The following is a 288,358-nucleotide window of genomic DNA, read 5'->3' on the forward strand; positions in this document are numbered from 1 at the left end:
TTTCTCACAACCCTACTAAAAATAAAGTCACAAAACGACAAAAAAATCATCAGAATTTCTGACGTTCTGAGACTGCATTTGTTACGATTGCAGCCACATAACGTCAGGCTTGTGTCATTTTTCATCAGAAAGCTTCAAAAGTAGTCAGGTTTTTTATACAAAGTCGACACCCTCTTTTACCTGGAAAAAGGTCAACTGACCGTCATAAAATTGAAGGGAAATCTTTTTATTTGTTTATGTTTATATTTATTTAAACATTATACTTGTTTTTCATCGACTTAGAATTCTTCTCACAATATGTTCTTGTTATATAAACAATAATATATCCTTTAGAACTTAAATTCAAAAATGATATCAGTTTTTATTTATCAATTACGGTTTTCGAGATACGTTACAGTTTTCTTAAAAAAATGTTTTTCAAAATAAATTTTAGATATTTGCAATCGTGAAGATTTCTAGATTCTGAATTTATATTCATTTCACCTGAAATGTTAAAATTGCAAAACTTTTGAGCAATAAAAATCAGGTTGAAGACCCGAAGCACGTAACAATAGACCCAAAATTCTATTGTGAAAAAAGGGCTACGCACAAATTTGAAGTTTTTATGGTACTTTACATTTACCAACTATCTTTCGGTGGGGGACTGTAAATTAAAAAAATGAATTCAATGAGAAATAATCACAATCCATAAACATCAGTATTCAACAGTAGGAGCATAAAAAATCCTGTAGTCAGAATTAACCAAAAGCATCAGAAAACGTCAAAGTAGTCACAAAACATCAAAATTTCTGACGTTTTTTCATTATTCCTGATTTTATTTTTAGCAGGGAAGTTGTGAAAAATTTTGTTATTTTGTATATAAGAACAGTTCGCTTCTAAACTTAAAGTGTTATAAGTGTGCGTTTCTACGTGTAGTTATTATAAGTGCGAAAATGTGTTGGTCTAAAGCGTCTAAGAGTGTAAATAAAATATCGGAACTGTGCAACGAAAAAAATGTGTTCATTCTGTACCAAATAGTGTCTAAAATTAGGGATAATTCTGAAAGAAGTTGAATTTTTTGAATGCTTTTGATGGTCATAGAAAATTTAATAGACAGTTTTCTAAATTTTAGTGAACGAGTTTTATATATTGATGACAGTTTTCTAAATTTTGGCAAGCAACTCGTCACTGATTGTGACTCAAAGTATGTTATCCATTCAATGATTTTGTGTCCCGTCTCAAAGTAATATACTCGTCTATTAATGATTGACGGACTTTTTCTTTCCGTGTAGTTTGCAATAAGTAGTTATTTTTAATATTTATGTCAAAATAAAGTCTAAAAAAATTTTACAGTAAGTGTCTTTTTAAAAGCTAATATATTTTATTATTAATTTTGCGAAAAGTCAAATTAAACATATTTTTTAACTGTGAAAATAAAAAATCTTGAAAATAAACATGATTTCAGTTATCGCCTTTTTAGCATTTATAAAACTTGAAATTCCACTGAAAATCCTATTTCAAGAAATGAATTGTGTCGAACTTTATAAAATAAATTAAAATCTATTTATAAAGATAAAATATTGCTAAGAACCCCCATTACGGCGAAATGAGAAAGAAGTTTCTAACAAAACAATTTATTTTAAATTTTTATTATTAATTCATAAATGAACAACTCGAATTCAATATAAGTTTTAACTTATTGCTATAAAAAACAAAACTGATTAACATTTTGGCATCTCGTAAAATTTGGGTGTGATGCCTGCTTTCTCTAATACGTTTGTCACGGACAAGTATTTTGAATTTCCAGGCGAAATTCGCGAAACTTCGCTACCAAAAATTAAATATTCTAAAAGAATAAACTGCAAATTGAGATGCTTTTCATAATTGATGTTGAAAATGTAGTACGATGCCATTAATAATATTATAGCTTCAAATGGCTGTGCACAGTGCATGGGCTCAGAATCAACGTATGATTTCAGTTGGTTACCGTCTGCATCAGCTGCTATCAATATTGGAGCGGTGATTTTTGAAGGAGCCTCTTCCTATAAAAATAATTTATAGTAGTAATGATATATTACCTATATAATATATTATATAAATTATAATAGTATAACAGTAATAGTAATAAATTGAAACTGTGTAGCAGAATTTAAAAATTAATTTAATAAAGGTAAGTTGTATGAATTACTTTTAAGATTTGGTTAGTTTTGTGACTTTGAGTCGTGATGATAAAGCAGAGAATCTTATTTACCTACACAAAAAAACAATGCTGGAAACTTTACAGAACTATTACGTACTAGCGGATAAAGCAATTCACGAAACGGAGTTCTTCAAAATGTAATAAATAATACAGGATAAAATTCAGAAGATTTATAAATAATACTTGTAATTTTTTATGTTTATTCTGTATTATTCAACAGATTTTAGAAAACTCCGTTTCGTGAATAGCTGTTTCCGCTAATCTAAAACGTTCTGTAAAAATTTCCTTAATTGTTTTTTCTGTGCATATAGAACGAAAAAAATGTATTTATAAATTATGCAATACTACTGTCCTGAAAATAAGTCACTATCTATATTTTTTACGAAAGATAAGTTTTATTTCAATTCTTTGGGCTAATCTATATGTTGTGTCCATTTTACCTAAGAACGATGAATTTTTCCAAAAAATTTAATATAAGAAATGGAACTAATGCAAACGCGTTTCATTAAATATCTCCATTTGACTTAAATATTGTAGATAGTGCCTTTTTTATCAGGACGACAGTACACAGTAAAAAGTAAATCTTAATTTAAGATCAGTCTTAAATTCAACACTATCTGCTCTAATGTTAAATCATACAAAATCCATTACTTAAATTCAGCAATGACTGCCTTTAAAATGTTGAGTCTTAATTTAAGACTGCCTTCCTGTCTTAAAATAAGACTTTCTTTTTACTGTGTATAATAACAAAGACAAATATGATAATTAAAAAAAATGTTAAGTAAGTGTTGTAGGTACTAAAGGCAGAGATTGTTTCCAAATATTCGGCGACACTAGACGTTACAATTATATGAAAATGATTTCTACATGTATCGCTCCGAAATTCTACATAATAATTACTCTTAATTCCATTTCCAGCAAAGAGTGATTCTGTTGTTTCTTTTTGCCATTAGAAGGAAACAAATCCGGCAGGTATTTTAGGAGGTGTAGTGCCTTTCTATTAATGTCACCTTCAGTAGTTTTCACTTTCAAAATCGTCAGCATTTTGTCAATTGAAATCGTCAAATTCAATCGCATGTCCTTCACGCGAACCTGCACAAGTTGTTCGAACTCCCAAATGAACTGAAAATAATAAACCTTATTATTAAAAATAATAAATATTTTAATGTTTTACTCTATTTATAACGAAAACTTGCTTTCAATATTAGAATAATTAATTATATTTAAAGAATTTTTTTTCACATTTCTCAATGTAGTTGTTTTATTTAATAGTTGACGAGTTAATAAATTTTGTGAATGATCTAATAGTACATTTCGTAACAAGTGTGAACTGATGTAGTTTTTGAAACGAGCGCAATGTTTTTGGAACGAGCTGTAGGCGAGGCGCCGAAGGCGCCGAGCCGGAAGCGAGTTCCAAAAACTGGCGCGAGTTTCAAAAATCAGTTCAAAGGAGTTACGAACGATACTTTTCATAATGAAGTCATAAAAAAGGGAAATGTTACAAAACATTGCCAGCAATATACTATGAAGGCCTCATAAAGTTTCTGTCGCGCGGGGTCCAGGGGCGGAGCCCCGGTCGGGGGGTTCGGGGGGCGAAGCCCCCCGACCGCAAAAAACCAACTTAAAAGAATAATAATTTTCGACATTTCAAAGAACGGCATTTCATAATACGTAAAGCCACCGGACGCGTCGGGGGGCGAAGCCCCCCGAAACCTAGTCGTGTACTTAGACGAATTAATAAAAATAATATAAATGTTATGAAAAAATAAAATGTTATGTACTTGTATTATAATCATCAAACTTTATTTATTATTAAAATTAAATATAATTTGTTTTTACAATAATTTTTTAATTATTAATTAAAGCTTTAACGTTTGGTAATATTAATTGGCAAATCAGTCTTCATCTTAATATTACACATCACAATTTTTAAAACTTAAATTTAACTTTAATACTGTAAACAAAAAATGTTACTTATTATAAGTAATAGTAACATTGGTACAATTTTCAATCACAATTTTTCCTGGCGAAGGATTGTTTACTCCCAGATTAAAGTTTTCAGAATTAGAAATGCGAAGTTTTTTCGAGGGAGCAGTATTCTCAGAATTATTATCATTTTGGCCACCAATTATGGCATTGGAAATTCTCTTAGCAGTCTTTTTTTTATACTCTGTGGAATCTTCTACATATCCTTGAGCCACTCCTGCGGATTTCCACCCTCCAAGGCGCTGCAAATCCATTGTAGAAACTCCCGTATCTGCATAAATTGTAGCAGATGTTCTCCTAAACGAATGCCCTGTATATTCTCCTGCATTCTCTAACTTTAGAAATTGTGCAATTAATTTAGGAATTTTTCCTGCAGTATTAATTCCAATCACTTGTACACTGCATTTTCCATTGTGATACTGCAGGAAAAAATTTTCTCTCGGTACGTTTAAAGGACGAAGGGCTATATATTTCTCAATGACTGGTACAAATTTAGGATCAACAACAAATCGCCTGGGAACATTGTTCTTTGTATCAGGGATGATCACTTCGAGAAGCTCTCCTTGTTTTTTTGTCACCCATTTTAATTGAATAAATTTCTTGCTTCCGGCAACATCCACTGAGACCAAAAATCAGAACAACCTGTAAATCATATTACACTATTTTTAATATTGATTTTTATGCTATTTGATTAACTACATATTATTATTTTTATTTCTTTTATATATAAATTGGTGTTTATTATCATATTATAAATTATTTCATATTTATTACTGACTTTTTACAATTTATAAACTATATTTATTTTGTTTTTTATTTAATTTTTATTTATTTATTATTATACTATTTAATATTTATTATTTACTATTTACAATTTATAAATTATATTTATGTTATTTCATTTTACTTTTATTTTTTATATTTATTAATTATTTTATATTTATTTTTTTTCAGAATTTATTATATTTATTTCTTAAAGTAATAGTGAATTTTCTTTACCTTTGCTGCTAGATACATTTCATTTGGCGCAGTTTCCAAAAATAAGTTTCATTTCATTTCATTTCATTTATTATAAACGGGTCATGCCCTTTCATACATAAGTATTCATAAAACTAAAAGTTACATAATCTTGTAACATACAAGTAACTTATCTAATTTATATTAACTAAGTCGACAGTTGATTTCAGCAGTAGAGAAAACTTTTGCTTTTTTCGATTTGTAGCCTCGAGAGTTTTGACTGAGTAGTGCAGATAATTCCTTATAATTATGAATTGAAATTTTTTCGTTAATTTGAATCGTACTTTTTAATTTGGAATAAATTGACCAAATGGTGGATGGTTTGTAATTTTTAATTAAATCCTTGAAATAAACCTTCAAACAATTTTCCGATGTGATTAATTGCGTTGTTTGACTCTTTCCACTGAACGAACTTTTTGTACGCGTCTTCGTATGTGTTTTTCGATTTCTTAGGTAATAAATCGCTGCTCATTTCCTCTGCTTCTTTTCGAATTTCCGGCGGCGTGCAACATTCACTGTCGCTACTTTCCATTTTCTAATGATACAAATTTATAATATTTAGTTTAATTGTGACAGAATAGAGGTTATGTTTTTTATTTCAAGTTCAAATTATCATCATCATGGTGAATTTTTCGTATGAAACTTAATTTAAGCAAAAAACTTTATTTACAATGCACATAATGACCACGATGTAAGATTGTTGAAATTAAAGATATAAATTTTATACTTACTATTGTCAATATAACCTGGAGTAGATGAAAAACGTTTCTTTCGATTGAGTTTCGCGTTAATGGTAATCGAGAAGGTTACGTATTCAAGCTTCGTTTAGCTACAGTTAATTTCAAAAACATTGACTATGTTCTGTTGGTAAAACAGTGATGTTAAAAAGTAGACGAGAGTGTGGAACATGCACAAACAAGGCTCTTTTTTGAACTCTGACGTCACACAGTGCTACTAGAGTCTCTTTTAAGAACCATTCGTAAAAAAACCATTTTCTGCTTATCGACGGAGGGACGAATCACGCGTTTTTTATGACTCAGTTATGAAAAAATAGAATATTCACTTTAAAGGGCAAAAACTGCCCCCGCATCTATTTTTGTCAAATTTGGCCCATATATTAATGTCCATATGACTATAACTTTCTGCAATTTCGAACTCAAAATTCGCTTTTTTGGGGGAGTTATGGAGGGGGAACGAAAAATCAAAAAACTTATTTTTCTCGAAGACTACTGAACCGATTTTAATAAAATTTTAAGAGGTTGAAAATATAGACAAGACAATTTTAGTAAAAAAAAATCAAAATATTTTTTTCAAAAAAAGTCAAAATTTTTTTTTTTGAAATTTTCAAAATTTCAAATTCAAAATTTGTAACTCAAAATTTTGATTTTTTTTAAATTTTTGGAGGGGAAAAAATCGAAAAATTCATTTTTCCCAAAAACAAATGTATGCATTTTAATGAGGTTTAGATATGTTGAAAAGACAATTAAAGAGATTCCAAAAAAAAAAAATTTATTTTTTTTCAAATTCCAAAAATCTTTTTTTTCAAAAATTTCAAAAAATTTTCAAAAAAAAATTTGTTTAGTTCTATTGAAGTGAAATTTTGATGTATTTTCTCATTTCATTCTCTTATGTGATCTACTTAATAAAAAAATTTTGCCCGACTTTGTTTACATTTTATGAAAATTTTTGGAAACTTACTAATTCTTTATCATTCAAAGCTGGATATTTGTTTAATAGGTCTTTAGCTGACAGTTTTTTTAATTCATTTAATTTTATTTCTCGGGTCTCTCTTAGTAAACCTTTAAGTTTTGTTACATCCTTCTCTAGATCTGAATACTCCTCTACCATTTCTGTGCACAAATCATTCAAACGATCACTATCATTATTGCTAGACTGAACCGTTTTTTTCACTCCCTTAATTGGATCAGGTTTTTTTTATTCGGAATATGATCTCGAGTAGTTTTATTTTTAATGCAATTAGTTAATGCTTTTATCATTCTTTCCTGAAATACAATTAAAAAGAAGGTTATGCCTTTGACCATAATTGTCAAAATTTTATGAAAAAATCGTAATAAATTATATTTGCTTATTATTTTAAATATTCGCATTTTGATGAATGTGTTCCAGTGTATGAACAGGGTTGCCACAGGTCAGGGAAATCAGGGAAAGTAAAATTGGTCAGGGAAGTCAGGGAAAAGTCAGGGATTTTTATTTAAGTAACTGGAAAAAATTTAATTTTGGAGAAGTTACAAATTATTGCAGAAATTCAATTATTTTCAAAAGTAATAAAATTCTTCTTAAAAATTCAATTATGTTCAAAAATTAAAAAAAATTCTCGTCAAAATTCAATTATCATTAAAAATAATAAAATTCTTCTCCAAATTTCAATTATTTTCAAAAATTTTTAATAAAATTCTTCTCCAAATTACAATTATTTTCAAAAATTTTAATAAAATTCTTTGCAAAATTTCAATTATTTTCAAAAAATTTTTCTCATTTCAATGATTTTCAATAAAATTTTTTTTTAATAAAATTTTTCAAAAGAATTCAATTATTTAAAAAAAAAATTTTGATAAAATTCTGAGCAAACTTTGCAATAATTCAATTATTTTCATAAATAATAACATTTTTTACAAAAATTCAATTATTTTCATGAATAATAAAATTCATCATAGAATTTCAATTATTTTTAATACAATTTTAATTGAATTTCTCGAAAAAATTCAAATTTGTTGATAAAATTTTTTATGATAATTTAGTTTCGGAAAACATTCATTTATTTAATAAATTATTTATTTTTGTATTTAAATAATTGAATTCTTGTAGAATTTTCCAATAAAAATTCATTTGAAAATAAATGTTAGTTAAAATTTTAGATAATAATTGAATATTAAAAGCATTGTAGCATGAATTTTTAAAAATACATAATTGAATTCTTTCGAAGAATTTTAACAAAATTTTTGAAAATAGTGACATTTTTCGAAGAATTTACTTAAAATTGTATTAAAAATAATTGATATCCTGTGAAGAATTTTATTAATTTATGAAAGTAATTGAATTCTTGCAATGAATTTTTTCAAAATCTTTTTTAAATAATTGCAATAATGTAAAGAATCTTATTATTTATGAAAATAATTGAATTCCTGCATCGAATTTTATTACATTTTTTAAATTAATTGATTTCTTTTGAAAACTTTTATTAATTAAAGTAGATTGTAAAAATATTTGAATTTCAACGAAGAATTTCATTAAATTCGTGAAATGTAATAAAATTCTTACAAAAAAATTAAGAGAATAATTCTATTTTTCTAGGGATTTACTTTAAATTGTATTATAAATAATTAAAATCCTCAGAAAAATTTTATAATTTATGATATTTATTCTTATAAGTTGTTGAATTTTAAAAATGTTTGAATTTAAATGTTTTGAAGAATTTTAATTCCTATGGAAAAATAATAATTAAATACTTATTTAAAAATTTAGTTATTAATGTTTGCGAATAATTTTACAATTTAAGAAATTCGTAAGTAAATGTAATAGAATGTTTTTTTTGAGTATCTAATAATTTTTAGAGTGAATCAGAATGTTCTTTAGTGTCAGGGAAAAAATCAAAATTTTGTCTGAAAATCAGGGAAAAGTCAGGAAAAAGTAAAATTAAATATTTGTGGCAACCCTGATGAAAATAAAAGTGGGGGAAGGCCCAAGAGTCAGTCAGAATTGGGATGCATTATGACGTAGAAAATTTGTCGTGAATTCGGAAAGTTTTTGCAAAGCAATAATAGAGAGTGAAAATCGTACAATTAGTTTTATGTATGTGGCTGATGAGCCGATTATAAATAAAAGAGAGTGTCTTAATTTTGTTATAATAAAAATATGACTAATTTTTTGTTAAAACCTAAAAAATATTGCAAATTGGATATTTTTTACTATCCAATAAAACTAAAAAACAATGTAGAAATAAATTTTTTAAAGTTTTTTTGAAGTATATTGACTTTTAAATAAAAAGAAATTTATTTTCTGAACTGTAATCGAAAACTTGAAAACTACTGTGTAGAAAATGTTCTACATAATACTGGAAGTTATACATTTCTAAATATGATTTTTTTTAATTAAACTGCGGTAAAAACTTAAAAATAAACCAGGAAAAAATTATCCATATTATTTAAATTTATCGTCTTTACAATAAAATAAAAAATTCTTTCTCGAATTTTATTCGACTTGTTGACCCCAGTTTAGAAATGAAATTTTTTTATTTAAAAGTCAATGGTCATACGTAATTAATTTTATAAAATTTTATAGAATATTACACTTTAAAAAGAAACAATAGTACTTACGTTATCTCCTCCAAAACTTCCCTTTAAGCTTGGAAATTTGTCAATGTCTAATGATGTTATTTGAATGATGTCAGTCTTTGAACTGCAATTCGCCTTAATCATTCGGTCACACAAAATCCGCATAACCTTGTTAAACTCCTTTCTTTCCATCGATGTATAGAGTCCCATCTTATTATCAATTTCGGGAGTTTGGTAAAATGAATCAGGTATTAAACTGGATAATTTATTCTACACAAGAAAAATTTTTGTTATTGTTACATAAAGCGTTCCACAAAACTGTTTGATTATTACAAATTAAATAAAAATCACCTTCTATATTTTTCAGAAACTTTGCATTCGTTACTAATTATTCTCTATCACTAGTCTACAGCAAAATTGCAAATTGAACAAAACACTTTTTTCCGATTAGTAGGTATTTTTTAGTAAAAAAGGCATATTTGAAATTTTTTCGAGATTTTAAGTCACTTAAGCACACCTGCATGAAAATGAAATGAAAATTGACAATTACAGTCGATAATTAAATAAAAATATTTTTGTTGATTTTTAGACTCTTGGGTAAATTTTGAAAATTTTATTTAAGGTAAACAATAATAAATGTTTAGGTTTATAAGTTTATTTAGTGAACGAAACTACTTTTGGTTTTTGGGTTCGTTAATTACTAATTCAACATTAATTTTCAAAATCACAAAATAATGTATGAAAATAAAAAATTTACTATGAATTTTGTAGATTACCATCTACAAAATTTTCAATTATTTATTAAATTTATATAATTGTTTTAATTATAATATTATACTATATACAAATACAAGACAAAGGTCTATTCCTGTTAATATTGTCAAAATAATTGTTAATACGGTAATCCGATATTTGGAATTCTAGGGTTCGTAATCAGCGAGCCCAAAAACCCTTAAGTAGAAATTTTCATAAAGTTAGCTGGAATTATTTAATTTATCCACCTCATTGGATCCGAAATTTTGAAATCATAAAACCAGAGGTTTTCATACTTGAAAAGTTTTGTTTTGTTCGATTGTCAAAAAAGTTTTTAATTTGTAGACCTGTGAATTCGACCAATATCAATAAATAAAACAAAAAAATAATTATAAACAAACTAATATTAATTCAGAGTCATCACAAAAATTTTATTTTTTATTCTTCTGATCCTTCACTGATTTCTAAATGTAATTATTTAAAACTAGAATAATTTCGTTAAATAAATATGTAAATACTTCTTGTTTATTTTTATATGAGAATAAAATTTTAAAAATTTCTATTTAAAACCTGATTATTTTCTGAATCTTTAAGAATTTCTACTTGATTATCTATAATAATCATACATATTTAGATTTGTAGGTATTCAGAAAAAGAATTTTGGGTGGTAGAACATTTGCAATTATAAAATATTATAAATTGTTGAGGATAAGTAATAATTACCTACACTCAACCACGTAGGAAAAATGTAGTTTAAATAAAGTTTAGTTAATAACAAGTTAAGTTGATGATAAAATAAATTATTTTTATTTACCTAATTTCATATGTTTTATTGGGACACAGCCACAATAAAAGCATAAATTGTCCTTCGCATAGCAATATGTGGGGCACTGCTTACAATCACAGCCACCCCTTTTCACCCCAAACAAATCTACATTGCTCATTTCTGAAAAATAATTTTTGAATTTTAATACTTAAGTATTATTATTCTTGAATTTCTTATTAACTTAATATTTTTCTTTTTAAATAAAAATATTAAAGATATGCGATTATAATTCTATTCATTAGAATTAATGTTAGTCTTAAAAGTTATTATATAGTTTCACGGAAGGAATATTACTTTTAAAGAATCAATTTTAATTTTTATATCAAAAACAGCAAACAAAGTTTATTTTTTTTATTTTATTTTATTTTTTTTTTTAAATCGTGTTAATTTGTTAACTTTGACTAAAATAAATAATTATAAACAATTGAAAATTTAAAAATCGGCCTCGAGGGATCTCTTAAGAATTTAGTTCTCTTTAATTAAAAAAAAAAAAAACTCAAATCGGTTAAAAATTGTAAGCTGTAGACATTTTTGAACAGTAAATTGTAAAAAAATCCCACTGTGGGACGCACAGACGTATGCGCGTTGCTTTCTTGTGTGTGTTGCCGTCGTCTTTCCACACACACGTACAATCTCTCAATGTAATTTTTAGTTGATGTTTTAATATTTTAGAATTACGCTTACAATATTCAGTTATTAACATAAAATTTGAATTTGATGGATTGGATTCATTTACGTATTTTGGCAGCAACATTGCGCCTTATTTATGTTTTTCAGAATATAAATTTTCATATTTATTATTTGTTTAGGTAATATTGCCGCAAGGTTTGATGCAGGCAGCATTGATGGCGCCTGTACAATTGTTAATAACTATTTATTATATTTGTTATTTAGTAAAAGGAGGAAAGAAATAATAATTTCTTTTGTCCTTTGAACTATTTAATAAGCATTTCTTAGTTAAAGGCATTCTTATAACGAGATATTTAACGTTATCAGGGTGTCAAATATCCTCAAGCATAGCGTCGCTGCGTAGCGACGTTCTAATGCTTGGGCTGACTTAAAATTAATATTTATCCTACATGGTTGCCAAATAACCTATTAAGATTCTAACAAATCAATTTTAAATCTGTAACGTCTAATTATTTTTAAAAACAGAAAAAGTTTGAAATAATTAAAATCTTTTCAATGCTGAAGAATGACATTCAGAATTTTCTTACGAATTCTTAAAATTAAATATTATTCCAGCACTTTTGATAAAATTCCCTGAATAAATTTATAAAAATAGTGATTTTGTGTAGAATTCTTCGGAATAATTGAATTTTTGAATGTTAATGACATAAAAATAATATTAATTAATTTTAACTAGAAAACTATTAGAAAAACAAAATAACATATAAATAATTAATTGTAATTAAATGTAATTTATTTCTGATAATTAATAAGTCAAAAATAATGTAATGAACATGTCTTCCATTATCGTCTTACTGGTATTCACGCTGTAAATGAAAAAACTCAGGAAGCAAGGTTTCAACAAAAACTTTTATTTTATTTTAACAAATTTATTTTACGAGAACGATCGCGCGCTGCCGCGCGCGCGTTTTTTCTCTTGCATTTTTATTCTTTAAATTACAGTCTTTTGTTTGTTAAGGTATCAATTTGAGTGACAGTTTCTGATAATAGGAATTTTTAAATATTATTCAATTTAATAAAATAATAGCCTATGTTGTGCGTAAAACAATTTTTATACCTTTACAATTCTAGTTCTGTTTTTATCTGTTTCTAAATGTATCATTTCTAAAGTTTATGTTTTTGATAAAAAAAACAACACTTTTCTTTGCTTAAAGAAAAGCGTATATTTCAAGAATGGCACATTTTATAGTTCTGTTTTTATCTGTTTCTAAATGTATCATTTCTAAAGTTTATGTTTTTGATAAAAAAAAACAACACTTTTCTTTGCTTAAAGAAAAGCGTATATTTCAAGAATGGCACATTTTATAAAAAGTTTTGTACGATGAAGTTATAGAAAACCTTTTTATAATCAAAGTAATCTATTTGTTAATTAAATTTTGTAACATTTAAAATCTTCCATAGTAAATTTATATTTTAAAAAATAGTGATGAAAGAAAAACGTTACTAAATAAACAATTTTTAACTATTTTTCACTTAGCTAGCAAAAAAACATCTCTACTGTCAAAGAAAGCCATAAACAGAGGATATTGAATTAAAAATTTACTTTTGTTTCTTAAAATCGTTCCTACTTTTGCTATAAAAAAGAAATATAAGTGTGGTTTCTGTAAATATTATACAAAAAATGTAAGTACTCCGTCATTTCGAAGAAAATAATTTATTTCAATATATGCTTTTCTATAAGATTCATGGGATGCAAAATTTCGTTAATAATCTTGAGAAATATTATCTTTAAACTTTTTTCAAAGTTCATTTGGATGAACTGGTTGGCAGTACATTAAAATACGTACAAATAAGTGTCTTAATTATCTGAAGTTTGAACTATTATTTGAAATTAGGAAATTAAAACGTCTTTGACCAATTGATAAGAAAGAAACGTGTAAAGAAATCTTACGTGTGAATCTTATTACAAAAAAATAACGTAATTTACCAATAAGAAGCGTCGAAGAAAGTCTTACGCGTAAAGACAGCCATACTGTGACACACTCCTTTTTTAAGAAAAAAAATATATAACGACTCAGACATTTTTATAGAAAAAATATTTACTTTTATTTCAATAATTCAGTGTTAACATAATTCTTGATTAGTAAATTAGGTCTTTGATTTCCTAAATATATAATTAATGATTCCCAAGATTTAACTCGTGAAAATGCAACATATACTTGCCCATGATTAAATACATTTTTACGAAGGTCTACACCAATCTTGTCAAAAGTTTGTCCTTGGCTTTTATTTATTGTTATTGCGAATGCTAATTTTATAGGAAATTGCCGTCGTTTGAAAGTAAAAGGATAAATATCCTCACAATACAGCGTAATACGATTTATAAATACAATATCTCCAACCTTATCACCTGTTAAAATACGACAACGTAGCAGATTGTTTGATAATTCTAATACCTGCATTCGCGTTCCATTACATAAACCTTCATTAATACTAAGATTTCGAGGTAGCATGACAATACAATTGGCTCTTAATCGTAATTCATAAGGCGGGAAATTTGATGGATTTAAAGTATTCAAATACTCTGGTAAAATAGCATCATTTATACTTCCATTATCACAATTTTCGGTACTATCAACACTTGTATAAATTCGCTCACTTTTATTATCAAACAGTTCGAGTACCTTGTTGTTAATTTCATCAACATCAACATTTCGAGCAGACAATATTGCTACTTTTGCTAAATCATCGTATTTATTATTGATAATTAATTCTCCAAATATTTTATGAATGATATCACCATTTTCTACACATTGCTCTGGTGCTAGTATATTATTATCATTATCATTTAAAGTACCATTTCCAACTGATAATAAATATTCTGAAAATTCTTTTTCAGCAGGTAAAGTTCTCATATTTTCTGTTAATGATATCACCTTAAAATGACTCCATAATGTGCTAGATTTAATAGATAAATTAACTAATTTGCTTCTAGTAGCATTAACTTTAACAGGCAATAATTATCTAAAATCACCACCCAAAAGCATAGTTTTTCCACCAAATGGCATATCAACATTCATAAAATCGCGTAATGTTCTATCAATTAATTCCATAGCATATCTTGACGGCATTGGAGCTTCATTCCAAATAAAGACATCAACCTCTTTCAAAAATGTAGCTTCCTTAGATTGACTTTTAATATTTGATGTAGAATCATAGAACAATGGAACAGGCATCCCATGGAATTACATAACATGGAATTTCTGCATATGTATATTGTCTAGCTTGTGGATCACGCCTATTTAAATCGAAATATTCTAATAACATAGTCCGTTTCTGTAAAGCTTCATTTATAGCATCATCATTTGCTTCTTCACTAATGGTTACAGTATGCCGATTAATTAAATGAACAGGTAATCGGAGAATAGAATGACTTTTACTCTGTATTTTCTCGCTTTTTTTGTTGATATTTTTTTTGATAAGCAGCTTTTTTTTGATGTTTTATGATTTTATATTTTTCCTCTTCTTCAGGAAAATGAACCATAGCTCTTTTTTCTCCTTGCTTCTCAGTTATTATTAATCTTGTATCTTTCATTCCATTGCTTGAATCAATAGAAATATTATTAACATCATTTGCTGAAATTAAAGGCAAATCTTCTAAACTATCAACAAAATTTTTTTTACAAACATTGCTGGTTGAATTCAACGATGATAAATTATTGTCAACAATTTTATTTTCTTCATTTTGGAAACTTTTTTCTCTAGCTCGATTCCTAAGAAGACACTCCCAATTACATTCAACAGTCATAGTTCTAATATTAGTCGACCTTACTGGCGGAAATTTACTTAAACGATTGTTTTTGAACATTAACATTAAATGATTTCTCATGTTATAATAATAGTAATTGACAGAGTGGGGCATAATATTAAAAAATATCGATGTTGCGAATGCTATTGCATATATTCCACAAGCAAGACTATTGTTTGGTTGTTGATCAACAGTTGTGAAAACTACTGGAGGTTTAAAAGGATATAATCTACTTAAATATTTCCTTTGATCTTCATTTAAACATCCTTCATTAAGACTATCATAAATATAAAGTCTCATTCCATCATAATAAGTGCAAATCCAATGACCTTTCTTGATAGGTCCACTAAAAAGTATTTGATTATGCTTTTTCCCTTTTTCAATCGGACTAATAAATTCAAGCGTATAAAAATACAAAGTGCTTTGCATGCTAAAAGCAGAATTTGATTCCCTTCTCAATAATTTTTCGAATTCATCAATATGAGTATCATTTAACATTCCTCCTTCAGTAAGTATAATATTAAAATCTGTAACACTTAAATTAACAGTTCCTTCTTTGTTCGACATGATTTCTTTCAATTTATTGAAAAGATATCGCTTCTAAAAAATAGTTTTTTATAAAATTAATTAATTCAGAACACATGTAAATAATGTTACTATTGTCACATTTAACAGTAACTGGAATTTTTATCTTATCCTTTCTTATTGAAGATTATTAAGAATGTAAAGAATGTATCTTCATCTATTAATATTATTAATATTATTAAATATAAGTATATTTTTGGTAAATTTTTCTGTTTTGTATCTGTTAATCTAGTATCTGTTAATAGAGTATCTGTTAATCTAGTACCTCTTGACTAAATCTCTGTTTATCAAGTATCTGGTATCTCGTAATCACATGTTACTTTTAGTACATCTTTAATATTCATAAAGTTTTTTCCAAAATAATAACTAACTACCAAAATGTTAAAAAACAAAATGTTAAAAAATCAATAATTAAGATTTAAAAAAACAAATATTAATCAATATTAAATAATAATTATTACCACTATAATATAATTATGTAGGGGAGAGTCTCCAGTTGTGAGACACCTCCAGTTGTGAGACAGTCAATTTTTTTTAACATGCAATATTAAAAAGCCGATTGGTTTATATAAAAACATTTCTTTTTATATGAGCCAACTTTTTCGTGTACGCCGAAGCGGATATATAAACTGTTTTTGATAAATACCAACACTGTGTGTGATAATCGACTAAAAAGCGTTTTTTCAATAAATGCAAAGTAATTTTTTTCCAAGTTAATTAATTGGAAAAGGTAAATGTAATGCATTTTCTTTTAGTGTTTTCCTTATATTTTGTGATGCAATATTGCATTGTTCCAATCTACAGTTGAAAATAATTTAATTTTCCTTTTTCAAAATAGCGCCAATTTCTGGTTGTGAGACACAGCATATCACCAGTTGTGAGACGGTGTCAACACCCATCTGGGCAGCATAAAAAATACGACTTTGCAGGCATACTATTTAAATGTTGTTTTGATTTCTTTTTCTAGTATTTTTGGGCATGTCAAGTGGAAAAAAGTCAATTGATTCAGAAGAAATCAATTTTAATACTCTTGTTGAAGCTATTAAATTGTGTTTATTTGGTAGTCATATTTTGGCGAATAAATATTATTATTCAGTATATAATAATATATATTATTAATATATTTAATTATTTCTACTAAACATAACGTTTTATGTCAAACTTATTAAATTTTAGCAATTTTTAATGAGTGTCTCACAACTGGAGACATTTTTTTTTTTTGAAAAAAGCGATGTGCTCGGAAAATGTATCGTAAAATTTTTTGAGTTCATCGAAACACTATACTTTCTTTTAATAAAAGTTGCGTATTTCTGTTACCTTTCGATCGGTGTATTTTATTTACAATTTCGTTTACCCGCTTACAATTTACGGGTCAAAAATAAAACCCGTCTCACAACTGGAGACTCTCCCCTACAAACATCAGAATTTAAAAAATCAATATTCTACATTTAGAAATCAAAATAACAGGCAAATGTCCTTTATTCCTTTAAACTTTAACTTTAATTAAATTAATGTATCCTTTAAACTTTAAAACTTTAACTTTAAAACTTTAACTTTAATTAAATTAATGTATTTAACTTTAACCTTTAACTTTAATTAATAAAATTAATTAAATCCTTTAAATTAATAAATCAAATAATTCACACATTATATTTATAAACTCTTCCTAATAAATATATATACAAATAATATTAACAAAAAATTTAATTTGTATTTACATGTATTTTAATTTTAATACTTACGTACGTAACGTATGCAATGTACTTTAACTTTTTTCAAATGTACAAAAAAACAAAACCACAAAATTCACAATCAACACTTTCAGAAAAAGATCACTCAGCAAATAACAGCCAATACTTCTTATCGAAACGATACACTTGTCACACTTTGAAAATGGCTGACAGTTGCTGACACTTGTAATATTTTGTAATTTTTCATACCAACCAAAAAAAACTATGCGTTTCACACTGAGGTGAGGTTACGTAGCGAACAAACAATTGTTTGGAAAAAAAGATGCGCGCGCAACAATTTTGAAGCGTCTAAAATGAATCATAAAATTAAATATATTTTATTATTAAAAAACTTTTCATTTATTACAAACCAAATCATAAATAAAAATTATTTTGATCTTAAACTACTTTTGGTTAACTTTTAGTTAATAAATAAATTTTAATTAATTTATTTTAATTTTAAAAAAGAGAAAAACGAAAATTTAAAAGTGTGAGGTCACCATCATTATAAAATTCAGCCAATGAGGAACACTCATTATAAAATCAGCCAAAAATCAGCCAATGAGAAAGAAGTTCTACACTTGAAGTTAGCTGCTTTGACATCAGTAAGTAATGTCGTCTCGATTATATCCAATCAAAATAAAGGATTTTGAATTTTATCCAATCAAAATAAAGGAATAAAGGATTTTGAAAAAATAGCCAATCAAGAAAAAGTTCTACACTTGAAGTTAGTCGATCTTACGCACCTCGTTTTTAAGAAAGGACTATAAATGTACAATTTTTAATTACTCGTATTTTAAATGTATATTCCCGCGCGCAAAATATAATACTAAATTCGTCGCTCCCTTGTCGCTCAGGTAGAACCTTTTCTTCCCCACTCTTCGTTCTTTTTATTGTTCTTCAATTCATTTATTGCCCTTGGTCGCCAAAGTTTTCCTTTTTGGGAATTTCCGTAATGATAATATATAAACTAATGTTTATATCATGTACACGGAAACCAGTCCTAACAATTTCCAATTGGAAATCAAGCTAAAGTAATTTTTACAGAAAGTCAATAATATTCTGTCTATTTAAACTGGTTGTCATTTGTATTTTGTCTCATTATCTTTATTTATTTTTTCTTCCTTTTAGGAAATAGTACTGAATGCCTAAACAATTCAGTCCTCTTCTTTTTATCAGGAAAGGTGGTGAATGTTTCAACTGTTCAACCATTTCTTTCCTAGTCTTGCCGAATGCCCAAACAGTTCAGCCAATTAAATTAATAAAAACCAACCACCAATTTATAAACAAACATATTTAACAAATTAAATTAAAACATTTTTACTCTATTTCATACAATCCTCCACCCCAGTACAAGGATTGTTATCCTTGTACTTCTGATGCCTTTATTAACGGAATCAACTTATTTGCAGCTCGAATAAAAGACCCTTTAACAGTTTTTACTGTGACAACACGGACTCGACCATCTGATCCAGGATGCAATTTTTCAATAATACCCTTTGGCCACGAATTTCGTGGTTCCTGAGTATTTGCTATTAAGACAACATCACCTTTTTCAAATGAATTACCCTTTTTGGTCCATTTTTGTCGTGGCAGCAATGTTGGTAGATACTCCCTCAACCATCTCTTCCAGAAGGAGTCCGCAAGGCTTTACTTGCCATCTGTGCTTCTTTATACAGGTATTTGGATAAACTTACAAGTTTAGGTTCATCGCTATTGTTTTTATTTATGTAGCGGTTAAATCCATATATCAGCGTACTAGGCATCTTCGAGATAATTTCCGAAACTATGTTGGGGCTGTGTAAGTGTCCAATATGATTTAGTGCTTTGATTGGTGCTAATCCATTGCGAACTTTTGTGGAAAACGATATAAGGTCAATTTTTCCTCCCCGAATTTTTGGAAGCACTTTTAAATCCTGAATAACCTTTTGGATTATATTTTCAGGATCGCCAAACCGTAGTTCCAAAGTTTGGATTATTATTTCAGAACTACTTGCCGTCAACATTAGTGCATCAACAGCTTCCCTTGCCTTACCCTTCAAGGCGTTATATAAACGGGACACATTTTCCTTATCCGTGTATTTCCCTAGGTCTGTAGATGTTTCATATGATTGCTTGAATCTAAGCCAATTTAATGGATCACCAGAAAATTCCACAAGTTTTTTTGCTGAGGTTAATCTACTCAATAATAATTGTGTACTTATTTCTGGACCTGTTAATACGACTTTATTCACGTTTTTTGAACGATTATTTTGCGATGTGGAATCTTCATTTCGGTCGGATCGATTACAATTTGTATGTTCCATTTCAAATGGACCGATTTCTTTTCGCCAACGGTTTATGTAATCAAATTTTTCTCTAGCTATACTTTTATATCACGTACACGGAAAACAGTCCTAACTATTTCTAATTAGAAATCAAGCCCTATATTAAAGAACCAGTTGAGACCAGTAGAAATTGAACATGGATCTACTGGTGTCAACTTGCTTTCCAAATTGAAAAACTTTTCCGTGTAGCAATTCTACTGGTTTTAACTTGGAAATCCTATTCATGTAACTGAAACGGATATCCAAGATAAAATTGAAATGGTTCTATCTTGGATTGTCCTCTTCAATTTTTGTTTCGACTTGTTTTAACATGGATTTCCAATGTTATCATTTCTACTTGTATTTCCAAGTTCGCACGTACTACAAGTATCAGCTTGCATTTCCAAATATAAAAATTAAGTTCAAGTATCTACTTGGTTCAATTTGGATTCTCGAATACTACATTTCACTTGTCCTGTCAAATTAAAAATCAACAAGCTTGAGTTTGGAATTTTCAACTCCAAATTTATGTAGCACAGTGAAAGATTAATGTCATCTTGGTTTAATTTGAATCGGGGATGCATTCTATTTGGAATTTCAAAAAAAAAAAAAAAAAAAAAGAAGTTGAAAAAAGAAGTTCAAATTTAAAGAGTTTGATTAATCGCGAATTGGAATTCATTAAATTGTCATTTACGCCAATTGTTATTTTTGCAAAGAATTATTATTGCAAATTTACATTTTTACAAATATTTATTTTAGTTTACTGTTATTTTGCAAATTTGTTATTTTTGCAAACTTGCATTCTTCGCAATTGAAAGTTTTACAAATTGTTAGATATACTTTTGCTAATTGTTATTTTTTGCGAAACTGCTTTGTTGTGTATCATTATTTTTGCTAATTGTTGTTTTGCTAATTTTATTTTTGCGAATTTGCATTTCTCGAATTGATATTTTTATGAATTTGTTACTGTTAGCTATTTGTAATTTTGTGAATTTTGAAATTTTATAAAAATTTGTAGTTCACAACAAAACAATAAAACACTTTTAACCGTTTTTTTGAAATTTAAAATTTTTGTTATATTTTTTGCATTAACAAAATATTACAAAATTTAAAAAAAAATAATAACTCAAAAGCCTCAAAAGCCGTTTACAATAAATTAATGAAACTTACACTATTTACACAACATTGTTTACACTCTTTTAATAGAAAATATTTGCATGATTGTAAATTTAAAAATTCCGTATTTTTAATAACAATTTTATAAACAATTTTAATTATTTATGTGTTCGACCGCTCCTGTTGCAATGAAACTTATAGGAAGTATACTCAGTAGTCTCTTCTTGAAACCCCCCAAAAAAAATTTTGGTATTCATAAAAGTTTTAACATTTTAGAAAATCAATGAAATTTTTTTAACACAGTTGAGCTGGTCTGGCATAGTCATTTTGGGAATTTTAATTTTTACGAATTTTCAGTTTTTTATTTCGCTTAATGTTATTTTTTGCAAAAAATTACAAAGCGGTTAAATGACATTTGAGCAAAAATGTATTAAATATTTAATTAAAATTTTTTACATAATAGTATATATTTGCAAATCTCTAAAAATATTTTAATTTCTGCTTGTATTTTTATAGGTACTTACAAAAATTATAATATTTTACATAAACTTACGTTTTTCAAAGTTGCAGTTTATATAGACAGGTCGAAAAATATTTCTCACGTCGATTCGGGAGCCGCGGTCGTTAAGCGTTTAGATAGATAGGTCATACGTACGGGGTTCGATTCCCATAGGGTTCAAGTTTTAATTTAATTCTTCCAGTTTAATTAAAATGTTTGTATGTTTGGAGCGTGCTAAGAATATAAAGTTATTAATGGTCATAAGAATTTTTTATTATTTTTTCCACAAATATTTTTTTTCAAAACTATCTGTTCAATTGTAATCACCTTGGATTTCCAATTGTGAATCGATATCCAAGTTGAAACAAGTTCATGTTGTACAATGTAACCTATTTGGAATTTCCGGTTGACTGTAATGTTCAAACTGAGACCAGTTCATTTTGAACTTGACATTCCAAATTCAAACCAGCTGAAAATACTTATCTACTGGTTTGAAATTGGAACTTACGTGACAATAACCAACTTAAAGCAAGTAGGCTCCTGATTCTACCCGGTTCTACTGGTTCTTTAATATAGGGAGCTAAAGTAATTTTTACAGAAAGTCAATACTATTCTGTCGATTTAAACTGGTTGTCATTTGTATTTTGTTTCATTATCTTTATTTTTTTTCTTCCTTTTAGGAAATAGTAATGAATGACAATTTATAAACAAACATATTTAACAAATTAAATTAACACATTTTTTCTCTATTTCATACACACGCTTTACTATGAACAATAGTCAACCTTAAAAGATAACATGCTTAACGGAATAAAAATTCAAGTCCTATTTTCATCTGACATGTAATGTAAATATTACATATTGATATATATGTTAAAAGTGAAATAAGAAACTCCACGCGCTCTTTAGCGCGCGTTATTTGTGATAGTCGAATGTAAATTTCATTATTCATTCTGTTTACACCTGAAATTAGTAATTTTTCCTTTCTAAGGATTAGTCAGTTGAAATTTAATGATTTTTTTAACATAAAAAATTTATGTCAATAAACTATAACAAAAGATTAAATTGTTTGCTAATTCTTTAATTAATAACTTTCGGAAAATTTAATTATCTTTAACAAATTTTAATTAAAATTGTTTAAAAATCTAAATTTTCAAAATATGAAAATTAAATTATTTGTATAAGTTTTTAAAATTAAATTATTTATTAATATTTTATAAGTTGTTGTAATACTTATTTTGTTAAATATTTTCTACAAAAACTATTATTTAAAAAAATACAATTTTATATTTTCTAAAATTTAATTAATTTTAATTAATTATTACAACAGTAATTCTTCTAAAATTGAAATTATTTAATTGTTTAATTATTAAAAAAGAGATTAAATTTAATATATGCCTACAAATAAATTTGATTTGAATTAAATTTGACGATATTTTGATAATTCGAAAATTTTTGAATTAAAATTAAATATACAAATTCAAAAATTTAATTAACTTTAAAAGGAAATTGGAATAAAAGTTTTTCTGAGTTTTAGTTTAAATTATTTAATTTTTTTCAAATGAAATTTTCAATAATTTTTTATTTTAAATCTTTGAAATTCAAGTAGTTTTTTATATTCTTAAAAATTAGTATGTTATTGCAATATGTTGAAGAAATGTCGAAAACATCACATTATTTAAGAAAAGTCAAACAAAGTTGACGCAAATTATATTGTTAATCATAAGTCGATAAAATAGAAATTAGTTTCCTGAAAGATAGAATGAAATATATAATATATAACCCATTAACGCCCAAATGTCCAAAATTTTTGACTGAAGTTCAAGGTAAGAATTTTTATCCTGAATGATTAGACTTTTAAAAATCCTTCGGTACTAGGGGGTATTGAGGTCCGCTCTTTCAGAATCCGGGGTCAAAAAAGCATTTCGGCCATCAGGGAAACCAATATGGCGCCCAAAATGGAGAAAATACCGAAAAAATCGTATGTTTTTTTTGAAACACGCTTTTCACATCAATAAGATTTTTTGGGCGGGTCTCATGTATGCTATAGGTGGGTAAAATAGTTGTACTTTCGAACTGTGTACTTGACAACTTGAAAATTCAAGATGGCGGGTCCAAAATGGCAGAAAAATCAGAGCAAAATACTTGATAAATAGCAAATGCATCATCAATATTCAAAACTTGATTTAAATCATCTGAAAATTACTTCTCGGGGGTTTTCGGGGTCGCTGATTACGAATATGAAGTTTAATTTTAAAAATTCAAAATGTCGGATCCATTATAGCGGATAAAAATTTTTTAAAATCGATAAAATTGCATGCAATTACTCACTCGGGGGTTTTTGGGGTCGCTGATTCCTTTCTTAAAAAAGACATGGAGTGGAAAGGTCGAATGTATCGAAAAGTATCGAAGTAAAGAATGGGCAATGAGAATGTAAAATCTTAATAGAAGGGTGTTTTTAAAATTGTTTGTACATGTGAAGGTGGCGCTGCACTCGTATGTTATTTAAAAAGACCGCGAATATATAAATTTTATTTTTGTGAGGAGAAAGTACACATAACAAATCTTATTTTGCATTTTCAAAAAAAACGTCAATATTTAAAATATAAATAAGCAAATTATTAACTGAAAAAATTTTAATATTATTATTAATGAAATAATGGACTTGGACAATGGACATATAAAAACTTTAATGTCGGATAAAAATTTTTGAAAATCAATAAAATTGCATGAAATTATTCCCTCGGGGGTTTTTGGGGTCGCTGATTACGAATATGAAGTTTAATTTTTAAAATTCGGAATGGCGGATCCAATATGGCGAATAAAAACTTTTTAAAATCTATAAAATTGCATGAAATTACTTCTCGGGGGTTTTCGGGGTCGCTTATTACGAATATGAAGTTTAATTTTAAAAATTCAAAATGTCGGATCCAATATGGCGGATAAAAATTTTTGAAAATTAATAAAATTGCATGAAATTACTTACTCGGGGGTTTTTGAGGTCGCTGATGGGGCGCATGATTATTCCCCAAATGTCATTTTTCCGAAATGTCATTTTACCGAACTGCACTTTTGCGAATACTTATTTTTGCGAAAAGCCAATTTTGCGAAATGCCACTTTTGCGAATTGTCATTTTTTCGAAAAGTTATTTTTGCGAATTGTCCTTTTTGTGAATCGCCATTTTTACGAATTGTCAATTTTCCGAAAAGTTATTTTTGCGAATCGCCATTTTTACGAATTGCCATTTTTACGAATTGTCATTTTTGCGAATAGTCATTTTTGCGAAAAGTTATTTTTACGAATTGTTATTTTTGCGAATTGTCATTTTTGCGAATCGACATTTTTACGAATTGTCAATTTTCTGAAAAGTCATTTTTGCGAATCGACATTTTTACTAATTGTCAAATTTCCGAAAAGTCATTTTTGCGAATTGTCATTTTTGCGAAAAATACAATAGAAAACTTGTAGGTCTATAAATTCACTATTGTATTTTTCGCAAAAATGACAATTCGCAAAAATGACTATTCGCAAAAATGACAATTCGTAAAAATGGCGATTCGCAAAAGTGACCATTCGCAAAAATGTCATTTCTTTAAAATGACCATTCGCAAAAATGGCAATTCGTAAAAATGACTTTTCGCAAAAATGACATTTCACAAAAATGTCTTTTCGTAAAAATGACAATTCGCAAAAATGAGTTTTCGAAAAATTGACAAATCGTAAAAATGACGATTCGCAAAAATAACTTTTCAGAAAATTAACAATTCGTAAAAATGGCCATTCGCAAAAATGACAATTTGCAAAAATAGCTTTTCGCAAAAATGACAATTCGCAAAAGTGACATTTCGCAAAATTGGCTTCTCGCAAAAATGACTATTCGCAAAAGTACAATTCGGTAGAATGACATTTCGGAAAAATGACATTTGGGGAATAATCATGCGTCCCGTCGCTGATTACGAATATGAAGATTAATTTTAAAAATTCAAAATGGCGGATCTAATATGGCGGATAAAATTTTTTTTAAATCTATAAAATTGCATGAAATTTCTTACTCGGTTTTTGGGGTCGCTGATTGCGAATATGAAGTTTATTTTTTAAAATTCAAAATGGCGGATCCAATATGGCGGATAAAATTATTTTAAAATAGATAAAATTGCATGGAATTACTTACCCGAGGGTTTTCGGGGTCGCTGATTACAAATTTTAAAAGTGCAATTTTAAAAATTGAATACTTCAAATTCAAAATTTCTAGTTGTTTTACAGAGTTTATTTTGTTTGTTAGCCGTCACGTTTTTCTGCAGTTGCCCAACTCTCACCACGTGGAGGTCGATAAAGTTTTTTAAGTTTGTCTTCTTTTTTTTAATTTTTTGAACAATTTTTAAATATTTTTTTGTATTTTTTAATTTTGTTGTAGGTACTTTTTCATTTTTAAATTTTTTTGTGTTTTTAACTGTTTTTATGTTTTATTAAGAAATTTGTTATAACATTAAAATTAGTCGACCTTGACGTGGTGAGAGTAATCAGCGACCCCGAAAACCCTTGAGTGAGTAATTCCATGCAATTTTATCCATTTTTAAAAATTTTTATCCGCCATATTGGATCCGCCATTTTTAATTTTAAAAATTAAACTTCATATTTGTAATCAGCGACCCCAAAAGCCTCCGAGTGAGTAATTTCATGCAATTTTATCGAATTTAAAAAATTTTTATTCTCCATATTAAATCCGCCATTTTTAATTTTAAAAATTTAACTTAATTTTCGTAATCAGCGACCCTAAAAACCCCCGAGTGAGTAATTTCATGCAATTTTATCGATTTTCAAAAATTTTTATCCGCCATATTGAATCCGCCATTTTGAATTTTTAAAATTAAACTTCATATTCATAATCAGCGACCCCGAAAACCCCCGAGAAGTAATTTTCAGATGATTTAAATTAAGTTTCAAATATTGATGATGCATTTGCTATTTATCAAGTATTTTGCTTTGATTTTTCTGCCCTTTTGGATCCGCCATCTTGAATTTTCAAGTTGTCAAGTACACAGTTCGAAAGTACAACTATTTTATCCACCTATAGCATACATGAGACCCGCCCAAAAAAATCTTATTGATGAGGCATTATTTCTCAAACGTCCCAGCCCAAAAAAAAAGTCTTGGGATTGGCTTCATATTTTGGGAAATTGTTATCCTATATGAAAGTAATAAATTTGCAAAATATTAGTTCTTTTAAAAAAAATCTAGAAAGTAGTGGGGGTTGAAGTTTTGACATTTTCAGTGACACTGTGATTTTCAAAACCATATAACTTTTATAACACTTTACCGTTTTTAATGTTTCTATAATGCATTTAAAGCATTTTTCATGTACTTTCTAAAAATTTTACAAACAAATTTTTAAAAAAACTTTTAACCCTCTTTTTTTAAAAAATAAAGTTTATTTTTTCATTTTGACCCAAATGGGTATTTTTAAATTTCTTTTTTTTATTTTTATTGGAAAGCTGACATATTTTTCAAAAAAAAACATATATGTTTCATAGTGGGATGGCCACAAGTTTAGAAGATATTTAAAAACAAACTAAGCGGCGCGCCCGCGTCACTGTACGTTACCCAGTAAAAAAAAACTAATTCAAATGAATTGAAACGAATTAACATTTTTGGTAGGCTCCAATTCGTATTTGTCACAAAGCGGGATTCACTCAAGCTCTTTGTATATTCAATTGAATTTAATTCAATATGTACCAATTTGTCCAAACGAATTCGCATTCGAAAGAAATGGCCAAGGAATGCATTGAATTCGTGCTAACGAATTGAAAAAAATTAAAGGCTCAAAACTTGTCCAGTGAATTGGTACGGATAGAAGGTTCGGAAGTTCAATACAGTTTCACGAATTCAGGAAAATTGCATCATGGCTCCAATTCGTATTTGTCACAAAGCGGGATTCACGAAAGCTCTTTGTGAATTCTTTTTAATTCATTTCAATTAGTTTTCGTTTACTGGGTACGCTGTCGCTGCGCCGTTGAACGACACAAATATTACTGTTTCCTCTTCATCTGCTTCAGTAAAAGCTCTCTGCATTCTACAGGGTTAAGACTGTCATAAAAGTAATGCCTGCATTACTGTTACTAAAAAAAATTTTAAATAATTAATTTTGAAAACAGAAGGGTAAAGCTTAAAAAAATTTTGACTGAACAATTTTGAATAAATAATAAAATTATAATTATAAATTTAATTGACGAGATAATAAATCATTTTTTTTTATTTTTTACTCGGTTTTTTTAGAAACTCCTGGAGTAATTCTTTTTACTTTTTTTAGGAAAATTATCAAATTCAAAAATTCCATAGTCTTCAATATTCTCCAAATAATCGAATTTTGACTGCAAAAGTTCTTTTTGACTAGACGCAAAAATATTGTAAAGAAACCCAAACATTTTACAGTGTCAAAGACATCTACTTTGAGACAGCAAAAAATATTAAAGAACAAATTAGATAATGCTCAAACTATACAAGGGATTTGATAATTTTCCTAAAAAAGTAAAAACAATTACACCACGAGTTTCTCAACAACAAAAACCGAGTAAAAAATGAAAAAAATTATGTACTATCTCGTCAATTAAATTAAAAAAAAAACTCTTTCAACTTTAAACCCAAGTTAACAATAATACTAACGCAGGCTTTTCAAAATTACATATACATATAAATCTTTATTTCGATTGAATCAGAAAAGTATTTGATTTTCAAACATTAAGCTTTCTTTTTCAAAATTAATTTATTTATTAAAAATAATTTTCTTTATAATTATAATTTTATTATTTATTCAAAATTGTTCAGTCAAAATTTTTTTAAGCTTTACCCTTCTGTTTTCAAAATTAATTATTTAAAATTTTTTTTAGTAACAGTAATGCAAGCATTATTTTTATGACAGTCTCAACCCTGTAGAATGCAGAGAGCTTTTACTGAAGCAGATGAAGAGGAAACAGTAATATTTGTGTCGTTCAACGGCGCAGCGACAGCGTAACGTACAGCGACGCGGGCGCGCCGCTTAGTTTGTTTTTAAATATCTTCTAAACTTATGGCCATCCCACTACGAAACATATATGTTTTTTGGAAAAAATGTCAGCTTTCAAATAAAAATAAAAAATTTTTTTTTTAAAATACCCATTTGGGTCAAAATTAAAAAATAAACTTTATTTTTTAAAAATAGAGGGTTAAAAGTTTTTTTAAAAATTTTTTTGTAAAATTTTTAGAAAGTACATGAAAAATGCTTTAAATGCATTATAGAAACATTAAAATCGGTAAAGTATTATAAAAGTTATATGGATTTGAAAATCACAGTGTTACTGAAAATGTCAAAACTTCAACCCCCACTACTTTCTAGAATTTTTTTTAAAAGAACTAATATTTTGCAAATTTATTACTTTCATATAGGATAACAATTTCCCAAAATATGAAGCCAATCCCAAGACTTTTTTTTGGGCTGGGACGTTTGAGAAATAATGCCTCTGATGTGAAAAGCGTGTTTAAAAAAAAACATACGATTTTTTCAGTATTTTCTCCATTTTGGGCGCCATATTGGTTTCCCTGATGGTCGAAATGCTTTTTTGACCCCGGATTCTGAAAGAGCGGACCTCAATACCCCCTAGTACCGAAGGATTTTTAAAAGTCTAATCATTCAGGATAAAAATTCTTACCTTGAACTTCAGTCAAAAGTTTTGGACATTTGGGCGTTAATGGGATAAATTGCTTCACGATGTCATGTGGCGATTTGGTTGAGCGCATTAATGCGCTATCCCAGCAGCACACTTGGAGGCCTATGACTTGTGGTTCGAGTCCGCTGACCCTCATGTGCTGTAGTTATGAAAATCCTTTTTTTTTATAAAACTAATTTTTTTATTTTATAATAATGCAAAATATAAATATTTCATATTTTTTAAAGCTTTTTTAATAATAATTTCATTAACAAAAATATTAATAGTTTTTGGAAACTTCCTGGTAACTTCCAGGAAACTTACTTTGAAAACTTCCAAAAAATTTCCACCGGTAATTTGCAGGAAGCTTCCAAGAAAGTTTCCAGGAAACCTCCTGGAAGATTCCATGGGAAACTTCCAAGTGCGGACATTGGTGTATGTTAGAGAATTTTCCAGGAAGCTACCGAAGGTAACTTCCGAAGTTACCACGGAAAACTTCCTGGAAACTTTTTTGGAGTTTTTGTGCTATCTGGGTAAATGTGCAATAAAAAATTATTAATTTATTTTTTATTTAAGTGCCTCAGACGAGACAATATCGGAAACATTTTCATCCAATCTGGTAGACGTAGAAAATTTTGATGAGACCGAGATAGTATCGGAGCTGGTGTCCTCATTATCAACCTCGCGAGGACCCTGGTAATTACTTACTTGCTGATCGATGTCACTAATCCAACTCTCGATGTTCTTCTTATACTCCTTCAATTACTTCAAACTTGTCAAGCAACCCAGAAGACTGATCTAGATCAAAATTTGACGCCATTCTGATCTTATTACTCTTGACTAAGTGAATCTGCTTAGCCGGAAGTCCAAATGTTGTCGAAACTCGGCAGAGAGATAATCCCACGAAGATTCTCGTTCAATTAATCGATCTACAAAAACAATCTTATAACAATTGCAAACTTCGTCGAGGTATTTTCAAATTCGAAACTGAATACTTGCCAACAATTTTACCAACTTTATCTGTCAATTGGACTGTACCCGGGCCATAAATTTTTGAATGAAATCAAAACAGGGCCTAAGTAAAGATGAGCCAGCTTCGAGGAATAACCTTCTGCTTTATTACTAAGCTTTTTGTTCGGATAATAAACCTCCATACCTACTTTAAGCTCAACTGACATTCCTCGATCAGCATTCGACCTGGCTAGTCGCTTTTCAGAATAAATTTGTAATTTATTCTTAATTTTATGGCGAAATTCGTCAATGATCTTCATACGATCAACCCAAGTCTTTGCCACGTCGTCGGCAAGAGCGTCAATGCTCATTTCGGTCTCGCTTGATTTAAAATCTTGCTTGGCAGTAGGCTCGCGACCGTGATTCAAGAAAAACGGGGAGATACGAGTACCTGTATGAGGCACAGTATTACATGCAAATTGTATTTTCGATAGATTCTCATCCCATTCTCTATGGTCCTGACCAATGTACGCGGAAATTATATGCTTTATTAGTGATGCACTTCGATACGAGAATCTCGACTCTCTCGTAGATTTATAATCGCTGTACGAGAAATTTTAAAATCAAGCTTCTCATATGTTTTTTTGTTATTTCTCGTCTGTTTCTTTTTTTAATAGTTTCAATGTTTTGACATTTTTCTCGTTGAATTCGTTAGCCAGACAACCTCTCACTAATGCGAAATTTTACACTTTTAAAAACGTGAAAACTGAGAAGAAACATGGAAGTTTCCAAGTAATTTTAAATCATTCATAATAATTTTTAACTTTATTACTTACATTGATAAGTTTATTTCAATTAATAAATAGAGATTCTCATTTGGATTCAAATCTCCCACCTAACCCTAAACGGCGTAAATTGAATGGAAAAGCCTTAGAAGAATCATTTGAGTTTCATACCGACGAAAAAGGAATAAAATGGGGCAAGTGCAAACTTTGTTTTTCAAAAGTACCTCCTGTGGAAAAAGTGATTAAAATGACTGCAAGTAATACTTCGGGAATTAAACGGCATCTTGAAAAATTTCACCAAGAGGAATACAAAGAAACTTACCCTCATGCCAATAACTCCGAAAAAGTAATTTTTAATTTTCTTTTCTCAAATTGTTTACCATTTAATTTATTTGAATTTATTTAAAAAGCTTTTAAAAAATATATTTCTCAATACTCTGAATTAATTGAATTGAGATATAAAATTGTACGAACTAATTTTCAAAAACTCATTTAAAATATAACTAATAATAAATGTTCACTAATATTATTAAATTGAATATAAAAAATATTATATTTATTATTTTTGATATAATAAAATATAATCAAATTTATACTTAAATTATTTCTTATTAAAAGAAAATTGTCCTTTTTCTTCAATTACAATTTTTATTCATTAAAACTTTTTTGAAAATAATATATTTTAACCTTTATTACCATAGAAAATTATTATTTTTTATTTTTTATTGTTGCAAAATAAGATTTTTAAAAGAAAAACAACATGCACAGTATTAGTGCTGAAAAATGATAATTAGTAATTTGTTGTTCATTTTACGGCTCTTAATATACTAATTAAAAATGTTGTTTTACCTACCAACTATTACAAATATATAAATCCTAAATATTGTTTTTAAAAATCTCCAAATTTGAATTGAGCAGACTAAAAATCATGTTTTTATTTATTAGTTAGAATGTGAACTAAATTTTTAGAATTTATTAGAACATTCTTCACAAAAAATTTCAATATCGGTGAAATCGGGACCCAGGCCGGAGCCAGGTTAGATTTCTAAATCTGGCCCCGACCACGGCCTGAATAAAATTTCTGCACTAGTTCTAATAGATAAAGCTGATCTTTTAATGGAATAATAACATACTCAAAATTTTGCAGCGTTTGGATAAAAAAATATTGGAGGAAAAACTTGTTGATTGGGCAGCAAAAAAGTATCTCCCTATAAATTTCTTTGATGACAACGAAACTCGAGAATTATTTGCTTATTTGAATTCTACTGTTGAAATCCCTATGCGAAACAAAATGAAGACACTTGTGATAAATAGATTTGAAAAAATGCAGGCTGCCGTAAAAAATATTTTACAAAACAATAATTCGAAACTGTCGTTCACCTTAGACGGATGGTCTTCTATAACCCGCAAGAGTTATACTGGTATCACATGTCACTTTATCGATGATAATTGGGATTTACATTCCCTTCTCGTTGACTTTGTTCCTTCTCTTGGATTGCATGCTGGTAAGGACATAGCAGTATCCTTTTACGAGACTGTGGAAGATTTTAAAATTACCGACAAAGTCTTAGGAATCACAGTAGATAACACGAAAGCAAACTTCAAGTTTATGAAAGAATTATCACATTTAATGACATTTGATCATAAGAACCAACATTTTCAATGTTATCCACACATTTTAAATATTGCGGTTCAAGCAATGTTGACACATCTGGGACTTGAAGTGATTAGAGAAGAAAATGGTATTGGTACTGAAGAAGGAAATAAAGATAACGATGATGACGATGATGATAATAATGATGATGATGATGATGCTGACAAAGAGAAGTCGAATGATGCAGTAAACGAAATTTTAATAAATGTCGAAACAACTTTTCAAGAATCTCCTTTAACAAAATTACGAAACTTATTTAAATTGTTAAAAAATTCCGAGCAATGGAAAAATAAGCTCGAAAGCAGTTGTCAGCTTTGTGGCATAAAAATGCTTTCTCCAAACATTGATGTCAAAACCAGGTGGGATTCTACATGTGACATGATCAATTTGGGGTTACGATTGCAGAAAGCCTTAGTTTTGCTTTGCGAAAACAATAATGCTTTGAATCGATTGATCATCTCCGACAATGAATGGTTACTGCTTCAGGAAATTTATAAGTATCTGCGTCACTTTAAAGTATTATCGAAAATATTAGGCGGAGAAAAGTATCCTACATTAAATTTAGTCATTGTGGGATTTAATATGCTGCTTGACAAAATGGAAGAATCGATTAATCAATTAAAGAGTAAAGTTCGCAATTCGATTGAAGAAAATATGTTGTCGGCTTTAGAAATAGGATTGGAAAAACTACTTAAACATTATGATAAAAGCAATTGGATGTACTGCGTGGTGCTGATTTTAGATCCAAGATATAAATTAGAAACTTTCAATGCAACAAATTGGGGAATAGAAATGAAAGCTTCATCGTTTGAGATTTTTAAGAGAATTTTCAAAACTCAGTACTACAAGGAACCTGAGCAAACGGTATAAGTAACTTTACTTACTTTTCATTAATATTTTTAAAATTATCTGTTTCTAAAAGAAAATATTTAAAGATTTGTCAACCATTTTAAAGATTATAAATATAAATTCTAACTTTTTCATTATAAAACTATAGGCAGACCCTAATTATGTTGAATCTGTGAATCAGCCTGGATCCGAAAATGAAGACGATGGACTTTTAGATGTTTTTTCCTTATTTAAAGGAAACAAAACATCGCCTGCGACATCAGCGAGAAATGACTGGCTAAGGGAAGTCAATTTGTACACTGCAGAAGAAAGAGCAGTAGCAACAGTCGACGTTTTGAAATGGTGGAAGATGAATGAAGAAAGATATCCTAGTCTGGCACGCATGGCTCGAGATTTTCTAGCAATTTCGGCATCTTCGATTCCTTCGGAGCGTATTTTTTCACGCAGTTCTCTGACCGTTAGAAAGCATCGAAACCGCTTGAATGATAGGTCTATTAGATCGTTGATGGGAGTAAATTCTTGGGTTTCTTGCTCTCTTTCAAAAATTATAAAATTAGCAATAGCCGATTAACAAAGTGTTAATTTTTCTTAATTTTCTGGGGGTTTATTTCTTAATATCGTAAAATTTAACGAAAATGTGCAAATGTAAAATTGTATACAAGAAAATTGTTTTTTGTTCACAACTTCTTGTATAAAAATTTTAATTTATAGTTCATTTACCTTGAAGTGTAATAAAGATTTCTTTATTAAATTATTTTCTTACAGAATTACAATAGGTATAATATTCAATCTCAATGTCAAATTTACTACCACAGAAGTTAATTAAATCCGTCTTTATAGCATTTTTATCAAATTTTTAAACCAATTAAATAATTGCGATGAATTAGAAAATTAGTTATATAAAAAGAAATAGGGAAAATACCACCAAAAATAAGAATGTCTTTCTTCAAATTAAAACATTTTTCAAAAAAAAGAATGTTTGTTTAAGTTTTTGTAGTCAAATGAACACTTTTCTGTTTTGTTCTAAAAGATGATTCACAATATGTAATTCTTTAATTAATTATAATTATTCGTTAAGTAATTATCATTAAGATTGTTGTTGTTCATTTTCCAAATTGTAATCACAATTACATATAATAACCATTTAAATAAGATAATTATTGTGTTCAAATTATATTTTGTTAATTATATTACAATAAATTATTTACATCTCAAAGCAATCATTTCTTTTAATTGTAAGTAAAATCAATGAAAAAGAATTATTCATATTATTTTAAAGTAAAAAAAGTTTTAAATAAAATTGTAAATATTTTTATTCATCAATAAAAACTACAATTTATTTAAATTAATCTCTTTATTTATAATAAAAGAAAATGATTTATTTAATTAATTAAATTAATTATTACGAATTGTAACTAAAAATATTATTCAGTAATATTGACATGAAGATTGTTGATATTTGTTTTATTATTAGACAAGTCTTTGATGATTCTCGACAAATTCAAGTTCTTTAACAAACAAAATGTAACGAGACGCGATCTCGCCAGAAAAAAACTGTCATCTTGTCTGAATGTGGTTATTTCTCGATTGATTTGATCGAAGTGCATCACTAGTCACGATTGATTCCGGAATTTCCCAACGATCAAAAACTGTGTCTAGTACTTTGACAACAATTTTTCCCGTCCGATTTCGAACTGCGAATAATTCCATAAACTTAGTATATAAGTCATGAACAACGATAATATCCGAGTTTCCTTTTTTAGTTCGAGTTCCATGCAACCATTGCAAAGCCTGGTGATCAGTGATGACGGTAAATGGCATGCCTTCTAAATAACACCTAAGCTTCTCTACTGCCCAAACAACTGCTAGACATTCTTTCTCCGTTGTCGTGTAATGAAGTTCCGCACCTGGTAACGGTCGACTTAAAACCTCGATCAAAATGTCATTTTCACCCTTAGGATCTTTTTGAACAAGAATAGCGCCCAACCCAAAATCACTAGCGTCATTATAAAGAATGAACGGTTGACTTGGTATTGGAACAAAAAAACAAAGATCATTGATGAGAGCTCTCTTTATTTCCTCGAAAGATTTCTGTTCAACCTCTGTCCACTTCCATGGCACTTTTACATTAGTAAGCTTGTTCAATGGACCTTGTATCCTAGCAACATTCCTAAGATGACGATGGTACCAATTAACGAATCCATTAAATTGTCGTAACTTAGTTCTATCTGTTGGAACAGGAAAATCAATGATCGGCTTTATTTTTTCAGGATTGGGTCTCATTCCGAATTCATCAACAATATATCCGAGAAATTTTACCTCTTGACAAGCAAAACTACTTTTTTCCCTATTGATCAGCAATATCGCTTCACAAAAAACAATGAAAACAAGAGACAATATTTCGAGTTGATCTTCAAATGTCTCACTAACAATAACCTAATCATCCAGATAAGTAAATACTTTACCATTCACCCATTTATTTGGTAAATTCCTTTCAACGAGGAGATCACGAAATCGTCTTTTCAAAACATCCATCAATTTTTGAAAAGTTGATGGAACTCCTGTGAGACCATAAGGCATTCTCGTCCATTCTAATAATCCTTTTCCCTCAACAACAAAAGCAGTGTATTTACAACTATTTGGAGCCATCGGGATTTGATGAAAAGCTTCACTCATATCGATCGTAGAAATGAACTTTGCCTGATGTAATTGCGAAAGAATTGATCTCATATTATGCAAGGGATAGGCAGGTTTCTTGGTTTTCCGATTCAGGGGTTTATAATTAATACAAAACCTCAATCCACCTTTTGCTTTTGGAGCAACAACTGGCGAAAAGGCCCAGTCACTATCACTTCACCTTATATAACCTTTTCCTAACAGACGATCAACTTCCTGCTCTAGATATTTTCTAACGATCTCACTTCGACGATAGGGTTTTTGGCGATGTGGAATAGTATCCACTCTGGAGAAGATTAAAACCTGAACTACGTTGCGATAATGAATAGGCATGTTTACTACCTTCTAAGGTCCAACTCCTGTCTAAAGGATCGAGTTTAACATTGAAATTCAACCAAAAGTCCATTCCAAGAATCAAATCATTCGATAACCCATGCAAGATACTAAACCACTGAGGTCCATAAACATCCCCTATATCAATCACAAAAGAAGTTCCACCTTTGGTATTAACAACCGATCTATCACCTAACCGAACTCCTCCCTTAGAAGTTGTATCAGGGGAAAGATCCTGTAATTGATAACCTTTAACGCGATCATAAGATGTTTCAATCAAAAATGATCTCTCACTACCACTGTCCGATATTTTATGTCCGAAGATTGAAATTTCTACTGGAACTCTAACAGTTTTCCTAGGTTCTGTGAGCGAATCATTTGGACAATAAATTCGCCTATTTACAAGACGATGAATCGCGTGGGATGGCAATCCTATAGGTTTCCCAGTCTTTAACAATTCATGATCAATTTTCTTTTTAGAAATAAACTCTACTGAATCATCACTACTAATTGTCGATAAACTAACAAGATTTTCTATCTCTTTTTCTAATTCATCACAAACAAGATCATAAAACTCATCTTCCGAGTCTAAAGAACAAATCGAATCATTGAAAAATAGACTAAGTCTCACTGACTCTTGAGGTGGGGTTTCAAGGTGGGAAACAGTCAATTTCAAATCTCTAATCGGCTCTACATTCGACGAAAAAGGACAAGTTTTATCCAAATCCTTGGTTTGACTAATATTGGATGAAGAATTAAGTTTTTCTTTTTCCTCTGATCTGCCCTTTGTTTCAATAAGTGGAGGATTAATTACTGAATGCACTTCTCGTTTTCCTGCTTATTAGTAAAATTAGTGTTAGTGTGTCCTACTTGACGACAGAGACAACAAACAAGCTGCGCTTTTGATTTGCAATAGGGAACCGTGTGACCGCTTTGACCACAATTATGACAAAAGAATTTCTTTTTATCTAAAGACTTCGACGAATCCCTGTCAGCCGCATTGTTCTGTGAAGATTCCTAATTGGTTACCGCTTTTGATTGGTTATTAGATCTATCAAAGTCCCTAAGATTTTGATTGAATCTTTTTTGGTTAAACGAATGATTATTTCGAGATTCAGGTCCGTTCCTAAAAGCATTTGACTCACGATTCTGAACCGTGTTCAAACTAACTTCCTGATCAGAATCAGAATGATTCTCTGAAGTATCTGACTGAACATCATCTAACTGGTCATCATCAGAGTCAACTTGATATTTTATTACGCATAAATCTGTTCTAGGCTTTGATCTTGATTTTTGAATGTTAGCTGAACGACTAAAGATGTAATTACGTTCATTCGTTAAAGGCAAGTTCAATATTTCAAATGTTAACCGAGAATTAAATTTAGACAAAATTTGTTTAAGTTGTTTTTAAATACTAAACGTACTCTACATGCAAATTCTGCTAAGTTTTCTGCTCTCTCTACATTTAGATCACGAGCTTCGAGAAGGAGGTCGGCGTCGTCCTTTTTAAAGCCCCACTCAAAGCGAAATGCACACGCAAAATCTTTCCATGAACGCCAATTGCTTTTGTTAACTAAATACCAAGATCTATATGGTCCCTCGAATATTTTTGAAATACATGGAACAAATAAATTTTTATCTATACCACTCGTACTCAGATAGTCCTTAAGAATGAGAAGAAATTGTTCTGGATCTTTTTCTGATCTAGGGAAGGATATTTTCCAAGAATTTAGTATTCGACCGATCTGGATAGAACTTGAATTCTCCGCAGAAGCTGAATAATACGAAAGAATTAATCTATTCTGTGATCTATTCGAAGAATAACCCCCAAATCTATTTTGATCCATGGATATTAAATGATTTTGCCCAACTTGTTCATCCTCACTAGAGTCACTATCATTCCATGAAAATAATGAACCCGTTCTACGAATACCTGATCTTGAGAAGTCAGGATCAGGAACGCTAAAATCATTACATGGAAAACCTAACTCGCGATTCACGTTACTATTTTTGTTAACCTGATTGACACTATGCCATGAGGAATCGATCATCTGACGATACTGATCCTCAGTTACGAAAATTTCTTCGTCTGCTAATGGTATACCAACCGTTACCTTGATTAAACGAGGGGTAGAGTTTTCAACATTCGGTTGTGAATTCGGACGCGAGTTCTCAGCGCCCCTTATTCCATCATTAATAGATCGAAAATTTTCATTCAGCGACCCAGGAACAGTATCGAAGTGTACGCGTCTTGAATCGTTTCCAATTTGATCGACCCGTCGAACCGAATTTAAATCACCGCGATTTTGAACTAATTGTTCAGTTTGTGTATGATTAACCGAAGATCGAGGGTTAACTGGCGGTTGATTATTTTGACGCGAATTAAAACCGAGCAATTCTTCGTCGGACGAAGAAAATTGTTCTCTCATTCGCGTTTCTTGATCGCATTTAGTTGTCAATGCAAGCACTGCCTCTTCCAACGAGTCCATTCGACGATGCATTGCGGGTGTAATGTAAAGAGGGGGGGTACCGTATCTACTATATCCCCCTTCGATCCCAGATCCCATCGCGAAGACTTTCGTTACTATTACGCGATAATGTTCTCAAATTTCTAAACCACTCTGCTCATTTCGACCCAACTGATCTCCACCTCCAACTATCACGGTTGAATTTAAATGACTAGAAACATTACCCGATACATTTCCGGAAGTACCAGGATCAGTTGTTTGGCAGTAACATTTTTTTTAAACATTTATATCTCAGAACTAGATTATCGGATTTTGATGAAAATTTTTGGACACAATTAATGAAGATTTGAGCTTTTTAAGAAAAATTATTTCAATGTTGAAAAAAATTATTTATTGTAAAAAATAATTGTTAATAATAAACAAATGAATAATTAATTGTGTTCAGGACCTTTTTCGTAACATTTTTTTTCAGAACCTTAAACTATATAAATCAAGGATTAAATAACTGAAAGAAAAAGTTGGTAGATCGAAATAGTTTATTAACTGTGAATTTTTTTGTGAGCGCGGTCGCGTTATTCCGTGCGTTGCGGCTTGACATGGAGCTCCATAAGTTCTTTGCACACTCACCACAAACACCGAGTATTCTTAAAAACTGAAATACAGAATAAGTATCTAAAATTTAAGATTATTAGTAGAATTATTTTACCACATTATTGTTTATACTAGTGACAATAATATGTGAAAATAATTATTTTATTCAGGTATTTTTAAGAAAAGTAATTTATTTTCAATTAAATAAATTTCACTTTGTTGGTGTTTACTTAACAAAGTATTTTTGTTTTCATTTTCGACTAAATTTGTAAGTAAATAAAAAATGTTTTTGTTAAAAGTAAAAATTTAAATTTAAATTTTTGTAATGGAATTTTATTGAAACTGGTAAAATTTCGTCTAAAGCAAAGATTTTAAATTTGCTTATGTTAGATTTATTTTTTTAATATCATCAACGATAATTTGAAGAAAAAAACTGTTTATTACTCAGAAGACAATATTTTACACTTGGAAAGTTTTCAATTTTAACTTTTTGTTCAAGAAATATTGTATAATTTGTTTTATTAATCTAACACAAGGAAATTTGAGTTCTCTGCTTTAGACGAAATTTTACCAGTTTCAATAAAAATCCATAACAAAAATTTTAATTTAAAGAAAATTTTTTTACTGTGAACTTCTTACTTATTTAACAAAAAAATTTTTTATTTACTTACAAATTTAGTCAAAAATTAAAACAAAATAACTAGATAAACACCAACAAAGTAAAATTTATTTAATTGAAAATAAATTACATTTCTTAAAAATACCTGAATAAAAAAATTATTTTTACATATTATTGTCAATAATATAAACAATAATGTGGTAAAATAATTCTACTAATAATCTTAAATTTTAGATACTTATTCTGTATTTCAGTTTTTAAGAATACAATATTAGGAAATTGTTATATATTTGGTGGCATTTAAGTTGCTTTTTTGTCTCAGTGTTGTGCTTTTCTTCTGTTTTTTTTCCTTAAATAAACTTTGACTTAAGTCTGGATTAAATGCAGTGAGAGTGTAAAATTTTATTATTTTGACAGCTATTTGCTCTTATTGCTCTGTGCATTAGTGTCACATGTACTTTACGTTTGAAAACTTTTGTGTTTCGTTTTTTAAAGACTAAAGGACCAGGCGAGTTGTTCTTTTTTTATTTTAAATTTTATTTTAATAACTTGAATTTGATAGAAAGTGAATATCTTAATTCTATTAAGAGTGAGCTGTTCGCTGATTCATTGTTTACATTTCGGTCACCTGTTTATATTAAACCTTCAAATGAGTTATAAGGAATCAGCACAAGAGAAAGAGAGATGAGACAAACTTCTCTCGGCTATAGACAATTTAACTCTCTCGCATAATAATCTTTCTACTGATATTCATTCTTGCGCGAATAAGTTGGATAAATTGACAAGTAAAGTTTGTGATTGTGACTCTAGAGTGTCTCGTACGGAAAATATCCTATCAATTCTTGATAAACAATCACGTGCAAAGAATCTGATTTTATTTAAATTAGAGGATTTTTTGGACATATTCATAAGTGTTGGTCTACATATCCCAGACATTGCCATTGATAATGCTTTTCGTCTGGGAAAAATGAAGGGTTCACGTCCAGTTTTAGTCAAGTTCTTGTCGGCTCGATGGGTGAGTGAGGTTTTTAGTAAAGTGAAGGAGATAAAAACAGCGGACAAGATCTTCTTTGGATAATTGTATTAATTTTAGAGGTAGAAAACTGGTTGATTTTATGGAGATTGAGAATTTTGCTCTTTTAAATGGCCGCTCTCTGACTGACTCACCTGCTGAATTTACTTTTACGGGGGTGCAAGGGTTCAGCGTTGTGGTTCATGTTTGGTGTTCTTTTGATGCCTTGCATCTCTTTAGTGATTTTCAGGTGCTTCCCATAGTCTCTCTTTCTGATCATTTGCCGGTGGTCTTGTGTGGTGCGACTCCACAGCAATCTACTGAAAGTGGTGAGTCGCAGTATACGCGCAGGCTACGGTTTAATGTGAACAAAGCAGATGAATTTTTTCAATCTATGTCGATGAGAAGGGAGGTGGCGGATTTGGAGCAAAATGTGGATGGTTTGAATGCTACCTTAACCTCTGTAATTTCATCGGTAGCGGAGAATCTGCGTATGATTAGGGCATCTAATTGTGATTCTAATGTTAATAATAAACCTTGGTTTGACCGGGAGTGTAAAGAGGCAAGATATCGTGTAGCTGTTGCGTTAAAGCATGCGAGAGAAAGAGAATTTTCTGAGGAGACTAGAAACGAATACCGAAATGAGAAAAATATACTGCAATTGATTATAAAAAATAAAAAGAAAAATTATCGTGAAAATATTGTTAATAATTTAGCCAGTTGTAATAATGCATCTCAATTTTGGAGAATTGTTAATTCAATCAAATCGAGAACTCCTCGTTGTTCTGCTATTGACTTACCACAGTGGTATGAGTTTCTTTTGGCTTCCTATCCTACAACTTTATGTAATCCACAAATAGAATCTAAGTTTCTTAACATTTCTCATCCGCTTTTGGACGGTTACATTTCCACGGAAGAAATTACGAAAGGCTTACTTCGTTGTAAGAATGGTAAGGCCCCTGGTATCGATGGTATTGCGTATGATTATTATAAAGATTTACCGCAGAATTGGATTCTTTTCATGGAGGTTTTCTTTAATAAAATCTTAACAACGGAAGTGATCCTGAAAGACTGGGGTAAGCTAGCTTGCTTTATGCTTTTTAAGATGGGAAATATTGATGATACCGATAACTACAGGCCGATCACTTTGGTTAGTTGTCTGGCAAAAATTTTCACACAGCTGATTTGTGACCGGCTTGTGGTTTGGGCTAATGAACTGAATTTGATTCCGGAATCGCAGTCTGGTTTTAGAAGGGGTCGAGGTTGCATTGATAATCTCTTTTCACTTTTGTCAATAATTCAAATTCACCTAAGTAGACCGAGGATAGTAGTGTACGCTCTATTTATTGATTTTAAGGGGGCCTTTCCATCCATATCACATCATCTTCTGTGGATGAAATTACATAAATTAGGAGTTAGTACAAAAGTTATTAACATTTTAAAACATTTTTACTCAATCGCCACTACTTTTATTAAAAACGACAAGGGATGTACTGATTTCGTTCGAATTACACTGGGAGTTCTGCAGAGCGAAGTTCTCAGCCCCTATCTTTTTCTTTTGTTTAACAGTGACTTCGAAAAATATCTTGTTGACAAGGGTTGCAGGGGTCTTTCAATAAACAGTACTGAGGAAATATTAATGTTGGGATATGCTGACGGTTATGTCTTTTTGTCGGACTCCCCTGTGGAATTGGTTAGGAAGCTAGAGGCCCTTTATTCTTACTGTGAGGAAAATAATTTGACTGTGAATACTACTAAAACTAAGATAGTTGTTTTTACAAAATCGGGCAACGCTTCAGCGAACAGATTCAACTCTTTTAATTACGGTAGTAATGAACGTATTGAAGTGGTTAAACAGTACAGCTATCTGGGTATTGTATTTGCTAATTCTGGCTCCTTCTCCCCGGCTGCGGATGGGGCAATAAGTTCGGCTACTTGGAATACTTATCAGAAACTCTTTGATAACCAGGCTCTAAGCGTCTTATTCTACGGGGTCCAGATATAGGGCTTAAACCACTTAGATGGCCTTGAGGGGGTACAACTCTCCTTTATAAAGAAACTTTTGTTGTTACCTATAAATACTCCAAACTACGCTGTTAGGTTGGAGACAGGATCACTTAGTGTGGCACATCGGGTCTTGTCACTTACACTAAACTGGATTTTTAAAATTTCACAAATGAATAATTCAAGGTATCCCAGGTTGTGTTTTGACAGACTCAGGGTGCTCGCATTGGAGAATCCTGGGGGAGGTTTTAATTGGTTTTCGAATTTGAGAGTTTTTTTTTTAGAGAATGATATGGAGAATTTATGGTGGGACCTTTCGCTGGACTCTGTGGGTAGGATGAGCGACAGAATGTTGGAGAGTTATGAACGGTACCTCAGGGCTCGTGACAGAGAACACTTTTCTGTTTCAAAGAGTCTACTGATTTACCCGCAAATTTCTATCCAACCTCATACGCAGAGCTATCTTCTTTCTAATCTACCACTTTTCTATAAGAGAATTTATGCACAAATTAGATTATTAAACAAGTATTGTTGCCGAATTCATCTGGGTAAATTTTCTTATTCATTTAGAAGCGAAAGAATTTGTCCATCTTGTGGTTGGGAAGAGGAGAGTCTTTATCATATTTTAATGAATTGTCCAGGGTGTGCTCATTTGTGTGTTGAATTTTTATCTAGTCAAAATATGCATGGTTCTTTAAACTTACCAAATATGTTATCATCAAATAATGTCCAATTTATAAAAAGTTTTGTTAAACTAGTGTCTAGCATACTGTCCGCTCGTCGTACGGTTTAAGTTATTTTTGTATTATTTATGTTACTTAGCCGCTATTTTATTTTGTTTATGTTTGGAGCTCATGGCTTTTCCCCGCTTGTTGGTACTGTATTGTCATAGAACAAGTGTAATCTTAAATAAATAAAATAAATAATAAACTATTTCGATCTACCAACTTTTTCTTTCAGTTATTTAATCCTTGATTTATATTGTTTAAGGTTCTGAAAAATATTTTCACGAAAAAGGTCCAGAACACAATTAATTATTCATTTGTTTATTATTAACAATTATTTTTTACAATAAATAATTTTTTTCGACATTGAAATAATTTTTCTTAAAAAGCTCAAATCTTCATTAATTGTGTCCAAAAATTTTCATCAAAATCCGATAATCCAGTTCTGAGATATAAATGTTTTAAAAAAATGTTACATTAAAATTAAATTGTTTATAAAAAATAAACGAATGAATATTTTCAAATAAAACTTGAAGACTGTTTGTCCCTCTATTAGTACTTTATTTTTATAAAGTTTATTATAGAAATTGCAAACCTTGGAAAATCCGTTGCCCACTTCAGGAATTCTTACCCACCTATATAGGTAAAAAAATATGTTAAAACTGACCTATATTTTGACGTAACATAACGGCTCTCATTAGGGGGCCCTTAAAAAATCCTGACACTGCAACGGCCGCGAAATATTTTCATATAATGGGGAGATATATATATATATATATATATATATATATATATATATGGGCAATTCCACGTAAAATTTAAGTCGTCCTCTTAAAATCGGCCAAAAATATTTTTTTCCTATTCTGTATAGAAAAAAACAGATACGTATTTTTTTATTTTTGTTTAATTCTCCAAATTTTTGAGTTATGAATTTTCGAAATTTTTGACTTTTAATTGTAGACCTATATTCAATAGCTTATAAGTCCGAAAATATTGAGTTTAGGAAAAAGTTGTCAAGGAATGAAAGTTTTAGTTTTCTTTCGACTTTTGCGAAATGTAAACAAAAATTTAAAAAAAAAATTTTTTCTTTTATAAACAAATTAATTTTTTTTAACTTTGCGGGCCGGATTTTTTAAAAATTTTTTTAAATTTATTTATACCTTATAGTATGGAAAAGATTTTCCAAATAGTCCTGAAATGGGCCTGATGTGTTAACCCCTTCGCAGTCAAGACCGAAATCTCATAAGTCAGCTCAAAATGTCGACAACTTTTTAGAAAACTAAAATTTGCGCAAACGAGCATACTAAAATGGCGGATCCAATATGGCGGACGACATTTTTAAAAATTCATTGGATTCACTTGAAACTTTTTACTCGGGGGTTTTCGGAGTCGCTGATTACGAATACGATATCAGATTTTGAAAATTCAAAATGGCGGATCCGATATGGCGGACATTTTCTAAAATTCATCGGATTTACTTAAAACTAGTATAATATTTTACTTCATTGTTATTTATTTTCCTCTAATAATGTTTGAATTTCCTAATTTAATATTTTCAAGTATACATACTATTGGTTAATTTATGATTTATTGTATGTATAATTTTAAAATATCAATAATTATATAATAAATTGTAAATTAACCAATAATATGTACTAGAAAATATTAAATTAGGAAATTCAAATATTATTAGAGGAAAATAAATAACAAAATTAAGTAAACAAAAATATTTATTTAAATGAACCAAATACGTTTACTAAAACTATTTATTTGAATCAAACAAATCTTTTCTCTTAAAATAAACAAATTTTTTAGTTATATTAAATAAAAATTTTTGGTTAAGTGTAATAACCATTTGGTTAATACAAATAAACGTATTGGAAGAAATTATTTGGTTGAATCAAACAAACGTTTGGTTGACTGTATAGCAATGCATTTATTTGGTTGATTCAACCAAAATTTGGTTGTTTCGAACAAATTTTTTTCTGAGTGTTAAATCGACAAATGATCACTGGATTTATTTTAAAATTTAAGAAGTAAACTTCTTTGCAACTAACAATATCACTCTAGTAAAAAACATTTCAATAAATCAATGTAAAAACAGAAAAAGTACAGAGCGACTAAGCAAAGCACGTGTATATGTATAGTTGGCAGGGCCGTACTTATTCCAAACTGCTTCCTTCTTTTAATTAAATTCCAATATCATTAATTTCAAACAATTTATTAAAATTATATGAAAACATTAAATCATTTGAAATTAAAAATGATAAAAGTTACAAAAATTATAATATTTTTTTAACTTAGAATTATGGAAAATGAAATAATTTTCTAAGTTTGTCTGGCTAATAATAGTGTTATTTTTATTATTTTCTTGAAAACGTGAAATTATAATTTTATGTATTTTAATGTTCAAAAGATTTAAAACTAATAAATTTTACGACTGTTAATATCGAATATAATATATATATAGGTACTAAGGCTTTTTATGTCGAATTAATCGAGTAGTTTGTTTAAAAAGAAATGTCGCTTGAATCTGCTTCATGTTCAGCAGTTTCTTTCGACAGTAAGAGTAAATATTTTCAATAAATAATATTAAAGCAGAAATAGCAACTCCTCCGATCACAATAACTAGAAGTGTTATTGTTTCAATAAAAGTTATACTTTCATAAAATGGAATTGATGTAAAATTATTGTAATTTTTATTTCTTATCACTTTATTTTTCAGGCGCGTGAGAATTCCAAAATTTTCCAATTTCTGTATGCTGAAATAAAATTATATTAGAATTTATTAGGAAATTTTCATTTTTTGTCAATTTTAGAATAATTTATATTTTAATTATAGAGAATAAAAATAAGGAAAAGGCTTTCTATCTTACATTTTACGCATCGTCTCAGTGTAAGGACTACTTTTTTTTAAAATAAAAGTAACAGGATGATATTCTCCAGTTGCAATTGCAATACAACGGCATTTAAATTTTATTGAATCATCTCGAATCATTTGGAAAAATAGTTCGTCTGTGAATAATGCCACATTATCATTGCAAATCTAAAACATAAATTATTTTATTTCACTAGTTCTTTATTATACGCTGAAAAAAAATTTATTTGATTTAAATAACCGACTATCATCAATTAAATACTTGAGTCAAATCATTTTTATTTTCAGTTAATTAAACGGTAGATATTTGAACCAATAATTTCAGTATTTGAAGCAAATATGAATTGAACCATTTAATTGACTCAAATAAAAATTATTTAATTCAAATAAATATTTAATTGATAATAGTCAAGTAATCGGTTATTTGAATCAAATCATTTTTTTCAGTGTAGCTTTCGAGATGAGCATTAAAATTTAAAAAAATAATAATAAATTGAGATGTTTTTTTTTAAAGGAAACCATAGTTTTTACCATATCTATAGCATCGTCTGCATAATGCGGTTGGCTGACATTTTTTACTAGTAATTTATTTAATTCATTCCAAGGATAGGTTGTTGCATTCTGGTGGAAAATGAAAGGAGATAATAAGATAGATAATAAAATAATAATAACAGAATTCGCAATCATCTACTAATAACCTACTATTTACTACTAGTTGGATACTTTTTAAATTTTTTTTTGATAAAAGCTACTTTTTTCTTTTCTTTCTTTTTGAGAATTTGTACTATACTTTAAATTCGCTAATAATTTAAATAAGGAAATTATTCTTAAAAACTCTAATAAAATTCTTTGAAACATGACAATTAGTTCCAAAAATTTTGATATCATTTAATTAGAAAAATTTAATTATAATTCAATATAATTTTTAATCATTTCCTCAAAGGAATGTAATTATTTTCATAAAATTTTTCGAAGGAATTGAATTAATTTCGAAAATTTGGAAAAAATAATTTATAAGAATTTAATTATTTTTAATATAATTTTAATTAAAGTCCTCGAAAGAATTCAATTATTTTCAATACATTACTTCCTCATAGAGAAAGTATTGTAATAACAAAATTTTTCGAGTTCGATTTTTTGACATATCTTTATGTTATTTGACCTCAGGAGTTCAAAAATGACATTTTTAAAAAATGTCATTCCGTTTTTCCATAATTTTGTAGAGTTTTTTTAGACGCATCTTTTGAGCCCTAATTAAACATTTTTCGTCCATATTAACCGGAGTTATTAAACTTTTAAAAATCAAAAATTTTGGAAAATATGACTTTTTTGAAAATTTTGTTGAAAAACGTAGAAGTTTAAAAAAAAAAAGTTTAAAAAAGTTTAAAATTATCGAAAAACAAATTTAAAGCCATGAAAAAATGAGGGACTAACTCTGCTGGGGCTCGAAACCCAGGACCTATCAATTGCCGGTTGATTGCTCTTCCACTGACAATGAGCTACAAAGGTCCACATCCTTCAAATTTTCATAGCCTTATCGACTCAATAGTCCAGATGACATGCATTCTTCGCTACAAATTATTTTCAAATTTTCCCAGAAAAAAATGAGTACTTACTAATGAGTTGACAATGTTTCGTGAAAAATTTTGGGAAAATTTGAATTTAAAATTATCGTTATCAACTTGTGGAGCATTAAAAAACGCTTCGATTAAATTATTGTAACTATCTTGTAGGGTATTTAAAAATACATTGATTGGCCCGAAATTCAATCACTTTTACCATATTTATAAAAAGTTATTCATATATGTATATTTCTATTATTTTTATCTTTATATGAGGAAGTAAAGTGTTCATGGAATGAGCACCAAAATTATAAAAAAAACATACAACTTGGCAGCGGTTTTTTATTTAAATTCCCCGAAAGAATTCAATTATTTTCATAAATAATAAAATAATTGATCGCACCAATTCAATTATTTTTAATTCAATTTTATTGAAATTGCTGAAAACAATTCAATTATTTTTTAAAATATTATCCCCTTCACGGAAAAACCTTTAAGCAGTCTGCTCACCCGAAACTTATGCGTCAGCGCCACCACTAAACTTGTTCATCTGCACTCCCAAACTGGGTGACCAACGTACCCAGTTGTAATTTTCTAAACTTTTTGGGAAGTTTGTCTATCGAAAACGGTAATGCTACGCACCCAGTGGCGGGCGATCAGACTTTCCATGCAGTGAGAAGCGAAATTTTGTGACAGTGGGAAGGCAGACTTCTCAAAGGTTTTTCCGTGTTGGCTGTGAACAAGATTTCCACTGTTTGGGACAAAAGTGTGTTGAAAAAATTTTTAATGGATTTTTATGAAACTTGGTACTTTAAGGTTTCTGGGGTCGCTGATTACGAATCTGACATCAGTTTTTCGAAATTCAAAATGGCGGATCCAAGATGGCGGACAACGAAATAAAAAATTGATCAGATTGGCTTGAAACTGAATACTTGGGGATTTTCAGGGTCGCTGATTACGAATCTAACATTAGTTTTCCAAAATTAAAAGTGGCGGATCCAATATGGCGGACAACGAAATAAAAAATTGATCAGATTTTTATGAAACTTGGTACCTTAAGGTTTCTGGGGTCGCTGATTACGAATCTGACATCAGTTTTTCGAAATTCAAAATGGCGGATCCAAGATGGCGGACATTTTTTCAAAATTCGTCGAATTTGCTTGAAACTTGTTACTCGGGGGTTTTAAGGGTCGCTGATTACGAATCTAACATTAGTTTTCCAAAATTAAAAATGGCGGATCCAATATGGCGGACAACGAAATAAAAAATTGATCAGATTGGTTTGAAACTGAATACTTGGGGATTTTCAGGGTCGCTGATTACGAATCTGAAATCAGTTTTTTAAAACTCAAAATATCTGGTTCAATATAGCGAAAATTTATTTAAACTTTATTGAATTTGTTTGAAACTGGTTAATCTAACATCAGTATGATAATTTTTGGTGTAATCAAATTTCGATAAATACCCTAAAAAAATAATGACAGGTTCGTAATCAGCGACCCAAAAAACCCCCGAGTATTTAGTTTCAAGCCATTATAATTAATTTTTTATTTTGTCGTCCACCATATTGGATCCGCCATTTTGAATTTGGAAAACTAATGTTAGATTCGTAATCAGCGACCCTTAAAACCCCCGAGTAACAAGTTTCAAGCAAATTCGATGAATTTTGAAAAAATTTCCGCCATCTTGGATCCGCCATTTTGAATTTCGAAAAACTGATGTCAGATTCGTAATCAGCGACCCCAAAAACCCCCGAGTACTACGTTTCAAGTCAATCTGATCAATGTTTTATTTTGTTGTCCGCCATACTGGATCCGACATTTTGAATTTTAGAAAACGAATATCATATTCGTAATCAGCGACCTCGAAAACCTCCGAGTAACCGGTTTCAGGAACATTTAAGAAGTTTTTAATCACCTTTTTTAAGTTGCGCATACACACACACACACATATATATATATATATATATATATATATATATATATATATGCGTCATGAACCACTTTTGGCCAGTTTAGTTTTGCGCATATATGCGTCAGCGACAGTCAACGGGTTAATAAAATTCCTCGAAAAAATTCTATTATTTTCATAAAATTTTATGAAAAATTCTTCAAAATAAATTCAATTTTTTCAAAAATTTTGCAATAATTTAATTATTTTTAGAAATAATAAACTTCTTCGTAGGATTTCAATTATTTTTAATACTTTTTTACTACTTTTCTAAAATTAATTATCGAGTTCGAAGCATGCGTGAGAAAAAGTATAAATTAATAAATTACATTTTTCAAGATTTTTTAAAATATACTTACTTTTAACTTATAATAATTGGCAGTGTGTTTAAAAACAATTAACTTGTGTGATTTGGCTTTCGCATATTCTTCTACAGAATTAAATGGAAGTTGTACACCAGAATAAGTCAGTTTACTGACGAAACTTCCAGTGTAAAGTGATATAATGATTAAAATGAACATTGAAATTGAAGTTTGTAGTACTTTTGAGGCTGTGGGTTTTTTAAATTCTGTAAAATAATAGCAAAGAAAATTAATTACAAATAATTAATTTTATTTATTATTTTTTTAAAAAATATTTATACAAAACGAGAATGTAATCCCCGCTTTCTTGGCGCGTTTTTGAGACGCTAAGTATTTACCTCTCAAAAACGCACCGAGTAACCGCGGATTACATTCTCGTTTTGTATAAAATGTCGTGTGTACCTCGGACGCACGCATTTCTCGTCCTCGCTTGTTTACAGTACTCGGCTTCGCCTCGTACTGCAAAATCAAGCTCGGACGAGAAACTTGCGCTTTGCGTCCTCGGTGCACAATGTACTAATAGAGCACCTGGATCGTAGAAGGGCACGTAAATTTTTCTCGGCCGAAATCGAAATCCCCTGGACACTCAAAATTCAACTTCTGAATTTAGACATTTTAAATATACATCTTTATAGAAAATTTCATTGCGCATATTTTTTTCTTATGAGATTTTTTTGTATCTATTACCGTTTTCGAAATATTTGAGAAAAATTGATTTTTTGAAAACTGCAAATTTAATGACATTTTTCACTTCAACTCGCGATAATTCAGATGATTTTAAATATATTTCAATGTACCAAAAAAGAAAATACGTCTAAAGATATTCTACGAATGATAAAAAAGGAAAAAAATTATTTTCTTTATAAACAAAATTGTTATTCATTTTTTTCTTTATTAATGTAAAAAACATAAAATACAATCTTCTCGGCTCTCGTTTAACGGGCGAATTTTAAGTAACAAAGAACTTTCAGTGAGAAAGTTGTTCATTATGGACCAAAGAAGTTTTCTGGAAAATCACAGGGTTAATAATTAATTAGTGTTGAAATGGTGAATGTTTAAAGCTGATACCGTCCGAACGTGTGGCACGCGCGATGGCCATAACCTATGAAACGACACTCCCAAGCCTCCCAAGCACCTGTTACGAGTGACGCGTGCTACACATTCGGACGGTATCAACTTTAAACATTCACCATTTCAACACTAATAAATTATTAACCCTGTGATTTTCCAGAAAACTTCTTTGGTCCATAATGAACAACTTTCTCACTGAAAGTTCTCTGTTACTTAAAATTCGCCCGTTAAACGAGAGCCGTGAAGATTGTATTTTATGTTTTTTACATTAATAAAGAAAAAAATTTACAACAATTTTGTTTATAAAGAAAATAACTTTTTTCCTTTTTTATCATTCGTAAAATATCTTTAGACGTATTTTCTTTTTTGGTACATTGAAAAATATTTTAAATCATCTGAATTATCGCGAGTTGAAGTGAAAAATGTCATTAAATTTGCAGTTTTCAAAAAATCAATTTTTCTCAAATATTTCAAAAACGGTAATAGATACAAAAAAATTTCATAAGAAAAAAAGATGCGCAATGAAATTTTCTATAAAGATGTGTATTTAAAATATTAAAATTCAGAAATTGAATTTTAAGTGTCTAGGGGACTTCGATTTCGGCCGAGAAAAATTTACGTGCCCTTCTACGATCCAGGTGCTCTATTATTCTCATACCTGGTATACTTTGATGTAAGAAAATTCCCAAAATATGTAAAATTTCGTCTCTAATACTGATTTTTCGACAAAAACTTGTTTTTAATTTGAAAAATATGAGAACTTGAATAGTTAGACTGATTATGACGATAAATGTAAATGCTATCCATGACCGAAGTGTGAATGGCTATTCAATTAGAAATAATATAAATTTTAATTAATTAATTAGTTTAATTTTATAATTTAATAATTTTATTTAGAAATTATGAAAAGCATTATTTTTTGAAAATATGTAATTACATTTTTTTGAAGATAATTGAAATCTCAAAAATAATTTTAAAAATTAATTGTCAAATTGCATTGAAATAACTTATATTTTAAGGAATTTATAAGTAAATGAATAAAAAAAATAATAAATTAATTTTACAAAAAATTATCTATTTTATTTAAACAATTCAATTCTCGTGGTTGACTTTTAATAGAAGTTGATTTAAAAAACTATTAATATATATATTATTTTTCTATATAAAAATTATTAAATTTTTGAATAATTCATTGAAATTTTAATTCCTTTGGATTATAAAAGTAAATAACAATAATTTTTTAAATATGTATTTGTTTGTCAAGAATTATTTATATTTTAAATAATTTAATTTAAAATGTCTGAAATTAATTTGTTTTTTGAAAAAATGTAATTAAAATTTTTTGAAGATAATTGAATTTCCAAAAATAATTAAAAAAATTGAAGCGATTAGAAGTTATGTCAAATTTTATTAAAATTTTAATATAAATAATAATAAAATTATATTATTTACCTTGATATATGCGTTAAATGAGATATTTACTTTAATTGTTGGTGCTTTTATTATCAAGACAAATTGAATTTTTGCGAGTGGTTCGGAAAAATCGAAATCTTTTAAATTTGTCGGCACATAGGAAAAAAATCCCATTCCGAGATCGAGACTTCCATTAAAAAACAATTGTTTCATATTATTCCAAGTAGTTGAACTTTGATTGTAAATTTTATAATAAGTCATCGACTCGAATTTTTTAATTGTACAATTACCACCATTTTCCAAATATCTAATTAGTTTGTTAAAGTATTTTTCTTGAACATTGTCTTCCTACATATAAATACAATATAAATATATTATTGGTTTTTAATTGCAAATTATAATTTAATTTTCCATTCTAAAACATGAAAATAGTTATACTTATAAATAATTATGCATAAAAACTAATTTTTATTCCTGGCAAATTCTGTTAATTGTTGAATGATAAAATAAGAATATTAATTTTTAGAAATTTTATATTTCTTTTGACTCAATTAGTTCAGATTTTTATCAATGCAGATTTAGATAATTTAATTTAAATTTTAGAAAATAATTCAATTCTTTCAAAGAGTTTTATCAAAATATTGAAAAATAATTGGATTTCTTCTGCAAATTGAATTCAAATTTTATAAAAAATAATTGATTCTTTCAAATCATTTTAATTTTTATTTAGGGGAGACTGGGGCGAAAGGTTAAACTGCGTGAAAACAGTAAAAATTCATTATTTTTCGAACGGAAATAGTTAGAGCATTGCAATTTTAATTATACAAGGGTGTTATCACCCTAAATAAATGTGTGGAGTTATGTGACATTCTGTTCATTTTTTTGGTGTCCATATTTAAATTTTTTTTTCACCCTACTTTTCAAAATTTTTTTGTAAAAGAAAATATCAACTTTTAAGTATATTTTTTGAATTTATTCTCATCGCGATTTTTTCAGGTCCTTATTTGGGTCCCCTGAAGAGATACCTGAAGGTATTTGCTAAATATCTGTAGTCAGATTTTTTATATTTGTTATTAAAGCCAAAAATGCACCCTGGGGCGAAAAGTTAAATGTATTTTTACATGTTGTTAAAATTCTTTTTTTACATTTTTCGTTTTTATGGGTTTATTTGTTTAAAAATGATTTATTTGACATTAGGCAAGTAATCTGTCAAAAAACAAGACCGTTTACGTGAAATAAACAAAAAAAAATTTTTTTTTTAATTTCAATTTATTTTTTTATAACTGTTCTTAAGCTTTTGTTAAATAAACACAGATCTTTTATTAACTAAATTACTTGTTTACGTAAACTTTAACTTATCTACTACTTAACACCTATCAGAAAATAGTTTTAGTAGGCTAAAAATATAATTTAACATTTAGCCCCAGCCATTTAACTTTTCGCCCCAGCATGGGGCGAAAAGTTAAAAAAAACAAAATTTTCAAAAAAGAACAAAACATGTATTTTATGCGGAAATATCAGAAACTTTTTTATTGAAAGTTGTAGAGGACAAGTTGCCCTACAGTATTGATATATAAATATTTGCATCTAAGCGGATTATATTGTCTAAAAAAATCATTTATGCAAAATTTAACTTTTCGCCCCAGTCTCCCCTATATATGGAAGTAATTGAATTTTTTTGAAAAATTTTATTAAAACTATTATTATGAAAATAATTGAATGTTTCGAGGTATTTCCTGCGAATTCAGTTAGAAAATTTTAAAATAATTGAATTATTTCCAGAACTTTCATTTTAAAATGAAAAACATTGAAAGTAATTTAATTCTACGAAGAATTCTATTATAATTGTTGTAAAAAAATTTTATTTAAATTTACCCAAGTGCGAAAACCAACACTGGCCCAACACTGGCCCAGTTTTGGCAAAGCTGGCATCGAGACTTGGCAGACAATATTGGCCCGACTTTGCGCCGACTCTTGTGGTGTTAACAGCGGTTGGACGTCGGCAGCCAGATCTCGGCAGACATTAATGGCCCAATATTGGCCGCCAGATCTCGGCAGACATTAGTGGCCCATTATTGGCAGCCAGATCTCAGCAGACATTAATGACCCAATATTGGCTGCCATTACTCCCCCAGTGTTGACAAAATTAGAAAAAAATAAAAATAAATTTTTTTTTATTTAATTAACTAATTAATTTATAACATTTATACGGCTTATTTCCCTAAATTAAACGCAAACTTACAAATATTTGAAAAATTCTTACCTCTCGCGGGGATCGATACCTGAACCTGACGCACCACAGCCTAACACTCTGACCACTCTGCTACTCTGACTTGAAGTCGAGGAAGCAAAAGGGTTCTTATAAGCTACACTACACTGGCCGATACTGTGCCATTCTTGGGCCGAGCTACGTCCCAATATTGGCAATTATAATTTGCCATCATAGATACAAAATGATAGACATTAATGTGCCATTCCTGGGCCAAGCTACGTCCCAATTCTGGCAATTATAATTTGCCATCAAAGATACAAAATGTTTGCCATTCAAGTGCCAATAATGAGCCATTAATGAGCAGATCTTCGTCACATCACTGGCAATTGAATTTTGCCATTAAAGATTGATCAACTTTGCCATGAATGTGCCGTTATTGGGCCAAGCTACGCCCCAATACTGACAATTATAATTTGCCATGAAAGATACAAATTTTTTGCCATTAAAGTGCCAATAATGAGCCATTAATGAGCCGATCTTCGTCACATCACTGACAATTGTCTTTTACCATTAAAGATTGATCAACTTTGCCGTGAATGTGCCATTATTGGGCCAAGCAACGCCCCAATTCTGGCAATTATATTTTGCCATCAAAGATACAAAATTTTTGCCATTAAAGTGCCATTAATGTGCCTTTAATGGGCCAATCTTCTTCACATCATTGGCAATTGAATTTAAAAAAATTTTAATATCAAAATTCATGGTATATTTTTAATATTTAATTATTATCTAAAAATTTGACTAGAATCCATTTTGAAATAAATTTTTACTAGAAAATTCTACGAGAATTTAATTATTTAAATGCAAAAATAAATAATTTATTGAATAACTAAATGTTTCTTAAAATTGAATTATGAGAATTAAATTTAAAAAAACATTCATTTATTCAATAAATTTTCTTAAGGAAATAATTTGCATCATTTCTATTTCTTAATTACAATTGCTTTAAGAAAAATTCAAAGATTTTAAAAAAATAAAGGAAAAAAATGTTTATAAATTCTATTTGTCAATTGCAAATATTAATTGAAAGTGAAATTGAAAATTTCTTAATTTTTAGATAATAAAGGAAAAATTTTACTCAAAAAAAGGTTTCTGTTACATTTATTCACGAATTTCTTTAATTGTAAAATTATTTGAAAACATTAATAACTTCTTTTTTAAATTAATACTTAATTAAACTTTTTTAAAAAAATTAATTCTTTAAAATTGACAGTTAAAAATATAGAAAATTCAAAGTTTCAAATATTTAAATTTGAATCCTTTTCAAGCTTATTCAATTATTTAAATACAAAATAAATAATTTATTGAATAACTGAATGTTTCTTAAAATTAAATTCTTATAAAAAATTTTACCAAATTAAAATGACATTAATGTACCTTTAATGGGCCGATCTTCGTCACATTACTGTCAATAGTCTTTTGCCATTAAAGATTGATCAACTTTGCCGTGAATGTGCCGTTATTGGGCCAAGCTACGCCCCAATACTGGCAATTATAATTTGCCATCAAAGATACAAAATGTTTGCCATTAAAGTGCCATTAATGGGCCGATCTTCGTCACATCACTGGCAATTGAATTTGCCATTAAAGATTGATCAACTTTGCCAATATTGTGCCGTTATTGAGCAAAGCTACTCCCCAATACTGGTAATTATAATTTGCCATGAACGATACAAATTTTTTGCCATTAAAGTGCCAATAATGAGCCATTACTGGGCCGATGATCGGCACATCACTGGCAATTGTCTTTTGCCATTAAACATTGATAAACTTTGCCATGAATGTGCCATTATTGGGCCGAGAGCTGGCCCAGTCTTAAAAAATTTGAAATTGTGACCATCGGCGCCATCATTGGCCCAGTAATGGGACGTTTTGGACACCAATAATGGCCCAGTAACTACTGCCAATTCTCGGCAGACATTACTGCACCAATGATGGGCCGTTTTTGCAGTCTTGGCATTTCGCACTTGGGTAACTTCTTTTAAAGTTATTAAAATTTAAACAAACAATTACTTGTTATAAATAAAAATTTATAATAATTTCTCACCACAGACATAATTGAATACAAAGTTTTCCCACTCAAAATATCGTAATCATTGACAATTGTTTCATTCGATGTCTCATTAAATCCGCTTTCTTTACTCCAAATGCCCCTTTCGTGTATTTCAGTCTCGTTGCCATTAATTGAATGCCATTCGCGAATCATATTATCGTCATGGCATTTAACGAGAAAAGAAACTCCTTTATTCAAGCCGAAAGGATTGCCAATTGGTTTTAAACAAATTTCCCTTAAAACAGAATCTCCACTCTCCATGAATAAAGCGAAATAAATTATTTTTGTTCTAGTTAATAAACAAGTAAAATTTTTCATCACATTCAATTCGTGCATGGATGTTAACAAAAAAATACTCATTGCCTTGTCATCTTTTCTCAAACCCTTGAAGTTATAGATTCTTTCATCTTCCAGAGAAGCCACCTTCTCTAAATTAATATCCGAAGCCCTAATGTTCTTCTTAATTAGAAGAAATTGCATTTGAAAAATTGAATTTTTCTTAAACAGTTCTGTATAGGAGAAGATTTTTTATTATCCATATAAAAATTTAAAAAATTTTTGAAGCATTAACACTTACCGTCATTGCTGTTAAAGTGTAACAGTGTCACCGTTGTTGATTTACTCCAGTCGTAAATTTCAGAAATTAAATTCACATATTCGTCGTGAATCAACGAATTAGATTTTATTGATGCAATTCTTACCAATATATAAAAAGCTATCGATAAAATTCGATTCATTTTGAGATTTTGTTTAAAAAGATTTAAAAAAATACCCTCTTGTGTAATGAGAATGTATAAAAAATTCGACTGAATAAAATAAAATAGAAATGAATTCTTTTTATAAAAATTAGGAAAATTAGTTCTACTGTTTATTCTTATTACATATTTTATTCAAGTTATGTCGCAATAGAAAATGATTGAGTGGAGCCTAGTGTCATTGGTTCCTATAAAACAACAGACATGACTTGAACTTTTACGGACAATTGTTTACTTTTTCGAAGGGCGTTTAACATTTTTATTAAGATTAAACCTTAATTGAAAAATAGCTGCATTTTTTATTTCTTGTTTTCTTCGGAACAACAAGTAGAAATTTTCAAGAAGAAAAATTAAAATTGCCGTGAGAGCGCTTCCAAACAAAATTGTTAGAGGCATTACTATATCCATAAAATTAACAGGTTGGTAGGTATTCTCTGGTTTACTCTTCAAATCAATTGGTGTACTTTCGGCAAGTATACACTTCAAGCGTGACATTATGCCATTATTTAAAAATCTCCGTAAACTGCGAAAGAATAAATTTCGTTGAAATCCAAATTTAAATTTAATATTTAAAGTTCCCTGCTGGAAGTAAAGGGATAGAAATCCTATCTCTTTGAATATTTTTTTATCTCTGAGATAGAAAGAGATAAAGTTTCTCTATCTTAGTTTATCCCCACTTTATCACTTCAATCACTTTTTATCTCTCCTTCTGTATAAATCTTTTTTAATAACCTTTATTTCATCTCTTTTAATACTTTCAATATCCACACCTATCTCTTTCTATCTCTAATTTTATCTAAAAATATACTTATCTCTTTTAATAATCTTGTTTCTATACCAGGCTATCCCTTTTTTATTCCCCTCAATTTCTTTCTATCTTCCCTTTTTATTCAATCTCTTTTAATAACCCTTACTTTATCGCCTTTTATCCTCTTACTATTCACTTCTTTCCCTTTTATCCCTATTTAGTATTTAAATCTCAGTCCATACTTGTCTCCTTTTATTCCTTCGGTTCTATCAGAGTCTATCTCTTTTCTATTAAATTAAAAAAAATTCGATTTTTTCTTTTTTCTTAATCATTTTCAATAACCTTCATTATATCCCATTGAATCCTTTTTCAATCCCCAAAGATAACTTTTTCTACGCTTTTGAATGTGACGATTTCATGATAAATAAAGAGAAATTAAAACTTTAAAAAGGAGATCAACTGAGAGATAAAGAGTGATAGAGTAAGAGATAAAAAGAGATCAATACAGTCCCAAAATTTAAAAGGTATAGTTCAAGAAAAATATCTTCCAAGCTAGCATGGCTGAGTGACATGTGTATTCGACTTGCGTCCCTAAGGTTCAGGGTTCGAGACCTCCTGCGTGCGAGATTTTTCAAATTTGGTTTTAAGTGTTATGTGTATAATGTTGGTTAATAATGTGAAATGAAATATAGATTTAAACAATAAATAATAATTTCATAACAAATAAATAAATAACTTGATTTGTTAAAAATAGGTAATAAATAGAAGTACGAAAACTCTAAAAATATTTTTTTTTAATAATAAATTCAATTGAAATTGTAATACTTCATAAAGTCTTTAATATTGGTTAATTAATTCTTTATTTATTAAAAAGGATAAAAATTTGCAGCAAAGACAAATAAAAAGAGATACATAGGTACATAGGTATAAAAAGAGATAGATAGGGGATAATAGGGTATAAAAAGGGATAGAAATTCGGAGATAAAAAGGTATAATATTTCGGGTATGCAAAGTGGCTATTTCAAAGGGATAGAAAAAGCTTTATCTCTTTCTATCCCCAAAATTCTATCTCTTTCTATATTTTTACTTCCAGTAGGGTTAAAAGAAGATCACTTACTAATGATTTATGCTCAAAGTATACGGACTATTTTTCTTCAATATTAATGCAAATGAATCGAATTCATTAGTTCTGATTGTCACCATTCGACAGATGTTGGGAATGCTGTTATTATAAGCGATTGCTAGAAACATATCGTCTGTAAAAAGAGCCATTCCTCTGTTGCAAATCTAAACAATATAAGGGTGAATAATTTATATCTAATAAATAAGGTTTTTAAATTTTTGATATATAGTACGATATTTGCGGTGTATTAAGAGAAAAAAAAATGTAAAATTCACCATTTCTATAGCAGCTTCGTTTGTCTTTGGTAATTGATCATCACTCACCAGTAATTCGTTTGCCTTTTTTAAAAGTGGTTGTTTTGCATTCTAGAAGAGAGAAATTTTCAAAATAATAACTACCTATACTTTATTTTAAAAAATTACATAGAGTAGAACGGGATGAAAAAGCCACATTTTTACATTTGACACGCTATAAAATCTGAATTTAAAATGTTTTTCTCATATTTACAATTGGCATTGAAAGTTTAGTTATTAAGCTTGAATATTCTTGAAGGAAATATTTTTTATCCTATGAAAGGACTAAATTATAAGAGTTTTACGAAAGCACTGCAAGTGGCTTTTTTGTACCACCTGGTGGGGGGGAAAAGCCACCTCGCGATTTTAGTAAAATATGTTATTAATTTTGGTATTTTTATAGTTTTCCTTTATTTATGACAAATAATCTAATTTTTAAAATATTTTAATAAATTTTAAAGAGCTTTTAGCAAGGAAAATTGAATATTATGTTAAGTTTACCTGTTTTCGTTTTACACTACCAAGTTTTTGTACCATTTTTAAAAGTCTTAAATTTCTTCCTCAAATTTCACCACAGATGCCATATTTTGTTGCAACCGTTTATTCGTTGTTTATTTTTTTAGCGCACTTTGAACTATTTTTTCGTCGTGTTTAATTAATTTTATTAAGTATAAACACGCGAAAATTTTGCAAAATTAGAAGGTTAGTTTAAGTAAAAAAACAAATGAATTTCACATAGTATTCAATGGATTTTTCACCCCCAAGACCAGTTTTTCTAAAACCTATAATAAATTTTAAATTTAGTTCAATTTCCAAAAATTAACATTGTATACGTTTTGAGTATAGTTTTCTCCTTATGTATAAACATTTACTTTTATTACCCGTTCACTTAAACAGGTTGTAATATGTTCGAAAAGTTCATCAAAATATTATACGCAGAACAAATAAAAAATTAAAATTACAATAAAAATTATATTAATATAGGTACAACATCCAAACTAGTATGAAAAGTTGCGTATTAACTGATAGTATTTATATTCTAAATAGCTGATAAATCGGTTTAATAGTTTTCAAATAAAAGTCAAATGGCTTTTTTGCACCTTGGCTTTCTCACCCCGTTCTACTCTACAAATACGAATTAAAATACAATTTTAAAATACTTTTAATTTATAGTAGTTTGAGGTATCTTGAAAAACGATCATTTTGTGAGATTTTACTCGAGTAAATTCCTCTAATGACTTGAATGGCACATTGATATCAATTATCGATAACTTGCTGACAAAAGCAGCAGAATAGATGGCCCAAATGTAAAATGAAAAAATGATAATAAAGATGTAAAATATTCTTATTGATATGTCTTCTGAAATATCTAAGGAAAAATATGTTTAAGTATTTTGTATAGTATTTGCTTTGCATAGTATAGTATTAAATGTCCCTAAAGTTCTGAACGTTAAAATGAAGGGAATTTATTTACTTCTCCTTCGAATTAAAATTTTATTGCAAACACTTGGTCTCATTTTAAAAAATTTTACTCTATTATTATTATTTTACATATAATAATCTTCGTATTCTTTCATTTACTCTGTCCACAGTTTGAAGCTTAACAACATGCTGAAGGATAGAAAAGTTTATTGTAACTTTTAAAAAGTAGCAGGTCCACCAGCATGTAAAAAATATTCTGTATTGTGAGTGTGAACCTGCCAATACGGAATCGGATAATTGCAAAAGTATTTTATTTATTAAATTTGAAGAAGTTAACAATTTTCCCGAAACAATCTACACAAATAAATTAAATATCTTAAATAAATCTCGATAAGCTCATGGGCTTCAATGTATCGACAGCACAGCTGCCCTAATACAGAAACCTGCTTAATTTGAAAAATATTTTCGAAATTAATTAATAATTTCAAAATTATCAAAGAACTCAGAAAAAACGGTAGCATGGTGGGATACGAGCCCACGACCTTTCTATTGCCGGTAGACTGCTCTGACCACTGAGCTACATGCACCCCGAGACTCTACGAGTTCCTTGAAATATACTATCCCTTTGATAATTTTGAAATTATTAATTAATTTCGAAAATATTTTTCAAATTAAGCAGGTTTCTGTATTAGGGCAGCTGTGCTGTCGATACATATGAAGCCCATGAGCTTATCGAAATTTATTTAAGATATTTAATTTATTTGTGTAGATTGATTCGGGAAAATTGTTAACTTCTTCAAATTTAATATTTAATCACCGAATGATAAATTCATTATTATTTTATTTATTGATTTTGACCAAATCTGCCCGGCGCAAGTATTTTAATTATTGATTTTGACCAATTCTGCCCGCCAGAAGTATTTTAGAACTTAACCCTAGAAGGAGTACGTGAATTAACTCACCCTCTAAGGAGTAACTGGGGTATCTAGACACCCCAAACTTAAATCTGCTTTTAGAAGGTTTCTATTTGACGTAAAGTTAATTAAAGATAGTCAATTTTATTGGTCCTTCAGTCAGGAAAACAATATGGTTTTATTCATTTTTTGATAAATTAAAAAAAAATTTGAATAATGGCTACCCGGTAAGAAGCGAGGAATTGAAAAGAATTCAGAAGTTCTTTTCTTTTGAATGGGCGAATTTCCAAAATAATCCAATTCCTCGGTGGAGCAAGGAAAAGTAGCAAAATCTATTATTCTTAATTGACTTCACCAAAATATGAAACGCGCATTCAAAAGAGTGAGAGAGTACAACAAATCAGTAGAAATTTCTATTCCACTGAATTGCTTTACTATCACTCAATATTTCACTTGAAAAAAAGGTTAAGTTTTGAACACTTGACGTTAAACATTGAACACTTGAAAATTTCTTTCATTTCAATAAGAGAATTTTTTATTTTATCGTAAGCACTGTGTGTTTTTAACCGTATTTTCACTAGTTTTAATATTTCATTTTAATAATTTAGCACTGAAATCACAATGAAATTCACACGACGCGAAAACTAGCTGTCACTGCGTTTTATTTTAAGACAATAACTAGAGGAGCTCCCACAAATAATTGGAAAGATTAGGCTTTTTCAAATTGTTTGTCAAAAGTTCTATTCCTTTTAATGCGTTTCTAAAATTCGAAGCAGTCAATTGAAAAGAATAAACAATTTCTATTCGTTTGAATTGACTACGTAGAATTGCTTAAAGTCGATTGAAAAGAATAGCTATTTCTTATTTTTTTTAATTCGTTTTTACAAGATTTACTTTTTGTCGATTCAAAAGGATAGGATTCTGTATTTTTTTTGGAACGTTGAGAAGCAGAAAAATTTTGCGCATTCAAAAAAATAGAAACTCTTAATTCTTTTTTATCATCTCATTGACACGAGCAATAGAGAAGAATAAATTTTTCTGATATTTTGCTGTTCACAGAGGAATTGGGTTTTTTTGGAAATTCGCCTATTCAGAAAGATTAAAAATCCTCGTTTAACAGAATATTTCTGGAAATTTAATCTTTTTCTATTCCTCGCTTCTTACAGGGTAAGGTTTGAAAGCGAAAAAATCATTTTTTAAAGTAGTACGCTCGCGATCGCACTTTTCTACAGAATTCCCTGAAATTTAAAATATGAATAGTTAATAACAAGATCTACAAACTTGCACAATTTTAAAACAATTGACCGTTTCTAAAACAAGATATTTAATTTAAAAGTTTGTTATTCAACATGGTTAAATTTAGAACAAAAAGATTTAACAATATTAACCGTTTCAATTAAAAGATATAATATAATATTCTAACCTGACTAGTATACTTGTGTGTGAGTGTGTCTGTACATAGGGCTGACTATGTATTCAGTACAGTCCAAGCAAAAAAATGCTACAGTAACTGGAGACGCATGCATATCCCCTAATCGCCAAGTCGTCGAATGATCAAATAGTCGAATGCCAAGTAATCGAATGGACAAATCGTCGAATGCTAAAAACATCGAATCGGCATTTAGTCGAATGCTAAAAACATCGAATTGTCAATACGTCGAATGTTCAAAACGTCGAATGATAAAAACGTCGAATGCTAAAAACATCGAATCGTCATGTAGTCGAATGCTAAAAATATCGAATCTTCAGTTAATCGAATGCTAAAAACATCGAATTCTCAATTCGTCGAATGTTCAAAACGTCGAATGTTTAAAACGTCGAATACTAAAAACGTCGAATCGTCATTTAGTCGAATCGGCATTTAGTCGAATGGTAAAACCATCGAATAGTCCATTCGTCGAATGCTTAAATAGTCGAAACGCCATTTGTTCGAATTATCAAGTAGTAGAATGGTAAAGTTGTCGAATAGACAAAAAGTCGAAACGCTATCTGTTCGAATTATCAAGTAGTAGAATGGTAAAGTTGTCGAATGTTCAAAACATCGAATCGTCATTTAGTCGAATGCTAAAAACATCGAATCTTTATTTAATCGAATGCTAAAAACATCGAATTCTCAATTCGTCGAATGTTCAAAACGTCGAATGATAAAAACGTCGAATGCTAAAAACATCGAATCGTCAACATGTCGAATGTTCAAAACGTCGAATTATCAATTTGTCACGTGCGTGAAGTTGGCACAACAACCATATAATAATTAACTTTTCTGGTATGGAATCGTTTGGTCATCGTTTGGTCATGTTAGGAAACTAACTTTCAACGTTTGGATGCAATAAATAAAAAAGTTATTCAACTTTTAAATTTATAGTGCTAACTTCACATTTGCACAACAAAAGTTAATATATTTTTAAAATTTTAATGCCAATCGTTTGGTCATCGTTTGGATAAGATTGGAAACACCATTCAAGCGTTTGGACGATTCATAAAATAATTATAAAACATTTTAAAGATTTTTGTTCACAGCACACTGGAAATGTATAAAGTTGCGTAAAGGTACTGCCACAGCTCTCTGCTGCCTGCGCAGGCAGCTGAGATACAATGAGAGTAAGGGAGAAAGAAAATTCAAATTCATGCTTTTTCTCCCTCACTCTCATTGTATCTCAGCTGCCTGCGCAGGCAGCAGAGAGCTGTGGCAGTACCTTTAAAGGATCTGCGCATGGGCATTCTTAGCGCGAAATTTTGAAATCTTCTTGCATTACTCATAAAGATTATTATTGTTAGTTTTTAAATAAATTGTAGGTTATTATTATTACTATAACGATTTCATACTAGAAAAATAAAAAATAATAGTAATAATAATAACCTAAAATTTATTTAAAAACTAACAATAATAATCTTTATGAGTAATGCAAGAAGATTTCAAAATTTCGCGCTAAGAATGCCCATGCGCAGATCCTTTTACGCAACTTTATACATAAGGCTATTCAAGTTGGGTGGGGAGACATTTAAAAATGGATGCTTACTGGTGCACAAACAGTGCATTAAATTCAATTAAACTCAATAGGACTTAAGTTTTTCAACCATAACTTTTTAAAAATCATTTTTTAACCATAGTGTAATAAAAAATTATTCTATATTTAGTTGTCAGTCCCTTTTACTTATTTTTTTCATTGTTTGTGCACCAGCAAGCATCCATCTTTAAATGTTTCCCCACCCAACTTGAATAGCCTTATTTCCAGTGTGCTGTGAACAAAAATCTTTAAAATGTTTTATAATTATTTTATGAATCGTCCAAACGCTTGAATGGTGTTTCCAATCTTATCCAAACGATGACCAAACGATTGGCATTAAAATTTTAAAAATATATTAACTTTTGTTGTGCAAATGTGAAGTTAGCACTATAAATTTAAAAGTTGAATAACTTTTTTATTTATTGCATCCAAACGTAGAAAGTTAGTTTCCTAACATGACCAAACGATGACCAAACGATTCCATACCAGAAAAGTTAATTATTATATGGTTGTTGTGCCAACTTCACGCACGTCAATTTGTCGAATGCTCAAAACATCGAATTGTTAATTCATCGAATGCTTAAATCATCGAATTTTCCATTCGTCGAATGTTCAAAACGTCGAATAATCAAAACGTCGAGTGCTAAAAACATCGAATTCTCAAATCGTCGAATGCTCAAATAGTCGAAACGCCATCTGTTCGAAATGTCAAGTAGTAGAATGGTAAAGTAGTCGAATGGTAAAGTAGTCGAAACGCCATCTGTACGAATTGCCAAGTAGTAGAATGGTAAAGTAGTCGAATGTTCAAAACGTCGAATGATAAAAACGTCGAATGCTCAGAACATCGAACTGTTAATTCGTCGAATGCTCAAAACGTCGAACGATAAAAACGTCGAATGCTAAAAACATCGAATCGTCAAAAGTTCGAAATAGTTCTTTGTCTTCAGTAGACATTAACTTAAAACAAAGAACTTTTTCGAACTTTTGACGATTCGATGTTTTTAGCATTCGACGAATTGGGAATTCGACGTTTTGAACATTCGACTACTTTACCATTCTACTACTTGGCAATTCGAACAGATGGCGTTTCGACTACTTTACCATTCGACTACTTTACCATTCTACTACTTGACATTTCGAACAGATGGCGTTTCGACTATTTGAGCATTCGACGATTTGAGAATTCGATGTTTTTAGCATTCGACGTTTTGATCATTCGACGTTTTGAACATTCGACGAATGGAAAATTCGATGATTTAAGCATTCGATGAATTAACAATTCGATGTTTTGAGCATTCGACAAATTGATAATTCGACGTTTTGAACATTCGACATGTTGACGATTCGATGTTTTTAGCATTCGACGTTTTTATCATTCGACGTTTTGAACATTCGACGAATTGAGAATTCGATGTTTTTAGCATTCGATTAAATGAAGATTCGATGTTTTTAGCATTCGACTAAATGACGATTCGATGTTTTGAACATTCGACAACTTTACCATTCTACTACTTGATAATTCGAACAGATGGCGTTTCGACTTTTTGTCTATTCGACTACTTTACCATTCTACTACTTGGCAATTCGAACAGATGACGATTCGACGTTTTGAACATTCGACAACTTTACCATTCTACTACTTGATAATTCGAACAAATGGCGTTTCGACTATTTAAGCATTCGACGAATGGACTATTCGATGGTTTTACCATTCGACTAAATGCCGATTCGACGTTTTGAGCATTCGACTAAATGACGATTCGACGTTTTTAGCATTCGACGTTTTAAACATTCGACGTTTTGAACATTCGACGAATTGAGAATTCGATGTTTTTAGCATTCGATTAACTGAAGATTCGATATTTTTAGCATTCGACTACATGACGATTCGATGTTTTTAGCATTCGACGTTTTTATCATTCGACGTTTTGAACAATCGACGTATTGACAATTGGATGTTTTTAACATTCGATGAATTGATAATTCGACTTTTTGAACATTCGTCGTATTGACGATTCGATATTTTTAACATTCGACTAATTGATAAATCGACAAATTGATAATTCGACGTATTGACAATTCGATGTTTTAAGCATTCGACTAAATGCCGATTCGATGTTTTTAGCATTCGACGTTTTGTCCATTCGATTACTTGGCATTCGACTATTTGATCATTCGACGACTTGGCGATTAGGGGATATGCATGCGTCTCCAGTAACTGCACCATACTATAGCATTTTATTAAAATTTACTTTTGAGATGAGTGACTGTCGCGAGCGTACTATACCTTAAGTTAGAGGCGTATTTTGAATATTGCGTGGGGTGTCCAGTCACCCCAGTTATTCCTTCTAGGGTTGATGGTAAATTTTTTCTACTTTTTACAATAGTCAGTAATTATTACAAATATTTATAGTAGGGACGTTCCACGTCAACAAGGACAGGCTTCTGGACAAAAATTATCTTAACGGATTTAGGGTACAGTCACACGATCAATGCATCTGCATGATGCATGCATGCACAAACATTTGACTGTTCACACCTCAATTTTTCTGGCGGGATATTTAAAATTGATTAAAATTTAAAAATAACGTATTACTAATTATTACAATAAAAAATAACAAAAATTAAACGTTTATTATAAGGAATTAATTGTAAATAAATTTCTCTTAATTTGTGGCATATTTTAATATTGTGAATTTTTATAATTTAAAATATGACACAAATTAAGAGAAATTTATTAACAATTAATTCCTTATAATAAACGTTCAATTTTTTTTTATTTTTTATTGTAATAATTAGTAATGCGTTATTTTTAAATTTTAATCAATTTTAAATATCCCGTTAGAAAAATGATTTTTTGAGAGCGAAAAATTGAGGTGTGAACAGTCAAATGTTTGTGCATGCATGCATCATGCAGATGCATTGATCGTGTGACTGTACCCTAAGGGCCAGTTTCACCAACTGGCGGTTAAGCTTGGTTCAACTGAACTCGTTCAACTCTTGATCGTCAGAGTTAACCGCTAGTGCGTTTCACCAGCCTAATCCCAGTTTAAAATGAACGCGTTTAGTTAATCTACATTCCCTAGAATTTCCTAGTGGTTATGGCGCTTAAATCTAACCACAGAATGTAAATAAACAACTGAACTAACCTAAAATATAAATGTCGCATAGGTTCTTTTGAGCTTAATATCTATTATTTTAAATTAAAACCTTAATAAAAAATGAGTAGTGGAGTAAAAAACAAGTTGTTCTTTTCATGATCATTTAGCTTCCACAATATAATATATACCAATTGCTTAATTTCTTATTCTAGAATAATTATTTAAAAGTATTTAAAAAAATTTCAAAAAATACAAAATTTGAATTTTTTGTTAAAAATAAAAATATCGTTCGATTAATTTTATAAATATTGATAAAATATATACTTTATATACATGAATCGATTCGTTTTCATGGCAGAAATACAATTTTGACAAGAGTAAATGAAAATTTTAATAAAGAAAAAAGTTATTTCAAAAATTACAAAATTTAAATTTTTTGTTGAAAGCAAAATTAGACAGAGAGAGCCAAACTTTTTTTAAAGTCCTTTTTTATATTTTCTTAATTTAATAACATAATAGTGCATACATATTTTGTGATTGTGGTGTAGTAGATCAGATTTGTAAATTTCAATACGAATGTCAATTAAATGACCATTTAAAATTTGTAAAGGCTTTTATATGAATATTTCTAAACATTTGTCAGATTTATTTTTCTTTTGATAAAATCCTTCTTTCTTTATATTTTTTTAATTTAATTTACATTTAATAAAGTTAAATCTGTTGAAACAAAGCATCTACATGCAATATTGTTTTGATAGTGGGTCAGTTTAGGATAGAATGCTTTGTATATATAATGATTCCACTTATTTTGTTAAGTAAATAATACACTGAATGTTAATTAATTTTTTATACCTATAGGTAATGGTCCCTTAAGAAAATCAACAAATCGTAAAAGTTCGCACTGCGCTTCGGGAGAGTTCGGCAAGTTGAACGCGGTCAACTCTGCTTAAACCGACAAAATTCAGCGATTAAAATATAAACTTAATTCAACCGAGTTGAACGTGGTTAAGTAGATGGTGAAACGTACGCAGAGACTTGATCTCGTTCAACTCATACTTTGAACGAGTTCAGTGCTTGAACTAGTTTGGTGAAACTGGCCCTTAAAGGGGCTTGTATACCTCCTCCGTTCTAAGTATATCAGAAACGTCCAGCGTTTTGATTGGCTATGCTCATAGAGAATTTCCAAAAAACTTAATGTTTTGGAAATTCTCTATGAGCATAGCCTCAAATTATTCTCGAATACCATATCCAATAGTCTTTAAGGACGTTGAATGCGAATCTGATGTTAGATTTTCAAAATTCAAAATGGCGGATCCAAAATAACGGACAAAATTTTAAAAACGATTAGATTGGCTTGAAAATTGTTTCTCGGGGATTTTTGAGGTCGCTGATTACGAATTTGAAGTTAATTTTTAGAAATTCAAAATGGCGGACAAAAAATTTAAAAATTAATTGAAATTGACCATACTTGGTTCTCGGAGTGTTTTTGGGGTCGCTAATTACGAACATGATATTAGTTTTTCCAAATTCAAAATAGCGAATTCAAAATGTCGGAATGAAATTAAAAAAATTAATCGAAATTGTTCGACATGTACTTGTTTCTCGTAAGGTTTTTGGGGTCGCTGTTTACGAATTTGACGTTGATTTTAAGAAATTCAAAATTTCAGATCCAAAATGTAAAGAAATTTAAAAAATTAATCGAAATTGTTCGATTCTTGTTTCTCGTAAGGTTTTTGGGGTCGCTGATTAATAATAACCTTTAAAGTGCTATGCCGGTCTGGCAGACCGCTATTAAAATTTTCTTTGCTTGTAACTTTTTTTCAAAGTATAATAAGAACTTGAACTTTTTAGTAGCTTCATATTTTATGAAAATCTGTTAGGAGACAACTTTTTCAAAAATTTTTATTAGTTAAATTTTGTAATATAAATAAATATTTGAGGTATAGCGGTCTGTGAGACCGGGGTTAGCTTTAAGTGAAAGTATATTCCAGTATATTCCCATGAGTAACGTCTGCGCAACTTGACGCGCAGCTAGTTCTACTGACAGTTCTTATAGACTGCATTTATAAAATAAATAAAATAAATAAATGCATAATACAGAAATGACTTTTTTTGTTAAAAAGTAAAAAATATTTATAATAGTTGTCTTTTAAAAATTATAAATGACTAAGAAACTGTCAAAAGGGAATAGCGGTCTGACAGACCGGGGTTAGCACTGAGCGTGATTTTTCAACACTTAGCACTTTAAAGGTTAATAATAATAAAATAATTTTTGTCCAGAAGCCTGTCCTTGTTGACGTGGAACGTCACAGTAGTAAAAAAATCTGTTCGCATTTGAAAGTTCAAAATTTTTGGATAATTATTATCCTATTGAAGTATTACAGTACTTGGTTGATGTTTGTGAAGGAATATTCCGCAAATATGGAAGAAATCATCAGCACCGAATGTCTGCTCTTGAGAAGAAGAACGTGTCTTACTTTTTAGAAATACACGAATCACTTGAATTATTATGAACAAGAATAGTAATGCCAACCAAGTTTCAAGTGTGAAAGGCTGAAAATTTATACCAACTATTTACTTGAGTTTTAATAATGATAATAAAATAACTTCCATTAATTGATTAATAATAATTGAAGTTGGTAGTATTTTTCTCTTACCTGAAAGAATGCGGTCCATGAAATAACTGTTTTAGTTTTGGGTTCCTTTATCAGAATTACGAATTCAGCTCTATCAATGGTTACAGTGTAATCGACAACAGAAAAACCATTCGGTAAATAAGTGAACCAACCCAGAGCAATATCAACTTGTTTATTAACAACTAGACCCATTGCACCACTCCAAGTTTTTTTATCTTCATCATAAATTCCTCGCTCGTCATTTTCTACAAATGTAAAACTGAAATTCCCCGCTTCTTCAAGTGCTTCTATCAATTTTGGAAAATATTCTCCAATAGCTCTCGATTCCTGTGTAATTAAAAACAAATTTATCAATCAATTAATTTATCACACCAATTTTTGTTTAAATATTCTTGAATTTTACCTTTATTATTACAGCACGTAAAACTTTTCCCTCAATTGCTTCTCGATTACCAACAGACAATGTCCTCGATTCTAGAGTAAATCTCGGTTTTTTCTTCGCCTCCCATGTGGCTCTAGAAATAATGTTTATTGAACTACTATTAATTGAGTGCCATTCTTGAATCGTAACGTTTGTCAAACACTTGACAAGAATAGAAACACCTTCATTTAAATCGAATGCATTGTCTTTTGGATTTTGGCAAATATCCGAATAAATTTTATCACTGTCATCATCTTTCATGAAGACGACAAAATTAATAACCTTTGATCGATTTAACAATATCGTGTATTTCTTCATTTCGTTAAAGTCATTCACGGAACTAAGAAGGAAAAAACTAATCGCAGAATTGTCTTTTCTTAAGCCTTTAAAATTGTGAAATCTCTCGTCAGTTAAATTTGATATAAGACGTAAGTTGATGTCCGAAACATTAATGAAATTCTTCCTCAATAGTAGCTTTTGCATTTGGAATATTTTATTCTTCTGAATTAAATCTGAAAACAAAATAGTCGTTATTAGATAATATTATTATAAACAATATGAGAATGTAAAAGGAAAAAAAATTCTTTTTTCTGAAACTTACTTCCATCGTTGGTAAAATGTATTAAAGTCACAGAAGTTGACTTTGTGTAGTTATAAATATCTTCGATTAGATCAGAATAATCTCGTGTTGTTAATTGATTTTCATCGATTGATTCAGAAGTTACGATTGTGAAGAAAATTCTCAACATCACAAATATTATTTTCTTCATTGCTTCTTTTCTTGTACTATTTAAATTACTATTCAAATTACTTGTACAATATTATTTCTTTGAACTGAGAAATTTTAAAACAACTGTTCTCTAAATTTTTAATTACTTTAAAGATTTTTTTAATTTTCGATTATAATTATTTTTTACTTCTATAAAATGATTGAAATTTTCTTAATTCTCTAGTACACAAAAAATCGTATTTTTTGTTTCAAAAACATAAAAATAATTTGATATCTAACTCTTTGGTTGTCTCACTGTAACTGAAGTACTGAGATTTTTATTCTTTTTTCCAAAGGGAAAATCGTATAATTTTTGTTTATTCAAAACAAATCCATTTTTACCCGTAAATACAATCTTTCTATCTAATATGTATTTTTTAATTTATTTTCGAGATTTAAATATTTGTCATCTGATTCTGAATAAATAAACCTATTTTTTTAATTTTTCCTTTCCGTAATCTACCATTTAGATAATTTATTAAATAATAAATAGTAAACTTAAATAAAAATTTATTATTCAATTCGAATGATAGATTTTGTATTTTATTTCTATTTATTTTTATTAGATTTTGTTGTAGTTTAGAAAAGGGGATTGAATAATAGAAAAAAAGTGACGTAAAATATTTGTCATTTAGCTATTTCCCTCTTAATTAAAAAGTAAATAATTTATTTGAAAAAATCGAACAAAAAATTATGTGAGCTGATTAAAATCTTCAGATCATCGTCAGTTTTAATCTTTTTTTCTATCAAGAGAACAATTAAAAAAAAAGTATCAGATTGTTATCAAAGCGGAAGGGGCGCATTATTTACATTTCTCCGATCACCAACGTAATTTTTGTTTGATTTACTCGAAAATTGAAAACTCATTAATTGAAAACGAAAAATAGAAAATTTCATTTGTTAATAATTATAAATTATTAATCATTTATTATTATTAATATTTATTTATATTACAACTTTTAATAATTGGTTCACAATCTTTGTACAATTTTTCATTAATATTTTTATAAATAATGGTATTTGTTTCATTGGTTCAGATTCAGTATCTTCACTATTTATTATTATTTCAACCCAAACAGTTTTCATCACAAATGATTAAATTAATTAAAGTAAATCATTTTTTAAAATTCAATCAAAAGCACCTTGTAAATTTAATTTTAATTAAAAATGACTGGCACAGTAATCTTTCAGATAAATAATAATTTTACTAAAAATCCTTATTACTTGCTGAAGATAATTATTTCTCTTAATTAAGTTATTAATAATTACTTAATTTATATTTAATAATAATAAATGTAAAAAACATTCAAAATAATAGAAAATGTTTTAAAAAATCAGTCTAAAAACGTTTTTGCATAAAATGATAGTAAATTGTATATAAAAACAGAATAAAAATTTTAATACTAAAATTTTATAATGTACTATTTCAATAGAATGAGCAACAAGTAGTAAGTAACAAGAGTTAGAAATTAAAATTAAAAATTGTAAAAAATAAAACGTTAAAAAGTAAACGTTAAAAACCAAAATAAAATAGTTAAGTAACTTGAAATGGTAAAAAAAATATTTGTAAGCACCGTATAAATAAAATTAAAAATTAGTAAAACTTTTAGTAACTGGCAATTAATATTCACCCCACGTATTTGTGGTAAATGTGAAAAAAAATTAACAAATTAAATAATGTAAATATAAATTACTTTGTCTGACTAGTATCTTTGTTTGAAAATAAAATTAATTTTCTGTTATTATTAAGTTTGTTGAGTCGCGTGTTGTACTCGACGTGGTAAACCAACATAAATGACTTGTCGCCGTTCTTCCGGATGAATTAGTTCATCAGTATTTTTCCAGCGCCACTTTTTCTCATTCTCTTTCACTCTTCGACGATCAATGTAACTTATTACACAACTTGACGGAATCCAAATCAAAGCAGTGCTTATGATAACCGCCCCAACAATATTGTCCTTCAAAAATCTTATAACTTTATTGATATTAATGTCTTCAATAATATCCCAAAATCTCTCTACAACGTCTTGAATTGTCTTTTCACAAACACCCTTAAAAGATGAAAATTATTAAAATTTCTAACCAGATAAGAAAATTCTAATCAAAAAGTTCTAAAAATATTTTTAAAAATGTAATAAAAAATTCTCGAAATTATTTTACCTTATTACAAAAGCCTTGAATGCAAGGAGTGCCGTCGGGTAAAATATCTTGTGGATCGATCGGAAAACATGTTTCATTCAAACTCATTCTGCAGCATCTCTTGCAAGCTTCTGAAACTGTAAACAGAAACGAATATCAATTTATTTACGAACATAACGAATTTATTAATTACAAAAATATATTGCGAATTTGCGATAAAGAAGTAGAAATTATGGAAAAATACCTGGGTCAAAATTTCTCAAACGGATCACCTAAAACTAAAAAATTTTCTTTTTGAACCAAAATAGTTTTTTTTGACACTTTATAAGGTTAAGAAAAATTCCTAAAAATATTAAGCCAAAAAAAAAATTGTTTGTATAAGTTATTAACAATTGAATTTTTTAGTACTGCTAAATTAACTATTTGAATATATTTTTTTTTAAATTTTTTTATTTTTTATAATTTTTTATATAATTTGTTTATAAAATGTTAATAAACAAATTTGTTCTTCACGTCCTAACAGAAAAATTAAAATTCTATTATATTCCTTAAATGTCTCCGACTGTAAAACCGTTTCGAAAAAAATGAGCCTTAATTAGAAAAAAAGTTATTAATTAAAAACTGCAGCTGTGTAGAGCTTTATATGACGTTAAACTCGCCCCGCGCACATTGGCATTCTTTACAACTTACTGTTCAAACCTGTCTGGAACTAACAAATTTTATCGGATTTTGATGGGCTTGGTCTTAAATTAAAGGGTATATGAAATTTCTAAGAGATCCCTCTAAACCAATTTTTGAATTTTAAATTGTTTATATTTTTTTTGTTACTCAAAGTTAACAATTTACAACATTTTAAAAAAAATCATGTTTATTTTTTTATTTTTTCATTGCAAATGATTTAAATCAATTTAAATTAGTCTAGCATGACCAGCAGTCAAATAATAATGCATAATACAATTTTTTTAATTTGTTGCAAACAATGTTAATTAACAAATAGATAACTTTGGTTCTTTTTTATAAAAATTTTTTTTTTTTCAGACAAATTTATGTTTATTTAAGTAATCTATGTCGATTTTGGTAAAAAATTATTTTTAATTTAAAAATTACCATTGTTATTAAGAATCATAATTATGAACAATAATTACATATCTAGTTATCAATAATCAAGTAGAGCTTTACATGACTTTAAACTCGTTAAAATAAGAAAAATAGTTTTTCTTTTTGCAGAAATAAGCCATTTATTTGTTTAAAAAGTAAATAATTTGTTTATAACAAATGTAATTGTTTGTGCTAATAAATTTTTAAAGTTTTTGAAAGAATGTACATATTATACAAACATTTTATGTATGTTTAAAAAATGCCTAAAATGTTTACAAATGTCAAAGAAACTTTATTATTGTTCATAATAATTGTCAATAACAATGGTAATTTTTCAATTCAAAATAATTTTTTACCAAAATCGACATAGATTACTTAAATAAACATAAATTTGTCTGCAAAAGAAATTTTTTTTTATAAAAAAGAACCACAGTTATCTATTTGTTAATTAACATTGTTTGCAACAATTTAAATAAATTGTATTATACATTATTATTTGTCTGGTGGTCATGCTGGACTAATTTCAATTGATTCCAATCATCAGCAATGAAAAAATTAAAAAATAAACATGATTTTTTCGAAAAATATTGTAAATTGTTAACTTTGAATAACAAAAAAATATAAACAATTTAAAAATCAAAAAATTTGTTTAGAAGAATCTATTAAATATTTTATCCTTTTTAATTTAAGACCAATCCCATGAAAATCAGATAAAATTTGTAAGTTCCAGACAAGTTTGAACAGTAAGTTGTAAAAAATGTCAATGTGCGCGGGGCGAGTTTAACGTCATATAAAGCTCTACACAGCTGCAGTTTTTAATTAATAACTTTTTTTCTAATTGAGGCTCATTTTTTTCAAAACGGTTTTACACTCGCAGACATTTAAGGAATAGAATACAATTTTAATTTTTTTTGTTAGGACGTGAAGAACATATTTGTTTATTAACATTTTATAAACAAATTATATAAAAAATAAAAAAATTTAAAAACAAAAAATATATTCAAATAGTGCAATTCAAGACGAAAAAACCCCATATTTTATTTTAAAATCCGTCAACTGGAACTCGAGAAAAAAATTTGTTAATTTAGCAGTACTAAAAAATTCAATTGTTAATAACTTTTACAAAAAATTTTTTTTTGGCTTAATATTTTTAGGGATTCTTCTTAACCTTATAAAGTGTCAAAAAAAAACTATTTTGGTTCAAAAAGAAAAATTTTTAGTTTTAGTTGATCCGTTTGAGAAGTTCTGACCCACCTACTAAAATTTAATAAAAACAATGTGATTGATAAATCAAAATTAGGAAGATTTTTTTCCATTATGTTATAAAAGTCTTAAAATCCTCAATTAAATTTTCAATTAAAAAATAGAAATTCAACAAAGTTTTTAACTCTTTTTAAAAACATAGATATACCTGAGATTTTGTTAAAAATTGTGATAAATAAATAGAAATTATGCAAATTTTTTTTTATTTTATTACTAAACAAAACCGGAAAATTTGTTAAAAAATTGTGATGGAGAAATATAAATGGTCCAAATATAATACGTCTTTTTTCTTCTTTTTCAAAGAAAAGAAAAATAAATTATGAAATAATAGACATTATATGCAAACTTTTTTCATTAATAATTTCTAAAAAAAATTATAATTTCATTAAAAATTGTGATTGAAAAACAGAAATTACAAAAACTCTTTTTCCAAGAAAAACTAAAGATTTGATAAAAAAACATGATTGGTAAATCAAAATAAATAAAATTTTTCTTCGCTTTATTTTATAAAAATCTTTTAAACTTCTCAGTTTTATTTTCAATTAAAAATTAAATGAATAAATTTATTTTAATATTTCAAAATTAATTAAATTTTAAAAGAGTTGCGTTTACAATTTCCACAAATAAATGATAGAATTCTGCCGTTTGAAATAAAAACTTAGTTAACTGACATTTATATCGAAACGAGAAAATAAGGAAAAACTGTTTGCTTTCAGAACCCTAATAAAAATTAAAAAATTGTTCAATTCAACTTCACATACTGGGTATAATGATGGTGCTCTATTTAATTATGAAATAAAAAATTAATTATTTAAACAAATTATATGAAAAAATGCACTTGCGTGTTTTTCCGAATGCAAATATGAAGTAAAAAGTTAGGTAAAGTCCTTTGCAAAGTTGCTCAACAAAAATGTACGCGAGCTCGGTCCTCCGATTTGATGGAAAAACTTACCTAACTGACAATGACGTCATGTGGTAAGGGGACGGCTGCTTGCTGCTTGCGACCCGAGGATAAACCGAGTTTAGCCGAATGCAGTTAAGTAGTCGTTCGGCTCTGTCTCGACTGACTTTTTGACGGAATAACTTAGGTAATTGCAAGCGTTGCAGATGCAAAGTTTTTATTTCAAATCCAACGCTCAGACTCGACTACTTATTTGATACAAAAAACACACAAATGCCTTTAACTAAGTTTTTCCTTCAAATCATACATTCGAGCTCGTAGCCTCGTTTGTTTTTTGGACTACGCAAAGTCCTTTCCTTAACTTTTTATCAAATATTCCTTCATTTTCTGCAATTTCTTAGATTTTTAATATTAATTTTTTACAAACAATAATTTGCAAAAAAAATTTAAACTATAACTATTAGACGCAGTTTTTTCTTACGAGTTCATTGATACCAAAAACTCATTTTTCACCAAAATGTCAGTTAACTAAGTTTTTATATCACACGGCAGAATTAAAGTTAAAACCACTAAAAAAGCCTGGGTTTATATAATGTGCAGCATTTTATTGGAAGGCGTCTGTTTTTTTAGGGTTCCATGGCCGGACAACTAACGTCCTCAATTTTTGATTTGGAGAAAAACCAAAATATTGTCATTTTCTATACATCAACAGCTATCGACACACGTAGGATTTTTTCGATATTTTGACTTTTTGCAAAATGGTGCGTGATTGAACAAAAAAGTGCCAATTTTCAAACAAAAAAAAATTCACAAAATTGTTGATAAAAATAAAAGTAAGTAATATAAAAAAATCCTATATGTGTGTCGATAGCTGTTGCTGTATAGAAAATGACAACATTTTCATTTTCTTCCAGATCAAAAATTAAGGACGTCAGTTGTCTGGCCATGGAATCCTGAAACGAGACGCTTTCCAATGAAATGCTGCACAGACACCATTTTTTAATAAAATTTAAAACATATATTTATTTTGCATATCCATAATCATGAAATACTCATGAAATGGTCAATCAAAAATCTGTAAAGTATGTTTTATTACGTACTTTACAGATTTTTGATTGATCATTTCATTCAGAAAATCATAAATTTTCAAAAATATGGTAAAAAAGTTCTCCTATCTACAAAAACAAACTTTTTGATAAAATATAATTGTTTTCCTCATATCAGTCGATAAATCTATCATAAAAACTATCTTAAATGTCAGGCGCAAATTTCATGTTGACTTGTGTTATCTTTATACATAATAAAAGTCTACTCCAAAATTCAATTATCTTCAGAAATTTCAATAAAATTCCAATTATTTTAAAAAATATTTCTCAATTCAATGTTTTTGAACATCTACTATTTTAATAAAATTTTCCTAAAGAATTCAATTATTTAAAAAAAATTTTGATAAAATTCGAAGCAAACAATAATTAAGTTATTTTCATAAATAAGAAAAATTTCACAGGAATTCAATTATTTACAAATTTTTTTATAACTTTCTTCGCAATAATTCAATTATTTTAATAAATAATACATTTTTTTACAGGGATTCAATTATTTTCATTTTCATAAATAATGAAATTCTTTTTATGAATTCAATTATTTTCATAATTAATAAAACTCTTCGCAGAATTTCAATTATTTTTAATCAAATTTTAATCCAATTTTTCTAAAAATGTAATTATATTTAAAAATGTTATTAAAATTCGTCAAAGGAATTCAATTATTTAAAAATTTGTTGATCAAATTCTTTACAAGAATTCAATTTTATGAAACATTTAATCACTTATTAAATTATTTATTTTTATAATTAAAAAAATTGTGTTTTCGTAGAATTTTCTAATAAAAATTGATTTAAAAATGAATTTCAGATGAAATTTTAGATAATAATTGAAAATTAAAAGCATTACAGCATAAATTTTTAGAAGTAATTGAGTTTTGAAACGGTTTCAAATTAAAATCTTTTAAATTCTTAATTTTTCACACGTTTAATTAACAGTTCTTAGAAATTAAATTATTTTAAAGTTTAATTGATTTTTTTAAATTAGGATTTGAAGTTTTTATATTCTAATTTTAATTGAAGAATTTCCGAACAATCGAAATTTCGTAAAATTTAATTAAAAACAAATGGATTTGAAAATTTTCAAAAAACTTTTTCAAAAATTGTCAAAAATTGATTTTCAATATCTACTATTTGAATAAAATTTTTCTAAAGAACTTAATTATTTAATAAAACGTTTAATCAAATTCTACTCAAACATTTAATTATTTTCATAAATAATAAATATTTCACTGATTATCAATTTTTTTTATAAATTTCTTCGCAATAATTTAATTATTTTCATAAATAATAAAACTCAGCAGAATTTTAATTATTTTTAATACAATTTTAATCAAATGCCTCTAAAAAAGTAATTATTCTTAAAAATTTTATTAAAATTCGTCAAAAGAACCCAATCATTTAGATGTAGAATTAATTTTTTTAAAGTTTAATTGAATTTTGTTTTGAAATTATTACAAGTTTTTATTTTCTAACATATTATATTTAATTGAAGAATTTCCGAATAATCGAAATTTCATAAAATTAAATTGTAAACAAATGGATTGGAAAATTCTCAAAGAACATTGTCAAAAATTATGAAAAATAATAGATTTAAAGAAGAATTTCATATAAAAATTCTAGAAAATAATAATTGAATTTAAATGATGAAAATAATTTTGAAGAAGTTAGAGTAAGAATATTCTTATAATATAAAATAATGATTTTATTACTTGGTCATCTTTAATTACTATTAAACATGAAGTAATCGATGTTTCATGCTTTATAATAATAGAAGTTGTTGAATTTCAAAAAGGTTTGAATTTGAAATTTTTGAAAATCTTAATTCCTATGGAAAAATAATTTTCGAATAATTTGACAGTTAAAGAAATTCGTAAATAAATGTAAATAAATGATAATTTTTTTGAGTATCTAATAATTTTGAGAGTCAGGGAAAAAGTAAAAATGTTGTCTGGAAATCTGATCTTGAATGATGATGCGACGTAATTGTAATTGATTATGAAAAAATGTCTTACTTGTATCGCACATGCAACTCTGTAGACCCTGCGTTTCGCAATAGGGAACGCATTTTCCCAATCTACATTGTCCTCTTTCGAGACAACCGGTACCATCTTTCATCGGTGGCGATCGGGGGCATTCACTTGTCGCTCCAGTGCAACGCGACTCCTGTTCACATGTGGCGTATTGAGCTTCTCGACATTTCGTTCCTTGTTGCATGTAAATGCAATTTTGACAACATGGCGAATTTTTGTCACTGCAAACTGCGCCTTGATGACGGCGTAATTTACAATTTTTATCGCAACACGCGTCATTGTCTTCTGTTCCCAAGAGACCAGCATCACATTCCTCATCGCCTTCGACGCGTAAATTTCCGCAGAACGATTCCTCGGGTTCCGAAAAACATCTTCCACTTTTCGCTTGTAGAACTTTTCGAATCGATCGCAAACTGCACGGCGAGAAACGCTGAAAATAATTTTTTTTAATCATTCAATATTAATATTTTATAAATATTACAAAATCTTCGTAGTAATTCAATTATTTTTTAATGAGTTTTAACGATTTTATCTGTTTTTAATTACATAATTTATACCTTGTTGTTCACGTCGTAACCACTGACGCTGTAGGTATACATTAAGTACGAGCCGCCCTGACTAGCGCTTGGACTGCATTCCTATTTAAAAAGAAAGCAATCTTTAATTTGAGCAATAATAGGAGAAAGATTTTTAATTACAATTATAAATACCGTAATGTCAGGATCGTGTTCTGAACCCCAATTGTGCCCGAATTCATGGGCAGTCACTAGGTCCGCTTCTCGAGTTATTACTCGTTGTCCATAATGATTTCTACTCGAGCTCAAACCGGAATTAAGATACAGAGTGTAGCCATTTTTAAAGTACTCTACAAAACATAAATGTGCAATTAATTCTAATTTTCAAGTATTTTTTATTATCAACTCACCAGGAGTGCAAATTCCACCGACAGAATTTCTGCGTGGTGAACCAACATATGCTAATCCCAAGATTCCACCTTCGAATTTTAGATCAGTAAACAAATGAGCCAAGCAAAAATCCTTGTGACTGTATTCTCTGCTAAATACCTTGAAAACAGAATATTTTGTTATCACTGTAAAATTTAGAACCGATTTTGGGTATTAAATCGTCATTTGGTTCCATTTTAATTTAGAACTTTCTATTTACATAAATAATAGAAGTGTAAAATTAATAAAATTTACTTCAAGAAGTGTGCGAACATCCCATTTTTCTTTCACCATATTGTAATGCGTTTCACCCCCTCGAACACGAGTAGGCTCACTGTGAACGACTATTTTTTTAATAACAAATCCCATTCCTTTGAATCCGTCTTGCTCTTGACGATCCTGCCAGAGAGTGTCATTGTATATTTTGTGCACTCGATCGATTAAACTTATCTGCAAGTAAAACGAAATTTTCTTCTCTTAATTTATCAACGGAAAAAATTTGAAATAAAAAATTACACGAGACGAACCAAATAATTAATTGTTGTTTTGGTACTGCTTGCTCCCATTTCCTGATAGAATCTGTAATCGGCTACGAGTAAAAGAGGGCAACGTGTTTTTGTTGGTGTATATTCGTAGGTTTCAGTTTGCCTCTTTTTTCTTCTTCGATTGTCATTTTCTTCCTCAATTGTCACGTCAATTTCCAATTCTTCTTCGGGAATATCTACAAATAATTTCAATCTTATAACTTCATAATTCATTATAATACCTAATATTCAATATAAATGTAATTGAAATTTATTCAAATTTTTGAAAATAATTTAATTTCGGCCAAGAATTTTGCTACTCATTTATAAAGATAATTTTCAGTATAATATCATTCAATATAATTATAATTATATTTTATATTACGAATAACAAAATTTTTGTGTAATTTCTGTTTTTTAATCACAATTTTTAACGAAATTATAATTTTTTTTTACAAATTAATCACAAAAAGTTGCATAATTTAATTATTATTTTCTAGAATTTTTAACTGATATCCTTCTTTAAACCAAATATTTTTAATATTTTTGAAAAAGTTCTTTGAAAATTTTCAAATCCATTTGTTTACAATTCAATTTTACGAAATTTCAATTATTCGGAAATTTTTCAATTAAACATATATTAGAAAATAAAAACTACAAATCATTTCAAAAAGAAAATCAATTAAACTTTTCCAAAAAAATTAATTTCCAAGAATTAAATTATTGCGAAGAAATTTTGAAAAACTTTGTAAATAATTGAATTCCTGTGAAATTATTATTATTGTAAATAAATGTTTGCGTAGAATCTTATCAAAATCTTTTTTAAATAATTGAATTCTTTTGGAAAATTTTATTAAAAATAGTAGATAGGGTAAACCAGACAATGGTCGGCCACCGGCTCAAAAACCTTTAAAAATATTTTTTTCGATTACAAATGTATAGGGTCATTAACAATAATAGTATAAGCGTTTAGCAAAAAAAATTGTTTTTATCTCATATGGATTTGTAGTTATTCAAAATTTAGAGGTGGCCGACTACTGTTTAGTTTACCCTATTGAAAATCATTGAATTGAGGAAAACTTTTGAGAATATTTGAAATTTGGATAAGAATTTTATTAAAATTTTAGAAAAAAATTAAATTTCGGAGAAGAATTTTATTATTTTTGAAAATAATTGAATTTTTGCAATCATTTGTAACTTCTCCAAAATTCAATATTTTTTAAGTGTTTTTAACTAAAATTCTTTACAAATCCGTTATTTTTATTAATCAATCAAATATATATTAAAAAATTTTGAAGTTCATCTATTTATGAAAATCATAAAGGCAACTCTTTTAAAATCCAATTAATTTTGAAATAATTAAGTAAAATTATTTATTAAATAATTTATAAGTAATAATTTTTATGATAGTTGTACCAAGTTTTGAAATTATAAACAAATATAGTACAAATTATAAACATTTTAAAAATAGAAAATCGGCTTTTTTCTTCATTTTCGATGAAAACTTTGAATATTGTTCAAAAATTGTGATTAAGAAAGAGAAATTATGCCATTTTTTTTACTTTTAAAAAAAAAAACATAATCTTGTATAAAACTAAAAATAATAATAATAATGATTGCCAAATCAAGATCATATAAACTTTTTTAATTTTTACTATAAAAAAATAAAAGTTTTGTTATAAAATTTTCTCTTACAAATGAAAATTATATATTTTCTGTTCTTTATTTATAAAAAAAATGTTAAAATATTTAACAGAATGTTAAATATTATTTATAAAGTTGAAAAAAATTTGCATAATGTCCTATTTGTTAATGACAATTCTTAAGAAAATTCAGATTTTGTAGAAATAGATAAAAAAAATGTACATGATTTCTATTTAATAATCGCAATTTTTTGATGCCATATGTTTATATGGTGACTATTTGTACTGATTTTAGTCATGAAGATTAATAGTACCTGATTTTTCTTTAACGTAACCACATGTTTTCGGAGCACTATGCGTGTGTCCTTCTCCATTTTCAAAATGTTCCCAACTTAATTTTACATCCGACGCCTTGTAAACTATCATCGATTTGTTATCCAAGTGGGGAAGATGCCTCCAGGATGGCTAAAATTAAAAAGTTCATTTTTTTACGAAAAAAGTGAAAAGTATGCTAAAATAAATAATTAAATTACTAAATATTATTAAATATTATTTTTATTTTACTTCAATATGAAAAGTCTCATCAGGAACAGTAACAGTTCCCGTGAGAACTCCATCGTCGATATGAATCTGTGCGTGAGAATCAATTTCTCCAAATACTCGACCATGGTAAAAATTGTCATGATCTGAAAATAATTTTACAAAATGTATTTATTCTTATTATTTTAAGTACTATTTGTACTAAAGGGCATTTATTTACTAAATACTAAATAAATAAAATATGAAAAAAATATTACTATACCTAAGTGAACACTTGTTTCTTTCCCATCGCCATCGACTTCATACACCTTGAAATTAGAGTGTATAACTTCACGTCTCGGAGTTAAAATTAATCGAAAATGTCTAGAAAACAGTTACATTATATTTAGTATTATAATAAAAAATTCGTCTTTACGGCAAAATGAAAAAGTAAAGAAAAGTCTCAATAACAAAGAGCGTTAATTACCTTCCATGTGTATGAAATTCAATTTCGCTTATTTTATTATAAGGATGATTACTGTGTTGAGTGCCTCTTTTCACTATTCTATGATCTAGTTGAGAAATCTCGAGTGTTTCGTAATATTTTAAATTTCTATGAAGACTTGCTGTAAATAATTATTAATTTGTGTCACGTCATATACTTAATATAATCATTTCTTTTTACAGACAGTAAAAGTTGTTTGACAACCGTTTTTTCATTTACCTGTAAATTGGAAGAGTGGAAATAGTGGTATTAAGACTAAAAATACTGAACACGATCTCATTTTGAGAAAAATAAACTTGAAAAACTTTGACACTTAGAGTTATCAACTCATTGTCATCAGGTCACAAGTCACATCACAACAATTGCTGCGCTGCTTATGTGACGTTATCGTCGAATTTAACAATGTAAATAACGCCACTTTCATATTCTAACAACAGAAATACGAAAACTTTGCTGAGAACTCTACCCTAATGGTAAAACGCGGGAAGATTCAAAATCAAATATAAATAATTAATAATTAATCATATTTTGCAAAATTACAATTATAAATTATAAATTATAATTTATTATATTCTTTATTTTCACTATTTATATTATTTAAAATTCATTATTTAAACTAAACTCCAATTATAAATGAAATTATATCTCAAACATAATATAATATTATACAATTTCAAAGAACTCTTGAAGCCTCTTTCTATTAAACAACTCTAAAATTTGGAAGTAAACATAAACTCGAGATATACAAAGGATTCATTTTAAGTCGCCTGTCCAAAGATTCTAAAAATAGAACGCAACAGAAAATTCAGTTTCTATATTTTTCTTAGTAAATCTTTTGAGAGTAGACTAGGAAATGCGCACGTTGCACGTTAAAATTTTAATCAATTTTAAATATCCCGCCAGAAATCTGATTTTCCGAAAGCGAAAAATGAGGTGTGAACGGTCAAATGTTTCTGCATGCATGCATCATGCAGATGCATTAGATCGTGTGACTGTACCCTTATCCCCACTTTCTCTTAGAAGGGCCTTAGAGGGGGAGTTCAGCAAGGGTTTCAAGTGGCTTTTGAAGGCCAAAGCAGATCAATTCTTACTCTTCTTCTAATCAGACGTATTTCTTGTGAACGAAATTATAAGTTCAATATTGTTAAAATTAAAGGACTTAATCAAGACTGTTAATTTATAATTAAACAATTTACCTTCTTTTAAATAAAACAGAGTGAAATATATTTTATTATTTGAATTCAACCGCCTAATTTCCTACCTGCCAGGTGACTACTTCAGTAGTCAAAGCAAGAACAAGTTCGCCCTCTCTTAAAATTAAATTGTACCTAACCTGGGACGTGACACTTAGCTGCTTTGACGCAACTGAAATTTGGAGGTTATGTTGATCAACAAAAGATTTTCGGAGGGGGTAGGGGTTTTTGTTTCAACTTTATTTTTTTAATTTTATTCAACATTTTTAACAATGGATGTCGATCTTTTGAGACCAGGAACTGTTCCTATATCGCCCGATACAATATTATGGTTCGAATTTCTTTTAAATCCATCCTTATTGGAAAAACATATCTCGAAACCTTCACCAGGTAAGTTCAGTGGGTTAAGTGTCGCTTTATAATCTTATTTGCTTGGTTTTTATTGAAAATATTTCAGGTATTTGAATTACTTTTAACAATTTTTAATGCAATAAACATAAAAATAATTTCTAAAAGTTATTTCGCAGAATTTGCGATTAAGTGTGAAACCTAACCTTCAAATCTTTCCAAAGTTTAAAAATTGCTGAAAATTATTTAACTTGAAATGAAATTTGAAATTTTTCTTACATTAGAAATCTTTTTTCGATTTTAATAATAAATGTGAATATTTTTGCAGATCCTTCGCCAACTGATCTAATTATCAAATTTATGACAATAAACAATGAACACAAAGATCCGGAAATAAAAATAATTGACGGAGAATCAATTGACACGATATCAAATATAACACCAAATTGGACACACAAAAATCTTGCACTAAAAATTTTATCACTCAAAGTGGCCGCTTATTTACAATGGGATTTAGATATAATCGAGAAAAAATTGCCATTGCCCCTACAAGTAAATTTACTGCAGGATTTATTTTTTATCACATCGGACGCAATTGTGGAAATTCCAGGAATTCCAGACTATCAATTGACAACAATTTCAGATCAACTTTTGTTCACAATTGTCCTCTATCACAGATGGCATTTGAGGGCGATTATTTTCCGCGCATTAAATAATAGACAATCGAAGCAACAATTTCTTCACAAGTAAGAAAAAATTACTTTATTATTAAATTTAAATAACAAATAATTTTTTAATTTCGATTTGAAATTTAGTTTAGGAATTCAAGATTCAGCGTTCATTTCACCTGGTTTGACTGACGATATTGTGAGGAAATTGGAGGGAAATGTTTCGACTTCGTTGAATGCATTAAATGCTGTTCTTCATTTGGACGATATGAAGCCAAAGGTTTTATCTGTAAATACTTTTCAAATGTTGACAGAAGACAGTACGGAAATAAAACAAAATTGGAACAATATGATCAGTATAACCGCAGAAGAATTTAAATGTCAGGTATGTGGAAAATTCTTAACAATATATAGTAAAGAATAACATTGGGTGATTTAAATTTTTTTCAGATACATTATGATCTGGCAATATTTTACCTACTTCGGGAAGAATATCAAAATGCTAATCATCATATTTCTCAAGCAAATAATCTCTTTCAAATATTGGACAATTCGGGGAATTTGGTTTACTGCAAAGTGAAAAAGGAATGGCTAGAAGGATGTTGCCTTGCTTGTCATGTTTCTGTTGAAAGTATTAAGCCAAGTCTCACTCAACAGTTACTTTCTTCTGTGAAAGATCAATTCATGGTAAATAATAATAATATTAATAATATTAGGGAATTTCAGATTTTAAGTGAGGGAATTTAATCAAAAATGCTAGAAAAACATTCAATTTCAGGGTTGACACAGATCAGGAATTCAGGAAAAAATTTAATTTTTAGAATTCATAAGAAAATTTTTAATTTTGGTGTATTTTTTGTTTGCCGCATAAATTAGAAAATTACCACGAATTCTAATTCAAAAGCTTCAATTTATTCTATTTCTGACAATAATTTCTTTTTAAATAACTTCATTCTTGAAGAACTATCAACTATGAATTTTTGAATAATAAATTTCAGATTCAAACTTAAAAAGTATTCAATTATTAACTAATTTACTAATTAGTTATTCTTGTTTATTAATTTAAAAAAAATCTAATAAAATTCTTCGCAAGAATTCAATTATCTTCATAAATAATAACATTGTTCGTAAGAATTCAATCATTTTTATAAATAGTAAAATTTCTTGCAAGAATTTAATTATTTTTAATACAATTTTAATAACATTTGTGACGCGACATGAAGAAAGGTCCCTAAGAAGCAAACGAATTATAGGTTGGGTTCGAGTTAGATTTATCTTGATTAAAAGTTCATTTTTAATTATTTGAATTTTAAACCAATATTAATTGAATATTTTGAATATAATGAAAACTTGAAAACCAACAATTTTTAATTAATAATTGATTCTCTTTCTGTATTTTTACTCGAAAAATTTAAAACATAACCTCAAATTTTTTCCTTCTTAGGTACCTTTCTTGGGAACGCGTCACATTTCATGAAAGAATTCAATTTTAAAAAAAAATTTAATAATATTTTTTGAAAAAATTCAATTATTTTCTAAAATTTTAATAAATTTTTCGAAAAAAGTCAATTATATTTATCAATAGTAAAATTTTTAGCAAAAATTCAATTATATTCAAAACAATTTCACGAAAGAATTAAATTTCTTTCTTAATTCATTATAAACTGAGGCCTTGGATCGAATAACTCGCCCGACGCTAGGAGGAATGCGCTAATGCCAGTCAGTGAGCAGTGAGCACCTCTGGGCCACTCACTGCTCACTGACTGGCATTAGCGCGTGCCTCCGAGCGTCGGGCGAGTTATTCGATCCAAGGCCTCAACTGTATACCAATTGCTTAATTTTTTATTAAAAATTTCAAAAAGTACGAAATTGGAATTTTTTGTGAAAAATATAAATAGCGATTAATTTTATAAATTTTGATAAAATGTATACTTTATATAAATCAATCGATTCGTTTTCATGTCAATTTAAATTTCGATTTAGGATATTCGGAAATCCTTGTGTCAGATTTCAGGTATTAATGACTGCAATGAACCTACAAAATTGCAGGACAGTCCATTAAAACGTGTCTGAGATAATTTGTACACAATATTTTGTGACATACACACACATACATCTGAACATATGATCAGAATTTAATGTACATATATATATGTATTCTAGATAATAATGAGTCCATATAACCTTCTTTTGCAAAAATTACAATTGAATGAAAATATTTTCTAAAATTTTAATAAATTTTTTGGAAGAAATTCAATTATATTAATCAATAGTAAAATTCTTTGCAAAAATCCAATTATTTGTAATACAATTTTAACAACATTTCAGGAAAGAATTCAATTCTTAAAAATTTTTTAATAATATTTTTCGAAAAAATTCAATTATTACAACGATTATTAACCCTTGGGCGAGTAAGCTGAAAAAATTACGTTAGCGGGCAAGCGAGGTTCATTGGAACCTGTTAAATTTAGATGCTTCTGTGAATTAAGAAAACGTAGAACTTTATATATTTGGTTTGCTTTTTATTATATTTTGAATTTTAATGCATTAAAGTATAAAAATATCATTGATATTTTAAATTTAACCAACAGAGAGCAGGGTCCAATGGACCCCTTGCCTGCCCAAGGGTTAATATAGATAATAATTTTAGGGGGTGATAAGAGTTATATGCTTCCACAGTTTAATTAATACCAACCTCATCAGGCTAAATTTATTTAAACAATAAAAAAACACTTCAATATTTATAAAGGTCTGAAAACAATATTTTGTACTAATATAAACTAATAAATATGATTAAAAATATCTTACCAAATTCGTTAAAACATACAAATCGCGTTCTAACTTGTCAATATAATTAAAAAGGTTTTTTTTTAAAAATGAATACAAGACATTCCACATAAGTCAAAATTAATATTCTATTAATATCATAAATAATTTTATTAAAATATTTCAAAATTAATTGAATTTTAAAAGAGTTGCGTTTACAATTTTCATAAATAGATGAACTTCAAAAGGTTACAATTTGAAATTTATTTATAAAATTTTAATTTGTAATGAATTTAATTAGAAATTTTAAAGAACTTAGATTTTTGAAATAATTTTAATAATTCAAATTCTTATAGAAGAATTTTAGTTAAAAACACTAAAAAATTGAATTTTGGAGAAAAGTTACAAATGATTGCAGAAATTCAACTATTTTCAAAAGTAATAAAATTCTTTGCCGAAATTCAATTACGTTCAAAAATTAAAAAAAAAATTCTCTTTAAAATTTTAATTATCTTTATAAATAATAAAATTCTTTTCCGAAATTCAGTTATTTTCAAAAATTCTCCTCAATTCAGTGATTTTCAATATCTCCTATTTTAATAAAAATTTCCTAAAGAATTCATTTATTTAAAACAAATTTTGATAAAATTCTAAGCAAACATAATAACATAAAAAATTCAAAGGAATTCATTTATTTACAAAATTTTTATAAATTTCTTCACAATAATTTTTACAATTTTGGTGCTCATTTCATGAACACTTTGCTTCCTCATAGACATAATAATAATAGAAATATATGAATGACTTTTTATAAATATGGTAAATGTGATTAAATATTAGGTCAATTAATACATCTTTAAATACTCTACAAGACAGTTATAATAGTTTAATAGTTAAACAAAAATTTCCAAACAAAGAAGTTGAGAAAATGTGATTTTCCACAATTTTTGGTTTTTAAAATGCCACTAATTTCGAAATTTATGATCGAATTAGGTTAAAAAATAGGTTAATTGAAGCGTTTTTTAATGCTCTACAAGTTTGGTAACGATAATTTTAAAGTTACTTCTATATTTTTCAACAAAATTTTCAAAAAAGTCTTATTTTCCAAAATTTTTTATTTTTGAAAGTTTAATATCTCCGGTTAATATGGACAAAAAATGTTCAATAAGGGCTCAAAAGATGCGTCTAAAAAAACTCTACAAAATTAGAGGAAAACATTTATAGGTGTCCTAACATTCTAGAGATTATTTATGAAAATTTATGAAAATGTGATGTTTACACACACATACACACACACACACACATACGGAATTACATTTTTTAAAAATGTGATTTTTGAACTCCTGAGGTCAAATAACATAAAGATATGTCAAAAAATTGAACTCGAAAAATTTTGGTATTACAATACTTCCTCTATGAGGATGTAATAAATAACAAAATTTTTAAGAAACATTGAATTATTCAATAAATTATTTTTCGGTTTAAATAACTTAATTCTCGTAAAATTTTTTAATAAAAATTGATTAAAAAATGAATTTTATTTAAAAATGTAGATAATAATTGAATAGGGGAGACTGGGGCGAAAGGTTAAACTGTGAAAACAGTTAAAATTCATTATCTTTCGAACGGAAATAGTTAGAGCATTGCAATTTTAATTATAGAAGGGTGTTATCACTCTAAATAAATGTCCGGAGTTATGTGACATTCTGTTCATTTTTGTGGTGTCCATATTTAAAGTTTGTTTTCACCCTACTTTTCAAAATTTTTTCGTTTAAAGAAAATATCAACTTTTAAGTATATTTTTTGAATTTATTCTCATCGTGATTTTTTCAGGTCCTTATTTGGGTCCCCTGAAGAGATACCTAAAGGTATTTGCTAAATATCTTTAGTCAGATTTTTTATATTTGTTGTTAAAGCCAAAAATGCACCCTGGGGCGAAAAGTTAAATGTATTTTTACATGTTGTTAAAAATGTTTTTTACATTTTTCGTTTTTTTGGGTTTATTCTGTCAAAAAACAAGACCGTTCCCATGAAATAAACCAAAAAAAATTTCTTTTTTTAAATTTCAATTTATTAACTTTATAACTGTTCTAAAGCTTTTGTTAAATAAACACAGATCTTTTATTAACTAACCCAGTAATAAGGGGTGAATTAAAGTGGATTGGCACTTTTATGCTCTTAAATTCCAAACCAATTCCGTTTTTGTCCGCAATCTTAATGAATTCCTTTTCTATTATTAAATTGATAATTTCTATCCAATTCAATTCTCTGTAACCACGTGACCAGGATTTGAATCCCCTTTAAAGAATTCAATGTTAATTAAATGGCATTAACTCCACAAAAAATGATTCCCTTAAATGGCATTAAAGTAAATTCAGACTCTGGTCACGTGGTTACAGAGAATTGAATTAGATAGAAATTATCAATTTAACAATAGAAAAGGAATTCATTAAGATTGCGGACAAAAACGGAATTGGTTTGGAATTTAAGGGCATAAAAGTACCAATCCACTTTAATACTTGTTTACGTAAACTTTAACTTATCCACTACTTAACACCTATCAGAAAATAGTTTTAGTAGGCTAAAAATATAATTTAACATTTAGCCCCAGCCATTTAACTTTTCGCCCCAGCATGGGGCGAAAAGTTAAAAAAAAACAAAATTTTCAAAAAAGAACAAAACATGTATTTTATGCGAAAATATCAGAAACTTTTTTATTGAAAGTTGTAGAGGACAAGTTGCCTTACAATATTGATATATAAATATTTGCATCTAAGTGGATTATATTGTCTAAAAAAAATCATTTATGCAAAATTTAACCTTTCGCCCCAGTCTCCTCTACATATTAAGGGGGAGTGACACCTTTGCAGCACAATTTCTACCTGTTTTTCATAAATTTCTTTTACACAGAAGAAATAAAGTAAACAGGAATCGGTTTAAAGGGATTTATTTATTGTACTTTTAACTTGTAAAATTTGTTATTGATATAATATTACACTTCGTATAATCTCATGTAGAGGGAGAAACAGGTGACCTTCACTTGCAAATCGGCGTGCAAGTTTTCTGTTTAAGGTTTGAGCTAGAACCAGAATCGAAATATTTTCTTAATCTGGGATCTGGGATACATGTAGCAGTCGAGTACGTAGGATTTTTTTTTATTTCAATTTTTGTGGATATGACACCACATTTTGTGAAAGTGTAAAAATTTGTAGTATTAATAAGAGATAATTATAAATTTTAGTATGAATTTTTAGTTTATTTTTTTCTACATATGCGAGTCAAAAAAATGAAAGGGTGTCTTCTATGATTTTCAATTTTTAAAAAAATCTGAATATTCATACTGTTAAGAGTGTGTAAAATCATTCACTAAAAATTAAAATTGAAATATTTTCAAATCTTAGAATTTTGTAGAAAATTATGTTTCCTTCTAAAACATAATTTCTGAACTTGGGAGCGAGTCTACACTTTTATGACATTGCCTGCTAAGGTCCTAGGTAACCACATCTGGACTTATAAGCAAGTTAAGGAACCTTTTTAGGAAACATTGATCTTAACATTTTTTGAAATGTACATACTCTTTTCCTTTCCCCCCTTTTTTTTGCAACCTTTTTGGCGTCTCTTGAGAAAAGGACGCCTTCCATTGAATCAGTCTTTTTCCGCCTTTCTTATCGAAAAGTCGTTTTCTAAGATTTTGTACGGAAAATCGGTAGCGTCCCTTTCCGTAACAACTTTATCTTTCATTTCTAAGAGCAATTAAAGTGCAGCTACATTTTCTCAATATCTAATTTAAGAGTTACTATTAACGAGCTTTTTTCACTTTTGATATAAAACAATGCCTTTCACTCTGGATAGTTAAACCGCGTTCGTAAGACCAGAATCATTTTCACCCTTGCAGGCAACTCTGAGTGCAACCGCCGCTTGCAAGGCTCTCTTACGAACCTTCCAGAGTGGAGTTCTCAATTTTCACAATATTCTTTCTAAAACATTTGCTTACTTATTTGATCATTTTTCTATAATAATTATTCTCACTTGTCGCTAAACATTTTTCAACACAAAATTGTTCCTATCAACGAAAATCAGTGAATAATTAAATAAACTATTAATTTTCTTGTGAAATGTGTGAGTTTTAATTTCCTGATTTATTAAACGTACAATTGTTCTAAACATTTTTTGGTCCTTCGAGCCGGATAAAGAGTTCAGTGAATTTCTTCTTTGTGAAACAAGTGATTTAATTAACAAACGAAAAATGAGAGTGAAACATATCAAGAATCATATCGACGATCAGAAGTCACACATGGATTTTATCGCGAGTGCCGTTAATAATCTTACAAGCATCGGAGTGTCTAATGTGTCTTCACATCGAATTGAAACGCGTCGGAGTGTTCTTAAAGAAGAGTGGAGCAAGTTCAATATAAAAAACGATGCGATTAAACTCGCTATTCGTCAATTAAGTTCCCGGGATAAAGACTACATCTTACGTTTGCCATATTTTAAAGATAAATTATTTCTAACGACTCGGGAAGCATATCTCGAAGCTTTAGAAACAATGGACACCATGTTCGAACGGCTTAGAAAGGAATCTCGCTCTCCGTCTATTCAATCAAATTCACAAGCGTCGACATTTCCAAATAGTTTCAATCATGGTCCTCGGTTACCATACTTGAGTCTTCCCACTTTTGACGGATCTCCCAGCGATTGGTTACAGTTTAAGGATTTATTTGATTCTATGGTCTTATCAAACACTAATCTGACACCTGTTTGGAAACTTCACTATCTAAAACAAAGCCTTACTGGTACTGCTTCTCATCTATTAAAAAACACGACCTTGACGAGCGACAATTTTCAGAAAGCTTGGGATGCTTTAGTCTCATTTTATGAAAATAAACGTTTATTAGTTAACTCCGCATTGCAATCTCTCTTTGCTATTAAACGCATAACCAAGGAATCATCTGCTGAACTCGAAAATATGTATTCAACTGTGACTCAAATTTATCGCTCTCTCGAGACTCTCGGTCGACCAGTTGAATCTTGGGACGATATTCTTGTATTTACATCAGTTCGAAAATTAGATCCTGAATCTATCAAAGACTGGGAGCAACATCTTGGCTCCTCTCAAGAACCTCCATCATGGAGTCGATTTCTTGAATACTTATTAACTAGACTCTTGACTCTAAAAGCTGTTGAAAAATCTCAAAAATCGGGATCATCTCAGCAACAGCCGGTTAAAGCTCATGTTTCTACCGAAAGTTCAAACCCTTCAAACAAATGCACTATTTGTTCTTCTGATCACTATGCTGCAAAATGCCCTGAATACCAAAATAAATCTACGAAAGATAGAACAGAACTCATAAAGAAGCATAGACTTTGTTTTAATTGCCTCGGACAACATCGTGCTACGGATTGCCGATCTACAAGGCGATGTATGAAGTGTGGAAAAAAGCATCACACTTCCATTCACCGAGCTGATGACTCAGACAACACTGCCAATTTGGCAACTGAAAACAACAAACCTCCAGCTTCAGAATCAATTGCCCAAGTAAACCTTGCTGCTGCACATCAAACATCTTCACCATCTCGAACAATCCTCGCTACTATTCAAGTGATCGTCTCATCAGATCAAGGAGAAAAATTTAAAGTCAGAGCTCTGGTGGATCCAGGATCTCAGATCTCTTTTGTTTCAGAGAAACTCGTGCAAAATTTAAAACTTCCACGTCAAAATACTTCTGTTCCATTAATAGGAATCGGTGCTGTCAAAGCCGGTCGGACTCGTGGCATCGTCTCCATCAACTTAACTCCCTACTTCCAATCTAAGACAGAATTAAAAATGATGACATACATTCTTCCAAAATTAACTGCTCGATTTGCATCAACAAACATGAAAACGGATCAATGGACTCATCTTAACAATCTTCAACTAGCAGATCCTGACATCGCTTCATCAAGTGAGATCGACATAATTATTGGAGCCGATTATTACGGCTTAATTCTCGAAGAAGGACTTCGTCGTGGGCCTCCTTCTTCTCCAACTGCTCAAGCTACAATCTTCGGTTGGATCTTATTTGGTCCGTCTGAATCATCACCAACTGCACCTTCACAACATAGCTATCACATTTCTATTGATGAAGAGCTTTACGACTTACTTCAAAAATTTTGGAAATTAGATGAAATACCAACATCGAAAAAATTCTCTCTATCTACTGAAGATCAACAATGCGAGGATCATTTCAAGTCAACTCATAGCAGAAAGCCCAATGGAAAATACGTCGTACGAATTCCTCTCAAAAAACCAACATCACTTCTTGGAAATTCAAGAAATGCTGCTGTTAGAATCTTAATGAGATTAATTACAAAAATGAAAACTGATCCTGCTCTAAAAAAAGCTTACTGTGAATTTATCAAGGAGTACGAAAATCTAAATCACATGCAGCCTATCTCAGTGAGCAGTGATGATCCGCGCACTGGCATTTATTATCTTCCTCATCACGGTGTAATTCGACTGAGCAGTATCTCTACAAAATTTCGAGTTGTTTTTAATGGATCAAAAATAACTATCAGCGGAATTTCTCTCAACGATATCGTCCTGACAGGAGCGAAGCTTCAAATTGACATCATTGATGTGCTTCTCTGGTTCCGGCAATATCGATTTGTTTTTATTTGTGACATTGAAAAAATGTATCGACAAATTGAAGTGCATCCTGATGATCGTGACCTTCAAAGAATTGTGTGGGGTGATTCTCCAGACAACATCATCGATTATCAGCTGACAACTGTCACCTACGGACAAGCATGTGCTCCATTTCTTGCTCTCCGAACAATCCAGCAACTTATCGAGGATGAAGGATCGAAATATCCGTTAGCAGTCCCTACTCTCACCAAAGGAAGGTATGTTGATGACATGTTTGGTGGAGCGCACTCAATCTCGGAAGCTCAATCAACGGTTGATCAAGTTAACAACCTGTGCATGGCGGGCGGTTTTCCTCTCCAAAAATGGATAAGCAATGAGTCAACAACGCTCCAAAGCTTACCTACAGAAAAACAAATCCGACAAAAAACAGTGTCCATTGATCAATCCTCTACAGAAATGGTCCATGCTCTCGGAATGAATTGGAATCCTTCAAGTGATACCTTCCATTTTACTTCAACGATGACAACACAAACTAAAGTGACGAAACGATCAACACTATCAACAATTGCCAAGCTTTACGATCCTCTCGGATTATTATCTCCTGTCATGATATCAGCTAAACTTTTCATCCAAGATCTCTGGACACTCAAACTGGGTTGGGATGATCAGCTACCATCATCTCACATTGAAAAATGGAACATCTTCATTCAACAACTACAATCAATCGACACCTTATCATTCCCACGCTGGCTTGGAATTACATCATCATGCACCATCGAAATCCATGCATTTTGTGATGCATCTCAGCATGCTCTTGCTGCCGCCATCTACATACGAGCTGTTGATCACCAAGGAGACACAAGAACTAACCTCATCTGCGCAAAAACCAAAGTTGCTCCCATCAAGCGGTTAACAATTCCGAGATTAGAATTGTCAGCTGCTGTTCTAGGAACCAAGCTAGTGCAACATATTCAACAAGCCTTAGAATTGGACAAAGTTCCGGTTCACATCTGGACAGACTCAGCAATCACCTACACCTGGATCAACAACCACCCATCTCGTTGGAAGGACTTTGTTCATAATAGAGTTTGCTTCATTCAGGAAACTCTACCAACTGCCAAGTGGCATTTCATTCCCGGTAAAGAAAACCCTGCTGATTTAGCTACTCGAGGTCTCTCTTCAACTCAACTTGCTGAATGCTCGAGTTGGTGGACTGGACCTGAGTGGTTACAACATTCTTCCGAGACTTGGCCTAACAATTTTGCTGTCCCTAGTGTCACTGAGAGTCTTGAAGAACGTCCAATCTCAACCAACGTCATTGTTCCGGAAGCTGTGGCAGCTGAAAAAGAATCCTTTTGCAATCTGATTAATAAATATTCAGATCTCAACAAACTACTTCGAGTGACTGCACTATGTAAGCGGTTTCTTCTCATTCTTCGGAAAAAGTCAACTAACATTCTTGACTCGCCAATCTCTCCAAAGGAACTCAACGACGCAAAATATTTTTGGGCTCGAGTCACACAACAAGACGTCTTTAAAAAGGAAAGAACATTGCTGTTAAAAGGAGAAGCAGTGTCGTCAAATTGCCCAATTGCTCGCTTGACTCCATTCATCGACTCTCACAATTTAATTCGACTTGGAGGAAGATTAAACGCATCTTTTCTTCCATTTGAAGCCAAACATCCTGTCATCTTGCCTCGTGAATCACCATTTACTCAATTGATCATCTCTAACGCTCACCAACGCACTCTTCATGGAGGCACTCAACTAACACTCACCTACATCAAAAATGAATTTTGGATACTAGGAGGAAGAGTTCCTATCAGTTCATTCATCAGAAAATGTGTTAAATGTGTCAGATTTCGTCAAGCTCGCAGCACTCAACTAATGGGTCAACTACCAATGCATCGCGTTACTCCAGCTCGTGCCTTTCTTCATTCCGGCGTTGATTATGCTGGACCTATTCTTCTCAAAACTTGGAAAGGAAAAAACGCACGCACTTATAAGGCCTATATATCCTTATTCATCTGTCAAGCAACATCTGCTATTCATTTGGAAATCGTGACTGACTACAGCTCTGATGCCTTCATCGCAGCCTACAAACGCTTTACTGCACGAAGAGGAATTTGCGCAACTTTGAGAAGCGATTGCGGAACCACGCTGATTGGCGCCGATTCAGAATTACGAGCCTTGTTTTCATCATCATCTAAGCAACTTGGAGCCTTATCAGCACTTCTAGCTAAAGATGGAACACAATGGTCATTCAACCCACCTGCAGCACCACACTTCGGCGGACACTGGGAAGCTGGGGTCAAATCGGTCAAGCATCATCTTCGACGAGTCATAGGTGATCATCGTCTCACCTATGAAGAAATGAGCACATTCTTATCACAGGTTGAAGCTGTCCTTAACTCTCGACCACTGTCTCCACTCACCGAAGATCCTGATGATCTTAACGTTCTTACACCAGGTCACTTTCTTATTGGTGAAGCACTCTCCACAATCCCTGAACCAAATTTGGAAGATCTCAACACTGCAAGACTATCACGATGGCAACTACTACGACAAATGCTGGACAGCCTCTGGACAAAATGGTCTAAAGAATGCCTTCAACGTTACCAGACAACAAGCAAATGGAATCAAGCTACGGACTCAATCAAGCCAGGATGTCTGGTACTTATCATCGACGAGCGATACCCACCTTCCAAGTGGCCTCTTGGTCGCATTCTCGAAGCTCATCCAGGGAAAGACGGTCATGCTAGAGTTTTTACTGTAAAAACTCAAACTACAACACTCAAGCGACCGATAACAAAATTATGTCTCTTGCCTATCAAAGTAGATTCTCTCTAAAAGTTTGTTCGTCAATTAAATAGACGAAGGCGGGCGGAAATGTTAAGAGTGTGTAAAATCATTCACTAAAAATTAAAATTGAAATATTTTCAAATCTTAGAATTTTGTAGAAAATTATGTTTCCTTCTAAAACATAATTTCTGAACTTGGGAGCGAGTCTACACTTTTATGACATTGCCTGCTAAGGTCCTAGGTAACCACATCTGGACTTATAAGCAAGTTAAGGAACCTTTTTAGGAAACATTGATCTTAACATTTTTTGAAATGTACATACTCTTTTCCTTTCCCCCCTTTTTTTTGCAACCTTTTTGGCGTCTCTTGAGAAAAGGACGCTTTCCATTGAATCAGTCTTTTTCCGCCTTTCTTATCGAAAAGTCGTTTTCTAAGATTTTGTACGGAAAATCGGTAGCGTCCCTTTCCGTAACAACTTTATCTTTCATTTCTAAGAGCAATTAAAGTGCAGCTACATTTTCTCAATATCTAATTTAAGAGTTACTATTAACGAGCTTTTTTCACTTTTGATATAAAACAATGCCTTTCACTCTGGATAGTTAAACCGCGTTCGTAAGACCAGAATCATTTTCACCCTTGCAGGCAACTCTGAGTGCAACCGCCGCTTGCAAGGCTCTCTTACGAACCTTCCAGAGTGGAGTTCTCAATTTTCACAATATTCTTTCTAAAACATTTGCTTACTTATTTGATCATTTTTCTATAATAATTATTCTCACTTGTCGCTAAACATTTTTCAACACAAAATTGTTCCTATCAACGAAAATCAGTGAATAATTAAATAAACTATTAATTTTCTTGTGAAATGTGTGAGTTTTAATTTCCTGATTTATTAAACGTACAATTGTTCTAAACACATACTTTTAACTAACAATTCCACAGGCACACAAAAAAATAAAAAAGTCAAAACCAAGAGGTCACACCCCCCTATCCCCATGTTTTTGGGGTCGCTGAAACCGAATAAGACCATGAAAATTTTTTTTCATCGGCCATTTTCCCGCTACCACCCCCTTACACCTGCTCCCGGGGGTTGGAATTTCAGTTTAAAAAAAAGTGGAGTAGGGTGTCTATTCCTATGTTTTTTGGGTCGCTAAAACCAAAAAAGACTACCAAAAACAAATTCTTCCCTCCCTTAATCCCCTACAACCCCCTTAACACCCGAAAGGTGGGGGGTCGAAATTCGAATTTTCACGAAAAGTCGATTACGGTGTCTAAACCTACGTTTTTTGGGTCGCTGAAACCAAAAAAGACTACCAAAATCAAATCCTTTCCACCCTCAACATCCTACAACCTCCTGCAATAATTTTTGATAATTAATATTTAATTTTCAATCTCCCAAAAATCGGTTCGTTTTATTTGAAAAAAATTATTACAGGGGGTTGTAGGGGATCGGGGTGGAAAGGATTTGATTTAGGGAATCTTTTTTGGTTTCAGCGACCCAAAAAACGTAGGTTTAGACATCGTAATCGACTTTTCGTGAAAATTCGAATTTCGACCACCCACCTTTCGGGTGTTAAGGGGGTTGTAGGGGGTTAATGGAAGGAAGAATTTGTTTTTGGTAGTCTTTTTTGGTTTTAGCGACCCAAAAAACATAGGAATAGACACCCTACTCCACTTTTTTTAAAACTGAAATTCCAACCCCCGGGAGCAGGTGTAAGGGGGTGGTAGCGAGAAAATGGCCGATGAAAAAAAATTTTCATGGTCATATTCGGTTTCAGCGACCCCAAAAACATGGGGAAAGGGGGGTGTAACCTCTGGGTTTTGACTTTTTTATTTTTTTGTGTGCCTGTGTTCTTAGGAATTAATTTTTTGCTTCCTCGTGGAGGATTTTTGTGAACACGATAACTCGAAGAGGTTTTAACGAATTTGGCTAAAATTTGCCAGGTATATTTATCATTACAATATCTCGAAATGGATTGATAAACTTTGAAAAATCTTCAAAAAAAAATTTTTTTTTAGTTGGTCATTGAAATTAATATATAATAAATTCTTATTCTTCGCATCAAGACGAATCGATTGATGGATATAAAGTATATATATTATATTAAAAATTATAGAATTAAGGTAGTACGCTCGCGACAGTCACTCTCAAAAGTAAAGGTACCGTCCCATGATGGCGTGAAAGCGTCGGCGTAAAGCGTAAACCATGTGAGTGAGTGAGAACGTGATATCTGTTCATCTCTTTCTATCGCATGATTTCTGCTTTACGCCGACGCTTTTACGCCGTCATGGGACGGTACCTTAAATTTTAATAAAATGCTATATGGTGCAGTTACTGCAGCATATTTTTGCTTGGACTGTACTGAATACATAGTCAGCCCTATGTACAAACACACTCACACACAAGTATACTAGTCAGATTAGAATATTATATTATATTATATCTTTTAACTGAACCGGTTAATATTGTTAAATCTTTTTGTTATAAATTTCTCAAACATTCATTTATAATATATTAGTTTTTTAAAACAATCTATAGAAAATTTTAGAAGTTATTAGAAGAAATGTGCCGTTTACATGCACTTTTCATAGGTTAACCATGTTAAATAACAAACTTTTAACTTAAATATCTTGTTTTAGAAACGGTCAATTTTTTTAATATTTTGCAAATACATAGATCTTGTTATTAACTATTCTGATTTCAAATTTCATGAAATTCTATAGAAAAGTGCGATCACGAGCGTACTACCTTAATTACAATTAAAGTTGAAAAAATTCACTTTTTTACTAAAATTTTTTTGTTTATTTACATTCATATTATTACTGTATAAGAAAATTTTATTCTTTCTATTAAGACGACTAAACTTTATTTTATAAATGTTAGGGGAGTTTGCTGCGAGTTGGTCACTACTGCGAGTTGGACACCCCTTGATATTTCGAGAATGCGTAAAGTTTATCCCAGAATTAAAATTGTAAAATGTTTGCTTTATTGATAAGATATATTTATATTTGTTTTGAAAAAAATACTTGCATTATTTAAGATTCTTATAAAAAAAAAACATTTTTTTAGTGTAAGAATTTTTTTGAAAAGTGGAAACGACGTCTTTTAAGTGTTAATAAAAAGACTACTATTCATTGTTCAAAAAAATTTCGTACATGTATTTTTGGAGTAGGGGAGAGTAGGCTACATTGAACCAGCGTCAACAGTGAACCACTTCAATTTTCTGAGAAATGACTGAGTGAAATTTTTTCTTATTCATTATATAAGTTAGTATTACCGATACAGACTATGTCCAAAAATTTCCGACACGTAGGTTTATTACTTACAAAGAATAACTAAAAAAAACTGTTTTTCACGTACAAAACAAAAAATTTGGTGGAATTTATAATGACGTTTTTTTATTAAAATAGGAAGTTTTAAAAATTAGTAAACTTGTGATTTATTTCGCTTAGGGTGTCAACTTCAATATTCCGATGTGATAAAGAACTTTAAATCTTACACAAATTTATTATAAACAATTTTTGTTGTGAATGTCATGTGAATACAGTGAGTGCGGCATCATTGAACCACCCGAAAAAGCAAAGAATTTTCAATTTTAAGAGTGGTAAAGTTATCTGCTCTACTAATTTATTAGTAAGAAAAATACTGGAAGACATGCTTTCATCACAATTGTCAACGAGATAAACTTAAACTGTCACTTTTGCTACCTAACCTGACATCGAAATATATTAATCTCCTATATTAACAAATAATAACTACTTAACAACAATTTTCTATTTTTTTGAGTAGAAAATAAGATTTTTTACAATGTGTAAGTAAAAATATTATTTTCGAAGTAAATTGTAGTGTTTTATTAGAGGTGGTTCAATGTAGACACACATTCTTCAAAATAAGAAAAGTGTAACTGGTTAGAAAAAAATTAAATTTTATTATTTAATCATAATAATTTGTGTTTGTAACGTGTGTGTTAACTAAAGGAGTACTTTAGTTTTATTTTCATACAAAAACCTGATCAAAATTTGTAAAATTTAATTAGTTCTTGGACTTTATAAAAAACCCGGTCCAATGTAGCCTACTCTCCCCTAATTTTCATGCTCTTTAAGATGCAAAAAGAATTAGCTCCATATATTGTTGGCAAAACTATTTTTTGCGGTCTAAAAAAATCCTGTAAATTCTGCGAGTTGGACACACCTTTTAGCTGCGAGTTGGTCATAATTTATATGCTGGAGATTTCTTTTGTTTTCAAGTTTAACCTATTTTATGTTTGTAAACATTGCAAAATATTTGATTCGAAATTTATAGTTTATAATGTGTAAAATACAATATATTTTATAAAATACAAAATTTTGCATACACTTTTTATTAATAGATAATTTATTTAATTTTTATGCTTTTTGAGTGGATTTTGTGAGGGTGTCCAACTTGCAGCAAAGAAAAAAAAGTCCAAAAATCATCTTATTAGAAAATTGGCTACATTTTGAAAGTTTTTTCAAAAATTAAATTGACGCCTTTACAGAAGTATAGTATAAAGGTACACTCTCACTGCCTGCCTGCCTGCCTGCACAGGCAGGCGCCATAAGAGTGAGAGAGAAAAAACATTTAATTTGAATTTTCTGACTCTCTTACTCTTATGTGTTACCATGTCAACCTGCAGGCAGGCAGGCAGGCAGCAGGAGCTGTGCTAGCGCCTTAAAGCTCTCTGGCTTTTAAACAAGACTTTAAACATGTCGATATCTCAATTTAGTGAAAAGTTATAACCGAAAAACAAAACTATGTCCAACTCGCAGCAAACTCCCCTAAATTGATTTAAAAATGAAATATACTTATCGTTAATGTTTCCTCTACGAGGAAGCAAATTTTTTTTCCTGACCGTAAAGAGGAAGCAAAATGTTCATGTAATGAACATCTGGATTTACAACTTGTTTAGAGTGAATCAAAATATTCTTTAGGGTCAGGCAAGTAGTCAAAATTTTGTCTGGAAATTCAAGGAAAAGTCAGAAGAAAATAAAATAAAATTTTTGTGTCAACCCTGAACAATAATAATAATTATTATTAAAAGGTGGAAGAAGTTAGCAATAAAAAATAAAATAATAGTTATAATAAAATTATTATTTTTCTGGACTTGGATTGATTGATAACCATTAATCACATATATTAAATAGTTATATGTAATTATTATGTAAGTTACTATTATTTAAAATATATTTGAAAACTAATTGACAATAATTTCTTATAGAATATTATACAAATCCTTCAGAACGACAATATAGTGCGAGAAATTCCTCAAGTTTACAGAGACAATTTAGAACTGGATATTCAGGGCGGATTGACTAACAGGAAAATAATTGTGGCCCGTGATCTTCCATTGCAAATCCAATGTCTCAACCTTGTTAGAAAAATACTGGAAAATAAAGTAATTGTTGGTGACTATGTGTCGGAAATAAAAGCCGCTGGAGTACGAGGACTTGATGTTTTCTTCTCTGTAAGAAAATATTCTCTATTTTCCTCCCTAGTTCTTCAACTAAGAAGAATGAAGATAAATTATTATAATCTTTTATATGAATAGTGAATTGTTTATTAATTCTTATTTGCATTTTAGGCGATTGATAATGTTTTGGATTGTGTCTCTGAAAGCGATAGAAAACGAATTGCCCAATATCTTTTGTACCTTAATTTGACAGCTGAGGTTGAGGGTCTAGCAAATAAAATTCTTCACAGTCCGAAATACGTGAATTTATTCAATGAAAGAGAACTCGGTGAAATAAAGAAGGAAGCATCCTTCAATGATCTCGAAATTCCGACCATGTTATTGACTAACGACTGGGGTGTTCCTTGTATCACTTATACAAGTCAGTATTTTATTATACTGCAATTATTCTAAGATTTTATTTTAATGTTTTCTTTTCTACATTGTATTTCTTCGTTCACAATGATATTGAATAATATTGAATAATAGATTAAAAAAATGAAATATTTCTATAAAATTTTTATTTTTGCAGGAACTCTGAAAGTGGAAATTTTTGAACTCGAGCAACGTCTCATTTTGTCTTACAATCCGATAGAAATTCATGAAACCCTAATTAGACTCGACGGTACAAATTCAACCAAACCTTTATGGAAAGTGAACGGTTGCTGGGAATTGCCAATTCCTTTGCAAAGTGTTGTCATGTCCCTGCCAAGGGGATTTCTTCAGGATTATTCCTACATTCTATTAGGCAAGAGTCGTGAATTGGCATTGGGAAAGGATTTCGAGAGATCGAAAGAATTGCTAAATGTTCTTGCTGCTGAAGTTCAACATCACACGGGAAATCTTACATTTAAACTCTGTCGATTAATCAGTTGGGAAATTTTACTCGTCGAAATTTGGCATTGTTTACATTGTTGGCCCGGTACTAATATTTGTGAGTATTCTTCATTCCTTACAATATTGTATTTCTTTAATTAATCAAATGAAAGAAGTGAAGTTTGATTGGTATTTTTTCAGGCGATGTACATGCTTTGGTGGAAAGGGCGAAATTGTGCTTGGCTGCTTTACAATCAACTGATAAAGTTCTCCCTCGACAGGAAGTGATAGAATTTTCGACAATTTTTCTTTTAAATATGACAGAATGGGATTATTTGACGACTCTTGAAAAAAGATGGAGTTACACGGAATTCGCGGCGGCAATTAGTTCTGTTTGTCAAGATGTTGTCAAGTACAAAGGTGGCAGAAAATTTTCTCGAGAAGCTTGGGATATGGGTAAAATATTTTTCAATTTTTACGCTCATTTATTTTTTCAAATTTACTTTTTACCATTCAAAATTTCTAAAATGTACCAATTTTATTTTTGTTTGATATTTATATTTAAAAAAATAGAATCTGAATTGAGACCTTTTTCTATTTTAATATTTGAATACAAAATTTCTGTTTTGTATGTAGTCAACGAACTACAGGGATAGGCAAACTTAAATAACTCGAGATTTAATTAAATAAAATATGTTTATTTAATTTTTGGGATTTTTTTTTTGTTAAAAAATAGTTTTGGCAGCTTTCGCGCCAAACAGAGATCCTCCACAAAAACGAAGTGCAGGAAGTTCTGGCAGTGGAAATTCTTCTCGAGATTCAATGACAGGAATATCGTCGACTTTGAGTAGACTACGTGAACCCACAGCTCTCTCGGTGATGATTTCACTTCTCGCCCGGCTTCACAATGTTTTGCGCGATGAATCAAGTTTGGAACTTAACACTCAATATTTAACTCTTTGGCCTGCGAGTGTTGCAAAGTGAGTTTACAAAAACAATTAAGAACTAAAATAAACAACAACTTATTTAATCAGGGTTGACACAGGTCAGGGAAAACTCAGGCATTTTTATTAAAATTACTGGAAAAAATTAAATTTTTAGAACTCATAAGAAAATTTTGAATTTTTGTGTCTTTTTTGTTTGTCTTGTAAATTATGAAATTACCACGAATTCTATAATACAAAACCTTCAATATTTTCTATTTCTGACAATAATTTCTTTTTAAATAACAATAAAAAAAATTGAATTATGGAGAAGATACAAATGATTGCAGAAATTCAATTATGTTCAAAAATTTTTTTAAATTCCCGTCAAAATTTCAAATATTTTTATAAATAATATAAAATAAATTCTTCTACATAATTCAATTATTTTCAAAAATTTTAATAAAATTCTTGGCAAAATTTCATATATTTTCAAAATTTTATCTGAATTCAATGATTTTTAAAATCTATTATTTCAATAAAATTTTCCTAAAGAAATCAATTATTTTTAATATAATGTTAATAACATTTCTCGTAAAATGTAATTATTATTAAAAATTGTATTAAAATTTGTCAAAAGAATTCTATTATTTAAAAATTGGTTTATAAAATTCTTTATGAGAATTCAATTTTAATAAACATTCAATTATTTAATAAATTATTTTTTTGTTTAAATAATTGAATTCTCTATTGGATTTTTTCAGTAAAAATTGATTTAGATAATATTAAATTGAATTTCGAAAAGATTTTAATTTAAATTCAATTACTCATAAATAATAAAATTTTGTTAGGAATTCAATTATTTTTATAATTAATAAAATTCTTCGCAGAATTTCAATTATTTTTAATACAATTTCAATTAAATTTCTTGAAAAATGTAATTATTCTTAAAAACTTTAATAAAATTCGTCCAAAATATTTAATTATTTAAAAATTTGTTGAAAAAATTCTTTACGAGAAGTCAATTTTAAGAAACATTCAATTATTTAATAAATTATTTATTTTTGTATTTAAATAATTGAATTCTCGTAGAATTTTCAAATTAAAATCTTTGAAAATCTGAATTTTTCAAACCCTATACTTACGTATTTAATAACTTACTTAATTAGTAATTTTACTTATTATTTCCGTCTCACTTTTAAAATCTCACACGTTTGTTTTCAGTTCGAACTCGTATAATATTAGGAACATTGGAGAAATTCTTTTTCAATTACTTACTCAGGCCCTTAAACTCTATCCTAGCAATATTTCTTGGCTGAAGTCAATGGGCGATCTTAATTTTGGTAAGTTTGATTAATAATTGTTTTTTATTATTATGTACGTGTAGAATAGAATTAAAATCCTCTATATTATATTATTTTTTTGTTGATTTAATGGCTTTTTGCAAAGCAGATAGCCAAAACACTCTCTATATTATATTAAGTTAAAGAACGACCAACCGACCGACTCACACCTCTTTCTATTCTGTCTAAGGCTGCGGTTACACCTTTGCAGGCAGCCTGCCTGCCTGCAGGTTGTCATGGTAACGTACAAGAGTAAGAGAGTCAGTGACTTCAAACTTCTCCCTCACTCTCGTTGCTCCTGCCTGCAGAGGTGTAACCGCAGCCTAACGTCTCTTATAGCGAATTCGGTTATCTGCTCTAGAGTGCTCCAAGGCTACTCCAAGAAGGATTTGCATGTTCGGTTTGACAAATCTGCACCGGCGCGAAGCGTTTGGAGTATTCGATTTGTGAACTGCTCCGGAGCATAGTAAGGGCGTTTTGTTCGGTTTCCCCACTCTACTCTTTGACGAGTAAAGGCCTAAGCACAACTGGTTCGGTTTCGGGAGACGGTTTCGGGATATGGGCTTCCTAACCTCAAAATATATGTAAATCTTACATATCCCGAAACCGTCTCCCGAAACCGAACCAGTTGTGCTTAGGCCTTAAACGGAGTAACTGAATTTACTCCATTATTTTTGACAGAGCACATATTCGTTATGTCTGAAATGGCGGGAAACATGAAAATGATCACGTATTTAATGGAATGTTGTGACAGTAGTAGTGAAAGTGATGAAGAGTTATTTAATGAAATTTTAAATAATTTTAATGAAAAAATAAAAACGTCCTTTAATAGCTGATGTAAACTTAAACAAATGATAACAGTCGAATATTTGTCTATTTTTCTTTAAATTAAATTAAAGAAAAATTAATAAAATATATAATACAAATTAATAAAATGAAGTAAATAAAAATAAGTAATTAATTTATATATATATACTACCGTCGGGAATTATCGGTACAGCTGCACACGCACGGCCCAAAATCATACCAATCTTTAAATCACAATTTTCTTGTAAATACAAATGTCAAAAAATTAACAAATATACCATTCGAAAGATTATTAAATTCTACGATTAATGATATATAACTGAAAAGTTTAATAATTTATACATAGATTGCAGCAATCCACAAATTTGACAAAAAAATTTTAAAAATAAAATTTTTTTGAAAATTTTTTCAACCCTTGCACATTTTTTAAAAATTATAGAAAAAATTTGAAACTTATATAGGTGTGATCATTCAAGTCCCATCTTTAATTTAAGACCAAAAGATTTAAAAAATCTTAATCGGTTAGCGAGATATCATTATAAACGACCGAATATTTTCATCCAAAAACCGTTCAAAATCGACTAATTCACTGCATTTGTCAAAAAACATGCTCGGACGTTTATAATGATATCTCACGAACCGAATAAGATTTTTGAACTCTTTTGGTCTTGAATTAAAGATGAGACATGAATGATCACACTTATGTAAGTTTCAAATTTCTTCTACAATTGAGGCTTCGGATCTTAAAAGGGCACACGCGCGAACACACGGCAAATAATTTGGCCCCTGGAGATAAAATTTTGAAGTTGTTCAAAATGAATTTTAAATTATTGTTTCTTATACAGAATTTCAAGGCGAAACTTTTTTTCTAATAAAAATTTTTTATATAATTTCTCGTTTTCACGTAAATTGAAAAAAACGTGATTTTTTAAGTTAAGAAATTTTAATGAATTTTTGACTTCAACTAGTGACTACTTCGTTAAATATTAATATTTTTCCACAAAATTTACACACAATATTCTTCAAACTATTCCAAGAGTGAAACAATATTTGGATATTTAAAAAAAAATTGTAAATAATTATAAATTAAATAATTATAATAATTAAATAATTATAATATAATAATTAATTAAATAAATAATTATTTAAATAATTTTGTCGGAAAAATGATTCTCCTATTTTCAATTGAAAAAGTTGAGTGACGAATTTTCGTTTTCGGAAAACTTTCAGCGACAAAAATGTTCATTAATATGTTAGGAAGTTTTTTGGAAAATATCTTGCCATTTGATAATAAATTAAAGACAATAGAGCAATTTTAACATCGTCGCGCTCTGCTGTAAAATTGCGGCGTGGCGGCACACGTGTAGCATGGCCGCCATTACAAGACCAATGTATATATAGTTAGACATTGTTTACGTTTACAGCAGAGCGCGACGATGTTAAAATTGCTCTATTGTCTTTAATTTATTATCAAATAGCGAGATATTTTCCAAAAAACTTCCTAACATATTAATGAACATTTTTGTCGCTGAAAGTTTTCCGAAAACGAAAATTCGTCACTCAACTTTTTCAATTGAAAATAGGAGAATCATTTTTCCGACAAAATTATTTAAATAATTATTTACTTTGACATACAATTTTTTTTTAAATTTCCAAATATTGTTTCACTCTTGGAATAGTTTGAAGAATATTGTGTGTAAATTTTGTGGAAAAATATTAATATTTAACGAAGTAGTCACGAGTTGAAGTCAAAAATTCATTAAAATTTCTTAACTCAAAAAATCACGTTTTTTTCAATTTACGTGAAAACGAGAAATTATATAAAAAATTTTTATTAAAAAAAAAGTTTCGCCTTGAAATTCTGTACAAGAAACAATAATTTAAAATTCATTTTGAACAACTTCAAAATTTTATCTCCAGGGGCCAACTTATTTGCCGTGTGTTCGCGCGTGTGCCCTTTTAAGATCCGGAGCCTCAATTTTTAAAAAATGTGCAAGGGTTGAAAAAATTTCCAAAAAAAAATTATTTTTTAAATTTTTTTGTCAAATTTGTCAATTGCTGCAGTCTTTGTATAAATTATTAAAATTTTCAGTTATGTATCATTAATCGTAGAATTAAATAATCTTTCGAATGGTATATTTGTTAATTTTCTGACTTTTGTATTTAAAAAAAATCGTGATTTAAAAAGGTTATGAAAATAACAATAATTAATAATTTTATTATATTATTATATTATAATATTAATATATATATATATATATATATATATATATCCCTATAATATAAAATCATTTCGCCGCCGCCGCTGATTCAGTCATTTCTAAAGGCCTCTTAGAAAGGGAACATAGTCAAGGTTGGCCCACTGTTAAGGTAGGCCAAAATTTAGGTCAATTTTGAGGGCAGTTGTGACCTACGCATCAAAATTTGACAAAGAATTCCCGCTACCCTCAAAATTTAGGTCAAGTTTGAGGGCAGTTTTGACCTAGACGTCAAAATTTAACAAAGAATTCCCGCTTTCCTCAAAATTTAGGTCAATTTTGAGGGCAGTTTTGACCTAGACGTCAAAATTTAACAAAGAATTCCCGCTATCCTCAAAATTTAGGTCAAGTTTGAGGGCAGTTTTGACCTAGACGTCAAAATTTGACAAAGAATTCCCGCTATCCTCAAAATTTAGGTCAAGTTTGAGGGCAGTTTTGACCTAGACGACAAAATTTGTCAAACAATTTCCGCGCGCAGACTTAATGATGAGGTGAAGTTTGCCATCTGACCTAACAATGTAAGGTAGTTTTAAAATTGTGTTTGCTCTTACACCTATCATTTTGACCTAATTTTGACGTATTATTTTTACTCTCTGTTACGAATAGGATTTAATTTAATAAAAGTTAAACAGATAAATTATTTTATTATCAATTTAAATCTGTCGTGATAACGAAAAATGCTCTTCAGCAAATTAAATAAATTTGAATAGGTAGGGGACTTTTCCTCTCTCACAATTATTGATATCAATTGTGTAGTTACAATTAATAAGAATAGAAATTATTGGTTAAATTAATATTTATTTAATTATCAAATTTACATATATTTTATAAACCTTTAATTTTCCAATATATAAATGTTCTGGGATGAAAATATAAATTATAATAAAAAAAAGAATGTGAATATTCTTTTTAGTAAAATCTCATGAAATCAACTTATGAAAATTTACGTATTTGTTTGAAAATTGATTTGTGTATATGAGTGTAATGTGAAATTATTTACTCACTTTTAATCGTTATGTTTGCTTCTTTTATTTGTATTTATATCGCAGCAATCTTCCTTTTCTCTTACTTGTATTTAGTCTCAAACTTGATATTCTTTAAAGTGGACTTAATCTGAATTCAATATTTCTATTTTACAATAAATGGGGACTACGCCCTTTAATTCACAAAAAGGATAAAAATTCTTTAGTCTTTATGACTCACAATATATATAACGTTCAGGTACTTTGCCTGAATTAAACTGCCCAACTTAGTTTCGCCAAGTTTACGCGGGCAACTGCCCAGATTTCTCCTTGTCAATTCTTTTTATTGATTGGCAATTAGGTGGGGAAATCCTCAATGCAGTTTATTCTGACAGCTTGCAGAATTTGGTACTTGCAAAATTTAGATTTTGACCACTTCGTTGTTGTGCAATAATTTACAAATAATTGAAAGAAACCTTGCCTTGCGATATTAACATAAAAAGAAAAATGTGCTTTGCTTAATTTAATTGTGCTAATTACCCGATTAAAAGTGGGTTGTTAAGAATTTTGCTTCATGTTGTAATTTATTGGTGTTGCCAATAAATATGTATTTTTGTGTAAGAACGATAATTGTGTTTTTAGGTTACAAGTCAAAATTATTAAATGGATTCTATATAATTCAATTAAAATTCGTAGTTTCTATGTAAATATATAAAGGTTACGAAGTCATACGTAACAACTGCCCCCCTTTTATTAGGCTGACGTCCCTTGTCAGCTGCTAAGAAAATCTGCGTGTGGTTGTGTCGTGGTTCTGATGTATCTTTCTTTGTTGTAGAGGTATTTAACTCTTTCGAGTTTTACAAATAATATATCCTTGATATAATTTTTACATAGATTTCTGTAAGATAAGTATTTTATTAAAAAAAAATCTTTCTCTGATATCAGTGATTTTTAATAATTGATGAATTCTGTTAGTGCTTTTTGTAGTTTGCTAATTTTATTAAATGCAAAAAAATAAACATGTGGATGCTTATTTAATTGATTGTTTTTTTAATATTAAAATCAGAGAAAAATTTTTATGCATAGGACATGAGAACAAAATTGTTGTTACTGCCCCCCTTTTATTAGGCTGACGTCCCTTGGCAGCCTTTTTTTTACAATATAAATATTTTCGTTGTTTTATGTTAACATTGGAAATGATTCTTTTAAATAAAGGCAAACTTTTTGTTTAAAAAAACTCGTTTCCTCTTTTTTTTGTTTTAGGAAGATTTTTAAGTGTCTTAGTTTGCTTTTATTTGAGTTAGTTTACAGCGGTAGAAAATTTTGGCGTTGATTTGTTCATTGTTTGTTTGTATTTAATACATTTTTTAGCTTTAAAATTTTTTAACTTTTTAGACGTATGCAGCGTAGAAAAAAGTGTTTCCTTTTTAAATTTAATTTCATTGTATTTCATCAAATGAAACATTTGTTTTATTTCTAGATAAATAACCTTTTTTTATTTTATTGGCAATGTTTATGGTTTTTATAATTTTAGTTAACGTTTAATTTCAACTGTTTAAATTTTTTTTTTAATTGTATGTAAGTACACAATTTCTATTAATTTTAAAACGTAGAGTGTTTTCAGGACCTTAATTTTTGTCAAATAAAATTGTTTATATTGTGGCCTTGGGTCCAAAAGATTTGAGAAAGTTGTTAAAAATCAGCAATTATTACTTTATTTCATCGAATGCATTTTCACTGTGAACACAGCTCATCAGGACTACAGAAAAAATATAAAAAAGTTGAGTAAATAGAAAATATGAAATCAATAGCAACATTGTGTGTGGAATAGACCTACCACATTGTTCAATGATACAAATTTATAAAACTTTTAAAAAATTTAAATTCGAAAAGTTTTTAAAGGCCAACATAACCTCAAAGTCGAGACCTATCAAAAAATGGAATAAAATTTGTTCGGATTTACTGGATTCTTGTTTGAACAAGATCCATCGAGACTTCCTTCATTTTATAATAAATAAAAATCCAACAGAACATTCCAAATTGATAAATAAACATAAAAATAATAAACAAAATAAATAACACATGTGCTCATCATTACAAAGGACAGTGATACAATTTCAAAAAACATAAAATATACAATAGTAAAGTCTATGACACAACACAAACTGTAGAAGAAAAAATATATAAAGATTGATTCACAGTGACAGAAATTCCTTCAAATAATATGAAGGTTATTTCATAGATGTATAGGTATGCACCGGAATTATTGTCCTTTAGTGTTCGAAATTCTATCACATGTTCCAATAATATCAAAATACATTATTGATAGATTGTCAATATCAGTTCGGAAATTTACGGAATTTGAGTCCTTTGCGATGTAATACATTTCTAAAAAGTTTCTGTTTCTATAAGAACCTTCGACATCTAAGATTTTAACGCTGTTTTGGTCGAAGCAAAATGTATGTTTTAAATTCGTAGAGTGTTTACATAACGCTGTGTTGGTCTTTTTGCGTAGTTGTGAATGTTTATGAGCAGAAACTCTTTTTCTTAGTTCTTGTATTGTCTGGCCAATATATATGCCGTTACAATCATTACAACTTAATTTATATATAACGTTGGTCTTCTCGAATTTTGGAATTCTGTCCTTAGGGGATGGAAGTAAATTGTTATGAAGTTTCATAAGGGTTGAAAAGACTATTGAGATATTTAATTTTTTACATAGGTTTATGGTTGGTTTGAGAATATCAGGCACATATGGAATTACTATAGTGCGTGAAGGTTCGATCAATTTTCTGTCAAAATTTATAACGTTATTATTATTATTTTTCAAAGTCAAAAATTGTATTCTTTGATCGATATTCTTTTTTATGAAATTATAAGGGTAGTTGTTTTGTTTTAATTTTTCAAAAATAAAATTTTAATTTTCAGCATGGAAATGTGGTTCAGATAGTAAAATAGTTTTATCCACCAAAGAAAATATGATTCCCTTTTTAATATTAATATGATGGTTGGACCAAAAATTTAAATATCTACCCGAGGAATATGGTTTTTGGTACCAATTTGTCTCAATAAAACCTTTTTTAAAAATCAATTTTAAGTCTAAAAAATTTATTTCTTTATTTTTTGAATACTCTACTGTAAATTTTAAGGAACCACCCTTCTCGTTAAAAGCATCTACCAGTCTCCGAATATGTCCCTCCCTGACACAAACAATGGTATCATCAACATATCTGAAATAGAAAATGACATCCAAGGATTTGTCATTTAAAATCTCCTCTTCAATATGTTGCATCACCAATTCTGCTAAGTAGTATTCTATCAATGTTACGCATGCGCAGTAGTGCTATATCAATGTCCGGCATGCGCAGTAGTATTCTATAAATGTTACGCATGCGCAGTTGTGTTCTATCAATGTCTGGCATGCGCAGTAGTGTTCTATGAATATCAGGCATGCGCAGTAGTGTTCTATGAATATCAGACATGCGCAGTAATGTTATATCAGTATCAGTCATGCGCAGTAGTGCTATATCAATGTCAGACATGCGCAGTAGCATTCTATCAATGTTACGCATGCGCAGTAGTGCTATATCAATGTCAGGCATGCGCAGTAGTATTCTATAAATGTTACGCATGCGCAGTTGTGTTCTATCAATGTCTGGCATGTGCAGTAGTGTTCTATCAATGTCAGGAATGTCTGTTAAAATTTTTTTAAATATACGTAAATACCTCACTCGCTAATGCTGTCTGCTTTGTAAGAGAACTTATTTATTTACTTGTGTACTTACTTATTTATTTGTTTGACATAAATCAACAATAATTTTTTAAATGGATAATCAGTGAAAAATGACTTATATTTCTGTAAGTGTAATTTTCAACTGATTTCTAGTAAGATTATTTGTTTGACAGAAATTTACAATAATAAATAAAACACAATAAAATAACAATTAGTGAAGAATGACTGATATTTTAGTACTTTTCAACTGATTTTCAGTAAAATTCCACTGATTATGAATCCAAAGTCACTTTTTAAAAATACAAAATGGCGAATCCAGGATAGCAGGCGAAAATGAAAGATTTAGTAAGAGAATACGTAAAAATAACATTTCGTATAATGTACAATGACAATTTTTTAAAATGTTCACTTCATTCTTATTACAATGATTTTAAATGAAATAATTTATATTTTTATAAATATTAATGATTTTTTACATTTTCTAACCACTATAAGGTTTTAATTTTGTAAATGTTCAAACTCTGGTTTAGAAAGAAAAATTTATATTATTATACAACTATATTGTCTAGATTTGCAAAAACCCAAAGTCTAGACAAATTTGTCGTAACAATATTGTTACAATATTGGTGACGGTGACGTGCGTAAGAATGTAACATTGTGTCACGTTTAGTAGAGACTCTCCACCCTCCCCCAAAAAACGTGACATCATTTATGAACGCTCCCTTGCAAATATCTTGCAAAATATTAAAAATTTTGTAAAACTTTTTGGCACACTTATTTAGGACCCTAAACACTATCAAATTACAAAGTACCCAAGTAGCACGGAATGTAACCTTAAATTGAAGGGAATATTCGGAATATAATATAATAATATTAAGAATATGAATATAGTAATATTTCATATTCGGAATATTCCAGTGAATGTTCCAGAGATCTTAAAGTAATATTAAAATGTCCGCCGCAAAGGAATATTCCAAGATAACATTTAGAAAATGTTCCACGGTAATATCGAAGTAATATTCCAGGATGATGTTGAGGAAATGTTCCACCGTAATATTAATGGAATATTCCAGGGAATATGAGGGAATGATTCCCAGATAATATTAAATACTAGCTGTCGTACCCGTCTTCGACAGGTTTTAGTTTCTACAAATACATTCAATAGTGTGTCTACCAGTCTCGAAAAATGGAAAATAGAGGGGAATTTAATTTGACCGGAAAAAATAATAATTAGCTACCATTAACTTTTTCATTAGAAAAATATAACTACATATTTTAAATCAGTGATTGACTTTTTATCATCAAATAATTTGTTTTTAATTAATTAAAATGCAGAGAACAATGTTTGTCAATTATTTGTAGAAATTTAATTATTGTATTATAAGTTAATCGAAAATTTCCACCAGTTTTTGCTAAAATCTAAAATAAGACCTATATTGCAGGCTGAATTCACAGTTTTTCCCAATTAAATTAAATTCCTGCATATTTTCCGTTTTTCCAGTTGGTAGAACCCCTGTTAAAAGTATTAGTAAAAACAAAAACCCGTCGAAGAGTATTTTCATAAAATAAGTGAATTTTTGTAGCCATTTGTAGTTTTATTTATTGTTAATACTTATCACGATTTATATTTAATGAGAATAGGTACACCTGAAAAAATTTGGACAAAGCTGGGAAAACCGGATAGTTTGTTAAACAAAAATAATAATAGACACCCTGTTTAACTTTTGCCTTTACAATGCTCAAAACATCCCTAAAAGTTAAATCTAGAATTAAAATAACATAACTTTTTACTATCTAAGTTTTTCCCAGTATCATAATGCAAGTATCGTATCACAGGTATTCTTGAATTCCTGCAGTATCAATTTTATCATAAAAAATCTCCATTTTTAATATTTTCGAAGTTTTTGCAATTGAAAATTTTTTTATTAATTAAGGGAAGTGTTCCGGTTGTGGGCACCCTTTTGTTTTTGCCTCATAACATTTGTCCATGTGCATATTATACAAATATATGTGTACGAATTTAAAGCTAGAGGTCTAAGGTGACTGTCAGTGAAGGAATTAAATTGATTCCTTTAAATAAAAAAGTTTTATTAGAAATTTAGTGAAATGGGAATTTTTTGACAAAAAAAATTTTGTACCCGGTTGTGGGCACCCTTGAAAAATCCGCTAAAAATGGAAAAATATTAAAGGAAACCAACACAAATAAAGAAAAAAAAAGAAACCCTTCTTTTCTGAACGAATCTACACCCATATGTTGCTCTTCGAAAACAATACAAAATTACTTTTTTATTTATTTAATGCAAATTTTCTTTATTATGCTCACAGCTATTACACAAATGCATATATTTGTTTCGTTATCAATACGAAAAGTCCGTATTGTCAACGAACACGACTTGCAATACTTAGATCAGTAAAGTCTGCTTGCCGTCGAAGTTTACGTAGGGGTGCCCACAACCGGAGGGTGCCCACAACCGGCGCACTTCCCCTAAATAAACAAATAATTCTAAATTCTATTATTTTGACGTCAAAAGTTTATCAGAGACCCCAAAAATACTACTGAATTAAGCTTGATAGTAATTGGTCTCTCAATTATAATTTTTTAATTTTTTGATATTAAAAACATTTTTATACATACTTCCATCTTATAGTTATAGGACAGTTTTTTTCAAAGTTATGCTAAAATATGACTAAATAACATGCAATATTTAATTACAAAAAGTTTAAAAGATATACATTAAAAAATATAAAATTTGGAAATTTTCCATTTTTTTAATTTTTTGAAAAAATTGAATACCTCCCATTCTAACTAATAAGTTTAAAATCTGTAAATTTATTGTTTATATATATTTTACAAAAGTCATAACTGATTAATTTACAGCAATCTGGCAAAATGAAAAAAAAAATTTCGAATTTTTTGGAAAATTCATAATTTTTTTTTCATATTAATATTATTTTTTAATTCAAATTATTGTTATATATCTTTAAAATCATTTATATTATTAATAAATTAAAAAATTTATACCAATCTGCAAAAATAAAAAAAAATTTTTTTTAATTTTTTGAAAAATTTATAACTTTTGTTCATCTCAATATTTTTTCATTAAATATTTTAAGTCACACCAATAACTAAAAGATTGCCAAATTTTACTTCAATCGGTCAAAACGTTTTCAAGTTATACGCGAACAAAATTTTGCGGACATACATACATACATACATACACACATACAAACATACATTATTATTATTATTATTTATTATTAAGAAGAGGGTTGTGGACTTAGGACCTTGCAAGTCAACGCCACTAACGCTTGGGTAATCCCTTTACGTTCCCCATAACCACCCCTATATCCGAAGTCCTTTCCACAACAGGAGGACTTCGGACAGGTTTCTGGTAGCAATAACGGTCTCCCCCAGAAAGAAGTAGCCCGTAATGTGTTCCCGCTCCTTCACAAGTGCAGGGCAGTGACACAAGATGTGTATCGGGGTTTCATATTCCTTCTTTGGCTAGCTCATCCGCCCTATCGTTTCCCCCGAATCCACTGTGACCAGGGATCCACAGGAGGGTAACGCGGTTCGTTTCAGCTAGTTTGTTAAGTGCTTCATGACAATCACCGACCAGCCGTGATGTTGATACGTATCGTTTCAAGGAGAAAATGGCCGCCTTGCTATCCGAAAGGATAAAAATATCTTTGTTGTGACAATTTTTTAAGGCTTCAACAGCACCATATAATATTGCCACAATTTCGGCTTGTAACACAGTAACAGTGGTCCCCAACTTAAAGGAGTGTCCCACTTGGGAGGTTACATGATAGATTCCTGCACCAACTCCATTCCCGCCTTTTGATCCATCTGTGTACCAGACTTCACAGTCAGGTGGAATACTTATCAGTCCATTTATCCAATCTTCTCTACTAGGTATATTAATCCTATACTTTTTGTCGAAGAGGTACAAAGGGACAGTTCTGTCCCTAATCATACTTAGAAGGGGGATTCTCACCAATTTCTTTGGGAGACGCCATCTGCCCACCTCCCTGCGGCCCACAGGACCACTCAACCGCAGGGCAGCCTTAACCGCCGCTGCTTTAATTGTAAGGTGTAAGGGTTCTAACCCCAAAAGGTCACCAAGGGCAGCAGTAGGAGCTGTACGCACCGCCCCCGTTATGCCTCTAAGTACCATCCCCCTTACCCTTTCCAATTCTGTTTGTGATGTTTTTAGCTCAACTCTACTCCACCAGACCACACAAGCATAGGTCAGCCTAGGGAGCAGAATTGCTTCATAGATCCACAATAGTGTATCCGGTTTGAGACCCCAGCTACCACCAATGGCCCTTCTACATTGCCAAAGAGCAGCTGTAAGTTTCTTACATTTTTCCTCTAAATGCTTTTTCCAAAGCAGTTTGCTATCCAGGATTACTCCTAGATATTTTGCCTGCTATGTGTATTTGATCTCTTTTCCGGACAGCGTAAGTGAGCACGAGGCTTTCCACTTGTACCGTCTGGTAAAGATAACCGCTTCCGTTTTCCCCGGATTTACAGATAAACCCACCTTCTCACACCATTTATCTACCTGGTTTAACGCCTTTTGGGCCACTTCGAGTATAACTTCAAGGTGGGGACCGCGAACGATTAACAAAATGTCATCCGCATAACCAATTACATAATATCCTGCTTCGGTCAGAATTCTCAGTAGTTCATCCACCACCAAGGACCAGAGCAAGGGTGAAAGAACACCTCCTTGGGGGCATCCAGAGTCGACTGTCCCTTTCAGGACTGAGTCTCCTTTAGTTGATAAAAGGTTCCTGTTTTTTAACATATGACAGGTCCAATCAACCACTCCTGTAGGAATATTAAAAGCTGTCATAGCTCTTTTTATGGATTCCGGAGAGGCCTGACTAAAAGCTCCTTCTATGTCCATAAAAACACCCACAGCAAAGCCCTGATTCTGCAGTTGCCCATCAATTAGGTCTACTGCTCTAGCCAGAGCTGTTTCCGTAGAGCATCCCGCTCTATACGCATATTGATCCTTTTGTAGCGGGAACCGCTCCAAAATCTCACTGCGAATATATCTATCCACCAACCTTTCAACTAATTTTAGGATAAAGGATGTAAGGCTAATAGGACGGAAATCCTTCGGTGAGGTATAACCGTTCTTGCCCGCTTTAGGTATGAATACAACTTTTGTACCCCTCCACGCTATCGGGACACATCCCAGAGTCAGACTCGCCCTAGCAAGCCTTACCAATGGTCCAACAGCCTCATCTATCGCTCTTTGCAAGAGGACAGGGTAGACGCCATCAGGACCCGGAGACTTGTAAGGGCTGAAAGATTCCGTGGCCCATCTGATCCTCTTGGCAGTCACAATCCTGTTAGCCAACTGCCTCCGCGACCGGTAATCAGCCTGCGAAAGGTTTGTTGGCGGCTCAGGATCGGATCCGCCCTCCCCAGACCTCGAAAAGCCCGGGAAGTGTTCCTGGACCAGACAAGCCAAGGTTCCATCGTCCGACTCAGATAAAGTCCCGTCCGGCAACATTAAAGTGCCTAGAATTGCATCAGGGTTCTTAGCGAGCAGCTTATCCAATCTGGCCGCCTCTTTCCCTTTTTCGATGCTAGAGCAGAAAGCATTCCAACTGTCTTGTTTTGCTTTCCTTACTTCATTTCTGTAGTCGTCTTTCATTTTCGTAAAATCGGACCAACCATTAGTCGTGCGCCTTTTCTTGGCACGCTTAAAGAGTCTCCTGGTTTCTCTCCTGAGATGTTCTAATCTCTCGTTCCACCAGCACACCTCTTTTCCCGAGAATACTTTTGTCGGTTTGCAGCTACTTTCATAAGCTGCCTTAATAGCCTTTGTAAAATCATTGGCCGCCTCATCCAGGGTCTGATAATCTCTTATCTTACCCGGTAAGCCAGAAAGTGTCCTTCGAAGTTCTGAGATATAACTAGCCCAATCCGTCCTTCTGGGATTACGAATCCACTTAGTTTCGGATCGGACCGCAGACTCCACCTTGAAGACTATCTGTGAATGATCAGAAAGAGAAGGTTCATTAGAAACTTTTCATCTTCTTACCTTATTTCCAATGCTTTTGGAGCAGAGACTGATATCAATCACTTCCTGCCTAATCGCATTGCTAAAAGTCGGGGTCGAACCCGTGTTGAGAATATCTAGATTCGTTCCGATTAGATATTCCAGTAGCTCCTGTCCTCTCTGGTTGTCCTTTGAGCTCCCCCACACCGTATGTTGTGAGTTTGCATCGCAGCCCAGCAGCAGAGGAAGTCCTTTTTCCATACAGTAGTCCACCAACCTACGAACTTCAATTGGCGGATTATTTTTATTATCATATGGAAAATATGCTGATCCTACGACCGTCTTACCTATACCATCCAGGTTAGTTACCACCACCATTAGGTCCCCTGAACACAGATCCAATAGTGGAGTTGCGTTGACACCCTTAGTAAGAATGCACGCTCTGGCAGGGTGTCTAGCGAACCGGGAAATCGGGAAAAACCCGGGAACTTTGTTCAACCCCGAAAAACCGGGAAAAACCCGGGAATTTTTTATTCATAGGATATTTTTTTGAATTATTTATATAAAAATTACAATTTTTTTCAAAGTGTAATGTAATGTCATGGTGACAGTTTGATTTCTATTCATATTTCGTCTTGGACAATTTTGACAAATTGTCCAGTCAGATTTGCTACTTTCCCAACCCTGGCAGGGTTATACACTGTAAAAAAATCTGCTGTAAATTTACTATGTCCGACGTTGGAAAGTTTGGTCACTATGTCCGACGTGGTATTTTTACACGCCGACTGTAATCTACATAACCTGCAAATATTTTTTGAAATAATATTTTCAGTCGTAACTTTTTGTATTTATGAAATATAGCCCAAAACTTTTTGTTATATTATTATTTACTTATAAATTAGCATATACTTTCTATAAATGTACATTATATACACTTTTTTAGAGTTATTTATAAAAACTTGAAAATTTTTTGAAAATTTTAAAGGAATAAGAAAATTACATTCGCCATGTAATTGTACAGATCGTGCGACGTAATATTACGTCAAAGTGTAGAAATACACGCAATGTAAAAATACCACGTCGGACATAGTGATCAAATTTTCCTACGTCGGACGTAGTAAATTTACACAAAACTATTAAATTACATAGTCGTATAATGTAAAATTATTAAAAATAGTAAAACTACTTTTGGAACGAAATAAATTTACTACGTACAACCTATAATTTTGTTGTGTGAAATTACAAGTTTCGTGTTATTTTACACCAGATTTTTTTACAGTGTATTTTCAGTCCTCTTAGGGTGCGATCCCATGTGAGCAGAATACGTCGACCGAAAGCAGAAAATCATGAGTGCAAAAGAGATAGGTAGATATTGTTGTTCTTTCCACTCTCATGATTTTCTGCTTTCGGTCGACGTATTCTGCTCACATGGGATCGCACCCTTATACACTTTGTTTGTCTATGATATTTACCTTTACAATTTGCCGGTGGTGTGTGTATTGTTAATCTTCATATTTTTCAGTTGAATAGAAAATGTGTTCTTATGCAGTTTTTACTATAAAAATTAATAAGTTTTAGAATATAAATTTTAGTTCTTTCAAGCACTAATAAAATAGGTAAGTTAATATATTTTTATTTATCCTGTTTCAGTTTATAAAGATGACTTTTAAATTAGGTTATGTTTATTATATTTAAGTTATTTTTATCCAAAAATTTCACCTGTTTTCTTATTTCTCTTCAATTATTTGTATATTTTTAAAAATAATTCATTATCAAATATCTCTTATTATAGTTAAAATTATATCGATTTACAGTTTGCACTTTTGTTTTAGTCATGGGTGGAAAAAAAGATACCGCTACGCATTATTGCCCTAGCTATAAATCTGAATTTCCATGGGCTGACAAGGATGATAAGTGCAATACAAATGTTTTTTGTAACATCTGTGAAAAATTTATTGATATTCGTTCTATGGGAAGAACTGCATTAGTGAGTCATGCGAAAGGAATTAAACACTGTCAAAAATTAAAATCTCAAACTAAAAACATGAAAGTTGACTTCTTTGTAAATCGCAACGCAGATGCATCTACTTCAGCTCAATCTAATTCAGGAAAAAGTTAATACTATTTTTATTTTTATTACTGAATCATTTAATCATGTAACTAATAATAGATTTTTGCAAATTAAGTTTTATCTAAATTTTTATTTGTAGATGCGGAAAATCGTCCAGCTAACTTGGATATTTCTAATCAAGAAAAATTAGATCAATATTTCAATAAAAAAGAAGTCATAAAAGCTGAGATTTTGTGGTGTTTAACTGCAGTGGCGAAACACTTTTCAAACCGTGGAGCTGCTGAGGCTGTAACTATATTTCCAGATATGTTCCCGGATAGTAAAATAGCTAAAAACATGAAGTTACAAAAGGACAAGATAGGATATACTATAACGTATGGTATCGCTCGACAATTTTTAACAGAGTTGAAGGACTTATTAAAATTTTGTGAATTCTTCGTTGTTGGTTTTGATGAAAGCCTAAATAAAATTTCACAGAAAAAAACAAATGGATTTAGTAGTTCGTTTTTGGAACAGTAGTTTAAACGAAGTTTCCACAAGATACTTTTCATCAGTGTTCTTAGAAAGTGCTTCCGCAATTGATTTAAAAGACGGTTTGATAAGTGCAGTTGGACAAGAGAATTTAAAAAAAATTCTGCAGATCTCCATGGACGGTCCACCTGTAAATTTTCGAATGCTGGACGATTTACTACTTCACATAAAGGAAAAGTTTCCAGAATATCCTATTTTGTTATGCTGGGGGAGCTGCGGACTTCACATCATTCATGGAGCATTTAAAACTGCAATGAAGAAGACAGATTGGAATATTCAACAATTTTTAACTTGCTTATATCGCTTATTCAAGGATGTTCCTGCGCGTCGAGGAGATTTTACAAAAGTTACCTCATCTAAGACATTTCCAAAAAAGTTTTTTGATATTCGATGGGTTGAAAATTTGTCAGTGGCTTCGAGAGCTTTAATAATGGTACCGACACTGCAAGTGTGGATTAAGAAAGTGGAAAATGAGGGAAAAAAGAATCCTCTTAACGAAAATAATCACAATTTTAAAATTGTATCTGAATTCGTAAAAGACCCACTTCTTCAAGCAAAATTGGCTTTTTTTAAATCCGTTGCTTCCTTAGTAGAGCCTTTTCTTGTCAAATATCAATCTGATGCTCCGTTAGCACCATTTTTATATAGAGACCTCACGTATTTGCTGACTACAGTGATGGAACGTTTTATTCAATCCAAAGTCCTGGAAGAGGCTACTTCAGTTTCAAATGTGGACTTAATGAATCCAAAGATTATGCTGTCGGTTGCTGATACTGATATTGGATTCGAAACCAAAGGTGTTTTGGCGACAATAAGACCTAAAATTTCCTCCGAGAAAATAACCAATTTCAAAACTTATGCTCGCCAATGCCATCTAACTCTTACACAAAAATTGATGGACAAGTGTCCCTTAAAGTATGGGCTTACAAAGGCAATTTCTTCTCTGGATCCGTCGGTCATTTTAGATAGTCCTACAGCATCAAGAAAGCGCTTCAGTAGGTGTCTAGAAATTTTAAGCATCGATAATAAGTGGATTTCTGGCATTAAAGCGGATAAAATTATGTTGGTGAGGGAGAAAGGAATAAATTGGTACTCAAATTATTTTATTAACATAAATAAAAGGTTTATTCAAATATAAGTTCTTGTCGAGGCTTGGTGGAAAAACGTCTTTTCCAATCGAAAGCCCAAGCTGTACTGTCTTTACAGAAAATCGTCAAAAACCCTCTTTGGGTTGTACTACATTTTCAATTATGGTGGGAGGCGAATGAGATGTTTTTCGCAAAGTTTGTATAATTTTCGAAGGCTTAATTTTTACCTTTTTACCTAGGTTATTCAATTGTAACCCGGATGATAATCCGGGTACCGCAATTAAGAAAACGGCCAACGTAGGGACGTACCGATGTACCGTAATAAAATACTATAAACTTAATCCCTAAAACATGTGCTGAAAAGTAATAAAAGTGAAAGTGTTTCGGAAAAACTAATTTAGAAATATATCCTTGAGAATATAAAATTCTAAATATTTGAAAGCCTTAATCCTAAAATAACATCTCAGTTCGGTACAGTACCCCCTCACCAGTGACAACGATATATAAATTAAAATAGGAATATCATCTTACATATTTAATATTATTCGTGTTTACAATAAAACGAAAATACAATACAATATACCACAGAGCATACATCCATACATACATTGATGAAAAAAAAAAAAAATGTATACGATAATATACAAAGAAAAATAGTAAATGAATTTAATTAAAACCAGCTTGATATCTGTTAGGAAATTTCACAACTCTTCCTGAACGAGTATGTCTACGATTATCATTAACATCATTTTGTTGTCGCGCTTCATTTCTATTTTCAAGGTTATTATTGATATTTGTTTGAACAATAATTTGGTCTTCGTCGTCGTTATCACTATTACAATCGCGTTCCGTAGTATCGGATGCTAAAAACGCCGGTTTAAGTCGATCGATTGAAACTCTAACTTTTTTGTTATTAATTTCAATTACAAAACTTTTGTCATTTCGTTCAATGACTTTGTACGGGCCATCATACGGCGGTTGAGATAGACCCCTGACAGCATCATGACGTAGAAACACAAATTCTGAATCCTTTAAATTCTTAAAAATAAATGATTTCTTTACCCCGTGACGAGTAATCGGAGTAGGTTTTACATTTTCGATATTTCTTTTCAAACGCTTTACAAAGTGTGAGGTTGGCTCTGAATCATTTATTACAAAGAATTCTGCAGGTAATTTAATACTTGTGCCATAAACCATTTCTGCGGCAGTCGCTTTTAAATCCTCTTTAATTGCCGTTCTGATTCCTAATAAAACAATAGGCAAAATTTGAATCCAATTATCTGTATTATGACATTTGATCGCGGATTTTAATTGACGATGAAATCTTTCAACCATACCGTTCGAGGCGGGGTGATAAGGGGCCGTACACATAATACGTCACGCGATTTTTGACCATTTTTAACCCCTCCCTCCCCCTATGTCACACTTCGTCACAAATCTTGAACCCCCCTCCCCCCTACGTCACGTCACACACGTAAATTTGATTGTAAATGTTATACATTGGACAATATATATTATATCTTACACTCTAAATTATTGAATCAGTTAAAAATACCTGATTTAGAAGCAAAAAGTCAGTCACTAATTCAAATAGTAATATTTTTTTTCTGACAATTAGTTGAAAATAACTGATGTTTCAATACAATTGTTTTTGATTGATCCAATTAGTCACGTTTAACTATACCTACATAGCACCGAAACTTTCCTATTACTAAAGATTTACTTGCAAGCTTCGAAATATTTAAATGCAAAGTTTAGTGAAAATTGTGTAAAGATTTAAATATCCCACTTCAATAAATGTTTAGCGCGAAACTTTCCTGAAAATTTAAGTAAAATTTTCAGGAAAATTTTCACGAAAGTATAGTCGAAAATGCAATTCAAATGTTCAGGAAAGTTTCAAGCTATATTTTTAAGAAAATTTGACGATAGACATTTATTGGAGTGAGAAATCTAAATCTTTACACAATTTTAAAATAAACTTTGCAAGTAAATTTTTCGAATTTTGCAAGCAAATCTTTAATATACAATATTTAGAAAAATTTCGGTGTTTTGTGGATAATTTTTCAGTTATTTTTAACTGATTCAGAAGCAAAAAGTCAGTCACTACTGATTGTCAGTTAAAACCATGATTTTTAACTGATTCAAATTAAGAGAATATATTATTTATCATATTACAAATAATATGCCAATAGATGTTAAACATACTGAGAAAACTGGATATTAAAAATCTTAATATACTAGATATATTAAGAAAAGATGCTAATGCATATCATCCAGATGTTATGGTTTAATATCTCAGATGTTAAAAAGTATAATCTGTAAATGTGAGGTTATGTTTGAACAAGTCTTTTTCCAATATCTTAGATATTAAATTTGAACATCTAAGAAGTTTACATAGTTCACTGTCACAGATATTGACCATTAATATCTAGATAATAAGGCTTAATATCTATTTTTCTCAGTGCAGGTACATAATAGATATATAATTTCTTATAATCTTTGAATTTAAAAGATTGTGACGTAACACATGAGTTCACCCCCCCCCTCCCCCATGTCACACTTAGTCACAATTCTCAGACCCCCTCCCTCCCCCTAGCCGCGTGACGTATTATGCGTACGGCCCCTAAGCGGTTGTTCGAATTTGTTTTGTTCCTAGTAACCTGCAGAGTTCTTTAAACAAATCCGATTCAAATTGCCGACCTTGATCTGACGTAATTCTTAACGGAACGCCGAAACGAGAAATCCATGTGGAAAGTAGTGCCGCCGCAACCGTGGAAGCTTCCATATCAACGATAGGAATAGCTTCTGGCAAACGCGAGAATCTATCTACACAAGTCAAACAATAACGAAAACCCTGTGAAAATGGCATTGTAATTAGGTCGATGTGAATATGTTCGAAACGGCCTGCTAAATTTTCAAAATTTCCAACAGGTGCTGAAACGTGTCTGGAAATTTTACATCGTTGACAAGCTATACATTCTTGTGCCCATTTTCTTATATCTTTATTTATTGATGGCCAAACAAAACGAGCAGTTAAAAGTTTCTGTGTGGCCTTTATTCCCGGGTGAGACAATTCGTGTAATGATTTGAAAACTGCCTTCCTTAATGGTTCAGGTACAAAAGGTCTGACCGTATTGTTTGTGACGTCACAGTAAAGGGAAACATTGAAAACCGGAAAATTAACCTTTTTCAATTTTAAAGAATTCGTACCTGTATTCAGTAATTCGCGTAATTCTTTATCGTCTTTTTGCGCTGTTTCGAGTTCACTGTGATTAAATGATTGTGAAATACTTTCGATTCGAGACAAAGCATCAGCAACAAAATTTTCTTGTCCTTTAATGTGTCGTATGTCAGTCGTAAATTGTCCTATGTAGTCGAGATGTCGAAATTGTCGTGGCGAACATTTTTCGAGATTTTTGTTGAAAGCGAAAATGAGTGGTTTGTGGTCCGTAAAAATTGTAAAATTTCGACCTTCAACCGCGTAGCTGAAACGCTTAACAGACGAGTACATTGATAAAAGTTCGCGATCGTAAGCACTATATTTTTGTTGCGCTGGATTGAAAGTTTTTGTATAGAAAGCTAACGGTTGCCATGTGTTATCTACAAATTGTTGCAAAGCGGCTCCCATCGCATAATCAGAAGCATCAACAACAATACTTATCGGTGCACCTGGAGCGGGATGGGCCAACAAAGTTGCATTTGCTAACGCTGTTTTTGTAGCAAGAAAGGCAGTTTTCGTCTCTTTATCCCATGTTACTTTATCATTTCCCTTTTTTGAACCTTTTAAAAAATTATTTAGAGGTTGAACAATTTCTGCTGCTTTAGGTATAAAACGTCGATAAAAATTAATCATACCTAAAAATCTTCTAACCTGTTTAACATTTTCTGGTTGCGGAAAATTTTTAATTGCTTCGACGCGCTCATCTAAAGGTTTTATTCCCAGTGAATTTACCGTGTAACCCAAAAAAGTAATTTCGTCGACGCCGAAAACGCATTTTGAAAGATTAATTACAATGCCGTATTTATTTAATCTTTTAAACAAAATGTCCAAGTGTTCGTAATGTTGCTCTTCATTTTCAGATGCTATTAAAAAATCGTCAATATATGCAAAAACAAAATTTAAACCGCGGGTAATTTCATCAACAAATCTTTGACACGTCTGAGCAGCATTACGCAAACCGAACATCATGTTTGTTGCTTCAAATAAGCCGAAAGGAGTAGTAATTGCTGTTTTCTTTATATCCTCAGGTGCAACTGGGATTTGATGATAAGCCCTGATTAAATCTAGTTTTGAAAATACCTTTTTGTTGTACAGATTTTGTGAGAAGTCCTCAATATGCGGTGGAGAATACCTGTCAGGTATAGTTCGAGCGTTGACACTTCGGTAATCGCCACACGGTCGTAGAGTTCCATCTTTTTTAGGGACCAAATGTAACGGAGAGGCCCAATCTGCATCGGATGGGCGAAGAGTACCCTGTTAAACCAAATCGTCGAAATCGGATTTTGCAGTTTTTAAACGGTCAGGAGCCAAACGACGAGGTCGACTGAAAACAGGTGGCCCAGGAGTTGTTTTAATGTGATGTTGAACATTGTGTTTCACTCGCTCCTTTCCGAAAACTGGTGGTCGAGTAATATCAGGATATTTTGTTAAAAGTCTATGATATTTCGAATTCTCAGAAACCGTTTTAATCGTTGACACTTCCGCGTGTCGTAAAGTCGTTGTTGTCGTAAGATTCGTAATTGAGTCAATTAACCGTGTATTTCGCGGATCAACTAATAAACCATAATAAGAGAGAAAATCCATTCCTATTATCGGTTTACTCACATCAGCTACAATAAAAATCCATTTGAAATTACGTCGCAACGTAAGATCGAGTTCTAACGTGATAGTGCCGTATGTCGCTATATTAGTGCCATTTGCTGCAAAAAGTTCGTAAGTGTCCTTTTTAACATTTTCGCGCACTAATTTCCGAGGATATACACTTACATCGGCACCCGTGTCTACGAGAAAAGAGGTTTTAGAGCGTCGATCTTTTATAAATATGCGGCGAGATTGTGAACCGTCGTTAGGCACCGCTTCCTCGCACGGCTCTATTCGTTTCCCGATTTCCAATGGGGACACTCGGGACGACACTTGGTTGCTTTTTCTTTGAATCGCCAATGGTACCAACAAACCCGACCGTCGTCTGAGGCATGGGCCGGCCCTGGCGTAGCGCTGCGATTTTTAGATGTATCACGTTTTCTACCGCGTGATACGGACCGATGGCGGGCACTTTTCACTGCACTTATTTGTAACTTTAACTGTTTAATTTCTTCGCGTAAAACACTTAGTTCCGAATCTTGTGACACTGCCGCGATTCGTCCGCTTTCCGATTTAATCTCATGTATGCGATCTGCCATTTCCGTTAAAGCTTGCGCTTTTGTTTCTGTGGTTGCCGCTAAAACTCTTTGTGAATTGGCCGGTAATCTGGACCGCCAGATAGCAAGGATCACTTCATCAGTAATTGACGGAAGAGCTAACTTCTTTAAATCGCGATAAAATTGAGAGGGTGTTCGGTCGCCCATCTCTTCACTTTCCATCAATTTTCGCACACGAGTTCTATCAGATTCGGTTAATCTGTTAACTAATTCGCGTTTTAAAAATTTGAATTTTTCGGTCTCGGGGGGACTGAGAACAACATCTTCTATTTGCTCAATATATTGTTCGCCAATGTGAGCAATCGCGATGTTAAACATTGTCCCGTTATCGACAATTTTCGCTGTCATGAACTGTGCCTCGAGAAGTTTAAACCACAGTTCAATCTTTTGAGGCCAAAATTGGGGCACACGCAAACTGTGTTGAGACACCATCCGCACTTGTTCACCGTTGGTGTTATCACTCGGTTGGTCCGTCATTTTTGACACTAAACGCACTTAAATTTGTTCGTAGCACCGTATCACTTTCACCTCACCGACTCTAAAAATCACGTCGGGGTCACCAATTTGAGGGAGAAAGGAATAAATTGGTACTCAAATTATTTTATTAACATAAATAAAAGGTTTATTCAAATATAAGTTCTTGTCGAGGCTTGGTGGAAAAACGTCTTTTCCAATCGAAAGCCCAAGCTGTACTGTCTTTACAGAAAATCGTCAAAAACCCTCTTTGGGTTGTACTACATTTTCAATTATGGTGGGAGGCGAATGAGATGTTTTTCGCAAAGTTTGTATAATTTTCGAAGGCTTAATTTTTACCTTTTTACCTAGGTTATTCAATTGTAACCCGGATGATAATCCGGGTACCGCAATTAAGAAAACGGCCAACGTAGGGACGTACCGATGTACCGTAATAAAATACTATAAACTTAATCCCTAAAACATGTGCTGAAAAGTAATAAAAGTGAAAGTGTTTCGGAAAAACTAATTTAGAAATATATCCTTGAGAATATAAAATTCTAAATATTTGAAAGCCTTAATCCTAAAATAACATCTCAGTTCGCTACATTGGATTTTAAAGAATTGTGCAACTTAACCAAAACCAAAGATGCCCTTAAATCTTTTAAGGGGTTAAACCACTCTAGAGCGTCAAAAAGAGGTTCTAATTTCAACATTTTTTTAAAAGAAAAGTTTTAAAGTAATGAGAAATATGTTTACATATCTCTATCAGGTACACTTTAAAGAGAACTTAATATACTTTATAAATTTTTTTTTGTTTAAAAACTGCAGATGTACATGTACGTGATGGAAACCCTTTGTAAAAAGAAATCCTTCGCGGCCGGAAAGGTTTTTGGTACAATTTTCAACCTAGAACAGAAAACAAATTTTTTTCTATTTTTACATCTCAATAGCTAGAGAAAGACGTAGGGGATTTTTTTTATGTTGCATATTTCTTTAGTTATAAACAATTTAGTGCCTATTTTTTTCAGTCAAAAATTCAGTTTTTCTATAAAATGTTCACCATTTTTGCAAAAATCGATTTAAAAAAAATCCCCTACGTCTTTCTCTAGCTTTTGAGATGTAAAAATAGAAAAAAATTTGTTTTCTGTTCTAGGTTGAAAATTGTACCAAAAACCTTTCCGGCCGCGAAGGATTTCTTTTTACAAAGGGTCATCACGTACATGTACATCTGCAGTTTTTAAACAAAAAAAATTTATAAAGTATATTATGTTCTCTTTAAAGTGTACCTGATAGAGATATGTAAACATATTTTTCATTACTTTTAAACTTTTCTTTAAAAAAATGTTGAAATTAGAACCTCTTTCTGACGCTCTAGAGTGGTTTAACCCCTTAAGTGCAAAAACATACGATTAGATCACTTTTGGATAAACCTGATCTCAAAATCTGGAAATACCTATGAAGACTTAATGGAATTAATTAAGATGATTCTGATTCTATCGCATGGAAATGCGGCTCTAGAACGAGGATTTTCTGTAAATGAAGACTGTTTAGTAGAAAATCAAAAAGAAGAAAGTCTGATATCTTTGCGTATTGGCAATGAAAATTACCACCGCGGGCTCGGTGTCGCTAGTGTTTTACACCAAAAATGGACGAAATGGATGTACAAATTTAAAAAAATATAAACTTATATTGTGATTTTTCGGTTTTAATTTTAAGTAGTTTTTCAATAAAAAGATAAATAATGACCAACAATCTTAACAAATATTTCTTAAACATTAGAATACTTTAAATATTAACAATTTTTGCAACCTTGTACACCCACAGCAGCCATTTTTTTTAGTTCACTTTATGGTCACTATGTGTCGCATTGCAATTTTAAATCCCCAATAGTATATGATAAGATTAAAGTATCTGGAGGTGTTAAATCTGTGCCCATTTCAAACGAATTAATTAGATCAGCAGGTAATGCCTAAAATGTTTATGTTCAAGCAAAGGAATCTAAAACTGCAGCGAACAAAACATCTTTAGAAGAGAAACAGGCTTTGAAAAGAAAATTAGAAAAAACTAAGGAACTCGAAGGTAAAAAAAGAAAAATTTTGAAAGAGGCTACGGAGAAAGCACAAATCATACAAGTGCAAATTGAAAGTATGAAGCAGAAATGAAAAACTCATTCAAATTTTATTTAAATCTAACTTTTAGTACACGTTATTTTTGAGATATTTATTTAACAATTTATATACAATATGTAATAAATATAGGAAGAAATTAAGAATCTTCTGTGATAGAAAAGGCAAAGATTTTATTTATTAAAACTAATTAAAACTTTAATACACGTGATATTAAAATTATAAGTGAAATTTTGTTATTCTATGTCATGTTTTTAGAAATTATTATGTAACTTTATTCATTGTGATTGAATAAAAACAATATTTAATTACGTAAATAATGTTATTAATAAACATTTCATTATGTTTTTAAACCCTTTGTGTATTGTTTAAAAACCTCACTATGTAAAACTATACAATTTATAACTTCAGATTATCCGGGAAAATTATCCAAAAACCCGGGAATTTTAAATTGTCGAATCGCTAGACACCCTGTCTGGGTTTGGCAGCTCTGCAGTCCCTGTAACAAACTAGACCAGCCCCACCAAGCCCCCTAATGACACCTCTTACTAACCATGGTTCTTGGATTAATGAGATGCCTGTGTGCAACTTAGCCATGCTCCTCGTTAGTACTGATAAGGCGCCTTTGCTATGATGCAAGTTAATCTGAATAGCGGAGAGCTTGCAAACAGTGAATTATGTTTGCTCTTCTCCCTCCTCTACATTGCTTGTGCCGTCACGATCAGGGACAGTTACCTTAAAGGTTATCCGCCCGAAGTGATAGTGAGGCTTAAATTCGAGGGCCTCTATAGCCCTCGCCTGACTTTCAGGGACTTGAGCGACAAGAAGAAAACTCTTGTCACCCCTGTTCGCCACCTGAAACCCATCAACAGTCAGCAAACGCCAAGTCGATGTCTTCAACGTGGGGTTGAAAGCCTCCAAATGTCGCAAGACCGTCCGCGCGTCCGCCGTTTCTCCCGGGATCCACGCAGTAGCCTTTACCATTCTTTGGAGCATCTCAACCCCACCAATTTTCAACCTCGCTCCCTCCCAGGGCTCATGGTCGGCCACACATTTTGTCAGTCATTCCACAGCCTCCGGGTTGGAAGCGATAAAGATAAAGACTCCTCCTCTGCAGAAGGAAGTCTCAAAACTCGGCCACTTTTCGACCGGCTTCTCACAGGTGAGCGTCACAACGGTCTTCCTAAGAAGTCCAAACTGCTCATCTGTAAGCGCCACATGTGGGCAGCCCTCGCCACAGACCACCATCGTTAGAGGATTTGTCCTTTGGGCCATTGTTAGCCCAACATTGTACCCCTCTCTCCTGGTACTCTGTTGGACCGACTTTGGCCTTTTTACACCCTCTTTTTTTCCAGAGGTGATGCATCCTGGCCACTCTTTCTCTTCGACCCAGTAGCAACACCCGAGGAAACCGAGTTGTTTACACCGGCTGCTAGCCGTTCTTTCCTTAACTGTTTCTTTTCAGAACCGGTAAGGCGCTTTCTTCTGATTGGGGCCATTTCTACAGCCTCCGAATCTCCTTCCCCACCTAAGACCAAATTACCATCAGATCCCGAAGAACCCGAAGGAGCAGCCAAAGAGGAGGGGGGAGACTGACCCACGACTTCAGGGTTCGAGACCGTCACATCCACAACTTCCGAGGAGGTTGTAGACGCAGCCAACGAGACCCTTTTGTCACCCAAATTTAAATTCTTGAATTGATTCTCCATTTGAAGACCCACGAGTAGCAAGGGAAAAGAAAGTCCACTCCTGCAGAGCCCCGCTTGCAGGAGTAAGGCTAATACTACCGGAAGGTCGCCCGGTGTTCCGGAGCCGCCGTTTAAGACACCTCCGTTCACATCACGCCAAGACCAGCCGCCCGCCCGCCTGCCGGAACCCCAGCCGGATCGCTCCCCCGAGCTTTACGGGATCACTCACCGACCAGTACAATCCCGAGAGACAGACAGGCGGCCGGCCCGTCGTGAGCGACAGATTTAGTAACCCTAGTGCCATTCATCCATCGACACGGCAGAAACATCTCTACATACATACAGACAGACAGGAAATTTTCTATTACCATTTTTGGATTCTCCGTTGTTCAAATAAATAAATTATGCTAGAAAAAATTAATTTCGTGCAATGTACAGACAAAAGTCTGATTTTATTAATATAGATATGTTGAAAACGAACATTGAATTCGTTTTTACTAAAGAAAGAAGATAAAGAGAAAAAAAGTCAAATTTTTTCAAAGTATGAAATTTTGGAATATTTCCAGGGAATATTCTAGAAATATTCCCTTAATATTCATTCAACATTACCTTGGAATATTCCATTAATATTACGGTGGAACACTGCCTCAACATCATCCTGGAATATTACTTCGAAATTACCGTGGAACATTCCCTTAATGTTATTTTTGGAATATTCCTGTGGGGCGGACATTTTAATTTTACTTTAATATCCCTGGAACATTCCACTAGAATATTCCGAATATGAAATGTAATATTCCCTTCATTTTAAGGTTATATTCCGTGCTGCTTGGGTATAAGCAAAACCAAAATTTTGTCGTTGCATAGAGCCATGGAACGCCTCATATAGCATTTTAAGATGATTCACATTTTGGACAAGTTAAAACCTACGATATTAGCTGGTTTTAATAAAAAATTTAAGGAAAAATGGGTCAAAAGTACTAAAAGATAGGCAAATATTATTTTTGAAAATCTTTTTTAGTAAAGACAAGGGAAAATGTATTTTTTGAGTTTTCGTTCACTGAAAAAAAAGTTCATTGAATCAAGTAAATGCATTTTCTTGACCTAATTTACTTGAAACAAACCCATATTTTCTTATTGGAAGAAATTTATTTTCTTGTGTCAAGTAATTTTGAGCATTGGGCAAAGTTATTGAAATAAGAAAATATGGGTTTGACATAAGTAAATATCTTACTGTTTCAAACGAACTGTTTTACATGCGCCAAGTCCCGAAAAAGTATTGAATCATGAATATTATGTTCTCACGTCAAATAATTTACCTTGAGTCATTTGGTATCTTTCCAGGTGCGATTTTTTGGTCGGCCCCTAGTTGGGCCAACTTTTACAAAGTCGGTCCAACTTCTCGTGCCAGAGGTTGGGCCAACCATACAGATGTTGGTCCAAAGACTGACGCCAAAGTTGGCACAACTTTAGATGCGTAAGTTGGGCCAACAACAATTTTCAAAGTTTGGCCAACTTCAACAGCCAAAGGTAAAAAATTATTAAAAAACTAAATTATTTAAACAATTAACAGGTTATTATTAGCGGGAACATCAGATATAACCTTTACCTATTATTATTAAACACAATCTCATACATACATTTTCGAAAATATCTAACGCTCGCTGGGATCGAACCCCTCACCTAACGCACCGAAGACTTATACACTGACCACTACGCTACGCTCACATGGGAGTGCATTACGCAAAATGTATATTAAAGCTGCAACAGTCGGGCCAACCGTGGCCCAGAGTTCGTCCGAACAAGAAAGTTTAAGTCATTTAAACTGCATTTGACAAAGTTTTGCCAACCGTTGGGCTAACCGTGGCCCAGAGTTCGGCCGACCAAAAAACTATAAGTCAATTATACTGCTTTTCTTGAGTTTTGTCAACCGTCGGGCCAACCGTGGCCCAGAGTTCGGCCGACCAAGAAAGTTTAGGTCATTTAAACTGCATTTCACAAAGTTTTGCCAACCGTTGGGCCAACCGTGGCCCAGAGTTCGGCCGACCAAAATAATGTAAGTCAATTAAACTGCGTTTCACATAGTTTTGCCAACCGTCGGGCCAACCGTGGCCCAGAGTTCGGCCGACCAAGAAAGTTTAAGTCATTTAAACTGCATTTCACAAAGTTTTGCCAACCGTTGGGCTAACCGTGGCCCAGAGTTCGGCCGACCAAAAAACTATAAGTCAATTATACTGCTTTTCTTGAGTTTTGCCAACCGTTGGGCCAACCGTGGCCCAGAGTTCGGCCAACCGAAACTGAAAGTCTTTTAAACTACGTTTTGATGAGTTGTGCCAACCTTTGTCGCCAAAGTTGGCCCGACGGTTGGTTAAACTCTGCATTTAATGGTTGGCTTGCAAAGGTTATATCTGATGTTCCCGCTAATAATAATCTGTTAATTGTTTAAATAATTTAGTTTTTTAATAATTTTTTACCTTTGGCTGTTGAAGTTGGTCAAACTTTGAAAATTGTGGTTGGCCCAACTTACGCATCTAAAGTTGTGCCAACTTTGGCGTCAGTCTTTGGACCAACCATTGAAATGTATAGTTGGGCCAACTTCCTTATGAGTTGTCACTTATAAGGAAGGCCAACCATCGTCACCATTAGACGGCGAACCGTTATCATCTGTATGGTTGGCCCTACCTCTGGCACGAGAAGTTGGACCGACTTTGTAAAAGTTGGCCCAACTATGGGCCGACCAAAAAATCGCACCTGGGTTGAGTCAAATAATTTTTTTATTTCCTTTAAAGCAACCATTTATTTCATCCAACACCTACAGTCTTGAGCCAAGAAAATGGGAAGATTAATATAAGTTAATAATTGTTTCAACTCAATTAAAAATTATTTTGTTTCAAAGAAATATTAATTAATCTAAGCATTTCTTTTACTTGAAGCATTTCTATATTCTCATGTTTCAAAAACATTAATTTCTTGTGAGAATGGAATGAAATATTTTATTTATTCAATTCAATTAAGTGTAAAAAACAAGATTTTACTTAATCTAACACCCATAGTCTTGAGCTAAGAAAATATGAAGATTAATACAAGTTAATAATTGTTTCAACTCAATTAAAAATTCTTTTGTTTCAAAGAAATATTAATTAATCTAATCATTTCTTGTACTTGAAGCACTTCTACACGGAAAAAAAAATGCTGTTGAATCAATGACATATGGGTTTGATTCATTGAATAGTGTCATAACGGGCTGCCTAACGTATATGCTGTTGTTTTGAAAGCACCGATTCTAATGATTCGATAGTATCACTTTCTTTGAAACAAAAGCATATTTCTCAAATTGACAGCATACTATGTTAATTCGAAGGTATTCCTTTTGAATCAATGAACAAAATTTTTTAATTTAAAAGTATATGCTTTTGAGTCAATGACTATAACTTTTAAATTTAAAAGCATCATTTTTATGATTCAAAAATTTGTACTTTTAATTTTTTTAGTTGTTGCTATCGATTGAATAACACCATACTGTTAATTCAATTCTTTTATGTGGTTAAATATATACCAACGATAAATTGAAAAAAGGGAATTTTTGTTCACATGTTTTTTATATACTATAATTAATTCTCACACCATTAACACAACACTTTTTATACACATCTTTTTTTCAATTTTTCACACTAACATATACACATCTTTATTATTATTTTCATTTTTTCCAACGGCTAAACACACACACACATACACATTCAAACACACTTATCTTTTTTAGTCAGAAAAATACGGCGATTCCCAAGCGGTCACCCATCCATTTAGTAACCGCGACCAACGACGCTTAACTTCCGTGATAGACGAGAACCACCGCGCTGCAATGTAATACATCCGCTTCTCAACGTTGGGCACTTACTTTGTGGTTAAATACCGTGCTCGAGATTTTTCGCGTATATAAGGGAATTTATATAGTGAATTTATATTTAACTAGTCATTAATTAATTAAAAGAATTTAAATAATACTTTTTTATATTGGAATCTCAAAAACGACAGGTTTAATAAACATATAAATATATGTGGGTAAGTATTTTAATAAATTTAGTACCTGTCAATGTCTCAAAACATAGTGTTCTTATTTTTATAGCATATGCTATAGGCAGTCCGCAATAGCACCACTCATTGAAACGAAAGCATATGCTTTCGTTTTCAGAGCGCGCTTCTTTAGAGCAAACAATTTTTCATTTGATTTAAATTTACACGCATTTTCTTCAAATTTACCTATTAGATGCTTCAAATGAATAATGTCAAAGAAGCAATAAATTATTCTGTTGCTATATATAGATGAACTATAGAAACAATTTGCACAATATCATTAATTCTACAGTACCGTACTTTTAATTTAAACAGTTTCATTTTTTCATTTTAAGCAATATACTTTTCGATTAATAAATGTGTCATTGAATCAATGACGGGGAATTCAATGGCATGGAGATATTTGATTCAACAGCACTTTTTTTTCAGTGTATGTTACCATGTTTCAAGAACATTTAATTTCTTAAAATAATATTAGGGTAATGTCACATTAAATGGACCACCTGAGCTTTTAAGTTATCTGACAGCGGAAACGTGAAATAAATAAAACGAATAGCAACACCGCACCTAGAAACCGTAAGAAATTAAGTTCTGCGACAATCATATCCGTTATCGTTTGATGTAACGCATTTTTAAGATCACAAACCAAAAAAGAAGTCGCTCTTACAATGAGTAAAGTGATTCGGAAGTGTAAAAGTAGTGTCAAATTTAAGTTTTAAAAGGAATAGTACATTGTACAACTAGTGGCGAAAAATCATTCTTTTACCATGCGTTGTGCACTACGTTTTCTCCAACGCCTTGCGAGGGAAGGTTTCTTCGTGAGTTTCGTATAATTTTAATAGAGGGACAAACAGTCTCCAAGTTTTATTTGAAAATATTCATTCGTTTATTTTTTATAAACAATTTAATTTTAATGTAACATTTTTTTAAAACATTTATATCTCAGAACTGGATTATCGGATTTTGATGAAAATTTTTGGACACAATTAATGAAGATTTGATCTTTTTAAGAAAAATTATTTCAATGTCGAAAAAAATTATTTATTGTAAAAAATAATTGTTAATAATAAACAAATGAATAATTAATTGTGTTCTGGACCTTTTTCGTGAAAATATTTTTCAGATCCTTAAACTATATAAATCAAGGATTAAATAACTGAAAGAAAAAGTTGGTAGATCGAAATAGTTTATTAACTGTGAATTTTTTTTGTGAGCGCGGTCGCGTTGTTTCGTGCGTCGCGGCTTGACGTGGAGCTCCATAAGTTCATTGCACACTCACCACGAACACCAAGTATTCTTAAAAACTGAAATACAGAATAAGTATCTAAAATTTAAGATTATTAGTATATTTATTATTTTATTAATAAGTATATTAGTATAGATAGATTAGTATAGATCATTAGTATATTATTATTTTACCACATTATTGTTTATATTATTGACAATAATATGTAAAAATAATTTTTTTATTCAGGTATTTTTAAGAAATGTAATTTATTTTCAATTAAATAAATCTTACTTTGTTAGTGTTTATATAGTTATTTTGTTTTAATTTTCGACTAAATTTGTAAGTAAATAAAAAATTTTTTTGTTAAATAAGTAAAAAGTTCACAGTAAAAAAATTTTCTTTAAATTAAAATTTTTGTTATGGATTTTTATTGAAACTGGTAAAATTTCGTCTAAAGCAGAGAATTCAAATTTCCTTGTGTTAGATTTATAAAACAAGTTATACAATATTTCTTGAACAAAAAGTTAAAATTGAAAACTTTCCAAGTGTAAAATATTGTCTTCTGAGTAATAAACAGTTTTTTTTCTTCAAATTATCGTTGATGATATTAAAAAAATAAATCTAACATAAGCAAATTTGAAATCTTTACTTTAGACGAAATTTTACCACACGGAAAAAATAAGTTCAGCAAATTTTACGAAACTAATTTCGCACTAGCGGATATTTAAGATTCCTGCAACCAGTGTTGTAATTTCTAAAACAAGCTTGAATGTAGAAATGTTTCGTATTTTTTGATGAACATTTTATCAGAAAATGGTAAAAATGTTTCGTGCAATCTAAAAACGCGTGGTTTGAGTTTTCACTTCGCTGTCTATCGTGAATTCTCGAACACAGAGTTTCGTAAAATTCTATACGGGGTGTACCAAAAGTCGCGTTATAAATAGATATGTTAAAGCTTGTCTCGTCGCGTCGGTATTAACTTGTCTGCTGTATATAGAGATCATGTGGAAGGAAAAAGAGAACTGCTTTACCTGCCGGTAACATTTGGATAATTGTTTTCTTTTACGTATTTCACATTTCATTGTTCCAAATTCGTAACATTTTTTATGTGATTTTGTAATCCAAACTTTTAATTATTATTAATTTCTTTTAATTTACATTCCAATAAATTTTATAGCTAATCATAATATTTACCGATGACAATATATATACATATATATATTAATTTCTCAAAATTTTAATTCTAATTTTTATTAGTTTTAACTGTTATTAGTTCAGATTTTAGACAATTTAATATTAAAATTTTTTGAGTTTGAATTTAATTTTGAAAATTTTTTTGCAATTTATTTATAATTTAAAATTAAGAAAAAAATTATTTTTTAAAAATTGAAAAATTTTATAGAGATTTTATAACCAATTATAATTAAAAATGTTATTTTAAAAACTATAAAATATTTTGTATAACTTTTAAAAAAATAATTTTTTTAAAAATTAATATTCAGTATATTGACATTTCTCACAAGCGCAGTTTTAATCTCCTCAGTTAGTATATAAAGAAACTCAATTCTTTCATTTACAAGTGCGAGTTATATTGTATGTGCGTTGCGTCAGAATTCGTTTATATGTATGCGTATTTTCGTTAAGTTAGTGTCAGAATAAAATAAGCCAATCCAAGCGAACCATTACGTTGTAGAGTGCAGTCACATGTGGTCACATGTGTCGAACCAATCATCTATCTCCTATAGAAGACGATAAAAAATGGTCTTGAGAGCTCATTGGTACATTAAGAAATTCTTTTTTCTGCTTTATTCGTTTTTTTCTCCGTGAATATTTTTTTCCGTGGCGCATGCGCTTCAGGCTAAACATTTTACAAAACTCTTGAATTAGAACGTCCAACCGATCATTTGTGAATTCCATAGAATTTTTTTTGAGTTTTCGAGAAACGCAGTCATCATATATTACTATTGATTCTGTTTTATCTTATACTAAACTCCTCTCCGTATCCGCTATTCCAAAATTAGTTTCGTAAAATGTACTAAATTAATTTTTTCCGTGTGAGAGACCTTTGGGTCGGCAGCAGATTTTCGATAGGCTGCTACTGACCATTTTGGTGGAACACTACAGGACTATACTTTTGGGTTGCTACGGTACAATTTTGGGCGCGTGATAGTCCAAAACTTGTTTTGCTGCAAACCAAAGGCGGCATCCCCACTACTTCGGTGAGCAGTTCACCAACATTTTGGACTGTCACGCGCCCAAAATTGTACCGCAGCAACCCAAAACCATAGTGGAGCTGCTGTCACATACGTTGTTCCGCTACAGTCCCAAAGGTCTCTCAGTGTACCCATATCATCTTTTAAAATACACTGATATAGGCGCTGCTTAGTTATCGCAACGCACAAAAACTCGTAGCGCAAAACTTCAAAATTTTTTTCTCAAAAACATCAAAAATCACTTCTTTAAAAATTTAACCACTTATTAAGGAAGGCTCAAATTTTGAGAAAATAATTTTTCTAAAAAATTCGATGATGTACTTTGCTTTTTTTAACAATAAAAAATTATTGTTTAAACAAATTATTGAAAAATTAATTTTTCTTAACTTTTTTTTAATATTATAAAAAATTGACATTTTTTCTACAATTTTGAATAAATGACTTTTTCTTGTAGAATCAATAGTTTCGAAATAAAAATTCTCAAAAAAAGTCATTTTTTCAGTTTCCGATTTTTCAAATCTAAATATCTTGCAAAAAAAATTATTTTTTGCAAAACTGTTTGGCACAGTTATTTAGTACCCCAAGTACTACAAAATTACAAACTTTAAGAAAAATCGGTGATCTACCATTTGCTTTTCGTATGGAACTGCCCGTCAAGTAATTATTCATAGCATTGAACAGAATTCTTGAATTAACAATTCAGTATTTGGCGGAACTAAATATGTTATTATATCAACCAAATATTTTACTTATCCGAAGTACTAAAAAGTATTGAATCTGTCATGTTATTTAGTGGTCACGAGCTCCATATGTGAGGCTCCACGAGAAAAGGGACCTTAGCTGCAAAAAAATTAATTTTGAGTTATTTATATCATTCCGTACTTTTTGAGTTGCTCTTTCATATACAAAAGGCAAAAATAATTTCTACTTACAGGTTTTTTTGTTATCAATGTTTAAAAATGAACCTTTTGAGTGTTTACACCCGGTTGTTTAGAAAATCAGCCCCTCTACTTTCTAACACAACTACACAGGTTATGTACGTACAACTCATGCGCTTCGTGTAACATGGATAACTATCAATGTGAAGTGAGTAGTGGGACTGACTTTCAATGAAACGTCTTGACCAATCAGAGTGGTTCCACTTTAAATGCCTCTCCTGCAAAATTCGTCTGTAAGTCATAAGGTCCCTTTTCTCGTGGAGCGTCACATTATACTTTACTATGGGAACACGTGACCACTGAATAACATGACCTTAAGCGAAATAATAAAGTATTGCCTGGAGAATTCATGTTTCTTGAATCGAATCATTTTATTTATTTGCTTTCTTTTTTTTACTTAACACAATGCCGGTGTTCTTGATCCAAGAAAATATTTTTCTTCAAATGGTTATGCAACTTAAATATCAGTTTTTTAAAACTGTTCATTGAGGTAGGATGGCATAGTGGTAGCGTGACGGCTTTTGGTGCGTGCAACCCGGGTTCAATTCCTCCGACCGTGGAAAATTTTCTTTTAAGGTATATTTGTTGTATTTGTGTTAAGTATTAATTAAATGTAAATATATATGTAAAATAACAATTATTTAATTATTAAAAAAAATATAAAAATGTTAATTAATTAAATAATAAAAATGTTTGACCTAAGTATTAGAAAAGATGGGATGGGGTAAGGGGGGGGTAATTCAAGTAAATAATTTACTTGTATTAAGAAAATATTTTTTTAATTGAAATCTATAAATTTTCTCAAATCAAGAAAATATTTTCTCGGTTTTTTTTCTGTTCTTCTTACAAAATAAATGTTTTCTTCATCTAAATCTTGAATTGCTTGAACGAACGTTACAAAAAATTGAATGAATAAAATAATTCAATTGACTATATATATTCTTAGAACAAGAAAATATTTTATTCATTTAATACATTTTATATTTCGTACAAGTCGATTAACTTCTATATTTTCCATATTTTCTTGGATCAAGAATATATGTTCTTCTCCCAAATATACTATATCAAGAAAATCGTTTTCTTGAATCAATACTGTAATAGTCTTGGCCGTATTCAATCCCACGATTTGCTTCAATCAAGAAAAATTTTCTTGGTTAAATACTTTTTTTTCAGTGCAGTAAATATTTACTTAGTTCAAATAAATAAAAATAAATAAGTAAAAACAAATAAGTTTAAATACAACCGAACGAGCGTTAGCGAGTGAGGTATATGTCGCTAGTTTTAAATTAAATTAATAATTTTATTAAATTACATTACATAATAAATAAAATTCGTCAATAAACGTACACGGAAAGAATTTTGGGCAGGCTGCAGGCTTTACATGAGTGCCGCTAGAGCTCGCTGCCTCAAGCTCGCAGTTAACCTCAAAAAGGCGAGAATCTACTCCCGAAAGGTATATAAGCAGCAACTCCTCAGGGGCAGCTGCTCACCTTTCGGGAGTAGATGCTCGCTTTTTTGAGGTGAGCTGCGAGCCCTGTGCAAGGGGCACTAATTTCGGACATGAAAAGCCAGCAGCCTGCCTAAAATTCTTTCAGTGTAGTTGAATAATTAATTTATTTGCGAAAGTATTTATTAAAAAAAATATTTTTTCTCAGTTCTAGGATTCCACGAGAGTGCCATGAAGTATTATTTGAAAGCGATAATAGTTTCGAGCGATTTGTTCTCGCAACCAGTGCCACGGGCCCAAATTGAAGATTTCGTTTACAGAAGAATGATCAAATGTTGCGCGCATTTACAATGCTACACTCAGGCGGCTGTTCTTTGTCAATTTTTAGAGGATGTCGATTATGCTCTTGCTTTTAAAATGGCAGCGAGTGATCAAAAAAGTTGCGCTCCCGCTGACGCGATGGACGCTTATTATCACTGCATTTGGGACACGACAATTCTCGAGTATCTTATTTATTTGCACACCAAAAGAGGAGAACATCACCGCAAACAATTGGCGGTAAGTTCATCATTTCACAACAAATTAATATTAATATAGTTATAATCTACTTATTTATTTTATAGATTAAGGTGATCGGTTTACTGGAACTGAATTCGAATAATAACGAGGAGATTCAGAGAGAAGCGGCAAACACCCGAAAGGCCAAATTTTTAAGAGCTCTCTCTAAACAGTACGTTTATTAATAAAAATTAAATTGAGAAAAAAGTTTACTGCGATAAATTGTAAAAAGAGTAAGTAAGTTTGTATATTATTAATAGGAAATTATTTTATAATAATTTTATAATATTAGACACAGTGTTTAAATGAAGTTTCTTTTATTTAATTATGTGAAAGATCCCGGAGAAGAAAGAAAACATTAGAAACTATTAAATTACAAAAAAATCTATGTTATTATTTAATCAACTAAATTTATTCTAATCTAAGATTATAGAAAGAATTTTAAAAATCAATTTAATTTTCAAAAACTAAAATTAAGGAGAAAACTTAACTAGCACTCTTGGAAAGTTTTTTTCGTTTTCCAACTTGTTTGAAGATTTTGTTTTGTCCTTTTTTCTCACCCATACGATTCATGGTTTTGAAAAATCCATATCCACCTCCGCCTAATCGTTTTTCTGGTCTTGCACTTTTGTCAAATTCCTGTTTATTAATGCCTTTTGTTACAAAAATCATTGTTAAGGAAAAAGATAAAATAAAAATCGAAGCAAAGGCGAAATAGTACATTGCACAACTAGTGGCGAAAGTGTGATTTTTCGAGAGTGAAGTTTGCGGCTTGAGAGCAGCAATCACTCGAGAAAAATCATTCTTTCACCACGAGTTGTGCATTACGAAGTCTCCAACACCTTGCGAGGAAAGGTTTCTTCGTGAGTTTCGTATAATTTTAATTTAACGTGTGCTTATGTTTAATATAGTAAAAGACAAATGTTTTGAGTGGGGAAGAAGTTAGACACAAAATATACATATCTCGGTCAAAAAACCAGGAAAAAAAAATTAGGCAGGGTTGCTACAATTTTTCTCGAATGAAATTCCCTGACTTTTCCAGGTTTTCCAGGTCTCAAACAATATTTTTCCATACACATTATAAGTGTGATTTATATAAAAAGTAAATAATTAAAAAGCAAAATTTATGCAAACATAGCATATTTTATTGTTATATTAATCACTTCTAGAAAAATAATTCAGTTTTAAACATTTTTTCATTGGCAAAAATAAAATATTTCAAAATTTTATGGTTTTCAGGGTGTTTATTATTTAAATCTACAAATAGCTTTAAAAATTTTTTTTATTTTTTATGAATAATTAAATTCTTTTGAGGAATTTCTTGAAATTTTTGAGAATAATGTTTTTTTAATAATTTTAATTGAAAATTTAGAAAATAATTAAGTTAGACAAAGAATTTTTTTAACATTTTTAAAAAATAATCTTGTCTGTTTATAATAATAATTGAAAATTTTATTAAAATTATATTGATAATAATTGATTTTCTGCAAGAATTTGACTATATTTTTTATGAAAGTAATTAAATCCTTCCAAAGAATGCTATTATTTATGAATATAATTTAATTCTTGCGAAGAATTTTATTAAAATTTTTAACAATACTATAAGCAGTACCTAATAATTAATTAGGGTGGTGTACTTCCGATTAGCGGTTACCTCCGATTATTCTACAACTTGGTATACTTACGTAATTTTGTGCCCTGATTACGAAAATCATAGTGAAAATTAGCCCAAATTAGAATTTTATGGTAAAAAACATAAAAAAAACAGCATAAAATTGTGTTTTTTGCGTATAATTAGCAAAAACGCAAAATTTTGCAAAATGTTGTTAACAAAAGTTTTTGATCTGACCAAAATACACATTTTTTGTTGTTATCATTATTTGCTAAAATCTGTTATTTTGCGAGAAAAATGTAAAAAACCATAAAATACCATAACAACTAATCAGAAAGATATTTCCTTTATAATATGAGTACTTATGCGATTTTATGTGCCTAATATGAATATGGTGATAATAATGATCATGATAATGATTGTGGCCTTGAAAAAGGCCGATTGGTTTAACTTTTTCAAGTTATATGGTTTCGTGGCCTTGAAAAAGGCCGACTGGTTTAACCTTTTTAAGTTATATGGTTTCGTGGCCTTGAAAAAGGCCGATTGGTTTAACTTTTTCAAGTTATATGGTTTGGTGGCCTTGAAAAAGGCCGATTGGTTTAACTTTTTCACCAAATGTTGTTAACAAATGTTTTAGATCTGACCAATATACACATTTTTTGTTGTTATCATTATTTGTTAAAATCTGTTATTTTGCGACAAAAATGTAAAAACCATGAAATACCATAAAAACCATGGTTAAAATAAACTTTCACTTAGAAAGACATACAATTGTAACAAAATAAGGTTTCTTTACGTATTTTGATGCGCTAATTACGAAAATGATTGTTAAAATTGGCGAAAATTCGAATTTTAAGGTACAAAACCATAAAAAAGACCATAAAATTGTGTTTTTTCCGTATAACTCGCAGAAAACGCAAAATGTTCCCTTACTTCCTGAATACAAAAAGGGAGTCAAATTGACTTTGTATTTGGTACTAGAAGGTACCGAAACCAGACCCAATCCCCCTACAACGTGACCTTTAAAAAAGCTCTTTAAAGGGCCACTGGAGCGAACACTACGAAGGCGGGCGAAGCCCGCCTTAGCTCATGTTCTTTTACTTCCTAAATACAGAAAGGGAGTCAAATTGACTTTCTATTTGGTACCAGAAGGTACCGAATCCAGACCCAATCCCCCTACAACGTGACCTTTAAAACAGCTGTTTAAAGGGCCCCTGGAGCGATCATGACGAAGGCGGGCGAAGCCCGCCTTAGCTCATGTTCTCTTACTTCCTGAATACAAAAAGGGAGTCAAATTGACTTTGTATTTGGTACTAGAAGGTACCGAAACCAGACCCAATCCCCCTACAACGTGACCTTTAAAAAAGCTCTTTAAAGGGCCACTGGAGCGAACACTACAAAGGCGGGCGAAGCCCGCCTAAGCTCATGTTTTTTTACTTCCTGAATACAGAAAGGGAGTCAAATTGACTTTCTATTTGGTGAAAAAGTTAAACCAATCGGCCTTTTTCAAGGCCACCAAACCATATAACTTGAAAAAGTTAAACCAATCGGCCTTTTTCAAGGCCACAATCATTATCATGATCATTATTATCACCATATTCACATTAGGCACATAAAAACGCATAAGTACTCATATTATAAAGGAAATATCTTTCTGATTAGTTGTTATGGTATTTTATGGTTTTTTACATTTTTCTCGCAAAATAACAGATTTTAGCAAATAATGATAACAACAAAAAATGTGTATTTTGGTCAGATCTAAAACTTTTGTTAACAACCTTTTGCAAAATTTTGCGTTTTTTGCTAATTATACGCAAAAAACACAATTTTATGGTGTTTTTATGGTTTTTACCATAAAATTTTAATTTGCGCCAATTTTTACTATGATTTTCGTAATCAGGGCACAAAGTTACGTAAAGAATCTTTATTTTGTTACAATTGTATGTCTTTCTAAGTGAAAGTTCATTTTAACCATGGTTTTTATGGTATTTCATGGTTTTTTCCATTTTTCTCGCAAAATAACAGATTTTAGCAAATAATGATAGAAACAAAAAATGTGTACTTTGGTCAGATCTAAAACTTTTGTAAAGAACATTTTGCAAAATTTTGCGTTTTTTGCGAATTATACGCAAAAAACACAATTTTATGCTGTTTTTTATGGTTTTTACCATAAAATTCTAATTTGCAACAATTTTCACTATGATTTTCGTAATCAGGGCACAAAATTACGTAAGTATACCAATTTGTAGAAGAATCGGAGGTAACCGCTAATCGGAAGTACATCCATTAATTATTTATGTAATAAGTAAATAAATAAAAATAATTAATTAGTGAATAAATAAATAAAAAGTCTTACATTCAGCCTAATTTCGAGGTTGAATTTAAAGTGTAAACGGAGTCAGACTGATTTTATCCTGTGTAATAAAAATTTCATTTGCTCAAGAAATAAATAAATATCATTTATTTGATCATTCAGAAATTTAAAATTATAAAAATTTAAGAGAAGTTTAATAATCATAATTATTGAATAATAACGTAATAATATAATTTATATAAAATTTTTTAAAAGAAATTAAATTATTTTCAATAAATAAAATTAAACGTAAAGAAATTTTTCAATCAATTCAAAAATAATTAATTAAAAATTTATTTACAAACTTTGTTTAAATCAGTGACTGATTTTTTATTATCAAATAAATTATTTTTAATTAATTCAAATTTAGAGAACAGTATAAATATCTATAAAAATTGAAATAAAAATCGATTTTTTAAAAACAAATTAAAATAATAAAAATTTTGTTTAATTTGGTGAAAAAATTCTTCGGGTTTGACATAAAATTCCTGTCATATTTCCGGTTTTTCCCGGTTAGTAGACCAGTTAACAGTCATTTTTCACTGATTGGCCAATTAAAAAGTTACTGGAAATTTCAGTCACGAATATTTAAAATTTCAGTTATTTTTTAATTGGCCAATCAGTGAAATATGACTGAAATTTCAATCATTTTTAATTGATCTTCAGTGAAATTTCACTGATTCAAATCGCGAGAATAGAGTCACTGAAAATCAGTCAAATTTTACTGATTCAGTTTTAGATAGTGTAGGGAAAAAAGTACCGAAGGGTACTTTTTCATGGTAAAATTCGGTAAAATTTGCCAAAAATTAACATAATTTTAACAGAAAATTATTTTCCAGGTGTTTTCTCATTTTTCCCTGACTATTCCCTGACTTTTCCATACAAAATAAAATTCCTTGACATTTCCAGGTTTTCCAGGTTTCCAGACATTGTAGCAACTCTGTCAGGTTATGATTTACTTTCTCCACGCTCTTCAGAGGAGTTGAGAAAAGTTCTACTGTCGCTACACTTTTCTAACAAGAAAAGTACTCCTTTCAGAGCAGGCGTTAGAGAAAATGTATTCAATAGAAAGATTTAAAATTATTGTTAAAAAGGATACTTAAATCGACAGCCGGTGGAACGGTGAAACCAAAAGACTTTGCCACTTTGGTCAAATCTAGTCTTTCTATATTAAAAATTTTCTTGAGATGATGCGAGTCGTACGATTTGACAAAAGCTTTAAATGCTTCTTTTCCTGATAAATTTAGAAAGTAGTTTTCCGCCATCAACTTCTCTAACTAGAATAAAATTTTATATTCTTATTTATTTTCATTTTTTGAACAAAAAATTGAAAGAAATAAAAAGGAGAAATTTTCTAATATTTTTTACCGAGACTTGAACGTTTTTTATTTTATTCCAAGAGATCTTAAACTCCGAAGTAGAAACTCCAACTTCCTTCAAATAGGACAGAAAGCCAATTTCTTCCGGGCTTAAAATTAAAACTGCCTTTCCTTTCGATTCCTTGCTCATTTCAGAAAGCCGATTAATATGTTCCTGGAGAATATGAAAATTAACAATTAACTAATTTAACAAGCTAATAATTAAAAAGAATAATAAAAGAATTAAAGTTAACAATTTTCGAATGGAGGAAATAATAAATAAAAAACTGAATTTATAATATTAAAAGAGATAAAAAAATAGAAATTAGGGATTGAAGTTCAAGTGAAAAGAACCTTTGGATTTTCCGGTGGATCGTATTGCAGGATCCAATCAACTTTCGGAAAAACAACTTCCGTTGTAGTAGCTTCAGCGCAGAGTAAAATTCCCGAAGAAGCAGAGGAGAATTTGGAAAAAATTTCTCTTCGCTTCACTTGTTTCTGCTTCCCCTAGAAATATTTTTCTAATGAAATTTAAAAATTTATTTTTTCCACATAATTGTAATTAATAAAAAAAGAATAAAAAATTTTTACGTGAATGCTGGAAACTGGAACATCTAATGAAGTAAACAGATCGTGATGATGTATTGTCGACAGACAAGAACTGAACAAAACTATAATTTTCTTCTTCTTATTTTTCTCGAGGAAATTTAAGAGAAAATGAAAACGTTTATCACTTGGTGCAATAATGTATCCTTCCTCTAAACCATCAACAATTTTCTCTTCTCTCTCAACTTGGTTCAAGACAATTGGCTTTTTGTTTATTGACAATTCGAATTTTTCAATATTAATCTTTTCTTTCATGAAAATGGCAGTTTGCCTCTTTTCTAAAAATAAAATTAACAATTATTTGAATTTTCACGAAACAATTGTCAATTAACAATTATTAAAATTAAATAAGAACATATAAAAAACAATTAAGACAAGATTAAAAAATTGAAAAATAGAAATACAGACCTGGTAGAAACGGAATAATTTGCTTTAATGTTTCTTCATTTCCAGTTTGTAGAATACGATCAGTTTCGTCAAAAATAAGAATTTGTAAATTTTTGTACACAAAATCGGGAGTATTTTGTAAATGATGAAATAATCTTGAAGCAGTGGCGACAATAAAATTAACACCTTTCGATAATTTTCGTGACTCAGTTTTTTGATCGGAACCATCAATTAATAAGCAGCTTGTAAATTGATAAAATTGTAATAATTCTTTCAAAGTGCCAAAAACTTGTAATGCTGATTCGCGTGTTGATGTTACTATAATGCATCCAGTTCCTGAAAAGAGATTTAAAGAAACAATAATTAAATTTTAATTTAAAGCAAATAAACACAAAATTTTATTTTTATTATTATAACTAAATGTTTCACTTCATTTTATTAATAATTTATTTAAGAAAATGAATAAGAAAAAATGTTTCAAAAATTGAACAATTTCACAATTTATTGGGCTGATTATTGTTTAGAATTAGGGTAAGACTTCGTCAGAAAAATTACAATTTGCATGGGGTCTACGGATTATTCTGTAATTTGGTGAAGTTGTTATATTTGATAACAAAAATAAGTGTACCAAAGGATTTTTAAAAATTTGTAAAATTGTAAAAGTTACGCCATTTTGAATTTTTTTATAAGATTTTTTTCAAATATGAATATTTCCGAAACAATTTAACGGATTTTAATAAAATTTAATAATATAATTATATAATAATATTATATATATATATATATATATATATATATATATATATATATATATATATATATATATATATATATATATATATATATATATATATATATTATATTATATTATATTATATTATATTATATTATATTATATTATATTATATTATATTATTATTATATTATATAATTATATTATATTTTATAATTTAATTTATACTTAAAATCATGTCCTTTCAGAATTTTTCAAAAGAAAAAAAAATTTTTGTTTTTTTCAAAAAAAAAGTAAAAAAAATTTTTTTGAATCGATTTAGTAAGCACGGGACCGATTTTTGAGTATTTTTCGATATATAATAAAATATTTCTTATAATTTCACCTTTCATTTACAAAAAAGAAAACGATGGAGACTTTAATAGTTTTCGAGATATTGCAATTTTTGTGGAAGCGCGACCACGTTTCAGTGCCAGGGCAGTATCTTTTACCCGGGACGCCTCACAATGGGATTTTTTACACATAACTCTTCAAAATTGTCTAGAGCCTACAAATTTTATTGGATTTTGATGTTCTTGTTTTTAAATCAAAGGGGATAAAATTTCTAAGAGATCCCTTCAAACAGATTTTTGAATTTTTTAATTGTTTATTTATTTTTTTGTTACTCAAAGTTAACAATTTACAATATTTTTGTAAAAAATACTGTTTATTTATTATTTTTCCATTGCACAAGATCGAAATCAATTTAAATTAGTCTAGTTTGACCACCTGACAAATAATAATGCATAATACAGTTTATTTAAATTGTTAAAAAAAACAATTAAAATTAACAAATAGATAACTTTGGTCTTTTTTTTTTAAATTGTTTTTTTGGTAGACAAATTTATGTTTATTTAAGTAATGTATGTCTATTTTGTAAAAAATGATTTAAAAGTTAACAATTATCATTGTTATTAATAATTATATAACCAATAATCTATTTTCTTTTGCATTTATAAACATTTTCGTAATTTTTTAAACTTTAAATATTTATATCATATGTACATTCTTTAAAAAACTTTAAAAATTTATTAGCTTAAACAATTACATTTGTTATAAAGAAATTATTAACTTTATAAACAAATAAATGGCTTATTTCTGCAAAAAAATAGAACCTTTTTGAACGAGTTTAACATTTTAAAGCTCTACTTAAATATCGATAACTTGAGTATTGTTAATATCAACAATGATAATTAATTATTAACTTTAAAATCATTTTTTTTACAACATAGACATGAATTACTTAAATAAATATAAAATTATACAAAAAAACAATTTTTTTAAAAAGACCAATGTTATCTATTTGTTAAGTAAAATTGTTTTACAATCAATAAGTAAATTTTTTAAGTTTTTGAAAGAATGTACATATGATATAAACATTTTAAGTTTAAAAAATGCTGGAAATGTTTATAAATGCAAAAGAAAATAGATTATTGGTTATATAATTATTAATAACAATGATAATTGTTAACTTTCAAATCATTTTTTTACAAAATAGACATACATTACTTAAATAAACATAAATTTGTCTACAAAAAAAACAATTTTTAAAAAAAGAGACCAAAGTTATCTATTTGTTAATTTAAATTGTTTTTCTTAACAATTTAAATAAACTGTATTATTATTAATATTATAAAAATTCAAAAATCGGTTTAAAGGGATCTTTTAGAAATTTTATCCCCTTTGATTTAAGACCAAGAACATCAAAATCCAATAAAATTTGTAGGCTCTAGACAATTTTGAAGAGTTATGTGTAAAAAATCCCATTGTGAGGCGTCCCGGGTAAAAGATACTGTCCTGGCACTGAAACGTGGTCGCGCTTCCACAAAAATTGCAATATCTCGAAAACTATTAAAGTCTCCATCGTTTTCTTTTTTGTAAATGAAAGGTGAAATTATAAGGAATATTTTATTATATGTCGAAAAATACTCAAAAATCGGTCTCGTGCTTAATAAATCGATTCAAAAAATTTTTTTTACTTTTTTTTGAAAAAATCAAAAATTTTTTTTTTTTTTTGAAAAATTCTGAAAGGACATGATTTTAAGTATAACATTTAAATTTTATTAAAATCCGTTAAATTGTTTCGGAAATATTCATATTTGAAAAAAATCTTATAAAAAAATTCAAAATGGCGTAACTTTTACAATTTTACAAATTTTTAAAAATCCTTTGGTACACTTATTTTTGTTATCAAATATAACAACTTCACCAAATTACAGAATAATCCGTAGACCCCATGCAAATTGTAATTTTTCTGACGGAGTCTTACCCATTATGAAAAATTATTAGAAGAAAAAGAAATTTTAAGAAATTTTGATTTCAACTAATTTATCATTATTAATTATCTTTCACTGTCATTTTTTTCTTATATTTTTACACTTTTTAATATAATAATAATAAACTTTAATTGAACAATTTATCATTATGTACTGTAAAATATTAGAATTTTAAAAAATTTTAATAAAATTCTCAGAAATTCAATTATTTTAACGAATTTAATATAGGTACATTTTTAGATAAATTCTTCGGGAGAATAAATGACTTTCAATAGTACAATTTTAATTAAATTTCTTTTTGAAAATTGAATTATTTTCAATACAAATTTATTTAAATTTTGTAAATAATTAATTTGTTTTGAAAAGTTTTATTAAAATTTTTAAAAATAATTAAATTCAATTAAAATTATATTGAAAATAATTTTATAATTTATGGAAATAATTGAGGGCGTGGAACGGAGAACTGCCTGCAACGCATGGTCGAAAGGGACTATAGGCAGTTATCCGTTCCACGCCCTCAATTAATTTCTTGTATTACATTTTTTAATACAATAATAATTAAGTAATTAAATTGTTAATAAGTGAATTCTTTTAATTTTAAATCTGAAATTATTGAAAAATTAAAGTTGGTATTTAAAAATAAAAACTTTTGTAATTTGCATAATAATAAGAAGTGATGTCACACAAAAATTTATAAGTTACCTTTTTGTAATTTGGAACTTAATTTATTTATTAATTCAATAGCAGGAATTAGAAAAGATAAATTTGATGTTGACTTTGTTTTTATTGTTGTCACGAGATTTTCACCCTGGAGAATTTTTAAAATGCAACGTTCCACTATTTTTTCCATTGTCTTAAATCCCATATTTTCAATTGCTCTTAATGTATTTTGCGAGATTTTATCTTGCAGGGATGAAAATTTCGATGTTTCATAATTTTTAACATCATCTGAAAATAAAATAGTAATGAATTTTAATTTAATTTATATTAACTTAAATATAGACTATTTTTAATTCATTATGTTCATTAAAATTGTAAATTTTGTAAATCAAAACTTGCATACTTACAACTTACGCTACAATCTTCAATATTCTCTATTTTTGATTTTTTCCTTACATTATTTGTTATTGAATTTTCATTTCTTCTTATCTTTCTCTTTTCTACTAAAACAAATTTATTTCAAGAAACATTATATGAAAAAGAATACCATTAAAAGTAAAATTTAATTAAAAAATAAATCTACATATTAATAAAAATAAAAAAAGGAAAATATAGGAGAAAACTGATAAAAATTTAGTAAATAACAAACAAACTTTTCGATATTTCGATCTCTGTTGATCTTCTTTTTAAATTTTCCTTAACGCCCATGTTTATTAACAGTTTTATTACTTTATCTGCAAATCTAAATATAAGAAAAAAAAGAACATTTAATAATTAATACATTAATAAACATTAAAATTTAAAATAAAAAAATTATAATTAGAAAATTAAAAATTTATTATATTAACAATTCTTAATTTCTAAAATGTACACTTATAAATTTAAAAGAAAATTTGGTAATATAAATAAACAAAGCTGAATTACAATTTTTTATTAAAAAATCAAAAGGTGTAAAACTATTTTAAAAATTGTTAATTGTTATAATTAAATTAAATAAAAATAAATATATAGTTTTTAGTTTTAAAAATGCAAAATTTATAGGTTATGTTATAAAAAGTAACGAAGTGGAATTTATATTTACATTAAAACAATTACTCTTCTTTGATTAATTAAACCAATTAAATACATATATGCTTTTAAATTTATATTAAAATTTACTCATTTTTAGAAATATTTCAAGTATAAACTAATATAAATGATTAAAATGAACCAAATAAATTGATATAAACATGAAGGGAAAAAAACACGTGTTTGCAGGGAAATGTACGTAACGTAACATACGTAACATATTTTAAGAATTCTTGGTAATTACGGTATTTACATGTAAGTAACTTAACGGAGTGTGACGGCCAGGGATGCGCATGTACAATAATTCTCCATGTAAAGGCCAACGCAGAATAGATATGTAACCGGAACCGCATCGTAACCGTAAGCGTAAGAATGAGTTAGAGAAGAATAAACAATATACCTATCCTTCTTTAACTCATTCTTACGGTTACGCTTACGATTGCGGTTCCGGTTACAGATCTATTCTGCGTTGGCCTTAAATTACATACGTTTTCAGGGTGGAGTCCCATGACAGCGTTTTGCGTTGCGTCGTAATGGGAGAGAAAAAGACGCAAATATACGTTTGCTGCATTCTCTCTCATTACAACGCAACGCAAAACGCTGCCATGGGACTGCGGCCTAACCGCAGCCTCACAGTTAACTTTCTAGGTTAACTTTTCGATGACTTTTAGTTCACCTCGTGCCGCCTGGGTTATGGCCTAAGCACAACTGGTTCGGTTAAGGCCAACGCAGAATAGATCTGTAACCGGAACCGCAATCTTAACCGTAAGCGTAAGAATGAGTTAGAGAAGGATAAACAATATACCTATCCTTCTTTAACTCATTCTTACGGTTACGCTTACGATTGCGGTTCCGGTTACAGATCTATTCTGCGTTGCCGTTTCGGGAGACGGTTTCGGGATATGGGCTTCCTAACCTCAAAATATATGTAAATCTTAAGGCCAACGCAGAATAGATCTGTAACCGGAACCGCAATCGTAAGCGTAACCGTAAGAATGAGTTAGAGAAGGATAAACAATATACCTATCCTTCTTTAACTCATTCTTAAAGGCCAACGCAGAATAGATCTGTAACCGGAACCGCAATCGTAACCGTAAGCGTAAGAATGAGTTAGAGAAGGATAAACAATATACCTATCCTTCTTTAACTCATTCTTACGGTTACGCTTACGATTGCGGTTCCGGTTACAGATCTATTCTGCGTTGGCCTTAAGGTACGCTCACGATTGCGGTTCCGGTTACAGATCTATTCTGCGTTGGCCTTTACATATTCCGAAACCGAACCAGTTGTGCTTAGGCCTTTACTGTAATTATTATCCGTTGATAACATTTCTCCGACAGATGTCGCTCACCCGATTCTAATGTAACGCGCAACTCAATTTATTGGCGCGAAACTTTGGAATATTTAAAAGTTCCTAAAGAAATTGGATTCGTTCACAATTAAGGGTATAGAAACCCAACCCATCGATGAGATCCTCTTCGAATAGAAATTCGGTGCCAACGTCGAATCGAATAATCTTTAAATTTTATACCGAAACTTCAAGAAAAATAGAGAAATCAAAAGCAAAAAGGCAAAAAGCAATTAAAAAGTCAAGTAATTTGGGTTTTACATAAGAAAACAATTTATTTTCTCTACTTCAAGCTGAATTAGCATATAATTACAACTTCGTACAACCGTTCGCGACAAGTCCCAAATTCCTTCTGAGTAAACTGGCCGCTCAAGCGGGCCCAGGTACTTCTACTTTCCTGCTCTAGGTATGCGCGCGCCATCCAGGTTGGAAATTTGCCTGGTTCGAGCCGACTCAATGTTTTTGGAATCGTTTGCAATATCATAAGTATAATTATTAATAGAGATATTGAAAAAGAAATTAAACTTAAACATTTTACAATAATTAAAAATAGGTCTCTATTAATTAAATTTATAAGGATATTAGCTTTCGTTTCTTTATCTCTATCTTTGTCCCTATCGCTATCTCTATCTCTCGTTGAATTAAAATGTAAAAGACCTTTTGTATTTCTTTTAAGAAATCTCACTATCAACACTCATACATCGTACTTACAACAATCGTTTAATTCAATTATCATTCTTAAAAATTCTAAAAGTTTATTATATTTAATTATGAAGTTGACTAATCTATACACTTATGTGAAAATAGTCGTCGTTGCAAAAATGTTTATGATTTATAAAGGATTACATTTGTCAAATTTGTTTTACTAATGTTGAGTTATATATATTGAAAAGCAATGATAAAATATTAGATTTAAATTAATTAAGGATGTTAATTCAAAAGTTCAATTTTAAAATTGATGTAGTACTCATCAAGTTTCAATTTAATAATCGCTTGGATAGGTTGCAATTCTCTTCTTTGACATTTTATAGTTTTTACGTGACTCTTTTTAGCAAAAAAGGCTAAGTTCAATTTTATGAGACCCAGATGTTTAGGCTTTTGTTTGCAAAAAGGGGCGATACGAGATTGAGCATTGCTATGTTATTTTTAGTTTTATTACTTTTACTGCAGGGTTTGGGTTTTTACTCTATTTATTGCCTTCTAGTCTGATTTCAATTTCTATAAAGTCATAAAGGGATTTGCAACCCACCGATTTCATACCATTCCTTCTAACTAGCCTAAAATAACAAATTCGAGAGATGAGATAAAAATTGGTTTTCCCTATTTTCTCTGATTTTCGTTTTTGTAAGAAAAAACGAAGAGAGAAAAGACATATTGTAATCTATATATATATATATATATTTTTTCTAGTCAAATTGTCCAACGCGTAACTGTTTGCCAATCATATTATTTAATTAGTTTAATTTATTAATATCATATACATATTTTATTATTCGAAAGTTTACCGCGCTTTCATCTCCCTCGATAGTGCTGTTTTTAACGGCGAGCTCGCGAATCTTACGCGCTCGTTACACTTCTCCCCTTAATAAAAAGGCACATCTTCGGATGTGTCTTTTTCAAAATTAAATAATAGTAATGTTAATAATAATAATTAATTCTAGTTCAAGGCTTTATTCGCAAATGATTGTCTTATGTTTTTGAAAAAGAGAATGTGGCACCATTTATTTAAGCGTCGTTGTGGGTGCTCCTTAAGCGAAAGGGCACAGTACTTCAAATCTATGTTGCATGTGTTTCGTGGTTGATTACGGTTGACAGCTGTTCGACAAAAATATACTGGAGAACACAATAACAAAGTAAAAATTTAGAGATTTTGTTATTATTTAAAACACGATAAGATGAGGTAATAGTGGATTGAGAAATCGGATTTTTATTTCTCTTGAAAAGAAAGGTATGTACATAAAATATATATATATATTTCCGTGTGCTGTAATTCCCTTTTTTTTGAACATGTTCATAACCTCACTTGCTTGTAAATTTTGTTTTGAACGTTCTAAATTTTGCTCTCTTTTATATACATATGCATGCATATATTTTTCTAGAGCAAACTTTAGACGTATCTTAAAAATGCATTTTTAATTCTATTTACGTGAATGATTTTCGTTTGTTTTGGTGTAATTTGTACTTCGACATTAAGGTTATCTATTACGCGTGTGATTTTAAAGGGACCTGAATAATGATCATCGAATTTGTCATGCCTAATTTCTACAAGAACATAAACATATTGTCCTACTTCGAATACGCGTTCATTAATTTTTCTGTCGTAATACTTTTTACAGCGCACCTTTGCCGCTTCAAGGCGGGCTGTCGCAAGGGACTCTGTTTCAATTATTCTGTTCAGGAGTTCGTCTACTAATTGAATGTACGTTAAAGGGACCTTTTCATCGGCAAATTCAGATGGAAAACGAGCTTTCCTTCCGAACACGATTTCGTGGGGTGTTAAACCCGTGGATTCATGGACTTGGGTGTTAAAAGAAAATATTGCATATGGCAACCATCGGTCCCAATCGGAACGCTCGGCGTACGAACGTAAGTATTCTACTAACGTATGATGGCTTCTTTCCAGGGAACCGAGGGATTGCGGGTGATAAGCGGTCGAACGAATTTTGCGGATCTTGAATAATTTTGCGATATTGTCCATGATGTTGCTCATGAATTGAGAACCTTGGTCTGTATGGATTGTTTCCGGACAACCGAATATACAGATCAATCCTTCGACTAATGCTACAGCGAGGTGAGAGGAATCTATCTTCGAGAGTGGGACAGCGCCTGAGTATTTACTCAGGTTATCCTGCCAAGTCAACATATACGCGTTCCCGGATTCTGTTGTAGGTAAGGGCCCAACTATGTCAATTTGAACCTTTTCAAACGCTCTGATAGGTGTATCGGTTATTTTCATTGGCATCTTGGTTTTTACGCGTGTTAATTTTCTTTTCTGACATATTTCGCATGTTTTTACGTATTTTCTAACCTCGTCCCTCATATTTTTCCAATAAAATCGCTCTCTTATCCGCTCTAAAGTTTTAGTCTCGCCTTTATGGCCACCGGTAGTTGAATCGTGACATTCTTTAAGTATTTCGCTTCTTTTTTCAATTTCCGGAATTTCTATTTCCCCTGTACAAACCGTGATTTGATAGTTACCTTTACCGAAGTGAGCACGAAAAATTTGTTCGATCGTTGACCACGATAATTTGTCGAAACCATTTCCAGTACGAGATATACTGAAACTTGTTAATTTCGACAAATTAAGTGCCTCTTTCAATGTGTTAACGGCAATTTCAATATTTTTCGCGTAGACTGCAGAATCGAATTTTTCTTTGATGTATAAGTTAAATACTAATCGTCCGCCTTGATTGTTCGATGTTACATAACCTATAATTGCTTCTGGGTCTTTCAGACACGAGGAGGTGATGACGGAGTTCTCTATTAATTCTCGACCTAAAGGAGTGGTAAGAATGCCGTCGCATGAAACGAAATTTACAATGTTATCGTCACGCATCCATAACTTGTCTTTACTTAGTTGGAACAAAGGAGTAAGTACCGAATTTCCTTTCTCGCTATTATTGTGAAGTACGGTTCCCTTTTCTGTGATTTTACTTTCGTTTAATTTGATTCTTTTTGCAGGTTGTCCATCATCATCTGAAATTTCGTTTTTGTCAGTGTCCCGCCCCTTTTTTAACATCGATAAACAGTTTCCCCACATCCCTATCAATTTTACCTTTTCGTTTTCATTTAAAATATCGTCGTCTGTCTCGTCATTGTATTCACATGGAGTTTCAGGGGAAATACGAGTTCTCTTGCAAACTCGTTCAACAGGTAGCCTTTCAACATTATCCCCGCGAGACCAAACAATTGATAGACCGGGTTCTTTATCACACTGTACTACGGATTCTCTCAAAGAATCCCCGCGTGACCAAACAATTGGTCCACCGGGTACTTCCTCTTTTTCCAAATCACACTGGAATTCATTTTCATCGACACCAGAGCCTCGTTCATTAGAGTGGGGCGAGTTTCGCGAATCAGTTTTGTCGCAGCTAGTGGTCGAAAATTCCTCTAGGCCTTTGAGTGAACCGACCACTGCTGTTATTAAACAAAACGATTCGCGCTCTTTTGAAACATATGCATCTGTTCCTTCTATCATCCCACAATCCTGAAGAGTCCCGTGACGATCAAAATTAGATTTTGCTACCTGTTTCCCCCTTTTCTCGCGAAGTACTGTATCGTTCGTCTCGTCAACTCGATTTTTGCCCTGGTGATTGGCAATATACGTGCTGATACATGCTTTTTCTATAGGAAACTCGCTATAAACAATCTGTCCATTTTCATCTATTGAGTCAAGTTTTGTGTCTAAATTACTCTTGTCACACTTATCGTCAGTCTTAGAAGTTACGGGATTGCGCGAGAGGGCATCTGCGTTCGAATTTACCCTACCCGGTTTGTATATTATCTTATAATCGCATTCGAGCAATTTTATTTTCCAGCGCGCTAGTCTCGAACTAACCGTGGGGTCTTTTAATTGATCAAGCCAAACTAAGGAGCGATGGTCGGTTACTAATGTGAATTTTTGGCCAAATATATATGGCCTGAAAATTTTTACCGCGAAAATTATGGCAAGAAGCTCTTTTTCCGTAGTGTTGTAGTTCAATTCGGCTTTGTTGAGTGTTCGAGAGGCATACGCGATAGGTAAATCCTTACCAACTTCTCCTTGACTAAGGATAGCACCAAGGGCATAGTCGGATGCGTCGGTAGTAATAACAAAAGGTTTAGAGAAGTCCGGATACTGTAAAATTGGTTGAGAGCAAAGAATTGATTTTAGGGTCTCAAAAGAACTATCCGTATTTTGAGTCCATTTAAAAGGCGCGTCTTTCTTTAAAAGCAATGTTAAGGGCTTCGCGATTTGGGCAAATTTCGGGATAAATCTCCTGTAGTAATTTGCTAGGCCTAAAAATTGTTTAATATTTTTGCGATTCTTTGGTTGTGGGAAATTTTTGACGGCGTCCAATTTTTTGGGATCGGGTTTCACTCCCTCTGCTGAAATAATGTGACCGAGATATCCGATTTCTTTGCACAAAAATCTACATTTATCCGGTTGTAGAGTGAGACGCGCAGTTTTTAAACGGCCTAGTAATTTTTCTAGTTTCTCGCTGTGCTCTTGGATAGATTTAGAATAAATAACAATGTCGTCCATGTAAACAAACATTTCTACGCCTTGGAGACCCGATAGAACCCGATCCATTAATCTTTGAAACGTTGCGGGGGCAGTTTTTAACCCAAAAGGCATACGATTAAATTCGTATAACCCGTATAGGGTGGAAAAGGCTGTTTTGTGTCTATCCGCCGAGTCAATTTCAATTTGGTGGAAACCGGACGCGAGATCGAGCACACTAAAATATTTAGCTCCTCCCAATTGATCGAGAATATCAGTTATATTTGGCAAGGGATAAGCGTCCCCGGTAGTTTTTTCATTAAGTCCGCGGTAGTCGATCACCATTCTCCACCTTTTATTGCCCTGTGAATCAGGCTTTTTGGGAACAACCCAGACTGGTGAATTATAAGAAGATTTTGAAGGGGAAATCGCGTCATAACCCTTTAAATTATTTGTTTCCGTTTCAATAACCTCTTTGTGGATCTGGGGATACCTATAATTTCCTTTGTTAACCGGAATATCATCGGAAGTGTTAATTTTATGCTGTAAGACGTTAGTACAACCGAGTTTATCCCCCTTTAAAAAAAATTGATAGGGAAATTTTACTATTGATTTTAAAAGGCTCTCTTTTTCTTCCTTGTTCAAATTATCTAAGTAAAGTTCATTTATTAGTTTTTTATATCGATCTACTGAATCTTTCTCTCCCTCACACCTAACCTTTTCATCTTGCTTATTGTTTATATCGGGTTTTGGAGTGAAACTAATATTTTCTATTTCTTCTAGACTAATTGGTGGAATTGAAAGTTCGACGTCCCTGGTGCCGGTATTAACACAATAAGTAAGGGCTTTCCCGTTCTCTACAGTTACCAAAGATTGTCCCAGAAAAACTTCAGGGCCAGCTGGTATCAAGGGCAAATATCCCTCTGATAAGTCGACGTTCGTCACCGGTAAGGAAACTACTTGTTTCGTCCTTGCTTTTAATATTAAGGTAGTTCTCTTAAGTGGGGTGGAGAAATTAAAAGTGCCTGATTGATGATAAACTTTGTTTGTTTGTAGGTTTATTACAGAGTTACCGAGAAACGGCATGCCAACCATTCCATGGCCGCTAATGGGAAAGTTGTTTGGAACTACCTGAAAAAAACAATTGACGCCATTTATTTGGATGCGAACCTCGCCAAGGGTTTGAACTCCTTCGGTTGTGATGCCAAATAAATCATACTTAACCCTTGAGTTAATCGCTGTTATTTTATCTACCAGTCTATGTTTAATCAAATTTAGTTCAGCTCCCGTATCGATAATGAAATTAGCGCTTCCGTTTTTTAGATTGTTACTTTTTAAATTAATGTGGGGTGTCGGTACTTTCCCGCTCGATTCGAAAGCTAATATTGTTCGTCGGATAGGCGCAGTGTTTTCCCGAAGCTCGCTTGTGCACCAGTCAAGTGAGCTTATTCCTCGTTTAAATCGTCCTTCTTTTGTTCCCGATTTTCGTAAACCTTTCTTAAGCGAAGAAAACATTTCTCCTGTAAATGACCATTCTTTTTACAGAAAGTGCAGGACAATTTATTTTTATTTGCATTTCCGTTATTCAATAAGGGACAATTGTGTACAATATGGTCAGGACTTTTGCAAATAAAGCACTCGCGTTTTTTTTGTGGTGCTTTATTGCAATCGCGAGCAACATGGCCAGTTTCGTTGCAGTTGAAACAAGCTTTATTGTCGTTAACTGTGCGTACACATCCTCGCGCTAGGTGACCCGATTCACCGCATCTATAACAATTGTTATTTGACGTTGCGGAGTTATCCCTGTTTCCCGAGTTCGGAGGTTGATTACGATTCCCTCCCCCTCTACCACGTTGACCGCCACGATGCCCATCGAGTTTTCTAATGCGACCGTTTTTATCGTAAGGGTGATGTCGATTTTGATTATTGCCGCTCATTTTATTTCTCCCTTCATCTGATTTTTCTTTAGCATCGCTTTTGCTTTCAGGTGCCCGTCTGTCTAACTTCTGCTCGTGTTCGACTTCCCATTCGGCTTGTTTCGCGAGATTCACGGCATCGTCCAAGGATCCAGGTCTTCCCACCCTTACTCGCCACACGAGGTCTCGCTTTAATCCCATAATGAAATTTTCGCGGGCCGTGGTGCGGGCCGACTGCACCATGTAGTGAGCGGCCTCGTTTGTATTTTGATCCTCTATTAATTCGACTAAACTTGCTAATATTCTTCTCACGCGAGACCCGTATGATACTACACTTTCCTCCTCAAGCTGAGCGACCGTAGCAAGAGCGGAATGTAGTTGACTGGAATTCCGATGTTCTGTAAAAGTGTTTTTTAAATGCAGTAATAATTCTTCTAAAGAATTAATGTCCCTGTCCTGGAGAGAATAGAACGCATTCCCGACAACTCGCGAGAGGACCATCAAAAATAAGTGGTTTCTATCTTTCGATGCCATTAAATTACGCGCGGAGATGCAACCCTTTATAAATTGGCCGACTGGCATCGATTGCCCATCAAAACTGTTCGGAAGAAATCCCAAGGCTTCTTTAAGAGAAATTGGATTCTCAGGATCCTTTAGAGGCAGCGTTAACAATCCCGACTTTGACGTACTTGCGCCTGAAATACTGCTACCGACATGCACCGGTGTATGACTAACACGCGGTAAAATAGGGGTTCGCTGCTGAATTACAAGATTATTCGCGTGATAATTTGAATTTTCACTGTATTCAAAATCGATATCTTCATTACTCTCGTCCACAGGTTCAAATTGGTTATCATTTTCGACATAATTTTCATTACTTCCTACAGTTCGAGAGCTAACTCTTCGAACTCTTCCCCGTTTGTTAATTGCGGTTTTATTCGCGACTCTACCCGTTGGTTTTCGTCCCCGTTTTGCTCTTTCTATTACAACATTCGCGTTTGAATTTTCACCCCTATTCGCGTTGGCGGAATTGCCGCCTCGACGGCCTTCTCCTCCTCTACGGACAGCACTACGAGTATTCATTTTAATGGATTTTTGCGGAGAAATAAACAATTATTTATTGCAAATAAATCTCAATAATTCAAAAAAGGGTAAATTATTATTTATTATTATTTCTTTTCTTTTTAAATTTATCTAAAAGATTGGCAAACAATTTAACAAAATTTATTTTTTTTTTTGGACAATTGACTTACTACTTTGATGGTCTTGAAGACAGCTGATTATAAGATCGGCACTTTGACACTAAAATTATCCCCTTCAGGGAGAAAATAACTGTATTTAACAATTTATTTTCTTTTTCACAGCACTACACTCGCGAATCAGCTCTTCGGATATTATTCCCTTTTGCGCACACAAGTTGTTGACTGGATATCCAAGGTTGCCTGCAGTGGTCAGAGGGATAACTGGCGGATCTCAAAACCACTGTCTGCGATACTGGTGTATAAAAAAAACACCCTAGCCTCCAGGTCTAAAAACCGCCCAAAAACCTTGAGGAGTTATCGCGGCAATGCTCCTGTCGTACCTCGTCTTCTTCTTCTGCTACCACTCGATGTCGTCTTCTTCTTCGCCTGCTGCTGGAACTTATTTTTATTTTTTTTTGCCACTGCTCGAACTCGTTTTCTTCTTCGCCTACTGCTGGAACTTATATTTATTTATTTATTTTTTTTTGCCACTGCTCGAACTCGTCTACTTCTTCGCCTGCTGCTGGAATTTATTATTATTTTCCGCCACTGCTCGAACTCGTCTTCTTCTTCGCCTGCTGCTGGAATTTATTATTTTCCGCCACTGCTCGAACTCGTCTTCTTCTCTTGCTCTCGCACACTTGGTAACCTTTCGTTCTAAGTTACTAAATTCACCTTTACTAAAAAGGCGGTTTGAGAAGCAAAATGTCTCTTTTCAACTTTTATTTCCCACTTGTCACTGAAGTTAACTTTTGAAATTTATTTAATTTAGACCGACCGACGTTTTCTCACGCACCAAAAGTTCACGATCACGGATTTCACTTATTTCAAAACCGGCGGGTTTGTGAGAATCCCACTTCTGACACCAAAATTTTCCTGTAACGCGCAACTCAATTTATTGGCGCGAAACTTTGGAATATTTAAAAGTTCCTAAAGAAATTGGATTCGTTCACAATTAAGGGTATAGAAACCCAACCCATCGATGAGATCCTCTTCGAATAGAAATTCGGTGCCAACGTCGAATCGAATAATCTTTAAATTTTATACCGAAACTTCAAGAAAAATAGAGAAATCAAAAGCAAAAAGGCAAAAAGCAATTAAAAAGTCAAGTAATTTGGGTTTTACATAAGAAAACAATTTATTTTCTCTACTTCAAGCTGAATTAGCATATAATTACAACTTCGTACAACCGTTCGCGACAAGTCCCAAATTCCTTCTGAGTAAACTGGCCGCTCAAGCGGGCCCAGGTACTTCTACTTTCCTGCTCTAGGTATGCGCGCGCCATCCAGGTTGGAAATTTGCCTGGTTCGAGCCGACTCAATGTTTTTGGAATCGTTTGCAATATCATAAGTATAATTATTAATAGAGATATTGAAAAAGAAATTAAACTTAAACATTTTACAATAATTAAAAATAGGTCTCTATTAATTAAATTTATAAGGATATTAGCTTTCGTTTCTTTATCTCTATCTTTGTCCCTATCGCTATCTCTATCTCTCGTTGAATTAAAATGTAAAAGACCTTTTGTATTTCTTTTAAGAAATCTCACTATCAACACTCATACATCGTACTTACAACAATCGTTTAATTCAATTATCATTCTTAAAAATTCTAAAAGTTTATTATATTTAATTATGAAGTTGACTAATCTATACACTTATGTGAAAATAGTCGTCGTTGCAAAAATGTTTATGATTTATAAAGGATTACATTTGTCAAATTTGTTTTACTAATGTTGAGTTATATATATTGAAAAGCAATGATAAAATATTAGATTTAAATTAATTAAGGATGTTAATTCAAAAGTTCAATTTTAAAATTGATGTAGTACTCATCAAGTTTCAATTTAATAATCGCTTGGATAGGTTGCAATTCTCTTCTTTGACATTTTATAGTTTTTACGTGACTCTTTTTAGCAAAAAAGGCTAAGTTCAATTTTATGAGACCCAGATGTTTAGGCTTTTGTTTGCAAAAAGGGGCGATACGAGATTGAGCATTGCTATGTTATTTTTAGTTTTATTACTTTTACTGCAGGGTTTGGGTTTTTACTCTATTTATTGCCTTCTAGTCTGATTTCAATTTCTATAAAGTCATAAAGGGATTTGCAACCCACCGATTTCATACCATTCCTTCTAACTAGCCTAAAATAACAAATTCGAGAGATGAGATAAAAATTGGTTTTCCCTATTTTCTCTGATTTTCGTTTTTGTAAGAAAAAACGAAGAGAGAAAAGACATATTGTAATCTATATATATATATATATATATTTTTTCTAGTCAAATTGTCCAACGCGTAACTGTTTGCCAATCATATTATTTAATTAGTTTAATTTATTAATATCATATACATATTTTATTATTCGAAAGTTTACCGCGCTTTCATCTCCCTCGATAGTGCTGTTTTTAACGGCGAGCTCGCGAATCTTACGCGCTCGTTACACTAATGTGTTACGCGCCGAGTTACCGTTTAATACGCAACTCTAACAAAAGTGATTGATTGGCCGGATTCAACTTGGTTAAATCCTTTAAAAAGGAAGCGGGATAATTTAAATAAAACAATATTAAATTCCGTATAACGGAAGGGAAACCCGTTCGAAAGAAGATAATTTATTTGTCTCCTTTCGAAGGTAAAACCCTTTAAGTTTATTGAAGTACTTTGTTCAATCAAGCTGGCTAAGGAACTTGACGACAAGAACCTTTCTAGTCAAGCGCAAGATTAGAACTCTACAAGTTTGTTGTCAGACGAGACGGAGATGCTCTCCGTCTTGTGTACATTTTAGTCTGAGTGCGCATGCTCGCTATGACGCGCACTCTTGTTGGATATGTATTCAACATCGAGACACTAACACTTTTAAGGCACGACACTGTGAATTCTATACACACATAAAGGAGTATCTCTTATACATACTATTCACTCATCATACTTTTCTATATTTCTAATAAATTGTTCGATTATGATTAATGAATCTAAATTACAATTACACCACATTAAAATGTGTGAAGTGTCTTACATTACAATTTATATTATACATAAACAATATAACTTGAAGATAATATAATATATACATAATTTCTAATATGTAAACATACTCATGTGCATATATACATCTGCACATCATACATGCACATATATACATATATATATATATTTTAATTATTATAGAAATTATAAATGAAATCAATTCATATTTATTTATCAGAAAAAATGCCAAATGTGGAATTTCCAAAACGTGCCTTTTTCATGAGAAAAAGGATATAACGAATTTTGCAGACAGATGTAATTTTATTGCTCTACCTAAAAAGGGTCATCTTAAGAAATTGGTTCGCATATTTTTATGACACCTTCTTTACCTACGGTTTACAACTCTATTGGATTTCTAGAAAACGTTGTTTTTTTAGTTGACAAGAAATTCTATTTCCTTATTACTGAAAATGTGTTTTTGAGTCTTAGACTAAGTTTTATGATTTTATTAGAAGAACACATTGCTTGGAAATCCCTAAGGCTATTTCTTAATTCTTCTTTTCATTCGTATTTTCAACATAAGAATGTTTTTTGAACACATTCTTACTTGAAGGTATATTTGTAAAAATACGATGCTAAGTTCAATTCAATCTCAAGGCTTTAATCAAAATATAATTAATATTATATTTTGCCGCGACATTTTAAACACATCTCGATTAATCGAGAAATACTCGAGCGAGATAATAGTCGCTCGTCACACCTTTCCCCTTAATGAAAATGTCGCTTGTTAATACACAACTGTCACTTATTTGGACTACAAAAATAGTTAGTTCAACTATAATAAAAATATATAATAGATATATGAATATATATTTTTATTATTATTTACATTTATTATATACAAGAAATTTATCGCATTTTGTCGCGAGATTTTGTACCTGTGTATAAGGCTAAAGAGTTTGTTGGCTTAAGGCTGTTGCTTGTGAGAGAAGCATAAAGACTCAGCTGATCAGTGTAGGTGTGTATTTTGTGTTTAGTATTCGAGGTTATGATTTTCAAAACATAAACATCGCAGGATCAAACACGAAATCAAAGTTAACAAGATTATTGTTTAAAAACTATATATTTATGGAACAAAATAGTAAAAATAATGAGCAAGATATAGTTGCTCAACTGTCACCCTCCCCCCAAAAGAGGAAGCGAGAAATAATGAGCTTATTGAAATATTTTTACTATTTGTTTAATGGTTAAGTATGATTAAATATTTTTGTAATTAATTTTAATTGTCTTTATTTTGGAAATTAAAAATACTCTGGTTTGTCTGTTAAAGTTATTGTGTGTATTTTACCAATTCAAGATTGCTGTGAATATCGTCATCGGAAATATAATTATTTTCATTAAAATTCGATCTGATTTCAGGGAGAGTCCAGCGAACCATCCAGCGAATCTGTTGCCAAAAGCAACAGATCTTTCTGTGATAACAAGGGCCGTCCCGCAATCGCATTGCAGGGTCCCAAGTTTTGTGGCTGCAGTCCACATATTGACATTGTTTGCGTCAATGAGATTAGTCCCCTAATCCCCTTGCCAGTGGTCAAGGATTTCTCACAAGAAGTCGTCTCATAAAATTAAGTGTAATCAATAAAATTTTGATTCATTCGTGTAACTTTTCCAATGAATATTTAGAAAAACTGCCTCAGTTAGGGCATCACTTTTAAATTTGTCCAAGGAATCATGAGGAAGCACAGGTGTATTAGTCACCTTATGCTGTTGATTAGGATTAATTTTTAGAGGATCAACTTAGTCATTTAAGGTTCTGTCATTTGTGATCCCTTTACAGAATTTCTTCATAAATCACTTGGGTTACGTGAATGTGCATTCGCACCAACACAACATTTTCTTCCCTTTAATATATATTTCATATTAAAGATCTGAAAAATATTTTGGAAAATTTTTTCCATTCATCTTCATCATTTATTTTTAATTTATTTAAAAACATAGAAGGAATCCAACACAATTATTTTATTGTATATTATATTTTTAATCAAACGATGTTGGCATTGGAGCAATCTTGAGTTCGGTGTTTTGTTTGCTATTATTTCAAGAAGTTGAAATTAATCACCGAGATTTTTCTAACTCTTTTAATAATCGTAAAATGCAATTGTCTATAGAATGTCCTATTTTCTTACAGAAATCGCATTGTGGTTTATGATTGTGAGTTTTGTTATTTTTGTTATTATGTGGTTGTTGACTGGAAGAGTCAGATTTTGCTCGATAATGACAAGTACGCGATGTGTGGCCTATTTTTCCGCACGTATAACAAGTAATCGATTTTTCTTTTTTATCAATATTATGTACTGTTTTTGCTTTCTTTGCCTCGTTTTCAGAGGAATTTTCCTCCTTTTCACGTGAGAGAGCACTCCGTTTACGGATACTTGAAACAAAATGCTCTTCCTCTAAAGAAATTTCAATTGCTTTTTGTAAATTTACTGGTCTACGTACATTTACCCGAAACTCTAAGTTTGGAAGTAACCCTTGTATAAAAGACTTCAAAACGTAATTGTCATTTTCGAGTAGTTTAATGTGTAATGTTGAAGGTGTGTGATCTTTTCGTGACAATGCGGAAAGCTTATAAAGAAGTTTTCGAGCTTTACTTGCATAGGAATGCACAGACTCAGTCTCATTCTGCCTCAAGTTCGCAATATCTATATATATACTAGAATAGTCATCTGAAAAGGAAAATGAACTTTCCAATTCACTTAGGAGTTGGCCAAGCGTTTCTGCTTGTGAATTTAACATAAACTCCTCGGCCTTCCCTGTAATCTTTTTTTGCACGAACTTGAGCAGAAATTGATGCATCTGTGGTCCAATGCTCTCCGATAATTCTTGACATTCCTTGATAAACTTGTTAACCGGTATATTTTCGCCATCGAAATCAGGCAACAAATCTACCAAGGTTTTTAATGCCGAAAAATTATTGTTTATTATATGTCCGGGGGTGACAGATTGTATATCTACAATTGACGGGGTATTAGATTTTTGTGTTGAGGGTTCTGTAGAACTCTCTATTTTTTGGCTTTGTAAATGTTGGCCTACAATGTCAGCGATTTGAAGTAAGTCGTTAGGACATAATTTTGATAAAATTCCCTGAGGTTGTTGAACCTGACATGTAGCATTCATACTATTTTCCATCTGAACCATTGCATCATGATTCTGGACATCTTCAAAATTCAATTCATTTTCATTCATGCCTCCCTGAGAATTATCATCCTCAGTATCGTCAAGGAAAGGAGGAAGTCTATTTCTCTGCGGATCTTGTTCGTAAAGATATTCCTCCTCCATGTCCTCGTTGAGAGGAAGATTATTTCCTTGTTGATTATTTTCCATAATTAAAATTTTAATTAATTTAAATTAATTGAGTTATGAAAAGAGAAGGAAAATTGATCTTGATTAATTTTAAAATTAATTTTAGTTAACTCAAGAAGTTAAAATGTGGAAACGAAAAACTGCAATTAAATTCGTTAAAATTCAAGGAAATAATCTTTTACAAAATTTTTATCCAATTATAAAATTACGTCTAATCAAACCTTTGTTGTGGATCTTATCCTTTCACTGTAACTGAGTGTAAAAAAAAAATTTTATTTATTTTTTTTTTTTTGTAATTTTACGGAAATGACCATATTTTGACACTCCCGCACATAAAAACACTTTTAACACTTTTCTCCAACGTGGAACAGCTCTCAGGAACAAGATGTAGTCAGGAACATAAATTCATCTGGAACTCGATGTAAACAGGAACATGAATTTATCAGGAACTCGATGTTATCAGGAACTCATTCACGAAGGGCGATTATCCAATTTTAAGAGATCAGGATTAATGATAACTCTTATTGACTTGTGTATTGTTTATCAATATAACACAAAATGAAATTTATTTCAATAAAGTATATGTTTTGTTGTTAGTAAAATTACTCTACAATAAATGTAGATATTTTTACTTTTCACGGAACGAAGTTCAGTTTTCAATTTTATTCACAATTATATTTTTCAATTTGACACTTCGCGAACTTAACTTTGAAAAATAAATTTAAATTTCACAAATTTGAATTCCCGCACCAAGGGCCGGTTACGAGCCCCCAATTTATGTTACGCGCCGAGTTACCGTTTAATACGCAACTCTAACAAAAGTGATTGATTGGCCGGATTCAACTTGGTTAAATCCTTTAAAAAGGAAGCGGGATAATTTAAATAAAACAATATTAAATTCCGTATAACGGAAGGGAAACCCGTTCGAAAGAAGATAATTTATTTGTCTCCTTTCGAAGGTAAAACCCTTTAAGTTTATTGAAGTACTTTGTTCAATCAAGCTGGCTAAGGAACTTGACGACAAGAACCTTTCTAGTCAAGCGCAAGATTAGAACTCTACAAGTTTGTTGTCAGACGAGACGGAGATGCTCTCCGTCTTGTGTACATTTTAGTCTGAGTGCGCATGCTCGCTATGACGCGCACTCTTGTTGGATATGTATTCAACATCGAGACACTAACACTTTTAAGGCACGACACTGTGAATTCTATACACACATAAAGGAGTATCTCTTATACATACTATTCACTCATCATACTTTTCTATATTTCTAATAAATTGTTCGATTATGATTAATGAATCTAAATTACAATTACACCACATTAAAATGTGTGAAGTGTCTTACATTACAATTTATATTATACATAAACAATATAACTTGAAGATAATATAATATATACATAATTTCTAATATGTAAACATACTCATGTGCATATATACATCTGCACATCATACATGCACATATATACATATATATATATATTTTAATTATTATAGAAATTATAAATGAAATCAATTCATATTTATTTATCAGAAAAAATGCCAAATGTGGAATTTCCAAAACGTGCCTTTTTCATGAGAAAAAGGATATAACGAATTTTGCAGACAGATGTAATTTTATTGCTCTACCTAAAAAGGGTCATCTTAAGAAATTGGTTCGCATATTTTTATGACACCTTCTTTACCTACGGTTTACAACTCTATTGGATTTCTAGAAAACGTTGTTTTTTTAGTTGACAAGAAATTCTATTTCCTTATTACTGAAAATGTGTTTTTGAGTCTTAGACTAAGTTTTATGATTTTATTAGAAGAACACATTGCTTGGAAATCCCTAAGGCTATTTCTTAATTCTTCTTTTCATTCGTATTTTCAACATAAGAATGTTTTTTGAACACATTCTTACTTGAAGGTATATTTGTAAAAATACGATGCTAAGTTCAATTCAATCTCAAGGCTTTAATCAAAATATAATTAATATTATATTTTGCCGCGACATTTTAAACACATCTCGATTAATCGAGAAATACTCGAGCGAGATAATAGTCGCTCGTCACAAATGTTACGAGCGACTACCATCTCGCTCGTTAACTTTCGATATATCGATTCACGAGTTATCGAAGCGCGAAATTATAATATTTCGTTAATAAACTTAATTATTTTTAGTATTTTCTCACGACTTTAGACAAATATTGACGAGACTAAACAAGAAAGTTTGGCTATTGTAAAATATAATACTTCACGGTTTAATAGTTTCCAAATTCTGAATATGTATTTGAAAATCAACATTTCTTAGAATTGCCATAAATCAAGTAGAATAGCGAAAGAAAATGTAATCTCTAGTTTCTTTAGAGTCATAAAACCGAGAAACCCTCGAAAGAATATAAAAAATATCTCAAGTGTCCTTTTCCATAGGACAATGCAACATGTGTTTACCATACTTGTGACCACAGAAATGGCTTTGAAAAGTCACGTACACATAGACTTTCATTATGCGACGAACCTTAATTATCAATTGTATAATATGAACGTTATGAATAATTAACAACAATATTATATTGTTGCTAATTGTGCAGTATGAATGTATTATTTGAAAATGATATTATTAGTAAACTTTATCTGATTTATTGTTGTAATATTATAGTATATATGTGTATATTAGTAACGTATTAATATAATAATAATATTATATTATGATACATTATCAAATTGGTTATCGTTATAATTGTTGTTTATATTTAAATATGATGAGTGCAGTATAAGAGATTTATTGTTACTAGATATGATGTAAATAATTAATAATTGTGTAATTAGTGTGAATGCAAAAGGATTATGTTCACTTGTTGTGATACATGTTTTCAATACATACTCTCTAAATCTGAATATGTGAAAATTCACATATTTGAACGTTATAAGTCGTCTTCTCGATCAATAAGTGCATATACACTTATAATAAGAAATAGAAATTTCACTCAGAATAAGTGAAAAATTCACTTATTTATAAGTGTATATGCACTTATTGATCGAGAAGACGACTTATAACGTACAATAAGTGAAATTTCACATATTCAGATTTAGAGAGTAGAGTATGTTTATACGTGTATTAGTGCAGTGCAGTGTTAGTGTGGTGATTCTAAAAACTTCATAGACTTTACAAACTCTATAACAGGGCATGCGCAAAGATTATGCCATGGACCAAGGGATAAATGCTCCCTCACGAATTCAGTTCTACTTTGGAGTTCTTTCGTAATGTACTTCAGAGTAGTCCCAAAAATAGTTATAAGAATAACATCGACTTGTGTAATGTTTTGACTTTAATAAATGTATTGGGTTTACTCGCGAATTTAGTTGGATTAATGATTAATTAATATTATTAATTATTAATTAATCCTTCTTATTCGTGAGGTTTTTCCCTCCGTTTTAACGGAAATTAACTTGTTTTATTTGAATATTTCCGCCTTCCTTTTCAAAGGATTAAACCAAGATTGAACATCAAATCAAATCGCGGATTTTACGCCTGCGCGTAAATAACGTAACTCCGCACGTAACACTAATATTATTTAAGGGCATTTGAACCTTGATGACGTCACACATGCTTTGCACAATCTGTAACGTCATCAAGGTTCAAATGCCCTTAAGCCTTAACTAAAAAAATTGCATTTATCTCATTTCGTCATCTTATTAATATAAAAAAACAATTTTGTATGTATTCAATTGATTCTAAATATAAATAGAAAACTAACACCGGAAAAATAATAATAAATACATTTTTTCTGCAATAAAATTGATGATTGCGCAATAGACCAGCCGGCATTGGAAGTTATTATCTAACTTTTTTAATCGTTATTGTTAGCAGATAAAAAAAAGAAACAAGTAACTTAAAAATTAACATAACAGGTATATTATATTGATCAAAGGACATATGAGTCAACAACTCATGAATCGCGCCATTTTTGCGTCTGGACGCACAACGATCACTTCTTTCGTACGAGGAATTCACGTGTCTCCAAGAAACATGGTTATTGCTGTAAGTTTATCGAAATATTTAAATTGCAATTGTAATTTGTCTTAATTCGTCAAATTAACTGTAAATGTGGTAAATGCGGATTCAATTTAGTCTCTTTTTTGTGGGTTAGGTCGGTGACAAAATCCCTTCGGTGGACATGTACGAAAATTCGCCTGCAAATAAGGTGAATTTGGTGAAAGAAGGAGCCGGTAAAAAGATTATTGTTTTCGCTGTTCCTGGTGCTTTTACTCCAGGATGTTCCAAGGTGAGAAAATGTATTTTCTTTTAGAATTGTTTTCATTGATAAAATCAGCATTTCTATTTCATTTCTATTCATTTAGTTTTTTTATCTGTTTATTTAACAAAATATACGGTCTTTCGTGGAAAATATTTTTGTGCTTAAGAAGTACTTATAAGTTGTATAATTTTAAGAATTTATTAATAACTTGAAAGAATAATATTTTTATGTTGCGAAATACATCTATAAATCAATTTTTTAATATTTTCCTTGCTAATTATAATTCTTTTATGTAATTAATTTCCATTTTACCTATTATAACGGCTAATTATTCTTTTTAGAATAAATTTTCTCTTGTGCATAAGTGACCTTGCTGTTAGTTTTTATTACATGCAAGTACGTATGCAAAATGCACACAATTAATTTTTTATGCAAGTTTATATGTTCAAGGCAATTGAAATGAAGTAGAAATTAAATAAACAAAAATATCGATTGGAAGTTAAACAGAGTTGCCACAGGTCAGGAAATCAGGGAAAATAAAATTGATCGGGAAAGTCAGGCAATTTTACCAACAGTACTGGAAAAATATTCAATTCCTAGAATTCATTAAGAATTAAAAGAATTAAAAAAACTTTCTTGATCAGCCTTTAAAAATATTCAAAAGATAGAAACAAATGAGTTTCTTTGATGGATTTTATCAAGATTTTTGAAAATAATTGAAATTATATTAAAATTGTATTGAAAATACATAATTCAATTCTCGCAAAAAATGTTATTATTTATGAAAATAATTGAATTCTTACAAAGAATGTTCTTAAAATTTTTGCAGAAATAAATTTAATTCTTGGCAAGGAATTTATTAAAATTTTTGGAAATAATTGAATTATTTTTAAAAATTTATTTGAATTTTTTGAAAATAATGGATTTTTTAAAATAATGTTTATTGAAAATTTTGAAAGCAATTGAATTTCATGAAGAATTTCTTTTAAATTTTTAAAATAATCGTGTCTATTAATAATTGTAATTAATAATTTTATTAAAATTATTGTTCGTGGCATTCCAGGAGAAATTTACTACTTTTCGGAGCACCCTCACCGATTTCTTTCAAACTTGGTAGTATTACATTTGTTGGTCTAAAGTTTCAGAAAATCAATTTTTTAAGTAAAATCAATTGTTTATTTAAAAGTTACAACAATTGCTCAAAATCGTTCAAATGCCCATATCTTTTAAACGGTACAAGATAATTGAGTTTTCTTTTTTGCTAAAAATTCATAAAGACGAGACGCTTCAAAAATGTTATTAACATTTTTTCTTATTTTGTTAATTAAAGAAGTTATTTAAATTAATAATATTAACTTTTGATCAGGAATTCAAAATCAAATGACTTACGAACCAAAAAATTCCTTGTTTGTCCGTCTGACTCAGAATATATTTTTGACAAGCGTGGAAAAATTGAGGTTATGTTTAATCAAAACAACGCATTTCAATGTTTTTAAAGTTTTTAGCAGTCATGGAAAAAAAGTTAAATCAGGATATTGATATCCTGATATCCTAAAACTTTAAAAAGATTTAAATGCGTTGTTTTGATTAATCATAACCTCAATTTTTCCACGCTTGTCAAAAATATATTCTGCGACAGACCGACGTGACGCAGCAGTAGTCGCGCGCAGGAGAGAACAGATGATCATTTAGCTGGAAAATAATTGTAAACAAGCGAATCATTGTTTAAATTATAAGTGATTGAAAAACTCAAACCACTTTTTTTCTTCGGAATATAAAAGTGTGAAAAACAAGGAATTTTTTGGTTCATAAGTCATTTAATTTTGAATTCCGGCTCAAAAGTTAATTTTATTTATTTAAATAACTTTTTTAATTAACAAAATAAGAAAAAATGTTAATAACATTTTTGAAGCGTCTCGTCTTTATGAATTTTTAGCAAAAAAGTAAACTCAATTATCTTGTACCGTTTAAAAGATATGGGCATTTGAACGATTTTGAGCAATTGTAACTTTTAAATAAACAATTGAGGGGACGGATTCTAAAAGGGGATACGCGTGGATTCACGCGTTTAAGTTTTGTCCACTAGGTCAATTTTTGAAACTATTACAAATTGCAATTTGAATTACTGAAGTTTGTAGAGAATGAAAATGCGCATCTTTTTTCTTTAAGAAATAAATTTATATCTTTTTTAGTTTATGAAATAATGAGAAAAAACTAAATTTTTGAAAACCAAAAAATTTAAATGTTTTACGTCTTTAACTCGTGCTGGCGTTTTTGATTTTTCATATTTTGTAATCAAACAAAAACGAACTTACAGATTAAGACTTCCTAAAACCAACTATACTTTTAAAACTACAAAATCTTAATTAATAAAAAGTTTATTAATTTTTTTGAAAGACGTTGCAAAAAATGTGTTTTTCCAACTTTCAACGCTTCGTTTATCGAGGAAATTTTAAGGTACAAAAAACTTCCAGTGACAAAGTTTTTCATTACTATACGGACAAGTTTTCTGTAAAATTTTATTAACATGATATGAATGCTTACAAAGTTATTAATGTTTAAAGCGTATGGTGCGTCAGATTTCTCGCGCCTCGAACACATTGAGTCCCAAGGTGTTCGTTTGTAACAGATTAAGACTATTTTAGTTTATTCATTTGTTTACTTACAAAAAATACAATTTTTAATGAAGTCACAGATAACTTTTGGAATCGCAGTTTAGTTAAAAACGATTATTTATTATTAAAAAGTAACTAATAATAATTAGCAAAAATCGTCTGAAGATAGTTAAAATTGACTGACATACAAATAATTAATGCATAGTTATTTTGACATAAATTTAATGTTAATTAAACTAATAATTGTTGATTAAGAATAGTAAAAATATTATAATTTTAGTTATTGACTAGTTTTTTGCTATCAAAGTAATTATTTTTAAATAATATTTAACTATGAGATTATGACGATTTGGCTAACTTTATATAAAAGTAGCATCAGTTTATTTATTTTAACATGTATTCTAAGTAAAAAACATAATATAAGAAATATTTTTTTAAAAAATATTGCAAAATAATTTGTACAATAATTCTATATTTTCTATATTCTATATTGTCGTTAAAACATATTGCTCTCTCATAGAGGAAGTATTTTTATTTTATTTATATCTGTATTTTGTCAGACATTTTCATAAAATAGAATTTTTTTGGTTATCATGTGCACTTTTCGAGGAAGTAACCCTTTTTTAAATGCTATTTTCCTCAAACTTGTGATTTGTTTTCATTCTAAGTAAAATATGGTATCCAGATGGGTCGCGGCTGCCGCGACCGTTGACTGCAAAAAAAAAGGGTTCGGAAAAACCCAATACAATTTTCCCAGGATTTCGAGATTTTTTTATCACAATTGAGAAAACATTATGGCCATCTTGGTCAAGAACCGGACCAAGAAGTAATAATCCCGAAAAATGTTAAAATCAGTGAAAGCTACGCAATTCAGTATTTACCAGAATCATGAATAAATACTTTTGAAAACTATAGATTACAAAATCCTTCCGCTTTCAAAATTGAATCAAAATGAATGATGTAAAAAGTTAAGTACGATATCTTTCTCCAAACGGACAGGAGTTTTTTAATAATTATTTTAAAAACATGAAATGTAGTAAATGAGATCATTTTGACAAAGAGTGGAAGCCTTAAACTAAATAAAACAAGAAAGTTAAATACAAGAAATATTATTGTAGTTGAGTTTTTTATATATAACAAAATAAAACATTTATGTTAAAAATAAATTTTATTAAATTTTATTTACTGTGAATATTAATTAATAATATTAATATTCAATATTAATTGACAAACACATTTTCAACGCGTTGCAAACGAACACCTTGGGACTCAATGTGTTCGAGGCGCGAGAAATCTGACGCACCATACGCTTTAAACATTAATAACTTTGTAAGCATTCATATCATGTTAATAAAATTTTACAGAAAACTTGTCCGTATAGTAATGAAAAACTTTGTCACTGGAAGTTTTTTGTACCTTAAAATTTCCTCGATAAACGAAGCGTTGAAAGTTGGAAAAACACGTTTTTTGCAACGTCTTTCGAAAAAATTAATAAACTTTTTATTAATTAAGATTTTGTAGTTTTAAAAGTATAGTTGGTTTCAGGAAGTCTTAATCTGTAAGTTCGTTTTTGTTTGATTACAAAATATGAAAAATCAAAAACGCCAGCACGAGTTAAAGACGTAAAACATTTAAATTTTTTGGTTTTCAAAAATTTAGTTTTTTCTTATTATTTCATAAAGTAAAAAAGATATAAATTTATTTCTTAAAGAAAAAAGATGCGCATTTTCATTGTGTATAAATTTGTGTCATTAAATTTGAAAATTGAAAATGTTTGAAAATCGCACTATTGGTCAATAGTTATACGTGACAATCCACGCGTATCCCCTTTTAGAATCCGTCCCCTCAATTGATTTTACTTAAAAAATTGATTTTCTGAAACTTTAGACCAATAAATGTAATACTACCAAGTTTGAAAGAAATCGGTGAGGGTGCTCCGAAAAGTAGCAAATTTCTCCTGGAATGCCACAATTGAATTTTTTAGAGAAATTTTATTAAAATAGTGTTAAAAATAAAAATATTTCATTGTTTTGAAGAATTTTAACAAAATTTTCAGAAATATTTAAGGTAAACCTTCTTTTTCTTTAAATAAATAATTGAATTCTTGTAAGGAACTTTTTCAAAAATTATTAAAAGTAATTGAATTAGAGTTGAATTTTAATTAAGAATTGTAGAAATAATTGAATTGAAATTTTTTAAAATCTTAATTCCTGTGGAAAAATAATAATAATAATGATTAAATATTTAATTAAAAAAAAAAAAATTGTTGATGTTCCGAGTAATTTATGATTATAGAGATATTAAAAAATAAATGTATTACAAACATTTTTCTGTGTATCTAATTATTTTTGAAATGAATTGAAATATTCTTTAGAGTCAGAGATTTGTGTCTGGAAATCAGGGAAAAATGAAATGAAATTCTAAATTTCAGACACATTTGCCCGGTTACGTGCAGAAAGCTAGTGAATTAAAATCAAAGGGAATCGCAGACATATATTGTATCGGAGTGAATGACGCCTTCGTCATGGCTGCTTGGGGAAAAGATCAAGGGGCAGAAGGAAAGGTAAAAAATATAATTTATTTATTAATAATATTTATTTATTAATAATATTATTTGAAGGTACGAATGCTCGCTGATCCATCGGCAGCTTTCACAGACGCTCTAGAATTGTCAGTGGATCTTCCTCCGTTGGGCGGAAAAAGAAGTAAACGTTATTCAATGGTTGTTGAAGATGGTGTTGTAAAGGAATTAAACGTCGAGCCAGATAACACAGGACTTAGTTGCTCATTAGCTGACAAAATTAAGGCGTAATTTATCTTTTTTCGTTTTTGCAAATTCTTTAAAACACTTACTGCCAAAAAAAACTATAATTACATTATTAGTTACGTGTTAAAATATGTCAACGTTATAATTTTGAAAGTAAATGTATCCAAGAACTTTTTCCAATTTTCTTTCCAAAGTTTTTTCTAAATTTTTTCTCTGTATTGTATTTCTTTCTAATATATCGATTTATATAATAAATCAATAATTTTTTATTAAATAACATATTTTCTTTTAATCTCAAAGATTTATTCAAATTTCTCTTTTTGTAATTCTTTTTGTTTGTTAAATTTACGATTTAGTAAAATTACATTTTCTATAGAAATTTATAAAATCTCATTCACTTTCTTTCTCCACTGTAATTTTATGAGATATGCAAAACTCATTTGTAAATTAGATATACATATAGTAATATGTACCTTATTTTATATTCTGAATGAAATAAAATTACTTCTTACAGTAGAAAATATCGTATTTATTTATTTGAGAAATAATTAAATAACTTGGAAAATTTTTTTATTTTTTACATTCAGTTATTTAAATAATTTTTTAAAATTATACTATGCTTTGGAATTTGGGGAAAATTAAATTTAAAATTTTATGAATTTAATTAATAATAATTTACTTTGGACTAATAATATTTTTTCGTATTTATTTAATAAAGTATAATCTAAAAAAGAGTAAAGTTACAATTATGTTTACGTTTGTTTATTTATTTAATTAAGTATAATATAAAAAAAGTAAAGTTACAATTGTTTTTTCGCAGCCCTATGACACTCCTGTACATTTTCATATGAATGCGATGGCAAAGATTTGACTAGGCGCTGTAGTCGGAACAGGCCGATTTTTGGCGGCAATTTAAAAAAAAGATGATATTATTTCTATTATTTATAAATATTTATTAATTATTTATTAATATTAAGCAAACTTAATAATAATTAATATTTAATAATTAATTAATAATTTTTTTTTGAATTGCCGCCAAAAATCGGCCTGTTGTTACGCGCCGAGTTACCGATTAATACGCAACTCTAACAAAAGTGATTGATTGGCCGGATTCGACTTGGTTAAATCCTTTAAAAAGGAAGCGGGATAATTTAAATAAAACAAGATTAAATTCCGTACAACGGAAGGGAAACCCGTTCGAAAGAAGATAATATATTTGTCTCCTTTCGAAGGTAAAACCCTTTAGGTTTATTAAAATACTTTGTTTTAATCAAGCTGACTAAGGAACTTGGACGACAAGAACCTTTCTAGTCAAGCGCAAGATTAGAACTCTACAAATTTGTTGTCAGACGAGACGGAGATGCTCTCCGTCTTGTGTTCATTTTAGTCCGAATGCGCATGCTCGCTATGACGCGCACTCTTCTTCTTCTTCTTCTTAAATGACTTTAGGCTGTGCCAACTGTCAGAACTATACTGCGTAAGGGAGCGTTCACAAATTACGTAACATTATAAAGGGGAGGGGGGGGGGTCTAGCTATTTGTTATGTACAGCAGAAAAAATGGCGCTAATGTATGTAACATTGTGTTACACGGGGGGAGGGGGGGGGTCAAAATTTTCAAAAATTAGCGTTACGTAATTTGTGAACGCTCCCTAATCAGAAGAATAAAGATTAATAAACGTTATTGTTATTTGAGCTTTATGTTGCGATGTGAGTTAGGGTAGGGTCCCATGATGAGCAGAAAACACAATGCAAAGCAGAATTTCGTGAGAGTGGAAAGGATAGTGATATCTGACTATCTCTCTTGCACTAACGAAATTCTGCTTTGCATTCTGTTTTCTGCTCATCATGGGACCGTACCCTCAGATTTAACTTCTCCAAATCAGAAATCCAGGGGTTGGTAGGTTCATATCGATTTGTAGGCTTCCATATATGAACTTTGTAGTTATTTCATGTCGACACTTGAGTAGAATTTCAAAAGTACGTCTTCGGGATTAAGAATTGGGAAAAAGAAAACTTGGGCCAATCATACATTAGAGCCAGAGCATACTACCGCAAATTATTTCTTTTGAACAAAGTTTTGTATGTAACTTGCTCCAAATTAACCCCATTTCTCAATTTATTCAAATTTAATGAAATTAATTATCAACCCTACTAAAAATAAAATCAGGAATGGTCAGACAAATGGTCAGGCCGCCTGACCACTTTAATCCAGTTTTCTTACGATTCTGGATGGATCTCGTCAGAAATCTATCACAACTGATCAGGAGGAAGTTTAAAGTGGTCACAAGTTTGCTACTATCCCCTCCCTATATTAAAGAACCAGTTGAAACTAGTAGAAATTGAACATGGATCTACTGGTGTCAACTTGCTTTCCAAATTGAAAAACTTTTCCGTGTAGCAATTCTACTGGTTTTAACTTGGAAATCCTATTTATGTAACTGAAACGGATATCCAAGATAAAATTGAAATGGTTCTATCTTGGATTGTCCTCTTCAATTTTTGTTTCGACTTGTTTTAACATGGATTTCCAATCTTATCATTTCTACTTGTATTTCCAAGTTCGCACGTACTACAAGTATCAGCTTGCATTTCCAAATATAAAAATTAAGTTCAAGTATCTACTTGGTTCAATTTGGATTCTCGAATACTACATTTCACTTGTCCTGTCAAATTAAAAATCAACAAGCTTGAGTTTGGAATTTCCAACTCCAAATTTATATAGCACAGTGAAGGATTAATGTCATCTTGGTTTAATTTGAATCGGGGATGCATTCTATTTGGAATTTCAAGTTCAAATTTAAAGAGTTTGATTAATCGCTAATTGCAATTCATAAAATTGTCATTTTCGCCAATTGTTATTTTATAAATTGTTATTTTTGCAAAGAATTATTATTACAAATTTACATTTTTACAAATATTTATTTTATTTAACTGTTGTTTTGCAAATTTTATTTTTGCGAATTTGCATTTCTCGAATTGATATTTTTATGAATTTGTTACTATTGCTATTTGTAATTTTGTGAATTTTGTAATTTTATGAAAATCTGTAGTTCACAATCAATGGAATTTTTTTAACACAGTTGAGTCATTTTAATTGTAATGAATGTTCTGTTTTTTATTTCGCTCAATGTTATTTTTTGCAAATTTTTGCAAAAAATTACAACGCGGTCAAATGACATTTGAGCAGAAACTTATTAAATATTTGATTAATTAATATTTTTAACATAATAGCATATATTGCAAATCTATATAAATATCTTAAATTCTGCTTGTATTTTTATAGGTACTTACAAAAAGTATAATATTTTACATAAACTTACGTTTTTCAAAGTTGCAGTTTATATAGACAGGTCGAAAAATATTTCTCACGTCGATTCGATAGCCGCGGTCGTTAAGCGTTTAGATAGATAGGTCATAGGTGCGGGGTTCGATTCCCATAGGGTACAAGTTTTAATTTAATTCTTCCAGTTTAATGAAAATGTTTGTATGTTTGGAGTGTGCTAAGAATATGAAGTTATTAATGGTCATAAGAATCTTTTATTATTTTTTCCACAAATATTTTTTTTCAAAACTATCTGTTCAATTGTAACCACCTTGGATTTCCAATTATGAATCGATATCCAAGTTGAAACAAGTTCATATTGTACAATGTAACCTACTTGGAATTTCCGGTTGACTGTAATGTTCAAACTGAAACCAGTTCATTTTGAACTTGACATTCCGAATTCAAACCAGCTGAAAATACATATCTACTGGTTTGAAATTGGAACTTACGTGACAATAACCTACTCAAAGCAAGTAGGCTCCTGATTCTACCCGGTTCTACTGGTTCTTTAATATAGGGCTCCTCTTTGTTGACCCCGCCCATAATTGGTGACTATTTGAGACCATTTGTATCTCATTTTTGACCATATTTTTAAGCCACTTCTGTTTTATTTATTTTAACAATATGTAAAAAGTTGCAACAAATTAATTTTAAAAAATATATTTTATTAATTAATATAAGTTTGTTTACATACGGAACAACTGGAAACTAATTCCCGGAATTAAATTAAAATTTGGACCCTACGGGGATCGAACCCCGACGCATGCGTCGGGGTTCGACGCATGCCTAACCTAGTAACCACACCTAACCTAGTGCCTAAACTAACTGCCCTAACGACTGCGACTACCGAAGCGACTTACATATTTCTGGATTCAACTGTCTATATAAAGAGCAACTGTAAAATAGTAAAATTCAATTACCAATATTATCAATAAATCAGAATAAACTGTTAAATAATTTTTATTAATTAATTATATTTCAATTTAGTCATAATAGGTTATGTGAATTAATAAAAATTAACATTATTAATTGAATCAATAATAAATTAAGTCTTAACTTTACAATTTGGAATGTTTCATAAACTATAATACGAATACAGATTAATAATAATTATTATTATATCTGCATTTAAAATGAATTTAGTATTTAATATTAATTTAATTTAAAATTATAATTTATAATAATAATGAATTATTAATGCAATATTGAAATTTTTATAAATTTTAAATTTAAATTATTAATAATCATTATAGTAAGAAATTATTCTATTAATGATTAATAATAATTTAAATATAACTGTATTTCAATTATAATGCAAATACTTCTCATAATAAGTACTGACTGGTATAGTAAATTACTAATATTATGAAACAAAATTTATTATTAATTAACTATATTAAATAATAACAAGTAAATATACATATATTAAATTAATATATTATAAATATACATTACATAAATATATTAAATAATTTTAAAAGAATGGTCCGAATGTTTTGATTTATTTACCTACTTTTGCTGTATAATTAATTCAATAATTATACCAATTTGAAAAATGAGAACTTTTGTTAAGTTAAAAGAACAATTTTTATAATAGAATAATGTATTCTGAAATGTAAAAAATAAATTTGAAAGATTTTATATGTATATATAAATTTTCATGAGACTTTACCAAAATTAGAAAGATGTACCAAAATTTTTATAGGTTATGTGTTCACACGTTTCAGAAATAGTCAAGAATTTCAGAAATGGTCAGGAATTTCAGAAATGGTCACAGCTTCGAAAATTGTGGGAGTAAAGTGGGAGGAGCTTGGAAAGTATTTGGTTAGGAATGGTGAGAAACGTTCGAAAATGTCAGAAGTGGTGAGACTGTTCAGGAATGTTCAGAAATTCTGACCATTCATGACGATTCCTGATTTTATTTTTAGTAGGGAACTCTAAATAAACTGTTTTTTATAACAAAAGAAACTACCAAGTTCCCTAATAGTTTCCTCATTTGGAGGAAATATGAGATCATAGATTGGAGCCGACCCTGACTCAAGGTCAGGGAATTTACGATTTAAAAATTCAAAAAATTTTTCCCTGACCGGAGTCAGCGTGGGACATTCAAAAATGATGTGATACATAGTTCTCCGGGGATCACCACAATCACATCCAAGAGAAGTTCTCCAATTATATTTTTCGTAGTGATCGCATGTGAAAACGTGACCTGTTCTGAGCCTGGTGATCACATTTATCCAACATCTTGGAAGGGAAAACTCCTCAAACCAGGGTCTCTTGGTCTTATATGTGACTCTTTGAAAATAAAGTTTCTCGGATGTGTCTCTATCAGTAAAAGGCCAGTCACGAGCCAGCCATGCAAGTCCGTCAGGGTTAAACATACCCAGGTGCGATTTTTTGGTCGGCCCATAGTTGGGCCAACTTTTACAAAGTCGGTCCAACTTCTCGTGCCAGAGGTTGGGCCAACCATACAGATCATAACGGCGACCGTCTAATGGCGACGATGGTTGGCCCGACAACTCATAAGGAAGTTGGCCCAACTTACAATGCATATGTTGTGCCAACTATACATTTCAATGGTTGGTCCAAAGACTGACGCCAAAGTTGGCACAACTTTAAATGCGTAAGTTGGGCCAACCACAATTTTCAAAGTTTGGCCAACTTCAACAGCCAAAGGTAAAAAATTATTAAAAAACTAAATTATTTAAACAATTAACAGGTAATTATTAGCGGGAACATCAGATATAACCTTTACCTATTATTATTAAACACAATCTCATACATACATTTTCGAAAATATCTAACGCTCGCTGGGATCGAGCCCCTAACCTAACGCACCGAAGACTTATACACTGACCACTACGCTACGCTCACATGGGAGTGCATAACGCAAAATGTATATTTAAGCTGCAACAGTCGGGCCAACCGTGGCCCAGAGTTCGGCCAACCAAGAAAGTTTAAGTCATTTAAACCGCATTTGACAAAGTTTTGCCAACCGTTGGGCCAACCGTTGCCCAGAGTTCGGCCAACCAAGAAAAATCAAGTCAATTAAACTGCGTTTCACATAGTTTTGCCAACCGTTGGGCCAACCGTGGCCCAGAGTTCGGCCAACCAAGAAAAATCAAGTCAATTAAACTGCGTTTCACAGAGTTTTGCCAACCGTTGGGCCAACCAAGAAAAATCAAGTCAATTAAACTGCGTTTCACAAAGTTTTGCCCACCGTCGGGCCAACCGTGGCCCAAAGTTCGGCCGACCAAGAAAGTTTAAGTCAATGAAACTGCGTTTCTAGAGTTTTGCCAACCGTTGGGCCAACCGTTGCCCAGAGTTCGGCTAACCGAAACTGAAAGTCTTTTAAACTACGTTTGGATAAGTTGTGCCAACCTTTGTCGCCAAAGTTGGCCCGACGGTTGGTTAAACTCTGCATTTAATGGTTGGCTTGCAAAGTCGGGCCAACTGTGGGCACAAGTACTTGCCAAAGTTGGGCAAACTCTGGCAACCAAAACTTTGCTTGCCAAAGTTAGGCCAACCTTGGGCCAACCTTCAAACTCTGGCGGCCAACCTAAATTCGCACCTGGGTATTGTCCCTAAGGTCTGTTAGGGTTATGTCTACATACACTCTGTCATTGTAGTTATTAACCTCCTTACAGATAAGGTCAACATGTTCATTACCTTTTATCCCAGAATGAGAAGGTACCCATAAAAATTTAAATATTGGAAAAGGATTTTGTTGTTGTGTTGGAAAAATTTTGTTTAATATAATGTAAATTAATTCAGGATTGTCTTTATACAGCAGGCAATTGTTAAGTCTGTTCAAGGAGGAGAGTGAATCGGAAATTATCAGGACTTTTTCCAGGTCTTCTCGTATGGAGTATGATATTGCGTTAAGTATAGCATGTAATTCAGCCGAAAGAATGGAAAGATAAGGCTGCATAAGGGTGGCCTGACAGTAATTATTTTGCTCTACGTAGAAAGCAGCAGTAGTCAAGTGGTTATTAGGATTTTTTGTCGCGTCTGTATAGATCAAATAGAATCCCTCATAATCACAATTGATAGTTTCTCGAAAAGCCACCTCGGGCTCATGATGATCCCCAAAACTCACCCCGGACAAAACGTCACACCTAGGAGAGGTAGAGAGGGAAGTCCAAGGCCAGTCAAAATAAGCGGGTTTGCATGTTTTACAGCAATAAGTCAAGATTGGAGTCAAATTTAAGAAAGAGTTCAAGAGAGGAAGTTTGTTTACGTTCATCTTAGCATTTTGTTCCCTTAAAAGATCAGTCAAACTATTCAATTCTTCGATTAGCGGATTATCTGTCCATATGAAGTTACGTGAGATAAAGGAATTGACCAATTGTGTTCTATTATGCGATAGGGGAGATTCTCCAGCTTCGGACAGGAGAATAGGGATAGGGGTAGTTCTAAGGCAACCCAATGATACTCTTAACGTAGCATATTGAACTCTATCCAGAATTTTGAGAGTTGTTATTGATGAATTTGAAAAGAGGGGTACACCCCTGTTAAGAATGGCTATAATAAGGTTTCGAAAAACAAGGAGGGTTAAAACTGGAGTCACTCCCCAAGTTACTCTTGATATGATTTTCCAAATGCCGATGGCCCTAGTAGCCTTATCCGCTATCATCTTGATATGTTCCCTCCAAAGAAATTTTTTATCCAGAACAATGCCCAGAATCTTCCTTTCATTATTGCACACAATGGTAGAGTCACCCACCCTAATAAAGAAATCCTCAAAAGAAATCCTTGAGCGGGAAAAAACACAACAGATGGTTTTATGAGGAGTAATATCCATCCCCATCGTATTTAGCCAATTGGTCAGACTTTCCAAAGCAGCCGACACCTCCAATGAAATATTATTTTTGTCCCCTGGGTTAGAAATCTTAAATTGTCTGAACAATAAAAGGTCAGCAGCATACATGACATGTTTCATGTTGTTCGGCAGATATGTTTCCAAATCCCTCAGGTACAGGTTAAAAAGGATAGGAGAGAGGACACCACCTTGCGGTACCCCCACCCCACACTCCCTCTCCCCGGAACCATCGGGACTGAATGAAATCAATCTTCTTGCCGTGATATGTGTAATAAAATTTATTATGCATGGATGGAAACCCAAATCTATCAAAATCCTATTCAAAATTGTAGGCCTGACGTTATTAAAGGCTCCTTTAATGTCCACTGAGACCGCTATTGTATGTAGAGATTTAGCAAATCCACAAATGGTGTTAGTAGTAAACGATGCCACACGATCCAGGGATGAGCGCTTCTTTCGAAAGCCAAATTGCTGGGCTGGGATCAAATTACGTGTTTCAATTTCATGTTCTAAACGATTTTTTATTAATTTCTCAAAAATCTTTGCTAGAACTGATGTTAGGGCTATAGGGCGAAAGCCCTTTCCTCCCGGCTTTGGAAGGGCTATAATTCTCGTCTTCAGCCAGGCTTCAGGGAACTCGGACCTCAGGATCATACGATTGAAAAGGATCAAAAGGAATTCCTGAGTCATGGATGGCAAGCCCCTGATTATCTCACCAGTAATCCCATCCAGACCAGGTGCAGATTTTAATTTGCATGAATGGAGTGCTGATTTGAATTCATTGGATGTAAACGGTGGGAAAGTATTATGTTCTATGGTTTGTGAAAAAGGAAGGAACGGAATATGTACTGGAGGAATGTTATCTTGGATTAATTCATCTTGAAATTTTAACAATTCGGGGGAGTCCGAGGAAGTAGATTTGTTGGTATGAAATCTCCCAGAACGAGAAGTCAGAGCCCTCAAGGTACGCCAAACAGACGTCATGCCTCTTGAGGGAGAAATTTTTTCGCAGAAGGAACGAAATGCCAAGGATTTTTGATTTCTAAGAGCATGCTTTATTTCGGATTCTCTTCTTTTGAACTCTAGCCTATTCAAAGCCGATTGATTCGACTGGTACCACCTATAGTTGCTTCTTCTCTGCTCCAAAATCTCGTCACATTTTGGGTTCCACCAGAGGGGCTTTGGAGTCGATTTGAGAGATCCCTTTGTGGGTATAAAAGCATCATGTTCCAAGAGTCCCTTTTTAAGAAGATCAATAAAAAGGTCATAAGCAACTACTGGAGAGGAGTCATTCATAAGGGAATTTGTCAAATCAAGAGTCTGTTGCTCCATGTGCGTTTGAAAGTTTGCCCACTGAAGATTTTTCAAGCAGAAACGACTACTAGATGGAGGTATCGTTCCTGGAATAATATCCGCTTTAGGTAATACGGGAAAATGATCTGAGGAGAATGTGTCATCCAGTACTTTTGTCTCTGAATTTTTTAGGACAGGGGCAGAGCAAAAGATCAAATCCAGATTATTACCCACCACGTTAGCATCCTGAAACCTCGTCGGAGCAGAAAAGTTTGTAACAAATAAATCTCTTTCCAGAGTAAACGTTTCCAAGGAAGAACCTCTCAAGTTTGTCACCCTATCCCCCCATGAGGTGTGAAGAGCATTAAAATCTCCACAGAAGATGTGATTAGACCGAATGGGTAGCAAATCAAAAATCTCATTCCAGGAAGCTGGAGGTATGTCACCACCTGGAGGGGCATATATGCAAGTTATTTGTGTTGGACCAAATAATGTATGTAAGGAGATCGATACGATGTCCAGTTGTTGATTGAGTGTGTAATGTGTGAAAGAATTAGTTATTAAATATTGTATTTCCCTCCTAATCAACAAAGCCACCCCACCTCCTCTACCATTTGGTCTGTCTTGCCGTATGGTGACAAAGTGAGGTATTTCTAGAACAGCCCCTGAGGAGAGCCAAGTTTCAGTGATAGCAACTATGTCAGGATTAAGTGATCATATTAGTGCTTCAAGGTCCGCTCTCTTTGGAATTATACTCCTGGCATTCCACAAAATTAGGGTTAAGTTTTTATGTGTTGTTCTTGCTTGAGACATGATTTCCTGATAAGTTAATTGGCCTATATTTAATTTTACAAGACCCTCAGCAACCCAGTTATATCACTTATTGACCTATACATTCAAAATTCTCTAATTGTTCAAACATTAATTAGTCAGTTTTATAAAATCACAAACCTTACATAAGTCAAAGTATAGTTATAAAATGATCGATCATCTATAAGAGTTGTTGTAGGTCTCATCAATACGGTCAAAACATTCTATAAGTCTCAAACCGAGAACAGAACATTGAAAGAAAGAAAAGAGGAAAAAGGACAAACAAGCAAACAAACAGACAGAACAATAAAGAATCGAGAAAAGAAAGAAAGAAAGAAAAAAGAGGGAAAAAAAGAAAAATTAAGTAAAATAAAAAATAAAAAAATAATAATAATTATAAGTTATTAAAATAAGAAAAAGAAGCAAATAAACAAAAAACAGAAGATAATAATAATTAACAATAATCAATAACAATTCAACAATAATAATTTATAGTTCACAATCGTAACAATTGTAATAATTATAACAATCATTACATCATCGCACTACAATATTATTACTATCTTATAATAATACCATTATACCAAAACAATATTATCATTGTTATTATTAATATTATTACTATTATAGGGGAGAGTGGTCCTAAGTTGGCCGCCTAAGCAAATTGGTCGAAAATAGTAACAAAATGAAATTTAATCACTTCGGCAAGTATATATTAGTGTTCAGAGATCGTTTTGCTATAATTTTGTGGTATTTAGAACGTTATAGAATGACTTTTGTAGTCTTAATACAATAAATCGTGAAAAGCTGCATTTTGGACATTTCAGAAATAGCGGTTTTAAGTTGGCCACCCCCTGGTCCTAAGTTGGCCACCACTTTTTTTCGCTTGAGTATAAGGAAGAAATGCATATTCTTTTCAATTACGCAGAAATTTTACAAATTTGATACATTTAGGAGAATAAAAACGCATTATTTAACTATTTTTGTTTAGAAAATGAAGCAATATTTTATTTCATTTATTTACAGTGGTGGATGGCTGTAGAGACAGGCGTTTTTGTACTTCATTTTTTCTAATGTTTTTTAAACCATTTTTTTTGTTTTTTGTCTTTGTTTAATTCCTACGTTACACTTTTACGGTCTTTCTCGTGATAAAAAACACAGAAAAGAAATAAAACATAAATAAAAACAAACAAAAACAATAGGTGGCCAACTTAGGACCACTGTAGATTTTTACAAGTTTCAAATTATTATGCTAATAAAAAAAATTTATTTAAAAAATCAACAGAACCTCTTATTACAACATTAAATAAAGGAACTAGCGCATACACTTATTTAGAAATTTTTAACTATTTATCTCTTGTAGCTGCTCTCGAAAAAACAAGAAAAATCAAATTTTTTTGGTCAAAAACAATATTATTGTCCTCACAATGCGTAGAAGAATCTTAGATTATAATTAGGTCCATAAATTATATCATGGTTTATCAATATATCATACCACAAAAACTTAGGCCCACGGCCAACTTAGGACCACTCTCCCCTACAAATTTATAATAATTAACAATTCAATTGATCAATAATAATTAATAGTAATTTCAATAATGTTAAAACAAAAAAAAACAGAAGAAAATAAACAAAATAATATCTAAATAAACAAATAAATAAATAAACAAATTAAAATAAATGGAACAGAAAATCAAATAATTAGACAAATAAACTAACGCAAATAATTAAGTACCATTAGTTAAACACGAGTTGAATATATTAACGTTTGATTTATTGTAAATAAGGAGTTAATCAAACGAACTTTAATTTATATTGAGTAAAATAAATTATTGACTTATTAAACTCTAGCAATTTATGTGTATTATATTTATTCGGCATCCTCAACCGACATATTACTATGATTTTGTGTTGAGGCAGAAGAATTATTATCATTGTTCAATTGTTCTGAGTTGGTAACAGTGTTAGACGTGTGAGTAGGATCAACAGAGAGAGTAACCGAACCAGATGAATTCATAGGGTTTGATAGATTATTATTTATTTCGTTATCCCAAATGATTTCGTAGCCCGGTTTTAGAATTCCCTGACGCAAAAGCAAGGCCTCCGCTTGTTCGTAACCAATGTTATGTATGAGTCTATATTTCATTATAGAATATTCATACTTGTAAAAGTTACATTCACGAGATGATGCCTGATGTGATTCAGAGCAATTGGAACAGAGTGAAGGTCTCAAGTGATTAGGACATTTCTTTTTTTCATGTGATTCTGCACAATATTCACACGTAGGATGCGTAGATCTACATTGAGTTGCAAAGTGTCTAAACCTCTGACACTTGAAGCACCTCTTTGGAGGGGTGACGACCAGTGTGAGATTGAAAGAGGCCCTTGATATAAGTATAGATTCAGGAAAAGTTACACCTTGGAATATAAATTCAACCACATCCGAAATACCACCCTCGACCCTAGTCCTACGTCTGATTGAGATGATAATGTCAAGAGTTTCCTGTGTCAGTTTAGTACTAATAGAGAGTGGAGACAGTTCAAGGTCAACGTCATGGGCAAGAGTCTTTCTACTGACCAATGACATTGGTATGTACAGTTTATAGCCCTTATCACGAATGTCCACCGAATTTAATAATTGATTAGCTAAGAGCCAACTGGATGAAGTGACTCTGAGCTGATTTAAACCATTGGATAATATAATTCTGTGGGGATCACTAACCACATCAGACTCCAGATAGTCGGCAAAAGCAACGCGATTATATTTACCGACCTTTCTGCCCTGAGTAGTGGCTTCCACAAGTATGATAAAAGGTGGTGTTGATGATTCACTATATCTTGCCTCATCAGTGCGGTTTTTGTTGATCCAAAGAAGTGCATACGGAGGAGGAAGTGGAGGTGGAGTAGGAATAGGAATAGAAATGATGTTGGAAGAAGCGTCAGAAGCGTTAGTTGTGTCCGTTGTAACTGTTAAGTCAGATAAGATAGGGGAGGTTGTATACTATTAGAATTATCCATTTGATTTTGAGAAGTTGAGGGTTGATCAGAGTAATTAATTTCAAATGTCTCGGTACTCAACAAAGGAGAAGGTGGCTCTCGCTTGACGAAAACTGCGGGAGGAATCGTAGTCTTTCTGGATTTATTTTGTATGTTGGTATTAGTCACAGTCGTATTTGTATTAGATATACCCAAATGTCCTGAGACTCCTGGTTTGCGAGAGTTCCGATCCAAGTGATGCTTTAAGATAGAACCTCTTCCCTTATTAAGTAGCCGTGGAGCATTCACTTTTCTTGAAGTGATCTGTGAATCCGGATTAGACGCCTTCTTCATAGGTGAAGGGGCCATACTGCTCTAAAAAAAAAAATTCTTTGAGAGTATACTAATTTATAAAATGGCCTCGGATGCCGAATAATTTCCTTAGTCAAACAGAATTAATACATAGAGCAACAGGAAAATAAAATAAACAAACAAAAATTCACTCAAATGAAAAACAAAAGAAAAAGAAAACAATCAAGGACAAAATTGAGTAAAGCCCGTGTCAGTTAAAATTTTTAAATTTCTCAAAACAATTTAAGAAAAAAGCACATAGTACAATCTAGTCAGAGTCGTTCCAATCATAAATTCACTTTATTAATGCAAAAGTTAGAGAATTAACTAAAAAGTTTGATTTAAGTAATAATAAATGTATTAATGTTTATTTGGTTGTAAAAATGTGTATATGGAAGAAAAAATTATAAAATAAAATCTTCCTCTATGGGTATAGATTTTAATTTAATTAGATGGGTAATAAAAATTAAAAAATAAAGTTATTTGGAGTTTCAAATGGAAAGCAATTTTAGTTTTAAGTTTTTGTCTAATTTATCAGAGAATATTTTGAGTAGATGTAATGATTATTTCATTTCATTTCTACAATTAACTACAACAAGTATATCTCTGACAATAGTAATACTTAACCCAAGAGGAAGTGAAAGGATATGTTTGTAAGGTGACTTTGAGTGTTTGTTTGGTTATGTAAATAAAGGAACGACTGTACCTTTGTTCGATGGAGTTTGAATTAATATTTTACGTTGAAAAATTGAATTCGATGTAGGTTGAGAAATTCCTTATCTGTCTGATTTCAGTAATTCCTTTGGTTCCAGTAAACTAAGAATAACCATAAAATTTATGCGTCTTCACTAGCGATTAGACTTTTAATTGAATACAGCTCCATATAAATAAATGTATTTATATTTAATCTATAATATCTTCATAAATTATAACACACCGTGAGGGATTTCCTCACAAAATTACATTGAGATCTGTACACCCTGTTTAAAAAATTTGATGGAAATGGAAAGAAAAAAATTTCTTTCCATTTCAAGCCTGTTTCTGAATCAAAAATTTTCAACAATTACAATCAGTTTCTATCACATAATTTTAATAGAAAGTCTATCCAAATCAATACTTTGTCTATCCGAAAATTGTCCCATGCGTTGTCACACTGATTACGAAGAAAGTCCTATCAAATTCTATCAAAATTGATTATTAAAAATTGTTTCCAATCCAATAAGATTTTTTGATTTAAATTCTATCAAATCCTGTATCAAAAAATAACAAAAAGTTCTTTCCCATTGTATCCGATTGAAAACATAGTTTTAAAAAAAAATTTGTGGAAAAAATAATAAAAGATTCTTATGACCATTAGTAACATTATATTCTTAGCACACTCCAAACATACAAACATTCTAAATTAAACTGGAGGAATTAAATTAAAACTTGTACCCTATGGGAATCGAACCCCGCACCTATGACCTATCTATCTAAACGCTTAACGACCGCGGCTATCGAATCGACGTGAGAAATATTTTTCGACCTGTCTATATAAACTGCAACTTTGAAAAACGTAAGTTTATGTAAAATATTATAATTTTTGTAAGTACCTAAAAAATACAAGCAGAAATTAAAATATTTATATAGATTTGCAATATATGCTATTATGTTAAAAATATTAATTAAATATTTAATAAGTTTCTGCTCAAATGTCATTTGACCGCTTTGTAATTTTTTGCAAATATTTGCAAAAAATAACATTAAGCGAAATAAAAAACAGAAAATTCGTAAAAATTAAAATTCGCAAAATGACTGGGTCAGCCCAGCTCAACTGTGTTAAAAAAATTTCAATGATTTTCTAAAATATTAAAACTTTTATGAAACTCTGTAGTTCACAACAAAACAATAAAACACTTTTAATCGTTTTTTGAAATTTTTGTTATTTTTTTGCATTAACAAAATATTACAAACTTTAAAAAAAATTAATAACTCAAAAGTCGTTTACCATAAATTAATAAAATTTACACTGATTACACAAAATTGTTCACTCTTTTAAAAGAAAATATTTGCATGATTGTAAATTTAAAAATTCCCTATTTTTAATAACAATTTTATAAACAATTTGAATTATTTTTGTGTTCTCTACCCCTCCAAATGCAATAAAACTCATAGGAAGTATACTCAGTAGTCTTTTCTTGAAGCTCCTAATAAACAATTTTGGTATTTTCAATTTGGAATGTACCTAACGAATTTTTTATTAAAAACGCGCGTCCACTCCACAATGGGAAAAATTTGATTGTCGTGGAAAATTCAGTCTAGAAGTTACAAATATTATTTGTTTTTAATAAATTTTTTTAAATGAAAGTTTATAAAATTGTGCACCAATCAGATTAAATCTGATATCTTAACTTTAAAAAATATTATTGCTACGCATTTGTTAACTAATATTTTGGAAATTTTTTCCTCTTTTGTTCATATATGTTGTTAAATAAAAAATATTTGTTAACAGTTTTCAAAATTCTACCGCCACAGATCGGTGCGCAATTTTACAAACTTTCATTTAAAAAAAAATTATTAAAAACAAATAATATTTGTGACCTCTATAGACTGAATTTTCCACAACAATCAACTTTTTCCCACTATGGAGTTGGCGCGCGTTTTTAATAAAAAAATTCGTTATGTACGGGAGCGTTCACAAATGATGTCACGTTTTTGGGGGGAGGGGGGGTCTCCACTAAACGTGACACAATGAATTTTTACATATGAAATTGCATGAAATTGAGAAAATTTTTTAACACAGTTTAGCCGGTCTGACCCTACTATTGGCAAAATTACAAATAGCAACTGTAACAAATTCATAAAAATATCAATTCCAGAAATGCAAATTTGCAAAAATAAAATTTGCAAAACAACAATTAGCAGAAATAATGATTCATAACAGAGCAGTTTTGCAAAACAAAAAAATAACAATTAGCAAAAGTATCTAACAATTTGTAAAACTGTCAATTGCGAAGAATGCAAGTTTGCAAAAATAACAAATTTGCAAAATAACAGTTTAGTAAAATAAATATTTGTAAAAATGTAAATTTGCAATAATAATTTTTTGCAAAAATAACTATTGGCGAAAATGACAATTTTATGAATTCCAATTCCCGATTAATCAAACTCTTTAAATTCCAAATAGAATGCATCCCCGAATAAAATTAAACCAAGATGACATTATTCAAGATCCAAACTCAAGCTTGTTGATTTTTAATTTGACATGACAAGTGAAATTTCATGTGGAAGGAATTTAATAGGTGTTCCATCAAAACTCATAGATAGAAAGTTATAAGACGTTTCAGATAATAGGATTTGGTAGAAAATGTATCCAAATCTTTGATAGAGAAATATAGTATTTTCATGTTGAAAGAATTTGATAGGTATTCAATCAAAACTCATAGATAGAAAATTATAAGATTTTTCGACTCATAGAATTTGATAGAATTTGTATCCAAATCTTGGATAGAGAAATATTAAATTTTCATTTGGAAAGAATTTGATAGGTATTCAATCAAAACTCATGGATAGAAAACTATAAGAATTTTCGACTCATAAAATTTGATAGAATTTGTATCCAAATCTTGGATAGAGAAATATTAAATTTTCATTTGGAAAGAATTTGATAGGTATTTAATCAAAACTCATGGATAGAAAACTATAAGAATTTTCGACTCATAAAATTTGATAGAATTTGTATCCAAATCTTGGATAGAGAAATATTAAATTTTCATTTGGAAAGAATTTGATAGGTATTCAATCAAAACTCATGGATAGAAAATTATAAGATTTTTTGATTCATAGAATTTGATAGAATTTGTATCCAAACTCTTGATAGTAAAATATTGAATTTTAGTATATTATTAACTTTGATAGATAATACATCAAAACTTATGATAGGAATGAATTTAATTTTCTACTTTGGATAGAAGTGGATTGGATTTTTAATATTTGATTAAATTGGATTCGAATTTCAAGGATTGAAGGAAGAAAATTCTATCAAATCCTATCCATTTTAATAATTTTTTTAAACGCAGGGCAGTAGAAAGGTCTAAACGAGACTCACGCGCACTCTTGTTGGATATGTATTCAACATCGAGACACTAACACTTTTAAGGCACGACACTGTGAATTCTATACATACATAAAAGAGTAGGGTCAGAATTCGTGAAATTTTCACAGAAAATAAAAAGTATTTTTTTTAAATCGAAATGTTGAAAGAACATTTCTATTTGGCCTTAAGAATGTGTCCACCAAAAAACAGAAAAAAAAATTATTTTTTATAAAAGTTATTGCAAAATTAATTTTTTTGCAACTTTTTAAACAAAATTTTATTTCTCCTAAATGAATGAACCGATTTAAATGAATCAAGCGGGAATATAAAGGGGATAAAATATACTTTCGTTTAGAATTAGAAAATTTTCAAAAAGTTTATTTTTTAATAATTATTTAATAAATTTTTTATAAACAATTAATTTTTTTTAATGTTCTACGCCTTTTAAAAATTTGAAAAAAATATTAACATACACTTAAAACTATAAGAAATCAAAATCCGTTTAGAAAATTTTGGAGCGACAATTATTTTAAAAGTTATAAACAAATTATATTGGCGCGGTGTTGTGCATCAACGCTGAACTTAGTTTTTGATCATTTTTATCAATTTTTATGGTTGAATAAAAATTTTAATTTGGCAGTGTTTTGTTCATTTCGTAGTTAAAAATAATGTTTTAATTCTGAAAATCATCAAAATCGCATCTCCGTTCAATATAATTTGTTTATAACTTTTAAAATAATTGTCGCTCCAAAATTTTCTCAACGGATTTTAATTTCTTATAGTTTTAAGTGTATGTTAATATTTTTTTCAAATTTTTAAAAGGCGTAGAACATTAAAAAAAATTAATTGTTTATAAAAAATTTATTAAATAATTATTAAAAAATAAACTTTTTGAAAATTTTCTAATTCTAAACGAAAGTATATTTTATCCCCTTTATATTCCCGCTTGATTCATTTAAATCGGTTCATTCATTTAGGAGAAATAAAATTTTGTTTAAAAAGTTGCTAAAAAATTAATTTTGCAATAACTTTTATAAAAAATAATTTTTTTTTCTGTTTTTTTGTGGACACATTCTTAAGGCCAAATAGAAATGTTCTTTCAACATTTCGATTTAAAAAAAATAGGGTCAGTCCACACAAAGTACAAGGCTGTATCATATACTTTTTATTAGAAAATATAGAAAAGTCCTAGAGTTATTTTAGTACTAGTATGGGCAACAGTGTTTTTTAAATTTTAACGAAAAGTCATTTATTCAGTTTTATAAAGTACGTGAAAGATTACCCAGGCGCGAAAGACCAGTGCTGACGATGGGTTGAAACTTGACTGAGTCTTGAACGCCCAGCGTGGGTAACCCAGAGTTGAAGCAGTCTTTATATCATTGTCACTCAATATTGGTTCAGCATGGGACACCAATGTTCGTCCCATGCTCGATTTAACACTCGGTCAATCTTCGTCAGTGGAGCTTCAACATCCAGTCTTTATTCAAGCTTGAATCAATCTTGATAGTTTATTTATTACCGTGTACACTTAACAATATTAGATATAAATACTTATAAATTATTTAATATTAAAATATTATTTCTGATAATTTTTAGTAATTTTTTATACTATTTAAAAATTATTATTATTAATTATTATTAAATAATATAATAAGTATTATTATTATTGTTATTAAGATATCAATTGGTAAATAAATATTAATATTTATTTAGTGTATAATATTTATATTAATTACATAAGATTCATATCAATAAAGTTAAATTATTATATATTATTTTTTTTCTTGCACAGAGTCAAATTATTATTTCAAAGTTCAAGAGTTTCCTTTATCTGAAAAATTTTCAGTGAAAAAAATGCTCATTAGGTAGTAATAAATATTTATGCCTATAGTAGTTTTACACTAGGTTTAACTGTTTACTGAATATTATCAAAAATATATTTTTCGTCAAACGCGCGCGACTAAACACAAATAACCTTGAGACGTTGCGATTGTCGTGTTCCCACCATCCCATCTACTCAATGCTTTCCCCTCATGACGTCACAGGCGGGGAGTGTATTGAGTAGATGGGATGGTGGGAGCACGACAATCGCAACGTCGCGCTGTAAAGTCTCAAGGTTATTTGTGTTTAGTCGCGCGCGTTTGACGAAAAATATATTTTTGATAATATTCAGTAAACAGTTAATCCTAGTGTAAAACTACTAGGCATAAATATTTACTACTACCTAATGAACATTTTTTTCACTGAAAATTTTACAGATAAACGAAACTCTTGAACTTTGAAAATAATAATTTGACACTGTGCGAGAAAAAAAATAATATATAATTTAACTTATAAAATTATCAGAAGAAATATTTTAATATTAAATAATTTATAAATATTTATATTTAATATTGTACAGTGCACACGGCAATAAAGGAACTGAATATTGTAACAAGATTGACCGAGTCTTGAATCGAGCATGGGACGAACATTGGTGTCCCATACTGAGTGACGGCACTGGCATTGATATAGTAGATTAGGCGAGAAGCCTTCCAGCCTTCTGTGGCCGAGCGGTTTAAATGCGTGCGTTGAGAACTTCCGGTATGCGTTAGGGGGGCGGGGTGCGTGAGTTTCGATCCCACATGCGAGCGAATATTTTTCATTCTTTGTTATAAGCGTTTACATAAAATAATAAAATTGTGTGTTGTGTTGTGAATAAAAAATGTGAACATGTTTATAAATAATGTTAAAAGTCTGTTAAAAATCAAGAAAAAAATGTAACGATTAACAGAAAAATTGTCTTTTTTTACTAAAATTATTTTTTTAAAATTACTATTCAAATGATATTTATTGTTAGTAATATACATATATTCTTATTTATATGAAAATAATATAATTATTACAAATAATAACTTATTATCATTACGCACATGAATTAAAATAATAACAATAATATTTATTATTATTATTAATAATTCATATATTCACATTATATTGAATAAACGTGAGAAACGAGTAAATTTGGGAACAGTGGAAGCAGTCTTGTTTCAGTCCTGCATTAGGCGTCCGCAGCATTGATTGAGCATTGATGTCCAATGCTGAATCAAGGCTCGCGCTGCAGTCTGGAATCGGTGTTACATTAAAGCTTCGATCAGTCCTGCCACCCCAGTCCGACTCCTATGTATTTTGAAGGAAAAATATGTCAGCTTAGTGGTTTGCGTTTTCATGTGCCAAAAAGTAACACGTGATGGCGCTGTTCTCAACACTCGCTCAAAATTCACTAAAGCAATAGAAAAATATCATAGAAACGAATAAATTATTTGTTTTTATAATGAAATCTTGTTGTTAGTGATGTTAAAAATACACGATAAGAAATAATATTGTATTTTTAACTCATAAAAGATGATAGAACAATTGAATAATTAGTATGAAAATACATAAATGTGTTGTACAATAAACTGATGACTTTCGTTTAAATCGTTTAAATTATCAGATAAACTGATTTATAATAAAAGTTAAAGGAAAGTCATAGATAAATAGTATATTTAAAATAAAGAAAACAAATTTAGATAATATAAATAGCACTAACCCTCCGTCACACACATGAGAAAATATTCCGACCTTACACACGTTCAGAGGGAATCGCTCACCACATTGTAAAATAAGCAACATTACAACATAAACAAAGGAATCAACAAAAATTTAGTTTTAACACAAACTTACAAATATGTAGTAAATTATTCTAAATTATAAAATTAATCAAATTAATTTTCGGTCTCATAAATAAAAATTAATTACACGAATGCACATCTTCAAAGAAATTCCACTCGACATGTAAAAATAATGTAACATTAACAAATAAGCAAAAAAATCATTAAACAATTTATTTTAATTATATTTATAATATAATTTTGTCATCAACCAACAGTGGAACAAAAAATGTTTTTAAAACTTGATTTTTTTATTTAACATAACCTCACTTTTTCGAGTTTCTTCTGGCTTTGAAGCTTCATAATTAAATATTAATTATGTTTAAACTAAATGTTTTTTTAGAAATGTGTTGAGGAGTAAATTGTCGAAAGGTATAGAAACTGATTTTATTTTGCAATGAGGAAAACAAAAGTTATTTAAAAAATACTGAAACCGTAGAGGGAATCCCTCCCTAGGTGTGTGACGGAGGGTTAACTTTAATCCATTTTTTTATTTATTATTTGAGATGAAATTTTACTCAAGACAAAAACAAACATGAACGTATACAATGAATAAAAAATATAATATTAAATAAAAATTTAAAAGTTTTAAACTTTTTTTAAAATTTTTAAACTAAGGCAAGCTTTGCCGGCTACTTATTAAAAACATTTTCACTTTTTAAACAATATGCTCTTTTTACAACATTAAAATAGTTTTTAATGTTAATACTTTTTTTACTTTCACATTTTTTTATAAAATTTAGTTGAGATTTCTAACCGATTTCAACACAACAAATACAACAATGAATGAGGTAACGAATATTGCTGACGAGTAGTGAGTACTGCGCCATCTCGAGAAACTTTTTTGCACATTAAAGTGCAAACCACTAAGCTGACTACTTTCTGGGAAAGACGGACAGGGGTGGTCCTGCTCTCGCTGATTCACTCATGCTCAATCAATGTTGACCAATGCTCGGCCAATCTTTATAAAGCCTGAACTCGGCGTCACTTCGCGCCTGGGTAGTTGACTGCGCTTGAAAATTCTGTAGAGCATGCGCAGTGTGCGTTGTGCGTTTCTACCCAAGGTAAATGCCAGCTGATCGTCTGTTTCCGTTTGTGTTAATCTCAGATGTGAATATACTATTATTTTATGAAAAACAAATAGTGTTAATATATATTTGTCTTCAAGAATTGACTTTCAAAAAAATATTTTTTGTTTTGTGTTTCTCACAAAACAGAATGTTATGTAAGTCTCAGTTTTCAGTGAAATAGTATGTCTCAGAAGTCGTGAAAAATTTCACCATGTGGTATATAAGAACAATTCGATACGTACTTTTAAGTGTTAAGTGTGTGTTTATATTTAAGTTATACGCGAATATATGTGTGTGTTATAGGTTAGTTCATAAGTGTTGACGAACGTCGAAAAGTGATACAATAATTGTTCTTTGTTTGTGTGATTAATTATCCAAATATGTGAATGAATGAGTGAATTTCAGAAAAACGCTGTGAACAAGTGGAAATTATTTTTTTTATTTTACAGTTTTTTTGAAAGTCAATGAAATTCTCAAGCAAGGTACTAGAAATTTTCATTGACTGCTTTTGAAACTCTCATGCAAAAGTACTAGACTGTTTTTAGTATTTTGTGTCGTATCCAAAAGTCAAGTACCGAGTCAATGAAAAATTCACGTACTTTTTTTTCCGTGCATTATATTTTACCTGAAGCCGTTGCGGCCTATTTTTTAAAAAATCTCATAATTTGTAAAAATGATGTTGAATATCCATAGAATTCATTTTTGAGAATTATTTTATAAAATTTTTTGAATTTAACTTAGAATTTTAATTTTTAAATTGAGTTGGACAGAAAAAAGGTTATATTGACAGTTATGAAAATTTAATAAAAAAGCATGGGAATAATTTAGATAATAGAAATTTCTTGAATGATATTTGTTAAAAATGAGCTAATTTACTTGTATAAATAGATTATTATGTAAACATACTCAAAATAATAGATAAAAATTGATTTTAAAATTTACCTATGAAATGTCAAAAGTCACTACATTTTAATTACATTTTTCTAAAAAGTTTATAAATATTAAAAAATGTATTACTATTTAATGTAAAGTATTTTCAATTTACTTTCATAATATGTGCTAACATTTTAATTTTATAATATAGAAATAGGAAAAATTTTACCTTTAACATTGAGTGCCCTGTAAAAAAAAAAGTATTGGGAGGTACGGGATTCCGTATTGCAAGTGCCAACCTGCCAATGCGGTATTCGCGAAATACCGCATTGGGTGTCGTGGTGAATACGGAAATCAAGGGGTCCCAATGCGGTGCCAGTTTTAAGCTTTAAAAAAACGAAAATACGTGACAGGAGGAAATAATTAGTGTCAGTGGAGAAATATGCGAGTTAAAGGAATGAGAAAATAATAATAGTGAGTGTGAAAATGAAATTTTAAGAAAAAAAGGTAAGTTGAACTGTCAAATATGGGCCCAATGCGGCATAGGCTGATTTCAATGCGCCACAGCAAAAGCAACTTTGACTGGTTTGAATGGCGTGAAATAGGTAAACAAACATTTTCTAACACATTTGTCTCCGTACACAGACACTTTTCACTAAATCTGCCAACGTACAATTGGTAAGCATCTTCTAAATTACAATAATCGAAAATATTGTTTAGATTCATGCAGAAACGTGGTTATAAAATAAAAAATTGGAAAGTAATGTAATGCAAATCATATGTCAGCTGGGCCACTGTGTTCGCTCGATTCGCTCTGCTTGCTTCTGCCCTCTACTGGCGACTTGCACTATGTACCGATTGTGTACCGCATTGAAAGCAGCCTATGCCGCATTGGGCCCATATTTGACAGTTCAACTTACCTTTTTTTCTTAAAATTTCATTTTTACACTCACTATTATTATTTTCTCATTCTTTTAACTCGCATATTTCTGCACTGACACTAATTATTTCCTCCTGTCACGTATTTTCGTTTTTTTTAAAGCTTAAAACTTGCACCGCATTGGGACCCCTTGATTTCCGTATTCACCACGACACCCAATGCGGTATTTCGCGAATACCGCATTGGCAGGTTGGCACTTGCAATACGGAATCCCGTACCTCCCAATACTTTTTTTTTTACAGGGTGTTTCATGATTTTCCGTGATTTTAATTACTTATTTCTTCTCAGGTGCAAGACTAAAAAATCCAATTTTTGTCTTAATATTTAAGTTTGAACTTCTTTTCCATTCCATTAAATTTTGGTGATGGAGAACGAGCTACTTTTCAGTTTAAATTTAGTTTAAAAAATCTACTGAAAAAACGAATTTGTTGGTTAAAATGCAAGTAGATTTTTGCATGACTATTGAGATAGCCAACTTCAGTGTTATAAAATTACCTGCATTTTAACCAACAAACTCGCTTTTGGAAGCAGATTTTTTAAACATGAATAAAACTACAAAGTAGCTTGTTCTCCATCACCAAAATTTAATAGAATGGAAAAGAAGGTCAAACTTAAATATTAAGACAAAAATTGGATTTTTTAGTCTTGCACCTGAGAAGAAATAAGTGATTAAAATCACTAAAAATCATGAAACACTCAATATTAAAGGTAAAATTTTTCATATTTCTATATTATAACATTAAAAAGTTAGCACATATTATGAAAGTACATTGAAAATACTTTACATTAAATAGAAATAAATTTTTTTATATTTATAAACTTTTTAGAAAAATGTAATTTAAATGTAGTGACTTTTGACATTTCATAGTTAAGTTTTAAAATCAATTTTTATCTATTATTTTGAGTATGTTTACATAATAATCTATTTATACAAGTAAATTAGCTCATTTTTAACAAATATCATTCAAGAAATTTCTATTATCTAAATTATTTCCATGCTTTTTTTATTAAATTTACATAACTGTCAATCTAACCTTTTTTCTGTCCAACTCAATTTAAAAATTAAAATTCTAAGTTAAATTCAAAAAATTTTATAAAATAATTCTCAAAAATGAATTCTATGGATATTAAACATCATTTTTACAAATTATGAGATTTTTTTAAAAATAGGCCGCAACGGCTTCAGGTGAAATATAATGGACTGACCCAAATACTTTTTATTTTCTGTGAAAATTTCACGAATTCTGACCCAGTATCTCTTATACATACTATATTCACTCATCATACTTTTTCTATATTTATAATAAATTGCTCAATTTATGATTAATGAATCTAAATTACAATTACACCACATTTAAATGTGTGAAGTGTCTTACACATTATAATTATATTGTAAATAAAGAATATAACATGAAGATAATATAATATATACATAATTTCTAATATGTAAACATACTCATGTGCATATATACATCTGCACATCACACACGCATATATACACATTCAACATTTGTTAGTTAATAACAATAAGAAATAAAGTAGTTGTTTTGATATTAATTAGTAAAGTATAATTTGGAATAGAAGTTAGTACAATATCAAAATATCTAACATTAATTTAATTACAATAATTATTTTAATTATTATAGAAATTATAAATGAAATCAATTCATATTTATTTATCAGAAAAAAGTGCCAAATGTGGGATTTCCAAAACGTCCCTTTTTCATGAGAAAAATAGGCCAGTCGGTGAGTGCAAAAAGTGCACATAAGTGCAACCTGAAAAGTCAAAGCAGTTTCTTGTAGTTTGAGGGCCCCAAATAAGAGCCCCATAGTTTGCACCACATTTCCGGTTGCGAAAAATGGTGTAAACAATCGCCAAAGTTCGAAAAACATGGTTTTTCGATGACTGTTGCTTCCGGTTAAATTTTAGGGGAAAAAGTTGTGATTGAAAGTTATAGAGCTTGGAAATAGCTTTCAAATGATTGGTCGCAAGTTAAAAAAGCTTAATTAGTCTAGTTGCAAATGAATTTAAACCATTAAAAATAGCACTTTTTTAATTGTTTAATAACTTTGTTAATAATTATCGAATTTGTTTCTAAGTTCCCAGAAATATTCCCCTTACGAGGCTGAATAAATCCCAAAAAAAATCAACTTGATCGGGTAAATAGTTTATGCATAATTCCATTTGTTAACTAAAAACATATAATTTTTCAACGGAATTTCCCCACTTTTGGACCTGCGAATTTCGTTTTTTTTTTCTTGGAGAGTACAGTTAAGGAGTCTTACTTTAATTCCATTTAAATGGGAAATTGATTTTTTTTATTTAAGTGCATAATAATAGACGTTAAAAAAGGGTATGTTTTTTTGACATAAACAAATGGAATAACTCGGCCAATTTTCACTTTATCGATTTCGTGTAAAGGGCATTTGATTTTATTTGTTTTCACAAAACTTTTCCAAAAAAAAAATCCAATCTAACTTCAAAAGGTAGAGAGTTAACTTTTTTTAAAAAAAAAAATTCCTGTCAAGTTAATTATTAATGTTTTTTATTGAAATTCGCACCACTTACAGTTTAATACATGTATTTTATGTAAAAAAATTAAACATAAGGTTTTGTGCATTTATTTTTAATTTATAACAAGTAAAAGTAAATGTATCCATTTTTCAACCTCTGAACGGCGGAGTGGGGGTACTCGGAGGAGCGTGATTCTTGCCGCCACAACTGAATTCAGCCGTTCAAATTTGCAAAAATGGTCATAACTTCGTTAATTATTTACCGATTTTTATCTTTCTTTTTTTAATTTGATGTATTTTTTTACGCCGAATCCAAAAATGATTTTATATGTTTTCAAATTACAATATTTTTAATAATAAAAAAGAAAAAATTTTTAACAACAAATTTTTAATTATTATTTATTATATTTGACAAAAAATTCTTTTCGTACATATAATTCCATTGAATTTAAAATAATATTATGACATAAAAAAATTAAAATTAATTATATATAAGCTTGTAGCATCAGGTTCACATATGCACGCCTGTTCAACTATCAATACAACAATGCTACACACTTATAAGTAAATAATTTTATTTTTTTTATGTCATAATATTATTTTAAATTCAATGGAATTATATGTACGAAAAGAATTTTTTGGCAAATATGATAAATAATAATTAAAAATTTGTTGTTAAAATAAATTTTCTTTTTTATTATTAAAAATATTGTATTTTGAAAACATATAAAATTATTTTTGGATTCAGCGTAAAAAAATACATCAAATTAAAAAAAGAAAGATAAAAATCGGTAAATAATTAACGAAGTTATGACCATTTTTGCAAATTTGAACGGCTGAATTCAGTTGTGGCGGCAAGAATCACGCTCCTCCGAGTACCCCCACTCCGCCGTTCAGAGGATGAAAAATGGATACATTTACTTTTACTTGTTATAAATTAAAAATAAATGCACAAAACCTTATGTTTAATTTTTTTACATAAAATACATGTATCAAACTGTAAGTGGTGCGAATTTCAATAAAAAACATTAATAATTAACTTGTCAGGAATTTTTTTTTAAAAAAAAGTTAACTCTCCACCTCTTGAAGTTAGATTGGATTTTTTTTTGGAAAAGTTTTGTGAAAACAAATGAAATCAAATGCCCTTTACACGAAATCGATAAAGTGAAAATTGGCCGAGTTATTCCATTTGTTTATGTCAAAAAAACATACCCTTTTTTAACGTCTATTATTATGCACTTAAATAAAAAAAATCAATTTCCCATTTAAATGGAATTAAAGTAAGACTCCTTAACTGTACTCTCCAAGAAAAAAAAAACGAAATTCGCAGGTCCAAAAGTGGGGAAATTCCGTTGAAAAATTATATGTTTTTAGTTAACAAATGGAATTATGCATAAACTATTTACCCGATCAAGTTGATTTTTTTTGGGATTTATTCAGCCTCGTAAGGGGAATATTTCTGGGAACTTAGAAACAAATTCGATAATTATTAACAAAGTTATTAAACAATTAAAAAAGTGCTATTTTTAATGGTTTAAATTCATTTGCAACTAAACTAATTAAGCTTTTTTAACTTGCGACCAATCATTTGAAAGCTATTTCCAAGCTCTATAACTTTCAATCACAACTTTTTCCCCTAAAATTTAACCGGAAGCAACAGTCATCAAAAACCATGTTTTTCGAACTTTGGCGATTGTTTACACCATTTTTCGCAACCGGAAATGTGGTGCAAACTATGGGGCTCTTATTTGGGGCCCTCAAACTACAAGAAACTGCTTCGACTTTTTAGGTTGCACTTATGTGCACTTTTTGTACTCACCGACTGGCCTAAAAGGATATAACGAATTTTGCAGGCAGATGTGATTTTATTGCTCTGCCTAAAAAAGGGTCATCTTAAGAAATTGGTTCGCATATTTTTATGACGCCTTCTTTACCTACGGTTTACAACTCTATTGAATTTCTAGAAAACGTTGTTTTTTTAGTTGACAGGAAATTCCATTTCCTTATTACTGGAAATGTGTTTTTGAGTCTTAGACTAAATTTTATAATTTTATTAGAAGAACATATTGCTTGGAAATCCCTACGGCTATTTCTTAATTCTTCTTTTCATTCATATCTTTAACATAAGAATGTTTTTGAATACATTCTTATTTTAAGGTATGTTTGTAAAAATACGATGCTAAGTTCAATTCAATCTCAAGGCTTTAATCAAAATATAATTAATATTATATTTTGCCGCGACATTTTAAACACATCTCGATTAATCGAGAAATACTCGAGCGAGATAATAGTCGCTCGTCACACTGTTCCGACTACAGCGCCTACACGGAGAAAAAAATCAAGCGTTTGTAGTAAGGCCGCAGTCCCATGGCAGCGTTTTGCGTTGCGTTGTAAAGGCGGTTCCAGAATAGGTGCAAAAGGCAAGGTGGAAGTACAAGTGCAAGTGCGATTCCTATACATTAGCATTGGTTCGCACTTGCACTTGTACTTCCACCTTGCCTTTTGCACCTATTCTGGAACCAGGAAGGAAGAGTAAGGAGACCAAACTCTGCTTCTACAAATGTCTGAGAAATATGCACAAAAAGTGCCAGACTCACTGTGTTCTAGTTTTTTTTTTTTTTTTTTTTGCTTAGGGAATTTTGGGAAATCTGCCTACAGATACCTTGGATTCCGCACTCCAAGGTATAGAAGAGACTAATGTTTTTAGACTCTTTTTCTTTCTTTACATCCTGGCAGACAACACGACATTTTTTAAATAAAATAAATAAATAATTATTAAAACGAAATGTATTGTATAATTATGTATGTATCTCACTAAGACCGGCTAAATGTAAACATTAGATCTTACATCTCACTCGCACAATTTTTACGAGAAACAGAGACACAACACAGCTTATGCGCATGATCAACTTAATTGGAGGTCGACTAGAACGCAGTGAGCCTGGCACTTTTCGTGCATATTTCTCTGAGATTTTTAAAGCGCTTTCTACACAGAGTTCGGTCTCCTTACTCTTCCTTCCTGTCTGGAACCGCCTTAAAGGCCTTTCTCCAATAGGTTTTAAAAACTCTGCGTCTGCGTCGGTTGCTATAGCAACTGTGACGGCAGGCCTAAATTCACGTAATTCTCCGCTAGGGAAAAACACTACGTAACTCTTCGTACGGAAGAAACTAGGTAATAGCGCTAAGATTCAAAATTAATATCAATATAATAATTGAATTTTAATGTAAAATAAAAACACATGCATTTATTTGCTTATTCCCGTAAAGAATTTTATCACATGCAAAAAAATCTAAAGAACGAAATAGAATGGCAACCAAACATGTGCTGCTTTTTGAAAAGGAATAATAGTTAAAATTACAGATGTTGAAATAGTCTGCGAAAATGAGGCAAATGTCACGTAGGACACAAAAAAATTAGAATTGAAAAGAAACAGAGTTTATTTCTATAAAAAAATAGCCTTTTGAGAAATACATCTTTCCGAACTTCGAAACCGTTGGGAAAACCCAAACATGTGGTAGCAATAAAAAAAGGGACCGTGGGACTCGGGCCTTACTCGAGTCCCCGGTATAAAAAAAAGGGTATTGTACCGTCAGGAAAAACCTATGACTCATCGTTCGTATATAAGAAAAAGAAATGAGTTTTCTATTTAATTACAATATTCAAATTTGATATGAATTTCATATCTTTAATTCTATGTATGTCACTAACAATTTTATAAAACAACGATTATAAATTGATTACTGTTTATCATTTCATTACTAGTTAAATAATTAGATACTCTTAATTAATGATAAAAGTTATAATCACATGTACAGAATTTATTAATTAATTAAATAATAATAATAATAATAATAATAACAAATAATAACAAATTATCTACGTTTATTGTAATATCTTATTAGTAATTCAAAGTTACCATAATTCTATGGTAATTAAATATACAGATGCAAAATGTAATTATAATACTCCGAATGAATTTAACTGAAACCGATTATTATATATTTGGTAATTAACGAAACAAATATTAATTAACTTCATATATTGTTAATGTTAAATTTAAATAATGAATAAATAGTATGAATGTGTAAATAACTTGTAAAATAACACTCCGTCAGGGTTGTATTGGTCACAGGGAAGTTCAAAGGAAGGGGTAGTCATCCCCTCTACTCAACGCGCGCAGGGTCCTATGGGGACCCATGGACCACAGGATCTCATCTCGACAGATATCTCTGAGCACTCAGACCGATTACATGTTGTAATCCTTCGGCTCAAATTTGTAACCTTTTTCCCTTAATGTTCATTAAAGTAACAAGTTAAAAGTATTTCTGTTGTTATCATTTGAAGTAGAAGTTGAATCTCCCTCCTATTTACAGGGTACACTTTAGTGTTCTAGCAGCATAAAATTCCCATCATTTTTAATAATCAAAAATCCCGATTATCGAAGTTGGGACATGACAGCAACACATGCTAAAATCAACGCAACGCAGTCATTCGCAGACAAACGCAGAGTTTTTGGACATTCGACGTATTGACAATTCGATGTTTTAAGCATTCGACTAAATGCCGATAGATTCTCGATGTTTTTAGCATTCGACGTTTTGTCCATTCGATTACTTGGCATTCGACTATTTGATCATCATTCGACGACTTGGCGATGCCAAGTCAAATGCGCCACTGGACAAAAGCCCCACATTTGTCATATTTGAGGAAAGTGAAAAGTTTGTTCGAGAGATGGAGCTAGGTGTTCTTGGTGTAGAAATTTGTCAAGTGAATTCAATTTATTGTCAATTTCGCTCCGTATAGTGAAAATAAATTTAAGTGAATGGTTAATTAAATGGAAATTAATTAATTGTTCTATATCAATTGCGGATAACATTTTTTAAGTAAGTTGCTGTTTTTATTTTATATTAATAATAATAATAAATATTATTATTATTGTTTAAAGAAATGTGGAAATTTTTTTTAATAACTAATTTATGAAACATTTTATTTTTAAATCGTTTTTATTTATATTTTTTCTTTGGAATAATTTAATAATTGCTTTAATTTAATAATAAGATTTCTTGATATTTTCAAAATATCTTTATTTTTATAGAATTATGTATTTTAATTAAATAACGAGATTAAGAATTCTTTGTTGTATTATAGTTAATTTTACTTACCTAATTATAAATTAATTTCCTTTATTTTAAATTTAGAAAGTACTTAAGTTTTCTTGAAGACTAATAAAATATAATTTATTAACAATTGTAATATTGAATATAATTTTCTAATATGAATTTCATATTTAATTAATTTTTTAAATTATATAACGTAAAAGTTTTTCTGAATTCACGTTCATACTTTTAGAAATTATAAGACTTCTTACAAAGTTTCAAATATTACGGAAGTTTAGAAAAATTATTCCAATTTTTATTTTATAATTAATGGTATTTTTTTATATTAAAAACAGTAATATTTTAAAAAGTAATATTTTTTTGGAAACGTTTAATATATAAAAAGCAGGCTTCGCACTGACGTACTAAAATCTATACTATTTACTCCTTTTTTTGTCAAATTTCTGACTACTACTATCCCCTGCAATAATTTTTTTAAAATAAAACGGACCGATTTTTGGGAAATTGAAAATTAAATATTAATTATCAAAAATTATTGAAGGGGGTTGTAGGGGGTTGAGGGTGGAAAGGATTTGATTTTGGTAGTCTTTTTTGGTTTCAGCGACCCAAAAAACGTAGGTTTAGACACCGCAATCGACTTTTCGCGAAAATTCGAATTTCGACCCCTCACCCTGGGGTTGTTAAGGGGGTTGTAGGGGGTTAAGGGAGGGAAGAATTTGTTTTTGGTAGTCTTTTTTGGTGTTAGCGACCCAAAAAACATAGGAATAGACACCCTACTCCCCAAAAACATGGGGATAGGGGGGTGTAACCTCTGAGTTTTGACTTTTTTATTTTTTTGTGTGCCTGTGTTATTTGACAATGGTATTGAATATTATTTACCCCTCTATTATTGCGAAATTAATATCTATCCTATCTCTCAAAAATAATAAACAAAAACAATTACAAATTGCATTATTCTATAGAAAAATTATAGAAAAATTGTAGAAAGATTATATTAATAACTATAGAAAAATTAAAAAGTGAGTATAAAAATTGTAATAAAATTAAGAATATAAATTTATTGGCAAAAAAATTATTTTAATGCCAAAATGCAGACAAAAATCGACTCGAGTTCCAGGAAAAATAAAATTGCAAATGAATATATAAATAAGATCTTCTCTTGTTTTGTTAGAAACTTCACGCTTTCAAGCGGATTTTTAAGATTAAAAGTCGATTTTCGGCTGCATTTTGGCAGAAAATTCTACACAATTTCTATAATATTGGAGATTACTGATTTGTCTTTTTTTAAATTAATCCTTGGAGTTTTGCGCATCAATACATGGTAATTTAATCTTTTAAAAATATTGCGAACATTCTTCAATTTACAATTGTTTAAAAGAATTTTCAATAACAATTATAAATTTTCATTTTCGAATCACAAAAAATTCATTAAGAATAATTTTTTTTTCAATTATTAGAGGATTGAAACTAATGTAATTTGTAAAAAAGTAGCTTTTAGTGTCAGAAATTTGACAAAAAAAGGAGTAAATAGTATAGATTTTAGTACGTCAGTGCGAAGCCTGCTTTTTTTATATATTAAACGTTTCCAAAAAAATATTACTTTTTAAAATATTACTGTTTTTAATATAAAAAAAATACCATTAATTATAAAATAAAAATTGGAATAATTTTTCTAAACTTCCGTAATATTTGAAACTTTGTAAGAAGTCTTATCATTTCTAAAACTATAAACGTGAATTCAGAAAAACTTTTACGTTATATAATTTAAAAAATTAATTAAACATGAAATTCATATTAGAAAATTATATTCAATATTACAATTGTTAATAAATTATACTTTATTAGTCTTCAAGAAAACTTAAGTACTTTCTAAATTTAAAATAAAGGCAATTAATTTATAATTAGGTAAGTAAAATTAACTATAATACAACAAAGAATTCTTAATCTCGTTATTTAATTAAAATACATAATTCTATAAAAATAGAGATCTTTTGAAAATATCAAGAAATCTTATTATTAAATTAAAGCAATTATTAAATTATTCCAAAGAAAAAATATAAATAAAAACGATTTAAAAATAAAATGTTTCATAAATTAGTTATTAAAAAAAATTTCCACATTTCTTTAAACAATAATAATAATATTTATTATTATTATTATTAATATAAAATAAAAACAGCAACTTACTTAAAAAAATGTTATCCGCAATTGATATAGAACAATTAATTAATTTCCATTTAATTAACCATTCACTTAAATTTATTTTCACTATACGGAGCGAAATTGACAATAAATTGAATTCACTTGACAAATTTCTACACCAAGAACACCTAGCTCCATCTCTCGAACAAACTTTTCACTTTCCTCAAATATGACAAATGTGGGGCTTTTGTCCAGTGGCGCAATTGATCCGTGGCGCATTTGACCGGTGGCGCATTTGTCCAGTGGCGCATTTGAGAACTTACCTGTAATTCCAATACAAAAAGTGTGGTGAGAGGTGACTGGGACCACTAGGGGCGCTAGTAAAAAATGAGGCCTAGGTACATGAATGTGATTGGTTATTTAGGTTGTCCATAATCATAGAAATTTCAAACAACCAATCACATTTATGTACCTAGGCCTCATTTTCTACTAGCGCCCCTAGTGGTCGTCAGTCACGTTTAGCTTACTTTTTAACAACTGCTCGTGTCAGTGGGGTGGTATTTTTACACGCCGACTGTAATCTACATAACCTGCAAATATTTTTTGAAATAATATTTTCAGTCGTAACTTTTTGTATTTATGAAATATAGCCCAAAACTTTTTGTAATATTATTATTTACTTATAAATTAGCATATACTTTCTATAAATGTACATTATATACACTTTTTTAGAGTTATTTATAAAAACTTGAAAATTTTTTGAAAATTTTAAAGGAATAAGAAAATTACATTCGCCATGTAATTGTACAGATCGTGCGACGTAATATTACGTCAAAGTGTAGAAATACACGCAATGTAAAAATACCACGTCGGACATAGTGATCAAATTTTCCTACGTCGGACGTAGTAAATTTACACAAAACTATTAAATTACATAGTCGTATAATGTAAAATTATTAAAAATAGTAAAACTACTTTACGACTATGTAATTTAATAGTTTTGTGTAAATTTACTACGTCCGACGTAGGAAAATTTGATCACTATGTCCGACGTGGTATTTTTACATTGCGTGTATTTCTACACTTTGACGTAATATTACGTCGCACGATCTGTACAATTACATGGCGAATGTAATTTTCTTATTCCTTTAAGATTTTCAAAAAATTTTCAAGTTTTTATAAATAACTCTAAAAAAGTGTATATAATGTACATTTATAGAAAGTATATGCTAATTTATAAGTAAATAATAATATAACAAAAAGTTTTGGGCTATATTTCATAAATACAAAAAGTTACGACTGAAAATATTATTTCAAAAAATATTTGCAGGTTATGTAGATTACAGTCGGCGTGTAAAAATACCACGTCGGACATAGTGACCAAACTTTCCAACGTCGGACATAGTAAATTTACAGCAGATTTTTTTACAGTGTCGCCTAAAAATTTGGAAGTGTGCAAGCGCCTTAAGAAAATTACATTCGCCATGTAATTGTACAGATCGTGCGACGTAATATTACGTCAAAGTGTAGAAATACACGCAATGTAAAAATACCACGTCGGACATAGTGATCAAATTTTCCTACGTCGGACGTAGTAAATTTACACAAAACTATTAAATTACATAGTCGTATAATGTAAAATTATTAAAAATAGTAAAACTACTTTTGGAACGAAATAAATTTACTACGTACAACCTATAATTTTGATGTGTGAAATTACAAGTTTCGTGTTATTTTACAATAGATTTTTTTACAGTGTAAACAGCGCCGTGCTTTTTAAAGGCCTAAGCACAATAGGTTCGCGAACGCAAAGCATGAGTTAGCAAATGACAGAGATATATTTGTGTCCTTGTCTATCTCATGCGTTTCGTTCGCGAATGACCTTCGCGAACCTATTGTACGTTGGACTCAAGAAGACTATATACAGGAGAACCAACTCGCCTGCTTGTTCATAGTAAGCAGTGGTCCCGTTTTTAACGGACGACTGGGCGTACTACCCGGAGGCGCACTAGTCTTCTGCACATCGCAACACATGCATAACTGTATAAACTCTATCTGTGTATCTTTAAATAATGTGTGTTTGTTTTGTTTACAATTTTCTTGGTTATGTGCAAGTTCTGTGACAGTTGATTTTGAAAACACTAAATGAAATGCCCCAAAAGAGTTTTTATCTTCTGAAATATTTTTACTTGATTTCATCTTCATTAGTTTTTATAATTTATAAATCTCTTTTAAAATCTTTGAAATATCGTAGAGCGTTAAATCCGAAAACTTAGTTCAGTTGGAAAAATTCCTCTTTGGAGGTTATGGTTAACCTCAAATACAATGCTATAACAGAAATAAATATAATTGGAGCAATAATAAATATATAATAAATTATATATTACAATAGGATAGATAATAATTTATATAATATAACATACCCTTTTTTTATTGTAAGATAAAAAATGGTTATGAAAATCCCATTACAACTTTTATTATTTAAATTAACACTCTTCATCAATACGAATCATAATTAAAAACACTAGTGTTAAATACACTTCTCACTTTTTTTAAAAATTTCTGTATTAAAAATATTAAGTTCACTTAATATTTACACTTATTATTCAATATGAGGGGATAATAAAAACTTGCAGCTGTTACAGCTGTCAGATGGAATATATATAAAATATACACAGTTATGCATGTGTTGAGATGTGCAGAAGACTAGTGCGCCTCGGGGTAGTACTCCCAATCGTCCGTTAAAATCGGGACCATCGGAAATACTCGAGTTGTTCCTCCTGTATATAGTCTTCTTGGTTGGACTTTACTACAAACGCTTGATTTTTCTCTCCGTGTACACTGTAAAAATGTTGGGTGAAATTTACACCTTCGCACGAGGGCAATAAAAGGACCCTCGTCGCACGATGTGAAATCACCCTGAGCCTCGAATGAAATTTACATCGACGCACGATGTATATACACTCGAGTACATCGTTGCCTTCTCTCAAGGAAGGCACTAATTTGACGAGTTTTGCCCACATTCTATATTTTTTATAGTTCGTGTCAATAATATCAACGGAATCCTGCTTCTCCATTGGCTGATTTTTTAGACAATATAAAAGGTAGGCAAACTTCGTGAAATTAGTGCCTTCAATGAGGGAAGGCATCGATGTACTCGAGTGTACAAAAAAAAATATACATCGTGCGTCGATGTAAATTTCATTCGAGGCTCAGGGTGATTTCACATCGTGCGACGAGGGTCCTTTTATTGCCCTCGTGCGACGGTGTAAATTTCACCCGACAGTTTTTACAGTGTAGTCAACTCTTTGCCATCTTATTTTTAGCAGTTGCATAGATCTGTTTTTTCGTTTTTTAATTTTTAAATTTGAATTAACCGCCAGTTTCTTATTAAGGCGCACTCACAGCTAGTAGGCAGCAATACAAATTTGAATTTACTGTCTCTTTCACTCTAATTGACTTTCTCTCTTACTCCAATTACTGCCTGCGCAGGCAGGCAGAGCTGTGAGTGCTCCATTACATGAATTTTTCCACCAATCAGAAACAAGAAATCGAGCAGGTGCGAAATCCGAGTTCCTTGCTGCGCACGTTAGATGCGCAGTGAATAATACATCACAAAGGGAAAGGAGGGAAAATAGCCGTTACACTTCCTGTAAAAAAAAACAAGTTGCTTCGGATGAATTTTTGTTGTTTTCTAAAAGAAAATTTCCTTCGACTGGTTTCGTAAGCGAACAAAAGAAAGCGTAAGAATCCTTTTTATCTTGCATGATTTTAATTGAAAGGTTATAATTCAATTTTCGTACCTAATAGTCTCTTTTTAAGCCCTTTAAGTTGTATCGTAAAAAAGTAATCACACCCCTGTAAATAAAAACAAACAAACGATTTTGTCTTTTTAGAGTTTTCCCTTATCAGTGTTTTTAATGTTTCTTCATTGTTAATGACCCAAGTGAGATGAATTTTATAAATTTACATATTATTTTGATATCTGTATGACATTCTAACCTAAAAAATTGGGTGAATGGAAAAGGTAAAAGTTTGAGCGGGAGAATTCAGGGAGTTATTGCCGTTGTTGCTAACAGACTTGTTGTTTTTTTAGTGTTTTTAAAATTTATTTATTTCAATTTAAACGGGGCGAGTACTAAAATTATTTAATTTAGAAATATTTGGCTGTAATTTTTATATCCCTGAATTTGAGATTGGAATTGAATAGTGTTTTTTAATTAAAAGATACTAAAAACTTTTATATTCTGAAGTCTGAACGTTCGAATTTAACTATAAACAAATTAATAGAATTTCTAAAGTAAAATTCAAGTTTCGAAATTTTATTGAAATCAGTAATTTATGAAATTTTTTTTACAAATATTACGTTCATTTGGAAGATAATTTTTCTTCTTAATGTTTTGAAATTAAAATTAATGAAATTCTAATTTAATGCTTTGAAGATTAAAAAATTCTAAAAATTAATTAAACCAAATTGTTTTCAATTAAAAATATTTCTTTTTTTATTTTGAATCGGAAGTAATTGAATTGTTAGAAAGAAGTTTATCTAAATTTTTCAAAATAATCAAATTTCTTGCGAAAAATTTAATTAAAATTGCATTAAAAAGATTTAAATTTTTATGTAAATGTACCAATTGCCGAGGGTGTCCCATTTGTCGATGTTACCATGGTAATAACCAAAAAATATTGTCTAAAATATCTCATTTGTTTGTGGATGTAATATTAATATATTTTTTCACATTTATAACGCATAAGAAAATTAATATTTATCACTTTTTTCCATTTACAATGTGCTAAAATGTTTAAGGGGGGGGTATAGTTAATTCGGTGAAAAAAACGCATGTTTTTTAGAATTTTTTTTAGCGATACGCAGAAAGTTAATTTATTTTATCACTTTGCATATAACATTGCAACATTTGAACAATATTTTTTTAAATTTTGATTTAAAAATATTAAAAATTGAGCGAGATAATGAGATTTTTCTCAGCCGCGTCAAAAAAAAATGATTTGCGGTGTACACTCTAACTCGCAACAGAATCATCCAAAACAAAAAAAATCAAAATGCATTTGTTAAAGGAGATGTTTTTTGAGGTATTATCGGAAGGGATTTTTTTGTTTTTTTACTTTTCGATTTTCCGTAGCACTTGAAAGCCAAAAAGTCGATTTTCACTGTAAAAAATCGATTAATTTGTTATTGTAAAATTGGTAATTTTTTAATAAAAAAATAATGGCTTCCGATGTTACCTCAAAAAACATCTCCTTTAACAAATGCACTTTGATTTTTTTGTTTTGGATGATTCTGTTGCGAGTTAGAGTGAACACCGCAAATTTTTGGAGGCGCCTGAGGAAAATGTTAGAATCTTGCTCAGTTCTTAATATTTTTAAATTAAAATTTAGAAAAATATTGTTCAAGTGTTGCAGTATTATATGCAAAGCGATAAAATAAATTAACTTTCTGCGTATCGCCAAAAAAAATTCTTAAAAACATGCGTTTTTTTCACCGAATTAACTATACCCCCCCCCCCCTTAAATAAAATTCAAAGTTTGTTTACTCGACAACAGGAACCATCCTCGACAATTGGTACGTTTACCTAGAGTTTAATCGACATTTTTTTAATAATTGAATTCTTTCGAGATATTTTATTACAATTTTTTAAAATAATTGAATTCTTTTGAGAAATATTATTAATTATGAAAATAATTTAAATCTTGGTAAAAATTCTATTAAAATTTTGAAGAATTTTTTTTTTCATATAGTGAAATTTACTTAAACATTTTAAAATTTTTACATATTACACATATATTAAACTAAATAAAAAAATTTTCTTTCTATATTTTTTGTTGTTAATAGCGAAAAACTGGCGACTGTAAGTAGAGTCCTCGAAAATCTGGTTGACATGATATCTCCAGTCAGAACAGACGGAATCAAAAAATTTAAACGGCATATTAAAATATAGGTAAAAGTGGTTATAGCCCGAAGTAAAATTATAATTTTTAACCTGTTTTTAAACAATTTTAGTTGCAAAAGAAGGGTTAAAATAGTAAAAAGTCCGCACTGTGTTATTTTTCAATGAACATTTTTTTATTTTACTTTGGGCTATAACCACTTACCAATATTTTAATATGCCGTTTGAATTTTTGATTCCGTCTGTTCTGACTGGAGATATCATGATCACGTTGAAGTCCCACAACGTTTATCAACGAAAAAAATTGTTCACTTAGTAAATTAGTAAAAGATAACAGAGCAACATTGTCACAAAAATATTTAGAAAAAATAAACTGATGTTTATAATCTGATAATAATTGTTATACAATTGAATATTAAATTAAAAATAATATTGGAATAGATTAAACAAATTTTTTTCGTTGTGGACTTCAACTTCATGATATCATGTCAACCAGATTTTCGAGGACTCTACTTACAGTAGACAGTTCTTTGCTATTAACAACAAAAAATATATAATGAAAATTTTTTCATTTAGTTTAATAATATATGTGTAATAATATTTAAAAATTTTAAAATGTTCAAATAAATTTCATATTTCATATTTGTAGTTTTAATCATCAAATATTTTTACATAGGTTACATATTATGTTTAAAACGTTAAAAAATATGTTATTACTTAGAAAACGAGGCTTCGGAGATGAATTCAATTTATACTCTCATGAATTCATAATACTATTTTAATTAATAATTTCAATAACTTTTTTTATCAAGGAAGAACTTTAAATATAAGTATTAGAAGATTACATAAAAATAGATAAATCTTCGTAGATTATAAATAAATTTTTCAAAAAATTTAAACTTGATAGAATATCAATAGGAAATTAATGTAAATAGAACCTCATGTTGGAAACACGTGAAGTGGTCCCTTTCAGGAGAATCATCCATTTAGGAAAAGACTAAAAAAATTTTTAAGCTCTTTTAATTAAATTTGTTCCTTGTAAAAACTTTTATTGAAATTAAATTAAATTAAATTCCTACCAAATTATTTTTGAAATGATGAAAATAATTAAAATCTTGCTAAGAATTTTAATAAAATTTTCGAAAATTATTGAATTTTTTTGAGAAATTTAATTAAAATTGGAAATATTTCAATTTAAAAAAAAATTTATCAAAATTGTTCAAAATAATTTAATTTTATTATTTGGGAAAAGATTAAAAAAATTTCAAAGTATTTAATTAATTTTTTTTCTTTTCTTTTGCTTTAGGGATGATTTTTTTTAAATTGTAGGTCTCACGTGCAAACATAATATAAGAGTATTTTCAGCCCGATTCATAAAGTTTAACTATATTTTTTTTTAATTTTGAATTTTTCAAAAAATCGTTTTTGTCCATAACTTAAAAAAAATGTTAGAACACGTAAAAATGTTTTTCTCTAATTTTGTAGAGTTTTTTTAGACGCATCTTTTGAGTCCTTATTGAACATTTTTTGTCCATATTAACCGGAGATATTAAACTTTTAAAAATCTAAAATTTTGGAAAATAAGACTTTTTTGAAAATTTTGTTGAAAAATGTAGAAGTAACTATAAAAATATCGTTACCAACTTGTAAAGCATTAAAAAACTCTTCGATTGACCTATTTTTAAACCTAATTCGATCATAAATTTCGAAATTATTGGTATTTTAAAAACCAAAAATATTGTGGAAAATGACATTTTCTCAACTTTTTTGTTTGAAGACTATTAAACTTTAACTATTAAACAATTATAACTATCTTGTAGAGTATTGAAAAATACATTGATTTATCCAAAACTTAATCACTTTTACCATATTTATAAAAAGTTATTCATATATTTCTATTATTATTATTTTTATGAGAAAAGAAAGTGTTCATGAAATGAACTCCAAAATTATAACAAAAATATGCAAGTTTGCAGCGGTTTTTTCTTTAAAATAATCAAATTCCTGAAGAATTTTATTCATTATGCAAATAATTCAATTCTCAGAGATAATTTTATCAAAATTTATTAAAGTAATTGAATTTCTGCGAAGAATTTAATTAAAATTTTCGAAAATAATTGGATTTTTTCAAGGAATTCAATTTAAATTGTTTTGAAAATATTTCAATTCTCATAAAGAATGTACTTATTCATCATTTTTTAAAAGATGAATTCCCAAGGTCATATATATTATCAACATTAACAAACTATGGTAGGACATATTTTTAACAACTTATTTTTTAAAATAATTGAATTTTTTACAAGATTTTTTGAAATTTTTAAAAATAATTAAATTCTTTTGAGAAATTTTATTTAAATTGTATTGAAAATAATTGAATTCCTGCGAAAAATTTTATTAAAGTTTTTGAAAACAATAAATAATTATATTTAATTTGTAAATTAGTTAATAATTTTTATAAATTTTTGTATATAAAATATTACGTTAAGTTTTTTGACTAATAATTTAGAAAAGAAATATTTGTGAACAAAAAATTTTATTCCTTTTAGTAGAAAAAATATTTTTTTTCCAATCGTTGATCATAAACTTTGCGAACTTGACCGACGTAATTTAATGTTGTTAGTTATTACTAACAAAAAGACTAATTTTGAATTTTGATTTTAGATTGTTGTCCAACAATGATATCCAGTGACAGTGGACAAGAGTCGCAGGAGATGCTGTGCACTCCTCGGCGATCACAGAAACGCCTCTTCGGGCCTTTTGGGAGTATCATAAAACGCAGTCTTTTCCAACAAGAGCATCGCGGAAAGGAAAATGACATAAACTCCGGAGACGAGTCAGATTTAGGACCAATGTCTCCACTGGCTCTGACAAATGGAAGTCCCAGCAGTACAAGCAGTTCCCCAGGTCGTCAATTCATTTCACCTCTGGCAACGCCCGACGGTTCGCCTCAAATCCCCGTGATAAAAGCCACCTGGGATCGTCTCATACCCACCTCGTTACTTGCCGACAAACGCATTTCTCCATTCAGCACTCTCAAACACTTGACGAGAAAAGCCCGCTCGTCGCCGAGGCGAAAAATCTTCCCCGATTCACCCAAGTCGACCGGCAACGAATTCATTCCGGAAACTCCTCTCAGAGATGAAAAGGAGCAGAACGAAAATCACGTCGAGGAGACGCCGCAGAAGGAGTTCACGGAGCAGAGAATGATCACACCTTTAGGTTCGGTCAACAAGGACGTGTCGCTTCCACGTCTGCATCGTCGCAAGACCATCGGTTCTTTCGACATTGACGAGATTTCCCCGGAGAAGTCGGGAATTGCGGTCAAGAGGCACATTAACGATTCGAACCAGAAGGGGTCGAAACTACAGAAAATCGACGAGGGTTCCTCGATTCCAAAAGCCAGGGCTTCTCTCTTCCAGGACAGCCAGATTAGCAGCATGACCGTCGACACGAAGTCGTTCTACGGCAGCGGACGAAGGGATCGTCTCAGCGCTTTCGGAATCGACTGGAAGCAATACGACGAGTCGAAGAAGCGCCGCAGCCTCCCGACTTCACGATCCTACCGAAGATCCAGAAGAAGCGAAATCAACTGTGGCGTTTCGCACGGAATCAAGAAACCAAAGCCCAAAAAGCACGTGTCCCGAATAGAAAATTTCAAAAAGAAAGAGGAAAATCGCCCCGAAGAGGACAAAGTCGAATCGACGAAAACTCCAACGAACAGTGAACTTAAAATCAACTTCGATTTCTGGAACAAAACACAGACCTCAGTTGAGGAAGATGTCGTGATTGATTCTAGTAGACGTTTCTTTAAGACCGTGCGACAAAAGCGAACTCTTCCTTCGAAAGCAAACGAATCGGAGAAGAACGAAAGAACTCACAAGAAGGCTAAAATGGACATTTCACTCGACGCGAACGATCTGACGGTCGTCGACGAGCTGGACAATGAATCACGTAAGAAGGACGTGGAGGACTTGTTGAAGATTCTCGAGGACGACTGGGCCGATGACGAGTACGAACCAGCGGAGAAAGTACTTTTCCAAGACGCGATGATGTCGCCTGCCAGTGAGCTGAGTAACATGACTTCGTTCATGAACATCGACGACAAGGACGAGGGAAAGTTGACAAAAATTTTGAGTCTGAAAACCTACTCGATCCAAGACAGTACTGACGGTGAAACAGTAAAATATTATCCACTCTTCACGAAAGGCTTCTCAACTAAAGAGGAAGCGGCGAAACCCGAAAGTTCCAAGAAGAAAAAATCGACTCTATCGCGATCAGCAGGCGGATCGGATCAGTACCAACTGGACTGTGGTCAGAAAAAATTCGGTGCGACTCAGTGCAATGAATGTGGAATTGTCTACCAGATGGGCGATCCCGAGGACGAGATGGCGCATCTAAATTATCATAATAGTACGAGAACGCTCAAGTTCCAGGGTTGGAAGAATGAGAGAGTGATTTGGGACGATGAGTCAACGATGAGTCGGATTATTCTCATTGACCCGGTTGATAATAAGCAGCATTGGAAGAAGGTGACGGAGATTTTGAATGTGGTTGATGCTGATTTGGGTTTGGTGGATATGCAATTGTCGTACTATCGTGACAAGAAGGTTTACTTGTACGTGAGAGACAGGAATGTTTTGGGTGTTCTTGTCGTCGAATCGGTGAAGGAAGCACATCGAATGATTCCGGAACTGATGGAATTGGATTGTTGCAGTTCAGAGAGTACGCCAGTCAAATGTGGTGTTAATGTTGTTTGGACGGCTTTGAGTCATCGTCGGAAGGGAATTGCTACACAACTCGTTGATACTCTCAGGTAATTTCAATTAATTAATTGTATCAAATCTTCAAATACAATTATTTTATTAATTAATTCAAAATAAAACACTGACTCGGAGTGATCGTTCAACTCAGTGTTTTATATTTTAACTAAGAAAGACGACCGGGTGATAAATTCAAATATTTATTATTAACTACGTTAATTTTCGCACATTCTTTCATTCTGTCCGCATTTAAAGTTAGTTTTAGTATTAGTTTAGTTTTAGTATTTATTATGATTATTCAGACTTCGAACTGAATTATATTATTTTTTTACATAATGCTTCATATTGTTTTTACAGTAGAACCTCGATTATCCGAGGTAATGTGGGGAAGAGGTGCCTCGGATAATCGAAAACTCGGATAACACGGAACAAATGAAAATTTCATAATTTAAAATTATTTTCCATGTGTTTAAAGTGTTAGAATAATATTAAACGACAAAAATTAACGAAATTTTAAATGCAATGATCACAAATAGTAGTTTTGTAAAATTTTTTTTCCAAATTTAGTCGCTCGATTCGTTTTATCCGAGTTATTCGGCATTAACCGAGCATGTTTAGTGCCTCGGATAATCCGGAATCTCGGATAATCGAGGCTCGGATAACCAAGGTTCTACTGTATTATATTACTCAAATTACAAAAGTTTTTATTTTTAAAAATCAACTTTAATTTTTGAATAATTTCAGATGGAAATTTAAAAAAATTCACTTATTAAGTAATTAACTACTTAATCATTATTATATTCGGAAAATTAAGTAAAATTTAAAAAATTAAATTATTAACTTTACTAATTAATTCTAATTATTTATTGTTTTCAAAAACTTTAATAAAATTCTTCGCAGGAATTCAATTATTTTCAATACAATTTCAATTAAATTTCTCAAAAGAATTCAATTATTTTAAAAAATGCAGAATAAATTGAGAATTGAAATATTTTCCAGACAATTTTAATTCAATTCCTTGAAAAAATTCAATTATTTAAAAAACTTTAATAAAATTCTTCGCAGGAACTTAATTACTTTGATAAATTTTTATAAAACTATTTCTGAGAATTGAATTATTTTCATAATCAATAAAATTCTTTAGGAATTTAATTATTTCACGCAGAATTTTAATAAAATTCTTCACAAAAATTTCATTACTTTGGAAAATTTCAATAAAATTTTTTATAAGAAAGAAAATTTAATTAAATTACTTGGAAAAAATGTAATTCCTTTCTTAAATATTATAATTCTTCTCAGAAATTCTATTAATTTGAACAATTTTGATAAAATTCTTTTTGAAAATTTAAAAAAAATTGAAAATATGAAAATTGAAATATTTTTCATACAATTTTAATTAAATTCATTATTTTTATCATTTATAAAATACTTTGGCAGAAATTTAATTATTTAAAATAATTTTAATAAATATTCGTCCCAAGAATTTTATTATTTGAGAAAAATTCAATAAAATTTTTTACAAGAAAAAAATTTAAATAAAATCTTTGAAAAATTTTTTAGTCTTTTTCTAAATAATAAATTTTTTTGCTAAAATTTAATTATTTTGAACAATTTTGATAAATTTCTTTATAAAAATTGAAATATTTTCAAGTTTTATTAAATTTCTCAAAAAATTCAATAATTTTCGAAAATTTTCATAAAATTTTTAGCAAAATTTCAATTATTTTCATCATTTATAAAATACTTTAACTGGAATTTAATTATTTTAATGCATTTTAATAAAATTCTTGACATAAATTCAATTATTTTGAAAAATTTTGATTGAATTCTTTATGAGAATTGCAATATTTTCAATACAATAATTTTTAATAAATTCGTGAAAAAAATTTACTTATTTTCGAAAATTTTAATAAGTTTCTTATCAAGATTTCAATTATTTTCAAAATTAATAACATTGAAATTAGTTCTGATTCAAAATAATAAAATTTATAAAAAATGTATTTTTTTAACAAAAACGTCTTTTAACATGAAAAAAATTTTCTTATTAATTACTGTTAGTTTTGAAAAATTTAGTAAAGGATAATGTAGGATAATAAATATTTTACATAATAAATAATATTATTTATTTATTTTATTATTATAAATTTGAAATAATTGAATTTCTTACGAAAAAATTTAAAAATATTGTATGTAAATCTTACTAGCAATTTAATTGAAAATATATAAAAATTATTTAAATTCCTTTACAGCGAGTTTTATCAAATTTTTTGAAAATAATTGAATAGGTTATTGAATAGGTTATTTATTTTTTATTTTTATTAACATTCTTTGTAAATAATTAAATTCATTTGAGAAATTTTATTACAACTTTTAAAATAAATAATAAATAATAATAATAATAATAATAATAATAATAATAATAATAATAATAATAATAATAATAAATAATTTATGTGAAGATTTGTATTAATTATGAAAATAATTGAAATAAAAGACTTTTATTTTAAGTTTACGAAAAAATTAAATTTTTTTTGAGAAATTTAATTAAAATTGTATTGAAAGTATTTCATTCTTATAAACAATCATACCAAAATTTTTCAAAATAATTAGGGTCAATTGGGGTAAATGTAAACGGAATATGTATCTTTCACCAAAAACCTTAGTTTTTTTTGTTAAAAGGTAAAACGGACGAATTTCTTTTGCATGAACTTGTTGCTAGTGTTCCCTAGAAAAATTTTATGAGGTACAAAAAAATATTGATGCACCTGAATCGCCTAAAACTGACTGTTTACATTTACCCCGAGATTTTGAAATTTTCCTAAAATTCGGGGTAAATGTAAACACCACTGTAGTTAAGCGAGGTTTAAGAAACAAGTTATTTCAAGTACACGGAAAAGTTTTGGGGCGAGCAACTCTATTTGCTCTAGTAACGCTGCGCAACTTCACTTTGGTGCAGCAATAGTCGCAAAAAGATAGCGCAGCAGGCCAGCATTGGACGAGCTGCTCTACCAGTCGTGTATCTACCACTGACTTTCAGCGCAGCTCGTCCAACGGGTGAGCAGCGTTCCCAGTAGAGAGAGAAGCTCACCCATTTACAAGGCGATATGCCTTCTCTCTTTTAGGAAACCTTCTCTACGCGCGGAGAACGCAGCTCGCCCGAAAACTTTTCCGTGTATACTACTGTTTTAAGAAATGGAAAAACTGAAAAAAAAATTCTTCGTAGATGTATAGTAAATCAACCAGTTGACTGATAATGTATCATATAAATAAACAATCAACCATTACAAAATTAGTAATGTAAAAACTTGAATAACTTGAAGAAATTTTAATAGATTTTCATTTAACTTAGAAAAAAGAAGTTTTCAAGGTTGCTGAATAAGAATCTAAAATCGAATTTTTAAATTTCAAAATGGTGGATCCAATATGGCGGATGAACCTAAAAATAATATTTTTAAAAATTGATCAAATTTGCTTGAATCTGGCTACTCGGGGGTTTTTGAGGTCGCTGTATACGAATTTGAAGTCAAATTGTTAATTTTGAAAATGGCGGATGAACCTAAGAATATTTTTTAAAATTGATCAAATTTCCAAAAAAAAATTTTTTTTTTTATCAAATTTTTTTTTTCAAAGAGGACCTAATTTCTTTTTCTATGTAATTTTACATTGCCAAATTAATGAAACTGTGAAAAAGAAGCAAATTTATTCAATTATTTTCTTTTCAAATGTAGTTGAAAAATGTAGTTTAAAATGTAGTTTACATTTACCCCGAGTTTTCAAATTCTCGGGGTAAATGTAAACACTTAATTATTTATTAACTAAATTGACGAAAATCAAAAATCAAAGTTAATAGGGCATTAATAAGAAAGAATTACATAATTTTGTTTGATTTTTAAATTTATTTTTATGCAAATGCGAGACAAAATACTGAAACAGTAAAATTTTGATTTTCAATATTTTTTGCATTAAAAAATAACTTACACTATGGTATTGCCAATTGTCAAAATAAAATATTGGCAATACTCAGAACATCTTGTAGGTGAGCTGAAGTAAAAATATTGACGTCGTACTTATTTTTAAATTTGTAAATTTAGCTGAAACATCTACTGTTTACATTTACCCCTTGTTTACATTTACCCCAAATGACCCTAAATTTCTGAGAAGTATTTATTAATTATGAAAATAATTTAAATGTTGCTAAGAATTTTATTAAAATTGCAGAAAATAATTAGATTTTTTCCTGAAATTTTTGTAAATATGAATTTTAAAAATTTTAAAAATTTAAAAAAAAAAAAAAAATTTTTTAAATTTTTTAAATTGAATTTCTGAGAATTTTACTAAATTTTTTTTAAATAGGTACAGTAAAACCTCGATTATTCGAGGTAATGTGGGGAAGAGATGCCTCGGATAATCGAAAACACGGATAACACGAACAAATGAAAATTTCAATTATTTTTTATGTGTTTAAAATGTTAGAATAATATTGAACTACAAAAATAGACGAAATTTTAAATGCAATGAACATAAATAGTGGTCCTGTGAACATTTTTTTCCGCATTATCCGAGCATGTTCAATGCCTCGGACAACCCGGAGTGTCGGATAACCGAGGTTCTACTGAATTGCAATTCCTACGAGGAATTCTATTATTTATGAAAATAATTTTATTTAAATTGTGGAATTTAACTTTTCTATATTTAAACAATATTTTAAATTTCAATCAAATTTTGCATTTAATCTTTAAAAATTTAATTTTTTAAAAAATTATAATAATAATTAAAAATATTCTCTTTTATTTTCAGGAGAAACTATTTTTATGGTTATATAATGTCAATTGATGACATCGCATTCTCAACGCCGACACCAAGTGGAAAACTTTTTGCCTTAAAATACACAAAAACTCAAAATTTCTTAGTCTACAGCTAAGTAGAATCTCTAAAAAAATTTTATAATATTATTTTTATCGCTTGTGAAATTTATTTTTTACTTTTCGAATTTTTTTCTACGACTTTTCCACAAATTGATCATAATTTCTTCATGTACTTTTCTATTCTAATTTTTTTAGAGCCAAGATTCAGAATATTCTTCGTCTTTAATTATTCTTGAAAATACTTTTAATTTTTTTGAATATCGGGAAAATTTTTCTTCTTTCTGTAATAAAACCAATTGTAAAAATTTTAGAAAATTCTTCAGCAAGGAAATGCTGAAGGACTCAAATTCAATTTCTTTTCTATTAAAGAAATTTTGGATTAGGTGGTAAAATAAATTTAAAGAAGGTGGATTTTTTTCAAGAATAGTAAAGCGTATGAACGTTCTTAAAAACTAGAAAGAAAATTCTTTGACTGTCTTATTGTCTTCAATTTTACAAGAAAGGGAAAGAATTGTTTCTCTTGCAATTTAGATAATTTAAAGAATTTTAGAGTAATCAAAAATAAATTAACACGTAAAAATTAAAAAAAAAAGAAAAAAAAAATTATAATAGATACATTTGTTGTATCACTAAATTCTGATATCTGAATAATCAGCTCTTTAAATAAGTTAAAGATTACTTTTAGAATTTAAATAATAATTTATATGAAATTATATTGTGACATATTTCTCTTGCAATATTTCTTTATTGTAGATAAGTTTCCCATAATTATTATACTTAGAATTTAATATTATTTTTGTAAACTTTTCATATAAATTACTCCTTACACGCTACGTAAAAAATAAGTTCACGTGAACTGAGATCAATTAACTATTACCTAGTTCTAATTTTAGAAGATATTTTCTATAATTTTCACGTAAAACAATTTTTGCTTTTTTTAAAATGCAACTTTGTAAATTTCACTTTTTCTGTTAGTAAGAAAGAAAATAAAGAGCAATTTTGTAGAAAAATTAACCACTTTTATTCCTCTTTACACTTACAATGTTTAAGTTATTTGGACAATTTGCTTAATCAAAGATAAGTCAGAAAAAATCATTGTAAAAAAGTGACAATTATTTTTACCTAAAATTTTCCTTTTTTGTAAATTACGTCATAATAAATACATAATTTAGAATTTTTAGTGAAGAAAGAATTTTTATTCAATGAAGAAAAATGAAAGGAAAGGAACGAAACTGAACGTGTCTCGATTTGGAAGAGCGTTTCTTCGTACTTGGCGCTTAATACTGACAGTCGCCTCTAAATATAATAATAATAATAATCATCTAAAGAACAGTAATAACAATATAAAAAAAATGGTAGGAAACGAGTTTAAATACTCAAGTTTTAACTAAGTCTTAGCATACTTTTTTTTGCTATTTCTATTTATCAGTCTCTTCGAATTAAAAATAAAATGATACGTGTCTCTTGAATCGACATCGTATTTCCATTATTCGTAAGTCTCGTACTGCTAATAATAATATTGCACAGTTTCTCAAAAACCGTGAAATTTTTCTCTCTTAGTTTCATAATATTCTTTAAATAATATAAATCAAAATTTTATTTTTATATATTATCTGCTTTGGAACTAGATTTTAATAATCACTATTGCCCCAGCGGTTACCACCGCCTCTTCGACCTCCACGACCTCCTCGTCCACCCCGACCTCCTCTGCCACCAGCGTCTCTCCTGTCGCGATCTCTCTCTTGATTTCTCTTCTCTTCCCAAACAGTGTATCTTTCTGCCATGTCGTACAAATCCTGGGGAACTTCCTGTTAACAAAGTAAACAATAAATAACAAGAATAACTAGCGTTCAATTTTAATGCTCCTTGTTAGTTACAAATACTTTCTTTTTGAAATTGTATTTGTTAAAAAATATAATTTTTCTAGATATAATTCTTCAAAAATATTTCAAAACAATTTCTATCAAATATTAAATTTGTTTCAATGAAATTTGACAAAACTTTTAATTGTTTCAATTCTTAAAATTATTTTCGGGAATTCAATTATCTTCAAAAAAATTTTAATTACAAAAATTTAGAAACCTAATTTTTTTTTAATTTTAAAAAACATTTTAATATTATTATGCTTTTACAGGCGATTAAAATGTTTAAAAACCTTTTAAAATTTAATTAATTACCTATTTCTTAATATTACTATTATAATGCTTCTAATATTCAATTATTTTTCAAAAATTTCAGTCATTTTTTTCAAATCAATTCCTATCAGAATTTGAATTCTACGAGAATTCAATTATTCAAATAGAATAATTTTTGTAATATTCAATTACAATTTTCAAAATTTTTATTTACAATTCTTTAAAAATTTCAAGAAATTTAATTACATTTTTTCAGAATTTCTAAATTAAATTACCTATTTAGAAGTTCAATAATTTTTGTTAACCCTCCGTCACACACCTACACTGAAAGAATTTTAGGCAGGCTGCTGGCTTTTCATGTCCGAAATTAGTGCTCCTTGCACAGGGCTCGCAGCTCACCTCAAAAAAGCGAGCATCTACTCCCGAAAGGTGAGCAGCTGCCCCTGAGGAGTTGCTGCTTACCTTTCGGGAGTACACGGAAAAAAAAGTACGTGAATCCTTCCTTGAAAGTGCTTGACTTTTGGATAGAACACAAAGTACAAGGCTGTATCATATACTTTTTATTAGAAAATATAGAAAAGTCCTAGAGTTATTTTAGTACTAGTATGGGCAACAGTGTTTTTTAAATTTTAACGAAAAGTCATTTATTCAGTTTTATAAAGTACGTGAAAGATTAGTTGACTGCGCTTGAAAATTCTGTAGAGCATGCGCAGTGTGCGTTGTGCGTTTCTACCCAAGGTAAATGCCAGCTGATCGTCTGTTTCCGTTTGTGTTAATCTCAGATGTGAATATACTATTATTTTATGAAAAACAAATAGTGTTAATATATATTTGTCTTCAAGAATTGACTTTCAAAAAAATATTTTTTGTTTTGTGTTTCTCACAAAACAGAATGTTATGTAAGTCTCAGTTTTCAGTGAAATAGTATGTCTCAGAAGTCGTGAAAAATTTCACCATGTGGTATATAAGAACAATTCGATACGTACTTTTAAGTGTTAAGTGTGTGTTTATATTTAAGTTATACGCGAATATATGTGTGTGTTATAGGTTAGTTCATAAGTGTTGACGAACGTCGAAAAGTGATACAATAATTGTTCTTTGTTTGTGTGATTAATTATCCAAATATGTGAATGAATGAGTGGATTTCAGAAAAACGCTGTGAACAAGTGGAAATTATTTTTTTTATTTTACAGTTTTTTTGAAAGTCAATGAAATTCTCAAGCAAGGTACTAGAAATTTTCATTGACTGCTTTTGAAACTCTCATGCAAAAGTACTAGACTGTTTTTAGTATTTTGTGTCGTATCCAAAAGTCAAGTACCGAGTCAATGAAAAATTCACGTACTTTTTTTTCCGTGTAGATTCTCGCCTTTTTGAGGTTAACTGCGAGCTTGAGGCAGCGAGCTCTAGCGGCACTCATGTAAAGCCTGCAGCCTGCCCAAAATTCTTTCAGTGTAGGGGGATTTTCCCTCTACGGCTTCAGTATTTTTTAAATAACTTTTGTTTTCCTCATTGCAAAATATAATCAGTTTCTATACCTTTCGACAATTTACTCCTCAACACATTTCTAAAAAAACATTTACACGGAGAGAAAAAAAAGTAAGCGGCTCTACCTGTCGGTAGAGCGGTTGCGTTAAATGCGAAACAGCCGTTCAACTTGAGGTTAAGCACCACGGAGTAATAATAAGGAGACTGCTCTCCAGCGTATCCCCTAGTCAAACTGGTGCCAGATTTCTGCCTTGGTTCACTGAGTAGTAATGACTTTTAAAAAATAACGCGCATGTGCAGTTTGCAACTATCTTCGTCACTCTTGAAAGAACGATGAGAGAGATCATTATTTTGACGTGCGAGTTGGAAAGTGTGGTTATGTTTTACTGTTGACAATATATATTATACTATTAAATAATATTAATAAATTGTAATATAGGAAATGTGTGAGTAGATATTAATTATATTAGCATTATAGCGATTATAGCATTATATTATATTGTATTCATTCACTTTATCATACAAAGAAAAGAATTACTCCGGTTCGACAAAAATAATCTTTTTATTAATATCTACTCACACCTATATTACAATTTATTAATATTATAATATATTGTACTTACTCTTCTCTTTGCAGTTTGTTAATTAATATTTTTTCTTATTTAAATGTTGATTTTCCCGTATAGTTGCTGTTGTCAACAATAAAACATAACCACACTTTCTAACTCGCACGTCAAAATAATGATCTCTCTCATCGTTCTTTCAAGAGTGACGAAGATAGTTGCAAACTGCGCATGCGCTTTATTTTTGAGAAGTCTTTACTACTCAGTGAACCAAGGCAGACATTTGGCACGGTATCTCACTGGTAGTACAGTCTCCTTATTATTACTCCGTGTTAAGCACGCTGCTTACTCTCGAGGGGAGAACGGTTCTCCTTTTTGGGGAAAGCGGGTACACTTTTTTGGAAGTAAGCGGCTCTATTTGTGTCAGGGAGTAAGACTAAGGAGACTAAACTAATGCTATGGAAGTGAAACCATTCGTCGCATTAAAACTATACGTAAGACTGAAAATTATGGTTTTCGCGCATGCGCACATGCAATATATTTGTCTCTGTCTTTCTCAGTAACTCAGATGCGACTGAGAAAATCATGATAAGCTACAAGTTGAGAAGGTTATGTTTAATGTTTGTGAATGTTGTGCGTTTCAGGAAATATTATTAATAATAACTATTAATAAATTGAAAAAAAAATTAATTTAATAAATATATATGCGCATATAAAAATATATACTAAAGAGTGTATATTTTTCAGTGATAAGTAATATATTAATAATATAATGAAATATTTATAAATGTTCAGAATACATTTTTTTGGTATATAACTTCAAAGTGTTTTATTCTTTGTGGAAACAATTGAACAATTCCTAAATAAATAATATTTACGAATTTGTAATTTACTTTAATTATATACTTTATAAATAAACAGCTTTAAATGTCACATAAAAGTTATCAATAAGTTAATTTATTCGTTTGTCGATCATTGTAATATGATGTTTTGCATTCTGGTATGCAGCAAACCATAATTTTGTAATTTTATTTTAAGAATCATATGTCAAAACATAACCATAACCTATTGATATGTTTTTGTTTTCTCACTTGCTCATATTTTACGATATAAAAAGAGAGGGCAATATGCGCATGTACTGCGCATGCGCGCGGAGCATAAGTTTTGTCATTCTGCGAGTATAGTTCCCCTACAGAAAAAGTTTCATTTTTGAGAGACTTCACACAGTCAGTTCAGTCTCCTTAGTCTTACTCCTTGATTTGTGTGGAGAAGAGAACCGATAGTCCTCAAAAAGTATAACCGTTCGACGTTTGCGGCGCTACTGCTGCGCTTTATAAAGGGAAAACAGCGCTCTCTTGCCAAATCAAACGGCTCTCTTTTTTTTCTCTCCGTGTAGTTTAAACACAATTAATATTTAATTATTAAGCTTCAAAGCCAGAAAAAACTCGAAAAAGTGAGGTTATGTTAAATAAAAAAATAAAGTTTTCGAAACATTTTTTGTTCCACTGTTGGTTAATGACAAAATTATAATATAAATATAATTAAAATGAATTGTTTAATGATTTTTTTGCTTATTTGTTAATGTTGCATTATAGCGTTTTACGCTGTGTCTATTTCGCCAGTTGACGGGCGAAATAAGAGCGATGAATTATTTCGCCCGTCACTAAAAATACATAACTGGCGAAATAAGAGTGATGAATTATTTCGCCTGTCAGATAATTGTTTCTATAATATAATTGAAAAATATGAAATTTTTAAGGTTAATGACAGAAATGACAGAAGTGTGATCAACTGAGGTTATAGCGAATTCGGTTATCTGCACCGGAGCACTCTCGGAGTGCTCCGGAGTGCTCAACGCAGAATAGATCTGTAACCGGAACCGCAATCGTAACCGTAAGCGTAAGAATGAGTTAGAGAAGGATAAACAATATACCTATCCTTCTTTAACTCATTCTTACGGTTACGCTTACGATTGCGGTTCCGGTTAAAGATTCTATTCTGCGTTGGCCTGTAGCATGTTCGGTTTGACAAATGTGCTCTAGTGCAGATCGTTTGGAGTATTCGCTTTAGCAGCACTGCTCCGGCGCAGATCGTTTCGAGTATTCGTTTTGGCAGCACTGCTCCGGCGCAGATCGTTATTTGTGTTCGAATTAAGAAGTGTGCACTCTCAAGGATCGAAAGGTGCAACAAAATTTGCTCCCACAATTTTGTTAGTGCAGTTTAAAAAAATGTCAAGAGAAGCGGCAAATTTAAAAATTTCACTTCTAACAGATTTAATTGACACCTCTAGCGATAGTAGTGAAGACGAATTATGTTTTTTATAATGAATTTTGTATTTAGAGAAAGACTAACATTCAATATTTTAATATTTAATAAAAACAGTAAATAATTTTCAATATTTTTAATATTTAAATAAAAATACTCATTATAAAGTAATTATTTGGTCTCAAAGAAATAACCTTTTCACTTATTTTATTATTGTTGTTGTTAGTAGTTCAAAATGTGAAATAGTGTAAACAAAATTTATATCAGAAATATTATTCGATAATTTTGTGATTAACAATTCTGCTATATCAAAACATTGACTGAATAAAATTTTAATATTCTAATAAAAATATCAAATTTTTTGCTTTTAAAAATATTATTTATGTATACATCATAAAATATTTAATTTTAAGTAAAATAATTTTACATTTAAGAAGAAAATATATTGCATAATATAATGTATAATAATATATATAATATAATAAATATAATATTATATTACATTATATTATATAAGTTTAATTAAATTTAAACTTCGCGCCAAACGAGCAGTGTATGCTTTACACCATAGCAGTTCATGTTGTGCTCCTGCTCCAAAAACAGTCGAACTTTGACAGTGTTCATGACGTCATAGAGTGCCTCAGAGTAGAGCACAGCTTTTTGAGAGCAGAGTAAACTATACTCCTACACCGAGCAAGATCGCTCTCGGAGCAGATAACCGAATTCGCTATAACCTCAGTTGATCACACTTCTGTCATTTCTGTCATTAACCTTAAAAATTTCATATTTTTCAATTATATTATAGAAACAATTATCTGACAGGCGAAATAATTCATCACTCTTATTTCGCCAGTTATGTATTTTTAGTGACGGGCGAAATAATTCATCGCTCTTATTTCGCCCGTCAACTGGCGAAATAGACAGCGTTATTTTTACATGTCAAGTGGAATTCCTTCGAAGATGTGCATTCGTGTAATTAATGTTTTTTTTTTGAGACCGAAAATTAATTTTAATAATTTTATAATTTAGAATAATTTACTACATATTTGTAAGTTTGTGTTAAAACTAAATTTTTGTTGATTCCTTTGTTTATGTTGTAATGTTGCTTATTTTACAATGTGGTGAGGGATTCCCTCTAAACGTGTGTAAAGTCGTAATTTTTTCCCATGTGTGTGACGGAGGGTTAAACAAATATTTAAAAACTTATTGTTATTTCTTTATTCCACAGGAATAAAAATTTTAATGTAAAACCTTTGGAAATTTAATTAAATTCATTAAATTTTAAATAGCAATTTTTTTGGAATTCTTTAGAATTTTTTGGAATTATTTTTCAACAATGTTATATCTGAAATTCCTTTTTAAAGGAAATTTTAAATTTTTTTAAATTTTAAAACTTTTTTTGGAATTCTTTAGAATTTTTTGGAATTATTTTTCAACAATGTTATATCTGAAATTCCTTTTTAAATCATTTCTCATTAGAATTGAACGATAGTTGAATTGTTTAAAAACGAAACTTTTTGCAAAATTTAATTTTTTTCCAAATTTTTAGTTACAATTCTTCAAAAAAATACAATAAGTTTTAAAAATAGTGTTTTAAAGTGAGAAAATAAAGTTCTTTCAAATATAAAATTTATTCTAATGAAATTCGAAAAAATTTCCTATTTTTTCAATTTTTTAAAGATATTTTCGGGAATTCAACTATTTTCAAAAAATTTAATTACATACGATTTTTTAAAAAAAAACTCATTGTTTCAAAATTTCTAAATAAAATTTTTCATTAATTTTTATTTAATAAATATTGGAATTTTTGAAATTTAATTAAAATTAGAATTGCAATTCTTCCAATTTGTCAAATATTTTCTAAAATTTTAACTGAAATTCTTTTTCAAATCAATTCTTATCAAAAAATTGTACGAGAATTCAATTATTTAAAGAGAAAAATAAGTGATAAAATGATAATTGATTATTTCTAAAAATTGCAACAAAATTTTTCGAAAGAATTCAATTATTAATTCAAAACTTTAAGTATTCAATTATTCTTAAAACATTCAATAAAATTCTTCACAAGAATTCAATTATTTCTTCTAGATAATAAAATTCTTCGCAGGAATTCAATTATTAATTCAAAAGTTTACGTATTCAATTATTTTTTTAAAAATTTAATAAAATTCTTCGTAAGAATTGAATTATTCTTTATAAGTAATAAAATTCTTCATAAGAATTAAATTATTTTCAATATAATTTTAATAAAATTCTTTGCAAGAAATCAATTATTTTTCAACAAAATTTTTACATAATTTCTCTAAAAAGTTCAATTACTTCTAAAAGTTTAATTAAAATTCTCGAAAAGGTTAAATTATTTTTAAAAAAGTGTTAATAAAGTTTTTCGAAAGAATTCAAATAGGTACTTATAAAAATGTTAACCAAATAATTCTACGCAAGAATTCAATTATTTTTGGTACAATTTTTATACAATTTCTCCAAAGAATTCAAATATTTTCAAAAAATTGTAATAAAATTATAACTAAAAAAATTGAATAATTACGTTTTTAACTACAAATTATTAACAAACCGTATTATTTTAAAATCTTTGAATAAAATTTCCTTACTTTACTTATTTTCCTATTCTGTGAAAATCCGGTTATTGTAAAAATTCTAGGGAAACTAATTTCACAAAAACACTAATCACTCTATTTATAAATTAATTGTCAAACTTTTGATATGACAATAAAAAAATAAAATTTTGTAAAATTGCAAAATAAAAACCCTTCGGGGGGCTGTCCATAAATTATGTAAGACATTTTTTTGAAAAATTTGACCCCCCGTCCCCCCTTGTGAGGTATTTTACATACATTAGCGCCATTTTCTTATTGTTCGTAAGATCTTGCTGACCCCCCCTCCCCCTATATTTGTAGGGGGAGTATTTATAGGGTATTTATGGCCCCTTCGTAAAAATAGAAAAAATTACAAATTATTAAGGAGGTTGTTTACAGGTATGCAGACCTTTAGAAAAAATATTGAATTGACATTAAATAATTTTTTAATATTATTGTTACTTGTATCTTCTGGAAGAACAAATATCAATTTTCAAGAAAAAAATTTGAATCTTACAAAAATTGTTTATTTAGTCATTTTGCATACGATCAAAGTTTTCTTCATATTAAAAGGTTAAAAATTTTAAAAACTGTTTCGATTTAAGTCAATGATGGCTTATTTTCTTCAGAAAATGGTTCTCTATAACTTGACCGCTCAGATTTATAAACAAATACATCGTTTTGAAAATATGCTTATTTGTTTAAAGAAAACTTTTTAAATTAAATCACTTTTTTTAAACAAATAAGCATATTTTCAAAACAGTGTATTTGTTTATAAATCTGAGCGGTCAAGTTATAGAGAATCATTTTCTGAAGAAAATAAGCCATCATCGATTTAAATCGAATCAGTTTTGAAAAAGTTTAACCTTTTAATATGAAGAAAACTTTGATCATATGAAAAATAACTAAATAAACAATTTTTGTAAGTTTCAAATTTTTTTCCTGAAATTTGATATTTTTTCTTACAGAAGATACGAATAACAATAATATTAAAAAATTCTTTATTGTCAATTCAATATTTTGTCTGAATGTCTGCATACCTGTAAACAACCTCCTTAAATTAAACGAGACTCACCTGACTAGCTTTTTCCAAAAGACCAATTAAATCTTTAGCATGTGACCAATCGCTTCGGGTCATTAAAGTTATACTCTCTCCAGTTCTACCAGCTCGGCCTGTACGACCAACACGATGGACGTAATCTTCAATATCACGAGGAAAATCGTAATTGACAACACAACTGCAAAGGATTCATTAAATTAATAAAAGCACAAAGACTGATGATAAAGAATTAAATAATAAATAGAAACTTACGTAATGTCCTCAATGTCGATACCTCGACTAGCAACGTCTGTCGCTAAAAGAATTCGAACCTCGCCACTTCTTAAATCTGCGAGTGCTTGTTCTCGATCACTTTGTTCCCGGCCACCGTGAATACTCTGAGCCACAACTCCCTGCAGGGCTAAATCACTCGAGATTGAATCAACCGTTGTTTTCCTTCCGAAAAACACCATTATTTTTTCATCAGGTCCCATTTTAACGAAAATGTCATTTAACTGCAAAGCAGAAAAATTTAATTAAATTAAATAAATAATATCATTAAATTTAACCAAGATAAATAAGCGTAATAAGTTAAATTCAATTATTTTCAATACTAACAAGTAAATAAAAATAAGTTTTAATTATAAAATCATTATTTACAATTAATGCTTAGGAATAAATTAAAATAATACTTACAATACTCGTTTTTTCTTCATCAGTTGTCATAACTACAGTTTGCGTAACAGTTTGGGTTGCTTCTAAATCTAATGTTCCTATACAAACTTGTACTGGATTCTTCATGTAGGACTGCGCCAGTCTTCTAACTCCCGATGGCCAAGTTGCACTGAAAATATTTTCAAATATTTAAGTCCTTATTTATTATTTTATTCAGTTTAGTTTAATAAAAATAAAATTACCTTGTCATGACGGTTTGTCTATCGGGCCTTACATCTAATAGAGTTTTACGAATTTGAGGTTCGAAACCCATGTCCAACATGCGATCAGCTTCATCAAGAATCAGGTACGTGACAGATTCAACTTTTAAAATGTCAGCTTGAACTAAATCGTTTAATCTCCCCGGAGTTGCAATAACGATTTGAACACCTCCCGAAACCATATTTATTTGGTCTTTTCTACTTCCTCCTCCGTACACACAAACTCTAATAATAAATAATTATAAATTGTTTATATTTCTATATATATATATTATATATATATATATATATATATATATATATATATATATATATATATATATATATATATATATATATATATATATATATATATATATATATATATATATATATATATATATATATATATATATATATATATATATATATATATATATATATATATATATATATATATATATATATATATATATATATATATATATATATATATATATATATATATATATATATATATATATATATATATATATGGGGCAAAATTTCTCAAGTGTACCAATGTCAAAATTGCAAGTTGTTGGATCGGGTTAATATTTTCCTAGTATTTAGTACTATGTATGAGTACTTCAACCACCAAGTATTATGAAATTTTATAAAAAATTGTAGAGGGGGGTGGGGGTTGAAGATTTTGGATAAGTATAGACAGTGAGTTTTCTAAAAAATCGTAGCTTCTATATAATGAAGTAAAAAAAATTTTGACCTATATGTTTTTTGTAGGGTTTTTCCTGCTCTTTCAAATGGTGCAAAATTTTTTTTTTTAATTCAAAATTTAACCCTTTTTTTTAAAAATTAAAAATTTTTTTGATTTTTTTTTCAAAAAGGACCTTTTTTTTTCTTTTTTTTTGTACGAAAAGAAAGCTTAAGATGTGTACTTTCAATAACTAAAACGAAAAAAATGACGTTTTTTTTGTTTTCGAATTATTAATTAATTAATTAATAAAAATTAATAAAAATTGAAATATTTTACAACAAAATAAATTTAACGCAATTCTGAAGTTACTACTGTAAAGCACTACAAAATCCGCATCCAACGAGTCCAATATGAATTATTTTGGATAAATTGACGTTTTTTAAATAAATATTTATAAAAATTAATTAACAAATGAATATAATTTATAAAAATAAAGATAAAGTGTTCGTTTTTTTTAAACAAATGTTTATACAATTCTATTTTGAAAAAAATTTATTCCAGTTATTTGCAACAATTGACAGTTTAAAAAAAAACATTCAACATCTTTATGCGTGTCGTGTTCCATAACTCTATAACCGGGCTTAATATTTATTAACATTTTCTGCAAAACAATTTTTTATTTAATTTTTACATTTTTGATGTAATAAGAGATGATTTATTTTTTATCTTACCAACTTTTTATTATTTTAATATCAATAATAATTTAATTTTACGTAAATCCTAATAAATAAATTATAAAAAAATTACTTAATTATTAATTATTATATTGGATTTTTATAATAATTTTCATGATTTAATTTTATATTCATTTTCAGAACTTAATTAAATTTTTATTATATTTATTTATTAAGCTGAAATTTATATAGGTTTGAATTTTGGCGCGCTTTGAATTTAGTACTATGAACTGGCACAAGGTGGGCTACACTTGCTAATCTCACAAGCGACTTAAGCATTCAAATGTATATAAGGAGATTAGCCAGATATGCTTTTTTTTATTCTTCTAGAATATTTTGACCGCAGGTTTGTACTCATTATTTGATTTCTTATATTTTGATTTTTTGTTGTATTATTTTTTTTGGTTTTTTTTCTGTGGAGTTGTTTTTCATTTCTTCACTTAAAAAAGTAAATTTAAAATTAAATTAATTAATTTAATTAATTAATTTTAATTATTAATTAATTAAATTTAAATTAAAAAATTTTTACTTTAAAAAGTAAATTTAACTTTTAATTGAGTATGGATTCAAAAATGCTTTCACGTGTCTGGAAAGACAGATGCATTAATCCATTTCGAAAAAGAAATCATAAAAACAGATTATTACGTTCTGTTTCTAAAAAGTTTCAAAGTAAATACTCTTTTCCACCAAACGCAAAGATTTGCACAGAATGTAGCATTCAATTGCAAAAAGATTCAAATGACCCAAGTAAATTTGAAGAAACCTCCACTAAGGACAAGGAAATAGATTCAAGTGATGTAGAACAAGTAGATGATGAATGCAGTATATTTAATGATGATAATTTCGAAGAAGTCGATGATTTGGTTCATGATAGAGATTTTGATGAAATAAAAAGTCCTGAGTGTGATAACGAATACCATAAATCGTGTGTTGAAGTTTTTGATCAGATAAAAGAGAAATTCCATTCTACTGACAATAAAATTGAAAAAATTCAGCTTCTTACGCTTGTGCCCAAATCTTGGAGTCGAAATAAAATAAGCACCGAATTTAATATCTCCGATAGACAAGCAAGAAATATTAAAAGTCTAGTAGCTGAAAATGGAATTCTATCTTTTCCGAAACCAAAAAAAGGTCAAGAATTCTCTTCTGAAAATGTAACTCTTGTTGAAACTTTTTATAATCGTGACGATATTAGTCGTATAATGCCTGGGATGAAGGACTTCGTGTCTGTAAAAAATTCTGAAGGTAAACGCGAACATGTCCAGAAAAGATTATTGTTATGCAATTTAAATGAATTGCATACACAATTTAAATTAGCCTTTCAAAATTTGGAAAACTTAGACCAGCCCATTGCGTATTAGCTGGGAGTAGTGGTACACATACGGTATGCGTCTGCACTCACCATGAAAATGTTAAACTAATGTTAAATGAAATTAACATTAATCATTTAACTCAAGACAATAATGTGCCTCTGAAAGACTATCAGGATTGTATTAAATTTATAATATGTCCGAATCCTAGCAGTTCGTGTTATTTAGGCGATTGTAAAGAATGTCCCGGCACTGATATTTTAAAAGAGGTTTTAATCGATGCTTTCGATAAATCTTCTATTGAAGAAATTAGATGTGAACTTTGGTTGCAGACAGATAGATTTACTTTGAAAACTGTAGTCATGAATGTCGATGATTTTGTAGAAGATCTATGTGATCGGTTGAAGAAATTAAAAACCCATGATTTCATTGACAAAGAGCAATCATCTTACTTTAGAAACCTCAAAGAAAAATTATTGCCAGGCGAGATTATTGTTTCATTTGATTTTGCGGAAAATTATGCTTTTGTTGTTCAAAATGCAGCACAAGCATTTCACTGGAACAACGACCATGCTACAATTTTTACTATTGTAATTTATTACAAAGTTGAAAATAATTGTATGCATAAGAGCATGGCAATAATTTCAGACAATTTGGCACATGATACAGCCAGCGTCTATGAGTATCAAAGTATAATAATGGATTATTTAAAGGACAAGATCGAGGTCAAAAAAGTTTATTACGTTTCAGATGGTGCAAAACAGCATTTTAAAAATAAAAACTCCTTTGCTAATCTGCAATGCCATGAAAAAGACTTTGGTGTACCTGCAGAATGGCATTTCCATTGTACTGCCCATGGTAAAGGTGCTTGTGATGGCATTGGAGCCAATATAAAAAGAGGAGCTGCTCGTGCCAGTCTTCAAGCCTCTTCACAGCATCATATTCTTAATGCAGAATCATTATTTAATTGGGCTAAAATGAGCTGCAAGGAAACAGCAATATTTTTTAAAAGTAAAGAAACACATCCTTTAACCATGGAGACGTTAAAAAAACGATTTGACAGTGCAGTGACAATACCTGGCACTTCACAATATCACGCATTCATTCCTCAAAAAAATAATCAAATGCAGCTTAAAAAATTTTCATGTGCCAAGGAAAGTAATTACTATCCAAAAACAGTAAAAAGCACTCAGGGGAAGAGAACCGCTAAAAAAGAAACAGCAAAAATTAACAAAAATGAAAAAAAAAGAAAAACTAACAAAAAAAATAAAAGGATAATTAATTTAGACTACTTTGAATTAATTTCAACTGAATTAAAGCACATCATACTAAAACAAAACATACTCAACATAACACACTAAAACAACTAATAATATTTTTTAAACATTTTGAACAATACATTATACATACATACACACATTACACGACTGTAATGCAGGCATTGAATCAATACAATGACAGTCTCAACCCTGAAAAATGCAGAGAGCAGTTCTGAAAATATTATAATATTATAGAGTATGCTCAAATATAAAATTAAATAAAAAATTGTTTTGTAGAAAATGTTAATAAATAAATTTTTTTCAAAATAGAATTGTATAAACATTTGTTTAAAAAAAAACGAACACTTTATCTTTATTTTTATAAATTATATTCATTTGTTAATTAATTTTTATAAATATTTATTTAAAAAACGTCAATTTATCCAAAATAATTCATATTGGACTCGTTGGATGCGGATTTTGTAGTGCTTTACAGTAGTAACTTCAGAATTGCGTTAAATTTATTTTGTTGTAAAATATTTCAATTTTTATTAATTTTTATTAATTAATTAATTAATAATTCGAAAACAAAAAAAAAACGTCATTTTTTTCGTTTTAGTTATTGAAAGTACACATCTTAAGCTTTCTTTTCGTACAAAAAAAAAGAAAAAAAAAAGGTCCTTTTTGAAAAAAAAATCAAAAAAATTTTTAATTTTCAAAAAAAAGGGTTAAATTTTGAATTAAAAAAAAAAATTTGCACCATTTGAAAGAGCAGGAAAAACCCTACAAAAAACATATAGGTCAAAATTTTTTTTACTTCATTATATAGAAGCTACGATTTTTTAGAAAACTCACTGTCTATACTTATCCAAAATCTTCAACCCCCACCCCCCTCTACAATTTTTTATAAAATTTCATAATACTTGGTGGTTGAAGTACTCATACATAGTACTAAATACTGGGAAAATATTAGCCCGATCCAACAACTTGCAATTTTGACATTGGTACACTTGAGAAATTTTGCCCCATATATGGAACCTTTAACTTTCATGTCCCTCGCATATATTTCGATAATTTCAATAACTTTTTACTATATTTTTCTTGGAAATATTAAAGCTTGATAAGATGAATCAGTTCCAAAAGGTTTTACATTAATTTTTTAAATAGATGAATAATTATTCCAATTTAAGTGCCCGATTTTTTACAATATCTACTTGTCCCTAACCAAACTTTCGGGTGGGTTAAACGATAAAACTTTGTAATGATTAAAAATTACTAATTCTAAGACGCATCTTTTTAAAGTTAATTAAACAGTGAACACTTTTCCGTATGAAAATTAAAAATTTCATAATTGTGAAAAAAGTTATAAGCTTTTAACCCTCCATCCGTCGCATGGTGAGAATTTCCCTCACCCAGTTTCTTTTTTTATTTATAACTTTTAAAATACAAAAAATTATAATTTTATATTCTCAGTACCTTTTACGGCACTCTTCTTCTTTACATTAAAACAATTTTGGTGTTTTTTTATATTTTAATTTCTTTGTTATTGAATTTGAAAGCAGCAAATGTCGGGGATTTTCGACGCGAAGTGAGGGAACTTCTCACCATGCGACTGACCGCGTATACTCGATTTCATTTGTCATTAATTTTTTATTTAAATAATTAACAGGAAATAAAAGTTAATTTTACTCCCAATAGGTTGTTTAGAAATTCTAATGAACATTCAAAAAAAAATTTGGCATTTTAGAACAAGTTTGGACTAATTTATGAGGGTGAGAATTTCCCTCACCTGCGACGGGTCGCGTTACAAAAAAAAGTGCGACGGATGGAGGGTTAAAAGTTGTCTCTCACTTTTAACCTTTTTGATCGCAATCGACATATTTATCATTTTTCATTAATAAGACAAATGGCACATCAAAATGACTTACGGGAAATAAAAGTTCAAATTGTTCGAATTATTTTGAGACATAGTAAATTGATGTGCCTCGTGTCTTCAAAAAACTGTTGTAATTTAAATAACAGAAAACGCGTGCGTACAAAATTTGAAAACGACCGTAATTCGAGTGATACTCCATGAAAATCAAATAAAAGTATTTGAAAAGTACTTGCATATGGGTGATTCTCCTGAAAGTGGGCAATTTCATGTCTTTGAATTATATCTTCTAAAAAACTTAACATTTAAATATTAATATTGGACAAACATATTATTTAAACATCACTTATTATACCCTTTATAAAAAACGATAATTTTTTAACACAAATTTAGTGGAAAACAACATTTAACAGCTGGAAAACAGCAATTCAATATGTCTTTACCTCTGAGTACCAAACTTTAAAGTACTATTACTTATAAAAAAAGAACTATCTTTAATTATTCAATAAATATTATGAAAGATTAACTCAAAAGCTTCAATTATTATCGATGAAATATTTTAATACATCAATATAGTTATTGATAATTATTAAAATATAAGTGTCTTTAAAAATCTCCATGCTGGCACGACAAAGGATAAACGTGTATAAATAAACTATAAGACGTGCACTTTTTATATAAAAATCAATTGGAAATTAAAGAAAAAACATGTCACTTTTTAAATCTCCAAGAGAAATTGGAAAATAAATTATATTTTTCATATTTTTAAGAAAAAACACTAGAAAAACACTGCGTATTTTTATTCATTCCTTTGTCGTGCGCTGTCATAACTTTAATATTTCAATATAAATATCAATAAAAAACGGATGAAAACTTACAGTTTGGTAGGACAAAAGTGTAAACCTAGCCATTTTTTTATTTACTTTTGTTTAAAATATGTATTAATGGATTTCGTACAAATTTCCATTGTCGTGGAGTCCTTTGTCGTGTCAAAACATTTGCACGCGGTAGGTGCGAAACAAGTAAAAAGTGTGCCCGTGCCTAAAACTTTTTTTAAAATAGGTAATAAAGTTGAAATTTATCTAATCTTTTCATATATTTTTAAATAGGGTAAACGACCCAACTACTGTGATTTATAACCTAAGAACGACTTAAATGATAAAAAAACATAAGTGTAAATGAAATAATTGTTTAATTCTTTTTTCTAAAGCTTTACTGATATCTATTGAAATAGAAGCAATACTTTAAATATTTAAATAAACAAATATATATTTAAAAATAATATCTTTTTAAAAAATGATCCATGCTGGTATTACTATTATTTTGCTTGAAATAATGTGAAGCAATGGGCCCAATTACTACAATGACCCAATTACTAGGAGTGCTTTACTGTGATTTTATTTGTGTGAAATAAAAAGTTATGTAATTAAATAGAACACAATATTTATTATAAATTAAAGAGGGTATTAAGAAATTTGAGATACGTTAATAAAAATCTGTTATTTAACAAATTTTATTAATTGGACGCTTTCGAGTAACTGAGGTTTTCCAATAGGGATCCAGTGTTGCAACAGTGGAAAATCCATTTAACAATTTCATTCTCTTCTTCCAGACTTAATACTGTTTTAGGGCCGGGTTTTTTATCACTATATTTATTACTTAATTTTGCTCTAAGGCTGAAGTCCCATGGCAGCGTTTTGCGTTGCGTTTTGTAACTAGGCCATGAGTGCAAATATAGCAAACATATATCTCCATCTCTCTCACACTTATTGCCTAGTTACAAAACGCAACGCAAAACGCTGCCATGGGACTTCAGCCTAAGAGTTGAATCCGGTATGTCATATTTCCTCGAAACCATTGCCACCGATTTTCCCGTCATAACCTAACGCTAACTTGAGATTGCTTTCCGAATACTGCATTCGCACATTCTTTGGTTTTTTTTTTCACTATATTCTTATTCACAATTTTTTTTCTTTGTTTCCTCATTGCACAAAATAATGTCTAATCTAAACTAATCTTAAAATTAAAGCCTAAAAAATGACTAGATAGGAGGTAGGACGAGACTGTCAATTAAGTTTGCATGGTTATGTTTCGTGCAAATCGAAAATCGCAATAATTGGGTAAACAAGGAAATTCATGTGCCAAATACTAATATGTCGAAAAAATATAAAAAATAATCATTTTCTTTGTTTTCTCACGACTATTTAGAAAAATTATATATTTTTTAAATGACAAATACTGTTTAAATATTTTTTTTATATTCACAGCAAATAATATAATAGGTTTTCGAAAACGTGTTCATAGCCAGTCTATCAATTTTGTCAGTAAAACTAACAGTTTTTGTAACATGCAAGATTCAAATTAACATAAAAATGATAAAACATTTTTTTATATTGTTAATTTTTTAAAAATTATATAAGTTATATAAAAAATAGAGTTTAAAAATTTATTTAAAAAATTTTACTATTATAAAATATTGTAAATCATTCCTTTTATTCGAAATCATAGTAATTGGGGCATTCACAGTAATACCCACATTTACCCTATAATTTTAAAAATGATAAAAATAAATCATTTAATTCAAATTAATAATACCTATATAGAAGAAATATGAATTTCAGTGCCCCTCGATGATACGCCTCTGATGAGGTTAGTTTTCCTGTTTACTTTTCACATCTCATTTCAATTACGCGAAAAGTGCTAATTACACGAAAACTAATGTTTATTAATAAATGTAATTTAAAATAAATATAGTTGATATGGATTGTCTAACATAAAAGAATAATTAAACAAACAGAAAAAAGCAAATGTCGAAAAAGAGCGACGTGAAAAAATTCAAAATAATCCTGGTGAAATTTAAATAATTTTGTAGCGTACCTACTTCAAATATAGTTTATTTAAATACCAATGAACAGTAATTAACCCTCTGCTGATGCTGACTTATCCCCACTCTATCGCCAAAGCACGTAACTCCCATAGTCCCCACCAGGCGCCCAGAATGACGATTTTTGACGATAACGGTCGTTAGCATCAGCAGAGAGTTAATAAAAGAAAGTTCAATTTTTAAACATTAAAAAAAAAATTTTTATCAACTTAAAAGTGACCGGTTTTTGGAGAATCACCCATATATTTTCGCATGTGCCATTTAACATCCCGTGAATGTGCTTCAAGAAAAAATACCTACTTTATTGCAAAGATAATGTAAAAATATTTGTCAATTACGGTCAACCGTAATCGACCAAAAGTTTTTAGAAAAGAAATTGTTAAGTATGAAGTTGTCGATTCTCACTTCTTTATAGAAACTGTTAATAAATAAAACTGAAGGTTAAGTTTCAATGTTTATTTTAATTTTTTTACACAGAATAAATGATCCAAAAAAATTAATTCTGAAAAAAATAAGATGTAAGAAAAGGGAGCGTTCACAAATGATGTCATGTTTTTGGGAGTAGGGGGGTCTCTCCTAAACGTGACACAATGTATTTTTACATATGAAATTGCGTGACAGGGGGGAGGAGGAGTCTAAAATCCCGAAAAATTGCGTGACATCATTTGTGAACGCTCCCAAAAAGAAAAATATAAGAAAATGAATAGAAATTGGAAAGTTTATGAGTGTTAAATTTAAATAAAATGTATCTGGAAATTGCAAGGTAAACTTTATACATTATAATTTCATATTTTTACAATTCAGTTTAATTAAAATCTATTTTTAAAATAAAAACCATTTTAATTTTTTAGTAATTCAAACAAAAAATAAAAGAAAAGTAATGTTAATGACTAGTAATAATATAATAAATATAAAAGTAATATATTATCTATCCCTATTAATATAAAATCATATCGCCGCCGCCGCTGTTTCAGAAAGTTTTAAGGGACCCTTATAGTAGGGGGAACATAGTCAAGGTTGGCCCACTGTCAAGGTAGGTCCATCGTCAGAAACAAGTTATATTTGACCTAAATTCAGGTCAATTTAAGGGCAGTTTTAACCTACAGGCCAAAATTACTCAAAATTTAGGTCAATTTTAAGGGCAGATTCAACCTACAGGTAGAAAACTAACAAACTAACCCCTCTGCCCTCAAAATTTAAGTCAATTTTAAGAGTAGTTATGACTTAAAGTTAAAAATGGACAAACTTATCGCTCTGCTTTCAAAATTTAGTTCAATTTTAAGGGCAGTTTTGACCTAAGCGTTAAAAATTGCGTTTTACTCTGCCCGTACAATTTATGTCAATTTTAACGGCAGATTTAACCTACAGGTAAAAAATTGACAAACAATTGCCTCTGCCCTCAAAATGTAGGTCAATTTTAAGGGCAGTTTTGACCTAAACGTCAAAAATTTACAAATAATTCCCTCTGACCTCAAAATGTAGGTCAATTTTAAGGGCAGTTTTAATCTACAGGTCAAAAATTAACAAACAATTCCCTCTGCTCTCAAAATTTAGGTTAATTTGAAGGGCAGTTTTAACCTAGAGGTAAAAAATTGACAAACAATTCCCTTTACCTTAAAAATGTAGGTCAATTTTAAGGGCAGTTTTGACCTTAACGGAAAAAATTGACGAACAATTCCCTTTGCCCTCAAAAATTAGGTCAATTTTAAGGTCAGTTTTCATCTACACCGCAAAAATTGTCGAAAAAACTTCCTCTGACCTGACCTTTCCTTAAAATTTAGGTCAAATTTGACATATTTTTTAGCCTATACATGAAAAAAGCAAATTAATTAGGATTTTTTAAAAAGTCGTACCCTTATATTAAAGTTTGACGGAATTTTCGACCTATTGGTTAAAAGAAGTTTGACCTAAATTTCAATATTATGTTTCAATCAATAAAAGATGTTATAAATTGACATATTTTTTTTTAAAATTCTATTAAAATTATTTTTCTGTCCTCAAAATGTACTTTAATTTTAATGGCAGTTTTTTCCTACAAGTTAAAATTTGACCAGAAATCTCCCTCTGATCTGATATTTTCTTAAAATTTAGGTCAATTTTAAGGTCAGTTTTGACCTACGGGTAAAAATGAAGCCCACAAACGTCTATTATTTTACGTCGAAATCTTTAGTCCGTCCATAAATTACATAAGACATTTAGGGGGAAAGGGGGTCAGCAAGATCTTGCGAACAATAGGAAAAATGGCGCTAATGTATGTAAAATATCTTACGAGGGAGGAAGGGGGTCAAATTTACCCAAAAAATGACTTACGTAATTTATGGACAGCCCCTAATGGCCCTTACATTACGTCAACATTTATGTCAACTGCAGGTAAAAAGGGGCCCAATAATACTTTTGACACTGAGAAAAAAGAATTATCAAATTTACTATGAGGAGTGTCAAACTTGAAAAAGTTGACACTATAATCACTTCCGTAAAGTAGAATTCTCTTTTAGTTATCTTTTTTAATATCTCCTGTTATAATTTACTCTAACTCATTACTAGATTCCCGGTCATTTCCCCGAATACAATCCCCCGAATTGATATTTCCCCGAATGCAAATTCCCCGAAGCCGATTCCCCGAAAAAGGATTTCTATTATTTTCCCCGAAAAAAAATCCCCCGAAGAACTATATCCCCGAAAAAAATTCCCCGAAAAATTATTTTATCAAAATATTTAAAAAGAAGGATGAATGTATGGAACAAAAGACAAATGACTGTATTGACATAACCCACGTATTTAGATCTACTTTTTTATTTTGATAAAACCTATCGTATTTTTAAAATTTCAAAGTTGACAGTATGAATTACGAATTTGAATTGATAAATGAAAGAAGATTAGGAATAGATGGATTTTTATATATAAAATCACAAACGGGGGGCGAAAAAACTTACTGGGATTGTAAAAAAGTGAGGGACAAAGAATGTAAGGCCAGACAGTTTGCATGATTTTTTTGTCTATTTTGGACAAACATATGTACTTGGAGCTCCTGCTAGAGGGCGCAGACGGGCAGTATCACCACGCTACCATCCTCTAATTTGGAACCAGTACGATTCAATATTGGCCAACCAAAGCAAAACGAACAATTCAAGCGAGGGGTGGCATAATCGCTTCCGTCTTCTCGTTGGGAAAAACCATCCTGATATATTTTCCGTAGTCCTTCACTACGGAAAATATATCAGGATGGTTTTTCCCAACCACTGAGATCCAACTAGTTGAACTTTCCCTGGGCCGCAAAATCAGAGCAGCACCGAAAAAAAATGGTTGGATGCCCAAAGAAGACTGAAAGCGATTGTCGAATCGTATGGCACTTATGACGCACAGGGTTGGAAAGATTATTTGTATGCAGTTGGTTGCAATATCGTGATGTCTTAAAAATTGCATACCGTCGAAGTGTAAACTTTATAACAAATTCATAATTTCAAAATTCGCATTTATTTTAACACAATCAATTTGTAAAAATAATTGAACAAATATATTTTTCTTCTCTGAAACAATTTTTTTTTCCATTCGGGGAAAGGTTTTTTTTTAATATTCGGGGAATTGTCCTTTTTGTGTATTCGGGGAAATAGTTTTCGGGGAACTGTCCTTTTTGAAGATTCGGGGAAATGGTTTTCGGGGAATTGGTCATCGGGAAAAAGTACATTCGGGGAATGTGATTCGGGGGAATGGTCGGGTACCCATTACTATCCCATCATATTAAGATAACATGATTTTAAAAATTAAAATAAATATTAAAAATAGTTAGGGGGTTGGCGCGCGAAGCGCGCAGGGGGGCGAAGCCCCCCCCTAGTATAATAATATAATTATTATTATAAATTATAACCCCTTAGTTAATTACTTTCAACTGTTTCCGATTCTAAAAAACAAACACCTGTTAAATATTTTTTTGTTGCACGTTCAAAATAATTCGCAATTTTAAATAGTTTATACTATGCTCAAATAAAATTAACAAATTTTTTCTCATTGAAAAGTTAAAGGTTCTAGAGATATGCCCATATAAATACAAATTTTTTGTACTTTTAAAAGTAGAAAGTAAGAAGATGTTCAAATGAACGAAATTTATTTTCTACTGAAATATTTGAAAAAATGGAAAATAATGTAAATTAAATATTCGTTTAGTTATGGAATTAATTAATTTAAATAAACAAAATAATTGTTCTAATAATGTTATCATTTTATGATAGTTTTATATTTATTTTAATTAAAAGAAGTAACAAAAATATCAAAAGTTTATTTCACCTATATCAAAACTTTAAGAAAATGTTAAAATTTATTCAATGTCATAAAGAAAAATATTACAAAAAAATTAAATAAACAACTTACGCTTTAATTCCTCGATAAGAATATTTGCCGACCTCTTTTTCAATTTGTTGGGCCAATTCTCGAGTCGGAGCCAAGACAAGAACATTTGGTCCTGGCCTTTCCTCGCGTGGAACATTTTGTCCGTCGATGTGAATTAAAGCCGGTAGCAAGAAGGCTAGTGTTTTTCCTGAATTTAAAACATTTAATTAATGTTGTTTCGATATTAACAAAATAACAAACAAATATTAAACATTCATAATTAGGTATTAAATTAAAAATAATATTACCTGTTCCGGTTTGAGCTATTCCAATTAAATCCATGCCACTCATAAGAACTGGCCATGACTGTGACTGAATTGGACTGGGTTTTTCGAAACCTTGTTTGTAAATTTCGTCCAGAATCTCTGGATAGTGCTAAAAAGAAAGGAAAATAGTTTCAATGTTAAGAATGAAAACTTTACTTTAATAATTACTATATCAACATATAACAAAATATTCGACATTCTTTTATTAAAATATTTACTTTCAATGAAAAATAATTATCTTCCAATGAGAATTAGGCCCTTTAATATTGTTTCCCTGATAAAAATGTTTGTTTACCATAGCAACGGTTGCTATGGTAATGGTTCCTATGTTTACGGTTGCTATGGTATAACAATCTATAACTATAACAATCATTACCATAGCAACCGTTGCTATGATAACCGTTATATTATAATAATCATTACAATAGCAACCGTTACTATGGTAACCACTACTAAAAACTTTTTTCTCTTGTCAAAAAATGAAAATAAGCAATATTTTTTGAGTTATATGGGCATATGGGCAAATCTCTGGAAACTTTAACATTCGAATTTTAATTTTTTAAAAAAATTTTTTGTGTGCACAATTTTGATATTTTTGGTCTTACATCTTTGACCAAAATAAATTTCATTTTAATTACTGTACAACCATTATTTTGTTGCCTTCTATTTTAAAATATAAATTTTTGGAAAGAAAATAATGTTATGTTATGTTATGTTATGTTATGTTATGTTATGTTATGTTATGTTATGTTATGTTATGTTATGTTATGTTATGTTATCTACACTTAAGTAAGTTATTTCTCAGTATCACAAAAACATAATTAAACATGAAAATAAATATAATAAACATCTAATACAACTAATAAGGACAAAATCCCAATAAAAAAATTTAATGAAAATTTTTTACGTATAATTATTTGAATTAGTAACATAAAATTTTCTAATTATTTGATTGGCTGATTTGTTTTGAAGAAATATCGAGGATCTTAATATAACCTTGAAAAAACACTAACAGTTTCATGAACGTTTAATAAAAAATAAATAAATATTACTTAAGTGCCTTCCGTTGATAAATTTTTCATTCCACGTTTACTTTTTCTCGCTTTTTATTTTCTTTTCTTTGATTTTCTTTCATTTTGTGACTTTTTATTACATTTTTGGTTACTTCGTGATAAATAACACGAAACAAATAAATGCAAAACTTCAGATTGATTGGAAAACTATTGATTTGACCAAGCGACATATTTGACGAGCGACAATTTGAATATCCACGTAAAAAAAATAATTAAATAAGAATTAGAATAAATAAAAACATATGCACAGTTTTAAATACATCTAAAGTAATATGTGCCCCAATTTTGGAGCAAATTAAATAAGAAACTTTGGAGAAATTAATGATTTGACCAGCGACATATTTTTCGTACTACACCAGTATCACAAGTATCCAACAATTATTTTGCTTAGATAGTTCAAAATAAAAATAAAAATCACGCACATAAAATTTGAATTACTATTCAATTGTGCCTCTTATTTCAAATTTTTTCATTTAGTTTTTAAAAGTTTATTTTATAAAACCATTTTGATTTGACCAGCGACACAAAAACTGAGGGACACTTTTTAGAAGATTATATCTTTCATAATTTTTACTTTTAATTTTTTTTAAGTTTGTTTATGGAATTCTTAAGATATTTTTATATAGTTTATAACAGTAAAAAACGTGTTTTCCAAAAAAATCTTATTTAAACAGTTAAAATACTTTTAGAAAAAGTGAAAGTGACACTTGCAAACTCATGGTATTGTGAACTTTAATAAAGAAAAACATAGAAAAAATAAACAAAATAATTTATATCAATGGTTAAATCTTAATCCTTATTTTCTTTTTAAAAACATGTAAATATTTCAAAATCGTTAGTTTTTATATTTAGGCTGTTTAAGTGAAAATAATGTGAGGGACATAAAGGTTAAAAGTTCCAGAGATTCGCCCATATCTCTAGAACCTTTAACTTTTCAATGAGAAAAAATTTGTTAATTTTTTTTTAGCACAGTATTAAAACTCTGGCTACATAAACTTTAAGAAATAAGCTTTCAAAATATGCAAGTGGACAGATAAAATGATTCGTCTTCAAAAAGTTATAAACTATTTAAAATTGCGAATTATTTTTAACGTGCAACAAAAAAATATTTAACAGGTGTTTTTTTTAGAATCGGAAACATTTGAAAGTAATTAACTAAGGGGTCAAACCATGTTATTTCAACTAAAGTGATCGCCGATTAATTTTAAAAAATTGTAATATTCTACAGGAATGATACTGATGTTAGGGTAGAGTGGGGTAAAAAAGCCATGGTGTAAAAAAGCCATTTGAGTTTTATTTAAAAACTATTAAGCCGATTTATCAGCTGTTTAGAATATAAATACTATTAGGTAATACGCAACTTTTGAATCTAGTTTGAATGTTGTACCTAGATTAATATTGTTTTTATTGTAATTTTAATTTTTTGTTGCTTTTTTGAAAACATTTTGGTGAACTTTTCAAACATATTACAGTCTGATTAAGTGAACGAATAATAAAAATAAATGTTTGTACATAAGGAGAAAAGTATACCGAAAACGTATACAATGTTAATTTTTGGAAATTGAACTGAATTAACAATTTATTTTTGCTTTTTTTAATAACTAGTCTTGGGTGTAAAAAAGCCAGGGCAAAAAATCCATTGAATATTTTGTGAAATTCACTTGTTTTCTATTTAAACTAACCTTCTTATTTTACAAAATTTCTCGTGTTTATTTAATAAAATAAATTAAACACGACGAAAAAGTAGTTCAAAGTGCATTAAAAAAATAAACAATGAATAAACGGTTGCAACGAAATATGTTATCTGTGGTGAAACTTAAAGAGAACTTCTAAAAAAGGTACGAAAAATTGGCAGTGCAAATCGAAAACAGGTAAACTCTATATAATTTTCAATTTTGCTTGCTAAAAACTCTTTCATAATTATTAAAATATTTTTCAAATAAGACTATTTGTCATATAAATAAAGGGAAACTATAAAAATACCTAAATTGATAACATGTTTTGCTAAAATCGTAGGGTGGCTTTTTCACCCCACCAGGTGGTGCAAAAAAGCCACTTACAGTGCTTCCGTAAAACTCCTATAACTTAGTCCTTTCATGAGATAAAAAATATTTCCGTCAAGAATTTTCAAGCTTAATAACTAAACTTTCAATAACAATTGGAAATTTGAGAAAAAAATTTTAAATACAGATTTTACAGCATCAAAAGTAAAAATGTGGCTTTTTTACCCCACTCTACCCTACTATAATCACAAAATAAAAAGATTTTTTAAAAATAATTTTATATCTTTTGTAAAATATGAATTTTAAATATTAGAAATGCTGAAAACTGTCAAGTACAAAAATATAATACAAATTATTGGAATTTGTTTAGAATGTATAAATTTATTATTATAAATTGATATAAGCATTTAAAAATATAAAATAATAAATAAAATATTATTCCAAAGTTCATCATTAAATTAACCTATTTTTGGGATTTTTATTAACAAATAATGAGGAAAAGGGATTATAAAATTAGGTAAAAACTTACGGAATATTAAGAATTTGTGATGAACTTTCAGTTTTGGATAAAAGTTTTCTTCCAGTTTCTCGAAAAATAAAAAATATGTGTAAAATAAAATTGCTACTTTGCCCATTTTCTCGATTTTCAAGTGTGTTTAACTTCTCTGGAGAAAATCGGAAAATAATAAATAATAATTATACAAAGATATTTTCAATTGCATAAAAAATTGAAAATCAAAGAAGACAACCTTTCACTTTTTTGACTCGCATTCGGAAAAAAATTAACTAAAAATTCATATTAAAATTTATAATTATCTCTTATTAATACTAAAACAAAAATCCACTTTGATTTTTTCATTTTGCATACTTTATTTAAAAATAGAAGACTGCTTCTTTTACACCTAAAAACTCGAAATTCGGAGTAAATAGAAACAGAAGTTTCAACAATATTTCTTATAATAGAAAGAGAGAAAATAAGAGAAAATGAGAGAGAACAAAACTTTATTTGTGTAATGTGTTTCAACTTTTGGCATGGTTTATTTTTAAACTTATGTAATGCATTATTATTTACTAGTTTCAATTATTTTATAACTAACACCATTTTTTATTAATGCTTTGTATATTTTAACATTTCCATACTTAAAATTGATTTTTTTTTAATTTTGTAAGAAATAATCATCAGCTTCTAAAATTTAGAAAAGATGAAAAATTTAGGGGTTAATAAAAATAGTTGATTATTATTGCGATTTAATGATAGGGGAGACCGGGGCGTAATGGCTAACTTTTTACTCTTTGTTGTTTTACTCGAACATTTTTGTTCTAATTGAATGTTTATCATCCAGAAAAGTTACTCTGGTATCTCAGCTTTCTTTTAAGACTACAAACGTCCTGATATGACTCTTACTTTTTATTCTACAACAGTTTTTCTAGAGCAATGCAGAGCTCCAAAATACGGCCCGAGCCGGGGCGTAATGGATAACTCCCGGGGCGTAATGAATAATGATTGCTAATTATTATCTACAGTTTCTAATCTTATTGTATATTGTAAATTAAGGTTCCTGGGTATTCCGTGAATGCTATTTTTATTCAGCAATACTTCAACTATCGCTTTTTCAATAATATTCTGTGATATTGGCACTCTCTCAATTTTTTTTGTAATTTCTCATTAAAATCGTAGTTTGAAATCTACTATTTGTAAGTTTTAGACCAAAACTTTAAAATTTTGTTAAAAACACCTAAACATACTTAAACTAAGTGACAAGTAACCGCGAAAACAAACCTACACTTCGCCGATATGGTAGGTTGCTTTTTATACATAGCGTATTGCATTAGCCAACGCGCCCCGGGGGTACTCGGCAAATATTTGGCTTATTTTTAACAATACCGGAAGTGTAAATCAAAAATCTCGAATTGTCCCTTAAAAACAAACGTGTCAAGATCGAAACCTCATTTCAGTTTTTTTTTTAAAGGTATTTTTGAAAAAAATAGAACGAAAAAACGAAAATTTTGAAAAGTTACTTTCGTATGTCAAAAATAGTTTTTCTACTATATTTCTTACAATAATGAATAAATATTAATGAAACTTCCGACAAACTTGCAGTATGCCAAGTACAATAACTTGTCTATTGTGCGAAATTATTACAATTTACGGTTTTTAAACAAATTACAATTATTCATTACGCCCCTTAGCCATTACGCCCCGGTCTCCCCTACCCATATTTTTTACTAGAGGAGACTGGGGCGAAAGGTTAAATTTTGCATAAATGATTTTTTTTAGACAATATAATCCGCTTAGATGCAAATATTTATATATCAATATTGTAGGGCAACTTGTCCTCTACAACTTTCAATAAAAAAGTTTCTGATATTTTAGCATAAAATACATGTTTTGTCCTTTTTTGAAAATTTTATTTTTTTTAACTTTTCGCCCCATGCTGGGGCGAAAAGTTAAATGGCTGGGGCTAAATATTAAATTCTATTTCTAGCCGACTAAAACTATTTTCTGATAGGTGTGAAGTAGTAGATAAGTTAAAGTATACGTAAACAAGTAATTTAGTTAATAAAAGATCTGTGTTTATTTAGCAAAAGCTTTAGAACAGTTATAAAGTTAATAAATTAAAATTTCAAAAAAAAAAAAAATTTTCGTTTATTTCACGTGAACGGTCTTGTTTTTTGACAGAGTACTTGCCTAATGTCAAATAAATAATTTTTAAACAAATAAACCCGAAAAAAACGAAAAAATGTAAAAATACATTTAACATTTCGCCCCAGGGTGCATTTTTGGCTTTAACAACAAATATAAAAAATCTGACTAAAGATATTTATCAAATACCTTTAGGTATCTCTTCAGGGGACCCAAATAAGGACCTGAAAAAATCGCGATGAGAATAAATTCAAAAAATATACTTAAAAGTTGATATTTTCTTTTACAAAAAAATTTTGAAAAGTAGGGCGAAAACAAACTTTAAATATGGACACCACAAAAATGAACAGAATGTCACATAGCATTGCAATAGGTATGTTTTCGTTGCCTGCACTAAGTGTAACTTTTACACCACCTCAAGAGTAGGTGCAGAAAGTGTAGCGAAATGTATGGTAAAATTACGTCACATCCGGCAAAGAGAACAGCATAGTGCAGGTTAGGTGTTAAAGTGTAAGAAGTGCAGGCAACGAAAACATACCTAATGCTCTAACTATTTCCGTTCGAAAGATAATGAATTTTAACTGTTTTCACGCAGTTAAACCTTTCGCCCCAGTCTCTCCTACCCCATAAAATTGTTCCACGGAAGTGAAATAAGCAAAAAAACCGAAAGTATTCCGACTTAATGATAGATCGTCCAACGTCCTTCCGGCAGGACGAAAAAGACTCAGGTGAGTCCCTCCGAAATCACTAAAGAAAACTAACATGGATCCAGATAAATAAAAAATGATATATATCATTGGAAAGGTAACGAAACAAGCTTTTAGCGCATATAAATATCGAGCTTGTAAGTTCAAAACTAAGGGCTGGGTAGTTTGAAGAAGTTACATGTTCCAAAAATTCACATAATTTTTAGTCACAGAATGACGAAGCCCGGTCCTGCCGGCAGGACGCTTTTCGCTTTATTTAAGAGAGTGCCTAGCCCAGGTTTATAAATTTAAAGACTCGATATTTACATCATTTGAAAGCTTGTTTCATTACCTTTCCAACGATATATTTAGTTTTATATTTATCTGCTTCCATATTAATTTTATAGAGCAATTTCGAAGGGACTCGCGCCTGAGTCTATACTCAAATATACTGAAAAATATTAAAAATGAATTTTTTTTTAATTAAAAAATTAGGTTTCATTCTTTGAACGTTTCTGAAGAGAAAGAGACCTGTCCGGTCAAAAAATATTGATTTTTGGGGATTTTACATTAAATTTACGAAAAAATGTTTTTTTCACTGTTTAAAAACATAGCAAGTTTGAAGGCTTTGAAAAATGGTTTAAATTATTATTTTAAAAAGTCAAAAATATGGATTTTTTCGTCTTTTCGTCTACTTTAATCCCAAGGAGTGCCAGAAAAGAAAAGTTGAATTCCCTTTTTTTAAAAGCCTTTTTTTCGGAACATCCTTCCGGCAGGACGGGCGTTTGGACGATTTATCATTAAAAGAAAAAACTTGTTATTGGTGACACTTAGCAAATCTGTTTCTATTTACCCCAACTGACCCTAATAGTAATCAATTAGTTAATAAATAAATTCTTTTTCTTTATTTATACATCCTTGTTAATATACAATTTTAATGAAATTTCTCATAAAAATTCGATTATTTTAAAAAAATTGACAAATAGGTACTTCATGAAAATTGAATTGCATTCGATAGAATTTTAATAAAATTCCACGAAAAACTTAAATTATTTTCGGAAAATTTAATAAAATTCTTAGCAATATTTCAATTACTTTCATAATCACAGGACCACAAAAGGAAATTGAGGTGGACATGTTCTAAAGCATAGGTGAGCTTTATGTTTTTGGGGTCGCTGATTACGATGTCGGTGTCCGTATGACCCCATCACGTCAGCATCAAGGTCAACTCAAGGTCGAACACCACATTTTGCAATATTTAATTTTTTGACCCCGAATTTTCCGCTCTTCCGAAAGAGCGGAAAATTTTACGTCCGAATACGTTTTAACAATTTTTATGAGCCAACCTTTCAAGATCAATTCAAGGTCATCTAGAAGATCAAATTTTGATTTCATTCTCTTGTCCGAAAAGTTAGCTAGGAATGGATTGTAAAACAAATTGCTTATTATGCTTTTGGGGTTGGTTCATAAAAATAGTCAAAACGTATTCGGACGTAAAATTTTCCGCTCTTTCCAAATCTGGGGTCAAAAAAATTAAATATTGCAAAATGAGGTGTTTGACCTTGAGTTGATCTTGATGCTGACGTGATATGGCCATACGGACACCGGCATCGTAACCAGCGACCTCAAAAACATGAAGGTCACCTATGCTTAGAACATGTCCACCTCAATTTCCCTTAGTGGTCCTGAGATAATTAAGGGGTGGTTACCGTTCTCAATGGTGAAAAATGCATGAAGTAGGGGAATTTTTTTTTTTCATATGCGGAAATATTTTTGGAATTGCAGTTTTTTTTATTTAAATAGCCCATAATTATATAATCTTTTAACATATTTAGGGGAGAGTCTCCAGTTGTGACACCTCCAGTTGTGAGACAGTCAATTTTTTTTAACATGCAATATTAAAAAGCTGATTGGTTTATATAAAAACATTTCTTTTTATATTTATTTATTTATATTTTTATTTATAAAAATAATTGAATTTTCGCAAAGAAGTTTACAATTTATAACAAGCTGTAAATCCAGATGTTCATTACATGAACATTTTGCTTCCTCTTTACGATCATCAAAAAAAATTTGCTTCCTCGTAGAGGAAGCATTAACTATAAGTATATTTAATTTTTAAATCAATTTAACATTTATAAAATAAAGTTCATTCGTCTTAATAGAAAGAATACAATTTTCTTATACAATTCGTTAAACCTCTTCGAGTTATCGTGTTCACAAAAATCGGGATCCACACACACACATACATCCGGACAATTGTTCAGGGTCTTATATAACATAGTCCTATATGGGCGAATCTCTGGAACTTTTAACCTTTATGTCCCTCACATTATTTTCACTTAAGGTAGTAGTCGCGCTGCTGGCTCTGGCCAAAGGTTTACCGGGCCGCTTACTAGAGTGGGGCAGTGAGAGTGAGAGAGACAGTTTAACTCCCTACTCTATTCGTTCGTATGAAAATTCGTATAATTTAGTTATTTTTTTAACTTTCTGTCAATATATTTATAGTTTGGTGCGGTCAAAAAATGTCATGTTTTTTCTATTCATTTGTTTCATCTAATTGAATGCTTTGGTAGTTTTATTTCAAAATCTGACGATTAGTTATCATATAAATAATTATTAAACAAAATTAATACATGCATTGGGTGCTCCCTCCATGCAAAATGTATGAACTTTGAATTCATTTTTTTAAGCTTTGAAACGGTCAAAATTAATGAAATTGGTCTCATTCTGTAGATAAATACTTCAGGAATAAGTATGCAAAATTTGAAAAAAATCTGACGAAAACCATTTTACGCGACTAATACCTTAAACAGCCTAAATATAAAAACTAATGATTTTTAAATATTTACATGTTTTTAAAAAAGAAAATAAGGATTACGATTTAACCATTGATATAAATTATTTTGTTTATTTTTTCTATGTTTTTCTTTATTAAAGTTCACAATACCATGATTTTGCAAGTGTCACTTTCACTTTTTCTAAAAGTATTTTAACTCTTTAAATAAGGTTTTTTTGGAAAACACGTTTTTTACTGTTATAAACTATTATAAATATCTTAATAATTCCATAAACAAACTTAAAAAAATAAAAAGTAAAAATTAATAAAAGCTATAATCTTCTAAAAAGTGTCCCTCAGTTTTTGTGTCGCTGGTCAAATCAAAATGGTTTTATAAAATAAACATTAAAAAACTAAATGAAAAAATTTGAAATAAGAGGCACAATTGAATTGTAATTCGAATTTTATGTGCGTGATTTTTATTTTTATTTTGAACTATATTTTAAGCAATATAATTGTTGGATACTTGTGATACTGGTGTAGTACGGAAAATATGTCGCTGGTCAAATCATTAATTTCTCCAAAGTTTCTTATTTAATTTGCTCCAAAATTGGGGCACATATTACTTTAGATGTATTTAAAACTGTGCGTATGTTTTTATTTATTCTAATTCTTTTTTAATTATTTTTTTTACGTGGATATTCAAATTGTCGCTCGTCAAATATGTCGCTTGGTCAAATCAATCGTTTTCCAATCAATCTGAAGTTTCGCATTTATTTGTTCCATGTTATTTATCACGAAGTAACCAAAAATGTAATAAAAAGTGACAAAATGAAAGAAAATCAGAAAAAAGAAAATAAAAAGCGAGAAAAAGGAAACGCGGAATGAAAAATTTATCAAAGGAAGGCACTTAAGTAATATTTATTTATTATTTATTAAATGTTCATGAAACTGTTAGTGTTTCTCAAGGTTATATTAAGATCCTCGATATTTTTTCCAAAACAATTCAGCCAATCAAATAATTAGAAAAGTTCATGTTACTAATTCAAATAATTATACGTAAAAAATTTTCATTAAATTTTTTTATTGGGATTTTGTCCTTATTAGTTGTATTAAACGTTTATTATATTTATTTTCATGTTTATTTATGTTTTTGTGATACTGAGAAATAACTTACTTAAGTGTAGGAGATAAAATGTTTATGTATATCTTGTTACAGATTTAGATAACCTAACATTATTTTCTTTCCAAAAATTTATATTTTAAAATAGAAGGCAACCAAATAATGGTTGTACAGTAATAAAAATGAAATTTATTTTGGTCGAAGATATAATATTAAAAATATCAAAATTGTGCTCACAAAAATTTTTTTAAAAAAATTAAAATTCAAATGTTAAAGTTTTCAGAGATTTGCCCATATAGAAGAAAATTTGATTAAAGGATTTTTAAAAGTTTTGTAAAATAGACGACTACAAAGTTTCCTCCACGAGGAAGCAAAAATGATTAAATTGTTTAGAAGAATTTTTCACAAATTTTCAGATTGAATGTTTTGAAAAAATTTTATTAAAAATTTTGAAAATAATTGAAATTTTCCAAAGAATTTTGTTCTTTATGAAAATAATTGAATTTTATCAGAATTTTTGAATACAATTGAATGTTTCGAAAGAATTTTGTTAAAAATTTTGAAAATAAGTGAATTTAATCGAAAAATTTTATTAAAACATAAAAATTGAAAATAATTAATTTTTTTTAAAGAATTTTATAAGAACTGTTGAAAATAATTGAATTTAATTAATCAGGGTGTCTAGCGAATCGTCAATTTAAAATTCCCGGGTTTTTCCCGGTTTTTTCCCGGGTTCTTGAATAATTTTCCCGGATATTCACAAAGGATTTAAAAACATATTTAAATGTTTATCAATAACATTATTTACGTAATTAAATATTGTTTTTATTAAATTACAATGATTAAAGTTATACAATAATTTCTAAAAACTTGACATAGAATATAAAAATTTCACTTATAAAAATTTCTCAACTTTATAATATAATTGTCAATTCAGGGGAATTTAAGAAAAACTTTTTTTGAAAAAAAAAATTCCGCTCGGTACATACATTATACCCTTTGAAATACTTGTAAAATTTAATTAATTTCTCAAACCATGAATTGCACATTATAATGTTTACATAGAATTAAACTAGAATATTTAAGCTTTATTTTTACATAAGTTTCAAGAAAATCGGATGCGACGTGTTTTGAGATATTCAAAAAGGTTATCTTTCAAACTTAATTTTTTTCATAAATTCTATTATTTAAAAAAAAAAATTTCTACCATTATAAAGTTGAGAAATTTTTGTTTTAAAACCACTAATAGTAAATAAAGTTTGGCTTCAATAAATATAAGAAATAATGATTTAAAAATTGCCTTACAATGTCAATTGTTTATAAGGAGGATCGTTTTGAAATGGAATGCCCCGTATTTAGTTTTAAAAAGTAAAATCTTTGCCTTTCCTATATCACAGAAGATTCTCAATTTCTTCTTATAAAATTTGTTACGTATTGTATACCTATAAATTGTTATATAAAAATAATAATAGTACAAATCCTTTAACTTTTATAATATAACCTATACTAAAGTTAGTTTTAAATAAAATTTAAGTTATTATTTTTACTACTGCTTCATACTATCAATTTACCCTTGACGATTTTGAAAAAAATTATAATTTTTTATATACATAATTCAAAAAATACCCTATAAATAGAAAATTCCCGGGTTTTTCCCGGTTTTTTGAGGTCGAACCAAATTCCCGGGTTTTTCCCGATTTCCCGGTTCGCTAGACACCCTGTTAATATTTTAAAAAATAATTGTATTCTTCAGAAGAATTTTCTTATTAATGGAAATAATTGAATTCCTCCAAAGAATTTTATCAAAACCAAAAATTCTAATACACTCGAATCTTGATATAAATAACGAGTCTCGATATAACGAGCTCTTAATACAACGAACTGTCAACTCTCGTTACAACGAGAAATATTTCTCCTCTTTTATCCCCACTATTTGAAAACATTTGAGCATCGTTTTTTTTGCACATGACATTAATTACAGTTACTCAACTTCACACAAATAAATTGTTTAAGAGTGGGGCCCCCTCACGCAGTCGTTATATTGAGATTTTCGGATCCCTCACTTCTCGTTATATCAAGATTCGAGTGTACCTACTTCAAAACCCCTCGAAAAGTTAATAATTAATTTTCAATTATTTTGTTTTTTTATGTTTAGTTTAAGCTACTAAGAAGTGTAAGGATATAGTCGTAGGTAATGTGTGTTGTCTGTTTGTTTGTGTACAGAATAATTGTTTGTGTGTGATTGTGACCAAAATTTTAAAAGGAAAGATAAGAGTAGTCTGTACTTCGGAGTGCGTGCGAACGGTTGGACTTTTGAAATTACCTTACAATAAATTATATTCATTTTAATTGTTTTGTTTTAATGTGCCATCCTCTCACAGAAGTTAGAATTTAGTTTTTGAACTAAAAGAAATTTATTCCTACACTGAGAGACCTTTGGGACTGTAGCGGAACAACGTATGTGACAGCAGCTCCACTATGGTTTTGGGTTGCTGCGGTACAATTTTGGGCGCGTGACAGTCCAAAATGTTGGTGAACAGCTCACCGAAGTAGTGGGGATGCCGCCTTTGGTTTGCAGCAAAACAAGTTTTGGACTATCACGCGCCCAAAATTGTACCGCAGCAACCCAAAAGTATAGTCCTGTAGTGTTCCACCAAAATGGTCAGTAGCAGCCTATCGAAAGTCTGCTGCCGACCCAAAGGTCTCTCAGTGTAAGGGTTAGGAATAAAGTTAAAGCGTGATACTTAGCTGACCCCCCTCCCACCCCTAAATGTATCACGTAATATGTGAATGACCCCTTAAGAGAAATTTCGCCAAATTGGAAAATAAAAAATGATAGGGCCACGATTGGTCAAATTCAATTCATAAAACAATTCTTGCTTACTTGAAATGCTTGTTCGAAAGTAGTCACGGGATTTGGAACTTTTAAATCTTTTATCTCAACGTCATTATCGAACATAAGCTTCGCCTCAATATTGTTGTTTGTCAACCTAAAATTGTCAACTTCTTCCTTCGTCATGCTCGCAACTTTTGGATCCTCTTTATAAAAATACTTTTTCAACGATGGCAACTTTGCCCACCTTTCCTTCTGCGCTTGTTCCTAGAAAAAAGAAAAAAATCGAATCTCTAATTTTCGTTGCTTATTAGTAGAGATGTGCAAAAAGCTCGAATGGCCGAGCCGAGCCCGAGCTGGATAAATGTATCGAGTACTCGGGTAAATTCGATAACTCGAGTGAATTCGAGTACTCGAATGAATTAAAAAAAAAACTATTAATAAGTAGTAAATTTCGAATTTATGCGAATTACTGAATCAATAAAGTAAATAAGTCTTCAATTTCAAAGTGCATTTCAATTTGCTAATTATAATATATGTGAAGATTATATGAATTTTCTTTAGAACTCGAATTTACTCAAGAGCTCGAGAAATTCGAGTACTCGATCATATCATACGAACTGATTAGGCTCGGCTCGGCTCGAAAAATGAAAAGCTCGATCAAACTTTAATCTTTTTGCACACCTCTACTTATTAGTAAAATTACAATCGCTTTAAAATTGAATAATTTATAAATTAAAAGGTTGATTTTAGAATGAGAATTCCTTCATTTTGTTCCTTTGAGAATCTATTAAAAAAAAAAATTATCTACCAGTTCGAAATAAGACAACTTTTTCTTAATAAAATAATTAAATAATAAATATTTAAATTTATCATTCGGTCGTCTTAGTTAAAAGAAAAAATTTGATAAACAAAAATATAATTGTGAGAACTTACGTATAATTCATTAGCTTTCGACCAGTCGAAATTGGAGAAATCTATTTCATTTGGATCTTTTGAGTCCTGCTGAGAAGTTTGATTACTTTCGGGAGATTTGGGTCGTTCATATTGTCGCTGTGAACTTTGATAATTATTCGAATCGGATTTTCGCGAATTCTGATAACTATCGGAATCGGATCGTCGTGAATTATGAAAATTGCCAGAATCGAATCGTCTTGAATCGTCTCGAGAGCCATGTGACTGATAACGATCGTCACTGTTTCTTTCATAATTCTTCGTGGAAGAATTTGATCCACGCTGAGGAGAATAATTAGAAGATCTGAATGACGGCGATTTCGATGATGATCTTCGTGATGATTGATTATTGTAATTTCGTTGCCCACGTTCTTGTGGTGGATTCATTCCAACATTCATGAGATCATCAATAAGTTGTTTTGCACTTATTTTCGCATCTTCAGCACCGGACAATGTCACAGACACTGTTTCGCTTGATCTGTCACCGTCGATCTGAAAATTTAATATTTATTATATTTTCATCTTTTTTGTGTAAGAAACAAGGGTCTTTAAAAGAATTTTAATTTTTTCTCACCGAAATTCGACATCCGCTTTGATTTTGAAGATCCTTTACGGTTGAGCCGCCTCTACCAATAAGTTTTCCAATTCTGAAGGTTTGAATTTGCAAAATGAGGTCTTCTGTACCGTCTGATGTGCTAAACTGTTTAGACTGACTGTAATTACTTTCAGAATTATATTGAGAGTTTCGACCGTACTGCTGTCTACCAGAGTTTGAATTTTCAGAATCATTATTTTGTCTTGACTGATTTTGCCGCCCGTAATTACTATTATCATCGTCTCGTCGTCCACGTCCTAGAGATCGACCTCCTCGGCCTCTTCTATCATCATTTTGTCTCCTATCATTATAACGCGACTGATTTGTAAATTCTCTTGAATACGATCGACTTTTCTTCGAATTATAATCGTCCTCGCTTTCCCAACTTTCAGACATTCTGGAAATACAACAAAATTATTCATTTTTTTATAATTTATAAATCATACATTCAGACCTCGGATCGACTTCAAGACGCAAAAAGAAGTCGAAAAATTATTATCTAAATTCAATTATTTAAAACTTCTTTCTTTTTTCACAGGAAATAAAATTTTAAAAATATGAAATTTAGTACCTAACTTCTAAAAATTACTTCCGAAATTCAATTATTTTCTACAATTTTTATCTAAACTTCGTCTCTAAATCAATTATTTTTAATAGTTTTTCCGAAGTTCTTCAAAAATTTAATTATTTAAATACAAAAATTAAATTTTTTATAAAAATTGTAACTGTCCATGTTTTTTTTAAACTTCTTAAGATATATGTATTTGAAAAAAAACTATAAAAAGTTTTAAAATTCATTTTTTGAAAATATTTTTAAATAATTTTTGAAAGATATTTTTAAATCAAATTCTTATTAAAAGTTTAACGAGAATTCAGTTATTTGAATACAAAAATAAGTAATTGATAGAATAATTAATTATTTCTTAAAATTAAATTCTTATAAAGAATTTTAATAACATTTTATTAAAACTTTAAAGAATAATTTAATTATTTCTTTAAATTAAATTCCTATAAAGAATTTTAATAACATTTTATTAAAATTTTAAAGAATAATTTAATAAAAATTGTATTAAAAATAAATTTATTACTGTAATAAATTTTAATTTTTATGAAACAAATTAAATTTTTTTGAGGAATTTTATAAAAATTATATTGAAAATAATTAACTTCTTTCAATGAATTCTATTAAAATTTTGAAAAATAATTAAACTTTCGAGGAATTCAATTAAAATTGCATTGAAAACAATTGAATTTTTAGGAAGATTTTTATTAAAATATTGAAAAATAATCAAATTTTTCCAAAATACCTATTGTATTAAAATTTAAAAAAAATAATTGAATTTATTCGAGAAATTTTATTAGGTAGGTATCTAAGATAAGAATAATTTCTTTCAGTAAATTTTATTAAAATGCTTGTAAATAAGTGATTTCATTGAAAAAAAAATTTTTTTCCAATTATATTTAAAATAATTGAGTTCTTGTGAAAATTTAATTATTTATTAAAATAACTGAATTTTTGTGAAGGATTTTATTAAAAATTGTAAAAAATTTTAATGTTATTATTTTTTATATATGTAAATTGAATTTTCAGAAATAATTATGTAATTCAATTTATTGAAAAGAATTGAATTTTAAAAAAATGTTGAATGAAAAAACTCTAATTACAAAATACGATATTATCAATAATTTGTTAAATTATTATTTAAATAAATATTAATTAAATTTAATCTAAAACGAACACAAGAGTAAAGCTAAACATCCAAGGACAACTAAACAAAAACGAAAGAATTTGAAACTCTAGCAGAGCATGAATCATAATTCTCAGAAATTATAGATTAAATGTATTTATCGCTGTCACAGTGAAATTTGTACCTAATAAAACTAAAACTAAAACAGAAATCAAATTAAAATGACCTAAAAGCCAAGAAGAATTTTTTAAAAATTTATATTATATAAATAAAAATGCAAACAAATCGATAACTAACTTGCGCTTCAGTTTTGTAGGTTAAATCCTGTACAGGTTAAATGAAAAATTAATTTTTATTTCTCCCGGATTTTTAGGATTTATTTATGCAAACTAATTAAACACTTTTTGTATGATCAAATCGGTGAGTGGAAGCAATTATAACTGTTCAAGAATAAACGTATTCACTGGTATTCACGAAGTTGGCTGATCGACCAGCAATATTCAACACAATTTACAAATGGCCGTTTGCACGCTTCAAAAATTTACAATAAAATTCCTGAAAAAAAACTTGAAAAATTAATCTAAACAAATTTAATCCAAACATATCTACAAACAAATTTAAACAATATAAACAATACGTCAGATATATTAATATAGATTTATATTTATAGAAAAATTCTTCCGATAATCAACAAAACTGCATATTTTTTGTATAAAAAAACGAAAAAAATCACGAGACAAGTTAAAGCCGGTAAATTATGATTTATAACAACAATATTGCAAAAAGAAATACGTTTTTTATTGATTACCTTATTTATTTATCGGGCAAAGTTTCGAATCAATAAATATCTTTTACAATTAAACAAAGAAACAACTTTAAAATAATTTTTTTTACAACGATGAAATTACTTTTCGTTTCACATGCTCTCGAATTTTCGATAAAGATGAGATGGGTATGTAAAGCAGGGATGTAAACCTAACATAAGGCCCTTTGTTGCGTAAATCACGTAAAAATGTGTTCGACTCGTTAAATTATCCCAGGCGGCACACTTCACGTTTTAGGGCCAGTTTCACCAACTGGCGGTTAGGCCGCAGTCCCATGGCAGCGTTTTGCGTTGCGTTGTGTTAGGCTGGAGTCCCATGGTAGCGTTTTGCGTTGCGTTTTGTAACTAGGCCATGAGTGTGAGAGAGATACAGATATATGTTTTCTCTATTTGCACTCATTGCCTAGTTACAAAACGCAACGTATAACTCTACCATGGGACTCCAGCCTTAAGGTACACTCTCACCTCTACGGCTGGAGTCCCATGACAGCGTTTTGCGTTGCGTTTTGTAACTAGGCAATGAGTGCAAATATAGCAAACATATATTTTCATCTCTCTCACACTCATGGCCTAGTTACAAAACGCAACGCAATACGCTGCCATGGGACTCCACCCTACTGCCTGCCTGCCTGCGCAGGCAGGCAGGCAGTAGAGGTGAGAGAGAAAAAACATTTAATTTGAATTTTCTGACTCTCTTACTCTTATGTGTTACCATGTCAACCTGCAGGCAGTAGGAGCTGTGCTAGCGCCTTTAAGGCCAACGCAGAATAGATCTTTAACCGGAACCGCAATCGTAACCGTTAAGGCCAACGCAGAATAGATCTGTAACCGGAACCGCAATCGTAAGCGTAACCGTAGGAATGAGTTAGAGAAGGATAAACAATATACCTATCCTTCTTTAACTCATTCTTACGGTAACGCTTACGATTGCGGTTCCGGTTACAGATCTATTCTGCGTTGGCCTTTAGCGTAAGAATGAGTTAGAGAAGGATAAACAATATACCTATCCTTCTTTAACTCATTCCTACGGTTACGCTTACGATTGCGGTTCCGGTTACAGATCTATTCTGCGTTGGCCTTTACGAGCGACTACCATCTCGCTCGTTAACTTTCGATATATCGATTCACGAGTTATCGAAGCGCGAAATTATAATATTTCGTTAATAAACTTAATTATTTTTAGTATTTTCTCACGACTTTAGACAAATATTGACGAGACTAAACAAGAAAGTTTGACTATTGTAAAATATAATACTTCACGGTTTAATAGTTTCCAAATTCTGAATATGTATTTGAAAATCAACATTTCTTAGAATTGCCATAAATCAAGGGGAATAGCGAAAGAAAATGTAATCTCTAGTTTCTTTAGAGTCATAAAACCGAGAAACTCTTGAAAGAATATAAAAAATACCTCAAGTGTCCTTTTCCATAGGACAATGCAACATGTGTTTACCATACTTGTGACCACAGAAATGGCTTCGAAAAGTCACGTACACATAGGGCGGTATTCATAGTCCCGACTTAAGCAAGGACTTAAGCTTTGCTTGATCAAGTCGGTCTTATTCGAATGAGTCGAGCTTAAGACCGTATGAATTCATAGTCAAAAATAAGCAATTGCTTGGTAAATGCCAACGCAGAATAGATCTGTAACCGGAACCGCAATCGTAAGCGTAAACGTAAGAATGAGTTAGAGAAGGATAGGTATATTGTTTATCCTTCTCTAACTCATTCTTACGCTTACGGTTACGATTGCGGTTCCATTACAGATCTATTCTGCGTTGGCCTTAAAGGAAATGCAGCTTAAGAACTTCTTGACCAAGCAAATGCTTAAGATGATCTTATTGAGCGTTCGGCTTTTTCCGTCAATATTCTCTTGTATCTACCAATAAGCGATAGTAGATAGCTTATATTCATTAGAAAAAATGACGCTAATGCACATAAAATATCTGATAAGGGAGAGGAGGGGGGGTCAAAAAATCTGAAAAATATGCATATTTTAATATTTTTAGGATAAAAGTTATAAAGTAAAAGGATACAAGAAATGACTACCAGAATGATGAAAAATTGAAATATTCTTATTTCTCACGAAATATTATATTTAGATTCTAAATTTTTCTGTATTAAAAAATAGAAAAAATTATTTTAACTATTATTATATTGTTTCTAAAAAAAATTATTGAGTCAGAATCAGTGAAATTTTACAAAAAATAAGGAGTATTTTTATAATCGAAATGAAAAAAAGCATTTTTATTTGGCCATTGTCTCTAACAAACAAACGACAGAAAAAATTTTGTTTAAAAAAAGTTATTGTAAAATGAATTTTTTTGCAACTTTTTATAAAAAAATCTTATTTTTCCTAAAACAATGAACCAAGAGTGCATATAAAAGGGGTAAAACAATTAACTTTCATTTGGAACTAGAAAATTTTTAAAAATAGTATTTTTTAATAATTATTTAATATTAACAGTTTTATTTCCTCATAGGGTGTCGATTTTCTTAGAATCAATTATTTTTACAAATTTTCAAGTATATCGTATATAAATATTTCAACATGGGGAACAAATTCTCCGGATGTATGTGTGTGGATGCATATCGAAATGTTTTTTCAACATTTCGATGAAAAAAAATACTTTTTATTTCTCGTGAAAATTTAAGTCATGTAAAACGTTGACTTAAAATCATAACCTCAATTCGTTCAAATAAGTTCACCGGCAATGTCAAATAAGATCATCTTATTTGACTATGAATACTTGTCATTCTTAAGATGGGACTATGCATCTCAAAATCGAAGCATTTACTTTGTCAAGCATATGCTTAAGTTGCGGCTTAAGGCAATGCTTATTGCACGTAGGTGGCAGCTTAAGTCGCTGCTTAAAAAATAAGTATCGACTATGAGCGGTATTCATAGTCGATACTTATTTCTTAAGCAGCGACTTAAGCTGCCACCTAGATTCATAGTCGTGCAATGAGCATTGCCTTAAGCCGCAACTTAAGCATTTGCTTGGAAAAGTAAATTGTTCGATTTTGAGATGAATAGTCCCATCTTAAGAACGCCAAGTATTCATAGTCAAATAAGATGAACTTATTTGACATTGCCGGTGAACTTATTTGAACGAATTGAGGTTATGATTTTAAGTCAACGTTTTACATGACTTAAGTAATTACTTATTGTCTTTTTATAAATATTTATAATAAAAATAAAAAGATTTTTGATTAAAAACAATTTAATAATAATTTAAATTTAATAATTTAAAAAAAAGGTTCAAAATTTATAAAATTTTCACGAGAAATAAAAAGTATTTTTTTTCATCGAAATGTTGAAAAAACATTTCGATTTGGCCTTAAGAATGTGTCTACCAAATAAATGCATCCACACACATACATCTGGAGAATCTGTTCCCCATGTTGAAATATTTATATACACTATACTTGAAAATTTGTAAAAATAATTGATTCTTAGAAAATCGACACCCTATATGAGGAAATAAAACTGTTAATATTAAATAATTATTAAAAAAATATTATTTTTAAAAATTTTGTAGTTCCAAACGAAAGTTAATTGTTTCACCCCTTTTGTATGCACTCTTGGTTCATTGGTTTAGAAAAAAAAGATTTTGTTCAAAAAGTTGCAAAAAATTCATTTTACAATAACTTTTTTTAAACAAAATTTTTTCTGTCGTTTGTTGGCGTTTAAGAGAGACAATGGCCAAATAAAAATGTTTTTTTTCATTTCGATTATAAAAATACTCCTTATTTTTTGTAAAATTTCACTGATTCTGACTCAATAATTTTTTTAGAAAATAATAGTTAAAATAATTTTTTCTATTTTTTAATACAGAAAAATTTAGAATCTAAATATAATATTTCGTGAGGAATAGGAATATTTCAATTTTTCATCATTCTGGTAGTCATTTCTTGTATCCTTTTACTTTATAACTTTTTTCCTAAAAATATTAAAATATTATGCATATTTTTAAGTTTTTTTTACCCCACTCCCCTCCATTATAAGATATTTTATGTGCATTAGCGTCATTTTTTCTAATGAATATAAGCTATCTACCATCGCTTATTGGTAGATACAAGAGAATATTGACGGAAAAAGCCGAACGCTCAATAAGATCATCTTAAGCATTTGCTTGGTCAAGAAGTTCTTAAGCTGCATTTCCTTTACCAAGCAATTGCTTATTTTTGACTATAAATACATACGGTCTTAAGCTCGACTCATTCGAATAAGACCGACTTGATCAAGCAAAGCTTAAGTCCTTGCTTAAGTCGGGACTATGAATACCGCCCTATGAATACCGCCCGATGTGTTTATAGGAACTAGCGCAGTCGACGGCCGCAAGCGGCCGTCTCCTTTGCCGTTCTCTGCCATTTCTCAATACAGTTCCCTGCCTAATTTTTAATTAATTACAATTTTTCTTTTTTCTTTGTGAATTTGATATACAATTAAACTTACACAAACATATAAGCGTAAGGCATATGAAACTGGCGAACGCTAAGCATTAAATAGGGAATTATCTTTAACTGTTCTACGCCATTTCTAAATTTAGTTTGCTACCTAATTTTGAATTAATTCTAATAACTTTAATTTCATTACATTTAAATATAAGATTTAAACTCCTGCCCTATTATAATTATATTCTTTGTTACTATTATTAATAATTATTTATTATTTTCAATAATATTGATTTCAATTTATTTATTCTAATTTCTTTTTTAATAAACATAAATTGATAAATATATACCATTTGTCTAGTTTTAATTATCTGATGCAACATTTAAAACGTGATAGAAATGTTGCTGCAAGGTTTAAACCCGATTTTTTTAAATGTCTTTTGGCTAATTCAGCTTTCGAATAATTGACATTTCTAACAGGTTAGGTTTCGACATGTTGATCTTTCTAAACAGGGAGTATAGACATGGTATAGACTTAAGGAGACCAATGTAGTGTGTATGAAATCAACCATTTTATGTCGGAAGTTCATGGTTCTGAATCTTCTCGTATAGCGCGCAACGATCGCATAGATAGCTGAAGTTTTAAAATGAATTAACATGGATTTCTATAAGTTTACTAATTCATGTATATACTATATATTCAAATTATAAATATAAATATAATAATAATAAGATAACAATACAAAGTTTATATTACAGGGCTCGGATTGTGCGACTTTTTTGTGAAAAAATGTGCTTTTTACAGATTTTTTTGATTCAGGAGTGTCGATCGCTTGACATAACCTCAAACTAAAAAGTGATTTTTAACAGCAAATAAAACCATAAATAAAATGATTTCACCAAATTATGAAAGATCCAGTTGTACAATTATCAGGAAAAATTAGGTTGGACCAAAATTTGATGTAAAATCATAATTGTTAAACATTATGTGTTTTTTCTTTTAGGGTCAGTAACCAATTTTGATAAATAATAGCTCATTCTACTCTTTGAAACATTCTCTACATTTCCACTCGTTGAATTTTGTTTAAAATATTTTGTTACGAGAAGTTGGACCGACTTTGTAAAAGTTGGCCCAACTATGGGCCGACCAAAAAATCGCACCTGGGTTGAATAATAAAAACAAATTTTTGAGAATTTTATTCAATATTCAACTGGGAGTATCCTACTTTCCTGAGTTCTATACTTCGAAGAGATGCTGATACCTGATTTTTCCTGAACCAATGAATTGGATTTTTAATATTTTTTGAGCGGACTTCTGCAAGGTCAACCAACTACAAGAAGAATATTGTTTCCAAAATGTTACGAGCACATATGGGTTTTAATACGCAAACTCAAGTGCTCTGATATGATTCGTTGAGTTCAACTTTGGCTGAATCCTTAAGAGGAACCGGGAATTACAAATAATAAAAACAATAATATTCCGTTAAAACGGAGGGAAAAACCTCACAACAAGAAAGAATCAATCAATAATTAATAATATTAATTATTGATGGATATCAGACTTCTTGTGAGTAAACCCAATAAATTTATTTAAATAAAAGTTCAATAGTACAAAAATGACTAAGGAATAAACTGAGAAGCAACCTTTCTAGTCAATAGTCAACTTAAATCTAACTTGTAGTTATAGTCAATTGGAGTTGGTCTCCGCTGTTAGTCCAGGTTGGGGGAAATGCGCATGTTCAAAGTGACGCGTATCCCCCACTTTACACTTTATGCACTTCACCAATACTAATACTGTTTCATACGTCACACCTGTCGGTGTTGATACACACACATTCGTCATAGCTTTATTATTCCTATCCTTATCATATTATAGTTATTTTAATTATTCAGTTTATATACAATTAATAAACTAATAGTAATATTTACATTTATAATAAGTATATTTACTCTTGTATTCGATGCTCACATACGTGTTACAACTATAATAAATATTATATAAATAAATTATACAATGCTGATGATCATGATAGTTATAACAAATTCATTGTTTAACTATAACTCTGAAAGGTAATTTATTTACAAGTGTTAATTCACTACTAGTAATATTATAATAGTTGATTAAATTTTAGATTGATAGAAATAATGAAATATAGAAATTACGATTATTTATAAAAAGTAGTTGAGCGATTAACAATTCTAAAAAGTAATGAAAACTGGGTTTTTCCAGTACGTGACAATTTTGAAGTTAAAAGGATAGAAAGTTTTTAGGTGTACCATTTCGGTAGTATTACCTGAACAAAGGATCTGGTCTATAAAAGTAAGCTGTTCTAATTTTATGACTTCTTAAAGGAGTATACTTTTTGGGTATTTTTCAATTGTACCTATAGTGTTAGAAAAACATATTGGTTTGGAAGGAAATCGAAGAGTTTAGATTTTATTAAAACATCTGTTTCTTAATCCAGATTATCTTTATGATGTTTTAGAAATATTTTGAGTTTCTTAAAGTACAATTACTCATTCTTTGGAATGTTTAAAATAACATCCGCTAAAACATGAAAATGTGTTTAGGTACTTTATTATACTATATTCTTTAGTCGTTCTCAGTCTCAGGTTTATATTTCGAAATATGTATTTTATACTTTTGTTTTAATAAATTTAATTAAGCCGCGACTTAAAAATCGCGATTCGATTAATCTCGAAATGTGATTCGAGCGAGATAGTAGTCGCTCGTCACAAAAAGTAATGGAGCACTCACAGCTCTGCCTGCCTGCGCAGGCAGTAATTGGAGTAAGAGAGAAAGTCAATTAGAGTGAAAGAGACAGTAAATTCAAATTTGTATTGCTGCCTACTAGCTGTGAGTGCGCCTTAAGAAGAATATAGTGAAAAAGTGTGTGCGCGAAAGAAATTTCAAATTTTGAAATTATATGGTCTTTTCGTTTTTATGTGTTTAATTTAGTGTTTTCAGAAAAGTGAAATAAAGGTATGATTAGTGTATAATTATAAATTTATAATTTGTTTCTTCTTGAGTTTTGATTTTTAATCTATTTAAAGGCAAAATTAGGCAATAATTATTGTTTTTGTTAAATGTTTAATTGTCCAATTATTTGAGGTATAGAAAATTTAATATTGATATTTTTTAAATTATAAAAATGGTTTATTTTCAATTTTGAATAATTAGAATTGGTATAAATTAAGAAATATTTTATATATTTTTATGTTTATATTTTTATTTAGTCAATTGTTGTATAATACGAAGTACTTTAAAATATTTTAATAATATAAAATGACATTAATTCTCAATTTTTGTAACTACAATATTTTCGAATTAGTTTTTCTAAATATTTTTAATTCTGTGAATTAACATCTTTGTTATTATTTTAAATAATAGATTGTTGTATTTAAAATGTCGAATTAATTAGAATTTTAATATTTTTCTTAAGTTGTCAAAATTATTTGTTTTACGATTGTAGATCATTAATTTAAGGTAAAGCTTAGAAGGGACAAATGGTGTAAATTAATTTTATAAAATGTAAAGGCGAATGAGTATGGTTGTGAATTTTCTACAAATTGTAATGAGCTAATTCAAAGAATGGAAATTATAACAATGTAAAAATGACATGACAAAGACAGACATATTTTCGAAATGTTTTACAATATTTTAGGTCAGACAATTTTAAAGGCAATGATGCTATTCCTTTTAATTTTACAGTTGTTTTCCCTATTTTGACAGGCGATAATTTCATTTCTCAAACCTTTGTCCGAAATATTCAGCCCTTAATGTCACGGGAATACGTGATAAAACTGACAAAATTGGTTAGTAATTGCAAATTTTCTTCTTATAAAAAGATAAGCACGAAAATAAATTTTAATAATTGCCTGTTTGTGATTATTGCACAAAGGGCATCTCTCTTTCTCTGGTTTTAATGCGCTTCGACGAAATTATTTTCTACTTAACGGATGTTGAAAAGGGTATTTTTGAAACATTGAGGGTCTGTTGTATTACATGTATATGGCAGAAAGGCAATTTTCATATTAATACCAAAGATTTTGGTATTTCTGCATTTTAAATTTTGGGAATAGAATTTTTGCACGAGAATTCTGCCTCCTTGGGGTTTCAGAATGGAGAAATTATCCTCGATCTTTCACCCTCAAGACACACGAATGAGAGAAAATATTCCTTACCGCGAGATTTAGATAGGAAAGATTTAATCTTTCCGTACAAGAAGTTTAAAATTTTTAGAACGTATTGAAATCAATAAAACTGAAATTTCGTAGTTTAGAGAGAAGAGTTATCGATAATTTTAGTATATTTTGGAAGATTTAAATCTTGATAATTTCCGCAAGACCCTTGCGAATTGTGCGTTCTATCTAGCATGGTATACCAATTGACAACAAACGACTTGACAAAGAGACAAACCAATTATTGTCTGAATTTCTTTTACACGAGGTGACATGTTCTATGAACAAAACACCTGTGTTCTTTTTTTTAAATAATCTGTACAAAACTTGACGAAGTACGAAAAGCCGGGATAGAATCACGCAGTTGCTTGGAGTCAATTAGTATTATTGAATTAAATTCTGATGGAATGAACGAATTATCCGATTTCAGGGAAAGAGAAAATGACTGAGGACAGTAAGGATGAAGGGTGTAGTCTTGGAGTCACTTTGCGGGAATCCCGTAATTAACTCTGACAAAGTAAGTCTACGGACAGAAAGTCAAGTTATGGATTGTATAGTGAGTAATGATGACCATAGAGACTACAACAAAAATAAAATCAAGTCCCGTAACAGTCGAGAGAATCCCTGGATATGTGGAATCGTTGCATTAATAAAATTAATAATCAGAAACTGGAATCTCTATAGCTCTCTCTCTCCAACTTTTTGCTTTCTATGTAAAATAAAATAAAGAAAACAATTCAGAAAGTCGAACTATTGTCTGATTTCTCGGAAAGTGATTTGAAAATATTATTAAATATTGTAGTACGGTCAGTGTCGGTCTACCAATCAAGGACAGAGATAGTATTGATGAGGAAGGGACCAGCCTGAAATCATACTATAATGTCAGAGACCCGGAAGACACTGGTTCCGTTGACATTTACAATGTTACGATAATATTGAGAATTTTCTTGAGCATAGTGATTTTCCAAAAAAAAAAAGAGAAAACCCATTCTTTATGACCATTTTACTATTTGTATAAACGAAGACATTTTCTTAGGTCAGTGACACTTTTAAAAACCGATTCACAGTGTCAGCAGGCCAACTGCGTCTGCGTCGGTTGCTATAGCAATACATGCTAAAATCAACGCAACGCAGTCATTCGCACACTTTTTAAAACCTATTGGAGAAAGGCCTCAATAAGGCCTTTCTTCAATAGGTTTTAAGGCTAACGCAGAATAGATCTGTAACCGGAACCGCAATCGTAAGCGTAACCGTAAGAATGAGTTAAAGAAGGATAGGTATATTGTTTATCCTTCTCTAACGTCACGCCCCTCGCGGATAAAAATTGTACTTCGGTTGTAAATAAGAACACATGACATAACCTACAGCAGTAAATTTTTGTAAATTTAAATAGTGGACAAATGCACTTCTCCTCTTTTAATTAAAGAAGGACATAAATTGTCTTTCTTTTAACCAAGGGTTCTTTTAAATATTTGACTAATAACTTTAAATTGTAATTTGTTGAGTAATGAGAAGGCCTAGATACGGTTTGTTTTTTAATGAAATTTATTAAAATCTAGGCCTTCTCATTACTCAACAAATTAATTAATACGGTCAAACAAAAATCACAAATTTAAATTGTAATATTTGTTACTGCCATTTATTAGGAAAATAGTTATGAATATTGAAAGCAAATTGTTCCACCAAAAAAAGCAAAGAATTGCTAAGGAGTCATGTCATTTGTGAGTTCCATTTTAAAGAAAAGCATTTAAATACACAAACACTAATTATCTGTTACGATTTATGAAAATACATTAATAATTTATGCACGGAGAAACTTTAGTTTGGAAAATTTGATGTTATATTAGTCATATTTACAAAAAGCGAATAGCAAACGAGGATATAACGGTATTTTTGTAAAGATTACTATTTAAATATTATACTGAGTGAGTTCCCTCAATATTGGAAAACATAATATAATAATTATGGATTTATATTTCAAAACAGAGCAAATTTCAATATAAAAATAGGAAACTGAAGTTGGTAAATCGTTGAAAGAGAGTTTTCTGAATATATTAATAATTGAAAAAGAATTTTGAACCTTACAAAAACTATGGTAAAAATCTATCTCGTGAGAAAACAAAATTACCATAGTTTTTTGGGAAAACTGCTATAAGAGTGGGAATGCCATGCGCAGCAATAGCGAAAAAAGATGAAGGTACACTTGACACTAGGAAACTTTGCCACAGTCGGTAGTGGATGTTCCACTAGCACTTTTAAATATCACAGGAAACATATTATATGTACACTCACACAATTTAGATACATTATATACATATTCTCGAAGAACGCACGCTTTTATAATACTAATATATCGAACTTATACTCTAATAATACACACATTCACATGTTCGTCGCAATACATGCTTAAGAAGAAAAGGAACTTCTTTATATACTAAACGACAAAAATTACTACCGCTTGCGAGAGAATTTCGAAATATTTGAAATAAAACATTTGAATATTCAACCCTGCTGGAAGTAAATAGATAGAAACCTTTTCTCTTTTAATCCCTTTCTATTGCTAATATAGAAAGAGATATGAATAATGTATAACTTTTAATCTCTTACCTATACTTCTTTATGCCTTTCTATTCCTACCTTTATCAACTTGTTCGCTATTTCTTTTAATCACCTTTTTTGAATAACTTTTAATAGCCATTTTAAACCCTTCTATCTCTTTTTATATACAATCTTATTACAACTTTTTGTTATTCCTTTCAATCACCTTTTCTCTATTACTTTTAAAATCCTGTCTATTTCCTTGTATCTCTTTCAATGTTAGACCTTATAGACACTATTCTTTATACCTATTAATAACCTATTCTCAATACCTTTTAATAACCTGTCTATAAACTTCTATCTCTTTTTATGACAGAAGTTCTCGATACTCTTCTTTCTCCACATTTATAACCTTTTCTTAATAACTATTGATATCCTATTTATACCCTTCCATCGCTTTTTATGTAGGATCTTATTAACACTTATTTATTACCATTATTCCCATTATTGAGATAGAAAAAGATAGAAATGCGAGACTGCAAAACTATAAACCTTTTTTATTCCTTTTTATCATTCTTCTTTTCCGAATGTTATTCTTTTAATCTTCTTTCAATCCCATATTCTATCTCCTATTACTTTATTTAGAAGAGATAGGGATAGTTAAGAATATGGGGATTTGAGGAGATATAATACGATTATCTCTTCTAATCTACTATAGTATATCCCTTTCTATATACATACTCATAAACTTATACGCGCATGCGTCGATCTTCCCAGCTGTTATGTGTCATGGCGTCGGGTCAGTAGATCCGTAGATCAGAAAGCGTGTGTTATGCACTGTGCGATTGTACGTTTTTGTTTGAGTTTATAACTTCCATATTTTTATAGTTTATTGTAAATATATTTAACCAATAAATGTTTATCAGTAATAGACAACCAAAATTAGTTTTAAACTCACAAAGCATCGAAACTTTTCTAAAAATGTATTAAAGATTTACTTGCAAATTTTTTATAGTTAATCGTAATGAATTAAAACAACACGATTAAGAAACTCAATTAACAACAATAGAGAAAGTTTTTAATTGAAATTAATCGATTTCTTCTATAAGGGGTATCTCCTTTTTTACTTTCTTTTGGAATAGAAAGGATGTGAAAATGGATAGAGGAAGACAGAAATGTATGAAAAGAAAGAGATTGAAAAGTTCTATCTTCTTTAATTCACCACTTTGCATCCCCAATTTTTTATCTCTTTCTATATATTTTTTTCTATATATTTCTATATCTAAAACTGTATATAAAGAGATTAGAAGGGATAAAAAGATATATAAATATAAAGTTATAGAAAGAGATAAAAAAATTGTATCTCTTTTAAGTATCCATTTTGCATCTCCAAACTATTATATTTTCTAATCTTTTTTTATCCCCTTTTTTTAATCTCTTTGTATCTCTTTACTTCCAGCAGGGAATAAAGTTGAATTTCAGATTTACAAATTATTTGTAAATTTAATTTATATTCAAGTTTAAATTATATTTAAAATATAAATTAATATGAATAAAGTGAAATCTAAATTAAATTAAACTCTCAAAATTAAATATTCATTATCATTTAAAATATTTTTTCTCTTTTTTAAAATAACATTTTAAAATCATGTTTGAATAATAAAAATTAATTTTCAGAATTTAAAGTATAATAAAAGTAACTTAAACCATCTAATAAATATTTAGTACTGTTTAAAGTATTAAATAAATTCCAAATTCAATCAAACTTTATAATAAAGATAATTTTAAAATTAAAGTAAAATTGACTTAAAATTAGTCACCAAACACATTTTAAAGTAATTTTTTAAATAAAATTATATGTATATAAAAATTTTATTTTTGAATTAATTTATTGAAGTTACTTAATTAAATTAAATTAAACTATTTTATGATATCTAGATATTTTATTATTTATTATTAATTAATTAATCAATTTAATATTAATATATTAACAAATACATGTTTAAAAAAACACATGCAATTTTCACACAGAAGTCCAGAATCCACGCCGGGAACTTAAAACAATCACGTGATTAAATCTAATCGGTCACATTCGGCAATAGTCGGATATTCTTCGTACACCATCGTTCGTACACCATCGTTCGACCAATCGAATGTCATTAAGAAATAAAATTCCTATTTTCTGTGGGAATGTTCCCAAATGACAGTTTTAGATTGCACAATAATTAAATTTAAAACGAGTAATATTTTTAGCACCTCTGCTTCTTTCCAATAAAAATAGTAATTTTTCTAGAACAGAGTGTAAGATGTAAAATTCCAACTTTTACTTTTCATAATTATTATGGTCAAAATTATTTTTGTGAATATCTCTTTTTCCTAATTTACAAATCATATAGATTTTATTAATCATTCCAACTCACTTTTGTAATTATTAATACTATACTATAATTTTAAATCCTGCCCAGTGGGCACAGGGACGTCTAAAAGACGTCTTAAAGACGTCCCTTTTTGTCCGCGGACGATTCGGGGACAATGATGGCAATGTCTCTGAGTCATCAAAAAGACAACTAAAAGACGTCTAAAAGACGTTCTATGTCTGGTCCAAAAGACGTCTAAAAGACATAAGAAAGGACGTCTAAAAGACGTCTTTTGGACGTCTAAAAGACATAAAAGGGACGTCTAAAAGACGTCTTTTGGACGTCCTTTTTACATTCCTTCAGATCTTAAATAAACATTTCTTTTATAACATTTTCTAAGTTGAAATTCAGTAATATTGTATTAAATTTATTTTAAGTTTAATTTTATTTTTTCTAAAATGTGGAGAAATAATGAAAAAATTCCTACGAAGCTGGGATCGAACTCGGATACCTTGGGCTTGAAACACTGCGCTTTAAGCACCTCAGCCGTTCAAGACAGATATGAACCTCTACAAAGTTAACGATCTCACTTGTCAATGAAATGAATTTAACTTAGAAAAATTCCAATAAATTTCACATTCAAAAATTTCTAAGTCCAAGTTGAACTTAGAAAATAATATTTTCTATTTATGAAAATTTTTCTATTTTCAAATGTTGAATGAAAAAGACGTCTTTTAGACACTTTAAAGACATCTAATGGCCAAGACATAGAACATGAATAGGACGTCTTTAAGACGTCTTAAAGACGTCTTTTTGTACAAGTCCGAAAGACGTCCGCAAAAAGACATCCTTAGGACGTCTTTTGAACAAGTGTGCCCACTGGGTGTCGATAAATGTATTCTATACTATGGAAGTAGAAAATATTGTCATTTTTATCACTA

The 288,358-nt window shown here is 29.9% G+C and overlaps 10 protein-coding genes and 1 long non-coding RNA gene across 17 annotated transcripts; 3 read left to right on the forward strand and 8 right to left on the reverse strand.

Moving 5' to 3' along the window:
* Positions 1-1,597: 1,597 nt before the first annotated feature.
* On the reverse strand, positions 1,598-70,116 carry LOC122502339. Of its 3 annotated transcripts, XM_043612360.1 has the most exons (6): positions 30,116-30,252; positions 11,042-11,173; positions 9,517-9,744; positions 6,881-7,185; positions 3,080-3,301; positions 1,598-2,021 (listed from the first exon to the last, which is right to left on the reverse strand). In XM_043612360.1, exons 4-6 carry the CDS (start codon positions 7,028-7,030, stop codon positions 1,701-1,703), a joined length of 693 nt encoding a protein of 230 aa, XP_043468295.1. In that variant the 5' UTR covers positions 7,031-7,185; positions 9,517-9,744; positions 11,042-11,173; positions 30,116-30,252; the 3' UTR covers positions 1,598-1,700. The 3 variants fall into 3 exon arrangements, with proteins under 3 accessions (XP_043468295.1, XP_043468285.1, XP_043468276.1); XM_043612350.1 differs by lacking the exons at positions 6,881-7,185; positions 30,116-30,252 and adding an exon at positions 69,852-70,116; XM_043612341.1 differs by lacking the exon at positions 6,881-7,185.
* Positions 46,487-58,413, reverse strand: LOC122502308. 2 transcript variants are annotated; one of them, XM_043612295.1, is made up of 8 exons: positions 58,213-58,413; positions 57,630-58,144; positions 53,350-53,658; positions 52,556-52,721; positions 50,824-51,032; positions 47,484-47,573; positions 46,951-47,120; positions 46,487-46,836 (listed from the first exon to the last, which is right to left on the reverse strand). In XM_043612295.1, exons 1-8 carry the CDS (start codon positions 58,370-58,372, stop codon positions 46,548-46,550), a joined length of 1,908 nt encoding a protein of 635 aa, XP_043468230.1. In that variant the 5' UTR covers positions 58,373-58,413; the 3' UTR covers positions 46,487-46,547. The 2 variants fall into 2 exon arrangements, with proteins under 2 accessions (XP_043468230.1, XP_043468233.1); XM_043612298.1 differs by lacking the exon at positions 47,484-47,573.
* Positions 58,482-72,478, reverse strand: LOC122502329 (probable glutamate receptor). 2 transcript variants are annotated; one of them, XM_043612327.1, is made up of 7 exons: positions 72,039-72,478; positions 71,657-71,962; positions 71,387-71,552; positions 61,715-61,923; positions 60,585-60,626; positions 60,256-60,425; positions 58,482-58,913 (listed from the first exon to the last, which is right to left on the reverse strand). In XM_043612327.1, the coding sequence occupies exons 1-7, from the start codon at positions 72,372-72,374 to the stop codon at positions 58,622-58,624; spliced, it is 1,521 nt and encodes a 506-aa protein (XP_043468262.1). In that variant the 5' UTR covers positions 72,375-72,478; the 3' UTR covers positions 58,482-58,621. The 2 variants fall into 2 exon arrangements, with proteins under 2 accessions (XP_043468262.1, XP_043468253.1); XM_043612318.1 differs by having other exon boundaries at positions 60,537-60,626; positions 72,039-72,470.
* A 1,901-nt stretch (positions 72,479-74,379) lies between these two features.
* Positions 74,380-85,904, reverse strand: LOC122502437 (ADAM 17-like protease). The gene is made up of 13 exons (XM_043612489.1): positions 85,716-85,904; positions 85,479-85,617; positions 85,275-85,375; positions 85,037-85,158; positions 84,787-84,937; positions 82,833-83,026; positions 82,561-82,755; positions 82,287-82,425; positions 82,072-82,226; positions 81,919-81,999; positions 81,344-81,791; positions 74,986-75,101; positions 74,380-74,876 (listed from the first exon to the last, which is right to left on the reverse strand). Exons 1-13 carry the CDS (start codon positions 85,774-85,776, stop codon positions 74,571-74,573), a joined length of 2,208 nt encoding a protein of 735 aa, XP_043468424.1. The 5' UTR covers positions 85,777-85,904; the 3' UTR covers positions 74,380-74,570.
* A 917-nt stretch (positions 85,905-86,821) lies between these two features.
* Positions 86,822-146,374, forward strand: LOC122502430 (integrator complex subunit 8). Its single transcript, XM_043612480.1, has 12 exons — positions 86,822-87,079; positions 87,366-87,783; positions 87,853-88,090; positions 88,156-88,392; positions 105,133-105,378; positions 105,496-105,745; positions 105,896-106,297; positions 106,381-106,635; positions 106,916-107,159; positions 108,327-108,445; positions 145,715-146,064; positions 146,130-146,374. Exons 1-12 carry the CDS (start codon positions 86,962-86,964, stop codon positions 146,247-146,249), a joined length of 2,997 nt encoding a protein of 998 aa, XP_043468415.1. The 5' UTR covers positions 86,822-86,961; the 3' UTR covers positions 146,250-146,374.
* LOC122502458 lies at positions 114,111-114,925 on the reverse strand. The gene is made up of 2 exons (XR_006301637.1): positions 114,310-114,925; positions 114,111-114,231 (listed from the first exon to the last, which is right to left on the reverse strand). It is a non-coding gene; the product is annotated as an uncharacterized LOC122502458 (long non-coding RNA).
* Positions 146,365-157,349, reverse strand: LOC122502446 (probable ATP-dependent RNA helicase pitchoune). Of its 2 annotated transcripts, none has more exons than XM_043612511.1 (10): positions 157,170-157,349; positions 156,742-156,830; positions 156,496-156,588; positions 156,131-156,376; positions 152,402-152,716; positions 151,979-152,271; positions 151,742-151,894; positions 151,398-151,562; positions 151,129-151,306; positions 146,365-146,717 (listed from the first exon to the last, which is right to left on the reverse strand). In XM_043612511.1, exons 1-10 carry the CDS (start codon positions 157,214-157,216, stop codon positions 146,551-146,553), a joined length of 1,746 nt encoding a protein of 581 aa, XP_043468446.1. In that variant the 5' UTR covers positions 157,217-157,349; the 3' UTR covers positions 146,365-146,550. The 2 variants fall into 2 exon arrangements, with proteins under 2 accessions (XP_043468446.1, XP_043468438.1); XM_043612503.1 differs by having other exon boundaries at positions 156,496-156,591.
* Positions 157,350-164,763: 7,414 nt separating this feature from the next.
* Positions 164,764-217,200, reverse strand: LOC122502296. The gene is made up of 2 exons (XM_043612270.1): positions 216,989-217,200; positions 164,764-169,303 (listed from the first exon to the last, which is right to left on the reverse strand). The coding sequence occupies exon 2, from the start codon at positions 166,704-166,706 to the stop codon at positions 165,153-165,155; it is 1,554 nt and encodes a 517-aa protein (XP_043468205.1). The 5' UTR covers positions 166,707-169,303; positions 216,989-217,200; the 3' UTR covers positions 164,764-165,152.
* LOC122502301 (peroxiredoxin-5, mitochondrial) lies at positions 176,776-183,330 on the forward strand. The gene is made up of 4 exons (XM_043612283.1): positions 176,776-177,210; positions 177,320-177,454; positions 182,474-182,605; positions 182,663-183,330. Exons 1-4 carry the CDS (start codon positions 177,106-177,108, stop codon positions 182,852-182,854), a joined length of 564 nt encoding a protein of 187 aa, XP_043468218.1. The 5' UTR covers positions 176,776-177,105; the 3' UTR covers positions 182,855-183,330.
* Positions 217,201-220,396: 3,196 nt separating the features above from the next.
* LOC122502423 (N-acetyltransferase ESCO2) lies at positions 220,397-232,945 on the forward strand. Its single transcript, XM_043612466.1, has 3 exons — positions 220,397-220,554; positions 225,379-227,530; positions 232,275-232,945. The coding sequence occupies exons 2-3, from the start codon at positions 225,393-225,395 to the stop codon at positions 232,396-232,398; spliced, it is 2,262 nt and encodes a 753-aa protein (XP_043468401.1). The 5' UTR covers positions 220,397-220,554; positions 225,379-225,392; the 3' UTR covers positions 232,399-232,945.
* Positions 232,946-233,339: 394 nt separating this feature from the next.
* LOC122502411 (probable ATP-dependent RNA helicase DDX43) lies at positions 233,340-274,085 on the reverse strand. 2 transcript variants are annotated; one of them, XM_043612453.1, is made up of 12 exons: positions 273,928-274,080; positions 273,417-273,674; positions 271,411-271,828; positions 270,819-271,328; positions 269,934-270,149; positions 256,724-256,850; positions 256,458-256,623; positions 243,342-243,584; positions 243,121-243,268; positions 242,698-242,939; positions 242,461-242,623; positions 233,340-234,150 (listed from the first exon to the last, which is right to left on the reverse strand). In XM_043612453.1, exons 3-12 carry the CDS (start codon positions 271,825-271,827, stop codon positions 233,974-233,976), a joined length of 2,409 nt encoding a protein of 802 aa, XP_043468388.1. In that variant the 5' UTR covers position 271,828; positions 273,417-273,674; positions 273,928-274,080; the 3' UTR covers positions 233,340-233,973. The 2 variants fall into 2 exon arrangements, with proteins under 2 accessions (XP_043468388.1, XP_043468381.1); XM_043612446.1 differs by lacking the exon at positions 273,417-273,674 and having other exon boundaries at positions 273,928-274,085.
* Positions 274,086-288,358: the final 14,273 nt, after the last annotated feature.

The sequence above is a fragment of the Leptopilina heterotoma genome, unplaced genomic scaffold (assembly GCF_015476425.1).
Source record: "Leptopilina heterotoma isolate Lh14 unplaced genomic scaffold, ASM1547642v1 Lhet_107, whole genome shotgun sequence".
NCBI classification, from domain to species: Eukaryota; Metazoa; Arthropoda; class Insecta; order Hymenoptera; family Figitidae; genus Leptopilina; species Leptopilina heterotoma.

Excerpts from the sequence above, each read along its gene's own strand:
- LOC122502339 (XM_043612350.1), bottom strand. The coding sequence starts at position 9,684 with ATGGGACTCTATACATCGATGGAAAGAAAGGAGTTTAACAAGGTTATG. Across the intron at positions 3,302-9,516 it reads GAAGTTTTGGAGGAGATAAC|TTCATTTGGGAGTTCGAACA; the intron begins GTAAGTACTATT and ends TATTATTTTCAG. Across the intron at positions 2,022-3,079 it reads TGCTGGAAATGGAATTAAGA|GAAGAGGCTCCTTCAAAAAT; the intron begins GTAATTATTATG and ends TTATTTTTATAG.
- LOC122502308 (XM_043612295.1), bottom strand. The coding sequence starts at position 58,372 with ATGAATCGAATTTTATCGATAGCTTTTTATATATTGGTAAGAATTGCA. Across the intron at positions 52,722-53,349 it reads CATTTAACGCATATATCAAG|CCATTCACACTTCGGTCATG; the intron begins GTAAATAATATA and ends CTAATTGAATAG. Across the intron at positions 46,837-46,950 it reads ACTGAGACGATGCGTAAAAT|CATACAGAAATTGGAAAATT; the intron begins GTAAGATAGAAA and ends ATTTTATTTCAG.
- LOC122502329 (XM_043612318.1), bottom strand. The coding sequence starts at position 72,374 with ATGAAGAAATACACGATATTGTTAAATCGATCAAAGGTTATTAATTTT. Across the intron at positions 71,963-72,038 it reads TACGTGCTGTAATAATAAAG|GAATCGAGAGCTATTGGAGA; the intron begins GTAAAATTCAAG and ends TTAATTACACAG. Across the intron at positions 60,426-60,536 it reads ACGAAGCTGCTATAGAAATG|ATTTGCAACAGAGGAATGGC; the intron begins GTGAATTTTACA and ends TATATTGTTTAG.
- LOC122502437 (XM_043612489.1), bottom strand. The coding sequence starts at position 85,776 with ATGAGATCGTGTTCAGTATTTTTAGTCTTAATACCACTATTTCCACTC. Across the intron at positions 82,426-82,560 it reads ATGTTCGCACACTTCTTGAA|GTATTTAGCAGAGAATACAG; the intron begins GTAAATTTTATT and ends TCTGTTTTCAAG. Across the intron at positions 74,877-74,985 it reads TTCAAGGCTTTTGTAATAAG|GGTGTTTGTGAAAAGACAAT; the intron begins GTAAAATAATTT and ends TCATCTTTTAAG.
- LOC122502430 (XM_043612480.1), top strand. The coding sequence starts at position 86,962 with ATGGATGTCGATCTTTTGAGACCAGGAACTGTTCCTATATCGCCCGAT. Across the intron at positions 88,393-105,132 it reads CTGTGAAAGATCAATTCATG|AATATTATACAAATCCTTCA; the intron begins GTAAATAATAAT and ends AATTTCTTATAG. Across the intron at positions 107,160-108,326 it reads TGGCCTGCGAGTGTTGCAAA|TTCGAACTCGTATAATATTA; the intron begins GTGAGTTTACAA and ends GTTTGTTTTCAG.
- LOC122502446 (XM_043612503.1), bottom strand. The coding sequence starts at position 157,216 with ATGTATTTAATTGGTTTAATTAATCAAAGAAGAGTAATTGTTTTAAT. Across the intron at positions 156,592-156,741 it reads AGAGATCGAAATATCGAAAA|TAGAAAAGAGAAAGATAAGA; the intron begins GTTTGTTTGTTA and ends AATTTGTTTTAG. Across the intron at positions 151,563-151,741 it reads ATCCACCGGAAAATCCAAAG|GAACATATTAATCGGCTTTC; the intron begins GTTCTTTTCACT and ends CATATTCTCCAG.
- LOC122502296 (XM_043612270.1), bottom strand. The coding sequence starts at position 166,706 with ATGAATACTCGTAGTGCTGTCCGTAGAGGAGGAGAAGGCCGTCGAGGC.
- LOC122502301 (XM_043612283.1), top strand. The coding sequence starts at position 177,106 with ATGAGTCAACAACTCATGAATCGCGCCATTTTTGCGTCTGGACGCACA. Across the intron at positions 177,211-177,319 it reads CAAGAAACATGGTTATTGCT|GTCGGTGACAAAATCCCTTC; the intron begins GTAAGTTTATCG and ends TTTGTGGGTTAG. Across the intron at positions 182,606-182,662 it reads ATCAAGGGGCAGAAGGAAAG|GTACGAATGCTCGCTGATCC; the intron begins GTAAAAAATATA and ends TATTATTTGAAG.
- LOC122502423 (XM_043612466.1), top strand. The coding sequence starts at position 225,393 with ATGATATCCAGTGACAGTGGACAAGAGTCGCAGGAGATGCTGTGCACT. Across the intron at positions 227,531-232,274 it reads CAACTCGTTGATACTCTCAG|GAGAAACTATTTTTATGGTT; the intron begins GTAATTTCAATT and ends TTTTATTTTCAG.
- LOC122502411 (XM_043612446.1), bottom strand. The coding sequence starts at position 271,827 with ATGTCTGAAAGTTGGGAAAGCGAGGACGATTATAATTCGAAGAAAAGT. Across the intron at positions 271,329-271,410 it reads AAAGCGGATGTCGAATTTCG|ATCGACGGTGACAGATCAAG; the intron begins GTGAGAAAAAAT and ends TTAAATTTTCAG. Across the intron at positions 256,624-256,723 it reads AATAGCTCAAACCGGAACAG|GAAAAACACTAGCCTTCTTG; the intron begins GTAATATTATTT and ends TTTTAAATTCAG.